General features: G+C 46.1%; 1 protein-coding gene and 2 pseudogenes across 1 annotated transcript; 2 read left to right on the forward strand and 1 right to left on the reverse strand.

Moving 5' to 3' along the window:
* Positions 1–51,274: 51,274 nt before the first annotated feature.
* LOC144111368 (uncharacterized) lies at positions 51,275–52,010 on the forward strand (annotated as a pseudogene).
* Positions 52,011–64,786: 12,776 nt separating this feature from the next.
* On the reverse strand, positions 64,787–199,901 carry LOC144111329 (GTP-binding protein Di-Ras2). Its single transcript, XM_077644594.1, has 4 exons — positions 199,196–199,901; positions 78,163–78,320; positions 75,790–75,969; positions 64,787–74,749 (listed from the first exon to the last, which is right to left on the reverse strand). Exons 2-4 carry the CDS (start codon positions 78,298–78,300, stop codon positions 74,465–74,467), a joined length of 603 nt encoding a protein of 200 aa, XP_077500720.1. The 5' UTR covers positions 78,301–78,320; positions 199,196–199,901; the 3' UTR covers positions 64,787–74,464.
* Positions 199,902–241,520: 41,619 nt separating this feature from the next.
* LOC144109811 (uncharacterized) lies at positions 241,521–247,498 on the forward strand (annotated as a pseudogene).
* Positions 247,499–283,509: the final 36,011 nt, after the last annotated feature.

The following is a 283,509-nucleotide window of genomic DNA, read 5'->3' on the forward strand; positions in this document are numbered from 1 at the left end:
TTCAGCCAGGTTTCAGTGAGGACCAGAATGTCTGCATCGCACGTGTCGATGATAGTACACAGATCATCACGCTTGTTAACAACACTACGAATATTAGAGAAAAAAACACATGTCATTTGGAAGCTCATGACCACGAGCAGGTAGCTACGCGGTAGAAAAATCGGCAGGCAAGGCACTACTATCAGGGCTGCGTGGGGATGCTTGGTTATTGATATGATATTCACAGATGCTATCTGATGCCGAAATGTAGATGTAACACTTATTCTTTATGAACAATTTGTTCTGACGAATAGCGTACTTCTCTCCACTTGCTTGTCCAAAGTCAAAAAGTTTTTTACGTGCGTTGCGAGTTGACAAGCAGAAATCCTTCCGTAACCTTTATTCCAGCATTTTTCATTTTGCTTCGGTCAGTAAACACGGCTTCTCGGATCTTAAAATTCGTAAACTTGACAATGACAGGACGGCATTTGTCATTCGAAAATTTACCCAGCCGATGCGCGCGTGCTATGACCTCGCTGGGTAGCTCAAGGTCCATTTCAGAAAGAAGCTTTTCACGCACGAGCTTTTCAGATTCATCCCATGTTTCGTTTTGCGTGTCAGGGAGGCCATGAAAAAGTAGATTATCGCGTCGTGACCTGTCTTCGAGGTCGTCGAGTTGTTTATGAAACGCCTCTGCTTCATTCTGTACAGCCTCAGACACTTCCTGGGTAATGTCAAAGGCGCTGGAGGCTTGCAAGGCAGCTACTTTTTCTTCGACGGCAACAAGCCTATCGTTCATACTGGCCATCTGACGCTCAAGCTTTGTTTGTGTTTGCCGAACTTCATTGAGCTGGGAGAGTATTTCGCTATGGCTCTTGTCAATTTTTTCGTTTAAAGATTTTAACAGAGTGACTACGTCATCATTGGACTGGCTAGAATCTTTTTTAGGTTCTGTTCAATGTCGCCACCTAAGAGCAATACTTTCAGCACATATACACATTCGCAGACAATGCACATGAATACGCTTGGGCATGACACAAGCAGCAGGTTGACATTACTTGTGCGTTTACAGTGCAAAGAAGGACATGAACTGACCTGCACCAAGAAACAGAAGAACATTGGTCGTTGCTGCATTGCTGCTGCTGTTCCATGCCCACTGAAGGCGCTCGGTGATTGCCAGTGCTTAAATGGGCGCGATACACTCGATGACTGACGATGGGGCTTGCGCGGCCAAAGGTGCAGACCACTTGAAGGCGATGGCTTCTTCCGGTGGCGTCGGGCAACATTCGCTCATTCGTAGCGAGTCGGGCTTGAACTGTACAGTTCCAATAATTCCAATAGTTCCAATAATTCCATGACAGTATCTTACAATTTTCCAATATTCAAAATTTTGCCCGAGAATATTGGACCTGCCTGAACTCCAACGCCTCATCGAGTACTTAGAAGTCAAGGCTTCTTCCCCCCAGCCTCTTCCAAGCGGCTATTGTCTTCGTTCTGCGTACGGAACGATGCCTTCATGAAGAAGAACCTCGCACCAAAGAAAAGCGTTTTCATCTTTGTTGTACCTGCATGTCTTACCTGCATACCTGCACACTACAAGCCGGCAGCTGGCCGTCTAGGGTTTTCTTGCACCCTCCGCAGCATTCAAGACAAGTATTACGCACCCCGACTCTATGTTGATGTCGCACATTCTGTGAAAACCTGCCAAGATTGTCAGCAACTGAAGGCCTCCCGACGAGCAGAATTTCTGAACCCTGTTTATCTCCTGTCCACCGAATTGGCATTGACCTGCTTGAACCTTAACGAATGGAACATAGGGAAACGAGTGGATCATTCTAGCGACAGACTTCCTGAGCCGCTACGCCGAGGCTAAGCCTTTTGGAACTGGACAGCAGAAGAAATTTTTCATATCATGCATTCTTATGTGACATGGTGCGCCGGAAGTACTTATAACGATCAAAGGAACTGCGTTCACGGCGGAGCTGACACAAGCCGTGCTGCAATGCACTCAAAGAAGCCACCGGAGGACAACTGCGTGCCATCTGCAGACCAATGATCTTCGGAGCGCTTGAACAAGACCACAGAAGACATGATTGCTATGTATGTCGACGCCGAACACATTTGGGACGTCATCCTGCCTTACGTTGTATTCGCCTACAACATCGCAATAAAAGGGACCACTCAGATGACACCTACTAGGCTCGTTCGTGGCAGGGAGGGAACCACCACGCTCGACGCCATGGTCACGAACGCTACCGTTAAAAACAACATCGACGTCGCCACCAACTTTCAGCGCGCAGAAGTCTGTTGATGCGCCCGATTGCGTACCAAAGGCCAGCAGAGGCATCGACGCCCGACTCTGCAACTTACGCCGACGTCCCGCAGAATACAAGCCGGTGACCGTTTATGAGTGTGGACGCCCATTGGCCGCCGCGGATTGAGTGAAAAGCTTCTGCGCCCATACTTCGGCCCTTACAAGGTCTTTGGTCGTCTTATAAAGCTTGACTGTATGAAGTGTTCCAGGACGGAGTGGCAGCTTTAGAGCGGCGCCACGCGCGCGCGCTATTAGCCTTATTCTTAGTTATTAGCCCTATTAGCCTTAAATGCGAGCTAAAGGACACTTTCTCATTGATTTTTTTTCGCGTTCTCAATGTTTATTTCTGTGCATACTTTACTTTTCATTGTAGAGCATTGGGGCTATGCTTCTTTAAGAGGGGAATAATGCCGCAAAGTTTTGTAATACTTATTTATTGATGCTCAGTGCCGCCGGCACGCGGCTTTATCCCTTTGTCTGCGACGCAAGATGCCACCAGATTTATATGGAATGATCGCAGTGAGGCAGACACGGTTCTATTTTCTTCGAGTCCATTGTGGTTCCCTAGCGCACCGTATCTGAAAAGTTAGTTGTGAGCATGACCGAGATCGGCGAGCATTCAGTTCGACGACCGCCAAGCACGCTTATTGCTATGGCCGCCGCCAGTTCATTCAGTTCTTTGTGGGCGGGATCAGCCCAACAAAGTATTTCTTTTGGAAGCCCTTTCAGTGTCTTCCTGACTGCCGCGCAGCCGTTGCCACTACGTTACCATATCTTAAGAACAGAAAAGTTTTCAAATTTTAAAAATATTTACTATATTTTAAAGGTCGCTAAGTTCTGCAATGGTGACGACACAGGCTGAAAGCGGATTGAAAATATGGGATTTTACTGAAGTCAGAAGAGCCAGCTATGGTTCTGATTCCACAGCCGTGAAATATGATTCAAAACCGGAAAGTGTCGGCATACTTCGGAAGTGAGGTAATATGCTCCAGGTTTGCCGTTTTGCAATGGCTACTGTGCTTTGCGCTATTTAAAAAGCAATTTATGTAATTTTTAGTTTTTCTTATAGACTGGATAAATTATAACATTCCCACCGGTAATGGCAACGCGCATAAGCTTTAGCTACCGCCAACGAATTCAGGGTGAACAAAAATGCATACAACAATGGCGCCACCTATGAGCACTGTGTAATTCGTGTTTATTTTCTCTTGCGCGTGCTTACAGCTATGCGACTACTGGCTCGTTACTGAGAGCGCAACGCACGGAATCGCCATCTACGATGTCGACTACGATGCCGAGTCCGCTGCTTGTCCAAAGTTCAACCTCACTGGTGGTGCCTTCAGCCGTGTTAAGCTCATCAAGAATATCAACGATTATCACCGACGCCTCGGGACGACCGCCGAAAAGAGTCATGATGACTGTTTGTCGTCAGCATATTAGGAAGTAGGCTGCAATGGTCGCAGGCGTAAATCTTATTTTATTTTTTATCTAATAAATACTGCCATTTCTCTTGGCAGGCAAAACAAGAGTGGGTGCATTGTTCTTGAAGCATTGCAGTGTTGCATTTAACAGCGGCAAAGAAGGAGAAAACGTGCGATTGACAGTCAGCAATGAGGGTATGAGGAGGGCATGACAGGCGCAATGTCCGAACCAATACACACTCCCTTTTTTTGGTTGACGAGAGGTACAAGGACACTAAATTCAAGAAGCCATCAACAGAAATACAAGCTTTATTTTGAAACTTTACGGCGCCAAATTTATGAATACAGTCTTCAATTCGTTATAAAAGCTGCTGATGAGGCAAAGAGTAAAAGGTTCTTTATATCTGTTCAAAGAAAGCCTACATCTGTACCATGAAGCCTTCTCAGGTGGTCAACAACTTGTTCTGAGCTTTTAATTACAAATGGACCCTGACCTTGACAAGATAACTGTTGTTATCTTCTAGAAATATATAAAGCGCTTGTGTTGTTTGGTGTTCCTTGTCCATTGTCCTGAGTGCGCATTATATATTTTAACAAGATGCAATACCAACTAGCTCAAATGTCGATTCTGCTTAACCGTTGTTAGTCGTCTATACTTGTACCATACGTGATCTTTATAAGGCTGTGAGCGCCAAACAAAGATCGTTTAGTGGAAGTTTAGCGCTCGTGTTGTGTCCCTTTAATATTGTGCGCTATGGATCCTCATCATTACAGAAGCCATCACCAACATTCCAAGAGGCGGAGAACATGTGATCATGGCACTGGACTGGAATTGAAGAGAGCCTTTGACAACGCGTCCCACGAAGCAATCCTCGAATATATATCCATCAACTGAGGCAGACACATTTCCAGTACAACACTAACTTCTTGTCCAATCGCGTGGCAACGTTGGAATAGGCAAAACGAGATCGGATAATCTATATAAGCCATGCAAAGGTACACCACAAGAATCGATACTCTCTCCGCTTCTTTTAAACATCGCCATGATACGAGTCGCTCGAGCACTACAGGAAATCCCGGACATCGTATTCACACTGAATGTGGACGATACCGCGATCTCGACAATCAAAGGTTCCCTGGAGGAGATCGAACATGAACTGCAAACGGCCGAAACCTGAGTCTAGGAGACAGCCAGGAGGTGCGGGCTCAAGTGCTTTCCGCAGAAATCGGACATCATCCGTATAAAGGGTTACAACTACAGGTCTACTGACCCCGTTAACATTATCCTTCAAGGAGAGCAAGTACAGGAAGTACCGCTCATCAGGATCCTTCTCGGGTTGCAAAGCGACAGGAAAGCCTCGCACGCAAACTACTAAACGCGTCGACCACTCAAGCCTCAAGAATGATACGTAGAATGGAACACGGAAAGGGCTGTGAGAGGAAGCCAGTATCAGAATTGTGCAAGCACTGGTCATCAGAAGAGCATCATGCAGCCTACTGTTCATCCCTCTCCTCGAGGAAGAACTAAACAAATTGAACGCAGTGATCACAACAGCATGCAAGAACGCCCTGGGCCTACCACCCTACGCCGCCAACGACAGCCTGCAAGCCCTAGGCATTCTCAACAAATTGAATGAATTACAGGAAGGCATCCTACTATCTCAGAGAGAGTGCCTTCTCAGAAGAGAAACAAACATGCACATGTTAACTAATGTAGGCGATCCTGCAGACCTGCAGCTTATCCAATCCGCAACGAATCTATCACCAGAATACAGGGTGCGGGCACACGTAGCCCCAATACTGAAGAAGCTGTCAGCCTACACAAGCGAAGGCAGAACGGCGACGGCGATCAGGAGCTGAAGCAGGAGTTTTACTTCAGCACGTTTCTTCTACCCTTTGCTCTTTCATTCATAGAAGTTTCCACACCGATTCTGGCCTTTTAAGTGTTAACCGGATCGCCTTCTCAACCTGCCAGTCTCTAATGACGCTGGTCCTGTCGTACGTGTTCTACTTTTGTTCACGTTCGCCGTGCCATTTTCATTACATCTTCAAGCATGAGCCAACCAGCCCAAGCAAGAGTTTTACTCAACGGGTAAGTTTTTCGCAGAGTGCAAGTCACCTGCTACACAAGTAAAGAAGCTGCCGGCGATGTCAATCAAATCGCGATAAGACAATAAAAATGGCTTTGGGGAACACGAAAACATGAGGCGGGCTCAACCGTTTCGCTTTTTAAACTTTAATCTTCTGGTGAATAGACGCGCACTTTGACACCTAAATGAAAAGCATTGCTTAAACGTGTATTAAAGTTTGCGTTACGTCTAAATTTTTAATCATCCAGTTTTTACGGCGTGCGATGTCGAAGTATAAAGCGTCTTCGAAGCCGTAGCAGTGACATTTCTTTTATTTTTTTCACGAGCACGATTTCGCAGGTTGAACCATGGCTGCACTGGCCGCATTTTTATGCAGACGAAAAGTAGTGAAAGCGCCTGTTTATTGCGTAGGATACCCGAAGTGCCCTAATAGCCTTCTCCAATAGCGTGCTTCGTAGCACAGACAAGCGTTTTCGGACGGCTAAGGCAGACACTCGAAGACCATCTTTGAACACGCGGCCCACCTTCCAGAAATCTCCAGCGGTTCTGACCAGACTTCCAATGTCCAATCGTTAGCGCCAACACAAAAAACGGGCAGATGCGGTGCGCCTTCTGGAAGATCCAACAGCGTGCTCTGCTGATAGCTGAAACAGCCGATTCAGCGGTGCCGTGTACTTTAGTAGCTTAACGCACTCGTGCAAATGAGCCATGAATGAGGTGAAGAGGCGTGCGCGTCCGAAATTACTTGTACACAGCACTATGAGTGATGCTGATTAATGCTCGTCTACAAATGAACCGTCTCTCATTCCGCATCAGCAAAAAAGTCATAGCAGTGGTTTATTAATTGGTAAGATTTTAGTTCCTGGATTTTCCAGACATTTTAGGCGACAGTCGGATGAAAAAAATAGCATTGCTTGCAATTGTTCTCGTGAGAGGAACATGCAATATAGCAGCTGCCAAAAATAAGTAAATAAGCGCTGAGTACTTTTTCTTAACAGACACCATGGCCCTATTTCATCCGTGTCGCTTCTAGAACACCCGAACTTCACCCAGCAGTAATGAATGAAAAGCCGTACGCAGGTTTCTGTATACGTGTCCGAGCCCGGCCCAGGCCTTGCGAAACAGTATAATTCCTGGCCGGCCCGCGGGACAGGCCGCGCCTGAGCTTTTGAGCTGGCCAGAGCCCATACAGTGCTCTAACCGAAAGGACCACGACGAGCTTGATGGCATAGCACCGCTAAAGCCTTAACTCCCCATCTTCGCCGCAACAACCCGTTCGATGTTTTCCGCGATGATGTCATGGAAACTGAGACGAATTATCGACCACGTGAAAGTAAGAGCCACAAGGCTCTTTAAAGCAGCTGCCACCGCCTTTTCGAACGGGAACAAATACTAGAGGACAAACGTGGTCGTCGGCACTACACATCCGCAGACACCGCTGTAGGCAGTGGCCGGGCAACCACTGCCGCGTTAATTATCAATTTTTCGCACATAAGATTGAATTTCGAAGAGAAAACTTCACTACGGGACCTCGTCCTCCGATCGCCATGTGTTTAGTTTTCACCTTCAGCTGAGTTAGAGATCAAACCATGAAAAGGAGAGAAAGAAATTGAATCAATATCCATGACCGGGAGTCGAGCCGGCGGCTGCGCGAACAGATCTCATTTCAGAGCCTCTCAGCGAGACCACTAGGCCGCAACCAACACGCCTGGTGTTAAACTGCACCACACTCTCGCACTGTGCATTGGAGAGCGTGGTCTTCATCCACTTCCATCAGTTCCGTCGCGCGGCACTGCCTGCTCAACGTCGCCTTCTGCGTAGCACAAATCCGTGCTTTCGCTGCGAATCGAATGCAGTAAACATTCTCTCTATTTTTTACTTCAGGCAACTCTGCGCAATCCGATGATCAGGCTAATGATTTTATTACTCCCACATCATGACGGAAGAAGCAGGACACCACGTACACTGCATGGGCCATGAATACCATTAGCCACGCCCGCGCCGACACACCCGTCTTTGTTGCCTCACAAGCCATGAGGTCAACAAAGCTGTCGCAAAAGAAAAAGCCATTATTCACAACTCTGGCTTTGAGGTTCGGACTACTGCGAGAGCGACATCACAGCGTGAGACTGATGAGTTCTTTCTTTATTATTAGTTAGGTACAGATAGGTGCACGCTTCGGAGCATAATTCACTATAGCCCAATGCGCACTGAACTTCTACTGGACGTGTGCAGGACGTCCCAAATGTCCACAGGACTTCCAAGGAAGTTTCAGTCCCCTCTTAGCTGTTGTTCTAGATGCCAGGCTATTAGAATCAGCAGCTAGGCCTTTCAGCTTGTTCATGAAGTCCCCTTATCACTGGACGACTGAAGTTTGCGACGCACTTAAAAGTGCCCAAGAACATTCAGGAACCATTTTAGCAGTCTGGGTAAAAGCTGTCGAAGCAGAAACTCATTCAAGAAGCTAAGGAAAACTGTTTTGAAGGAATCGAATACATCATTTCAGTTTCAGCTGAGTCAGGGCAGCTTAAGAGAAAGGAGTTTAGATTTAAACAATCTTAACTGAAAAAAGAAGGAAGCTAATTGCATAATTGCAAGCATAAAATAAATTCCAATCAAGCCACTGAATGAACATGGTCCAAGCAGCAAGGAAGCATCGATTAATGCTTTGGAAACAGTAAAATAAAATAAATGAATTCTAGACAGCTGGCGACCGAGGAAAATGGATTTGATCTCTAAAGGAAAAGGAGATAGTACCGACATGAAATTCTTCAGAACGATTGCGATAACTTGGGTTGCATAGAGGCTGACATTTCAGGCAGTGAAATCAAAATGCAGACGTTGATAGAAAGCAGTGAGATACTGGGAGAATTTCAGGAAGGATTCAGAAGCTGTAGGGGATTAGATGATTGTGTGACGCCATTGAAGAGGCGATGCCTATTCTATCTGATCGGCACCTTCCCAGGCAGCATAGCATTGGGCGAACACTGGGCAATCATTGGCAAAAACTGGCATGAACGGCGGTCCTACATTGGCATTTAGGCAAAGCGCTACCACTTTGACACATTAATTGGCCTCACTTTCAGGCCAGTTTTGGGCCAACGTTCGGCCGATCCAGGGGCCAACGCAGGCCTGGCGTTCGTTCCGCGACATGGGCTAGTAAAGGCCTCGGATTGGCTTTCCATCTTTCGAACACTGGCATCTAGCTATCGAAAATTGGTATCCAGCTTTCAAACATTAATAGCCAGCTTTCAAACACTGGTATCCTGCTTTCGAACATTGGCGCATGCAACACAACCCACTGCCCAATGACTGGAACGGTGGATGCACCATTCAACCTAGCAAATATTCATAAGTGAGGGTGCCTAAGAATTACGGGAAAAGACCAGTTTATTGCATCGAGTTACAAGGATAACGCTTCTGGCGCACTCAGGATGGCTTGCGCTGTTACCAGTCATCCTCGGAATTAAAAGAAAAGAGTACCCAAGAGCATGGTGGCAGAGGATGTTGGAAAATCAATTATTTTCAAGTTTGCTGGGTGCCGATGATTCAGGTTGGACAACACAGCTCGGCAAGCTGCTATAGCATGGCAAAGACATCCATAAGGTGCTTAACGGACCTGTCCTCCTGTGAACTGACCGGTCATATCTGAAGTAATCGTTGCACTCCTTTTGCAAGAGGACCCTTCCACTGCACTCGAATTCCTCGTCCAGCTCTTGCACGAAGACTTCACAATGCGTCGAGCCTGCAAAGAGTCATGATGTCATGATGAACCTAAATATGGACGTCACAGGACAAAAACGGAAGTGATGAAATAAGACTGAATTTTGTGAGCACTCCATCTTTTGCACAAAGTGAAATTTAATTTGCTTTGTACCAATTTGATTTTAGACTAATGCGCCGTTTCGGACCTCCAGTAAGATATTCAATGTGAAAAAAAAACATACAAAGTTATGCGATCTTGAAACGAAATTAATGCATTATTTTGTTTTAATATCATAACTACGTATTTCTAACTTGAGAGCGCAATTTATACTCGGGTAAAGATGCACAGGTTGTAGCATCTCCTCCATATAGAGTCGGAACAACAGTTTTGAACAAAGCTCGTTTTTTTGGATGGGGTTCAAAATAAATGCGCGGGATGGAAAAAACTCAAAACACCTTTGTTTTTTTAAATCCAGGAGTTTATCTTTATCGGTTTCAATGCATGTTATACGGATTCGAAACTGACTTGAAAAACACACAGAACACCCGTCTGACAGTCCAGAGTCATGCCTTCTTCCATTGAGAGATAACTTGGCAAAAGCTTTAACCAGAAATTGCGGATATTCTATTGCACCTGCAATGTGTTAGCCAAAGAGAAACAGCGCGGAAGTAGTACTCATATCCTTACCTACTGGTCTGTAGTGGAACACAAAACAGTTCCGATTCCTATCCTGCATAAGCTGTACGTGACACACGTATCCCTGAATGCATCGGATGTCAGGTCACATGAGTTCAAACCTGCTGTTCGACAAAGTAGTAAATGTTTGGTGAATTCATTGCACCAAAGACGAAAATAAAGTTCTTACCATTCGGGAGATCTGCACTGCGCACGACGTCGAGCCAGACTTTTGGCAATGGGAGTAGGTACATAGAAGTCGTTCTCGTGCTTTGTCTCGTTCTCTGTTCCTGCCGGAAAAAGTAAAGCCGCATGTAGCCAAAGCAACACTTACTCCCAAAATCACGTTCATTTCCAAACGTATCTCAAGGTAAAACATTTGCAGTACTTACAAATAAGATATTGCAGGCAACAGTACCGAACCGCGTCGGAGTTCTCATATAGTATCAGATGTGGGTTTTCGCTTGCGCAGACTACGAACGGAGCCAGCTCGAGTTTGCATGCTCTTTCGTCGCGCTGGTTGTGCGATTGGGCGCCGCTGTGCCAGACAAGGCAAGACTCGTCCAGTCAGGAATGTGTCGTGGTCATCCATAGCGCTGTGACGAATGACAGGGGAGACGACGGTGATGGGGGAAGCAGGGGGTGGTGGCTGGAAGGGGGAGAGCAATTTTTTTTACACAGCTTTTGTGATCACAAAAAAAGTTTCCCGCTGAAAGGTAGACGAAAGAAGATCTTGCGGGGAGGGAGGGGGGGGGGGGGACTAACGGCGCAGCGTGTAGCTGCGCACGGAAGAAAGTGAGTAAAAAAAAAAGCCCTTCGCGGAGTAGAGGTTAGCACGCTGCCTTGAAAAGGGCACGTCCGGGAGATGAACTGGGAGATACGAGACTTTAAAGAGAGGCTTGGAATTCTCGGATAATGAGCCATAAGCAGTTATCAAGGCAAAGGTGTGGAAAACGCGGAAGCGTCAAATTATTATTGCAAAGCCGCAGGAGAATCAGCATAAAACAATAAATAAGATATGCAAGCAAATTCGTATACGGGACATGTTGGGCAAAACAAGATAGGTTACCATGCATCGAACACCATTTGTCAGCAGATATATTCGCTGGTCGTCGAAGAGTCCTTAAAATTTTCGTTGGTGTGGAAATTTCACGCAAGAAGCTAAAACAAAGAAAACCGTGTTGAGATGGGGCTCGAAACTATTTCCGATGCTTTTCATCAATAAAGGCAATGTTCGAAAGCAAAAAAAAATATTTTTCGAGCAAATAAGTAAAGACGTCAGCAAGAGCAATAGCCCTAAATTCAAATTACGCCACCGAACAATAAAATGTGCAAAAAACAACTTTTTTAAACATTACGATCTGCAGCAAAAGAAGAAAAAAGCAAATCGAAACGCACAGCTAGGGCAAGGCGCGATCACAGGGAACTACGTACGAAAGCGTACCCAAGCAGCACAAGTAATTGGCCCAACATTGGAACTGTATAGGCAGAGTTGGCCCTACAAAGGGCTAGGATGAGACCATCCTGTTGCAATATTAGGCCGTTGGCCTGTGCTGCTTGGGTAGGAATATCTTACCGCGTGATCGTGCGCGTTTATGAAGCGGTGGCCTAGGATTTCGGGCGTGCGCAACTTGTAAATTACGAGGCCTCTGCTTCGTTTCGGGCCGTTACCATAATTGCGCACAAAGTCGTCTTAGGCAATGCACTTACACTAAATTATTACGTTTGATTTAGGATCTCCATTAAGCAGACACCCACTGCGCAGTGTGGCAGTGAATTCTCTACAGGGAAGCAAAAAAGCACTTTTTTAATTTAAAAAATTTATGAAATGAAAGTCGTTGAATTTTTTTAGAACGAAGCCCTATTTTGCTGGTTTTCAGATATTCGCACAAGCAGAGCGTGCAAAAACGGTTTGAAATACATAAATTCCACAATAAAAGGCTCGTTATTATGCCCAGAAACCGGACAAAGGCGACAGCGTGAGCTCTGTCTGTGTACTCATAAAAAGTTTATTTGTTTTTATTAGTGATTTGGCTAAGACATATATGTTTACACGAATCATTACAACTCGGGCATGCCAACGCGCATTCGTTAATTACTAAATTTACGAGACATTCTAAAAGGAATTTTAGTGGTAAGTTGCAGCGAACGGACAGAACACAAGTCGATGGCAGCAGCAGAATTGCTATACAGCGAGCAAATACGTTCGGAATGCTTCCGAATGCGTTTGTAAATAGTTGCGAAGCACCTTAGAACCCAATTTATCAGCGACGGATCCCGCGGCAAACGTCGCCGCGCCGCGCCTCGACGGCATCGACATATACTCGTTTAGTTTCTCCTGTACGAGAGCTCCATCTGGCAGGCGCGGTCTGCTGACAGCTTCGGTTACATTGAGTTTTTTTCATAACTATTCCCTATCTCCGACTGCACAGTCGGAACATATTCGTTGTTTATTCAACTTCACGCATATATTGCGAAGGTATTCGGTAAGAAAAAGATGACTAAACTTTAAATGTTTGAACTCGCACAAGCCCAGCCCAGGAGCTCAAACGAGTTTTAGCGCTTTCGAAAATTATAAACTACCGAGATGGTACTCAACAATAAAATCAATCTTCTACCCAGTATAATGGATGGTACAATGTTCACCAACATCTGCCATATGCTTTTAACACTGAATAAGGGGTGGCAAGCCAAGGCCAAAATAGCCAGGTTTAGGAAATGGCTTAGCCAATTCTGGCAATTACTGGGAGAACTCTGGCTAACATGGCCCATGATAGCCTGATTTTGAAAATGGCTTAGCCAATTCTGGAAAAGAGGGAGTATTCTGGCTAACATTGCCCATGATAACCATGATTTGAGGATGACACAGCCAATATCAGATGCTCATTGGCAACTCTGGGCGTACTTAGGGCCATGCTTTGCCAGTGGCTTTCTAATATTGGCCCGCTGTCATGTGCTACCTGAGTTTGTCCGCATCGCTGACAACGCGCAAGAGGAGTAGATGGAGATGGCTGCGTCTCGCGGGCGGCAAGGGTACTCAGCTGGTTGCAGTCACCCGTCGTGGTCTGAATAAACCCCTGGACGTAACATCTTGGTGCAGGTTCTGGGTATACAGGTTCCCCGAAGACTGATCTCCAGCTTCATCTTCGCTGGAGTCGTCGCATTGCTGGTCTACCGCCTTCTGTGCCCATGATGTCCCTGGACGGCGACGCTCCGAGGCATGTGCCCAGCAGTTCGTGGCAGCATTACCGGGAGGCACGGTCGTTCGCGGGCTCAAACAGCGACGCCGTCGATGAATGGCTCACCCACTACCAACGGGTGAGTCGCTACAATAAGTGGAGCTGCTCTGCCCGACTTGCAAACGTCGTGTATTCCCTAACTGACACGGCCCTAACGTGGTACGACAACCACGAGGATTCGTTCACGACATGGGACCGCTTTGTATAGGAGCTCAAGAAGTGCTTCAGTGACTCAGTCGCGAAGAAGAAGCGGGCTGAACAAGCGCTTTCGCAAAGGGCCCAGCTTCCCGGTAAGACATGTACGAAATACATTGAAGAAGTCGTCAAGTTATGCAAGGTCGTCTCTTCTGTCATGACAGAAGAGGACAAAGTTGGCCACCTTATTAAAGGATCCGCCGAAGATATTTACCATTTTTTTTTTCGGAACAGAAAGTCCCGAGTCTGTTTCTTACATCATCCAGCACTGCCGCACGTTTGAGACGTTGAAAATGCGTCGCATCATACCGAAATTCGAAGGCTTGGTCAATGTGACGACGGTGGCAGCTGTAAACACAGCATCGTCATGTGATCTCGCTTCTACAATCCGCCAGATCGTTCGCGAAGAGTTGACCAGGCCGCTGGAACTCACTCATAATTCCTCAGCTCTCCCTCCTGTGTATCCCACGCGCCCTACTCGGCCAGCCGCCGTTAACCGGGCGGACTTTGAGGAGAACCACGCACCCCGAGGGCTGCGGCCGAGCAACATACCGCATTCGCCCGCGGACCACCAGTCCCGCTTTTATCAGCCCATGCCGGCCACATAGGACGAGAGCTTTCGGCCCACTCCTTCGTTGATTACTACTTGCCGGCGCAGCCTGCTCCCGGTCTTCTCTTGTGTGTTACCGGTGCGGTCAACCCGGTCAGATCTCCCAATGTTGTCCCCGCCGACCACGATCCCGTTACGGTTCCTCTACCTACCGTCCGCGGCCGGATTACCAACCTGTTTCTTCTCGGTACCCATCCCACACGCCTTATTCCAGCAACCCATGGCCTGCAAAAATGCGGAATCGTTCACCGGCATCGCATAGAAGTACGACACCGCCTCCAGCTTTCCGCACTCGTCTATCTCCATCACCCCGACACCGCTCCTCCTCACTTCCAACCGAAAACTAGTTGGCGCGACAAATGGAGCTGAGGTGCTGCAAGTCTGCCGCCGGAAGAGATGCCCCTAACTGTAAAGACGTTGCGGAACAAAGTGAATGTGCTAGTGGATGGTGTAGCTGTGATGGCTTTCATGGATACCGGCGCTACTGTTCGAATTGTGAGTGCTGCGTTTAAGTGTCGCCTCGGACGTAAAGTTTTGTTACTATGGGACAAAAGTCTGCAGTTTAGTGGTGTGAGTGGCGAACCATTGCCTGTAGTTGAAATGTGTAGTGTTAAGGTTCAGTTGATTGGTCAAGTGTTCAGCACAGAAATGGCAGTGCTCGCCCGATCGATGCCTGACTTTATTCTTGGCCTCGACTTTTTGCAGAACTGTATTGCTAACATTGATTGTCACACCAGGGAGCTTCGCGTCGGCAAATGTTTCACCACAAGCCTTGTGGAAGGATCGTGCAGTGGAGAGAGTGTGTTCTGTGTAACGCGAGATACTGTCATGCCTCATTCCTCGGTTGTATGTGTACCGGTTTCCTGCACCGATACCACTCTTGACGAGTTTGATGCTACTGTGGAGCCGAATCATTTGCCCTGCATGAAGAATATCTTGGTTCCTCATGCCATGCTTTCCGTCACCAACGGACGCACTAGACTGTGGACAGTCAATTGTTCGACAGAATCTGCCGTTCTGTCTGAAGGCATGAAGCTTGCGTCATGCAGCCACGACTCGCCGGAATCCGATGCCATGGTTACCGACATCTTGGGCGCAGCAGCAACAGAGCTTTACGACGAGTCACAGTTTCTTTGCATGATCGACAACTCGCTTTCAACTCATGAGCGCCGAGCTCTGTTGGCCACCCTCCTAAAATTCTCCACTGTGTTTGACTTCTCACAGACTCGCAGCCTATCTTCCATCCCCTCGTCGCGGACCCTGCACAGGGCTGACACTGGCACCTCACATCCGATCCGGAAAAAACCCTACCGAGTGACACCGTCTGAACGCAAAGTTGTCAATAAACAAGTGCAAGAGATGTTAACCAAAAGGTGCAATAAAAGAGTCGTCGAATCCTTGGGCTGCTCGTGTAATTCTTGTTCGAAAGAAGGATAGATCATGGTGCTCCTGCGTAGATTGCCGTCGTCTAAATGCCGTCACAAGAAAAGACGTATACCCTTTCCCTCGAATCGACGATGCCATCGACTGCCTGTTCTCAGCCTCCTACTTCTCTTCTATTGACCTCCGGTCGTGGCATTAGCAAATCCTAATGCGTGCCGCGCAGAAAGCGAAAACAACGTTTATTATGCCTCATCGCCTATATGAATGTAATGTAAAGGAATTCGGCCTTTATAATGCGCCCACCACCTTCGAGAGATTTATGAACACTGTACTCCCTGGTTTGAAGGGGGGGAAATGCATGTGCTATGCAGATGGTGTTGTTATTTTCAGAAAGACGTTGAATGAGCAAAACGACCAAGTAGCTCTCGTCCGGGACTTTGTGAGCAAAGTTGGAGTTGTGCTTAATTCTAAAAAGTGACGCTTTGGTGCGCGTCAAGCGGTAGTGCTTGGACGCCTCGTTGACAAAGACGGCGTCAGACCTGATCCAGCCAAGAATGCAGCTCTCGAGTCGTTCAAGCCACCACGCTCTCCAAAGAGCTGCGAAGTTTCTTGGGCTTATGCTCATAGTTTTACCGCTTCATCCATCCCTTTGCGGACATCGCATACCCGCTGACAGGCCTGCTTAAGAAAGATGTGGCTTTCAAGTGGACCCCTGAGTACGACTCCGCCTTCCGCCAACTAACATTCCTTCCCACGTCCCACCCTGTTCTTCGCCGCTTCGATGCTTCCGCTCCCAAAGAGATGCATATCGACGCCAGCGGTGTTGGTGTCGGCGCTGTGCTCGTCCAGCGCTGCGACACCAGAGAGCACATTGTTGCGTATGCGAGTCGCTCGCTCAGTAAGCCGGAGCGCTATTATACGGTCACCGAGCAGGAATGCCTCGCCGTCGTGTTCGCCACGCAGCGTTTCCGTTCATATCTATACGGACGCCCGTTCCCTATCGTCACTGACAATTATGCCCTTTGCTGGCTCGTTAGCCTTTGTGACCCCTGTGGGCGCCTCGCACTGTGGGATCTCTGGCTACAAGGGCTTGACTACACAGTCGACTACAAGAGCGGTCGCCAGCACGCTCACGCGGACATAATTTCGCGGTTGCCCTTTCCTGAGCCGGAATCTAACAACGATAACTTCGACCTCTGCGCCGCATCAGTATCACCCTTTTTTTCCTGATTTCACCACATTCAAAGCGGAACTGCATAGAGATTCAACCCTGGGGGCTCTCCTTGCGGAGGCTGAAGACACTCCTTTACAAACCACTTCTGCGTGCGAGATGGTTTCCTATGGAAGGAAAATTATTCTTCTACAGGCCAGCGCTTCCTCCTGGTAGTTCCGAAGAGCCTATACACCTCTGTCTTGCAGGACATGCCCGGCGACCCTACATCTGGACACCTTAGGTCGGCACGAACGCTCCTTCGTACCTGGGCACGCTTCTATTTGCCGAAAATGCGGGCCACGACTGAGCGTTACGTCGCCAGCTGCACCTTACTCGGTATTGCGAAACGGCGGTCCTACCTTCGTATACGGCGTATCATGTGTCCTCTTTTATGCTGCGCTCCATAGTTCTTCGCCATGGACCTCCAAAAGTTATCAGTGACCGTGGTCGACAGTTCTCCGCTGACATCGTGCAGCAGCTTCTCCATTCTTGCGCATCGCATTTCCGCTATTCCTCGAATTTCCATCCCCAGACGAATGGTCTGAGCGCACGAGCAGAACAATCAGTAATATGCTGTCAATGTACAGGGGCAGTCAAAAGTAAATGAGAGGCGCGAGAGCATGACAAACCGTATCGCAGCGCTTTCTAATGCCGACTCTGGTAACTGATTAGCTCGGTCGCCAGCAAGCAGCGCGTTTTATGAACCGACCCTTATCTGGAGCGTACGGCCATGACTTTTGGCGGCTCGAACAGATGCTTGTTGCTTTTCAAATAAGACACCATATATTTCTTTGTCGCTACCTGCGATGTTTTGAAGAGCGATTTGCGCCCTTTGATAATACTCAGCAGCTGGCACGTGCGGCGTCGCACATACCTGGCAGCGAGCACTGTCACGACTGGTTAGTTATGTTTTTGCTGTGAGCAGCGAGTCGCGGGGCGTTTTTTCGTGTTCTTAGGTTTATATGGTATATCGTGGCTTCTCCAGTGTCCGCTCATGAGATGAGATCAAGCGATGAACAGCCCTCGCTTTTCTGCTGCCTTCATTTTATTTACTCTAAGTTTCGCATATACCCTCGCATATGTAAGAACGAATACACACAAAATAATCAAAAGGACACAATGCTGGTTTAGTCCGTGTGTTCTATGTAATAGTTGACGAGGTAAAATACGCGAAATGTACGCATTGCGAATGGCCAGATAGTACGCATGCTCAGTACGTCGAACGTAACAAGGGGATTCTTTATTTTTCTTTGTAGGAAGAATTTCATCGAGTTAGCTTCGAAACAACAAAAAATGCAAGGTACAAAAGTAAACGCCGTTCAGAAGCGTGTGAAACTGCCGTTAACGCAAATGGCTCCTCCCATGCGCCGGGGCAGAGAATCGTACAGAGACTGCAGAAACTCGCGGTCTTGCTTCATGCGGTCCCATTCAGCTGCAACAGCAAGTCACAATTCTGCTTTGCTTGTTGCACCCAAGTTCATGTGTGCCAAGTTGAATTTAGGAACTCCACACACATTTTCTATAATGTTGCAGTCCGCGCCCTTTGACACCCAATGCAGCTGTCGAACTCCTCGCTCTTCTAGTATATCTTGGACGACTTGAACTTTGTGGACGGGGCTGTGGTCCTGCTGAAGCCAGTAAAAGCCATCTTTAAAGGGCCCGTCCAGGGCGAACGGGACGAGGTAGCTAGATCCCACTAGACCGCCGCGTTAAACTTCGCTGGAAGCTGCACAAGTGGGTACAGTTGATCTCTGCAAACGGCTCCCCATACGTTCCCAGCCTTGCGACTACTGCTGAGCACATTGTGAAAGTACACGGGGTGATACCTACATGCAAAAAAACAACAACAAAAGGTTAACGTTAGACATGTAGGCAAGCGCCATTGTAAAACTCGTTTTGCTGACGTGCAGACGTGATCCCCTAGCTTCGAGACAAATGTAAAGGCCTCTGGAACAAATTCCAAAACGTCCACTCCAGCATTGCACACAAAAGTATTCACCTATGCTGAAAATATAGCACTGGCAATTGCAATGCGTGATATCATTAAGAGAATATAGTTAAATCTTACCTGCAGTTGCACGCGCGCCATACTCGGCGCTGCTGATCCCATCTTAAGTTGCAGTCTACTCATCAGTAAAGATGACCTCACCCCAATCGCCTATCGACCATTATTCATGGGCTCGCGCAAAGACCAGTCGAGCGCGCTTCTGCTGATCTGTTAAGTAGGGTTTCTGAGAGGCCACGCATATGCTCAGTCCTGCTTCATGCGAGCGTCAGCGTATTGTAGCATCACGTATCTTCAGAGATAGGGCCTCTTGAATTTCTTGCATACACTGAAATGGATCAGCCGCCACTGCTGCTACGATGAGTTCGTCGACTTCTGTCGATGCGGATCGTGGTCACCATGAAAGAGGGGCGTCTTCAATGCTGCCATCCTCATCTCCATATTCGTGGAAAGTCCTATTCACAGCGCCGATCGATTGTCCACTCGGCGACTTATAGTGTGCTGAGGAACACCTTCAATGTAGAGGCGAATTATGCTGCGCCGTTCATGTTCAGGTATTCTGGACGGAATCGCGCTTCGAAGAAATGGCGCAATCAATCCCTCTGACCTGAGCACAAGAAATAAAACGGATGGATGGATGGATGAATGGATGGACGGACGGACGGACGGACGGACGGACGGACGGACGGACGGATGGATGGGTGGGTGGGTGGGTGGGTGGATGGATGGGATGGATGGATGGATGGATGGATGGATGGATGGATGGATGGATGGATGGATGGATGGATGGATGGATGGATGGATGGATATGGATGGATGGATGGATGGATGGATGGATGGATGGATGGATGGATGGATGGATGGACGGACGGACGGACGGACGGACGGACGGACGGACGGACGGACGGACGGATTGATGGATGGATGGATGGATGGATGGATGGATGGATGGATGGATGGATGGATGGATGGACGGACGGACGGACGGACGGACGGACGGACGGACGGACGGACGGACGGACGGACGGACGGACGGACGGATGGATATCGCGCTTCGAAGAAATGGCGCAATCAACCCCTCTGACCTGAGCACAAGAAATAAAACGGATGGATGGATGGATGGATGGATGGATGGATGGATGGATGGATGGATGGATGGATGGATGGATGGATGGATGGATGGATGGATGGATGGATGGATGGATGGATGGATGGATGGATGGATGGATGAGTGGGTGGGTGGGTTGGTGGATGGATGGATGGATGGATGGATGGATGGATGGATGGATGGATGGATGGATGGATGGATGGATGGATGGATGGAGGGATGGATGGATGGATGGCTCGAACCACCTATCATGACATGAAATTTTACTCTTCTCTTGATTTTAGTCGCCAATCAGATAACCTTCGCTTGGTTACTTCTACCCGCTTAGAATCTACTTTCCCTTCACTATCCTAAAACCCCAATGCCTTGGATAAATCAGCCTCGCTGCTTTCCACTGTAGGGTGAAGCCCTTTACAGAAAAGTATCAAGTGTTCAGCCGTTTCCTTCTCCTCTCCGCACGCAACACACAACGTGTCCATCTCGTGGTACCTTACTCTATATGTCTTAGTCCGCAAAACTCCTGTCCCGGCCTTAAACAACAAAGAGCTTCCCCTCCAAATATCATAGATATTTTCTTTGGCAATTTCCTGCTTAAAAATCTTCTATGTTCCCAGTGCTGATTTCGTCAGCATTCCTGTTTTCCACAGAGCTCTCTCTTTTTCTTCAACCTTTTTCTTAAACGATAATTGCTGATTTGCACCCTACTGCTGTCCAGATATTTGCTTGTCAATTTTCAAGTTCGCTTTCTCCATTTCGTATCAACATTCCTTATTTACTGATATGTGAAAACTTTCCTAGCCCACTGCTTTTCCCCCATTTTTCTCAATCGCTCCTCAAATGCTATCTTACTGCAAGCTTCTCTGTTCTCGAACGACACCCATCCTATATCGCTCTGTACCTCCTGATTTGGTGTAATGCCATGTGCTCCCAAAGCTAGCCTCCCCACGCCACGTTTTTTTTTAATTTCTAGCCTTTCTTCAACATCTGGTTTCATGCACAGGATCGCATTACCGAAAGTCAGGCAAGAAACCATCACCCCCTTCCAGATCCCTCTTACCACTTCATACCTATTGTAATTCCGCAGTGCCCTAGTTTTCATGACAGCTGCATTCCTACTAGCTTTATCCACTACACAATTTTCATGCTCTGTCGGATACTCAGTACCGTTATTTATCCACACCCCAAGACACTTGTACTCATCCACTACTTCTAGCGTGAACGCATGTATTCTATGCTAGCCGACCTCATCATTTAATATCATGACTGCAGATTTTTCCTTACTAAACTTGAAACCTAATCTATCTCCCTCTGTACCACATATGACTATCAACGTCTGTAAATCTTGCTTGTTGTCAGCCATTAGCACTGTATCATCGGCATATATTAGTCCCGGTAATGACTGTTTAATCCATTCTCCTTGTTTGAAAAAGAAAGGTTGAAGCCTAGCCCGCTCCTCTCTAGTTTGGTCTCCAACCCTTGCAGGTACACCATGAAGAACAAAGGAGACAGAGGACATCCTTACCTAAGCCCCCGCTGTATCTCTACAGGCTCTGATACATTTTTCCCATTTTATAAGCGCTCTGGAACCTCTCTCTCTCTCTCTCTCTCTCTATATATATATATATATATATATATATATATATATCTTTTAAAAATTAATTACTCCCTCTTTCACATCCATCCAATGTGCCCAGTATGTCCCACAGATACTCTTGAATAACGTTGTCGTAGGCTCCCTTAATATCCAGAAATGCTAGCCATAGGGGCCTGTGTTCGTTTTCAGCAATCTCTATACACTGCGTCAATGAAAACAGATTGTCCTCCAACGTCCTTAGTTTCCGGAACCCATTTTGTAGCTCCCCTAGCGCCCCCTCATTCTCCGCCCAAGCCTGCAATCTGTCCTTTATAATCTGCATCACCCCCCTGTAAACCATAGATGTGACTGTTATGGGACGGTAGTTACGTCAGGTTTGTCCCCCTGTCCCTTACATATCATGTTCATTCTACTTAATCACCATTCATCGGGGGCTTTCCCATCCACTATCATTTTATTCACTATCTGTATTAATGTTTGCTTTTATTTTGGTCCTAGCTTCTTTATTAACATATTCGTAATACCATCTGGTCCTGTTGCTGCGCCACTAAGAACCTTCCTCTCTGCCCTTTCCAACTCTCTTTGCTCAGCGAAGCTATGGCAGTAACCGGTCTATCCTCCTTCGATAAATTATGTGCAACATTTCTTTTTTAAATTTTTCTTTCATCCTTGGTCCTATGTGTTTTATCGCTTCATCCCCTTTTAGTCGAACACCCTGATCTGTAACAATTAACCTTTGTTCTAGCCTAGTCTTATTACTCATTGCAATTAGATGCTTCCAGAATTTTTTAGCTGCTTTTTTATCCTTTTTATTTACTTTTGACATCCATTGTGCACCCTTTCTTCTAATTGTCTCATTAATCATATAGGATGCATCCCTTCTACACTTTATGAAGGTATGTCATTTTCTGTCTACTTCAACTTCTGGTTCCCCCTCTTCTTGAAATATCTGTGTTCCCTGGACGCTTCGTGACGTCTCTCTATCGCCCACTTGACCTCCTCATTCCACCAACTCTTGGGTTTGCGTCTTTTCTCTTTTAGCTTTACTCGCACCTTATCTAGCTCTAGCTCAAGTAGTCAAGTTAGTTTGTTATAAGTCCATTCTGTTTCACTATCCTCAAAAATTACTTTCTCAATTTGTTTGGCTGCTTCTTCCAATTGCTTTTCTGAGTAAAAATTCCCCTCTGATTGTTCATCTCGTTTCAGTTCTACATTCGTTTCTCTTCTGAAACTCAACTTGACACGCTTGAGGTCCCTACCTAGACTTCTGCAACCATGTTCATCTATATTCATTACCCTTAATCTATTATACATCCTCTGTGACATTAGTGCATATTCTATCGTCGAGTGCAGACTCTCTGCCTCCCATGTTATGAGCCCTTCACACTTCTCGGTACTGTTGCATAAAACGAAATCATGTCCTGCAGCATACTTCCGGTCGAATCTGTGTACCCATCTTGGTCTTCTATACGTGCGTTCATGTCGCCTAATATAATTATCTCGCCCTGTCCTCCTAGCTTATCAATGTCGCTTGCAATACATTCTAACATTTTCCTGTTTTCCTCTTTGTCATTTTCTCCGGTCTACCGGTATACAAAGTCAAGGAGTGTTTGCTCCCCTGCCACTTTTTCTTTTAGCCATAAATGTTCCTTTCATCCCAGTTTAACCATTTGAAAATTCTTACTTTTATGAATGACTGCCCCAATTCCACCCCCCTTTCTGCTTCCCTCTGTTCTATAGCACTATTCCCATGCGTAGTCTATGTTACTGGGTGATTGCTCCATGTCTCTAAGATGAGTTTCCACTCAACCATATACCATTAATTCCTCCTGCCTTAACTGTTCTTCTATTTCCTCCGATATCAGTCTATTCCTGCCACCTTGTATGTTACTGAAACATACATCTAAATTAACTTGGCCCTGGCGCTTGTGCCTATTTCTTCTCCTATGGTTCCATCGTCCCTTTGATCTTAATTCTTCCTTCTCTACACTGGTTCCCTCAGAGCTCTGGGTCCCCCCAAAAACGCCGTTGCCTGGCGACCTATCCTACTACCCACCCTCTTGCCAGTGGCACCACCGTAGTGAATGCCATCCTGTGCAGAAGGGTGGGGCCTGACCTCGTACACTTCCCTGTTAACTTCCATTACTCCGTATCTTAGTCGTCCACTCATTAACCTAATTACACGGTTAGCCTACGATCCCCCTTTCCGTTTCGCCAGCCTGCCTCTGGACCTCTGGAATTGTGCATATGGTCACATGCACACTCTCAGAGGCCTCTCTAAGCCTACGCACCCCCACTTCTAACTGCTTCTCGAGATTCTGGCTCCTCCCCTTCAGCACATCGTTGAGACCAGCATGGATAACGACAAGGAGTTCGGCATCCATGCTGCCCCCACCTCCTGGGCTTTGGCCATTGCATCTACTATGCACTTCTCTGACTGGACCTCCACCTGCACCCGCCTGTCTGCCTTCACTGCCATCAAAACGCCTCCCTCAACCTTCGCTACGTTCGAGCCCCCGACTACCAGAACCCTCCTCCGCTCTAACCCTTCGCTTCCTGACTGCGACTGTTGCCCTCCGGATCGCACTACCTGTCTCTCCCGCCGCCGTACGCTACTGTCGCGGCTTTTTACTTCTCTCTCTCTTCCCCACTCAAAGCCTGCTGCGCTACAGCACAGTAGGATCGACGAACCTCGTCGCCCACCTGACACTGCTCCGAACCGGGGTGCCCTGCCGGCCGCGGCCTGAGTGCTTCTACCTGCTCTTCTAGCTGGGCCCGCTTTTCCCGCTCCTTCTTCAGGTCGCCCACAACTCGCTCCAACAGGTCGGCATTAGCCTCCTCCCTCTTAAGCGACTCAGTGACCTGAGTTTCTACCTTAATTCGTTCCCCTCGTTCCACCTTCAGGTCCCCTTTGAGTTCCTTCATCCTAGCTGCCCATTCCCCTTTCAACGTCTGAACGGCTTCCTCAAAACGCTTACATATCTTTCACGCGAAGCTAGCCCCATCTGCCTCGGCTGAGCTCCTGAACTTGATCACGTCTAAATAGCACCAACGGTTGCACTCCTGGCACTGCACTATCTCCTCGTCCACTTTGACTTTCCTAGATTGCCGACCCATCGTCCGGCCGACTACGCAACGTAAAAGCCCGTCAAAATTCCTACACAAAAACAAGTTCTTCACAGCACGCCGCTCACGGCAAGAACATAACTCAACAGTCGTGGCAGTGCTCACTGCCAGGAATGCCTGAGGCCGCATGTGCCAGCTGCTGAGTATTATCAAACGCCGCGAATCGCCCATCAAACACATCGCAGGTAGCGGCAAAGAAATCCTTGGTGTTGCATTTGAAAAGCAACAAGCATCCGTTCGAGCCGCCAAAAGTGATGGCCAACGAACAGTTAAGGGCACTGACATCACACCCTACAGTATCCATTTTTTGCCCGCGGAGAATAACAGTGCAGTGCCATATGGTCTATTTATGTGGCTGGGACTATTTAGTCTCTGGAAGAGCCGCATAATAGACCGCCATGCCGAATCACCACGCTCGTCGAAATCTTTGTTTCGCGATCAATGCGCTTGGGTGCGGGGAGTATATGCTGCCCTGCAAGAGGCGCCTAGCTGGCTCCCCTATCTGGATGCATGTGTGTGCCTCCCAGACTTTTGATGTTTTAGAAGGTGGGGTTGCGCCGCTGGGGTATGGTGGCCTGGTGCTTTGTGGCGTAATCATGCTTCGTTTTTCTTTCGGCACTATTTCCATGTAATTAAGAAAAAAAATGCGGCGATAGCCTGGGGCTGTCGTGCAGTGGCCAGCGTAGCTGATCTGTTCGCGCCGCCGCGGGTTTGACACCCAGTCGCGGCAATGTTTCTTCTATTTCTGCGGGTATCTGAGAGGCTAAGACCAACAACGCCTTTTTCAGCACCGCTAGTGAACCTGACCATGCTTGATTGAGCCACAATGCAGTCGTCTCAAACAACGAAATATTATGAAGATCAGAAATGTTACACAAATTATCGGTAGTCTTTCGCGTGGGTTTCATAACAATTTCAGACAAGCCGAAAGAAAGACACGTGTTCAGGAAGTTACTAGATTCACTTCTTTTTGTAGATGCGGGCTGTATAATTCCAGTCCGTGCTCAAAAAGTTTAGATCTCCAAAGAGCAAGGGTATTGGCGTAAGCCGAGATTAGGGAATGGGGCGCCTGATAGGAAAGTGTTTTGAACAAATGGTCGATAGCAGGCACCGATCAGCCCATGAGGAAAGGACGCATGACAGCACACCTAATCATTTCTAGTCCGGTTGTAAGGTTCACAAGGAAGCAATTTGGGACATGCTTGGCAGCGATGCGCACACCACCGCCGCGGCTGCCATCTGACCTCTCTTTCAGGAATGTTTCGAAGTCAGATACGTCGGGCGGGATTCCGTAAAATTTAAGGCCAAGTCGGTCAAATCTTCACGCTCTTGAACACCAGTTGATCCTACATGGGTCCAACATTCGCGTTGCAAGGCCTATTTGAGTTGAGTTGAGGTGTCGAATGCTACAGGTGGGGTTAGCCTTGCTTTATCTGCCGGCAATTGCTCCGCCGTAGCGTCCCTTCTATATTAAATGTGTCCTAAAGCCTGTCGCATGTACCCCGCTAGGCGCACAATCTCTTATAATAGCACACATTCTCTCCCGCAGTCACCATCTATGCACACAATCAATCCAGTCCACATCACAGTCCACTCCAAAAGTCAGCATTTATGCACATATTCAGTCACAATAGAACATAGGCCATTGTAGTGCCACTATCACAGTATAACGTAGTCCACTCCGGAAGAGACCATCTACGCACACATTAAATCACAGTAGGCCATAGTCCGTTCCTGCTGTCACCAATTAGAAACAAGATCCGTGTCCTGCTGAAATATTAAAAGAAGGTGTGCAGCCTCCCTTCTGCATGTCTGGTTTCGACTCGGGTAGACAATGTCCTGGAGTGTACTGCAACGGGTTCCTGTCTTCTTGAAGGAAGCGAACATCACATACCTTTCCGCGTTGTACTCTGGGCAGTACATAATATAATGTTAGATATCCCCGCACACACCCCATAAGAACAGAGCGGAGACGATGCTATGCCCGTCTTATGCATCCAGGCAGGATTGCGCGCAGAGGCCGTGCGAATTCGATGTAGTAGGGTCGCCTGAAATCTTCTCAGTCCCTTGGTCACACATGGCTTGAGGGGCGCACTCCACAGGGTACTGAAGTGATCGAGCACCGTTTTCCTGTAGAGACTTTTTCCATCTTGAGGTACTTTTTTGATGGAATCCTTGAGAGAGCCTTATGGGCGAGATTGTCTGCCACCTCATTACCGTCGACTCCTACGTGAGAGGGCACCTATTGTAAATGTAGAGTAAAGCCTCTGCTGTGCAGATTCTGCACCAAGCGCAGAGAGCTTATAGACAAGGCGTCAGTAGGGAATCCGCGCTTTAACCGCTGAAGGCCAGATTTTGAATCAGTTAGGATGAACCAGGTCGAGCCGGACAAGACCCTAACTTCCGTAAAGCCGCCTCAATAGCAACACTTTCAACCGTTGTGGAGGATACGACCGCAGTAAAGCGTACGGACCACTTACAGTCCAAAGAAGGAATGTAAAAAGCCGCTGCGCTAGCCTGTTTGGCCTTGTCCAAAGAATCATCCGTGAAAATTGGAAGATGGCGGGCATACTCTGTTTCCAAGTGTTCAAATACAAGCGAACGCGTTGCTGCCAAAGGAGAGCTGCGCTTTGCGCTCACATGGGGAACTGTGACCATACAATCGAGAGTCGGAAACGATCAGGGGGGTTTCAACCGCTTCCTTTGCCTTCAGACATTAAGGCCTAATTGGTTTGATCATAGATCCGGACAGGCCGCCATTCGAATCTGAACCTGGCAACGTTTAAAGCTAGAACTTTAGCTAGTGAGGCTAGCCTAGCAGTGCTGTTTGAGGAACTAGCGAGAATTAAATGGGATGTGATAGGGCTTAGCGAAGTTAGGAGGACCGGTGAGGCGTATACAGTACTAAAGGACGGACACATACTGTGCTAACGCGGGTTAGAGAATAGACGAGAACTAGGTGTGGGATTCCTCATTAATAAGGGTATAGCTGGCAACGTAGAGGAGTTCTACAGTATTAACGAGAGGGTAGCAGCTATATTAATTAGGATGAATAGGAGGTACAAGCTGAAAGTGGTGCAGGCCTACGCACCCACATCCAGCCATGATGACCAGACCGTTGAAAGTTTCTATGAGGACGCAGAATCGGCAATGAATAAAGTAAAATCGCAGTACACTGTACTGATGGGCGACTTCAATGCGAAGGTGGGCAAGAAGCAGGCTGACGACCACGCGGTAGGTGACTATGGGATAGGCTCTAGAAATAGCATGGGAGAGTTATTAGTCGAATTCGCGGATAGAAATAATTTACGGATCATGAATACCTTCTTCCGCAAACGAGAAAACAGGAAGTGGACCTGGAAGAGACCCAATGGTGAGATTAAAAATGAAATCGACTTCATTCTATGCGCTAAACCTGGAATCATTCAGGATGTGGCCGTCCTCGGAAAGGTGCGTTGTAGCGACCACAGAATGGTAAGGTCTAGAGTTAGCTTAGACTTGAAGAGGGAACGGAAGAAGCTATTGAAGAAGAAGACCATTAACGAGTTAGCCGTAAGAGGGAAAGCACAGGTGTTTAGGATAGCGCTGCAAAACATATATTCGGCTTTAACTGAGGAAGATGATCTTGATGTTCATTCAATGCACGATAATCTGACATCAATAATTACGGAGTGCGCAGTAGAAGCAGGCGGTAGGACAGTTCGAAAAGATACCGGGAAGCTATCTCAGGTGACGAAAGATCTGATTAAGAAGCGCCAAAACATGAGGGCATCTAACCCTACCGATATAATAGAACTAACGGAGCTATCAAAGTTAATAAATAAGCGCAAGGTAGCCGACGTAAGGAAGTTTAATATGGACAGAATCGAGCATGCTATAAAGAACGGAGGCAGCCTAAAAACAGTGAAGAGGAAACTATGCATAGGTAAAAACCAGATGTATACATTAAGAGACAAGCAGGGCATTGTCATCAGCAATATGGATAAGATAGTTAACGTAGCCGAAGAGTTCTACACAGACCTGTACAGTAGCCAATGTAATCAGAGCGCTATTGAGAAAGACAGCAGGGCACAGCAATGCGACATCCCGCCAGTAACGAAAGATGAAGTAAAGAAAGCCTTAGAAGCAATGAAAAGGAGAGAAGCAGCTGGGGAGGATCAGGTAACAGCAGATCTGTTGAAGGATGGAGGGGACATCATGCTACCCTGTAAACGAAATGCCTTATGACCTCGACTGTACCAGAAGCTTGGAAGAATGCAAAAATTATCTTCATTCACAAGAAGGGAGACACCAAGGACTTGAGAAATTACAGGCCGATCAGCTTACTATCCGTTGCCTACAAAGTATTTACTAAGGTAATCGCTAAAAGAGTCAGGGCAACTTTAGACTTTAATCAACCAAATGACCAGGCAGGCTTTCGGAAAGGATATTCCACAATAGATCATATTCACACTATCAATCAGGTGATAGAGAAATGCGCGGAATATAACCAACCTCTATATATAGCTTTCATTGATTACGAGAAAGCATTCGACTCAGTGCAAACCTCAGCAGTCATACAGGCATTGCGTAATCAGGGGGTAGAAGAGCCTTATGTCAAAATACTGGAAGATATATATAGCAACTGCACAGCTACTATAGTCCTCCATAAAGTCAGCAATAAAATTCCAATAAGGAAGGGCGTCAGGCAAGGAGACACGATCTCACCAATGCTGTTTACCGCATGTTTACAGGAGGTATTTCGAGGCCTGAATTGGGAACAGTTGGGAATAAGAATAAATGGAGAATACCTAAATAATCTGCGATTTGCTGATGACATTGCATTGCTGAGTCACTCAGGAGGTGAACTGCAAATCATGATCAATGAGTTACACAGGCAGAGCAGATCGATGGGTCTAAAAATTAACATGCAGAAAACCAAGGTAATGTTCAACAGCCTAGCAAGGGAACAACAGTTGACAATTGGCAGCGAGAGCCTAGAAACTGTGACGGAATACGTCTACTTAGGGCAGGTAGTGACAGCTGATCCGGATCATGAGAGGGAGATAACTAGAAGGATAAGAATGGGGTGGAGCGCATATGGCAAATTCTCGCAGATCATTTCCCTCAAGAGGAAGGTGTACAACTGCATAATCTTACCGGTACTCACCTACGGGGCAGAAACGTGGAGGCTAACGAAAAGAGTTCAGCTTAAGTTTAGGACAACGCAGCGAGCCATGGAAAGAAAAATGATAGGTGTAACGTTAAGAGATCGGAAGCGGGCAGAGTGGGTGAGGGAACAAACACGGGTTAATGACATCCTAGTCGAAATCAAGAGAAAGAAATGGGCTTGGGCAGGGCATGTAATGCGAAGGCAAGATAACCGCTGGTCCTTAAGGGTAACGGAGTGGATTCCAAGAGAAAGTAAGCGTAGCAGGGGGCGGCAGAAGGTTAGGTGGGTGGATGAGATTAAGAAGTTAGCGGGAAAAGGGTGGATGCAGCTGGCAAAGGATAGGGTTAATTGGAGAGACATGGGAGAGGCCTTTGCCCTGCAATGGGTGTAGTAAGGCTGATGATGATGATGATTAAGGCCTAAAGCACTAAGAGTATTGAGTGTCAAGTAAGCCTTCGACTCATATCTCTTGCAGAGCCGCTGGAGAATGGATCGCGCAGCTACCGTCTCTCCTAGGCTGCCAAGATGCATTATTAGTCTCTGAGATGCGATAAGGCTAAGAGGTTTAGATAAAGACTCATGAAGTACTGCCTTATTCGCAGCCGCCTGAGGAACTCCAATGGCAGTTCTTAGGCCCTTTCTGTGGACAACTTTCAGACGTTGAAGTTCTGATGCCGAGGGGGAAATTAAAGGTAATTGATACATTATGCGACTGACCACCAGTGCTTCATGAAGTTTGACCATTGAAGAAGGGTGGTTTCCCCATTGCTCGCATGCAATTCTACGGATCACATTGAGACGCGAAGATATAGATGAAACAATCGGGTCTACAGCTTTTCGCCACTTTAGACGGGAGTCAATAATGACGCCCAGGAAACGCGTGTGCTTAAATTGACGGATGCAAGAGTGACCGAGGTCTATCTTCAACCACGCTTGATGTCTTCCTACACCTGGAAACAGAATAAAACCGGATTTTTCCACTCACAGAGACAATTTCACACATTGAAGGTAAGCTCGTGCCGAAAGTAGAGCCTGTCGAGCTATCAGGGCTAATCGCTTGCGTTGGCAGTAATCTAAATACATATGTCGTCAGCATATATTGACATACGCACTTGCCTGCAACTTTTTTTCAACGAATCGGGAAGGCCAGTCATTACGACGTTAAAGAGCGTGGGGAAAAGAACACTTCCTTGAGGCACACCTCGTGATGGAACCCTTTCGGTGCTTAACGTACTCCCTAACCGTACACGAACTGCGCGATCACTTATAAACTTATATATGTATCTTAACATATGGCCCTGTATGCCCATGCCTTAGAAACTGTTTAGAATTGAGCTCTGAAGCACGTTCTCGTAAGCTTTCGCAACGTCAAGAAAAATGGCTAAGGTGGAAAGGCCGAAAGCTCTCTGGTGTTCAGTGTGACTCACCAAGTTTAAGACGCTATCTTGGGCACTAAGACCTCGGCGGAATCCTGTCATATATGTTGGCAGTGCCTTGCTGTCCTCAAGCCACCACGATAAATGTTCATTTACCAGCTTCTCTATCAACTTAGCTACACCGGAGGTCAATGACACAGGTCGATACGAGGCAAGGCCTGTCGTGTCTTTTCCAGGCTTCAGCACTGGAACTACTTGTGCCACCTTCCATGACGAAGGAACATTGCCAGTCTCCCAAACTCGATTGATGAAGTTGAGGAGCTCCATCCTGAGTTGCAAGGGCAGATTATTCAGCATTCGATTGGTGATGCCGTCGGGACCTGGTGCACACCGGCGCCGTAGGCCACTGAGCGCAGTCTGAAGCTCACGAAGCGTTAATGGGGTCAATGATAGACCTGGAGAAAGCAGGTGGTGTACATATATATCTATCCCAGAATTAGCACGTACGAGTGCGTCTGCAAATTCATCTGCCAAAGGTTTTTCCTTGCGTATTGCAAGAGCTTCAAAAGGCTTAGAAGGGCGAGATTCTCGCCATAGTCTCGCCAACTCGAGACTCGCCATAGTGCTCGATAACTCGCCATAGTCTCGTCATCGGTGAGAACACAGTCAAACTAGCGCAGAATGAGGCCCATTGCAACCTGTACAGATTGTTCGTGTGCCGTCTAATGGCAGAATTCAGCCTATCGAGGGTCGTCTTCAGTTGCCTGCCGTCCTTTTTCAGCACGAGTTGGCGCTCCGCCCTTCTCGCTGCGCAAAGGTTCCTGAGTTTTAAATCCGCGGCCGGAAAATGACCAGGTAACTTGACCGCCGTAGTTGCTGCTAGCTTACTAGAAATCATTTTGTCAACAACATCACCAGAAACACGTTCTAGGTGCTCTCTGTACTTGTCCCAGTTGACCACATTGCTAATTTTAGGACCACGCATACGAAAGTCGGCAGCAAACACAAAAATCGGATAGTTATCACTTCCCATGCGGTCAGGCGCTGTTGACCACCCCACGCAGAGGTCAGGTGAATGCAGTGTCAGGTCTATAGCTGTCGCTGAGGCTGGAGGCCGGAAGAAAGTGGGGCTTCCGTCATTGGCAACACACAGGTCCAAACTGTCAATAACGTCTACGAGTTTGCGTCCACGGGAATCCGTGTTCCTGTAACCCCAGACGGCATGATGGGCGTAGAAATCACCGCAGATGATTCGAGGAGATGGGCAGCGGTCGCAGAGCTGCTGTAGAAACAAATGCAATGCTATCTTCTTCCGAGGGGACACGCACACGGATGCAATAGAAAGGGTTCGAGAGCCGAGTTGTATTCTCACAGCCGCTACCACAATGTCATCCGCGCAAAGATCGGTAACGCTTAGAGAAACATGTGGAATTTTTCTTCTTATGTAAAGCGCGGCACTTCCTACACGAAATGACTTTATGCTGCCGTTTTTATGGGCGACATATCCAGTCAAACATCTCCTGCTTGGCAGGCCAGCTTCTGACAGGGCCAATACTGGAACACAAGTCTCTTTCAAGAATAGTTTTAGTTCAGCTAACCGGCTTAAAATTCCAGCGCAGTTCCGCTGCAATATAAACGACACTTTTCCGTTCATATGAGATCCACGAAGTTTAACCCCATCCATATTAGATCGCAAGGAATTTCACTGCTAAGGTGTTAATTAAGGACTCAAAAGAAAGCACCAGCTGTAGGAAGTTCTTCAGGTTACCAGGCGCCATCGCTGGAGCATGTGAACGCAGGGCCCCAAAGAAATCATGAAGAAGGTCAGACATACTTTGATTTTTGAGCTCCATATTTTATGCAACGCACTCACTTACAACGTCGACAAAAGTTGCCGACGGGGACACACTCTTGGCCACAGTAGCTGGTTTTTTTATCACTTGTGCATATGAGAGTCCTCCTTGCCGTCGAGTCTGGCTGTGATCCAGTCGCTCAGGAACATTGCCACTTTTTGCTGGAGGTCGAACAAACAACTCGCGCGCACTGGACCTTGGCGTCTTGCTGGACTCAAGTCTCTTAGGGACATTGTTGAGTAACGCAACATCAGACTCCAACACTGGGAACTCGTATAAACCTGGGACAGGCGTCTCAGTCGGTTAGGTTTTGGGACCAGCAATAAAGGATATTCGACGGTGGAGAGCGCTCACACGGAAGGGGCAGCCTCCAAAACTCGCTGGATGATCACCATCGCAATTGGCGCAAGCAAAATCGGCCTTGCAGGTTTTAAAGTCGTGGTCGCCTCCGCACCGCTTACAGCGTCGATCCTTTGTGCAAACTTTGGCCACGTGCCCAAACCGTTGGCATCTAAAACACCGTGGAGGAGCTTCAGTGAAATCTGCAACTGCGTGTTTTGTGAATCCCAGATCAATTTTTGCGGGGCGCTCTGAGTTGGGAGCGAATGTCAACACGATAAATTTGGTAGGTTTCGCAGCCCATTCTTTTCCTGGAGACTCCACCCGACGCACAAGTCGTTTCACGTACAGTACACCTTGTGGTTCTGAATACCACTTTGGTACGCCCTTAATAACACAGGTGTTATTCATGTAGGAATGGGGCAACCGCACGTTAACTTTGATGCCAAAAATCGGAGAGCTGTGCAGGAGCTTGTGAACATGCTCTTCAGTCGAGGCGTCCAGCTGAAGAGCCCCCTGCATGGTGAACCGACAACGGATCGGAGCTGATCCCAGCAGTGATTGAATGGCCGCAAAAAGTAAGATGGGATTATTCACTCTTAAATCAACCCCTTTCTCTGTGGGCTCAACCACTACCGGGATCCCGACCGTTCGTTTCTTGCGATGACTAACCAACCTGAAGCCCTCGTTGTCCACGTCAGCCATATCGGCCACTGACTCGTCACCGTCCACGATCGTTGACTTATCCCCACTTTCTCGCTGGACGGGTGGTCGTCTCCATGTTCTGGTCGCTCCACAGCCTGGGAAGCCATGGCCGCCTCTTCCGAGCTTGCCTCCTTAGATCGGCGTGGTCCCTTTAGACATGCCGGCGCAGGAGCAGCCGTACTCTTCCCATAGGAACAGTACCGCCATGAAAGTGCAGCCGTCCTCGAATATTCCAATAAAACTAGGTAAATTATGCAAAATTAGATAATGAAACAGAGCTGAGGCGACAGTAGATCGAACAACGTCTTCGTATTCCTTAAGCTCAAATTCTACATCCAGCCTACATGGTCCCTCGGCATCTTCAGGTGGGGCAGTCTAAACAAGGATGCAGACTACAGGCTGGAAACACATGCGGCGAGCCCAAATGAAGCTGCGCACTCAAAACCGCTGTAGCTCCCTCAAAGGCTGTGGCCAGACCGGACAGCGGACGTGCCCGCATGCTGCCAGCATCGGTGCCTTGTAGGTTTCTTCAGAGCAGTTGCAACATAGATGCGGGCTCCATTCGGGAAAAAGCCTCGTGAAGGCAAGTTGGAACTTGTGATGTTCGGCTTATCACCGCCGTCGTAATGCGCAGGCGCGCAAAACGAACAAAAGGCGTGCGCCGCAAACATCGCGCGGGCTTATCTCGACCAGCCACGCACCGACGAACAGTGTGACTAGGAAGCCAGTTACACTACCCAGCGCCTCCGGAAGCCTTGCTGCTCGTGCCCCGGCGCCCGGCCTGCAGCCGCGGCTTCCAGGGCTTGGTGAAGATGGACCTTCCGCCGCCTGCGACGCGCCCCACAAAGGCGCAATGTTTCAACTTCAACTTTCCGGTACCCGTCCCGGCGGACGACCTGGTCGATGCCATCGAGAAGGTCGCCGGTGTCGGTGGGCTGCAGTATTTGCAGCACCTCGGCGGAACGAAGTTCCTAGCAGCTGTCAGTTCGATGGCGCAAGCCACGAAAATGTTGGCCGCGGGCTTTCTGCCCGTGGCCGGTCATCAAGTTCCGCCGGTTCAGCTCGCTGCGCCATTGGTGTTCGTAACGGTCCGGCGACTTCCACCATGCGTGAGTGACGACGCGTTCGCAGCCTTCCTGAGCCCCCTTGGCAAGGTCAGGACAGTCACGGAACCCGTTTCTAAGTCAAGGAGACATGTTCATAGCGGCGCTCGCCTGGTGAAGCTGGACATGCAGCGGGTGCCATCGAATTTTATTACCGTTGCGGGTCACCGCGCAATATTGGAATACCGTGGAATGAGGAAGGTGTGCGCCCGTTGCGGTGCGGAAGGTCACTTCGGTGCCACCTGCATCGCCACTCGCTGCGGCCGCTGTGCTGCGTACGGCCATGGGGCGGATTCGTGCCACGCGGCCTGCAAGCGGTGTGGCGGGAACCACGTCACCTCGGACTGCATCGCGCCGCGTTCCTACTCGGGCGCCCTGGCAGCTCCGGGGAATACGAGTCAAGCCCTGCTTGAGGCAACCCCGGCTCTACGCCGCGATGAAGTGGACGACTCCACCTCGACAACCACCCTCGTTGAGGGCTCGGTGGAGCCCGGGTCGCCCGAAACTCTAGAGACGGACGAGGCGTAACAACCCTTCGCCGAAGAGGTCTCAAAGGACTTTACGTCGCCAGACGCCCTATCTGACCTGGCAAACCTGGAAGCTGCCTTGTTTCACGCGCAGCCAAGGCTAGCTCAGGGACAGCAAAGCGGAACGGAGACGAAGTCGACGACTCCAGAGGTCGTCCCACAGGACCCTCGCCTGGTCAACCCTATCAGCCAGGTAGCGGACCTGCTGAGGGCAGCCAATGGGCCACAGGACGGACGCCAGCTTCGAAGCCCTAGCTCATGTGAACACTAGTGGCGCAAAGACACAACGCCCGGGCCACCGAGCGACCACCGTGTGCCTATCTCAGAAGGGGCAAGAGCCGGACGAACCGAAGCGTCAGCGCTCCTCGTCGGACAACGGGCCTCCGTCGAGAGTTACCGCTGCTCAAAAAAAAAGGCGAAAACAACGGAAGAGGATGGAGCCCCGATGGACTTCTCCGATTCCGGCGATTAGCAACTGTGGCTTTGCCGAAGAATCTCACCGGCCGCCTCACCCGCCCGACCCTTCTAGCAGGCGTCCTTATCGCGGTGGCCGCGTTAGAGCCGCCCACCCGGCTCGCGGCCTGTTCCCGTCGACACGAGCAGCAGTTCGACGCGCCTTCATCAACGATGGACGTGAGAAAGAGCCGGTGATGTGTGAATAGTGTTACGCTGCGCAGCATAGACGACTGTGTCGATGTGTCCCTGCAGCATGTGTTTTCGCCACAAGTTTCTTGGTTGGTGCAAGCGCAGTGGGTGGCGGCATGCGCAGACGTCAGTGGTATGTGTAGTGTGTTCACCATGAACCAGAGCGCTTTGCGCTCCACAGGAACCATGCGTGCCACAGACACTTTTTACGGCGGAGCCAAGGAAAGACACTTCCCGCACCACGTTGTCTGCGCCTTAGCGTCTACCGGGACTTACCTGCTGCGGCAGCGTCCTCCAGCCACCCGGTTCCATCGCCCGTTCTGCGACCACCGCCGCACCACACCACTTGTGAGTCGGTCAACGCTTCACTTTTGTTGTTTTTACCTCTCCCCGAGTATTAATGGTTTCGTTTCTTTGGCTGAAGATGGCTGAGATTCATTTCATTATCTTTAATGTTAGAGGTTTTCGAGCTGTAGCCAAGCAGCTAGAAGTTATGCACCTCGCTTGCTCAGTAGGTGCAGACTTACTTTTCTTGCAAGAATGCAATTTTCGTACCCCAGCAGAAGTTTCAGCATTCCGTAGGCGATTTCATGTCGACGCTTTTTTCTCGTTGACCACCTCTCGACCATGTGGTGTCGGTGTGGTTTTCATCACAAACACCCACAGGACGAGCGCACATTGCACTTTCGGTCTCGATGGTCGCGCCATAATTAGACAAATTCTTGGAAAAACGGAAAACTCGTTTTATGAATGTATACGGGCCTGCCAGACTCAGTAAGACGAATGTTTTTTTTAAAGCAATTGGTACCTATCTAGACCAGAATGTGCAGTGTGTGCTCATCGGCGACTTCAATTGCGTGCTAGATTCTTGGCGAGATGTACGCGGCCCAGGCCAAGGGGCATCCATTTACTTTGCCAGGGAACTCGGGTGTTTAGTGAGACGCTTCCAGCTCACGGATGCATGGGTTGCTCTTAATGAAGAAGACTTTGTGGCCACGTGGAAGCGAGGCCCATCCGCTTGCCGCCTTGGCAGAGTTTATCTCCCCCTGCCCTGGTACCACTTCTTCGCTCATGAGGGACTGTAAGCCTTCCGCCAGACGTCCAGGGCATCAGCGACCACGCACCCGTGTCAGTGCGTGTGACCGCGTCACCCGGAAGGTCGGCCGACCAGAGTAGGTGGACGATGGACTCCGCGCTCCTGCATTATTTAGTTAGTTTGGCCTCCATTCGCCAAGCACTAGCGGAGACCCTCCCAAAGGTTGAGGACCTGTCTCCGGACGGGTGGGACGACCTTAAAGCCTGTTGGCGCGAGATTCTAGTAAGGGAAGGCAAAGCCAGGTGCGTTAGAATAACTGCCGAACTTAACGACTTGATGCCGCGCACTCGCATCGTTGAGGCCGGAGGCATTCTGACGCCCTTCATGAGCGAGTACCTTTAATCGCAGCGCGTGCGATATTACAGGCTCCTAGCTCGGAGCTTGAGCAATTCGCCCGACCCAACAACGTCCCCCCGAGTAGCGGCAGAACTCCGTCGCACCCGAGAGGGCGAACACGAAAGCAAAGGACTGTCACGAATCGAAAGCATGGTCTTGCCTGACGGCCGGCACTCCAGTGCCCATTCAGATATCGCTCAAGTTTTCATGGCCTACTACGCCTCGTTGTTCTCCTCTGAACACGCCAGCAGAAATGCGAATTTGAGGAGTATGGTTCTAGAGCTGTGTGGGCGATACACGTCCCCGGAAATAAATGGGGCAGCGCTCTGCGGCTCGGCTAGTAAGGAAGAAGTGCGAGCGGCGCTAGCTTGTATGAAGGCGTCCGCAGCTCCCGGCCCAGACAGAATTCTTGCCGGGTTCTACTCGGCGTTCTTTGAGATTCTCGGCGTACACTTAACAGCCATAGTCAATTCAGTGCTTCTGCAGGGTGTAAAGCTGTCGTCCTTTTCAGTGGGGAACGTAATTCTCATCCCCAAGCCACATATGCCCCTCTCGGGCCCAAGTTCATAGAAACCAGTAACGTTGATCAAAACAGACTACAAAGTGGTCGCTACGGTTTTAACCGACCGTCTGAAGCCGTGCTTAGGCGACGTGGTCAGCCCGCTCCAGAGCTCGTCAGTCTTGGGTAGATCAATCTTCTCTTCACTGGCTCTCACACGCGACATTTTAGCGCACGCTCAGGCAAAGAAACTTAACGGTTGTTTCATCTCCCTCGATCAAAGCAAAGCCTTTGATAGAGTGGAGCATGACTACTTCTTGACAGACTTGTCGTGTCTGGGCCTTCCGGATTTGCTAACATAGTAGGTGCCCTATATTCGGGGCTGTCTAGTCAGCTTGTTTTGAATGGGGCGTTGAGCGGGACAATTTGCGCGACGCTAGGAGTTGGACAGGGTGGTCACCTCTCGCCCGCTCTCTTCGTGCTCTCACTAGACCCCCTGCTCCGTGCAATTGATGGTTTTCCCCTTCCGGGGCAGGGAAGAGTTCGTGTCTGCTTACGCGGACGACATCTCGCTGTTCTTGCGAGATGCGGACAGTTTTCTTGCCTTCTTGCAAGTTTTCAACGAGTATGCGGCCCTCTCAGGGGCTCAGTTGAACACCACGAAGAGCCAAGCCCTGAGCTTTGGCACGTTTCAGAAATCGTTGCCCGGGGGAGTCCGCTTCGTCGATAACGTGCGAGTGCTAAAAATCGTATTTAAGTCGGCAGGTGTCTCGCCGAGATCGTGGGTCGACGCCATCACTCGAGCACCTTGGTCCATAGACTCGATTGCACACCTCGAACTTTCTTTGAATGCCAAAGCACTGTTCTTTCGTACCTGCGCAGCTGCGTACGCTTGTTTCGTTGCGCGTGTTGCTCCGTTGGCGCGTCGCGCGGCAGGGAAGCTGAAGTCGATCGCAGGACAAGTCCTGTGGAACGGAAAGCCGGCCCCAGTATCCCGACTAGTTTTGCCCGCGGAACGTGACAGACGAGGTTTGAACCTACCCTCCTGGCAGGCAACAGCGCAAGATTTCGCCACCAAAGCGTTCTTGACCTGCTGGCGGCCCAGGCGTACAGGGGTCGATCACTAGTCCTGTATTGTTTGGGTACTGGGAGTCGGTTCTTCCTAACACAGCGTCACATGAGACCTCAGGCAGAGCAACCGATGCCCTTTTTCCGTTTCTGGCGCCGCCAGTTTCCGGACGCGGACATACTCGAAACACCAGTGGCACGTGTTAGTGCGCCGGTTGCTGTTTTAGAGCTTAGTGCTGACCAGGTAGAAAAAACATCTCCTAGGAAGTGCCCGTTGCCAAAAAAAGTACAAGACTTCGAATGGCGTCGCCGTTGGCAAGTACTGCCGACGAGGGAGCGTCTCGCAAGATGGGGCGTTGTACCAAATGCGCGCTGCACCAATTGCGGCGCTGTTGAGACACAGCGGCACACCCTGGAAGACTGCGTCGTAGCACCTACTTTGTGGCTCCTGATCTACAAGATGTTTAGGGTGCGCCAGCGCAACTCGCGAAGATGCTGAATCTTTGAGCGCCTCGTGATCACAGTAGTGATGTACTACGTGCTTTGGAAGCGACGTAACTAGGCCGAAGTGCGCGGAAGACGGCAACGCGCCATGTTTCCGCTTTTGAGGAGCATGCGCCTCATTTTGTGGGAATTCCTATAAGAGCTGACAGTAGGCTGCGAAGAGCTGTTCTTGCGGCGCTGGTCGACCCAGTTTATTTCCGTACATGGGAAGAGAGTATAGTGCTCCCACCCATGCAGTACAAGATAATATTCGTTGCGTAAGCCCTGAGTTAGTCGTGGTAACGCACACCATCCCCTTACCTATTTATGCCGGTATCTGGGAACAAGTGTAGTACGCAGATGGTAACTTACCCTCGCCCTTGCCCCTCACTCCACCCTTCTCCTTTGCCTAACCACTGCGTACTGAGATGTACGTTGGATTTGGAAAGAGTCTGTGCCATGGTGTTTACTGTACACAGATTTTTGGCCTGTTCGGTACCTGTTTATTTCTGTGCGAATTGGTGACTGCTTTGACCTTTTTTTTTGCTCCTGTGGTTTCGTGATTGCCTTATGTACTATTCGTGTCTAAATATTGTGTCGTGTAGTAATATATTCTCTTTGCATGTGGAAATAAACGCCGCTTCTCCCCTGGAAACTTGTCTGCTGCTTCGCATGAACCACGCAACACTACAACTGGCAACGTGGATGGAATTTGAAGACGTCGCTCTTCAGTTTGGAAGGCAAGTGTTTCCGAAATTCGCTCGGTGAAGAAAACTGTCTTTTTGCAATGTGTGCGGAGCCTGTGACTGCCGTCATGACGGGGGCCGAGGCAGCAGTTACGCACTTTGCTGGGCGACTGGGCCAGCTGGAACCCTTCGACGAGTCCGCCAGCGATTGGGCTTCGTACGAAGAGCGGCTTGCGTCGTTCCTGATTGTCAGCCGCGTACCCGACAGCGACAAGGTACACGCCTTTTTTATCATTATCGGTCCGAAGACGTATACGGGTTGTTGAAGTCATTAACTGCTCCAGAACTGCCTTCTACGAAGAGTTTGGAAGACCTCAAGAAAGTTTTGAGCGACAACCTGTCTCCGAAGCCGTCCGTCATTGGAGAACGGGTCAACCTTCGCCGGAGGTGTCAACGAGAAGGCGAGTCCTTATCTAGGTTACGTAGCCGAGCTTCGTAAACTGTCGCAAACGTGCGAGTTTGGAAGCGCCCTTGACGAGTCTCTTCGGGACCGCTTCGTGTGCGGCTTGCTACGAGGAGACATTCAACGAGTGCTTTTCACGGAAGATAGCAAGGTTACGTTCCAGAAAGCGGTGGAGCGGGCTCTGGCAATGGAAGCGGCCAAGAAGAGTGCTGCTGAGGCACGCGGCAGCGACGCCGCAGTCGGCGATGTGCACAAGGTGCAAGCTGAGGCGCAGAAAACATGCAAAATCTGTTTTCGCTGTGGTTCGCCAAAACACAGGAGTGAAGCAGGCCCTCACTTGGACGCAGCATGTTTCAGTTGCAACAAAAAAGGTCAGATCCAGAGAGCCTGCCGAAGCAGTGGCAAGACTTTCTAACAAGAACCATATGAAAAAGAATGTCAGGATGCTGACGGTGGTGTCGCGGAAAGCTTCGACCCTCAGTCTAAACGGCGTGTCGGCAGCTCAGAGCGACCCTGCCACCGTACAGATGACAATCGACGGCGCCCTGGTGAACACGGAGCTAGACCCGGGTGCGGCTGTTTCCGTCATGTCAAAGACGCAGTTCCGTCAGCTCTTTCCTTCTGCCGTACTGGAGCTTACTACAGTTAAACTTCGTACCTGCACAGCAGCACTGGTACGACCCCAGGGGGTCTCTTCGGTCAACGTGCAGCACGGCGACCATTCTGCAGTTCTCCCACTCTACGTCGTAGACCACAAGGGACCACCTCTACTGGGCCGGGAGTGGCTCCACGCCGTCCGGCTGGAGTGGGCGAAAATCCGGAACCTGAACAACATTACAAGGTCAGACACTCCTGCTCGTATGGGCGTAAAAAAGAGGCTTGACGCATTGCTGGCTTAGTACCAACCCCTTTTCAAAGACGAGCTAAGCACGGTAACGGAAGAACGCGCCGAACTTTATCTTAAACCTCATATGAAGCCGAGATTCCTAAAGGCCAGGAATGTTCCGTTCGCGTTGCAAAAAGCTTTCGACGCTGAATTGGCTAAAATGGAACTGGGAATAGTATCGCCGGTTACGACGTCAGAATACGCTACGCCTGCGGTACCCGTAATCAAGGAAGTTGGTGGCATACGGATTTGCGGCGACTACAAGATGACCGTTAACCCGTCCTTTGATGTCGACCGCTACCCATTACCAAAGGAAGACGACGTGCTCAAAGCCTTGTCGGGAGGTAAGCATTTCTCGAAGATTGATCTCAACTGCGCCTATCAGCAAGTGGTCATGTCTGAGTCGTCAAAACAATGCGTCAAGTTGAATACGCAGAAAGGATTGTTTGTTGTTAATCGAGTCACGTTTGGAATTTCGTCCGCACCTGGGATTTTTCAAAGAATAATTGATATCATGCTGAAGGGCTTACACGGGGTTTGCTGCTACCTATACGACATTCTGGTGACTGGTAAAAATGACGAAGAGCATTTCATCAAACTGGAAGCTGTGTTAAAACGACTTCTTCAAAGAGGCGTTCGGTTCAACAAAGAGAAGTGTTCGTTTTTCCAACAGGAGCTTCGCTACCTCGGACACAGAATCAGCGCACAGGGCATCTCGGCAACGAAGGAGAAGGTTGACGCACTGCTAAAGGCTCCAGCCCCTAAAGACAGGCAGCAGCTGCAGTCGTTCGTGGGAGTCGTCAATTTCTACGGCGTTTCTTCCTAACCTACCAACGGTGGCGCAACCATTTTTCAGGTTGCTACATAAAAACGAACCGCGGTGCTGGGATGAGCGTTGCCAGGCAGTGTTGACCAAGATAAAGAGCTTGCTAGCCTCTCCGCCGACTTCGCACTACGACCCGTGCAAACCTTTGCAGCTATCATGCGACGCATCGCACTATGGTTTATGCGCGGTTCTTTCTCATGTTTTATACGTTGGCAGCACAAAACCTATCGCTTTCGCATCGCATACCATAACCGATGCCGAAAAATAAATACAGCCAGCTTGGGAAAGAGGACCTTGCGATAATATTAGTTGTTACGAACTTTCATTTGTACGTTTACGGTCGTTCGTTCACCTTAGTCACCGACCATAAACCGTTTCAGACAATCTTGGTCCCAACAACTGGCATTTCGACCATCGCAGCAGCGCGTTTGCAGCGCTGGGTTGCCACATTGTGAGCTTACCGGTATTCGCTTATCTTCAGAAGATCAAGCGAGAATGCTGAAGCCGATTTCTGTTCGCGCCTGCCGCTATCAGTGGTCAAAGACGAAACCCAAGAAAGAGAGGAAACTTTTTATTCATCGCGGTTGCAATAAGTGCGTTTAAAGCCAGGACATTGCTCGAACAACAGCTCGGGACCCCTTGCTTTGTAAAGTGATAGATTTGATTAATGGGGGTGGCCGGCGTCTGTGACTGAAAAAGATTTGAAGCCTTTTTTTGACAGACGCAACGAGCTCACAGTTCACCAAGGTTGCATCATGTTCGGTGTGCGAGCGATCGTGGCGGCAAAGTTGCGCAACTTGCTGCTGGACGAACTCCACGAAGGGCACCGACGCATCGTGCGCAGCAAGCAACTGGCGCGCAGCTACGTGTGGTGGCCGTCCATCGAGGCGGACCTCGAGGCCTGCGCAAGTTGTCAAGAACGCTGCGAGCCGTGAAAAGCGCCCCTGCATCCTTGGCCTTTGCCGACAGCACCATGCATGGCAGCGCGTACATATAGATATCGCTGGCCCCTTTTTGCACGCAATGTTTCTTGTAGTCGTGGACGCGCACTCCAAGTGGCCGGAAGTGTTTCTTATGCGCTCGGCTACATCGGATGCTACCGTTCACAAACTGAGAGAGCTGTTTGCGCGATTTGGGTTCCTAGAAACCACTGTCACTGATAACGGCTCTATGGTGTTGCCGGCGTTGTGGAAAGATAAAACACAAATTTAAAAAGCTATTTCGCTACAGCCTTCTTTGCTAAACTCGTTGATATTTTAGGGTTTTCATGCTAGATGCTGAGAGGACAGAATACAGAGGGGTTGATAGGTGAGAGAAATACAAAATATTCTTTAAAACTTTGTTTCTTTAGGCGCCATATTTTAAGAAAATTAGGCACATATCTCAAGCACGTATGTTGATTGTGTTTATATATTTCTTGCTCCGCGAACGTGCAGAACCTGTCTTGTTTTCTGCGTCGTAATCGCAATTGCTTTTTCTTTTTTGCGATGCCTCGGTTAAATTTTTCCATTGCGCAGAGTCAGTCCATTCGTCTAGAATTGCTAAGCCGGCAACGACGCACGTGACACTCGATATTTTAATCGTACTTGCACTTGTTCTGAATGAGACTGTGTTTATACATTATTCTTTACGTAAAAAGAGGCAGACCTCTTCTGTGACTAACTTTTGCTTGGTACAGCCCTTTATCTGTCAAACAATCAGTATACAACACAAACTTTTCCGACTGGACAGTTTGTGAAATCGCTTGTGTTGAATATTAATCACCATTTGTTTAAAGTAACTTTTCTTATAACGGCCTTTTCCCAGAATAAAAGAAAAACATTAAAAAACTTTTTTTTGCAGCAGGTGAATATTTTTCCAGCGGAGATATGTTATGATCCGTTGATGCCGTTTTCCGACATATCGCCGACTCCATCCGCAGCCACAGTGCCCACGACCCTCAAGTCGTGATTCCGATGTTCCGAAACCGTTGTTTCTTCTCGTTAAAAATGAAAAACGGTTTTGAGGAAAGGAAATGGCGGACTAACTGTCTCGCATATCTCGGTGGACACCCCAACCTAGCCGTAAGCCAAGGGATAAAGGAGGGAGTGAAAGAAGAAAGGAAGAAAGAGGTGCCGTAGTGGAGGTCTCCGGAATAATTTCAACCACCTGGGGATCTTTGACGTGCACTGTCATCGCACAGCACACGGACGCCTTTTTGCGTTTCGCCTCCGCGGCCGCCGTGGTCGGGTTCGAACCTGGGTACTCCGGCTCAGTACACCTGCGCCATGTTGCGCTTTTCAAGAAGTTTCGGAATCCCACGCTGCGTTGTTATTCGTTCACATTTAGCGGGCACGTCGATCGCGCAGAGTGAAAATGTCGGCGGCGGCGGCGGCGCTCCGACGCCTCGGCGCACACCTCTACTCAGCGCACGCGAAAAAGTCTCACTTCAAGCGGCATAGTAGGCATCTGGCCCGTAAGCTAGAGACTGACTTTGAAGGATTGGAAGTGATGTCCAGTGCGATGCGAAGCACAACGAAAGAAACAAAGAACGCGGTGCATTTCAGCTGATAAAACTTGGAAATTTCATTGCTTCATCGTTTTAATTCACCACAGTGCTGAAGCCAGCCTTAATCAAGAGCTGGAATGACGACAAATGTAAAGGCCGCGATTATATTGCAGTTTTTAAATGCCTCACGTGGCCTATAACCACGCTGACATCACAGCCATCGTTCGGCTGTTGTAACCGAAACCAGAACTGCATGAAAGAAAATTCGATTATAAATTATTTAGCTTTCGTACACGAATACCACATCGTGATTTATGCATAGTAATGTCTTTCGCATCATTGTAGAGAAGAAAACATGCCACCAAAATTAGATTCCTGTTCCCCCTTAAACGATTTTGCTACATAGCAGAAGAATGGACAATTATATTAAATATTTTCATAATAGTGCCTTACAATTTTTCAATTTTGAAAATTTTTGTCTGAGAATATTGGACATGAGTTCGCTGTCGGCGGACGTCTGAAAGCGGATATCTGCCGGACATCCTTGGGTTCAGTAGCAGCAAACCTTGTTTATTGTTATGAAAAACATACGGCAGACGTCCCGGGAACATTCCGAGCAGCTCGAAAACGTTCGTATCTTAATAAAAAGCGCTGTATGCGGCGGATAATTGTGGTTCATTGGGTGCATGGTGTGGAAATCAATCTTTTGGGCTTTATATACAAAGATTTCTGTATGTAGGTGCCGGAAAAAAATTTCCCATGCGCGAACTACTCTCATATTGCAGCGAAAACATCGTTATTATGATGAACATTCTTTGAGAAGCAATTTTACACCGGAATTTACCTAAGTTTTCTGGAATCAATGAAAAACTGCTCTTGGCTCTAGAACGGTTCTCGCAGAGGTGAGCAGAGGAGCGATCAAGCAACCGACGTCCCTATTCTCGTCTGTTATATCACCGCTCTCACCAGACACAAGATTCGTGGTAGTCGGAACAAGTAAACATTACAGCCTTTCCGGCAGGGAGCGAACAGAGAGCTACCGAAGTTGTCGGAACAGACTAGAAAGGAAACGACACCGAAAACAAGGTTGACATAAAAGCGACGAGTGGTCGTTTATTAGTACGCGCAGCTGCGGTCTCAGTACTTGGTGTTTTTTAGTAAGAGAAGCGATGACAGTGTTTTTTTCATGAATGAATGAATGAATGAATGAATGAATGAATGAATGAATGAATGAATGAATGAATGAATGAACTTTATTCCCGTCATCATGGGGCCTCACAGTCGAGGCGCAGCAAATAGGAGGGGGTGCCTCCCAGCCGGCTCTCAGCACCGGAGACCGCGGAGACGTTCTTGTAGTAAGCTGCCTCCGCCTGACGGATGATGAGTCTTTGTTGATCCGGGTCGTCGCTCCGGATCAGCTCTTACCAGGTGGCAAGGTCTGGGATGCTTTGTGATTTAGCCCTAGGAGAATCCTGACACTCCCAAATTAAGTGATTTTGCGAAGTTATTCTGTGGCTGCTACTCTAGAGCTCAGTCTTCACCTTGTAGCATAGAGTACAGAAAGAGTCTGCTGACCTGAAGCCTCCTCCAGGCCCTGCACTCTTTTGGAGTGAGTGGCCTATCCGGAAGTGACAGTGTTCTCCTATCCAGTCTAGGTGTTTCGGTTACTTCTTTATACGCTATCAGAGGGTCTTTATTCCCACTCAGAGGCACTTCCAGAGCAGCTCGGATGTATAATTCTCGAGCGAGGCTGTGAGCAGCCTCATTCCCCGGAATGCCCTCATGAGCAGGAAGCCATATGAGGGAGACCTCTTTGCTTGAGGGGTATCTTCTTAGTAATTTGGTGACTTGACTGGAGACCACCCCCTTACAAAAGTTGTGAACAGCTGCCTTACTGTCAGACAAGATGATCTTGGCTTTGGTACTCACGCACGCTAGGGCAATAGCAGCCTCCTCTGCCACTGATGCATTCCTAGTATTAATCGATGCTACAGTCACTTTCTCCCCATTCCCATCAACGGCGGCAATGACGGAGGCGCCATCGGACCCACAGGCTACGTCGCAGAAGGCGATGTTACTACCCGGCGGGTCCCGGGCAAGATTGTTCATTATAGTTCGAGCTCTAAGTCTTCTCCTTTCTTTATCATGCTCCGGATGCATGTTCTTAGCAGAGATGGGCAAATGCCCTAATTTTTACTTTTCCTCCCTCACCCTCACGTTTGAATCCATAGCCCTCCCTCACCCCCGCCCTCATTTTGAAAAGTTATCCGGACCTCCCTCACCCTCACCCTAACTTCGAGAAATTTGCTGGCCCTCACTCGTCCTCGCATCGTCCGCCCTCCCCTACCCTCACCCTCACTAACAGTTGTTTTAAAACTCTAATTATACTTTGTAGTCGGCAACGTCTAGCGATATTACTCAGTAATAAACATATAAGACAAGCCCTCATGGTATTGTTGGACGAGAGGCTAGATGCTTAAATTTGTGTGTGTGCGTGCGTGCGTGCGTGCGTGTGTGTGTGTGTGTGTGTGCGTGTTAGTGCGTGCGTGTGCTTGCGTGTGCGTGTGCGTGCGTGTGCCAGCGGCGACCGAGAAGGTGTGCGGCTTCCCGCGTTTCGTGTTCGCCTCTTGTACCTCCAGCGTGCAGAAACTACGTCTTCCCCAGGGACCTTCACCCTGAAAACTGGCTCTCTAAAACAGGACTTCATAACAGGCAGCTCAGGAGTACAAATCGTGCAATCAACCTCGTCTTCAGACCGTGCATCTTGCCCTTCCCCGCCCTCCCCTCATCATGTGTTCCCTCCCTCGCACTCACCTCATCGTGTCTTTCCTCCCTCACCCTCGTCCTCACGAAATTTCATGCTCCCATCCTCCCTCACCTCATGAGGTGAGGGTGAAGATGCCTTTATGATTGCTCGCCCTCGTGAGGATGTCCATCTCTGGTTCTTAGGAATACTGGCAGTTTTGAGATGCTTCCGGATGTCTAAGGGGATTAGTTCTCTTAAGGAGATTATACAGTGTACGCGGGTTTCCTCTCGCTCTTTCCTAGATCAATGCATAAATGACCTAGGAGAGAGCGAGAGGAAGCCCTCTATTCTGTTTTGTCAGCAAGCATACTCAGCCGATTTTTGAAGTAACCGCGCTTAACGCTATCCGGGACGTCGGTTGCCTCGCCGTCCGACATATGGCGCCACGTGTCAGGTCTACTCAAGGAGGATATATAAAACTTGCTGGAGTGGAGAGGGCGCGCTCCGACCGAAGCCTTCGTCCGCCATCTTACCAGAGGCAGAAAGCGCGCTCGGCGCCAGCGGCACCGGCTCGCGCTGCCGTTTTCGTGAGTTGGTCTGCAGTGCAAGTTGATGTGAGGGGCATGTAAACTCCATCGATTTGATTATGGTTGCCTCTTGCGTTGCCTACGGATGTGCGAACAGGCTGAAGAAGGGTTGTGGCCTCACGTTTCACCTGTAAGTATACGACAACACGTTCATTGAGCCACTACGCTCGCGTTGCCGATGGATGTCAACTGATAAGTTGTGTTTGTGTGCAACGACTAATAGTCCTGGAATTGCCGACAGGTTTGCAAAAGATCTGGAGCTGCGGAGCCTGTGGGAGCGGGCTGTTCGCCGTGAAAGGTGGCATGCGAAAGATGGAGATCGCCTTTGCTGTGTGCATTTCGCGCCGCAGTGCTTCGACCGCACCGGACAGACAACGCGACCGCGTGCGGGTAGTGTTCCTTCTGTGTTCCCTGCGTTTCCGGAGCATCTACAGAAGCCCGTGAGTATGTTAGAACGTCGCGCGATGTATTTGTGGCGGTCTCGTTTTCGTTGAAAAGAAGTGGCCGTGATAAGCCGGATAAAAATCAACACTGTGTGCCCTGCCAGCTGCAAAAGCGAGAAATGCGACTGAGTTTCTCGAGCTCATTAGACCGCGGATGTCGTTTTCAACTAATGTCATTAAATTTACCATTGTCGCATCTAATGAAGGGCATTACCTTTGAATGACATTCTATGAAAATTACATCAAATTTTCCGTCTGGCAGGGTCGCCTCAGCTAGGCTGTAACCATGACATTGGATAGAGACCGCTATTGCGCCTAGAGTTTGCACAGCTTCAATTTTTTTTTTTCGTTTTCATAGGATAAAAAGTACGAAAACTGCTACTCATAACCGTAGGCTGCAGATGCGGCTTCAGTCTGCAAATCTGTTCAGTAAGCGCGCGTCGGTGGTGACGTGAAGAGATCTAATTAATATGCAAGCTCAGATACTAAACAAAATAAACAGGCTAATGATTTGAAAAGATGCTTAAGCGAAATTTGAAAATAACATACATCCACCTTTATGAAGCAGTAAGTTTTGGTAGCAAACGAGGCATAGCTTTACAACTGCTCTTATTTTTCTCTGACTTGAGACTCATGAGATGTACATATGGCGTCTATTTCAGGTGAAAAGGAAGCGTCCAGGCCCCAAGCATGAAGACACCCCAGCCAATAACTGCTCACCGCAGCATGAAAAGTCTGAAGCTGAAGAAGAGCCACCTGTGCCTTCACCCACCAAACAATGGTACAAAGAAAAAGAAAAAGTCAGTGCCTCTGAGGAAGAAATAACTCAGCTGAAAAAGAAAGTTAAAACTTTGCAGCAAACGAAGCGAAGACTCAAAAAGAGAAATGAGACAGCGCAAGAAATTATCAAGGAAATCAGAGATCAAAAACTCCTTTCAGAAGAAGGATCACAGGTGTTCACGTCTTCATTTTCAAGTGATATTCAGCAGCTTCTGAACAGAGCGGGCAACAAGCAAAAGGGTGTATACACACCCGAGCGCCGCGCGTTCGCGCTGACTTTGCATTTTTATTCCCCGGCCGCGTATGACTACGTCAGGTCCAAATTCAATGATGCCCTTCCTTCACAGCGGACACTTAGGCAATGGTATCGCTCAGTCCACGGAGCTCCTGGCTTTACAGATGAAGCATTTTGCTTCCTTCAAAAATTTACACAATCACGGAATGAGCCATTCTACTGCGCTCTGATCGTGGACGACATGGCCATAAGAAAACATGTAGAACTTGTTGGAAACAAAATAGTCGGGTATGTGGACTTTGGAACAGGGCTAGATGACGACAGTCTCCCTGAAGCGAGAAATGTGTGTGTGTACATGATTGTTGGTGTAAATGTCAGAATCAAGATGCCTGTCGCTTACTTTTTGATCGACACACTCACTGGTGCCGAGAGGGCGGAGCTGACTAAGCAGTGCATTGACAAGCTTGAGTCAGTGCATGCTAATGTCATCTCTCTTACATTTGATGGTGCCTCCTCTAACTTCACTATGGCGAAATGTTTAGGCGCTGAGCTTCTACCGTGTTCTCACCGGTTTTCTACAAGCTTTGTCAACCCTGCTGACTGCACCAAAAACATTCAGTTTATCTTAGATGCCTGTCACATGATTAAGCTTCTGCGGAACTCATTGGCAACTGTAAGCCACCTTATTGACATGGAAGGAAATCACGTGAAGTGGACTTATATACTGGCATTGGAGGCATTGCAACGTGGAGAAGGGTTGCGGCTTGGAAACAAGCTCACAAAGGTGCATGTCCAGTGGGAAAAGCAAAAAATGAAAGTACGATATGCAGTACAAGCGTTGAGTGCTTCAGTTGCTGACGCCTTGGACTTCTGCGAACAAGTGCTCAAGCTGCCACAGTTCAAGGGTGCCACTGCAACAGCTAAGTTCATTAGGCTCTTTGATCGCTTGTTCGACATCATGAACTCTCGAAACCCACTTGCAAGGTCCTATAAGGCACCTCTTCGCAAGCAGAATGAAGCCAACAGGAAGCTATTCTTTTCCGAGGCCCGTGCCTACATACAAGGGCTAAGAGACCCGGCAGGGCGTCCAGTAATAGAAGGGCTGAAGAAAACTGGGTTCATTGGATTTTTGGTGTGCATGACCAGCACAGAAAAATTGTTCGATGAGCTTGTTCGCAAGGATCAGCTGAAATACTTGCTGACGTACAAGCTTAGCCAAGATCACGCCGAAAACTTCTTCGGGTCCATACGTGCACGAGGGGGTCATAACAACAACCCAACCGCTGCGCAGTTCATGGCTGCATACAAGCGTCTGTTGGTTCAGACAGAAGTGACTTCATCAAACTCTGGAAACTGCTCCCAAGACATAGTCTCAATTCTAAATCCAACAACTACAGGAGCTTTGGTAGGTGAAAACAGCATGCTTACTGATATGCGCAGGTCATCAATCCTGCAGGCCGACGACCACGACTATACCCATCGCATTGACTGCCCAGAAAGCCTGTCAGCTTTTGTCGGTGCTGTTGTGCCGTACATTGCAGGTTTCGTCGTTCAGAAAGTTCGTTCAACGGTAACATGTGAACTGTGCATCGCAGCCCTGCACTCGGATGAACTGGCACCTTTAATTAGGCAAAAGAGCCGAGGTGGACGCATTTCGCCGTCACAAGACGTCGTTGGCCTGTGTGAAGCAGTTGAAAAGGGGCTGTGACGGCTACAGGCAGAATATGATACTATTAAAATGGTGACGGTAAGATCAAAACACCTCATTCTTGAAGTCCTGGGCACCTGCACAGAGAGAAACTGGTTCCAGAGACTGGAGGACCACATCCTTGATCTTGATCCACTTGATAACCATATTTATATTTTGTGCAAAAAAATCGCTGAAGAATATATAAAAGTGAGAATACACCACATGACGAAAGAACGAAACCGTGAACTCATCAAAAACAAAGTGAGACCACTTTTGTCGAGGGTGATTATTTTCAATCACCAGTAGGGTGTTTGTCATGGTGTTCTTGACTGTTTGTGAGATATTCTCCTTAATATCTGCTCATTTGAACCGCCTTCTGCATATCAGTTGGCTGCTGGTTGATGGTAAATAAACGACTACAACTAGAACCGCACATTCGCATTCCTTTCTAAATGGGAGCAGCTGCATCAGCAAAGCGAGAAAGCGCGAGCGCAGCTGCATTACGCTTTTCTCCTTAATATTTGTACAGTTACACTGCCTTTTACATGCCAGTTTTCTGCTAGCTGATGGAAAATAAATGCATATAACTAGAACCACTCGTTTTTGTTGCTCTGTAAATGCGAGCAACGTTATCCGCAGCGCGGAAAAGCACGAGCGCGGCAGTGCTAAGCTTTTCTGCTTAATATTTGAGCTGGAAAAATGCCTTGTACATGGCAGTTTCCCTCTGGTTGACGAAAAATAGACGTTTAATACTAGAACCGCTCGTTAGCGTTGCTTTGTAAACGCGAAAAAGCGCGGCTGCGCTATGCTTTTCTCCTTAATATTTCCACGTTAAATAGCCTTCATCACGCCAGTTGGCTGCTATAGTTAATGGGAGATTACCGTTTACAACCAGAAGCACTTGTTTTCATTGGTTTCTGAATGCAAGCGCCTTCATGAGCAGCGCGAAAAAGTAGAAGCGCGGACAGGCGCGGCTGCCTTTTGCCTCTGGTAAGATGGCCGCCGGCCGTTCGGCGCGGCTTCACCCTTGCCCATAGGCGCTTATAGGCGGCTTCCACTCCAGCAAGTTTTATATATCCTCCTTGGGTCTACTGTTGGGCTCGCCTCTGCGAAAACTAGTACCTGCAGAGACCCAGTGAACCGCAGGCGTCCGAAGAATGTACGGAGGACGTCCGCAACCGGATGTCCGCGGAACGACGAGTTAGATCTTGAATGTGGACTGCGGACACCGTCTGTGATGACCGGCGCGTGCAAACAAAAAGGCGGCCGAATGAACGTCACACGTTCGTACACGTTTCCGTCATTATGACGTCCTGTGGATGCGAAAGACGGATGAAAGTTTGCAAGAGACATCCACGGACGATTTAGATGTCACTTGACGCCCGACGGACATGGTCACCCCAGCTTGGATGTTCGGCCCGTTTTTTTTTTTTTCTGTCGCAGTTAGTTCCCGGATGCCCGTTTGGGTCATTCGATACAAGGCCACAGATCACGTGAAATTTATCCGTCAGGCGTCTGAAAGCGAAAATACGACTGTTTTTGTGGCTTTAATAATACTTTAAGCCTGGGCGGGCTCCTAAAGGTGGGGGAGAAAAATCAGAAAAGGGTACAGATGGTTAACAATACGTCTAACATAAAAAATTACCTGAAAATAAAAAAAAACTGCACAAGCAGGAAACGACAAACATTTGTTATAGCTAGTTAGTAAAAAGAAATGCGGGCGGCATACACATATGCGGCACACATCTCGTATGTCTTTTCTGAACATAAATTTCGTTTTTTATTTGCCTCAATACAGAAATAGAGATACGTACATGTTCCTAAACTTAAACAGCAGCAGACCTTGCGGCGTAGACGAATTAAAACCCGAACCTATCCAGAACCTCTTGCAGCTTCTTTTTACGTTAGTCAATCGCTGTCTCACATATCCCATTATTATCAGTTCTGGCACATTCCGTGAAAAACTAAAAATCCCGAAGGTATCTGCTATATTAAAGGTGGTAACCAGGGGACCTGAATAATTAAGGGGTAATTCCGGTTCTCCCAATAATTTCTTAAGTTTTCGAAGAAATTATGATGTACGTTTTTAAAACTTTTTTCTAAAAACAAGACGTTATAACAAAAGAACAGTACGCCTTTCGAAAGTAGAACTCCACGTAAGTGGCATTTCTGAACGTTAAAAACAAAATACTTGAGAACTTCGAACACAAACTAATATGGGTGACTTTATCAACTTCAAGAAAACCTTCAAAAGTCAGGCAAGGTTTATTAGTGCCAACATTCCAACAGTTCCAGCAGACGATGGTCCAATGGAAGACGTTACTGGGACCCCTGATAAATTATTGCAGCGAAGGAAATAACAGCGTAGTTAACGGATGGTTATAAAATGCGAAAAATAACATATCAGTACTTACAAAAACAAAGTAACATGAGAATAACACAGGTAACAAGCTTACAAAAAGAATAAAACATTACAATTCCAACAAAAATACCTCTTTAATATAACCTACAGGGCAGAAACGTGGTGGCTAATGAAAAGGGTTCAGCTTAAGCTAAGGACAACGCAGCGAGCCATGGAAAGAAAAATGATAGGTGTAACTTTAACGGACCGGAAGCGGGCAGAGTGGGTGAGGGAACGAACGCGGCTTAATGACATCCTAGTCTAACTCAAGTGGAAGAAATGGGTTTGAACAGGACACGTAATGCGAAGGCAAGATAACCGTTGGTCCTTTAATGTGGCGGAGTGGATTCAAATAGAAAGCAAGCGTAGCAGGGGGTGGCAGAAGGATAGGTGGGCGGATGAGATTAAGAAGTTTGCGGGTATACGGGTGGGCGCAGCTGGCAAAGGACAGAGTTAATTGCATAATCATGGGAGAGGCCTTTGCCCTGCAGTCTGCAGTGTAGTCAGGCTGACGATGATGATGAATACAAGCAAGGAGACTGCGGTTTTTATTGTGAATGGCAATGTGTTCCAAAATGAAATGGCTGCAAAAGACGATGTGATTTTCCTGTAATTTGTGTGAATCTTGGCGAGTATAAAATTGTTACTTTCCAGACAGGCACGCACGCTGGTGCGTGCCTGTCAGTATGAAGCGTCCACCTTCCAGCGCCCCGATCAGATCGCGGCGGATCGAGACAACCGGCAGACGTGAAATTAGAGAACCTACCAAATTCTACCTGCCTCAGTTGCACAAGGCCCAGGTTGGGCTCCTTATAGCGTTCACGCCGTAAAATGGGACGCTGGAAGCAAACCCCACCACGTGCCTTCCTATCTCAGCTGCGTAGCTCGCCTGTGGAATCGGAGTCATGAGGTGGGCATCACAGCGTAGTCCGACTACAAAACTAACTTCTCAGAAGTCATCGGTCGTCCGGCTGTCAGGACGGTCTGCGCCGAAGAACGCTTGCGTGTGTAGTCACACGTCAGTAAGAACTTTACAAGTTTTATCGAGAATTTCATCATCATCATCATCACCACCAGCCTGACTACGCCCGCTGTAGGACAAGAAGGCCTCTTCTATATCTCTTGAATTAACCCTGTCCTGTGTCAGCTGCGGCCACCTTATTGCCGCAATCTTGTTAATCTCATCCAGCCACCTAACTTTCTGCCGCCCCCTGCTACGCTTGCCTTCTCTTGGAGTCCACTCCGTTGCCCTTAAGAACCAGCGGTTATCTTGCCTTCGCATCACATGCCCTGCCCAAGCCCATTTCTTCTTCATTTCTAATAGGTTGTCATTAAGTTGCGTTTGTTCCCTGACTCATTCTGCCCTCTTCCTGTCTCTTAACGTCACACATATATCATTTTTCTTTCCATGGCTCGCTGCGTTGTTCTTAACCTAAGCTGAACCCTTTTCGTTAGCCTCCACGTTTCTGCCCCGTAGGTGAGTACAAGCAAGATATACAGCTGTTGTACACTTCCCGCTTGAGGGAAATTGGTAAACTGCCATTCATGACCTGAAAGAACCTACCAAATGCGCTCCACCCCATTCTTATTCTTCTAGTTATTTCCCTCTCGTGATTCAGATCTGCGGTCAGTATACCGGCCCTATGTGGACGTGTTCTCTTACCGCTTACAGCACGTCGCTGCTAAGTGTAAACTGCTGGTTCCTTCCGAGATTGTTGAACATTACTTCGCTTTTCGGCATATTAATTTTTAGACTTACAGTACTGCTCTGCTTGTTTAACTAATTGATAATGTTTTGCAATTCATCTCCTGAGTGACTTAGCAAGGCAACGTCATCAGCGAATCGCAGATTACTAAGGTGGGGCTTAAGTGTCCCCTCCAACTGAATAATGAAAGAGTGAACATCTGCTTTCACACGTCTACTCGGTTTAACTGCGTTAAATCCCTACCACTTTTTAAAAATATAACTGTTCTTCCATTGGGATACCGCCGTATACCTTAGGATACTGCACTTTTTAAACAGAAGGACAGTTTTTAAATCCCGTATCTTTGGTTAAAAATATTCAAAGCACAGCATAATATTTTTTCTAAGATAGTATAGTATAAGTGTGTTGCTTATAGTGCCCCCTCCCCCTAAACCATTAACCCATGGAAAAATTTGATTAAAAAAAGAAAAAAAATTCTTTTTATCCAGAGAGGTGTTTGTGGAAAATCTTGTACAGACATCCAAATGTGCGCCCTAACCAGTGAGCCACCGTGGCGGGCCCGCACATTTGGATTAAATTTTTTTTTAAATTTAATCCAAATGTGCGGGCAAGTTCCCCACTTGGGTTTTTTACGTGCGCACACCACCTCAGGTCTTCGTTAAACATACCCTAAAAAAAAAGTTTAAAGGAGTTCACTGCGGGGCTAGTTGGTTGTCAGACGTTATAAAAGAATTTTAGCTGCAATACTAGGCACAAGAAAGAAGGCGCCCGTGTTGTCTTCTTTCTAGTGTACAGAAATCGCTGAAATGTTTTTATAATTTTTAAAAAAGTTTTGCTTCTGAACCTGACATGTATGTGTCCTCGAGTTCACCCTCAGTATGCGGGGATTGGATGGCCGCAGCTGGCACAGGACAGGCTTAACTGGAGAGGTATGGGAGAGATCTTTGCACTGGAGTTGGTGTAGTCAGGCTGATGATGATGGTTAACCTAAAGCGCGGCAAACACGAACTTAAGAGCGCTTGTCCGTCGCCTTTCTTACGTCCCTGTGTTTGCCGCGCTTTACGTTTGCTATGGATTATCAAGTAGTCCGCAGCCGCACCTTTGATGATGATGCTATGTAAAGGTTTTCCGGCAGGACGAACTATGACATACATGGCTTTCGAGGCATTTAAATCTAATCAATTTCTGCTTAACCACTGTGAAAGGTGCGCAGTGTAGCTATTTATCGAAGATTCTAGTGTCAGTAACGTGTGTGAAGAGAAGCAGATAACAGTATCATCTGCATAATTATAACTTAGGCGAGCTAGCTACCCTGACACCGTCATTGAAATAAATAAGAAAGAAAAATGGGTTCAATATTGATCCTTGCGGTACTCCTTGCTTTATTGTCGCGCACACTGATAAAACATCAATATTTTAGCCATCTGAAATCGATAATTCACATAAATATTCAGAATGTCTTGTCCAATGCCTCGAACAGCGTATCTGGATAATTTGTTGAAAAATAAATCGAACTGTCTGGAATAAAATACCTTATTAATATGTAAAGACAAATCTAGAGTATGTTTTCTATCTTTCGTGCTTTCAGTTATTCCTGTTCAGTCTGCTGGTGCTTCCCAAAATCATACCAACATTCAGTTATTGCTCGATGGTTTTGAAAGAAAAACTAACCTGGGATTAGCAATGTTTCCAAATGCTTTAGATATTGCAGGAAGTACTGAAATAGGCCAGTAGTTAACGATTACATCTCCATCTTTGAATATTGCGGTCACTCCCTAATACGACAAGAAATTAAGTTAAATGGTTATTCTAAATTGCTGAAAAAATCGCTGATCAGTTTCCACTCTTGCAGCTCACTTAATTAATAATTGATTGCATTGCCTTTTAGGGTTTCATTAGACGTAGGCGGTTTATTTGTTGAGAGGACACATTGGTTGTGGTATCTGGCGTGCTCGCTTCAGTGGCTCTGAGGCACAAGGTAGGTTTATACGCGCTACAGGATGCCAGGCCATGGCGAACAGTCACGTATAATCCAGATTGACTTACCTGCGAGATGCAGCTGCCGGTGCTTGTTTGCTGTAAGAGCCACTTTAAAAGCGAATATATTGTACCGTATATATGCCCGTGTTAAGGAGCTCACTAGACACCTTTGTCATGCGATAGAACCGACGACAAGAGGCTCTTTCGCACGACAGAGTTGCGTCGAGCGACAGAAATACGACAGAAAACTGTCGTGTGTTTTGATCGGGACGGCCATTTTAAACCATGTTTGCGTGATCGCCATAGTCCTCCGGCTTGTAATTTACGTTTTATTGGTATGCGTTGTTAATAGCCGTGGCTGTTGGTACGAGTGGAGTGAGCAAAAAAAAAATAGGGCATAGAAAACCACATTTGTTCGACTCACCTGCTTGCAGGGTGCGTTTGGGCGAAAATACTACACCAAAATTAGGTCTGTTTCTGCAGCATTTTAATGAAATGTAATATTGGTACTTTCAGAGTGGTTTTTGAATGCAGTGAATATTTATTCAAATGCGGCGCTCTAAAAATAGACGAAAAATTACAAAATGACGCATATTTGACCCTCAGTAGCTTCCCGTCTAAGCGACAAAAAGCAAGCATATTGGAAACATTTGCGGGACGCATAATTTGTTAAGTGTGCAAATTTTTTATAGCTGCACCCAAGACTTCCTTAGTTATGTGGTTCAAAGTTAACCATCATCGTGAAAACTGGTCCATGGACGTCTGGTACTTAATGGCCAGTAGGTAAGGCCATCTAACATAGCGAGATGTCAATTTCGGAGATATCTCTCAGAGATCATATCACCCGTGTCCTGCAATGATAGGTGCCAATTTATCAGCGTAATTCGATCAACTTCGTTCTTTACGGGAAAGACTTCGAGGCACCGAGGAGCCTAAAGGCAGCGGCAATGCAAAATTCTGTGATGTCGGCGTGGTCAACTGAAATCAGTCGCGAAGGCGTGGCCCGAAGGCACACTTGAACGAACTGCCAGCTACATCAGCCTAAGGCGAATGGGGTGCATCAGGCACGACTACAAAAGAGAAAAATTGGCAGTGGGTTAACTTGGCTAACCCTGGAGTTCAGGGAAAAGCAAAGACGCCTGCTCAGCATCTGCGGCTAGTCCATGGCAGCTCCACTACACGCTCGCGACAGCCGTTCTATATTGTATACCCACACGACCACGTGGATATGACGTGGTATCACATGGTCTTACGACCCCCCCCCCCCATCGGATGTCGTCACGTGGCTCCTCATCACCCCAACGGATGTTCTTAAGGTCAAAGGTCCACCCGAAGGTCACCCAATGTCAAAGGTCAACTAAAGGTCATGGGTAAAGGTCAGGGGTTCGACACCATGACTGTGCCACATATGCTCACACACGGCTAAAGTGGTTGGGGTGAAGGTCGTTCAAGGTCATTCTCCGGCCTACGCGACGACTGCTTTACCCAGCGAAGTGAAGCTTTTCGCTTAAAAAATGTGACGTATAGGCACGAGTTTTAGTAAAACTGATCCCTCGATCTCCCCAGTACGGAAAGATTGCCGGGTGGGCCGCGGAGTCCTACCGAGGTGCTAGCCTGACGGTTCTTGATGTGTATATTCTGTTTTTACTAATTTTATACCAACATGACTTTCTGTCCTTTGACTTTTCCATCCCAATCCCGAAGGTCTTTGTAATACTACTCAATGTTTTCAGGCCTTGTTCTTGACTCGATTGCTGGTTTCAAAGCGTAGGAGCTTAAATAACACGCATAAATTCAATTCACTCGGGATAAAACTCGCCGGCTGCGCAAGGTCTGTCTTGCAGTCTAGTTACCCGCAAAAACAATTCAAAACCCATCCTAAAAATTTGTGTTCTAATGACGTCACTTTTTGCGCCACTTCGAAAAAATTAAGTCCCCACTCCTTCCAGTCAATTAAAAGGGCGCTGATTCGCCAAATATATCACCTTATTTTGTACAAATGGGCCTTTCCTGAAGTTACACTGCCAGGCCCGATAGAATATTTTAGGGGGGGTGGGAGGGGGGAGATTCAGTTAATACCATCATTGAACTACAAAGGTCCGCTCTGTAGTAAAATTTTCCCTTTGCAACCTCCTGAATGTCATCGGTATTCTGACAGGACAGAGGTCCAGTAACTCGGCCTATGGCGACAACGAGTGTAATGTGCCACTCAAGACCTGATCACCTACCGGAATCACATACGAGCACCATTATGAAAGAATGCCTTACCCTTAACCAAGACTGCCGGGGTTCTTTTGACACTGTGTTGAAACTTAACAGTAAACCTGGACGCTTTTAAAAAGGAAATTTAAGAAGGCTCGACGATCCACTTCAATTCTGCTTCAGTCTAATTCACTTAGTTTTTGTATTTTTCTCGAAAGCTCCTGTTATCTGTGATCATTATCTGCGCGGGTGGCGGAAATGAAATCGAATAGGTGTTGTATCGGCAAGGCCAGCTCTCTCCGTAACCTTTTTAGGCCTCATTAAATGAACACAGAAAGGATTTAAAAACCTGCGCACTGTTGAAACGTGTCGTACTTTTCCTCTGCGTTGAGAACAACTGCTTGTGTCTCTTACCCTACTCATCCGGTTTCGTTAATTATCGCTGCTCAAAGGACCACGAATATCCACCGGACATCCCGTTTAGATACGACCGTCCGCGGCTCAGCTTGGATGTAGACGAGACGTCCGCCGGATGTCTTTTCTAGGAAATAATCAAGTCATTCTTCGTGAACCAATGGATGTCCTTCGGATATCAGCTTCTGGACAGTGGATGTCCTGTGGACTCACTCTTTCTGGACTATGAATTTGTCCCGCATGGGCACGGTCATCCGCTGCAGTTTTTTCTCTGGAAATTTTCACGAGCACATGTGCAATGTTCACCCTCCTAAACGTAGGGGCAGGTTTTGTGTGGATAAATATTTGTTATCTCACTATAAACTCAAATTTTTGTGAACTGAAATGCTCCGCGTTGTTTCCGCCGCAGTATTTCGAATCGCACGGAACTTCCATTCCTGTCAAAGACACACGGCAGTGGCTGTGTCAGATGCCTACTCTGCCTCTTTTTGTTAGTGTGTGCTGAGGAATACCCTTTACTGCGAGGTTGCCAGTTTCACTCTGCTATTTTCTGCCAGAAAAGTGCTTTGCTCGTGTGAAGGCAGCAGACGTATACGAGTGTGTCCGGTCGCCGGTGCTTTTCACACAAAGTGCTTCTGGCTTCATCGAGAGCACACCAGAGGGACACGAAACAGTAATACGGCTGCTGAGTGCACACGAAAGAAAGGTCTCAATAAGAGGCGCACAGCACGAGTCTCCGACACACGAGCCGTACCCTACGAGAAACCAGTGTCCTTCACCAGTTTTGAAATAGAGGACAATAACTGCTGTTATGGCCATTGCCTGCGAAACTACGGCCCGTGATATCCGACGGACGGCCGACTAAGATCCGTACTTCTGTACCGAATCCACGGCAAGAACAAAATGCGTCCGGAAACGGATTATGGGGGTTTAACGTCCCAAAGCGACTAAGGCTATGAGGGACGCCGTAGTGAAGGGTTCCGGAAATTTAAACCACCTGGGGTTCTTTAACGTGCACTGACATCGCACAGTACACGGGCCTCTAGAAATTCGCCTCCATCTAAATTCAGCCGACACGGCCGGGATCGAACCCACGTCTTTCGTGTCAGCAGCCGAGCGCCATAACCACTGAGCCACCGCGGCGACGTCCGGAAACGGACAGGCGAATCGGGAAGCCTGCTGGAATCACAAGGAAAAAATCACTTTTTCTAGCAGCAGTGAGTCGGTAGTTACTACGCCATCGATGGGACGAAATGATAAGGATCAGATAGTGAGAGGGAGACTTCTGTTTCAAGCGTATGGTGACATAGCAACAGTAGAAGTATGTTTCTAGGGTTGTGTCCCAGATTTTTTGTCACTATTTAAACAGTAGCGGTGCTCTTCAAATTACAGAATTTTGCATTTTAACCCCTTAAATTGCGCGTGCCTCAGCTTATATACAGAACACTAGAATTTCATTACAACTGCACTTATTAACCTCCAACCACTAGCACATAATGGCACCCTTCAAACTAGGGCATAGGAGGATGTTCCCGTGACTTCAGTGGTTAGAATGGGTGCGCACTAGTGCTACGTTGTAGTGCTTGTCAACGTGAAATAAACTTTTTCTAACTACAGGGCTTGTCGCCCTCTTTGTGAATTGCAGAGTTCTTGTCAGATGAATTAAAGCTGCTAAAAATTAACGGTATCCTGCTGTCAAGATTTCCGGGACGGCTTGCCTGCAGGATTGCATCGCCATTTTTGAGAGAGTTGTATGCATGTTAATTGTTCCCCACTTTCAACCTTACTTTTTTCCGCAGCTGTCACAAAATGGTCCGCAATGTCTGTTTCCGGACGTCAGGGGTATGACGTTAAAAACTGGGTCCTTCGATGGATGTCTGAACACCCTAACTATTGTCATTAGCGGATGTCATACGCACGTCAAATGCGGTGTATGAGGTTTCGTAGACGTATTTGAGAAACTACATCCTAATTTTGGCATTTGAATGACATCAACATGTTTACCGTAGACTTACGTGGGACGTTCATTTGGCCGCATTTTTCACACGCGATTGTCCCAGGGATGTGCGCAGTTTCTATTCAGGATCAAAATCAACGTCCATCGGACATCCGGTAGCGGACGTCTTTCGTAGATTCTTCGGACACCGGTGGTCCACTGGGTGTTTTTCGTGAATACAGATGCATTCCTTGAACTCACGCTTAGACACTGTGGGGGAATAAAATATAAGAGCATGCCCTTTTAAATGGGGTAATGGTGGGTGCTACTAGGCTAAGTATCTTATAGCCACTTTTTTCAGCCTAAAAAAGCGTTACATTGAAATTTGCCCTATTCCAAATACAGATTAAAATGCCTTTTAAGCTACGCCAACTTCGAATCCCAAGTTATTTTTTAATAGCTACCTAGCGGTTGCAGTATCTATAACAATTCTCCGTTTTCAGTGTCTTTGCAAGGTGCACACCTACAAACAGTCTTCGCGCAAGTTTTTTTTTAGCAGATGTAACAAAATATTTGAGAAAAAAGCTGGAACTAAAATAATTGAAGGGTTGCACTATACACCTCACTCAAAAGTACAGTGCAGCACGAGCGAAAACCAATGCATGACTGTCTTCCCACAAGACCGGATACAATGTAAGCTTCGAGGTCGCAAACGAAAACAAACAGATTTGAAGACAGTTAGTTGATATCTAGAATTGATAGCTGTACTATGCGACAGCTTTTTTTCTTGCATTGAAAGAAAGGCTACCGGAGGGGAGCGCCCTTAACTGTTCCATTCCTGCAATAAGTTTGGCTATGTTTGGCCGCACGACAGTGTTGTCGTTGTCCTCAAAAGGATAATGGCGCATACCCGCTGCCCGCCGCGGTGCCTCAGTGGTTAAGGCGGTCGTCTACTAAGTCGGAGTACCCGGGTCCCGATCCGACCGCTGCGCCCGCGTTTCCATGGCGGCGAAGCGCAGAAGACGCCCGTGTGCTGTGCGATGTCGGAGCACGTTAAAGAACCCCAGGTGGTCGAAATTATTCCGGAGCCCTCCACTATGCACCTCTTCCTTTCTTCTTTCACTCGCTCCTTCATCCCTTCCCTTACGCCGCCGTTCAGGTGTCCGCCAATATGTGAGACAGACACTGCTTCATTTCCTTTCCCCAAGAACCAGTTTTATTATTTTTTCATACCCACTCAGGGGGATTGGCCAACACAGATGCGGCGACTGACAGGTGTTCAAAACGTGAAAAAAAAAATCACTAACGTTTTGAGCCCCTGTCAAGGCGCCTGGCGCGCTGCTTTCCCCATGATAACTTCATTCTTTCGTTGGAGCAGCTGGTGCCATCTTTTGAAGCTTCTTCTAACTGGACGTGTGTAGAAAATGTTTTCCTTGTCAAGAAAAACATTTTTTTCTCTACTTTGAACGTTGAAAGTCGGCAGTTGAATAAGAAATGTGCTCTAAATAACGCATATTGACAGTGTGCTCTGTATTAAGAGAAAACCAATAACTTAAAACGGGGACTATGTATTGTGCTCCGTGGGAATAGAGGGCTTGTTTCGGGGCTGCACAGCTTCCGCTCCACCGCTAGAAAAAGTTGTAGCGGAATATGCCGAATACCTAATTGACTGCTTGCATGATTAATGGGCCATTAATTCTTGGGCTAAACTTTTCAAAAACTGCTTGGTAGAGCAACTGTGGTTAAGGTAGGCTTATAACGCCTGAAACAGGTGTTAGAGTCTGCGTCTCCAATCACGTGAATCGGATGACCAAACGTTTCATCATCCGAAACTGTCATCTGCCTTGAATACGGTTTTGGTGTTGCGTTTTAGCTGACCATTTTTGAATCCGCTAGCATTGCTGGTCGCGGTGAGCAATTTCAGCACCTGTGTGTGGTCCTGCTGCGTCACACACACGGGAAAAAAATCCCCCCCCCCCCTCCAAAAAAAAAAGTTTTGACGGGTCGGTTTCGAACCCACGAATTTCTCGTGGGTAATGAGTATGGAGCCTTATTGTCACGACATAGAGGGTGAACATAATCTGTGCGGCAAGGCAGCAGCAGTGGCGACGGAACATTCGATGACTGTCATCCGTAACCCCAAGAAATAAAAATGAATATAAAGAAAAAGGAAGTTTAAAGGTGTTTATTTGAATCGCAGGCGTTAGTGGAAGAGCGTCACGACGGAGGACACACTCACAGGCGTCGCTCAGGATCCCAACAGCACTTCGTCTACCTCTTCGTTGCACTTCTTGAACTGCTTCAGGCCGGTCTCATTACAGAAGAAAGTGTTTGCAATGACCAACAAAAGGTGTTAGCAGTGCTTTAAAAAATATCGGGTTAGATCAGCTGCTTGCTAACGCATTCAAACCTTGCTCTTGCAGAGCATGGCCTGTCATTGTTCCAGGGACACAAGGCAACAGAACACCGACATTCGGTGTAACTGAAATTTCTTTTATTCAGATTTTTGTCCAGGAGCAACAACAACAACGAAAAAAGAATAGTTCACTATAGAAACGAAACGGCACCGCACTGTTCTTATGTACAGACAATAATTGTGCGATTGCTCGATACATCAGGCAAGAAATTGAGTGTGTTCACAGCACTGTACATGTTCAGGTGTTTCTGTAATACGGCATAAATACGCGCCGTTCGCGGGGCAATCTAAAACTTCGGCATGGTACGTGAGACGCCAGCGACATCCACAGCGGCCATGCTTTTCATGTGCTTTCCTCCTCTCTTTATTTACCTCTGGTTTCATCGCTGTCGACAAGAGCGCCACCTGAGGCCGTTTTACAAGTTGTCGGCTTATCGTAAAAGCACCAGTTTGCAGAAAACTTTGCTAAAACTTCGTGGCTTAATATCAAAGCACCAAAGATGATGGCTGATGTTCCTAGATGGAACGTTGACTTGTAGTCCTGCAAATATAGTGACTTGGCATAATTTGTACAAAAATTATCCCGAATCTTGTTTTTCTTCACTCAAAAGGATGTTTGTCATTTTCTGCTCATTAGGACCGGGAAAATTCGGTGCCTATGGTCAGTTCTCGGTTCAAACGGGGATTGGTTTACCAGTGTCGTAGACGAGCAGTTTTGCATTTTCAACCAGCTCCAATAAAGTAGCAGAGAATAAAATGCATGGGCGCAAAATGCGTTACGCAAACTCCTCTGGTTTCAAAGAAACGAAGCAACACTGATTAAACACAAGTACATTACGCAGCCCTGACGTATGCGTTGCAGCATCTGTCTCGTTCTTGAGCTTGTCATTGGCGACAGAAATACGTCACTGTGAAATCGTCTGCCTATTACAAAGGCTTGTCTACGCACTGGTCGAAAACAATAACTGCCATCTCCGTGCTCGTACTTTTATGTCATCTTCCGTAATAACATAAATAAAATAAACTTCTTTCTATGTAAAGAGGCTGTCATTGAAGAATGCAATATGTAATTCGCAGCGTTTGTGCGGGAAGCTTAAAAGAATGTGCAGGTGTGTTTTTGAGCTAACATCCTATTGGTTGTTTCAGTGTAGCGTGGCGCTCTGGCGCTAGCGATGTTAACAGAAGGCGATCTTAGGAGTGACTCGACCCATGTCCTCATCAAATCTTTATGTTGGCAGCACTGCTGCGATTGAAGTACTACCGTTATTTTTAGGCGACAAAAAAAGGAAAATCCTGCTCGGATGAAGGGAAAATTTCTCGGAACAGCGCAAACATGGTTCAAAGGCAGGCGAAGCCAGCGCAAGGAGTATTTTCGCTTTTTGCATGTCCCGCTCTCCCCGATATTGAACGAGAACAAGTTAGCGCGCATGATAATTTCTCTATTCACATCGCGAAACTGTACCAGCAGGAAAAACAGAGCAAGTGCAAATCCCAGAAGCGTAAAGCAAGTCATGCAGTACAACTGGAACGACCGAAAGTACACGAGAAAAGAAAGAAAAGTAAACCAGATGGATTCGGTCGCTTCAGCCATTTTTTGCGTAATGACACACATGACGTATTCAACATCTGCGTTCTTTTTATGTTCGAGCTTCTGGCCAGAGCATTAGAGTACATGCGCTTTGCGTGATATGTGTAGATGAGCAATGGTAAAGCTACGTTAAGCAATGATCAGAATAGCGACGTTTCTATCCGTGTTAAACGTGCGTGATTAATTAATTACTTATGCTGCATGAAGTTAGCTGCATGAATTCGAATGAGACAACCGCATTACTTCGCATGCCAGGTATTCGAGTCACACAAAGTGTAACTATGCCATTGCAGGAAACAGCAACTTTAGATCGATAACTTAATGCCTCAGGACGTCGCCTGCTGACACAACTAGTCACAAGCCTCAGCGATCCCATAAAGTGACATCCGTAAGAACCTGGCGTATCGTAACTGTATATACCCCTTATATTTAGGTCACACTGTCTTTCGATATACACTCGCGAGCAATAGGAGAGGGAACAATGTTTGAGCATAATTACGTGTGACAAGCGCAGTGTGAAATTTTTTAAAACTAGTTTTATCTTTGCGTTCTGGTCCCACCGGCGGTATGTTGTAGTTTTTCTTCTGCTTTCTAATCAATTATATTTAAGCAAAGAAAAATTATAGTATTAATCACTAATTGATTAACACCACAGAGAAAAGAAACGTTCCCTATGCTTCTTGATTTCGGTGATCGTTGGCTTCCTTCGTGCAAAATGTCCAACAGTCATTCTCAAATTGAGTGGAGAAATACCCGCAAAGTTCGCAATTTTCTGCAAAAAGGTTGTTCCGTCTCATAATTCTCACGACTGTACAAAAGCATAATCGAAAACTCCTTTTTCTTACCATAGGTGAAGGTAAATGAAGGAAGAAAGTTTTCCTTGCAGTCTGGAGGATTTTACCGTTTTTAAGGACGGCTATAGTAGCACTTTTGGCATGGCCCAGGTTTGTTTGAGTTTCGCTAGGTTAGACATGCGGCACCACATACTTTTTCCTGTGCTTCGTCCATTCTAGTGCCGCCTCGCATAAGGATTAGTGTTCGCTCCTCGCTTACTTACTAACACTTAATTAGGCGCTCGACAAACCCGTGAGATGGAAAGTTGCATCGGCGCAACTCGCGCGCATGCATATATTTGTATACATGCTGCATTTATATGCCATAAAAATACTGCTGAAAGATTGGTGGAACTCTTATATCGAATGGCTTTTATACACGGTGGAGACACAGTGCGCAGCTATAGCTAGTGAAGTATTGTGCTTAGAGAGAGAGAGAGACAGAGGAGGCCTTTAGAAAAATGCGACCGAAAGTCGGAGCGGCACTACTCGAGTCATCCTACCCGCGCGAATGAAGATAAAGAAAAAGGTGACATTAGAGGAGACTTCTGAACGAGGGATAGAAAGACTGCGCTTCGTATATTGTTGTGGTCATAGTACTGTTCAATTGTTTCCCGTTAGATTCGTGCGTGAACAGCCTTAGCTGCTTCTGGAAGCCGTTTTACGGCTACAAGTGGCCATATGCTTGCCACCGTCTCATTTACCTCCGTCGCGGCATGTTATTTCCGCACTATTGTTCCCAAAAATAATGTCACTGCCGCAGAGGTATTTAAGAGCGTTTCGTAGACTGCAGGGAGCTCGCACTAAATACTTAACAGTCGAGATAGTCCCTGTTCAAAGCCAGTGGCGAGACTAACGAAGGCCGACGTCATCTGCTACCCTTGCGCCTTGTCTGCGACGGTATTAAGCCACCCGATGTCGCTCCACAAATCGCGGCACCGCTCGAATAAAGCCCTTGATAGAACGCTGCGCTCAACCAAATCGAGGGCTCAAGGTACATTTGTGCCGTGCATGCTTTGAATCTCGTCTTTAATCACAAAACCATCCTTAGCTCTTCGCATCTGTCTTGAACGAAGTGATAAAGACATTTGCCGCTCGCGCGGCTCGCAGTATCAAGGTGTTCGCACAGGAAAAACTAGGTCGGACTCTTGCTAAAGTGTACATTTCCCCTCGTCACAGCAGCAGACGGTTCTTAAGTCTATTCTTCCTGGAGACGCGAACGGCATGAGATAAAAGATGCAATGAATGCGAAGCAGAAGTAGGCAAGACGCTTGCTCTCGCCAACAAAACAAAGAGCGCTGGTGGAGACGCATTTGCCGCAGCACGCTCATCAGAGTATCTGGGACGATGCCGATTAGGAAAGCAGTGGTAGGAATCATCACAAGTAACGACGCACAGAAGGCAAAGACGGAAAAAACATTGCGATACAGCCGCAGTCTCAAGGCCTCTGTTTTCTTTTTGTTTTCCTACATGCTCACGGAAAGAAGAAGAAAAAGAATGGTACACCAAGCACAATGACAGTAAACTCCAGTGATACAGCGGAGTTCGGTTCGTTTTGGGGACACACTTATTTGCGTTTCCTTCGCCTTATTTGAAAGGAAAGGACGCCATTGCGCAACGTCGGTTGTTCATTCAGCGTCGTTGCCGTCAGTGAATGTGTACCGTTCCTCAAAGATGGCGGCATATTCCGCCAAGCACCTGCTACAGGAACACTCTGACGCTCTCTGCGTGCAGCGCAGCTGTCTTGGTCCACTGAATTCAAGAAGGAAGCAGACGAGAACGTAAGGCTTTTAACGCCCGATTACTGCTTAGTTATGTAACTATAGAAAATGAGCTTATGAAGAGTGACGTCAGCAGGGTCTGTCTCCCTAGTCTGGCTTATTTTTTTTCTTCCGTGCTTCAGACTTGCAGTACTGACGCTTCTTGATCTTTATTTTCCTTTTTTCGATGTATCAAGCTTTTGCCATTTTGGGTGCTCTGTCGCTTCATCCTTCTGCTTCTTTTCCACCTGGTTTCTTATTCCACCCCATACCAATCAAAACGATCTTCGATTACTGACCCTCGTGCGAGTAACGTCCTCTGTCTCACTCTGAACCTTTCTTCTGCCCTTCTCTATTTTATCCCGTTAACAGAAGATTGAGCTGTCACGTGACACCTGCGTGCTGTCTTGGGGCCTCATACCCTCGTTGATGCACCCTAGCGGTGGTCGTCCACATCGCTGGATATTTTATACGTCGTCTGCTACGTTGTCGTTGGCGACTGGTTGAACTTGTCAGCTGACAGAAGAGCCTGCGGTATCTACCCGCACACCGCAGAACGCGATGAACGCTGTTTTTCTGGGGAACTCAGTACAGAGATCCTTTCCGGAAGGGACTGGGGGAGAGAACACGTCGAAGTGGTGCGTGCCTGTAGTCTCGAGTAAGAAGGTGATTTTCTTGCCAGAACTGTGGGACAGGTTTGAGCCACGCGGTTCACTTGGAAGAGTCTGATCTTTTCTTCTTGACTTACTATCACCGTAATCCTGAGAGAAAAATTGCAGGGCACGTGCCATCCAGAGTGAAGATCAGGCGACAAATTCATCATGCCGGGCTTTAGTTTGTGAAGAAAGCAGCTTTTTGTGAGTGCTTCATCCGTAATGATTACTGCGAGTGGCTGACCACCTGTAAAAGACTTGCGATCAATGGATGAAATCCTTAAACCTTTTGTTTTCTAATATACTCGACATCTTATTTACCGGGTTTGCCGATATTGTTGGGCTCCTGTTGTCTGGGTGCTACTAATGCAGTAACAGTTTTCTTAAGCCAGACGTGAATAAGAATGCTCAGGAGCCCTTAGCTGTTGTGGCAAATTTCGTGGCCACCTGCAAATGTCGTAGAGCTTATTCTTCTTCAGGCGTGACTTTTAAACACTGGCACATTCCGCTTCTTCAATACATCGCCGCAGACGACGCTTGTTACGATAAAGGCTTCAGACATGTAAGCAAGCGGTGAAGCACTTTGTCCTGATGTCTTCGTTGATTGGAAGATTTGGATTTCTCAAACGATGTTTTCGGAGTTAAGTACATAAGGACTCAATCAAGTTTTAACTATCACAACCTGCCCATGACGCATTGGCTCTTGGGCGTGGTCTCTCGTCAAGGAATGACTAGCCCACCAGTGCCGTCGCAGCCACAACCTAACCCACTCTTCTGGCGAATAGATGAGTGCGCTCGGAAGGTTCAAGCGGAGTCGCTCGTGCTGTGCGCTAAGTATGTACATACAGAGTCGGTAATAACGATTCCACGCATGCGCTTAGAAGGTGCTTTGTTGTATGTGTGCGTGTCTGTGTGTGTCTGTTTATACACATATATGATACATATATACGCCTGGCTCATCAAGAGAGAGAATGGATCACGTGAATACGGGTCCCTGCCTAGTTCGCCTCGACGATATGTGAGTACACATTAAATGTGTGTGGCCGTCTCGTCTGGCAACCAAGTCATGGCAAGAAAATAAAACTTTCAGGTGTTGGTTACACGCGCCGCCTAATCTCCTGTTTTTTTCTTCTCACTACGCTTCCACGGCCAAACAACAGCTGGAGTCAGCACCTATCGTAGGGCACCACAATAACAAAGTTGTAGTCGCTTCTCCTCATATAGCACGTGCTTCGCGAAGACGTGGTTCCTTTTTCCCCACGTAGAGTATCTTCAGCGCCCCCTGCCAGCGGCGCTTTGTTTTCGTCTGCTGACAGGAAGCGACGTCGCCATTTTTCGACGACTGCCAACGTCCAGTGCATGCAAACAGCTCACTGGTCCTTTCGTCTCCCTCCATTAGCAGCCACACCGAAGTGACAAAGGCATAGTCAATGCGCCGGAGCTTTGTCTGCTACTGTCGAAGCATGGCTGCTTCGCTGGCTGCGTGGACCTCAGTTGTGCTTTAAAAACAAAGAAGATAAAAACACATTCGGTCGGAACACCTCTTCAAACCCTCATAGATCTCCTTCGTCTGCTTCTGCCACCACCTTCTCTTCTTACTTCCGGTATGCGGTGCGCCGGAAGTGCGGTGGAACACTTCCGGCGTTGTCCGTCAACGCGAGAATGGAGAAAAACATATTGATGCTAGAATAGCCGTGCAGCCGTCTTGCCATTGTGAGACGCCTGTGCTGTCTTGCGGTCTCTTGCAAACAACTCTGCCGAGAGTGACGACGTTGGACAACCGCGAGTTTCTCGCGTTTGCATTCCGTACTTCTCACGTCACGGCATCAGGGACAACGGTCATGCAGCATCGTGGCCTCGAAACATACAGTTCATGTTAGCAAATATGCGTGAGCACTCAGTCTCTCGTGTAATGTTTTTTTTCTTTTCGGGGTTATTGTCTACCTTTATTTCTTTCTTATCGTCGCTCGTGTCGGTAGCTACCTACAACGCGTCCGGATCCGCCACGCTTGCTCAGTCTGCGAAGGAAAGACAGATAGAAGAGAAGAGAGAGAGAGAGAAACACAATAGTTTTTCAGGACACGCCGTACCTGTAGGGCACGAAAAAAACCAGCGACAAATATATCCAACATGTTAAAACTCTGACCCCCCCCCCCCCCCCCTCGGCCTCGCGAACACATGGGGAGAAGAAAAAATGGCGCAGTTGCCGATTTCATTTTATTGTCCAAACATGTCAAAGGGGGAGTAATACGCGCGCACGACCTACACTCGTAACGCTCCATTATAGTGTTTATAGTCATTGAAACGTAACAAAATGAGAAAATATGCTATATCTATAAACTCTTTCAGGTCAAGCAGTAAGAAAAGCACAGGAAGAAAATATACGAGCCATCTGCGAGCGAAATGCGTGCTGTATCACACCAGAGCCAAGGGTGAACGGGGAAACAGAAAACAAGTGTATACAATCGGCCTGACCTTGTTGTGCGCGAGGACTTACATTCGCCAGCAGACGGTGCGCTTGTAAATAAGTTATGAATACTTCTTTTTCTTGTTGTTTTCGTACCGTCTGGTAAACAGATGTGTTTGCTGGATATGATATTCTTCATAGACGCTTCGCACCGACGTCACACAAAATGCCACAAGGACTTTAACCACCGTTTTAACTTCAAAAACTGACGGCGATCACGCTGAAAAACCCTATGGCGGTTTAAGCTGAAGTCATAGACGCTCAGACGTCCATTACCGACGTCCTGTCTGCGACCACAGCCGTTTACGCAGTCTCGCTATAGACTCTCACATGAGGCTTATCCCGGATCTGTGTGATGTCATCACAAACTGGGCTTCAATATTTGGAACTCTCGACCATAAAGACGTTGCCGCTGTCTTCGAAACAGCTGCTGGACTGTTTCGCAAAAGGTCAGTTCTCAAGGGCAGTAAGGCGATAATTGAAAAAGCCTACGAAACGCTTCTTTCCTGCGGCCTTTGAAAATGGCTCCTGTGACGTCCCACGCGAAGCATCTAATCGCGTTTTCCCGCTCCCCCTTGGCTTTCTTTCCTGTATCACTTGTCCCTTGAGGCACCGCGTAACGATCGACCCTCTCATACTCGCGATAACTCACAATGAACAAACAATACTATCTCAACATTAACAATATGGTTTCAGTTTTTCGCGTCTTCAACAATGAAAGGGCGCTGGCAGTTCCGAACACAAACACGAAGCGTTTCGGATATGGTCTCTGCGTCGCAGGGGAGGCGAGCGCCACGTTTCATTTCTTCTAACACAGCGTTACTGTTTTGCTTTGCTGACAACGCGGTCGTGTCAACTCGAGTACAAAAAGGAGTGGAAAAAGATGTTGCTGCGCCTGGCTCGTGTCCATAATATCCGTGTGAATTTTGTCAGAGTACTTGGAACAACAATGGGGTCCGTCTCCTAAAGGGACTTTCTCCGAGCTAGGAGTGCAACTTTGAAAAAAGCGGAATACGCTACAACGGCAATCGACAGAGCAGAGCATGAGACGTGAGACGTTGCTGTGGCTCCGGAACATTGCGTTCAATGCTGTCAGCTTAAGCCTTGACTTATCCCTGCTTGATTAGTGTCTTGAAGATTCATTCTTCCAATGACAATGATTTCAGCACAGTAACTGCATTGTTTAACGCGATTCCGACCAACTTGAAAACAGTCAAATTAGAACGCAGGCTAAAACAGCCAACTGGGAAGTAAACACCGACAGAAGCTGCCGACACCCTTTAGCTGTGCACTAAAAGGAAAATTGTGTCCTTCAGTATGAAAGAAACAAGTGAAGGCTTGAATGAAACAAGCTGTTTCGAAAAAGCAAAACTTTCGGGAATATGAAGCCAGGCTTCTTTTTGAAAGCGCTGACATTTACGTGCTATTCGCTCTTTGAATTCCTTACACCAAAGAGATGTCATACAAACGTACCACATGACATGCTCCACTGCTGAACCTTCACAAAACTCGCACACTTTCCATAAGACGAGGAGCACCCTGTCACGTCACGGTTGCACAACATTCTAACTCGAAGAGAACGACAAAGATGTCGCCGCCAGAGCAACCTGGCCTTCGATTACGGTGAGCACTGGTGTAGATTCTTAAAGGAAAGGGGAATGTCTGGTACATGCCTGGCAACACGTCACCTTACCCGAAAGCACCGTTTCTTTCCGGTTGCTAAAAAAAGGCCATTTTTGCAGGTCCCGAATACTGTCAGTGTCTGTGTAAGTAGCAGCGGGGGCTCCAGCACCCGAGCTCTCCATTACTTCCCTCATGTCCTTAGCTGATTCTCCCTTGAGACTGCATTAAGACAAAGCGCATTTTGACGCAGTTTGCAATGTGGACCGATGACATGCTTAATCTGTATAATGTGACAGTGCTGCTGAATGCTGCTGGGCATCAACTTTTCGCCTGGACAGCGAACGGGTGCTTAGCAAGCTGAAGCTAAAGGAAAGCGCCGAAAGGTTTTCTTGGCGGGGAATTTTTCCTCGTGGTGCAGAGGACGAAGTTCCCAAACTATGTAATCGCCATTTTTCTCCACAACCAATCTTTTTACAAGTGCCAAGTTTGATGCCCGGAACAGGAAGCTCTGGCGAAGAAATCCGCAGAATGCCGCACAGAAAACCTTCTTTGACGCAGCCAAGCGCGTCCGCCCTCCATTCGCGTTCCAGCGCAGACACAGCCAGACAACGAGAAAGCACGGAGAGACGGGAACAAGTGGAAGTGAACGGCGCCATCGGAGAGGCGCCGTTCAGGCTCTGTGTCCGTGTATGTCTGCGTTCAAAGAAACGTATGCGTGTCCATCAGTGTGTGTGTCTGCGCGCCGCGTCACCGGCATTCAGCCGCTGCCGTCGTCTTCTGGAGCGGCTCCTTGCGGCGGTTTTCGTCGGGGGGCTTCACATGACGAGACACTTGCCCTTGAGTTTTTCCTTGCGAAGCTGCGACTTGGTCTTCTTGGCGTCCAGCTGGAGCGACACGGAGCGGCGCTTCTCCATGTTGAGGAGCTCCTGGAAGAGCTCGCGCACGTTGTGGTTGGTCTTGGCCGAGGTCTCGAGGAAGCCGCACGACCAGCGCTTGGCCTGCTCCTGGCCCGCGTCGGGCGACACCTCGCGGGACTCGGCCTCGTCGCACTTGTTGCCGACCAGCATCACTGGGATGCCCTCCGTGTCGCCGCCTTTGACCTGCGTGGTGCCAGACGACATTAGAATCCACACTATATCCACAGATTATCTGTAGACTAAGCTCTGTCTGTCTGTCTGTCTGTCTGTCTGTCTGTCTGTCTGTCTGTCTGTCTGTCTGTCTGTCTGTCTGTCTGTCTGTCTATCCGTCTGTCTGTCTGTCCATCTATCCGTCTGTCTGTTCTGCCCGTCTATCTGTCTGTCTGCCCGTCCGTATGTCTATTCTGTCCGTCTGTCTGACGGTGTGTCTGTCTGTCCGTATATCTGTCTGTCTGTCTGTCCGTCTGTATGTCTATTCTGTCCGTCCGTCTGCCTACCTGTCTCTGCCTGCCTGTCTGTCTGTCCGTCTGTCCATTTATCCGTCGGTCTGTTCTGTCTGTCCGTCTGTCCATTTATTCGTCGGTCTGTTCTGTCTGTCCGTCTGTCCATTTATCCGTCGGTCTCTTCTGTCTGTCCGTGTGTCTGTCTTTCTGTATATGTGTCTGTCTGTCAGTGAGGCTGTATGTTCGTCTGTTCTGTCTGTCTGTCTGTCTGTCTGTCTGTCTGTCTGTCTGTCTGTCTGTCTGTCTGTCTGTCTGTCTGTCTGTCTGTCTGTCTGTCTGTCTGTCTGTCTGTCTGTCTGTCTGTCTGTCTGTCTGTCTGTCTGTCTGTCTGTCTGTCTGTCTGTCTGTCTGTCTGTCTGTCTGTCTGTCTGTCTGTCTGTCTGTCTGTCTGTCTGTCTGTCTGTCTGTCTGTCTGTCTGTCTGTCTGTCTGTCTGTCTGTCTGTCTGTCTGTCTGTCTGTCTGTCTGTCTGTCTGTCTGTCTGTCTGTCTGTCTGTCTGTCTGTCTGTCTGTCTGTCTGTCTGTCTGTCTGTCTGTCTGTCTGTCTGTCTGTCTGTCTGTCTGTCTGTCTGTCTGTCTGTCTGTCTGTCTGTCTGTCTGTCTGTCTGTCTGTCTGTCTGTCTGTCTGTCTGTCTGTCTGTCTGTCTGTCTGTCTGTCTGTCTGTCTGTCTGTCTGTCTGTCTGTCTGTCTGTCTGTTATTCAACCTGATTTACTCTGTACCTCTCGTATGACGTCGAAGATGGGCCTGAGCTCCTCGAGGCTCTGTGCCGAGGTGACCGAGTAGACGAGGATGAACGCGTGCCCCTTGGAGATGTTGAGCCTCTGCATGGCGGGAAACTGGTGGCTGCCCGTGGTGTCCGTGATCTGGAGCGTGCAGATGTTCTTGTTGCAGCTGATCACCTGCGATGTTGCGGAAAGAAGACGCCCTCAGCGGATCAGTGTCTGCAAAGTTCAGGCTGTACTTAACGCCAGGGGCAACACAGCAAAAAAAGACTCAACGCTTTCCGCGAAACGAACTTCACCGAGTCCGTAGTCATGAAAGAGGGGTAAGCGGCTGAGGCTAAATTGGTTGCTTCGGTATAGAGCATATGGCTCGCCGAATATCGCCCACTGTTTCCTGATCACGTTGCTGAAAGAAGTGTTGTGCAGGATAAAAGTTCAAGATACAACTGCATGATTCAGAATTGGTTAAGTGTAGAAATCAATGAGATTTAAAATAAAAAGAAAATTTCAAGGTATGCCTTTCAAATGGGCAAGCTGGTTAAGGAAATACAAAAGGACAAGAATATAATGAATGGCGGCGACCACCACCAGCCTGTTTCGAAGGGTATGCTCCTCACTTCAACACCATTCACTGTGGCAGGCATATTCAGAACAGCTGAAGGTGGCTGTCTGCTTTAAAAGACATGTAAATTATACTCCAAGTCCGCAAAAACTTTAACACGGGACCCAGCAATGAACATCAAGCGATAGTGGTTATAATTTCCTGTTGCAACATTACCGGCAGCATCATGTGCATGCAATCTCCAGAAAATGATCGCTCTTTGCCGGACCACTAGTATAAAAATATCTTTATAATTTTCTCATGAATTCGTTTTTTTTTGCCGCTCACAACGGTGCTTGACAAGAATCGCTGATGGCCACAAGCACGCATGTCAGCAGCCCTGGCAGCTTGTTCGTGTGCTGCAAATTTTTCAGACAGCGTACAGCATTTTTTTTATTTTTGTGGTTTCATGGGACATCCTCTGTGTCTAAGTGAGGTGGCTTCATTCCTTCTCGTTATTTTATTTTGTCACCTTTTGTCCTGCGCCCTTTAAAAACCCCTGCCTGCTTTGTACCTACGGTCTCTATAAGCCATAGATGAAGCGCTTACGTACGGTGATCTACTGATGGCATCCCGCTGCGATGAGCTTAAAAGGCCTGCACTCATTTGCCACGGTGTCTATTAGGCCATTAAATGAAACGAAACTCAGCACCTAAGAAGCTTGATCGCTAACCTCTTGCGGCTGTTTCTTTGGCGCCCGAGTTTAACTCAAAATAAAAATAACAGAGAGCAGGAAAGAGAAGGCCAGAACTTTCAGAATCCATCGGCGAACAGATGGCGCCACAGCCAGCGCGTTAGGGAAGCGCAGCATGGGCCTTGGTGAGGGCAAGGTTGCTCAGAGAAGTGGAAAGGGGAGATGGGAGATCGAAAGAGAGCTGACGGAAAAGCTAAGCGCTCTCTCAAGCGTGGGAGCCTGAATTATCATTCGAAAAATTAAAAAAAAAGAGTGCTGCTCTCAGAGCTTAAAATTAGCCAATCAGGTCCCTTTCGACGCGAGAAACACGTGTACGGCATTCGAATTTTTTTCTTTCGATTATAGAGCACAATACGGAGGCAGCGCTGGTCGCGCGATGCCCCACCCGCCGCCGGACAATGAACTCCATGGCGGCCTCCTGACCGCAGGGTCTAGGTTGACGACCCTGGCTCGACTAGAGCAAGTTTGCGCGCTTGCTTGAATTGTCGGGTACCGCTGCTCACCAGCCTTAAGGGTCAGGCGGCACTTGGAGAGGGCTTGCTCTTATTATCCCATTACAGATTGCGCTTTCTTTTTTTCTTTTGTTGCTTAACGCTCAATTTCGCTCCCACCGATAGCGGAGTCGTTAAGCGGAATCTTTATTAAGATAATTGATTGCCCCTCTCTCTTTATCTCGTACCGCATGTGTTTCGAACTCGCAGTCTATAACTTTCTAAGTTATCTAATCAGTGCGACTTGCACTTCAAACCTCCATGTCAGTTAAGTTGGACTAATTTTCTTTTTACTGGTTGGGAAAAAAGGCAACTCGAAATAGTTACTATCAGTGCATTTATTTTCACAACCGTGTGAGTAATGACGCCCTGTCAAAAAAACTGAAAATGTGCACAGTGGTTGGTTGTGCCATGCAAGGATGTAGGGTAGTCTTTAAACGTCTTCTTTTTCTGGAGGCAAATACTCCATTTAGAATGCTTCAGGAGCGGTTTTACAACAGAAAGCGTGCAGTGCAGGTCCCATGCACAAGCAAGCCCCTATTTAGGAAAGGAGAGCCTTCGGGCGAAGTGCGAAAGTGACTCACCTGTCTGTAGGTGTCCTCTATGGTGGGGATATAGCTTTCCCGGAAAGTTCCTTTGACGAACCGCAACACCAGGGAGCTCTTTCCAACGCCACCGGCTCCAAACACGACCACCCTGTAGTCGTTGCTCTGTTCAGGCATGCTCGGTCTCCTATGGTGCTCTGGACGTTCCCGCAACGAGCAGCAGAAGAAAGGTAGTGGGAAAGAAGAAAAGTGGAGGCAGATGTAAAAAAATATCCGGCTTCCTAAAAAATCGCGCGCAATTAGACGGCGCAGCAGGAGGGTATACAAACAAGCGAGCGACTCCCACCGGTGCCTCGCGCCGCTTTCCCGCTCTTTTCGACTTCAAAGCTAGACGCCTTGCACGCGCCACCGGCTCGCCTCAGGGAACGCGGAAGTGTGAGCGCGCCAAGATGCTGCTCGCCTTTTGACAGGCGTCCCCGGCGCGCTCCCGCGCTTTTTTTTCCTCCAGCTACCCCCAGTGACCCCCTTTCCCGCGCGCGCGGTTTTCGTTCGCGGTCCGCTTTCCCGTGCCGCCAGTCTGAAGGAGGAGGCCGGGAAGGAGGGAGGAACACAGCATAGGATGCAGGGTACGGCAAGCGCACCGAGTTTCGACTCCACCGCGTCCGTCCTTCTTTCCCATTGGCCGAGCCCGGGCAGTGACGTAACCTCCGGGCGCCTATCACTCTCTACGTTTCGTTTTTGCCCGATCGTCTGCTTCAGCGGGCGGCCATGTTTCTGACGTGCTTTTTCGCGTGCTCCGTCAGTGGATGCTTTCGTTCACTGGCGCGGACGTTTAGGTATTTTAGCGGGCATCTTGATTTCCTAGATTTTTTTTTTATTCCGGAGCTGCGCGCTCTCTTTCTGGGCGCCACAGGAAAGGAGGAAGAGACGGGAAAGCGGAGCTTCGCTTCATTGTGGGTTGGACGCTGTCGTTGATGTTTTTGCGGGGACGGCAGAGACAGCGTGGCGCCGCTGGGAATCTAATTTGGCGTCGCACTCCGCTACACGCACTGCCCCGGCGATATCGTCAGACGATCGGTGCCCCAGGCCGATGCGCTAGCGTGAAAAAAATGAAACACGCGGCTTCTTTTTGACTCTGCGCCTGTAGCGTGTGCTTTTAGTGCCGACACATCCCTGACCAGCATCGCTAAACGCATGGTGGTGGTGGTAACCCATCGCAAACAGGAAACGGTCGCGTGGGGCCAGATGCAATTCCAGCAGCTTCCTTTTGTAGTTCAGCGCAGGAGGAGGACTTGGCAATCTGCTGGTTCGACTATCTAGTGAGTCTTCTTATGTAAGCTATGCCGCGGTAATTCCCGGCTTCTTCAAGTCGCTACTCACGATATTTTTCCTCAAGGCGATTCCTTCAATGTAGGCCTCTCGAACATTACCCAGAGAGTTATCGAAATACAAATTTTACCTTAACTGTCTAACTCTCCGACACAGCACAGCGCGTTGTGAAGAGAATGAGTTTTTTTTCCCTCGCGCTGTCCCAAATGCATATGAGAGTAACAGAGACCCTAAACTGAAGATGACTGGAAAAAACTCGGTCGCAGGGCTTGTATGAAATGTCGCATTTTAGAACAGCGCGTCGATTTATGCTGGCATGTTGCCACGTGCTCATAGGCTTGGCCCTTGTTATACGGCTGTTTCGTCGCGTCCGCGAGCAGAATGGTGCCGCCGGAATTGTTTCTTTTTTTTACGTGTATAAGTAGCCTGTCCTGCAGGAAAAAAAAACAGTTTCCAGACCTCTTTGTTGTACCGCGGACGTCTGCGACCATTTCTTATTTGTTCTGAGGGCGCATATATAAAAATCATTGCTTTCAGGGTGCAGCGTTCTCAATGGTTGAGTTTCAAAAGAGTTTTCTTATTTTTTTCGAGGCCGCGCTTGGTAGTACTAGCACGAATGCCCATACACAAAACAGTCTGGTGTTCTCGGGTTTGGAAATGATTTGCATGCAGAATGTCTCGCGTCCTCTCGTCACTGACCTAATACAGAGAAATCTTGAGCCGAGGCGTGTGCGACGACATGTAGGTCAGTTGGTTTACAGATTATGGTTACAAACAAAAAGACAACGTTTTTGTCTCGCGTGCTTTGTTATTGGAGATTTGCAAAGGGCTGTACATTTAGAGCTTTTTACAGTTGCATATGAAGCACACTAGCCACTATTTTAGGTGGGCTCTGCGCAGACCATTACACATCTGTAATTGTGTTCGTGTATCACAATTTCAAAGTCCCAATGCAAAAGCATTGGACAAAAAGAAGACTGTTGTACTCGACAACTGATTTAAACGAGAATTAGGCTTAGTTCAGAAGTATGCTGTCTTGGAGGAGGTAGTAGTAGTATGCTATAATTTTAGTATACTACAATCACAATATCTTCGTAGAGGTGCTTTGATGCTACCGGCAGTTTGCTGTTTTTAGCTGTTTGCTTTGTTGCAGAGGGAAACGCCCTCACATTTTTGGCAGCATGACAGACAGGATAAAATTATGTAATTTCATTGTGCTTCTCGCTTGCTTTCGTGAAGCTTCGTATCTAGTCGGAAGGTGTAGACGTAATAGCTTATTTTCCTATATTTTGATAAAATTGCGAAGTCTTCCTTCTTTGAACTCTACAAAATCTATTTTCTTGGTTTGTCCTGCGAACCGCTGTGGTGGCTGCGAAAAAGGGGCTTTGCAAGCTAATTGCCATGACGTCTTTTAAGCGGATTAATTCATATTCTGAATTAATCGATAAACAGGGAGTGATTCTGCAATTGGTGGCAAAGTAAACAATATTTAAGCATTGTTCTTCGTAAAATTTCACGTGTGCTTGCCTCTTCAAACTAAATGTGCACGACAAATAGCTTTTAGGCAAGCATTTACGCTTGCACTTTCTAAACAAACTAATGGCAGGCACTTTACGGCACCCGTAAGGGAACGTCACGCGAAATCAATATAAAGTTTGTGGGCAGGTGTTTAGTTTGTCACCGTAATTTTTGCTTCCTCCTCTGTTTACTAGGTGGTGAGTAATCAAGGTACGGAACTATCGAACTTGTAGGCCACACGAGGGGTATTGCCTTCCTAGTCAAGGACACATTCTTCGCCTTGATGAAAAATGTGCTTTTGCAAACACCAATTACATGCGGCCAACTGAACAAGTCGCCTTAACGTGGTTTGGGTAAGCCGATTTTGTCATTTGAGCTCCATTTAAAAGAAAAAACCGACGCCAAATCGGACAACACCCAGCAAGAAAGACTGGACAGGCGCAACTTGCAACTGTTTATTCACAGCGTGAGCGAGTGAATATATGAACGAACATCAACGCAGTAAGGGGAACCCACCCATACGCACAAGGGAATGCATTACTCTTGGGTTGGCATTCCCTTGTGCGCATGGGTGGGTTCCCCTTACTGCCTTGATGTTCGTTCTTATATTCACTCGCTCACGCTGTGAATAAACAGTTGCAAGTTGCGCCTGCCCAGTCTTTCTTGCTGGGTGTTGTCCGATTTGGCGTCGGTTTTTTCTGTTGATATCCACCAACTAGCCCCCCCCCCCCCCCCCCCCAACATGTTCTTCTCAATTACGAGCTCCATTTAAATTCCGCTGCCTGAAAAATGTGCCGAATCCCAAGTTCGAACTGGACAATTTAGTTCCGCAGACAGTGTATCATTCATTGGCTGCTAGATAGCTGGGAAGGCTATACTATATATTTGCAGTGCACAATTTCGAGGCCAGTTCTCAGTGTCCAGTGTTCACACTTCCGAGGCGTTAAGTTTGATGTATTAGCGCTTGGTTTGCATTTCATCTAGCGAATCTATACCAGCGTCTGAGGAAACAAAATATTTCCCAGGGACACCCAATTACCTTACGTGTTGGCGATGCAATAACGTTAGTAGCTGTCAATTCCGGTATGATAACGTCTCAACTCTCCAGCCAATATGAATTATTCGCTATAGTGACGTAACTTCCCCTCAGCCAATGGACGGATTTTAAGAGCAACGACACATTTTTTTCCCCCGATGAGGCTTTGAATGCTTCCGCATAAAAAACTCTCCTGTAAGCGCTGTCTTTTGTACACGCGGGAGAAGAGACAGGCTATGTGAATAAACAGCGTTATCGCTCTTGTTATTAGCGACTACGCTGTCGACGCCTCGCGTACACGGCACAGCGGCGAGGTGAATGCACGGGGCAGTCGGGAGAGAGCACGCCCTAGCTGGAGAGGGAAAGAAGGGAGGAGGGGTGCGGCTCGGGCAGGAGGTGACTGGGTCGTCTTTAAAACTGTCATGAAATCGCCGAGTTCACATTCGGCGAGCACGAGAGGCGAAGGCTGTGGCGGGCTGGGTGAGGGTTCGCGGTGTTTTGGGAAGGGGGGAGGTTTATTCCCGGGTGGAAAAAAAAAATGCTCTGGCAAGATTATGGGCCAGTCTGCTGCGGGATGCCGAAGGAAGCACGAGGAGCCCCGGACCCGGGAAACGGGGCATATAGGTACCGGCTGTGGGGAACAAAGCGCTGTGGAAAGGGGGTTTGGGGAGGAGCGTTGATGCGCAAGGAAGGGGGAACCTAAGGGAAAGAAGGTTCCACAAGGAGGGACTGGGGGAAGGAAAGGAAGCCTCGCTGTAAGCTGCCCGGGGGTGCGGCCGCTTTGGAGCGAGTCCGCCCTGGATTCCCGGGCCTGGGTCGTTGACCCAGGTCCCGAGTGCGGTGGCGTCCCGGGGCAGGTAACGGCATCGATTGGATTCGCGCGCCCTCCAGCTTCCCACTTTTCCCGCCAACCTTTCCTGTCTTTCTCACGCGCGCGCTAGTTCCAGCGCACTATTCCGCGTGCCTGTGTTTATGTGCATGTGCGCGAGCGGCCATGGGCGTGCCTATTTTCTTCCCCCTTCGCTTCTTCTTTCCGGCCTGCGCCACGTGAGGAAGAACTCTTCTGCTGTAGTTGTCTTCTCTTGTTCCCTTTCTCAATGCGCGCACATGCTCTCTCGCCTGTCATCTACTTCCTTGTTACCTGTCTCCGGACTTCCTCGCGAAACAAAGCGTCCCGGTGGCAGCAGTTATTTCTTTTCTTCTCAGGAATTTCTTGATCGTGTTTTTGTGGATGCTTCCAAAGCCCCTTTACCAACGCGCACACGCACACGCCGCACACGCGCACACGCCGCACACGCGCACACGCGCACACACGCACACACATGCGCACACGCACACGCGCACACGCGCACACGCGCACACATGCGCGCATGTGCACACGCGCACACGCACACACACGCACACGCACACACGCGCACACATGCACACACGCACACACACACACGTGCTTTTGAGAAGCTTGCAGGCAAAGCAACCTCTCCAGTGCACGTAACTCGTCGAAATTGACAACGCTCACTTTCAAAATTCAACCTCGCTTTCAAAATTCTTAAAAGATATGAATATTAATTACGGTGGGCTACACGCCTGTTACTAAGAGCCCGACGGTAATACTTAAAAAGTTGTCTATTCAATATTTTTTAACCAGCCTGCTTCTTAGCACGCCTTAGCTGTATTCTGCTGTGCTACACCTCTGACAATGCTATGCCAAATAAAGTGCTCTTCTAACTAAAATACCGGGAGTAGCATGCCGGGCAGACAACCAGGCAGACCACTCCTGTTCATTAAATCCACTAAGGTCTCTCCTTCTTGTCCTCCTACTCAAAAAATCTATTTTAAAAATTGTGTTAAGTTTTAGGTGCAATACCCTATATATGATTTCAAAAATTTACGTTCGCTCTGAACAAGAGATGATGAAACTTGATGCAAGTCTAGCGTCCTTTTTCAATGCGCCTTCGTTCGGTGGTGGGATGAATTTAGTGAGAGGATCTGCACTGCAGCATTTCCTGAAACGCACTCATCCCTTGCAAAAAATTTTAGGCAGTCTATAGACTGTCCATAAACTTCTGTCTATAAAGTCTATAGACTGTCTACAGACAAATTCGAGGGAACAGTCTGTAAGCAGTACAAATTCTATAGACAGTCTGTAGACACTATATAGACTTATGGCCATGGCCGTTAATTGACTTGTGTCTATAGACAGTTCATAGTCTATGAACAGACAAAAACACATATCGATAGGAAGGCAACAGAGTCTGTAAGAAGGCTATAGACGGTCTATAGGCCATTTTTATGCGGAAGGTTTCCCTAACTTCACTCCCTCGACGCTTTACTGCTAGCAGTTCATTCATACATTTTCGTTGCGCATGATAATCGCAGTGGCGGATTGACGACTTTGGCGTTCTGCTGCAGAACACAAGGTAACGGGTTCGATTCTCGTTCACGGCCGCCGCATTTTTATGGTGGAAAAACGCGGAAATGTTAGGGTACGGAGATTTGCGTGTACTCTGAAAACTACAGCGCTGCCTTAAATTGTACAGAACAGTGCACTACGGTGTCCTGCCTTCCCCGCGCACGGCTCTCTGACACCTAAAAAAGTAGTAACAATGAAACAAACTGCAGACATTACTTCTCCTCATTCTGCCCTCACCTTCCATCAGTCTGGACGCGGCACCAATTAGCACATCGGTGTATTATTTGCGCAGCTAATTCAAGTTTGTTTTGGGTTGGCACTTTGTTAAGCCTCGCACCTTCTCATATCAAGCTTTACCGACAGATGGCAACGATTTCTTGAAGGTCGTTGAAGCGAGCGTGCTCATTTCAGCAAATTGGAGCTATACAAACTGAAGCGCTTTTTTCACAAAAATGGCTCACTGCAGCATCCTTGCTTTGTGACCATGTGTGAGATCCCGTCCATGGAAGTCTCGCATCGCAGTAAATAATCATAGAGCCCAAAGTGTCTGGGGCTTTAACTACGACGTCATTTAATGCCTGCGATGCGTCATTAAAGTCCAATCGCACATTACCCTTTGTTTACCGGTGCCTTAGGCACGTTTTGAGAGTCGTATGTCGTAAGCTTAAAGCTGGTTTCCGATAACTGTCAGATCAATCAGGCATCAATAAAGGACACCTTTTGTCTAGCGCGCCTTGCTGGTTGAAAAGAATGTATCCTACAAATAACATGACCAATATTCAGTGTTCTTGCTGCCTCAGTTATTTTCCCAGCGCTGCAATCATTGTGGCCGTTCTAAATGGTCAGCCGTGTCACTAGCTCAAATCGACATCAACCGAAGTTCTTCTCATCTACCCGCAGGTGTGTCATGCCCACAAAATACAGGCTAGAGAAAGAAAGGCAGTTGAAATTCGAATGGAAAACGGCGAGGCAGAGCTCAAGTAAAAAAAGATAACAAATTTGAGGCCACAGTATGAATGAGGTGAAACCGCACCTGCCTAATTTCAGCTTTATTGGTGGGCTGAGGACAACTCCGCCTAATGCTTCTTCCTAGTCAAAGGAGATTCGGTCGACCTTGTCTGGCAGGAAAAGGCGCAATAAATGCTCAGAGCAAAAAGAAATTATAAGTTTCTCTTCCAAACGAACTAGTAATGTCACGACCGAAAAGGACTTCGTAGCCGCCGCGGTGGCTGAGTGGTTATGGCGCTCGGCTGCCGGCCCGAAAGATGCGAGTTCGCTCCCGGCCGCGGCAGTCGAATTTCGGTGGAGGCGAAGTTCTAGAGGCCCGTGTATTGTGCGATGTCAGTGAACGTTAAAGAACCCCAGGTGGTCGAAATTCCCGGAGCACTTCACTACGGCGTCTCTCATAGCCTGAGTAGCTTTGCGACGTTAAACCCCCATAAAACGTAAACAAAACAAAAGGACTTCGTGATCGCCGTTCGGAAGGGAATGGTGATGTAGCTGGTTTCGGAGATTCGCGCCCGCAAAAGTTTTCTTGGCGCATCGCAGTTTGCTTGAGGAAACGTCCGAAGGTAGCGCCTCATATATTTCGGTTTTTGACCTGTTTCGGTTATAAAAGCGGCGTCTTAAATGAAAGTAACGTCTTTGTCATTAGACCGCGCTAAACGTTCGGTGCGACCAATTTAAACTCTGTGTTCCCATTAGGACGGTAAAATTAGGAAATAGCATACGCAGCAATGAAGAATGCGCTGAAATTGTTTTTTTCGTCCAGCATTAGATATGCTACGCTAAGAAAAGTAACTAAGGAAAAAAGACAGAAAAAAAGTTGCCGCCACCGTCTGGAAGACGTTGAAATACAGAGCGTTGGCTGTTTGGCGTACTAGAATTTATATGAATGAGATTAAAGTGAGGTACACCAATGGAAATACGAATTTGACACCTGTGATTTATAAGTGACGTCTCCAATCAATACCCAGTTGGGTTGTTATTATACCGATTTACTATGGGGGCCGCCATCTTGAATTCCTCGGACAGAAAATTTCACGCCGAAAAGAGGTGGTAGCAGACCCCATGAAATCGAGAAACGTAATGAGTAAGGGCTAACGCTCTCAAAAAGCAAACAAATAGAGGGACAGCGGGTTATGTGACGATGATAATGGATGAAAATGAACAGGGCACACTCAAGAATTCAGTCCCTAGATTTGGTAACGATGTGCGGCAAAACGTAGCGCGAACCTTACCTGGGAATGCTAGAATTTTCTTGGATATGTGTTTTTTTGTTTCATAAACTTTTTTGTTTCATCCCGTTTCTCGATTTCTTGAGGGTCAGCTACCATCTCCCTTAAGCTTAAAATTTTCTAAGTTCGAGGAATTCAAGATGGCGGCCCCCATATTAAATCTATATATTAATATAGCAACCCAATTGGCAGTTGATTGGTGACGTCATTAGTATATATAATTGGTTATTGATTGGTGAAATCACTAATATATCCAATTGGTGATTGATTAGTGACGTCACTGATAAATCCAAGATGTCGGCCAATAATGGTAATTCATTGATGATGTCATTAATTAATCAAACATAGCGGCCGACTCAGGCCGCCACGTGACTGTGACGTAATAATCCAAGATGGCGGCCAAGTTCGGGTGGCAATGATGACGTCAAAAAACAGCCAACGCTCGTTACTTGCCGCCACGACATCTTTTTTAACTCCTTTGCAGCGGCACACTTAAGGCGAGCTTCGTTTTCTCTACTCGTGGCTGTAACGCGGCCTCACAGTTCACGACGGCCCACTTACCAGCCAAATGGATGTCACTAACTCATGATCAACGTGGTGACAGGCGGCATGGACAAGGCTAACTCAGGGAACCAGCACAGCGCGACGGTTCTGACTGTCCGCATTTCAGGTCAACTGTTAGCCGAACTGTTTGTAAACAAAGAGTTGTCCCGGGCAGGACATTCGATTTGGCACACGATGTCTCGCGAAAATTGCCAGACGATGGATGGGACGGACCGAACTGCGACACTCACTTCCCGCGTGTTTATCCAGAACGGTCGTCCTACGAACCCCTATGGCCATTTCGCCGACCGACCCTGTCTCGTTTTTTTCCGACCGTCGTATCATTGTCCGCAGCCATGAATCGATTACGAAGTAGCCCGAAGATTTGGTTTCGGCGATCTTCTCGTTGTTTTTCGCATTTTCGTCTTCTTCTGGTACTTTCTTTTTTTTTTGTCGCGTGTGCGCTTGCGCGTGTGAGTTGGACGATGGGGCTTCCTCTTTCTTCACCAGTCTTTCTTGTTACCTTTATTCAATCTTTCGTTCCAACGCGTCTCTTCTTGCATTTTAGGGCCTTCTTTGAGCTTGAATTCTTAATGCTGGCATTCATTTTCATAATTTTAGTTTTGACGCATTCCTGAAGCCCTCACGGAGTCGATTTTCCACGATGTGCAGCTTTTTTCCTTCTTGCAGTGCTTACTTTCTCGCATTTTCCCTTTTCCGTTTCTTTTAATACTCTTCCGACTGTCCGAATTTTTAGTTCTCGGTCTAGAAATTTCATTTTTTTTTTCTATTTATCCAGCGTTCTTACTTCTTGGATCTCTTTCTTGACGCAGTGAAATACACCTTCCATCATTTTTTTTCTATGTTTTTCCACTGTGCTATAACTGTTCTGACGCTTCTTAGCTTTCATCACGCGTTCTATGCACCCTTCAATTTTTACTTTGTCTTCCACATTCCTTTCTATATAACAATTCGTTTTGGTGGAAAGGAAATGGCGCAGTATTTGTCTCATATATCGTTGGACACATGAACCGCGCCGTTAGAGAAGGGATAAGGAAGGGAGTGAAAGAAGAAAGGGAGAAGGAGGTGCCGTAGTGGAGGGGCTCCGGAATAATTTCGACCACCTGGGGATCTTTAACGTGCACTGACATCGCACAGCACACGGGCGCCTTAGCGTTTTCCTCCATAAAAACGCAGCCGTCGCGGGCACATCCCTTTTCTACCGGTTTGCTTTTGCCGTTCTTTTAATTTGCATATCTCTGTCCTAACGTGATGAACTCACCCTCGCAAATACAATTCCCTTTTTTCTCCCGCTAGTTTCTTTTCTTGCTTTTGTGTTGCCAGGCTTCACGCTTCACACCCCTAGCAGCGCTTTCTTTCTTTTTCTGATTCCCCCTTTTATCCTCTCGCTTTACCTCCTGGCTTCCTACTTCCGCGTATTTTATAATATTCTCCGCGTTTTTTCTGGCTTTACAGCACCGCCTCGACCTCATCCCATTTCCGTTCTCACGTGTAGTTCCTAAACTTATCCCTTCTGACCTCTTTTTTTTCCTGAACTCTCCCGTCGCTTCCTTATTCCCTTCCTGCTTTCGTCCCGGGCTCTTATTCTTGGCCGCTTCGCTCTTTCCCGCGCTTTTCTTTTTCGCGCTGTTTTTTTTTTCCTTCGAGGCGCGCCGGGGCTTCGGCTGCCGCCGCCGCGCTGTCTGGTGCGCGTGCGCGATCGGGTCTAGCCGGCGCCGGCCGCGGTCGGGTTTCGCCGTCGGCGGCCTCAAGTTTGCTCCGCTGACCCGGTGGCTGCTGCGCGTCGCGTGCGCGCCCGCTGCCGGCTATGGACGTAAACAATAGCGCTGCTCCTCGAGGAAAAGGGGGAGCTGGGGCACCGGATTGGAGAGGGAGAGGAACACGTGCGCTGCGTTTGAACGCGGGGGGAATAGAACACGATCCGTCTCCGGTCCCTCTTTTCCTTGTTCTTTCCAACGTACAGAGATGAGGAAGCGGAACGTGATATGCATGGTGCTATGCACACGACACTAAGGTACAAGGAACGCGAACGTGTGGTTCAGCGCATTCTCTCTCCCAACCCCCTTCTCCTTGGTTTTTGAGGTTTCGCTTCACTTCTGAGAGTATTTTTAAACTATCGATAGAGAGCGTGGGAACTGGCTTGACCAGAACGGATGCCGCACGTGAATATCGTGTGTTGGGTTTCTGAGGGAACTGCCGGCGGCGCAAAACCAGCCGGAGGAATCGAACCTGGGTTTGAGAAAGCGGTGCTCAGGCGTCGAAAAACGTAGCGGGCTGGTATTTCGGGACGGGGAAAACTTAAAAGTGATTCGGTGCGTCTTGAGATGCACTTTGATCCACACTTGACGGAGAGGGGGCGGCGTTCTGTTAACTGTATACGAAATCTGATAAGGGACATGCAAATGTGCATGTTCTGTCCTGTTTTGCATGGTAAACAAATCACTACTGATGTGTTTCTTAGCGAAAATAATTTCTCGTCCTTCCTGAGACGCAATAAAGACGTGAGGAATAGAGCTCTGCCTTTTCGTCGAAGGCATCCTGCCCTGAACATGCGCATTCCCAACGACTACAATCCTTATCAAACATGGCACAGAAAACTTTTTCAGGAACTTCTCTGATTTGCCAAGGCACCACTGCGGCATTATCTTTTGTAAACAATAAATTAATTTTATTCGTGTCCGTAGTCCGAAGCCATTCAACGTAAATTTATTTCTTATCCCAAGCAGCGGTCGCACTTGGCAAAAAATGAAAGCAAGTAGTGACTCCTGGCTGCACGCACGCGTATGCCGTCCTCTAAGATTTAAGAGAACGGTTTTGCGCCGCGTTCTTCTTTGTCATGATGCACTATCGAAAACTGGCCTTACTTTAACGCACCGAAATGTGTGCACTCTAAGCAGTTAGGAGGCAAGTTTTTCTGCAGCGCAAGACGTACCAGTGTTCGACGATAGTTTATGAATGGCTTCCATGACACAGCTGCATCGCACGAAATCATCGCACGCACAGTCATGCTAAGTGCCCACTGCGAAGGTAATTGTGTGTCGATCCCAATTACAAGAGCGTACGTAACGGGTACACTAAGAACACTTGCCTAACCTCGTAAAATTCTGTACAGTTTTCGAGTCCACGTGTGGACTTCCTGCGCCCTGACCTGCAGCTCCGGCTTGCACCCTGAATACCAAGACCTGAAGCCGCTTTTCTGTGCCTGCTGTGCCTATAGGGAACCTGTGCTGCCAAGGTGGCACTGCAATTGTTCCATTCGGTGACTCAAAACTGTTTTTGTCAGCCGCTTGGGCCCCTGCAAACGCGAGAACACATTCTGCGCGATTGGATACCCGCGTTTGGCTGACAGCATTCATTGCCTAGCTTCTCTCGGCGTAGCCCAGATAGCTGACGCACGGCACGTGCGCCTTCGGCGGAGCGCGGAGGCTCACGCCAATAAGCGCCTGAAGGTGGCGCGGAAAAGTACAAAGAGTACTACCCAAAACTGCTTGCTCTTCTCGCTAGGCAGTGTGTTATGGCGCTGCAATCGGCACCGCAAACATCAGCGAAAGTTCCCCATAGGCTTCGCGTTCACTAACCAATAAATCCTTGCTATCGGTATGGTTGATAGCCCTGCATGCGTTAGCTGCAAGTGGGGCGTAACGATAGCGGGTTTTCCTTGAGTATGCCCTGCATACGGTGCCGGAAGGCAATGGCTATGCCTGTTAAAGACAACGCAACGAGCTATGAAAAGAAAAATGATAGGTGTAACGTTAAGAGACTGGAAGCGGGCAGATTGGGTGAGAGAACAAACGCGTGTTAATGACACCGTAGTCGAAATCAAGAGGAATAAATGGGTTAGGGCAGGGCATGTAATGCGAAGGCAAGATAACCGCTGGTCCTTAAGGGTAACGGAGTAGATTCCAAGAGAAGGCAAGAGTAGCAGGGAGCGGCAGAGGGTTACGTGGGTGGATGAAATTAAGAAGTTCGTGGAGATACGGTCGCCGAAGCTGGCAAAGAACATCGTTAATTGGAGAGACATGGGAGAGGACTTTGCCTCCCAAGGCAAGGTGTAGCCTTGAAGCTCAGTGTTCATTAATCCATCGGTCATGTCAAGTCGTACCTATGGATTAGCCATGTGAGGGACGTTTGTAAGGACGGGCACCGAGCCATAAATGAGATAGTCTGCCGTACTGTATTCATACAGTGCTAAAGCAGCGCACGACTCCCGCAACAGAAGCATTTGTTTTCTTTTGCCGTTTCACTGTGCCTTGAACACGATTACGAGGACTTCCGTCGTGCGTGTTGGCAAATCGAATCTTGCAAGTGGTAAAGTGTATTCCGGTACATCACCAAAATGCAGGGATAGCGGTTTTCCCTCGCTTCAAACACGTATTTCATTTGGCAAGTTCTCCCATGCGGTGTAGTGTACTTAGGAGCAACTTGCGAAGTTCATCGCGTGCTCTCCCCCCTCCCCTCTCATCGCTTGCTGTCTTGAGCGGCAGTGGCCGCTTACTGGAAGCTGCAGGTAGACACTCTTAATCCCTCATCCCGAAACGTGCAGTCTTGGTCAAAAATCTTTTGGCCAAATGATTTTCATTTGAGTAGCATTATGGAGCCGTGACTGCACCATTAAAGACCAGAAGGCCTTGAAATGCTAGGAGATGGTTTCTTCCCGCGGTAGGAAAGCTTGCTGCTTGACGTGTGCTTTGAATGGTCCGATACAGGAGTAATTAAATGGACATTTATTCCACTACAAATGAACGCTGTGGCCCAAGGACTTTTGACGGGGGGTGTACATACCAGCCACATCAGCGGCACGTGCCCGAACTGTGGCTCATTCCGGAACTAATAAAACTAATCGTTCAAAATTCACTCATTCTTATTGTTCTTGAATTAACTGTTGCATTCTTTGCGGCACGTCAACAAAAACAAAATACGGGAAGTCTTCTAAGAATGCGAAACACATTTTCCGAATTGCTGGCAACTTGTCATTGTCAGAGCCCACCAACCTAAAAAGTTCAAAATGTTTAACTACTCATATATCCTTAATTGCTCGCGGGTATGCCCGTAGAAGGCTGTCTCATTTAAACATGGGAAGGTGCTATTAATGAAACTTTGTGGGCTATCGGAGAATTTATTTCACACTACTCGGCGAACGACTGCAATGATTCCTTGGAGATACTGCCCGAAAAGAATTTATTACAAGCCCACAACCCAAGCAGCAATCAACTGATTGTGCTCCGAACGAGAAGAACTCTAGGGAGACCACGTTGCGGCATGAACTCAATGAAAGCCTTAGGCCCCGGAAGCGGGTTGTATACGGAGATACAGGGGCGGACCACTTTGTCGGCTTCAAGCGCGCTTTCATAACGTCACTAGTCACAGAAAAATAACACCCGAATAACAGGGAGGCACGATTTCCGGAGAAATCTTGGAGACTGATGTTAGCAGAAAAAAAAAAAGTTTCACCGGGTTTCATTCATTGTCGCAGTCCTGTTTGGTGGCTTCGGGCCACTGCATTCCTTCCGGCTTTTGGATGAAGCGCCCGAAGTGCGGTAGGTGAGTACTGAGGGAGAAAGTCCCTTGCTGCCATTTTTTTTTTGCAAATTTTTCAATTTTCCTTTTGTCGTTCTGGTGAAAACAGAAGCCCCACAAGTTGGTTCGCCTCATATGTCTGAGAATCCCGGTGCTGAAATCACATTTCACGGTCACGGACGCTCCTATCTCTTGGGTGGTGTTTTTCTCTACCAATGTTCCGCGGAATGCCGTCGAGAAATTAGATTCCATGTTGCAGCACACTACAGGGATGTTGTCCGCTCACAGGTTTATGTCCGTGAGTGTCATAGTTTTTTCGAGAGTGACGTAATTTGCATAAAGAGTGGACAGAGATATTTAGGAGCGTTCCTACTTTTTGAAAATCTGGGCTGGATCTTGATGCTCAGTCTATATACAGTAAATAGAGCAAATACGGGCTTGGAATAAAACCAGCGTCATCATCATCAGCCTGACTATACCCGCTGTAGATCCTTAAGGCTAACACAGTGGTTTCCAAGACAAGGCAAGCGTGAAATAAAAAAAATAAATAAAAATGAAGCACTGGCGATACATATTTACGGGTCGTTCTTATGATCTATGACGCAACAGCCCAATTTTTTTTTGTCTGCGTTGCCGTCGCTGTATAGCCACCCTCTTATGATATGCCCTCGGGTATGTCATAGAGAACATGGCAAGGACTAGAAAAGAAGCGGGAAACCCGGTAAGGAAAAGAAAGCAAAATGGGGTTATGGTTTATTCAGCGTGGTAGGAGAGACCAGCGGGAAGCTTTGAAATACAGACAACTCGAATCATATGTCCGGTCGATGAATATCTTAGCGCAATCGCCATGCTCAAGGAAATGGCTGTGAAAGCTGAAACCTTCCGAAGTGAAATTGATCGGTCCTTGATGTAACGCTTGTGACGTATACAAAGCTCGAATCTTATGTCCGGTCGACGAATATCTTAGCGCATTCGCCATGCTCGCGGAAATAGCTGTGAAAGCTGAAACCTTTCGAAGTGAAAGTGATCGGCCCTTGATGTAACGCTTGTGACGTAATCGGAATCCGGTTCGGGTGTCTCTGTAAGCTCCGGCTTTCTAAAAATGCATGAAGCCACCGAGGCACGCTCGTAAAGATTCACATCCGTAGAGGCTGTCCGCACGGTATTGGAGTAAGCCTTCGGAACACGCAAGGGAAGAACTCGTGCGAGCATTCCATGTCTATCCCTCGGCATAATCAAAGAGGCGGGAAGTTTGGACTAGACTAGAAGTATGTGGATCCTGATGCTAGGAGTCAATACTGATGCTGACGTCGCCTCACAGGTGTTCTAAGAGCGGAATATTTTAATGATACGCCCGAGGTATCCAGTTGATATTCACTGAAGGCGAGCATGAAACGGATACGTCGAAGACTTCTCGTACTGTACTGGAGTCCTCCCGCAGATCTAGGGACGTCCAACGCATACGCCCCGTGCTTACTGAGCTTTCTTTGTCACAAAGCAAAACGCTTACACGCATAATGTTTTTTTTTCTTAAAGAGTAGCTGGAAGCTATGGTACTGCAATACAGAGAAAAGAAGTTTGTCCACTGTATGTTCGCTGTCGCTAAATAAACATAACGAGGACAAAGGTTATCTCAAACTACTTTTGTCAGCCATTGCGCTGATAAGCCGCTGTCATGAGTGCAGAAGCCGCGATCATAATAGCGCTCGACTAATATTTCCAGGCGCAGTGAAACCGACACAAATACTGGCACTTTCGCATGTTGCAAAACTGGGCACCTGCCCACCTAGTCGAAGGTGCACAAAAGAAACAAAGCGCTCGGTTACGCTCTGTTCACATATGCCGTGCAACTTTCGGTTGCAATTTCATATCTAGACAAACTGTCTGAGAGAAAGACTGCATCCATGACTTTATGATGCAGTGCTCTGCAAGGCAAAGCGCCTCATTCTTCAGCCGAAGTAGGGGGTGTCATTTTGCAGCTCGCATTGCTGCCACTAAGAAACGTGTAGCTGGCGGCACAGTCTCAACACATGGTGATCGCCCAGCGCGTAGGAGAACACAGTTTACTGCTGGTGTCCTGTCTTGTGTAGCGGGAAAAAGTGCGTGATTAGATTGTAGCTACTGTCGTGGATGATAATCCACTGGAGCAAGAGGAGCGAACTTTAGAGTAGCGGGTTCGTCTCACCCTTGGGCAAAAAATTGTGAAAGCGAAATGCGAAATGCCTCACCGCGGTGGCTCAGTGGTTAGGGCGCTCGGCTAATGATCTAGAGTTCCCGGGTTCGAACTCGACCGCGGCGGCCGCGTTTCGATGGAGGCGGAACGCAAAGGCGCCAGTGTGCTGTGCGATGTCAGTGCACGTTAAAGATCCCCAGGTGGTCGAAATTATTCCGGAGCCCTCCACTACGGCGCCTCTTTCTCCGTTTATTCTTTCACTCCCTCCTTTATGCCTTCCCTTACGGTGCGGTTCAGGTGTCCAACGATATATGAGACAGATACTGGGCCATTTACTTTCACCAAAAACTAATTTCCAAATTTCAATTCAAATGCGAAAGCATTTACGTTTGAAAGCAGGAACTTCATTTTTTTTTTTGCAAGTCATCATTTTCATGTGAAACTTACCACTTGAACCTTGGATGACGTCGGCAACTTTTTTTTAAAAGTGATCGTTGTTTAATATCAGCACACGTCCCCAACACACTTTACCGTCGTACACACCACAACGCTTTCACTTCGTATCCCTCTAACAAGCTTGAAGCAACGACCGTTATTGATGTCTTTTCTTGCCGCCGTTCTAGTTCAGTTGTGTTAAGACGTGTTTTTTAGTTGTGTGGTGTTGTGTTCCCATTTAACTTGCTCGGCTACTGGCTAACTGCTTTGTAAATAATGTATATAGGTCTTTCCTGGATATAATCATGTGTAATAAATACTATGGTGAAATAAAGAAAACACGTTCATGGATTATTCGTTTCGTGCCCTCCTGGCACACAGGGTCCCTCGGTTCGAACCGCAAAGCCGGCACTATTCTTTTTTTCGAGTGGTCATTTTCGTGTGGACACGCTCTGCCGAGAGATTCTGTACACACCACTCATGAGACAAGAAATGCTTTAGCATTAAAAGCTTTAGAGCCAGAGTTTAGACATTTATTTCTGGGCCATAGTGCGTAACTCGCTATGCGTCGCCAGGGTGGAAGGTGACCCACCTTCCACTAGCTACTGACAGACGGCGGTCGTCATTTCCGCTTGCATCGATTAGTCTATAATTAACGTATTATTGATGGTAGCTCAAAAACTACTAATACATTTCAGCGAAATCGTAAAAGGATTTGATATAGCTCTAATTAGTGCATCGAAGAACGAGGAACGAGAAAAAAAAAGACCTTTTTAACAAAATCGAAAGGCTGGATTGGAAGAAAAGGAAACAGGAATGAGCGAAGAAGTAAAGAGCTTGCGTACGGTGTCAAAATACGGAAGTGCCAGAAAGTGAAAAGAAAAAGCATATTTTTGTACGCGAGGTGCACTACTCGTGGAACGGAAGGACAAAATAAAGGAAAGAAGCAAGTAATTTAAATAAAACGTGGCACACAACATGAGCTGGAAGAGGACACGTGCAGATGAAGTACGAAGCTTTCAGTATATCCCCGCTGCCACCCTGCCACTCTGGCTTCCTGCCCAAGCACCGCTACAATCTTCCTCTAATTGCATTTTGCGCGCGGTATTTTTCGGCGACCTTTTGTTTCTTCGATGCCCATTTTTATTAGGCGCTCCGGACAAAGACTGAGACCACGTGTGACAGGTCGTCGGGAACGGAAGGTATACGCTACAGTGCGTTAGCCGCTGAGGAAGGGAAGACTTCAGGCAGGCAGCGCCACTTGGGCCAATCTTGAAACACTGGGGGGAAACGTCGGATGGGTATTTCTTGGTTGCCCGGAGAAAAGCGGTTTTCCCTTGGGGAACAATGCAGCGGCTTGTCTCTCTTCATTAGGAAGCTTAAGCTTGACGCAAAGCTAGAACTCACAGCAGCCAGTTAAGGGCTCCCATGCAAATTCGCGGTCTTTGTTGTCTATTAGCGCGAGAGCACTACTACAGAATTTTGTCTTATGTTGTCTTGTGCTCTGGGAGTAACACAGGTAAGCTCGAGTAAACTCGGAGGAGCGTCGTGCCAGCTGTAGCCAATGAGAGGCAGTTGGAAGCTAAACTGGTGATTGGTCCCTAGAGGTTGCTCGGGAAAAGCAACTGAGTCGCGCAATCCCCACCGGCGGCTTTAATAGAAACAGCCACCTGCTAGTGCATTGGTGTATCGCTTAACCGCTGCGCCACTGCACTGCTGGTAGTAGTATGAAGACTCGCTGCGATCGATGGATGTTGAGTATAGCGAAGGACAAAATCTGCATATATGGCTATTAAACAACTAAAACTATCGTAACATTAATTTAAATTAAATTAATTAAATTAAGTCGGAGCTTAAGTGCCCCCTCCAACTGAAGAATGAAAACCTGCTTTCACACGTCTACTCGGTTTAACTACGTTAAACCAATACCAATTTTTTTTATACTGTATGATAATATTCGCCGAGGCTATGGACAACTCCATGCAATTATTATTCAAAGTAGATATTAATTTTTTGAATCTTTCTGGGTATGTTGGCGTTTGTGCGGCGCCAAAAATACATTTATCAGTGCGAAAATGAGATTCAAAAGTATTTGCTCCTTTCTTTTCAAACTCTTCACGATCTTGACGAAAAGGACTGGCCGACACAATTCTGAAGCGTACGGCGGTGTAGCGTTGTCTCTGAGATCCGCGTCTAAAGGAAATCGATGTCGACGTATGCATTTTATTTAAAAGAACTGATCGACAATGGCGGCGCCTTTGTTTCGTTTTATGGACTTTCCTAGCTTATAAAGCTATGCTTTTGGCAAGAGGGGTGCATTTGAAATTAGAACACTGCGCGTCATCAATACAGGCCAACATTAATATGGCCTCAGTGTCGTTTTGAGGCGCTTTTTGTGTACAAACGCGGCACGCAGCATTTTTCTGAAAGTGTGCTACACCCAGCATTGATTTCGTTGTTTCAGGAGAACGTAGTTTCCTTCATGACGCAAAAGAGGTAGTTTTTTTTTTATACCAACTAGCGAACGCAGTAAATAATGTTTGACAGAACAGTCAGAGATGGAAGACGGGATACAGCTCCAGGGTCTCGTCTTCCCTCGCTGTGTTTGTGAGGTTTGCGCTGTCTGGCCTCTTAATGAACAAGAATCTACCTCGAGATCTGTTATCCATGCTGCACCGCCCTCTGCCATTTTCGTATCGACCGGTTTTGACACCCGCGATAATAGTTTTATTTCTGTCGGTAGCGTCATGTCCATCATCGAACAAGAAATTTATTACACAGTCCCTATGGTGCTGGTATGACAAATCCTTAGATATACATATTAAAATTTTCAACCATCGTGACACATTGCATGAAACCTTGTAGTCGTAGGTAAGAAATAATTATTGGTCTTTTTCGAAAGAAAACTAAAGAACTGAACTTCGTGAGGTCTGGTATATAAAGTTTAGGCAGAAAAACATTTCTTTGGAACCAAAATAACGAACGCCGCCTAAAAAGGTTCATAGCGAAATGGTCACATGCTCTACTCGAGTAGGGTGAGGCTGATGATGTAAACACAGTCTATGGGCGATTACTCTACCCGGAAACACTCAAGTACTAGCTTACGGTACCGTAAAAAAAAGGGTTTTTTTGCATTCATGTCGTTGTGGAGAAATTCCCAGTGGTAATCCACAGAGAACTAGTTGCAGGGGGTGAGTGCCCAGGTAGAAAGGGCTCAAGAGAGCCGCCACCGCACGACGTGTTGGCAAGGGGGGGGGGGGAGGAGAGAAGAAAGGGGCGTGTAATTTGAATGGACAGGGAGCTTACCGTTGCTTGCTGTGATACTTATTTCCTTATCTATTAGTGAAAAAGAGCAATAAAGGAAAGAAGTTAGTAGTCACTGAAACGAAGGAGAGCGTAGGGAAATATAATCTTTGTTTTTAGGCCCACGCTTCTAAGAGCGCGAGATTGATTGCTTAATCGTTTAGTTAGAATATAATTTCATGTAAAACCGAAAAAAAAACAAACGACAACCACATGCCCCCGGTGGGATTCCAAACCACGCCCTTCGTATGTTGCGTTAAGTACTGTACCAGCTGAACCACAGCTTCATTTGCCCTTTCTTCTACTTTCGAGTATGTTTATGTTACCTGCAGCCTAAACTTGAGTGTTTCTGCCAGTGCCACTCCCGGCAAAAGAGGCTTGGAACGTGAGTGAACGGTGATGGGGGCAACTTTGCGAGAGCCCTCTCATATCTTAAGCTATATATGGCATCCAGACGGCCAGAACCATGGGCTGCGTTATTCTGCCGAGCACACAGCGGCAAGAAGATAGGGGAGATATTTAAGCTATACTAACAAAAGAAGCCAGAAGTTAAATAATCCTCAAACCAGGGAGAACGTAGGGTACTGTGATTTTTTTTCTTTTTAGAGTGGTGGAGTAACAATACAGCGTACAAAGAGCAAGAAGCCTACTAGATTGACGGTTCTTTCAAGTGCAAGTCGATTGCAAGCAGTCGTGTTTAAATTTTGCAGTTATTCCAACGCGATGCCGGGATGCCTAGTGCCATTGGCGACAACTTTTAAAACTGCGTTCAACAGATTATGACACCAGGGTGACTGCTATGCTTGAATGCGCTGTGCCTCTTTCCTCGGTATAAAAGCTACGCCGTTGACGTGATCGGAACCAGTAACATTTCTCCACTTTCCGGTACCGACGATTGCCCATTAAATTTCAATTATAAAGGTATAATCAACACCGCCGTCACCGCCGTCCAGGTGAGCCCGCTTCTAGGTAAAGGTCTCTCCTATTGCTCAGAAAATTACCCCTTCCTCGGCGTTAGGAAACATTAGAAAGAAAAAAACAATCGACTTGACTAATAAAGGGCTCAAAAAAATTATGTCCACAAGCTCACGAAAGGGGAAACTAAAAAGAGCAGAAAGAAAATTTTCCAAAAAGCAGTAGCTTTTGAGTGATTATTCGGCATTAATTAATAGGAGTGTTTGCATTGTCCAAGTTATATGTTCATTCTTGTCAGCATCCTGAATTCTGCCGATGTAGTTTTCCATCGCAGAAATCCGGAATGTTAGGAGCTTCTTTACAAGGTTCTGTACAAGGGCGCTGTATAGCCTTTACTATACGTTAAATGACACCTATACTAACGCACACAGCAAGATGTGAGCCGAATTATGCGCTTTACTTAAATGCTCCGGATTTCTTTCATAGATATTCACGTCTGAAGGCGATGATGCTATCACAGGGCGCCCGTTTGAGCCGCTGTCTTCCTTGCAGGTAAAATGATATATGGTCAGATGGTTTGGTAACGGTGCGGTATGGCACGGTATGGCATGGGTGGTTTACCGTCTCCAAGCGGCCCATGAGGTATGAGGGACACCGTGGTGGAGAGCTTCGTATTAAATGCGAACACCTAAGGTACTTCCCAATGGGCATTACAGCTCCCCTGGATGCCCTGCAGAGGTTTGAGACGTCCTCAGGACGTCCAAGGGAGTGTCAGTGAACACTGGATTAAACGTGCACGGATACCGCACAGCACACAGGTGTCTTCACCCCCACCGAAATGCTGTCGCCAAGGCCGAGATTTATTTTGGCGTCGTTTGGATCAACCAAAGCACATTTTGATTAGTGGACCATTCGATTGTCCCGGGTAAATGCACACTTGAAGCACACTTGAATGATAACTTAAAATGCGTTGAGGGAAGACTTAAATATATACGTGCCTTCAATGAATTGTTTATGAACGTTCTGCGTTTTGTTTTTATTTATGAGAGGGGAGATAGGAAGTTAGTGTTTGGTGTTCTTTGAAGCATGCTCCTTCACCGCAAATGAAATGGCGTAGTTGCAAAAACTAGCGCAGCGTTCACGCTACAACATTCCGAATTTTTAGAATCTCTTCCGAACATAGCCTGTTCTCGACACGAAATTGTCATTATAGGTTTTTTTCTTTTCGAGGGCTGCGCGTAACTTGCTTTGTTATTAATTTTCAGCTTGACAGCTAACCCGTACTGAAAGACATGGGTAAGACTGCATTTCCAGGCCTACTAATTATTTTTTTCAAGACTTTCTAAAAGCAGAAGAAAAGCAAAATGAAACAGTGAAACTCTGTGCGGCCCTTCGTATGGGCTCCTGAAATGACAGCTGCCGCGGGGATAATTTTAGCGACGCATGTGTTGACGCAGAACTGTACCGTTTCCAAAGTAAGAGATGTAAATGAAGAAAGAAAAACTGGCGATGCGTACCGGGGATGTGAATACAACAATTCAAAAAAGAAACGCAGTCTTCTACTTGAACGTTTTCAGCCCGGGGTCGTTTTCAGTTTCATTTGAAGGACAATGTCAGTAAAACTTGCACGCGTTACTCTATGAAGACTTGAGTGAGTTCATTTTACTTCTCGTGCTGTATAGCTGCTGCTGCTGTCGTCTTCGTATGAATATTACAGAAAAAAAAGATTGAGCTTTGTCGTTTGTGGAATGAGCACGCTATGCACGACCGTATACTTAAGGGCAACGAAATGAGAAATCTGTCGAAGCGTGGTCTACGAGATTAAAAAGGAGCGCTAGAGAACGCTCAGAGCGAAATTCAGAGTATTCATATACTAACTAACATGGCAGCAAAAACTACTAACGTATTCAGTGGGGCAGCCTGTTCAGTACACTGTAAACACAAATGCGCCTATACGGGAATAGAAAAGGAGTAAACTGTCCTCTAGGGCACTCCCCTTTTTAAAAATACAGTGCACTCTAGGACATCTTACTCAATTTTTACTCCATTTTTGTTTCGAGTGCAGGATTTTTCGCGTTGACACTAGAGTCGAAAAACATTCCAACGTTTTTTGAACGCCTTTCTGTCCTTATGTCTCTCTCTCTCTCTATGTTAATGTTCACAACTCATTGCAGATAAGCTGTATTAATGAAAAAAACTATGGAAACCTTCAGCTTTGATAGCGCATGAACATTCAAGCTTGAGCGCAATGTTTCAGGACACACAGGGCAAACATAAGCCCCACTTCTAACACTGCCCAAGAAGACGCTCAAGTGATTGCAGTAGAGTCAGAATTTTGGGCTCAGCAACTGTCATCATCACGTTTGCTTTTGAATTATTTTTATACTTACACAATAGCAAATGCAGCCAGTAAGACGAAATGCAATCTCCTTTATATCTTCGTCCTCTCAATGAGCTTTGCGCACACTTACGTCAACTCCTTCTTTATGGCGATCAAGAAAATCGTGTGGATCTCGACATGACAATGCTTTAAAACATCCTTTTTCTTCTATATTTGATGACTGTATGCTTAATTTCTTGAATAACTATGCTTACCCCTCCTAAAAGGGATTGTGCTAAACCCTCCACTAAATATAAATAGCCACGTCCGTGGATATACAGCCATACATTTTGAAACCAATGCTTAGCCTACTGTGCTACAAAATGAAGAAGGCAAGAAGCAATCATAGGGCATAAAATTGCAAGGCGAGATCTGTGTTAGAGGATAAAAACAGTGCTGCTGACAAAGAGGGTCCAATAAATTAGCGCAGTTGTGCGCGCTTACTCAATCTGTGAATGAAGCAATCCTTTCATCAAGCCATGTGTAGGCTCATTTAGCAATGCAGACAAAAATTGTTTTCTTTCCTGCAAATTTTGTACTTACCACAGGGCGTGAATATTGAAAGAAAAAAGGAATGGAATACAAAAGAGAAATAAAAGAGCTAGTGAATATTTCTTACAAAGTATTTCGAGATTTTAGAGTATTAAAACCTGCAGACGTGTAAAGACGTACTTAGCTTCCACCAGAATGTACAACATATAGCTTTGCATGCTGGTTGCTCTGTTTATTCCAGATATGTGTGGCATGAACCACGTTAATAGAAGTTTTAGGGTGGAGGAAGAGTCGCTATTTTGATTGGACACCACTAATTTGCATGTATTGCTAAATGTCCCTTCGCATTAAAAGCCCACGGCCAAATTTCTTGGCCTAGATTCAACAAATAAAGAAAATATGATTTTTTATGCGTCCAAATCAACTCTGTTGAATATAAGGATTCCGTAGCGGAGGACTCCGAATTGATCTTGAGCCCCAGAGTCTCTTAAGTTTTAACCCGCTACAAAATCTCTCGGATAACAGCGCCCTTTCAATTCACCCTCCATTGAAATGCGAAAGCAGCGGCGGGCTCTGAATCACGATCGTGCACCAGTTGAACACCATAGGCGTTTTTTTTTTTTTGGCACGCAGATATTGTCGGCTACTTTCTAACCAATTATTTTGCTGTCCTAATAAATGTTAACTTTTCAGAGTAGTATCGTGAGTACAAATAAATCGCCCGACCCTCATAAAATTGGTCTATCGACTTCTTATAGACCTATTACCTTTATGTACAGTATTGTGCGTTTTTATCGCTGACACTTTCAAAAATTTCCCTGCCTCAACCGCTGGCTCGTTTGCGGTGAAACTGCACACAGACAGAGCTTGCGTATTATGGTAACTTTTGTATCGTAGCAAGTTTGGCAATGGTACTTACTTAGTTCAGGCGCACATGATGCGAAAACGTAAGCGTCTACGAGAGATCGGCGAGCAGACGACGGTTTTTCGCTGAGAAGCGGCAGTGGCGCCATCTGTTTTCGGCAGCGGAGAGCGTCACGACTAGGCCGCCGAGGCGAGCATTGCACGGAGCGCGGGCCCTTTGAATATGCCGTTCGGCATTTGCTTCATCTTAAGTATTTTCAAATTATAGCACTGCAAAACAAACCAATTCCAGGCGTATCTCATCATTTGCCCGCGCCCCTTGCAACGCTCGCCTCGGCGGCCTAGTCGTTACGCTTTCCGCTGCTGAAAACAGATGGCGCCACTGCCGGTTCTCAGCGAAAAAGCGTCGTCAGCGGGTTTTGGCCCGCCGATCTCTCGTAGACGCTTACGTTTTCGCATCATGTGCGCCTGAACTAAGTAAGTACCATTGTCAAACTTGCTGCGATACAAAAGTTACCATAATACGCAAGCTCTGTGTGCAGTTTCACCGCAAACGAGCCAGCGGTTGAGACGGGGAAATTTTTGAAAGTGTCAGCGATAAAAACGCACAATACTGGAGATATTTCCTTTTGTCTATTCACAGTCTACTAGAAGTGCATGGCCATAAATCTATAGATTGTCTGTTGACTGTTCATAGAATTTGCATTGCCTATACACTACTATCTATGTTTTGCCTATAGACAGTCTGTAGACTAGAAAAAACAGTCTGTGGACAGTCTATAGAGTGTCTAAGGAAAATTTTAAAAGGGAGCGAGCATCCGCCTCCATAATACAGAGCCGCACATTTTAAACATATTTTGCAGGCTTAGTATTTCTATCACACGAGGCAAAACTATAAGGCTGTTTAAATTTAAATCACAGTGCAAATGCTTGGGTGCTTCGTGATTCATACCGAAATATTTCTGAAACCCATTTGGTCAACGATGACCAACAACAGACTGCTATTGCACGCGGTCTGCTCGGCCAACGTCGTGGCAGCCGCCGCTGCAGCGTCGCCATCTATTGAGGCCCATTCCAACCGCAGGGAGAAGAACGATATCTGTTTGCTGCTTGCGCCGAAGCCAGGTACGCGTTGCGCCTTTGCGATTTACGCTCTTGCGTTTTTTTTTTTATCCTCCCGCCACGCGCCTCCTCTGACCCCGCTGCCGGCGCTGCTTGATGCGCTCGGTGAGAGATGGCGCCACCATCCCGTTACCACAAACAACTTCCGTTCATCGACAGGCACCTGACTTTTTATTTCTCTTATTGCTTTCAGAATTTTATTTACATGAGCCGTTTTCGTTCGCGACTAAAATTTTTTTCGAGATGTAGGACGCTAGGCGCTTTGTAGTCTTCAAAGAAGATAATAATGAAAAAAAGTAGTATTGTACAGTTCATTCCAGTTCGGCACCTTCAATGATTAAGTTGCGCTTAACTTTTCTCTACATTACGCTGTTTCTGTGGAGTGCGTTCATATCGTAAAATCTTGAACGGTGCTGCGTTCCGCCTTTTACTGTGCTGAACATACCTGTAAGATGCTTTCACCTCGCATTTTGTGTTAGCGAAGCAGAGCTAGATTTACAGGAGACACGTATCATGCTCTCAAAATTGACTAGCAGTTTGTTGAGGTATCTCTGAAGAGATTGTTACTAAAATTGTTTCCTCCTCAACTTGGGTGTAAATGGTGTGAGGTACCCTATTCTCAAGACTGCACACATTTCTGTTCACACTGGGAAAGTTGCAGAACTATGTTGCAAAGTCATAGTGAATTTTACCCTCTCCACTTTCTCGGTTCTTAAGAGGACCCTGCTCCCTGCAGATAGAAGCAAACGCCATATTAAACACCTTTAGCGTACCGTGTTCCACGTTACCGTCACCGTTACCGTTACCGGACTACCGGGAGCCCGCCTACCACCAGTAAGCGCGCGCTGAATGGTGCCGATGCGGCAGGCGTACGTGCACCTGCCGCCCACCTTGAGCCATCTAGCGCCCATAAGGTGATCTACGCATGCGCAGTGAAGGCGTGCGAGCTCTCGGTACTTCGGTAACGGTAGCGGTAACACGATACACGGTATGCTGAAGGTATGTATATAGGTACAATGAAGCTAATAAATACGCAGTAGAAAAGCAGTTTTGGGCACCACACCAACGCAGACACAACCGCAGCTTCAAGGTCTATCACCCTTCGGAATTAGAAGGCTGACCTTCGCGATTCCTCCTGCAAATAACACCTGATCGTCGATCTTCGTAAAGGTGGTCCTCGTCTTCTCTAGCTGCGTGGGCCCATTTTCTTCTGCCGAAAAAAATCGCAGTGACGTGCGGCGAAATTTCGCTCAAAGCCAGTTTTGTAAAAGTTATAAATATACAACTAATTGGGGTTGATATCCCCTCTAGTCGACCAGATAGGAAGAGGAACAAAGCATGAAGATATGAGAAAAAAAGTTCTTTTTCTTCGGTTAGAACACCGAGGAAAGAACACAATAGATCTTTGATGCTGACGTGGCATATCCGCTTTCTGTCCACGCCCCTTTCAGGATTACAAAACCGTTCACTTCAAATCTTGGCGTCCATTAAAGTTTTCTAATGATGCGACGACCGGGAATAAACAGGCAATAGAAAAAGAATGTTTCGCGGAAATTTCTGCGGAAACGCTAGCATTGTTTTTCATATAGGGTTGCATTACACCTACACATAAAAAACGTTGAGTGTAACTTAGAAAGGGACAAGGAAAATGTGTTTTTGTATCCTCTGGTAATCTGACGATCTCATCTTGTGCATGAAAACGTATTGTGCTGATGTAAGGCGTCAAGATATCATAAAGTTGCGCAGAAATAATCCACTGCTTATTTTTGTGGCACGAAAGCCTACAAACCCAAACATTACCGTGTTCTTTCTCGAAATCCTAAACTTATCATTTCAGTAAAGAAATAGGTCAGCTATGCATGATAATTTTCCTGCCTAGACCGCGCGCCCACACATTTCATGTTCTTGCTCTACACCGACACCGGATTATATGAATATGAGGCGATGAACGGCAATGCTGATGCTTTCAGACCGGGTGCAGTATAAAGAGTGGTACAAACTAAAACTAGGATATAATTGACAAAATGAAAATTACTTCGGGTAGTAAAGCGTAGGCGTAATTGAAGGGGACCAATAGAACTGCAATGGAGCAGGTGACGCAGCGTTTGCATAAGGGGGTGGGGGGTGGGGTGAAATAAGTCATTGTCATTTCAATGAACCTAAGCCACCCTTAAAAACGGGTCTATAGACATCTTATAGACTCCATTGCCCTCCAATAGATATTCCTCTTTGAGTATTCATAGTCCATAGAGATTCTATAGAGAAAAGCCTACTAAAAGTGCATGACCTTAAATCTATAGATTGTCTATAGGCTGGCTATAGGATTTGTATTACCAATAGACTGTTCTCTAGGGTTTGTCTATAGGGGGTCAGTAGACTTTATAGTCAGAAGTCTATAGACAGTTTACAGACTGTCTAAAAATATTTTTCAATGGCAGTACAAGATTACTTTTTGAACCAATTTTTTTTTCGTAATGTTCTAAAATCACTGTCGTTTTCAAAAACTCCCAAGACAAGCTGATGCAACCTAATGCCAAGGGCGATGTTAGAGACATCTATTATTCGTGGAGAGCCCAAATTGATAACTCACTTAGGCGACTTTTCCGCTGACGACAGGAGTTGAATATTAAATTATTCGGCGCCTCTCGCCCTTCATAATACGGTTTTAAGCATTCAGCTATTTTCTGTTACCGTTTCCAGCGTTCCGAGCAGTGAACAAAAAAAAATGCCGACGTTGGCACATTGAATTTCCCCGCTAAAGGAACTCACCGCTGCGAAATTGAAATTTTTTTTCTCTGCAGGCGGCATAAATAGAGGGAGAAAAACAAAACTTGGATAATGTAAAAAAAACACGTTTCGCTAGTTTATAATTTAAGGCGCGGTCCCACCTAATCTTCGCCCACAGATTAAAAACCACTGCGGCATTGCGAAAGGGAAAAGACAACATGACGAGGTGATGTCAAAGACCTCATTGAATTGTCGTTATTGCTTTGTTCTTCTCTCAGTCTGCACACTGGCAATTACAGTTGATGTGTGGTATGATAAGACTAACGGTAACTTTTTTCTATTCTCTGCTCTTCCTATTAAGCGGTTGTTCGCTTTGTCGGAGAGACCGCGTGATTTCCTAATCACCCGCAACTGAAACGCGAAGCTCGTATTCTATACCTGCTGTTACACGTAGTGCAAGATTAAAAGAGGCAAAAAAATGCAATAAAATTGGCCGGAGGTATTTTACCCATTATGAGTACACATAGTTTTTATTCCTGGCGGGCCTCTGTGGAGTTATCTTTAGTACTGGGCTGATAAATATCCCGCGGTTCTTTCATCACGTCGATTGCGAAACTTGGTCACAAGAGAAAGGAACACTTAGATTTTGTTTTGAGTAGCTCGCAGACAAAAGTGCCTGCAGCGGTCAATAAACGTAGCTCTCTTTTTGCCTGCCTCCAGCGTTTAGAAACTTATTAGCTTGTGTCAGAGAACACAGGTGACACAACCATTCGTGAACGTCCGAAGCTTGCCTCAAAGTACGATGGCTTTAAATCGTCACATACCCAACATTTCTGAACATAAACATTTTTGAGCGGGAAATCGTTATGAACGCAATTGTTTCATATAATGTAAGATTTCACTATAACAATCAATATATCCGCTGATCACCCGACGGCAGTCTTGCCATTTGTTTCTATTAACGCTTTTGCTACCGCCAAAAGCGTTCCGCATTCGTTTTCTAAAGCAGTCTTAACTATTTGATGCGTTGTATGGAAACCATCAAAAAGAAATATTTTGCTACATAACAGAATAACGAACTGCTGCCTTTATTTGTTCCGTAACAGTATCTTAAAATTTTTCAATTTTCAAAATTTTTGTTCGAGATTGTTGTACATGAGCCTTTTGGGATTCGGCTATAAGTGTAGTGAAGCCGTGCAAAAATGTAGAGGTTGTGTGCCATGCACCTGTGTTTAATTAGATTCGGTAGGCTATTAGATTTCATGGCTGGAATATTCATTTTCTTCTGACCACGCCAGGCGCAAACTTTGCCCTTCTGCACACAAGGCGGCGTTGTCTGCCCTGTTTTTAAGCGTACATCACGGTTCCTGAATGATGGCGGCCTCTGCGCAAACATGCGCGAAAACATCACTCGCTGCGAACCCGGACGAGGCCATGGACCCTCCGTTTTTTTCCCTATTGTTCCCTGTCAGCGTCCCTTTCACAGAAAAGCTTCGGGGAAGATTCCTTTTTTTTTCTGTCATCCCTAGCGCGCACCCATACGCTGACAACTTTCTCCCCTGATAAGGTGTTCGCGTTCCAGCGTTGGGTATCACCATCATCTCTGCTTTTGGCGCGAGAGGAGGGGTAGGGGAAGGGAAAAGGATTCCTACTCCGTGTTTTGCTGGCTGTTCTTTGGCCCCTCTCGAACAGCGCCTTCTTTCAGAACCCCAGCGCGCACGCGCGCATGCGTGCTTTTGGCACGTGTGTAATGCATACAGGAGTGTTTACGGAGCAACGGCCTTGTCCGGCGAACGTCCCTCGCACGCCGGACTCGCCTTATTAATTTGAGAGCACGACGAGCGCGAGAAAGCGCCGAGATTGCGAGAGGGGAGTCGAGGAGCTGCGAGTGCGTTCCCGAGTTTTTCCCTTTTTTGCGCGGCCCGGAAAGAGGGAGAGGAGAATTGTCGCGGGAAGGTTTTGATGGAACCTGATTTTTCTCCTTGTTCCCGCGGGCAAAAGTCATTCGAGAAGGTGCACCTGAAAGCGCAGGCCTCGTTTTTTTTTACCTTTCTTATTGTTATTACGGATGCGGGAGGCGTTGCAGCTTTCGCGAGGCGCGGTTGTGGTGTCTAATGGTTTGAGTTGCGCCAGACCACAAGGTCGGTCGTATGTAACTTCCGAAACTGCTCCCTTTTAGTGCTCTGCACCCCCCCCCCCCCCCCCCCTGTCCCCATATGCGGTCCTTTCTTTTTTCCCGGCTTGTTTCTCGGGCTTAGATGTGTTCGGATAAGAAGCTGCTTCCAGTCAGACGAGCGTGAGTTCACTACTCCGGCTGTCGTTACAAACATGTACAGAAAAAAGCATGGGAGGAAAAAAAGGGGGAGGTCGTTGATTCCAATCCTTTACGAGGCTGCAATCGTCGAAATGCAACGCACATTCCTGGCGGCGAGATCGTGACTTTTTTGTTTGACTGCCGTGCGAGCAGAATAAAAACCTGGGCCAGCCAGCGAGTCATCCAACCCCTGCTATCTTCTTTTCGTCTGTTATGCGTCGTCTGCAACGGAAGTATCGCCTCCGGGTGCCATCTTTGTTTGTTTTTGCGCAATCATCCGGAGTAGCCACGTGTTTCGGATAGGTTCTTTTCTCATCTTATCATGGTACTAAATCGGCCAGCGCAGCGCCTGGATGCGGCAAGTGAACCTGAAACGCAGTCGGCATCGCGAAGGTTCGTGCTTCTTGTGCAGTTTAGTTTTGCTTCAAAGCCGGGAGAGTTCTGCGATTTCTCGAACCACTTCTGAGACACGAGGAGTGTGCCCTCTAGTGTCTACTCTCGGAAGGACGGAGGCCACTTGAAATTCTCCGGCCCGTTTTCCTCCCTGTCTTCTTTTTTTCGTGGTTTGATGTCTGGTTTTAAGTGCGACTGGTATTGTGCATTTAAGGAAAAGAAAACGAGGTGAAAGAAATGAAATTTATTTGGCTTTTTCTTTTTCCATCACACATGATTGGAAAACAACAACAAAAAGGATGTTACTACTAGGAAAATCTCTTTGAAGGGTCCGTACCGAATATGGCCATCGAATGTCCCGCTATAATGCTGCACTGTTGCTTCATACGTTCACTCCGTCGTGGTTCAGGGTAAGTCACGTCATTGCTTTCATGCTGTGCGGCCAGGAATATTGGTTTACGTGATGAAGCTGCAGGACAGATTTTTTTCTGAGGTCTAAGAAGGTGGATTTAACAATACAATCTGTCGCATCGTGTGATCTAGTATATTTAGCCGCGCCGCACGAATAAGTTACATGAACCACTCGTCACACAGAGCTCTGTGAACGTGTTAATAGCGCCAAGTCAGTGATTACCAGTACCGGCAAGTGCAGCTTAGGTGACATTTTTTCAGGTTGTAACCTTATTTAGTAGTGTTACTCGTCGCTTGAATAACTGACGCGCTCATCTGTGTGCTGTTCACTCAGTCAGTAGTCATGCAGAACTCTGTGTATCTTAAAGCAACGTTGAATAATACGGGTGGCTCTTTCTATAGCGAATATTAGCTTCAGCCGCTGAACTCTGAGCGACATATGCTCCGTATTTTCTAATTACCAAGACAAGTCATGCAATGCATTTTTATTATTATTTAATGAAACTGAGTTATATGCGCTGCAATTTTGGTACAGAGGAGGCTAAGACTGCTGGAAGTGTCGTCAGATTCCAGTTTGCCTGTGTCTATACTGACCTGTTATAATAAAATGAAATACCAAAACGGAGTGATTTACTGAGAAATGGCGTTACTCAAAGAGCCAGTAGCCAACACACACACGCAAGCCACTATTTAAACGTGTGCAGTAAATATTTCGGTAGTTCAGTCTATTTCGTGGCACTTTCGTTCAGGAGACTGTAAGGCACAGGCGCACATTTCTTGCATTTTTTAATATAAAAAGTCCGCAGCAAACGCTCAAGTACGTCAGTTGTAGCTAGCTTGTCTTGTTTTACTCGTTATCTAATACTTTTCGAGCTAAAAAAAATATTTAAATTTTTTCTTCGCGCAAGTTTTCAAGAAGCCCAGCCAAGAATTAAATCTAGGAAGCTTAAGCTGTGCAGTTTGACAGTGCCAGTGCCTATTCATTTGCAAAGTAATAAAAATCGCACTTCAAAGTGAAAGGCATTTAGAAAGGCAGGAGATTCTTTCTATGATAAACAAAATTCCCAATTTTCGCCTGAAAATGTTAATCGGTGCTTTATCGGACTGATTAGATTCACCTACTGTTTGAATAAGCTTTCCGTTTTTCCTTTTCATTGAACCCACTTCGGAGAAAAATTTCTTTTTAAATCTTTTTTTGCAAAATATTCATTGTCAGACAGCCGTCTTTCAGCCGGTCACCGTCAGTCGCACCGACGTCGTCTAATTTTTTTTTTTTGTCGCAATTTCAACGCTCTGCTGACAACGTTTCGCACTCCTGCGTCCTTCCACCGCTCTGCCCAAATCTAATATAACGGCGTTCGTGGGCCCTTAGAGTGTCCCTGAGGACGGTCGAGCTTTTCGTTTTTTTTATTGTTGTCCAGTCCAAAAAATTGTTCGCAACGTCGTTCGTACACACATGCTGGTACCTAGTCGTCGGCTCGGCAAATTCCCGTTGACCAGCCACCGGCGCAGATTTGTCGGTCCGCTTCAATCGCCTTAAAAGCGACGACGGAGAGACTGCAGCCGAGTTATATTGGTTCAACAAACCGCACAGGCTGCTTTCCTCTTGCCTTTTGGTCTCTCTCTTTCCCTTTTCTCTTAAATTAGATTCAAGTCCATGACGGTTCTTTTTTTGCTGTTGTTCAATCGAATGGTGGCTTGGCGGTGTCGTCTGCTAGAATCGTTCTTTTTTCTATTTGAACTAACGTCAGATTGACAGCGTCGTCTGCAAGAGCAGTCCTTTTTTTATTTTAGCCGAGCCATCACGTCTCGTTCTTTTGTTCGAGTTTGAAAACTAAATATGGTCTGTAGACATTCTATAAGTTTCTTAAAACTCTAGTGCCTTCCTAGACATTTTGTTTTCTCTATTCAAAGTATATAAACTGTCTCTAGACAAAAATTTACTAAAAGTGTATATCCATAAATCTATAAATTGTCTATAAGATATGCCTATAGGAAAGTCTGTGGACTGTCTATAGTCTGCCTAAAGAAATTTTCTGATGAATGGTCTCTTCTGCGAGAGAAACATCCGTGGTAGAAAAAAATATGCGGCAGTAGTTCTCGTGTTTCAGCCGCAAGTGGCTGCATCTTCAAATTTCCCCTCGTCGGTTCTCATTGGTTTTGTAATTTTTACTTCCTCAGCATGGCTACACACTGGCTGAGGAAGAAAAAAATGCCTCCATGGGAATAAAGAAAACCCAAACGATGGTTTATGGGGGTTTAACGTCCTAAAGCGACTCAGGCTATGAGGGACGCCGTAGTAGAGGGTTCCAGAAATTTCGACCACCTGGGGTTCTTTAACGTGCACTGACATCGCACAGCACACGGGCCTCTAGAATTTCGCCTCTATCGAAATTCGATTACCGCGGCCGGGATCGAACCCGCGTCTTTCGAGCCAGTGGCCGAGCGCCATAACCACTCAGCCACCGCGGCGGCAAAACCCAAATGAGTATTATATATATATATATATATATATATATATATATATATATATATATATATATATATATATATATATATATATATATATATATATATATATATATATATATATATATATATATCTTGCAAGCGTGCTGCAAAATGTGCTTATTGCTATTTCGACACTGAAAATATCCAGGATGAATGCTGTGGTTACTTTTAGTGATAGACGCATTGCCCAAACAGACATTTTCATGTCATTGGGTGTTTCGCCGAGATTAGGTGATACAAGCTGCAATGGCTGTTTGAGGCCGGCCGCCAATGACCTCATTGTATAAAGGCGTACACAGCTCATCACAAAAGAGGCCCTGAAAGTAAGGCAGCAAATAAATGAAAGAAGGAACTATTGTGGGGATGACTGCCTGGAGGATGGCTATTGAACTCATATGTAAACGGCCATTTGGTAATTAGCTGTTTTTTTACACTTAAAGCCATTATCTCAGGACCTACATTTTTAAACATTTCACCCTTTTTTCCTGAAGAACCGCAAGCACTATAAACATTATTTTTGTCCCGTACGTAACAAAGGCAAAGGAAAGTCTACTGAACCAGAATTATAAAAAAACCAATTCAGAGATTTTTGTTTCAGAGGATGTTCAATGTCCATTTCTGCATGCTTAAAAATTGGTAGGGTACAGTGAAAACACTAACCAAAAATATCAAACTGGTATTAAACAATTATTCTGGGTCACTAAAAGAACATAAAAAGCTGATTGCATTTATATCAGTGAGACTGCTCTAATCCTAGCAGATCCTGATAAAAGGGGTCTCGAACATCATCTAAAACATAAAAAACAAATCTGGACAAGAACTTTCTTGAACGGAAACCAGTTTATCAACCCCCTTCTTTCATATATTGCAAGATTTTGTTAGTATAACAATCAATATAGGTCTCTCGTCTGGAGGCTTGAAATTTTTTACTATTAGCACTTTTGCTATCGTCAGAATTGTTCCCCATTGGTTTTCTATGGCAGTCTTAACTGCTCGATGCTAACGATGGAAACACTGTAAAAGGAAGGTTTTGCTACATATCGGAAGAATGAACCATTACCTTCAAAATTTCTATACCAGTACCGTACAGTTTCGCAATATTCAAATTTTGTCCAATAATGTTGGGCATGATGAAAGGTACAGGACCAACCCTGTCCCCTTAAGGAAGCTAGATTTGCTGCTGAGTTTGTGTAAAACGGATAGCTGCCGCCTCATCTTGAATTTCCTTTGGTGCCCTGAACTTTAATCGTAGTTGTTAAAACGCTCAAGGTTAGGATGAAAAAAAGTAATATTTCGATTTCTGTGCCAGTAGAGGCTTTCTTACTTTTTTTTTCTTCAGAAGGAGAGAAGACTGTGGCTGTACAGCACGGAGCCGTGACGCTGTCCTTCAAAACTCACTAGGTGCCTTGAAAAGAATTCACAGTTTTGTACATCAGCATGCTTAGCAAGGCCCTTTTATTAAGCTGAGTATGAAACTCTTCACATAGTAACAACTTTTTATGTAAACCTAGCGTCTCATCTCAGCCAATAACAAGCGATCTCTTGAAACATCAGAGGGCAGTTTGACTTTCTATCTGAAGATTTTATGGCTGTTTCACCGTATTAGTTGCGGTATTCATAACAATAGCGGATTCTTCAACGATCGCTTGTTTCAACCGTGATTTTGTACTAATGCTGCATGCACGTTATATCTAAAACGAGATCTATCGGCAGGCGACGCTCGATTGAGAGGGCTGGGCGGAGCAGAAAAGCCCATGTCCGAGCTCCAAAACTTTTGTGCAGTCGTCTGGCGCTGCGTGTCGGTGTTGCGGTTGTAACTGTTGATCATCGCCCTCTTTACAGTCGGCCCTTGGGGAAAAAAAGAGAGCCATCTTGGCGATATAAGAGGACAACAAGACGCATAGGTCTTCAGCGAGTCGCATGCATTGGAGATTTGGCCCACGTCATTGGAGATTTGGCCAGGGCGCTACTGTCTAATTGATGCAGATAAATAGATAAGTGCGCACCAGGACGCGCTAGGGTCCGTGGTTATTCAGAAGCAACTTGGTAGAGAGAGAGACCTGGTGAAGCAGAAGGCACATCCTACTGAAACGTTCTGTATGAGCCGCTCGTATGGAATTATAGGAATATGGAGTCCATAGCATACGAAAATCTATATCTTATATGTACGGAGTCTATAAGCGCTTCATATAATTTCTAATCGATTTCAATACAATGCGCAAGACTTCATATGCAGTTCCCAAGATACCATACGTGCTTCATTATAGTTCATATCGGCACCATGTGCTCTATATTGACTCCATAAAATTTCTTATGGAAACGTATGGAATTATGGAACCCGTCGTATGAAAACTTTGAGTAGGTGTCAACCAAACGACGCATTAAGGAAGAAAACTGCCATTGCTGTGCGAGTCTTGAAGTGGTATTTCTGGCGCCCATGAACGTCAGGCATTAACGACCGGATGAGCTGCCGCCATTGTGTCTGGAGACAATTCGTAAACGGTGGTGGGCTCCGTTGAACCGGACTGGTAAGGAAGAATGGTGTCAAGTGGTGAGGATGGTTCGCACCCGTGCAGGAGGAATAATGGCGACAAGCGAGCTGTGCTCTGCGTTGGGATGTTGTAGGTGTACTTGACGAAGGGAAGCGTGACGTCCGAGTTGGGGTGGTCCTCATCCACATGCACACGTCTGGACTGGAACAGTCTGGGCTCTCACCTCGCCCTGTGAGTTTGTACTACGGCTGCTGCTGGTGATCATATTCCTCTTAACATAGCATTTAATTTTACGTATTCCCGAATTGAAAGATCACAACATTGTGATCATTCCTGCTCACTACTCCAAAGAAAGGTCAAGAATACGGTAAAAACAAGTAAACATGCTGATCACTATTTGTGGTTTAAACATGCTCTACGAAAATACTGCCGTCGCGATAACATTATTAACTGATTCATTGCATTGTCGAAATGCATAATAAAAACTCTTCGCACATCAGTAGTCGAAAAAATGCTAGCAAAACTAAATTTCATAAAACGAAAGAAAGCAAAATGGGTTATTAAAAGGAAGAAGATGAATAAATCCAACTAACAGGCCCATTTCAAACGCTGTTTTTTTAAAGACGTCCCTAGTTTTGCATTTAATAGGCCTTGTGGCATTAATGAAGGTTTTGTTCTTGAACTTTAGAAAAATTGAGCACATAGAAAGGAGGTAGGACCGCCTTGAGGACGGCTGGATTTGTAAATCTTGATACTTATTGCAGACTTTTGCCCAAGGTGCAAGCTTGATCAAGATCTCAGAAAAGTGCTTGTTCCCTCTGGCCACTGCAGACCTCATCTGCGGCGACTGATTGCCATCATTTGTATGTCGATATCAGTCCGACTTTTCTAAAAGTAGCTCTGATGCAGGCGCATTCAATATCAGTCATATAATACGTACGACAGCTGGTCTTGCAAAACAGGCAAATAACTTTTTGAATAGTATCATTCTTGATTCTTCTTGAATCTCTCGAACTTTTCTTGCATGGTTTTCAGTTTCTGGTAAATAGAATCGTTAGTGATGGTGGCCGCAGCTTTTTCATTCACCATTTTATAAACAACCGAGACTAAATATCGAAAGCCTAAGGTCTTAGTACGCAGGCTTTTTTGCGCGTCGCCTTAAAATAAAACGCGAAATTGCCTATTCAGGGAAAGCATACTTCGCATGAAAGACGACCTAGGATCAAGTGAGACCACTTCAATGCTTGCCTAACGAGCACCGACTTGTCAGTGCACGAATATTTCCTTTACTTTCTATTCTTTTTGCGCCCAAAAAGAGTGTCTAAATTCAGTAGCTCGGTGATGAAAGCCAGGCTGGCGACCTCGCAAACATAAAGTTTTTAGTCAAGGCATGAGCAGGGAAGGAGGGCAAATCCACGTTCTTTTATTCATGCCACGATTCCGAAAAAAATAATGTTCGAGTGAAAGTAGCGATGAAGAGTACGGATTCAATCAATGAATAGCGGCACGCTTGTCGTGGCGAAAGAGGCCGTCGAGACGTCACCTACTCTTCCCGCTGCTTGTCTGTCTCTCTATCGTCTCCGCCCGTCGCTGTCTCTTGAGAAAGAAACACGGCGTAAAGAAGGAACGGAAAGCCAAACGTGGCAGCGTACTTGTCCACTCCGATCGCGCTACTGATTTTGCTCTTCCCGGTGTTTCCCTGTGTGTGGCCCCCGCGTATTGCGCCAGTGCTTTTCTCTGGACGGTCATGTCGGTATTCACCCCAGCAACGTCATTCAATACACTGGGAGTGGCACAATCACTCCTACGACAGGACGTCGAAATAGCGCAGCGTACGGGAACCACGGTCGTCGTTTGCTCGTATAACATCCTCCACTCCTTGTACACGCTGTGGTCGAGTCTCTGAGTGACGGAGTTTTCTGATGGCGTCACTTACGAAATTCCAGTTCCAAGTGCGGCCACGCCCTGTAGTCTATACACGGGAGCTGTCAGATTAATTGATTATTGCGAGCTATCTTTAAGAAAGGGAAACCCATTGAGCGCATGAGGCGAGAAAAGGACGTGCACAATGTGATCTCGGGTATGTTCCATCGGTGCTGCCTTGTGAGTCCTAAACAGTTCATGGGACTGCCACTGGCACTGCGGCAGTCTGTACGTCCGAGATTTATTCACTAGAGTGCAGAAAAGCGTGATTCAGCTACTTGCTTCTTTGGTCAGCTGCTATACATAGCGCTTCAATCATGTTGGGACACTGGTAATCAATTCCACGCTCAAAACAAACAAGCAGAAAAAAACGTCTGCTTTGGTAATAACGTGAGGCGGTACGTCGGTTTTGCTACATCATCGGGCGGACAGATGAAATGTTCGACCGCCAGTTCAGCACCGCAGTTCTCTCTGTAAAGTGATACATGTAATTGACAGCGGCGTATTCGTTTGCGAGCTCTTTAAAAATGGTCGGGCGGATTTTGATGGCAAATTTTGCGAATGAAGGAAATAAAAAATTAATTGACGGTTTCCTACGTTGCATGCGCAGCACTAAATATTCCGACTTAATATTCTTGCTTTTCTTTCCCCCACCGTCTGTATCTCGGTCCGGTATCGATAGTCCCCCATTCTGCATGCATCTTCTCGTACGTCTGTATTTAGCCGCCCTGTTTAGGTTGACGTTCACAAAGCTTACCGCGATTGAAAAACGCAAATTTGACCCTTGCGCGCTATGACTACAAAGCTTTGTTTCTGTGAGTAGAAATAGAGCACGATGCTGGAGGTACGGCGTCGTGTGCATTAGCTGGTACAAAAACAACGGTACAGATTTAGTGCTCGAAAGGGCAGAGTACAGGTTACTGGTTTGTCCATACTGGCGACAAAATCTTCTGCCCCGTTGATTATGCGCATATTTATGTACGTTCTGTGGATCGATGTACAAGTACTGTCGTTGGTGTGCTTCGACGTTCTTGTTATTTTATCATCTTAAGAATAAACAAGGATGCAAATGATCATCGTGAATATTTATTTAAAAGTATTTTCTTCTGTCAGTATGAAACCAATACGGAATCGTGGGCTGGTGTATTTTTTTCTTGAATGGGTTCGTTGTTAGCCTGTCGTATAACAATGCAGGAAGCATTTTCTGTATTGTATAAACATTAAAAAATATCAATTTTATTACTAGATGGAAGTAACTTCAAGGGAGCCAGACAAATTTGTTTCGACTATAGGCTTTAATCACAAAAATGCGCAGGATAAGGAATAAACTCCAAACGGAATGAATCCTGAAAATTAATTTCAATTTAAATGGAGGCTGCGTTTTTATGGAGGCAAAACGCTAAGGCTCTCGTGTGCCTTTCGATGTCAGTGCGCGTTAGAGATCCCCAGGTGGTCGAAATTAACCCGAAGCCCTCAAATACGGCACCTCTTTCTCCCTTTCTTCTTTCACTCCCTCGTTTATTCCTTCCCTTACGGTGCCGTTCAGGTGTCCGCCGATATATGAGACAGATACTGTGCCATTTCCTTTCCCTTCCCCCCCCCCCCCAAAAAAAAACAATTATAATTTAAATGAGAATTCCATGCCGTTACGAAATCGCTCAGTGAAACAAAGGATTCCTGCCGTTTGTTAGCATTGATAGCGACTGCGTGAACTGCTGTAGTTAATATCTCTTGCAGAGGCCACTTGTAGCAGTTAATTATAGCGGTTACTTGTAGCTGTTGCCTGCCGCAGTTGCCTGCCGAAGGTGCCCGCCGTAGCTGTCCGCCGTAGCTGTCCGCCGTAGCTGTCCGCCGTAGTCGCCCGCCTACCGCAGTACCTTGTACTACCTTCTAGCGCCATGCAGTAGTCGTACCATGCAGTACCTTGTAGCAGTCGCAATTGTTACTCGGATTGTGGCTGCGAAACCAATCACCCAGAAGACAGCACTGCCGTGTGCGGAATTTTTAGGTTTCTCTTTCTTTGCGCACAAAACAAATAAAAACTTGCAGTGAAGCTACCGAAGCTAAAATCATGCATTTTTTGGTTTCCCTTGGTGCTGGGATGTTTTCTAAATGCAGGTCAGGACACAGTTTGGGAATATCAGGTAGATAAATTGTGTTTAAATGGGAGTGAGTGTTTCAGAATATTGCACAGTCATTTAAATAATGGAGATGAAGCGAACTCGTCTTGTTTTATTGGTCGTGTCTAGCTTTTTTAGCGGAGTTGTTGAGGCTGAACCTAGGTTGTTGGAAATGGTGGTGGTGCGAGAGTTGCGCTTTTAAGCAATGTGTGATTACTGCGGCCGGGAGCCATTATAGACTTTTAGGCCACCTGTTTTGACTTTCGCTCCGCTCGAAAACTCCAGCTGAGCGTTGTCAGCGGAGGTTTGCGGGAGGAAAAGAGTTTTAGCGCTGCGTCTCCTTCGCCCGCCGGAATGCGGGGAGTGCTTTGCTTCCCCACATAATTGTGAGAACTGTAGTTAAAAATGTAATGAACATGTTTGCTTCTAACTGCTTAATATACGTAACACTTTTAGTCAGCAGAATAATGTCTGACAGTGGCGGTGTTTTGAACCCAAAAATGAGGACGTCGTGTTAGAAAAAAAAAGTTTTCCACCGCGACAGCGAATTCAAGCCGTCGCCCAAAGCAAGTTGTTTGCTGTTGCGTGTCAGCATAGACTGTAGTTTGAGTGCGTAAGACTATCGCTCGTGACTGACGGTGGCAGGTTACCTCCGCCACTGCCCATTTCTAAGTGAGCACGATGCTTAAAAGACCTCTGGCAAACCGCAGCGGTGGCCCAGTGGTCTGAGCATCTGCCTCGCATGCCGGAGATGCGGGTTTCGATCCCCAGCGGTGATTCAACGGGTACAAGCATTCCTCTTGTCTGGTTCTGGGCTTATTTAGGGTGAAATACTTGAATATTGGATGTCTGACCACACCTTAAGTAGAAAAAAAAAACCTTGTGCCATGGCGCTCTTTGGCCACAGATGCCCTTGAGCCATAAAAATCCATCATCATCATAATCATAATCATCATCATTCTCGTGAGGCGCGGTTAATGCGGCGTGATCTATTTTACCTGCGTAGATGCTATGAACGGCGGCGAGTTCAAGACGTAGTTTCGGTTTGCAAATGAAGACGTACTCAGGCTACAGAAGGCTCTGCTCACACCTGAGACAGTGATAGAGGTTTTCATGAGCGCTAAAGCACCTGCGTGGCTTTTTAGCCTGCAGGCGTGGTTGCGTCACGTCCGCACATGATAATGCCTACACGCCGACGCTTGCGCTGCAGGCCGCCTTGTCAGGCAGTAACTCCGCTAAGCTAAAGGCCTCTATCTACTTCGTGTAGCCAACATGGAGAGAAGGGCCCAGGGAATCGGGAATAAACTTCATTAGCGTTACTGCGGTGAGCTGCAGTAAGTGTTTTGTAACTCTCCACCGTCCTCATCTTCCACCCTTGTAAACAAACATGATTTGCGACAGAATGTTGAGGAGTTGTTCTTCTAGTTTTCTGTTGGGAGAGAGCCATTTCTTCCATGCAATGTAACGGAAGCATTGTGGTAAAAGAGACAGAGTTCCCTAGATTCAGTTTCGCACACCACCGCTGAGTGTGCTTGTTAGGCGGGTATTGTTCACAGGGGGGACGTCGGCGAGTTCCAGGTTGACCTAGTACTATTCTCGGTGTAGCTCATTGTCATGGGGAAATTGGTTTCGGTTCTCGTGGCGATAATCGCATCTCTTCGCGAGACTGATTAAGGCCCATAGAAAATTTCCGAAAACAGGATTCTTGAATGCTTGATTTGGGCTCTTAAACAAAATCGTTCTCGTGTTATGTTCAATCCGCATAACGTGTTAATTGGCTACACGCGTTATGCGATAAACAGATGCGTCCGTGGCGACAAACACGAGGAGAGATAGGTGTGATATGTGTCACGTGAAGAAGAAAACAGAGTTTCTGGAAGTGTGGGTACAAGTAAAGTATCCGCCTCTTGTCGTACTTGTCGTAGATGAGAAAGCTCGTTGGGAAAGTAGCGCGAATGTATAATTTCGACATAAATACACAGAAGTGATATAAACGACCAATGATAGAATTTAGTAGGGAAACGAGGGGCTCGTTGTGATATACATGTGAAGGGAGCCAGTAGTCAGCGAAAATAAGGAAAGCATTGGGAAGTTTTTCTATTCTTGTTGTTTTTTTAAACTTGGGGTGCTGATCTACCGAAAATAAAAGTGTAATTACATCGTGGCTTAAAGGTAATTCCTAAGAAAGTAGAAGAAAAAACCAACCACATGTCGCTGGGGACGTGGGGCGGCATGTGGTTGTTTTTTTCTTCAGTTTTCTACTGCGTCATATTTGAGCCATAAAATTATTGCACTATTAATTTACCATTAATTAACACCAGAAATAAAAATAAAGGACCCGATATCTACGCTTTTCTTGGCTTCGATGACTGTTGGCTTCTTAATAGTAGCGAACTTCACGGGAGTAAAGCGGTTCCTCTATTATGCTAGATTACGCATATAAAAAATTAAGTTGTTTACTCCGATTATACCATAGCACAAAGAAGTTGCGTACATGCTCTGTCCAGCATGACACGGTACATCGGCATAGATATTTTTTTTTTTCAAGGCCATCCGGTTTCGGTCGGCTCCGAAGACTCGCGTTCATCATGCCAGGCCACTTTTAGTACCCATTCTAGTTCAAGGAACGCGTTGTTGGCGTGTCAGAAGCGCCCGTAAACGTTGTTTACCGTCCTCGAACGGGTCGCCTTTGAGACGAGGGCCACGACGTACATGCGGGAAATTTTCGACGTGCAAATAGATCGATCTGACCTGTGAGTTGGAAATCGTGTCTTATGATCTTCCACGGGTGCTGTGCAAGAAACGCGGCGCTGTAGGAGAGCATAAAAGGAGAAAATTTACTCTGCAGCTTGCTAGACTACTTCTCAGTGTAATATCGCCCAGGGGGCGGGGGGCGGGGGGGGGGGGGATGGATGCGCCCGCGGAGCGTAAAGCTTGAGAAAGGCAACCCGTGCACAGAATACGTAGCGTGCGTAGGTTAGCCAGCTTCAGACTCAGAGGAGAAAAAATGGGATAAAGTTTCTTTTATTTATAATTTAGTTTACAAATAATGCAAGCCAAATTTGGTCCAAACAACAGGGGAATGTACGGGAAAAGAATTGTACGGAAAAACGGACATATGAACTACATGCAAAAAATAATACCAAACAAATAATACGTCTAAAAAGAGCCTCGAGAGCAGGAGGGGCTTCAGCAATTAGCCAGCAACATTTACGTACTCAGAGATTTGGCCAAGGCGAAATTATTAAATGCAAGCAAAATTATTTGTTCTCAAGCAAATCCGAGCCAAGTAACGTACGTGTCTGTGCGTGGCTTTTTGACTTAAGACTGCTTTACGCAACCTTTCAGGTGAAGCATAATATTTTCTGAAAGTGGTGTATAAGAAAAGCGAGCCCGCTGAATTTTATTCGTGATTCTAGATATTCAATATTATGTTGATATGTCAGTAATTATGACGCATCTTCTCTTTTATATGAATCAGATTTTCACCTACGGCCTTTCTTTGCATTTCCGGCGTGAAAATCAGTTAAATTCGTCACGCTGTCTTTGCTTTCCTTGAAAAATATGCGAATTATTCTGCGACACACATCAGTCGTAAAGATTGCTTCGCCTCAGAGAGCGCAGCCTAAGGAGAAACAAGCTTTAGGTGCGGGTGATATGGCTTTACTTTTTTTTAGTTAAAAAAAAAAGCCCAGCTCCCCGGAAAGAAAAGAAGGTTGGTGACCGCAAATGGTAGCTGGTTAAAACAGAATAAATTTCTCAACTTGCAGGGCCAGTGCGAAGCCGAAAAGGCACGACGCCGCTCAGCCCTGTGTTTGTTGCCTGTACACGTATTACAATCAAGTTGAAGCTGGACACACTATCGACAGCCTTTTTTCGAACGGCGCGAGAGTGAAGACGTTGTTGATTAGAAATTATTACTGCCAATTACTAGAGCTCTCTTTCAGTCAACCTTGTCCTTCATAAGCGCACTTGTATTGACTTATTAGCAGTTGTTTTTGCCTCTTACCAACTGCTGACTTGTAAGGGTGGTGAGGCCCGTCAAGCGGTATATAATTCACTCCTTTTTTCTCACCATCCGCAGTTTGCATTTACAAACTGAAATAAAGATTGATTGATTGATTGACGGATTGATTGATGGATTGATGGATTGATTGATTGATTGATGGATTGATTGATTGATTGATTGATGGATTGATTGAAGGATTGATTGATTGATTGATTGATTGATTGATTGATCGATTGATTGGTTGATTGATTGATTGATTGATTGATTGAAATGCACGACACTCCTGATGCGCGATAGGCACACAGGTGTCCTCGGAGGCTGTAGTTAGGCAGCTGCAGTTTCTTTCATTCCTTCGATTAAATAGCAACTGTTTTGGTTACAAAAGCTGGACAGCATACAGTTCACTTCAGTGGCTTCCTAATGAAAATATTCATTTTGCGTTTTACTGCATTACGTTTACTTCTCATTACTCCTTACTGTCTTCCGTTTGAGTGTGCGGTCAACGTCGATGAATATGTGAATATCTTCACGCGACCAGTCACAAAAACTATTACGCTGATGTATCGAATATTGGAATAAATGCGATTAGTTCGCTTTTTGTAGTTGAGCGCTGATTGTTCATAGCGTGCAATTCAACCTTGTCTGAAAGGACTACAAAAGTTATGCCGATAAGTATGGCCTCAAAATAAAAGAATACTGCCGTATTGTTTTTAGTTGTCGAAAAGGAAAAAGCGTGTACTCGTGGTAGACAGAGCTGCGTCGAGTGAAAAGGGTGTGACATAAGTTTCTGAAAGCACATTCGCCGAGAAAACAGTTTCTCGCGTATGAAAGGCATCTTCCCCAAAACGCACTAAGAATTCCTATGGTTCATGGAAGGAAAAAGTACATGCATTTTCTTAAGTAGGAGCCCAGTAATTTGCACTTTCTTCAAAAAATTGTTTCTGCTGATAGCCGTATTATGAAAGGAGGTTTGAAATGTGTGCAGGACTATGAAAATACGACGACCACTCGCCGGAGGCAAAGAAAAACTGGACACTCCAGTACAAACAAATAGCTTGAAAGAAACGTCGAAAAAAATTTTAAAAATCGACATAGACACTTATTACTGCTTACGTGTGACAATGCGAAAGCGTTACTGTTCCTGGGTGCAGTGACACCCACCTACATACACACACACGAACTTATGACACCACCCAGAACGTTATACGACGAACTACTGCGCCACAATTTTTTCTACAAAATTTTTTTGAGGAAAGTAAGTATCGCAGTAACTGTGCCACACCTCCGAGATCACCTCAACCGTTCCTTAAGGAAAGAGGTAAATAGTGTGGGAAGGCATAAAATTGAACGTGCATATTTCGTCGGTTCGAATCCTTGTCGCAAGCTAGTCTCCAACTTCACTATCACATGAAAGCTATATGAAGCGAGAAATAGTATGGCACCACCCGGAACGCAGTACGACAAACGGTTGTGCCATAGTTTTGGTACGGTTTTTGTCGAAAAACTGGTGCCACATTGAGGTCGGCCAGTGGGGAGTATATATAGACGAACTTAATGTATATGACTGTGTGACGTGGCGATGCTAGGGCTGCTGTCTGCGTCATACGGCCGCTTGATGACTTTACCCTATTCTTCTTTCCATTGCTGGGATTTTCTGTACCATCTGCGAGTGCACACACAAACACACACACACGCCGCCGGCGTTCCTCGTGATTGAACTAGTAATGCATTGGGGGTATAAAAAAAACTCATCTGTGAGCTTGGTCCGGAACAACAGGACCTGTCCGTTCCACAAACATCTCTTTTGAACGAAGGCGCAGCGTCAAGCGGTGAATATCGATCTCTCCGCCAAAAGAGCGTCGCAGTGGTGAGAGCGTCAGCCCACGAATGCAGACCGCCCGCAGGAAGAATGCGTTCGATGGCGCCACCAGAGCAGCCCAAACAGAAAAGCCACATCTACGAGCAGAATGGTTGGTCTCTCTCTCTCTCTATCAAAGGCCTTGGGAAGCCACGTAGGGATATTGGAGAGATGCTGCATTTACGCGCGTAAGACTCGGCAAAAGTTACACACGGGACCAATTTTTCGTGCCCCCCTTTTTAAGTCAGTTTGGTGTCGCACGAACAGATACCACGATCACCGTCATCGCCAGATGAATTAATTCATTTCAAAAAAATGGTCTGCCCTTTGATCACCAATTAACCCTGTCCTGCACCCACCGCGGCTGTCTAATCGAAGGAAAATTCATTTTCTACAGCTTGCTCACGCCCACTCTCTTCTTTTGGCATCAACTGAGCCGGAAATAAGGACATCTGCGTGCATATAGGTCGACGTGCCATCTGACTGCAGAAATTTACCGGGTGTTTTAGAAAACAATTTCAAAAATTTTCCATAATCAACTTTTTAACTAGTACAGCTAGGCGCCTAGTTACAATTAGATATTTGTAGCGGGTCGTTAGTTATAGCCATATCAATTTTTATAATTTCGAAAATGCAACTACCCTCGCCATTGTGGCTCGACAAAAGTTGCCTGTGTCATGCGAAAATACTTACGCTTTCGAAAGCGTGCAGGCAAAGCAGCCCCTCTAGTGCACGTAAATAGACAGAAAAGCCAATTTTTTTGAGGCACAGAACCGAGAAAAATCGCGTTTTCAAAAATCTAAGAACTTATATGGCTATCATTAACGAGCGGCTACAAATCCCTATTTTCAACTAGGCGCTTAGCTCTACCAGTTAAAAAGTTGATTATTAAAAATTAGTTAACCAGCTCACTACTTAAGATGATTCACCGTTTTCTTGTTGTTGTCCGCCAACACTTCTAATAAAAAGCCGCGAAAGCCAAAATTTTAGCCCAAAAAGCGTATTTTCGAAAATTTCTGAAAGTGTTCGCTGAAACATCCGGTGTATGAATACGTTTAAAGACAGGAAGCAGACAAAAGAATAATCTATTGGGGTCGTGGATAACACATTAGATTGTGCTGTATTGAGTCGGTAAACGCATTAAAGAAAAATGTGGTTAAAGATGGGTATGTTCGCCGTGTTATGAGTCGATTCGTGTATTTCTCGAGCCTCGGCCCCACAAGCTGAATGCAAAAGAAAAAAGAGAGACCCTGTATCTTAAGGGGAGGGGGGGGGGGGGGGGGGGGAGGCAGATACGGCCCACTTGCTCGCCTATTTCCGAGCGCGCATCGTCTTCGCTTCCGGCGGACGACTGAACCGAATTTCGGGGTGCGCGTCCACTCGCTCGAACCTTGGCCCCGTTCGGCCGGACCAAATGATGTCTCCGTCGACTAGCGCCAAGGACGACGCGACGCGAGCTTCACGGCTGTGGCAATGTAGGCCAATCACTGGGATAACACACTTCCGAGAGCGGGGCCGGAAGGCTGGAGTTTGCGCAGGCCGCTGTTGTTTTCGCGATATCCATCTTTTTTATTTGTGTATTTCTATATCATGCGTGTAGACCATTGGGGAATGGAACAATGGTATGGAGCAATACGTAACAACAGTAGCACTGCGGAACAATATGTAGCAATGTGGAGCCGCGTTTACCAGTACGTTGCTAAGCGGAATAGTGTGAGCAATATGGAGCAGTCTGTATCAATAAGCCGCATTATGTAGGCTAACAATAAGTAGCGATACGGGGAAATATGGAGCAAAGTGTGACAATGTACGGAGTAATATGTAGCGAAGTTTAGTGTAGCAAGAATTAGCGATATGTAGTAACACAAAAAGACTTGCGTGGCTCCTCGAAATACCACACTGCAAAAAAAAAAAAAAAGAAACGGTGATACTACGGCTCGCTTCTTGCAAAAATTTATTTAGACTGTCTATAGACTGTCTATAGACTTCTGTCTATAAAGTTTGTATATTTTCTATACAGACAAATCTTAGAGAATAGTCTATAGGCAATAAAAAATTGATAGCCAGTCTATAGGCAATCTATAGATTTATGGCCATACACTTTCAGAAGACTTTTGTTTTTAGGCAGTCTATAGACTATAAATAGACAAAAAGAAATGCATGTACCAAGACAGTCTAAAATAAATCTATAGATCATTTTCATAAGAGATTCACTGTGCGAAAACAGATTGTCACTAATGTTCGGTCAGATGCTGACTTTATCGACAGTTACTAGCCGCAGTGGAGACTGCAGCAATTGTTCTACTTGGGCGGCATGAATATAAAGTGTGTGTCAAAAGTGGCCACGCGTGCGGTGTACGTTATGCGCAGCATAGCGTGTGCGCTAATGAAGACACATTGCCATGTTGTTTTCGAGGAGCGCAGTGGTGCGTACCTACACTGGGAGATTGGTCACGACTCGGGAGCCGTATGGAGGATAATCAGCGAGACACCATTTTTTAAAAGAAGAATAAACGGCTGAGCAAAGCTACGTTAGCCTATTAAAACATTAGGGGGGGCTGAACTTAGTACAAATTGAAAAGATAAAATCGCATGCTATAACATGGCAACAGATATGGAAATTTTGTACGGCGGTAGAAGGAGGCTTGCGGCTGCACCTGAGCACCTCATGTGGCTAGCAAGGCAGGGCTGCTCAAACCGAGGCTAGGCTGACGCAGTACCCTTACAAAACCCTTCTACTGAAAGAGGAGACGTGGAGAAAAAAATATTTAAAGTAGGCTTTTTTAAAATAATAAAATATTTATTTACGTCATATATCACACAGGCAAGAAGCACACTACACTTGGACTCAATAAACAGTGGCTGCCCTTTGAGTCCGGGAGCAAGATATAATTAAAATTCGTTCTTTAAAAATAGAAGATGCGGTAAAAATATTTCATAGGACAACGACCACAAATCGTTGTGCAGTATGAGAACAGGAAATAAATTTTACCACAGATATATGAATTTGTACTTCATATACAATTTTTCAGATAAGAATATAGAAACCAAGCAAGATCACCTTAGTTTAGTTTTAGTAAATATGATTTTAACTATCGGTGAAATTATGTTCTCTTTATTTCAGTTGGTATTTTTTTCGATAGCTTGACTCCAATTATTTTGAGCAGTGTTTTTACATGCACACAATAAACAGTGGGAAAGTTGAATTTTCCAGCGGAAACACTTCGGTTTGAACGCGAGGAGGACAGATATATTCACGGATGGAAATGATTACTACGTTCTACAACATTGTTTACATAGAAAGCTGTTTTAAGTTCACGCAGACGACCTAAAGACAGTGTTTCTAGTTGGCTGATCAGTGGACCGTTATGCGTTTAGTTTAGTTTAGTTTATGGGGGTTTAACGTCCCAAAGCGACTCAGGCTGTGAGAGATGCCGTAGTGAAGGGCTCCGGAAATTTCGACCACCTGGGGTTCTTTAACGTTCACTGACATCGCACAGTGCATGGGCCTCTGGAATTTTGCCTCCATCGAAATTCGACCGCCGCGGCCGGGGTCGAACCCGCGTCTTTCGGGCCAGCAGCCGAGCGCCATAACCACTCAGCCACCGCGGTGGCTGGACCGTTAGGTGTATGCGGTCTCCAGCAGGTTATTGTTCTCAACGCCCGCTTTTGTATGCGCCGAATCTGATCAAAATTCAATGCAAGATGATGAATGACTGTTAAAATAAAACAAAATTGTTCTTAGCTCATCTGAATTAAATTGTTCACGCGCCTGAAAAAAACAAATTATCACGCAGATGCCAGTTTGGCACATAGCGCATCAATATTAGCTTGCCAGTGGAAGAGTCCAATGCTACTCCAAGATAATTAAAAGAATCTGTCTTGTGAAGTAAGCAGTCTTTCGTAACTGTATTTTTAGGATTAGAATAAACGATTTTGTTTCGCCAATTATATATTGTGCATTAAATTCTACTGGTATGTCTGGATCGTTTAGTGCTTCAGAAATCTTCAGCTCGAAATTATTTTTCTCTTTATCTCTTTCCATTTCATTCCATTCCTCTGCCTTCACTATATTAGCAGTGTCTTGATCTTACGACCATATGTTGACTGAGATAATACCTTTAGCATGTAATTTGCATAAAAAGAAAATTAGAGAACGCCTAACATTTAACCATGGGGAACTCCAGTAGGCACGGGTTGCAGAGAAGTGAAGTCATTAGGGATGACCACTTGCAGGTGATCATTGTAGCAGCTGGCGAAAACGTCAAAGGTGTGGGCGCGGAAACTATAGAATTGTAATTTTTGAAGACGACGTTCGGGATCGATAGTTTTGAATGCTTTTTTTTTTTCAAGTGAAGAAAGACCGGCCACAAGCCCGTGCTTATTCAGTGCAGAGTTGATAATCTGCGTAAAAAGGACGGCAGATAAGAACGAATAAATGGACCGGAACCTATGCTGCTCTGGGCAAAGGATTCTAACTTATTACGGAACTGACAAACACGAATAGATATAGTTAAAAAATATTGTATACTGCACTCAGGACAGAAGTCGCTCGGTAGCTGAACGGATCTCAACCGTTAGCGTATTTAATTACTGAAATAACTCAGCTTCAGCGATGACGAATATGCCGGGCATTGCAAGGCGTGGTTGAACAGATAAGATAAGACTGAGAGTGTCAATATTGTTCTTGGTTAGTCGCTTTGTGAACTGACATATATTAGAAACAAGCGGTGAAATGTGCAGCTCGACTTCATACATCGCGAACGTGCTGAAGACGCAGCTTCGTAAATTAAACTTTGTAGTGGCCTTCTGAAAGGATTTAGGCAGAGATGAAGGCCTTTGATAGTGAAATCAGTGTTAAGTGTTACTATAAGGCGTTTGTAATGTTTTTCTGTGAAAATGTACTAATTACGACCAGTGCTCATTTTTCGCTTCAAAATATTCAAAATTTTCCTAGTGATCTCTGCTTCCTGCCAGAAAAACCTGCTAACAGAGCTTTCTTTCTTGTTCTCAGTACAAAGAGACTTGTTGTGTTGTATTGTGTTACAGGCCTTAGGCCTGTAACACAGGCCGCAGTACGTGCTAAGTAAATAAATAAAAAATTTTAACCCTGTCGAGGTAATAATTTTTCCTTTGTGATTGCGCCATTTCTGGTACCAGTTTTCACTTTGTCTTCACATGTCGGGAATATGGTCGTTCATTTTTGTAAAAATTCGCTTTTTGTGCTCTGCCAAGTGAGCTAACAGGCACAGCTAGCATATGGCAGGGTGAGAGCGAATGGATCAATAACTTGAACTGGGAACAGTGTTTGCTCAGTTGGTAGAGAAACTGCACTGGTGAAGTGGTGGTCTCGAGTTCGAACCCTTGACTGGGACAAAACCGGTCAGCTCACTTCCTAGCGCGACTGCTCCGGTGAATTGGTGGTCCCAGGTTCGAAGCACCGACCAGGTCGAGTATTTCTTTAGCTTCGAAGTTTCTCAGAACGCTGTATTCTTTCGTAGCCGTATGGCTGCGCTTGGGTGGATGCCAGCCAGTAATTATTTCCTTATTAGAAATCTTCTCCACCTTGGGAGATTCCCCTACATTTGACTAATATAGTTAATTCTGTTGTTCACATCGACTACTTTTTCTTCATCAACTTTAACTTATTTACGTCCTCACCCTCTTCCGATCAAAAAAAAAAAGAAAACTCTCCTGGTTACAAACACAACGCGCTCCCACCAACGTTTTCTTAGCACTAGAAAAAACCGCGTCACCTAATAGACTGCTTACTCATCCGACTTGGCCCCTTCGTCGGCGCCAGGCATTCAGTTTTAATTACAAATAGCCCTCGAGGGATGTCAGCATGTTTCAAAATATCTCCATCGTCTCACTCTATGCCAGGCCCCTAGAGCACATACACCCCTTTGTTGCTCCGCCGACGCCACCTTGCGGCGACCTTGCAACTTACGCAATAACCACGCTCTTGTGCGGTGACGTCACCCTCTTCATAGGCTCTGCCGCGAGACAACTACTGCCGTCTCCGTCTGGTCCCCCAGAAACTCGTTATGCGTGTCGGCTCTCAAAGGAGCGTTACATTTCAACACAAAGCTCTGTGCAGCTTTGCTGACTCTAGTCGATGCGACGACCACCACAGACTACAACGCATTCAAGGGAGCTCTACTCGCTTCATACTTTCAGACTCAATCCTTTACCACACTTTCATACTCGAGCAACTGTCTGCAGACTGTGCAATGCCCAATGTTATTTCACGCTAGGGAAAACAGACCAATGAGCCACTGGGCCCCTTGCCGAAGACCTGATCTTAGGCTTCTATTTAGGATCGCAAGAGATGTGTGGGTGCGGGCAAATTAAGCTCCTTATATCTTCCTGTCAACGGCTTGTGCAAGGCTTGCTGTCTCGCAACACCTACTGACCGGCTTTTGCGTTGCGCGATTGTATACCATTTTGTTTCAGTCGCATTTATGTTTTTGTTTCCGTACAACGCGCCCGCTTACTGAATACCCTGTCCAGGACCCAAACCACCAGCGCACAATCGCCGTCTGCTACACTGCACTGTGCTACAGCGGTTGCCGGATTACTGTGGCCTTGCAGGGAATGAACGAACAGACGGCGCGTCGGCAGCGGCCAACGGTAGTTCATCCGAGGTGATCCCCATTTATTAATGCATTTCTCGTCTCATAATTGGCGTGTACAGGACCTGCCAGCAGAGCGTGTCCGCATGAAAATTACCATTCCAAAAACGGCATTCGCTAGCATTGCGACTCGAACCCATTCTGGCATTGCAGCCCTCTAGTGCCAGGCGGGCACGCAACGCATGCGCCGTATGTAGCGCCGTTGGTTCAAGAGTGTTAGAGGGGAACGAAGTGAACTCGTTGTCTTTTGTAGGACGGTGAAGTGTGTTGGGGATGAGTACTGGTGTTAGACAACGATGACTTGCAAAAAAATGTTGCTGACGTCTTCTAAGGGCCACGTGGTAAGTGTCAGGGGACAACAATGACTGGCAAAAAAAGTTGCCAACGTAATCCAATGGTCACGTGATAAGTTCCGCGTGACAACGATGACTTGCAAAAAAGTTGCTGACGTTCAAATGCAATGCTTTTGCATTTCTCCATTGCAGCAGAGTGCCTTGGTCTAAAATTGTTTTCCATTGGTGTGATGGAGCGAGCTTGCCGTTAGGACGGAAGCACCACCTGTGATGCGACCCTGACCGCCAGTACAGTTTGTTTCGACGAATCAGCACCACCTGTGGTTTGTTGGCTGTGCACAACGAAAAATGATCGCTCACGGCTTTGTCAGCATCAAGCGGCCATAGCCATGACTACATAAGCGTATGTTTCGACGAGATAACTTCTTGTCTTGCTCGGACCAAGACCAACCATTTTGAGGAAACATTAGCACTATGCCCCCCCCCCCCCCCCCCCCCCATTTAACTCCTTGTTAAACTGGCGGTGTCAATAATTCTGATCTTCCCCGCCCTTTCTTTACTTCCCTTGCTTAAAGGGCAACTGAAGAGTTTTTAGAACTCGATATGTTTAAACGAGCCGAATGTGTGAAACCTGCAGCGAAAGCATTAGAAATCTTTTTAGGCTATCATTTGAAATGGAGACGTAATCGCGCGTTGGCTTTCAGGCTTATTTGCAGTGCACAGGAACAGGCAGGGGCTGCAATGATGACGTCATGTAACGGCGCTAAGTTTTCGGTGAAGAAGCGGTTGTTTCAAGGAACCAACCGAATGCCGTCGAAGGTGAAACTCACGAAGAATCGTTTGGCGGCATCGGAAAACACACGGCACCATGCAGTCGAAGGCAGCAGACATCTGAAATTTTGGCAGTAATGACTTCATCACGACTTTTCCCAGACTCCTTTAACGCATTTAGGAGAAGTCTTAACATCTTCGGGGCTTTAATCTGTGATTACGCCACCATTTCAATGCTAGCGCAAAACTACTTTGCATGATTCAACTCAAGCTTGACAGATTCAACCTTTTGAATAACCCCGAATTCTTAAAACCATTTCAGCTTCCCCTTAAGCATGCCCTATTCGTGCACCGTAACTGATAAGCACGGCGCTGCGAAATAGAGATGAGTGCAAGTTAGCAACGCATTCATGAGTTTATCGTGGACACTTGAGCATGACATGTCCGTGGCTGCCTTAAGAGGCATTGCACACTTGAGAGCAATGCAGCTTCGCTCCGCGTACGAGATGGACTAAAACTGCGAGCTCGTTGCTCGATTTATGGCGTGTGGGCCAATGGCCCCTGTCTTAAAGATATCTCCTAGGGCAATCCGGGTCTTACGGTTTCTGCGGTTTCGTCTCAGACTCCCTCGGGCGCAAGTAATTGAAAAGCGCTAGCGACGCCGTACACGCAGTGCAAGAACGCAATGCGCTGCAGACAACCCCCCCTTCCTCCCGCTCCCCCCTCCACCCGCACTCCTCCGCTTCTGAATGCCTCCTTTCTTGTGTGTGTGTGTTTTTTTTTAAGTTTTAATAACGCATGGATGCAGAGAAATGGCCCTCTTTCGAGTACGCGTTTCGCCCGATAGATGGCGCAACCAATCTGCCTCGGTGATATTTATACACGCTAGCGGCGCATCCAGCAGGCGGAGCAGAACGGCTGGCGCGTCCTGTAAAAGTGTGGTTCGGGAATGTGCGGCGTGCTCCAAAAACTCCGCTCACTCACATTCCTTCAACTCGGAGTCGCCAGACGCCATTACTTAGTGGCGGCGGGGAAGGCTGTATGTCAGGGACAGGAATATGGCGCCCCCCTCGCGCGCTTTCCTTGCGACCGTTATTTACGCGATAATATCTTAGCAGCCTCGAACGCTGGCTTTGCAGTGCAGATGCCTGTTGTACGGCCGGCCTGAAAGCTTTGTCCGACATGCCGTGCAGCTCCTGGACAAAGGCTAATTGCGAAACGCACATTCCGAGCGCCTGGCGGCGGTTAGGGCGCTCGACGCTAGGCGATATATTGTTGAGCACCATGGTGTGAACGGCCGTTAAGAGACTGCTGTACTTAAGTGGCTGTAATGAAAAAGAAAACTGAAATAAATTTGGATACTCTAAAACCAACAAAGCTGTATCTCGAGTCAACCAGATTTATTTCGTAAATCCTGGATTTTTTTTCGGCGTGCACCTAAGTAAACGGGTGCTTTTTTACGTGGTGGGGTAGATTTTATGGCGCATTAGTGGATAATGCTGTCATGTGCTAAAGAAGGATTTGAAAATGGCTGTTCTTTGCGCTGAACCAACTAGAAGTCTGGAAAGTTACCACTTTCTTAAAGCAATTCCTTTATATGTAGGAATACATTTAACGACTACATTTTCACATGTATCGTCCAAAAAATTTGGACCATCTGTCAGTCCCTCCGCATGCCCAGAAAAATACAGCGAATAAAACAACACGCGGGGAGGTTTCAGCCGGTTTCGATCCCAGGCTTTATAGGTGCGAACTGGCGCCTCTATTCATTGGACTATCTCCATTTTTGTTTATTACATGAAAACTCAAAAATGACTCTGCTATTATTGCAAGTCTAGTCGTAATGTTTCGAAATCGATAAGATTTTGAAAAATCGGGACAAAAAAAAATGCTCACTCAGAATAAAAAACCCACTTTTCAGCGTGTTTTCCGCATTCGAACGCATATTCAAAAACTTTAATCTCAAACCTACAGGTGTACCTCGCATAGCGGTCCATAATGGCGTGCAGAGAAAGCGCAACTGCAGTTTTTTCACGCAAGCAGGTTTATTCAGCGTGATTCCCAGCTGCACTCTATAGACACTCTCAACGAAAAAAAAAAAAAACCCCGCCAAAATGGGAGTAAATGGCTTGTCCTCTAGCGCACGCCCAAAAGGGGGTTTTATGTACTCCATATGAATGAAGAATTTTATTTACTCCGTTTACAGGAGCCATATTTAGGAGCACAAGGGGTAAAAATTTTTCTACCCACAGAAATGGAGCGCAACAATGGCGTCGTGTTTATTCATCCTCATTCAGGCTCCTTCTTACAGCAGTGCCAGCTGCGGGGTCCCCCGCTGGGTGTGTCACCACATCTGTGGAGAGAGCGTGTCTCATGAACTGTCGATCATCCAGTAAGAGTGTAGTTACGATTTGTAATGAGTAATAATGATTGAATGCAAAGTTTTAAGTACCGAATCGTCAAAATGAAATTATTAATTAAATATTAAGGCTATGAATTTCGCTAATTATTCCGAGTAATTGACGAAATTGGATAATTACTAGTGATTTCCCGCAACTGAACACACAGCAAAAATAATAGAGTTAATTGATCAACATCCAACGAACTAATTGATTAGTGCCATCAATTAACTGATTAAAGATTGAAATATGTAATAATGTTCAGTAATGTGTAATTAATTGTATATTTTACAAGTGAGTAATTACATAACTGAATAAATAATTACCACCAATGATCAATTACATTATTAAGTAACTGAAGAGGCAACGGAACTCAAAATGGTTCCGCATTTCCGCACTTATGGATACTTAAGTGCGGCTTTAATTCTCCAGTTCATTACGCGGAGGGGGGGGGGGGGGGGGGAGAATCGCATTTTTAACAGCCAAAGTGCGGGGTGCTTTAATTATGCGAGTGCGTTCATTATGGTGTCCTCGGAGCGGCTGCTTAGTCGCTTCAGCTTCCATATCGCCCACCTGACGTCTCTTCTGCCTGCTGCAGTAATTTATCTGGATGCTTAAGGCGCTCTTCAATAGTGTTTCTCGGTCAGTTTCTGGATTTGTCCAAATCTCTGGCCATCCTTCGTGACGCACGAAGGAACTGGGATGTCTCATGCTGGTGCACTCATGGCACGACCCGCTGGCGTTCACACTTGTCATGGGGATGTGTATGCTTACTTCTTAGGGACAGGACCAAGTGCCTCCTCATTGGTTCCCGGTGAAGCCGGAGTAATCAACGTTAGGATCGACGTGGTTCCACACCTGTGATGGAAGTATGCGAGGATACCCCATGCGGTTCCCCGCCTCGTATGCGGGCGGTGCGGGGTTTGATCCCCAGTGCCGCCGGGCACCCACCGGTGATACAATGGGTACAAGCTTTTCCCTGGTCTGGTGCTCGGCTTCTTTAGGGTGAAATGCTTGGTAAAAATGGGTGTTTGACTCCACCTTGAGAAAAAGAAAATTCCTTGTGCCATGGCGCTCTTTGGCCATAGATGCCCTTGCACCATAAAAATCCATCATATTTATCCAAAGCACAGTACGACAGGCTGCGGGTTAAACACGCGGGATATTTTTTGGTTTATGGGGTTTCAACGTCTCAAAGCTACCAAGAGTGTGAGGGACATCGTAGTGGAGGGCTCCGGATAATTTCGATCACCTGGGGTTTTTTAACGTGCGGAATCTGTTGTTTCTTCAAAAGACCGCTTCGGTAAAGTGACTGTTAATATAATTGCAATCTATTTGCAGACCGACTTCAAACCAGTGTGTGGCCCTCACTCTCAGTGCTATGCTCCTAATTGCCTTTTTTTCCAGTGCTAGGCTGCTTAAATATGTCGTGTTATACATGCCGTTGATTCACCATTGTTTTCCTCATTGTTTGCACATCGTTCATGTACACACAATATTGCACCACTGTAATAAATACGATGTTGAGCAAAAAAAGCGGAGATAGAATAGTGGTCTAACGCAGTAGCCACCGAAGCTAATCTGTTCGTCACGCCGCATGCTCGTAACGTGTTTGCGGCCATGGAGTTTTTATTTATTTATTTGTTTGTTTACTACTTCCACAATAGCGTCATCATATCTGAAAAAAAAAAGGCGCGAAATAGTAACGAATCTGCTCCTCTCTGGGTGTACTGGCTTCTGTTCCTCTCGATAAACGCCTGTCCAAGATGAAAAAGCGCAAGGGCAGCTTCCTAATTTTCTGCGCTCCTGCGATATATATATATATATACATATATATATATATATATATATATATATATATATATATATATATATATATATATATATATATATATATATATATATATATATATATATATATATATATATATATCGTAGTTGTTTTCTCTGAGTACTGTTTCACTTTGGAAAGAATTTCCGAACGCCTCGACGCTCTTCAGAGTCCGCCATTTACGCTTTCGTTGCACCTGCTCCATACGTTGGAAAGAGCGAAATTAAAATGCTCCTTGAAAAAAAAAAAGAAGAAAAAAGTCGAAGGGCTAGAAAGAGAAAATTGCCCCCTGAAAAATAACGATTATGGCCCAGCACCGCTGACCCACTCTCCACTCAAACCGAGTGATGTGGCGCCCCGTGGCGGCGGCTATCTCAACCAAGTGGCGCTCCTCGCGGGACTTGTTTTCAGCAGCACATTTTGCTGTTCTGCTGTTTCCTTCTTGGTTTCACCAATAAGAGAAGTTTTGCGCAGTTTTTTTTTTCCAGCTCATTTTTAAAATGCGTCGTGAATATACGCGGAATCAGGAGCCGTCCTTCATTTTCTTTTTTCTTTTGTTCCTCTTCTTTTCACTCTCTCCGCTTTTCTCGTTGCGCTCTAGATCTCAACCTCCCCTTCTCCGACTCACTTTTCTCTCATGCATTGGGTGCCCTACTTTGGGGCGTTGATGACGCATATGGAGGAGACAAGATAACGCTCACTCTCATTCACTCCGTGGGGATTTTTTTTTTTTATTTTCTCGCCCTAGCTCCATTTTTCAGGAAGTTTGGCGCGGCCTGCGATAGCGGGTTTTGTCCTTTGAACACCATTTAAGGTCGACAGCGTTTGGACCGAAACTAGGCTAGCAAAACGCTACAATCACTGACGATGTACAGCTTGCGATTAGTACCAGAAATGACAGGGAGGAACTTATTGCAGCGTTAGATTCTTCACTGGTTGCTTTGCGCACATCTGCAAACCGGCGGGGAATAATCGCAGTCTCGTTGGTTTGCTTTTATTGAAGCTTCGTACCATGGCAGTGTTGTCAGCTTGTCGAGTCCTCAATTTCCCCAGTCTGCTTGCACTTGATTCCGAAGACAAACAGAAGGAAGAAAATATCTGGATATTTAAAGCATCCAGCGTGGTTTTATAAATTGCTGATTTACAAATGCTGGTAAAGATGCGTGTATTTGTATATACTAAGCGTAACCTGCGCATTTTTAAAGCGCAAGCCGCGACATTATTGATACTTCTGCATCATTGTAGCAGATTTCCTTTGGCATGTGTTACAATGTTATACGTTTTCTAGAATGTGTCGGACGCTGATCATGTGCTGACTGCGTGATTGCTTTAATATGTGGGCGCAAGGCTTCAAAAAATTTAATGAACGAGGGATGCATTGCCCCATCGGTCCTTTATGTCTGCCTTTGTGGGCGGTGTCATACATTCATAATGTACAGTACTCACGGATTGAAATAGGACATTCGGAGCGCGTGGCCGTCGCTTCATGGAGCGCCGCCCGTAGACGCTCATGGAACCAATGTGGTGCATTGTGGTATGGCGCGAGAGGGAGAACATCTACAAAGCAGAATTGTTCCTTCCAGTAGCCAATGAGCCGGCCTGTGGTTTACCACATGCCTGCGTGGCACTGCAAGGCTAGCGCTCCGAATGTCCTATTTCAATCCGTGAGTACTGTACATCACCTCCAAAAGTTTACGGAACGTGGTTTCCCAGAAAAAAAATTATTTCTATGCGTTCAAGCAAAGGAGGTCAACAGTAAGCATTGCAGTGCAAGTGGGCAAGCGTGCTCTATCTTATGACTGTACAACAGCACATCTATAATTGCCGTGAAGCACTAAACAACGAACGGCAGCAGACCGGATATCATATTACTTTATCCATCGCCGTTATCATTTTGATTGCCTATTTGAGGTAACTTTAGTGGTGTATCTCAATCAATCAATCAATCAATCAATCAATCGATCGATCGATCAATCAATCGATCGATCGATCGATCGATCGATGAATCCTCAAAGGAGCAGGAAGAAGTTTGCTGTAAGCAGAGTCTAGCGTGGACATCAGCTTCGGCCAGTCACTCTGCCTCAGTTCAACTTGCAATATATAAAGCGCGTCGGCTTGCACCTGCACAAAAGCTGCATCGCGCCGACCGACTCATATCCTTTCACTACCAGGGGCAAATCTCCTATTGTGCGGGGGCTTCGTAGCTGCAGCGTACCTGATATCGCATCGAGCGTGCTATCGATTGCCAGTGAGTAATTCCTGAATAGTCTTATATTGCCTCCCAGAGCACGTAGTATTTGGGGACGTCAGCATGCTCTTTCTTGGCTCAAGCTTGTGGCGCCAATACAGCTTAACCGTCGCAATCGCGGCATTTCCAATTTTAGCGAGCGAAAGGAGCTTAGAGAACGACTACAACTCTCCACTTCCTAATAAGAAGGCAGAAAATAGAATAACAATGTCTTAGCATTCAATGTAATTTTCTTATCGGCAACGAATTAAGCCAAGTTCACCCAAAGTATTGTTTCTAGTATGTCTGTGCTGTTTTTCTAGTAGTATTTCCGCAAGACGGCTTTCGTGTCACCTAAAACATGCGCGTTTAAGTGCGCGCCGAAAGCGTTGCCCAGCCTGTACGCCTTCCAGGCTGCGTTTTTGCGCGAGCCGTCATTTATTTCTCTTTATTTTTGTTCTACTCCTGGTACAATAGTGGCATACGAGCGAAGGTAAACGCTTCTGTGTGAGGGATGCTTTGAAGTTTTATTTATTATAACGTGTTTCTGATCGTTCTTCCTTTTTGCCTGACTTCGAACGCATCAATTTCTCTTTTTATTTGTTTCGCGTAGCGGAATAACGCTAGCCTCGAACCCTCTAACCCGGCTCGGAACAAAACCACTCGAGCCTCTTTTTTTTTTTCATGGGTGTGCTTTTTCTCTCGTACACAATTCGCGAAGGATTTTCCCGGGTGGTTATAGATGAAAGTGTTTGGGCGAAAGAGATACTCTGGTCGCGGAGAGTGCATTCTGACTGGAGAAATTTATCTTGCACGTTGGTCGACAGGAAACGACTTACCAAGTACCGCCACCGAATGATTGATTCACTATTGCCGTCTTCCACAGTGAACATCTTTTACGTTGCTTTTCTTGTTGTTGTTAAAAGAAAGAACAAATGCTACATCTATTTCTTAACTTATTTGTATTGATACGGTGGCGAACGTAATACCTTTATCGAAACCGGGCTTGAGTGCTCAATTTTTGGGAGCTTTCCTGCGGTTCTCCCACACGAGCAGCCATACAGTTCAGAAGGCCCAAAAGCTCTTGTGACGATCTCGTTCCTAAGTCAATGGCAAGCCTTACGATTCTTGGACGATTCCCAAGTGTCTGGCATTGGACTTCTAAATAACGACAACAACAACAATGACAACCACCACAGCCGCAATACAACAACGACGACGGCAGCAACGAGGATAACAACTTTAATGCCATGTCATTCAAGCGCAAAATGGCTTAGAGATGACCTTGTTTTGTTGGCCCAGATGTTTGCACAAAAACGAGGTCACGATGCACATTTGGAGATAGCACAACAGAGCAGCAAACCCCAACTTCGTTGGTTAAGTTGAGTGCTGGGTGTATTTTAATGCTAACGCATCACAGTGGCAAGAAGCAGTGCTATGCTATCATTAGGCGAGCGGTAAAGGCGGTAGTCTGCGTATACGGTGGTCGCGAAAGCATGCAAACTAAGAAATCCTAAGGCACCCCGATCACTGTCATATTTTTGAGTGGTCTCGCGGGGTTCATCGGTGTGAGCTCGTTCTCACTCATTGGGCGCGGCACCCCGAAGTTTGTTCTGAAGGTTCTCAGCGCGTGATTGTACATTGCTGAGCAGGGAGGAAGAATTATAGCGAACATCCATTGTGGTGCGAAGTGGTGCGAATGGTAACATTTCGAGTTAATACTGCTCTCACTGGATGTCGCCTCGGAGAATTTTGGTTTACTCACTAGTTATAGATTTCAACGGAGTGTTATAAAATATAGATGAAACACAGACATGGTCACATATGAATGCAGCAAAACACACATTAAATTACTACAGCTTGAACATTTCAATAAGGTATGAATAAGGCAAAACGTAGACTATGAGAGTAATAGCTTCGAACAAGGAAATCAATAAGAGGCAGTCTTAAGGCTGTAAAAATAGGCAAAAAAAAATTAAAACTTGGTTGCCAATTTTTAGGAAGCGTTCTTTTAAGAGCCTGTACCACAGTGATATGGCGCGATACATCAGGGCTAGACTATGGCGCTCAAGCAGTGATCACAAGTTCGCTGGTGCGATTTCATCTGAGGCAGAAGGCGAAGGTGAAGGCGCTTAAATACTGAGAGTTTGACATACGCCGAAGAACCTCAAAGCGGTTAAAAATAACCCCCCGATCAAGCATTACGACACGCTTCCAGACTGCTTCGTTGAACCTGGCCCGCAAAAAGCCATTAATCGGCCAATCACAAATTGTTCCGACATGAAAAGAGTGCTATGAATTTGGAAACTGATTAAGTTGCCCGCAAAATTTGAGGCAACTTCAACAAAATTCCATCTTGTTGATAGCTTTCAGAGGTTTCTGCTTTTTGGAACCTGCAGCCTCCAAAAAATTTGCGGCAGCATTAGCAAGGCAGGATGAAGAGAACAGTAGAAAGAACAAAAAACTCACAGGGCACTTAATTGCATTATTTGTTGGCATTGCGATTGCGTTAGAACCTGTTATGGCTTTCAGCGAAAGTGATGTCACTTCCGGTCTGGTGACGTTACTTCCCTCCAGCTAATGAGGATGCTCCGGTCTGGTGACGTGTTTCTCTCGAGCCAATCAGAATTATTTTTTCCAGTGACGTCACTTTCGTCCACCTAACGAGGATTAGCTGTTCTGGTGGCGCCACTTCCTTCCAGGCAGTCGGAATTATCAGCTTTAGTGACGTCACTTCCTTCCAGCTAATGAGAATTACCTGTTCTGGTGAGGTCACTTTTTTTAGCCAATCTTGATTATCTGCTCTAGTGACGTCACTTCCCTCCAGCTAAAGAGAATATTTGTTCCGGTGACGTCACTTCTCTCGAGCCAAATGGAATTATCTGTTCTCGTGAGGTCACTTCTCTCCAGCCACTGAACGAATTTTATGACCGAACACAGTTTTTTACCCATGAGGCATATAATGCGATCGCATTAAAAAAAAACGTTATCTGTTTTGCTTACTTTTTGCAAGATGCAGAGGCAGGTGTGCTTCAGGTAGAGCAGGCACTTATCGAGCAGCCTTACTTCCGTACTTTCGTCTTTCCTGTCTTTTTTGTTGAGGATGTTCTTATGAACGTGCTTCCTCACACTTTCATGCATGTTAGCTTGTCAATGAGGGCACTCAAATGGCGCAAAAGAAGCAGTCCTTAGGCAAACAAATCCGCGGAGGATGTCAATTCCGAAACTGCAAGGAACGCGGACATAGTTGTGAATGCGTGCTTGTAGCACTTTCCAGAAGCATGACCCGGCCACTTTATTGAATTCACAGCATAAAGGTCGAAGTATGGTGCAGCAAAGTCTCAGTGTGAAGTCGCAGTCAAATGGAAAAAATGAGCAACATGTAGACTTGCACTCACAGAAAAGAGGACGCTTAGAATAAATAAAAAAGAACAAAAACTTATGTCGGGCAAGACGTGAGTTAAGAAGACAAAATGAAACTGAAATGTTCTGCCTGCGAGCTGTTGACAGCGTCTAGCCTCTCTCTCTCTCTCGCATAAAATATAGATACACAAAAAAGAAAGGAAAACTTTTGAAATAAAAATCGGAGGGCTGAAAATCAACAACAATGATGGCCGAGACAGCGGACGCTGTTGGGGGCTTTCATTTCTGGTTTGTTGATGCCAACAAACTTTCCTTCCTGACCGGATGTTCACGCTGCTTGATAAGAGTGTCAACAGGTCTCAAGGAACTGCTTTATTTTTCGTGAGGTGTTAGACAACACAAGCTGTTTTGCGCGGTCTGAATTTTCTCTTTCGCCTGAGCTCAAATGGAAGCGTATCATAGAAGACTGACAAGCGCTGATCAAATGCGACGTATGCTGTGTATAACAATTTTTCTTGACTCATACCTGGCGTTTCTTTATTTTTATTTTGTTTTCCTCGCTTTTTTTCTTCTTTATTTTCTTTGATATTTGTCGCTTCTTCCGATTCGTCTCTTACTGCAGTAATTTCTTTTTTCACTATTCTCTTTAGCCCGTTATTTTGTACCCCTTTCAGGTTCTTCGCTCTTCTTTTCTTTTAAGGGAGCGCAAATCCCCAATCGTTTCCCTAACTTTCGGAAAAACTTCAATTTCCCCCGTTCTTTCACGCTTCGCTTCTCCGTTGTACGTTCTTGCCTTGCTGTGCAGCCACCTCGCGGTCTTCGCTATCGGCGTCGCCAAACGACGGTGTTTGGCTTTTCCAAGCGTTGTTGTGGCGACGAAGGCTGCTCCCGCAACTCCCCACGCCACCTTGTTTTCTTCACGCATGTTTGGCTTTCTCTACGTTATTCTGCGCTGTTTACGTCCCTCTTATCCATCTCTCATTTGCGGTATATTGCGTATTTCTTTCTGTTTATCCCTCTCGTACCTCGCAATTTTCCGCTCTTTCGAAGTTGGCACATCCGCCTCTAGTGGCGCTGTAAGCGCCAGCGGCAGAAATCGATGGCGGCGCGTTGGGCGGGAAGGATGTTGTGGAGCACGCGTCCGGGAGCTGGTAGGGAGAGTAAGGAATAAGGAGGAGAACACAGGAAAGAAGGGAGAGGGAGTGTGGTTGGCTACGCTCAGTGCAAGGGAAAGAGAGTAGACGGCGAAGCGCAGCAGTCCGTGCTAAGGATTCTCTTTCACTCCCGCTTCCCGGCGGCCACCACGACTATACGACTTCTCCCGGTCTCTCTCGCAGCCATCGCTCTTTCTTTTTTTTTTCTTTTGCTTTCCAGAACTCCTCTTTTTCTTCCCTTTTTGCACGAACCCGTTCTCCGCCCACACGCGTTGGCATTGATGGCGGTGGTAGCGGGACGAACAGAGGCACGACTTTTGCAGAACAAATTTCCTCTGCTCTGCATTCTCCCCACGCTTCCTTTCTTTCCCCATTTTGCTGCAGACTTTGGTGTTGAAGATGCTTCCCTGGTGAGCGCGAGGGTCTCTTTTATCCTCCTCCCATCCCTGTCTTGTTATCAGTACTTGTTCATTTTTTTCCTGACTTCAGAGGGAGCTTTGTTGTCCCACGCGTTGACATTTATACTCGTTTTTTTTTTCCTTTTTTTCTCAACCATCCATCTGGCCTTCAAGGTCACAAATGCTTTGAGGGGAATCCAAATCAAGGTCAGGGAGGCATTTGACGAGGAACGAATTGGGTGGTTTTGCCTGCGGCTCCTCAGGTTTTGCTGTTATCTACCGCAGCGGTCTTCCTTTTTTACGCGATCAGGGAAGCCTAAGAGCTTTCAACGAATACGGACCGCATCACACAGAGCCTGTTCAACTGTTTGGCTCCAAAAGAGAAAAAGACTGCAGGCTCTCACATTCTTCGGCGCTTTAGTTTCTTGGTTTCATGTCTGCGGATCTGTACAGGGCTTTCTGTGTCTAGACGTTGCCGCCATTTTGTCGAAGTACGCCGTGCTCAAAAACTGCCGCATTCAGCTGCTATTCGTGCAAGCCTTGGACCTAGAGGTCAGGAAAAGGCTGGGAGGTATGGTAAAGCGCTTATTCTTGGCAGCGCCATCGTGGTACTTTCAAGAGTGCGTCCACTAAGATACACGAAATCGACCTTTCACGGCCTGACAAAACGCTGAAATTTGCTTAAAATTGAGTTTTCTAATACCGAGCGACATGATTTTATAAACGCTGCAGAAAGCTTGTCTATAGCGGCCATCATAGTGCAGATTATAACCACGAGAACTGAAAATATCTTTGCTACCAAAACAATAAACGCTGCTTTTAGCCCTTTTATTATACGGCAAGCTGTCAAGAGGCGTAACCATAATTGGCTGGCAACCAAAGTTGGCGAGAATGTGGAGAGGATGTGCATGGTGATGGCCTACGGTTCTCTGTTCATCTACGGTAAGTATATCACCGTTATGATTACAGCCATACATGTGAGAGATAGGGCTCTGTTCAGAAAGTATTTTCGGGCGTGTCATCTAGAGATTGAAGGGCCTGGAAAGAAAAGCGAAGATTTTGGAGGAAAAAACGTTTTTTTTTGTTGTTTATTTCTTAAGGGTGGAAAACTGCAAAAAAAAAAGGACAAGTTTCTGAATGCGCGTAATTAAGGTACTCAGCAGATATTCCAGTGGGCAATAAAAATTTGATAGATGGTCGCGTTAACAAAATTTAAAAGAGGAAAAGGTGTGCGTGCTTTATTTATTGATATATTTCACTTTTAAAGAAATTCGGAGTTGAGCTATCTATTAATTTATGCTTAAAGTAATAGCTCAGCTCCGAATTATCTTTAAAAGTGAAATATATTAATAAATAAAGCACGCACACCGTTTCCTCTTTTAAATTCTGTTAACGCGACCATCTATGAAATTTTATGAGAATGGGGCTACATGCGGTGAAAATTTTAAATCTTAATCTGCGTTTTTATGGAGGAAAAACGCTAAGGCGCCCGTGTGCTGTGCGATGTCAGTTCACGTTAAAGATCCCCAGGTGGTAGAAATTATTCCGGAGCCCTCCACTGCGGCACCTATTCCTATCTTCTTTCACTCCCTCCTTTATTCCTTCCCTTACGGCACGGTTCAGGTGTCCAACGATATATGAGACAGATACTGCGCCACTTCCTTTCCCCTAAAAAAACAATTATTATTATTATTATTATTAATTTTCGATCCGCTGGAATTTGCTCGTTCCACGTTTCTGTGCCTGAACAGTTTACTTTTTCAAGAACGAAAACAGCTTGCAGGCCTTTCCGGCTTCAGCAACGTTGCGGCACTTATTTCTCATTCACAAAAAAAAAAAAAATAATTCATAGCCTCTAAGTGCCAAGGTTAGTGATACAAGGAAAACAAAGTACGATTGCATCAGAAGTATAAGGATAACAACAACAACAACTCTTCTGCATTGCAACGAGTGTGGAGACGACGCGATAGTCCTTTTTTCTTTACGATATATTCTACAGTTTGCCTCATCACTTTGTTGTTCGAGAGTCGTCCGCCTAGCGAATGCAACTGACGGTTGCTCGAATGCGAGCCTTCCAAGCTTAAGGGGTTCAAGACAGTATCGGGTCTTATATCAACAAAACTTCATCACAGGTGTGTATAGTCTCTGCCAGCGCCTCATCGAGAATATTCTTGTAGTTTGTCGCAGTTTATTCTAGAAGTGTTTCTAAAACTTGCTCTGATCGCCTTGTTCGCCAGCTTCCTTCTTTTCTTTGGTGCAGTCTGCTTACGACAGCATACTCCCGGATCTGGCAGCTTTACTAGAGGGCCTTATGGGGTGGTTGCAACCAGACTAGATGTTTGCAATACCGTTGTGTAGGCGGAAAAGCTGATCCGTCCGGCAATCACTTCACATTTCACTGTTCCTCACATTTCACTGTTTTTCTACATGTCAAATCCCTAAGCATTAGTGCGTATAGTATGTGAACGGCGATGCATGAACAAGTCCTTTCGGTGTCTAACTTCAGGCGGCGATAGGTGGCGGTTAAACTAATGATTGGCCGCTCGGGAAGAGCAAGCTGGGTCGCACAAGGCCCACCGCTGGGAGCACCTGCCATCACAGGTGCGCATCGCTTAACCACTGCTGCACTGCACCAGGAGGGATATGAGGACTCCCAGGAGTCTAGAATGTAAAGTAGAGAACGACTTTCTGCATATACGAAATGAACCCATTAGGTTATCGCGCCCCACCCTCACGGTGGAGATTAAATATCTGCTCCATTTTTTCTCACGGGCTTTTTCTAGCATAAAAAATTTTCAGAAAATTTTTCATCTCTAAAATCATCGAGGAGAGCTCGGGAAAAGGAAGTGCCTTGGCTGTCGCAGTGCAACTGTCGATATTCGGGTGCTTTGATGTTGACATTCTCTGGTTAGGGTGACGGCAACCACGTCATTTCCTTTCGCAGACTCCACTTGGCGGCGGCGCAAGGTTATTTCGAACGGCGGCATTTTGGGCTGTCTGGGCCTCGAGTCCATTCAGTATAGCTACCAGGCATAGAATCTTCATTCTGGATAGAAATTTATAGGCTTGAGGTTCACACCGGAGGTATACTAAATACTCGAGAAAGAATAGAATCGTGCCACCAACTGAGCAGAGGTTGCCATTACTCTAGACAAATACATTGGTAGGCAGGCACCCCAACCACACCCTTCTTTCTTCGCTGTGGGCAACAATGATATTTCTGGAAATTCTTTCCTGTGCCTTAGGGGGCACATAATGAGGAAAAGCTTGAAATTAGGAGAATAAGGTTTCCTATAAAGTGGCGGGATTGGTGGTAGAGATTTTCTTTCGCGCTAAGAAAACAGGAAATGTTTGCTCGATTTAGTAGCGGTAAAGGTCAAAATCAAAAGAATGACAGTCCGCCAACTTTCTCTGCAGTAAATTAGTCCTCTTAGGCAGGTTGAAATATCTGTCATTTGGGGGCTCTCGCACAGCACCGATGTCGCCTGAGTAATTGTTCACAACATACTGCAGTAGTTCAGATTAGGCTTAAGAAAATTTTGAAATGCATAATGACATGGCGCAGTTAAACCCTCCGGACTGCTCCCTTTTCCTGATTCTCTAAGCAGCGCTCGTAAGTAGCGTGCGGCAGACGGAAGACCGCTGTCGAACACGACTGCCGATTCCCGGTTAAGTCCCACTAACAAGCGAGCTCTAATCCGAACTTTGCGGCAGCGACTTCATTAAGGGCCGATCGGAACTCGGTTACGGAGTCTCAGTGTACAGTCTCTACGGAAGGCCCGGTCAAAATTCGAGCCGGCTGTGGTTTGGTTTAGGACAGGAAGTGCAGCGCTTCATACAACGTCATGGCTGTACTAAGTGCTACAGTGTACTGCTATAATACTACTAACCTTTTGGAGTGAATGTGAAGCGATTTCGTGAAGCTTAAAAACAGCGAGGTAAGCTCGCTGGAAGCACTTCACAGTTGGTGGATGGCGAATTTTACGTTAAGCGACTTCGTGGACGCGATGGCTGCGTTGCTACAAAACGTAACGCACCCAGATTACATCGGACATCATACAACTACTCAGGTTGGCCATACAAATGCTCGACATTAAGAAATGATCGCTTAGAATACGAATACGGTTTATTTTCATGTTTGCACAAAACATGAGGAGATGGAAGATAAAGCTGCTGAACAGCAACTTAACAGGCTCCCACCCCCCTTGTTTACATAGGCAATAGCAGCTCATACAATATACAGATACAGATCAGCATACACACTCACAAAAAAACACGTTTTGATGGATATTTTATACATAACTAAAATTGGTGAAAGACAATTTCCGTGAAATGTATAGGTACGAAACGCAGTGTAAGTATGCATGATTGAAAATACTTCAAAGATTTGAAAGAACAGCAGTTATAAAACCAAACAGAAGAATTAAGAGGTACACAGAGCATAGAAATAAACCCGAGAAAAACAAATTCCATAAAAGGTAGTGCATATGTAGTGCAATTGTATCATTTGAGGAAGAAAAAAAAAGTAATTCCCCTTTTCTCAACCATATTTCTAAACAACTAAAGGAATAAATCTCAGAATTTTGTTTTCTAAATGCTCATCACATCAATTTCTTTGCGAAAAAAGTAATTTAATACACTTGGTACAGTGTGTCGTAACATTTGTCCACCATAATTAGTGCGGTTACGATGAACTTCCCAGTGCTCAGGGTGTATAGTTGTATAATAATGGGTATTCATTTGCAAGTTTGCCAGATTAGTTATGAGATTAATGCCTTGTTTCTTTTCATCCCTTAACTTTTTACAAAGAGGATAGTTATACCAGTTCTCTATGCTAATTAGTCTAAACTTTCTAAGCAAGCTGTCTACTGAGTAGTCTTGTGAAGAATCTGCAATAATCCGGATTACTTTATTTTGCATTACCATCAATTTCCTGATATTAGTTGAGGTTGTCTTGCCCCACACTGAAAAGCAGTAATTTATGCGCGATAAAAACAATGAATGATAAATTAGCAGTCTTGTGCTTACAGGAAATAGGTCTCGATGCCTGTAGATTAATCCTATAGTACAAGCTAGGGTCGTGATAACATGATTAGTGTGCGAGTCCCACAGCATGTGCTCAGAAAAAATTACGCCTAGAGTTTTAAATTCTGTCACAATTTCTATCGGCTGACACTGTATTTGAAGAATATTAAAAGGTCGATTCCTCGACGCACAGCAAGATCACTGTTTCTGGGGGTTTGCCTAGAACAGCGCCACTGCACTATAACTTTGCTATAACGAGCAAGAGCGTTATTGCACATGTGCCTTCACCTACTAGCCGCACTTGTTACTGTACTGAGTGGCTTTTTTTCCTGTTCATTGCACGTACTACCAGTGAAAAACGGCGACACTCGTGCATATCATGAAAGTGGAGGGGACACTTAAACTTCGCCTTAAGGGTACAACGCAATAGCGTAATGGATTAATTCTTTTATGTGCAGAATTGGTCATTCTCTACTTTATATTCTTATATGCCTTTGAGTCCTAATACCCTCTCTTGCTTAGTGGTGCAGCGGTAAGCGATGCGCCACTGCCCTGCGATGGCAGGAGCTGCCAGCGGTGGAGCTTGTACGGCCCAGGGTGCTCTTCCCGAGAAGCGACCGATCATTAATTTAACTGCCACCTGCCATGGTGGACAGTTTGCTCACTATACGATGGACAGGTTGTGGCCACAAGGTCACGTGGCCTTGGTGGCCCGCCTGGCTGCTAGGCTGCTCTCTGGAGAACAACCGCAAGAGCCATTCCCGTGATTTTCGCTCACAACGCCCACGCCAACGCCGGATTTTCAGCGTAGGGGGGCCTTTAACTCTAACGCGTTAATATCTATCTCACCTGTATTTTCCACGTGTTCACTCCATTTGAAAACTCCTATTGAAGCGAAAAATTTAGAGCACCTTTATATGCATCGGTGTGTTACTTTAAATGTTTCACACAAATGGGTCTCATTTATTGATGCACGTTCCTTGGTCGTTTAGTGTTTTCCTAAGTCGTTTTATTCTGAAAGCGGAGCGTTCTTTGTGCTCTATATCAACGGAAGAGTTCATGTTGTACACTCATATCTTCTTAACTTTGTTTCCGTCACTGTACGGCACATTAAGGGCTGCAGGCGTAGTAAGCCGTTCATCGGGCTCCTTTCAGAGCTCCGACCATCACTCACATGTAGAGATATGCAGTCGTTAATTTAGTACACTTAAATGCGATGAACCATGAAAACAGGCGATAAAAATGTTTCGTTTCCGCATATTGTCGATGCGCTATGCAAATGTCATTTCAGGCTGGCACGCTACCTGGGTTCTTAATTTTTCCAATACAAACTGTTTGGTTCCACATGCTTCACTCACCACAGAGCACAAAAACATTTAACACGGACGGATGGAAAGAAACCCCGAAGAATTGACTTTAACTAGTATATTGGCGCGCGCTGTGCCTACATCTATACAAATCAGCGCGCAAACGCACGCTGAAAAAAAGAAGAAAAAATGCAAACATTGAGTAGCGGCTTGCAGCGTACGCAGATAAGGTGGTCTATTAAATTCTCTTGCCTTGCGGCGAGCTTAAACAAACAAAACTGGCAGACGTTTGAAACGAGAGACTCAGGAAACACAACAATGTCACTCGGCTTGTCTTTGGCATGTTCAACATTTTTGAAAAATTGCAAGGTGCTGTTAGGTATTTATTGAAGGTAATAACCCATGCTTCTAATGTGTAGCAAAATCTTTTTTTTTGCACTTTTTCCATCGCTTGCATCGAACAGTAAAGACTCGCATAGCAAACCAATGGGAAACACTTTTGACAATAGCTTAGACTTTAAAAAGATAAAAATGAAAGCCCGCCGACGGGAGATCTGCGGGTATATTGATTGTTATAGTGAAATATTACATTATATAAAGAAATTGCGTTCATGAACTTTCTTGCGTACAAAATGTTTTCGTCCAGAATTGTTGTGTATGACTTGATGTTCATTGCCGACACAACAAGCAGCGTGTTAACACGGCCCTTTCTTTGAGTATCACAATTCTGCGCAGGTCTGCTCAGAATGCCAAGTGAGGACAATGACGTCATAACGCCATCAGTGTTGTTAATCGATAATGGCCACCTTTTCTTAGGCATAGCGATCCATTAACGGCTCTTTGATGGCTGCCGCTTCACGTGTTGAAACAGTCTGCTGCGTACCTTCAGCGTGTAGTTGTTGTTTTGATTGTGGCGTCGTTTTCTTTCATGTGTGCTTCATCGTCGCTATCGAGGAGAAACGCGACATATTACTTTGACGTTTCTATTAATTTATTTTTGTTTCATAGACGAACAGCGTGTCAACATAATTGTATTCGGCTATTTGCGGTGCCTGTCTATCTGTCCGTGTTCATTATTTGTGCGCTGTGGTGAAGTGAAGTCGTAATTTTGCGCCAGGTTATTTATGAATGGTGCACCATGCTCTGGAGTAGAAACAAGGGTATGAGAGACATTAGTTTAAATTTCTAGCAAATAGCTATACAATTTAAGACTATGATAATATACTGACTGACCAGAAGTTTCGGTATTCTTATAATTTATTAGAATACTACGCCACAAAGCATAGCGAGCCGCATAAGGCGAGCACGCTGATATTGAAGTCGTAAGATTCGTACGGTCAGCCCACGCTTCTCCTGCTTTGGCATTACAACGAACAAAACCGCTCCGCCATTCGAAGACTGCAGGTCCTCGTAACACAGATTTAATGTACAAGCTATTGGCCGGAAGCAGTAAATAAAAAAATGAGAAAGCAAAAAATGCACGCACTCTCTTCCTTCTTGGTAATCGTGATGCTAGACATAATGGCAAAGTCTCCTGGTGGCCTCCAAGCCTTTAAGAGGATCCAAACGAGTGCCACACTTATCTGGCAAAATAATACTTCCAGATCACATGATTCCAACCAGTGCTATCATAGAGGAAGGAAATAACTCAGGAGAGGCGGTAATGTCACATTTTATGAAGCCACACGCGAAGGCTCACCCACTGCTCCTTTCCCTACTTGGACGCCGTCTGAGCACGCTTGCGCATGCGCAGGAGGCATTGCAGCAGACGCCGCTGCTCCCAGCGTTACTATTGGCTGTGCCGTCGGCAAAAGATTCCCAGCAGTTCTTGCGAGAGCGAGTGACTTCCGGCACACTCTTTGGCATGCAGCTCGGATGGCGAAGGCCTCTCCTGAGTTCTCCATCCTCCATGGGGGCTATAATGGCTCTCACAAGGAGGATATTTCTGATGTTTTCAAATTCAAGGTGCTTTTAACTACGAAAATATGCTGTTTAAACCGATTTAAACGGTGGTTAGTGGAGTGATTTCTTGGTTTTGTGTCTCTTTTTGTACAAGTGTCTTGCAGTACCATGATGAAGCTTCCCCTGTCTGCCTCTCGAGAATAAAATCACTGCAAAAACAAGATTGTGGTCAACATCAACGCGAATTCCGGTTTAGTCGTCACAGCCAGGCCAACCTCACTGGAGTGCCTGCCTCCCTTTCTGTCTAGAACTTCTGACGCGACATTGCAGAGCACTACATTCAGGATTGGTACGATGTAAAGATTATCCATTCTCTTTTTGATTCTATTTCTGTGTTTGTAGCCGTCCGCGCCGAATTCCAGACACCAGCGATGTCAGGTGTGCGGTGTCGTTTCAGTTAGGGTGCAAAACGAAATTTTCGGTAGAGAATGAAAATAGAATGAAAAAATGTCGAAGGATGTGCCGAGATGTCTGCAAACCAAGACAGACGGGCACGCAACATGTCACCATGAGCTGGCCTGGTTGCGTGTTTGCAAACCATAACACTCTCAGCGAGGAGACACAGCAGCGCCACAAGCAGCAGGCGGCCGGTACTCGTACTTGCAACCCTGGCCAGTGCTGTGGCATGTTGCAAGTTGCGCGTCCGCGCCATAAGTGTCGCCACGGTCGGAACGATTGCAGCGATCCTGGTATCTGGCAGCAAACGCGGCTGGAGTCAATGACACAACGCGTCTGCGCCGCCAGTGCCGCCGCGGGCAACGCTGCAGCGCAGTGGCAGCAGACGACAGCGACCGGCGCAAGCATAGCGAGCAAAGTTTTGAGCAATTTATGTTTTTACCGCCAACTCCCAGGCACCGCCACCGTCGCATTTCAAAATCGTCCCCATTGGCTCTACGGGAATGTCACACCCTTGCCCTGGCTCCGACCGGAAGGGGAAATGCGCCTGAGGGGAAACCACCTCTGGATGTCACGCCTACAGACTCGCTCGCCCAACTTGTCACCTTAGTACGCTTAGAGACACGCTCGAGGCTATAGCTTTCTGGCTCCGTTGACTGATGAGCCTGAGATCTTTACGAAACAGGAAGGCGTGGTAAGGAAATGATTCTCTCTTCCTGGAAGTGAGACCAAACACAGGATGGGGCCAAGAGCGCACTGGCAGTCGTTATTCAGCGACACTCTCTTGTTTGTTTGCCGTCCTCTCGTGGCTCTGTTACTCGCTGCGATGCTTGCATGCAGTTTTCTCGCGTCATTCGTCGCACGTCGCGTGCATTCTCCAGCAGCGCTACTCCCTTCAGCGTGAGCCCTGCAGCTGACGAGAGCTCGCATTTTTTATGTGGGTTTAACGTCCCAAAGCGACCAAGGCTATAGGGACGCCGTAGTGAAGGTCTCTGGAAATGTCGACCACCTGAGGTTCTTTACTGTGCACTAATAACGCACAGTACACGGGCCTCTAGCATTTCGCCTCCATCGAAATTCGACCGCCACGGCCGAGATTGAGCCCGCGTCTTTCGGTTCGGCAGCCGAGTGCCGTAACCGCTGAGCCACCGCGGCGGCACAGCCTAAGATAGTGATTTCGGTAATTACAATATTAACAAAAAAAGGAGTCGATGGGTCGAGCAGCGGTTCATGGGTTCGTTTGCTTTGTTCCCTGGTGGTAGCTGTTCCAAGCCTGACTCTTCTCTTCGGCGCTTCTTCATCTGTGTTTCTCAAGACCAACAACAGCCACAAGAATAACACCGATTATAGAATAACACTGAGTGCCGATAGGTAATTTTATTTTATGTTGGGATGTATATGCTGCGGTGTTATTTTGAACACGGTATAAGATCTGATTGACGTGTTCTTTGCTCAAGGGGCCTGTAGTAATATCGGTCCGTCGGTCGGTCAGTCGGTCTCCATTTAACGTGCACAAGAACGATCCTGTATTCTTGGTACTGCAGCACATAAAAGATAATATATTTGCTGTGGAAACAAATTTTCGCTACATAACGCAAAATGCATGCGCTTTCGAGAAGCTTGCAAGCAAAGCACTCTCTCCAGTGCACGCAACTCTTCGAAATAGACAAATTTTTTCGGACACAGCGCCGAGGGTAACCGCGCTGTCGAAATTGTAAAAAAAAAAACAGCTATGGATATTACTGACGGAGGGCTTCACGACTCTCAGTAATTAAAGAGCCTAACAACAATACGTAAAAAGTTAACTTTTCATTTTTAGTTAACCAGCCTACTAGTTAGCAAGTCTTAGCTGTATTCTTACATACTACTCTGCGAATAATGCTAGGCCGAAAAAAGCGCTTTACTAAATCAAAAAGCATAGTTTTAAAATTTGTGTAAAATCTTAGGTAAAATACCCTGTATATTCCCGATAGGTTATTACACCTAGGATGTCCTGCATAATCGGGCGAAGATTTCGATGTTAAAATTGCGAACACAAAGTGCCTGTGTGACGATATATTACCTTCTTATCATAATGTTATCAACTTAAAGATACGTACTTGAAGACGTCCGTCACTGTTTTAAAAGAAACTACTATGACGTGCGCATAAGGGTGTTCTCAGTGAGGCTTGCCATGTTCAATATTTGCTTTTTTCGCCTTGCCGTGGAACTGTGCCTCACAGTTTATGATTGATGCGTCACTTGATGCTTTTGTTACCTACGCTGAAATTTTCTTTCAACCAAATCTTATTTTGTGAAATAGTTGTTAGAAGCTTGTTCATTTCTTTTAACTTGTCAAGTGTCACATTTTGCGTTCTAATTTCGCAAACGTGCACCCACCTGACGCAATTCTTTTCATGTGCTGGGTGTTAGTTCATGTTTCTGAACACCATTACTTTTTACATGTATGCACAGGACGCGCCAAATGTTTCCAGGTCCGAAGATTTGCTTTTCCGCAGGATATTTCGGCACTTAAGGTGCCTATGAGGCTACCAATGTGCTCAGCGGTAAGTGTTATCCTACTCCTATCCCCTACCGAGATTTTGAGGTTGAGGGCTGTCGTAAGTGCGTCTCTACACGGCTGAAAAGCATACTCTGGTGCCTGGATAATTTTGACGGACCCTGTTCCTCAACCCACTCCTGCAAGAGCCGGAGAAAGCCTCATAGTATTGTGAAATGAATCAATAAATAAGTATTGTTTCATATTCGGTGCTCCCTTCGTTTTGAATCACGGGATCTCCTAGAATAATAGCTTCCTGAGGTAGACGATACTACTTGCATAGTGGGGGATATTCTAACTTCCCCACTGCCCTAAGACCTGAACATTGCCCAGTGTGCAATGCTGCTGCGGGTTTGGAAACGAGATTAGAATAGAAAGCACAAACTCGGCAAGACAAGGCAAACATCCAGAGGAAAAAAAAGTGCAGAAATAAATACAGGGTGTGGTGATGGCGTTTCAGGGCCCTTTGATCAGTACCAGACTAAACTGTCTTTGCGTGTTAGGTAAACGCGACCATTTCAACATAGCGACCGCTGATTCTGGACACGCGGCTAAGGCAGTGCAGTAGTGAAACCGAGAAAACTGTGGTGACTCGGGTGCTGAAAGCACAATGCGGAAATCTTTAGCGAATCCCTCCGGGTGCCGTCTTTATCAGTAGTAACCGAGCAGCATGGTTTCTTTCTGACTCGTGTAGTCAAGCCCTTACCGCTTTTCTAAAGATCGAAAGGTAATGAAAGGTAAGGACAAGGGTTCTTTTTACCTAACCTAAAATAGATTCAGACCTTCGGGAATGGCATAAGTGCTAAATAAACTATTCTGCCTGGTTACCTTTGGAAAAGACAGCAGTCGGCTGACATAAAAAAAAAATAGCGTCGTTGTGCAGCTACCAGCTCGACCGATCGTGTTTGTTTATTTAATTTATTTCTTTAAAATGAAATACTTGTTGCGTTTGTTTAAACGCCCTTTGTCATTTTCCCTGTGTGTTTGAATGTGTGCGAAGCTTATGCTATGTCATGGTTTGGTGGTTGATCAAAGCCGAGAACACCAATTCAAAAAGTGAGAATTTGTAACGGGTTGCAGGCTTTCACATTTCATACAGGTAATTAATGAGTTTGCCATCAAAACGCGCAGCATCTTTCTGTACTGAGGGCCTATCATCACGCGTTTAAGCGATCACACTTTAGCTGTGAACATGCTAGGACTTTTCTGCAGTTGGGTGGGCATTAGGATAGCGATCTTCAAAACATCGCTAACTCAGCAGAGTTACGTGTGTTCAGCTCTTGTCTGCGCAGTAAAATATAGCAAAAAAATTACAGCCACATCTTTTGTTGTTTCGACTCTAGTGGGCGAAACTATACGCCCAGTGCGCATGGGGGTAGTTTCTGCGTTTTGGCAACAGATCTTGTGCCTGCTTTGTGATGTGTTTAATTATGGGGCTAAAACGCCTCGCATGAGCAATGCTCAAGCATAGCGGTAATAGCGCTTTTCAGAAAAGGTGCCTACATCAAATGCTTGTTGCTGTCGCAAGAAAAAAACACACTTAAATATATAAACAACTACATTGATCAGATTATATGGCTTGAATGAGGCCACGTTGCTGTTAAAGCGCTGACGTCATTGAACTTTCCGCCACGAAAGGCAGACTGCGGCGCTACCACTGCGAGTACTTCTTCGGTGAACTCGGCAACTGCGCGGTGTACTCTGAAAAATCTGCCTAACAGTTTTGTGTGTTACGTTTCATCCTAATGCGACAAATTAAAAAAAGATCATGCATGTCGTTGGCATGCATATAACTTTGTGTCTTGTACCGACAACGACTTTTATTTGCTTATTAACGCGATAGCATTAGGGAACCCGTGTCGCATAAGATGCGCCGTCGGCGTCGTTGACCGTGAGCAAACAATGTCAAAAAAATCCGCAGAGAAGCAACCGAGAATGTAGGTGGGCCAGGCAGGTCACGTGACCTTGTGGCTTCATGACAACCTGCCATCCGGATTGTGAGCAAAGTGCTCATCGTGGCAGTTAAATAGATGATTGGCTCCGAGAGGTTGCTAGGAACAGCAACCTGCATCGCGCAATGTCCCACAGGTGGCAGCACCTGCCATCGCAGGGAAGTGGCGCATCGCTTAACCGCTGCACCACTGCGCCAGGAGGGTATGAGGGCTCCCAGAGATCTATGAATACAGAGGATGAACTTCTGCATATATTGGCATTGACCCATTCCTCGCTCCGGAATAATTTAGAATAGCTGGTGATCTTTAACGTGCACTGATATTGCACAGCACACGGGCGCCTTTTGCGTTTCGCCTCCATCGAAACGCGGCCGCCGTGGTCGGGTTCGAGCCTGGGTATTCCGGCTCAGTAGACGAGCGTCCTAACCACTGAGCCACCGCAGCGGGTATAATTCAGCGGCCTCAAGTTCTTATTTTAATTATTAGAGGGCACTATAAAACCGACCTTTCTGAAATAATCCCTTTGTCAGCCGGATATGAACTTGGCAATGACATTATTTAACAATAACTACTTTTAAGCCGCACAATAACTGTTATAAGTATTCTTTTTTATCCAAGAACAGCAACTGACTGGAATAACCTTAGTGAAGTTCTGCAGCCATCACTGACATCATTTCCTTCCCTCCTTCGGTAATGTTCTTTGATACTGGTGTTTTCTTTTGTTGCTCAATTCGCTTCAACCTGCCACTGTTTATTTGTGTTTTGCCATTGTATTGTGTTATGGTTCGTTCTTCTCCCACCCTGCTGAAATCCCCAAATGTGGGGTTGCAGTACACATAAATAAAATAAATAAAACTCTCCGTCAGAGATGGCGCTCTTTCCCAGCAAGCTGCCCGCGAGCCATTCAAATAAAATCATCGCCATCAGAACTCAATATGCACTTCCGTTAAACCACCATGGCTCGCGAGGAGAGCAGATGAAACAGAAATCTACTGCCCTTTCAGACGAGGCGGTGCCGAGGGAAAAGCAAAACGACGTACGCAAGGTCGATCGGCGAGCTTTGATCGGCCTCATCTCGACTGAGTCGGCATCGTCGCCCTGCTAGAATATTTATGCTGCCATGCAGCCTCACGGAGTGCGCGGAATACGTGCATCGCCTCCCTCTCCCACCTCACTCAGAAACACCTGCCTCGCGTTGAATGGCCGCGATCGCTTTACGCGCAGATGTGTGCGCCGATGGAACTCGGAGCCGCAGCTGGCATGAGCGCCAAGGCAGCCAGGTTGGCGGTAACTTACCCAGCTATTTTGAACAAAGCCATTGCTGAAATGGAAACCGTTTATGTACGCAGTTTTTTTTTCCTATAACTTAAAATTTCACTATAAAAATCAACGTATCTCCTGATAATCCGATGGCAGTCTTGAATTTAATTTCTATTAACGTTTTTTCTATCATTAAAAACGTTCCTCATTGGTTTTCTGTGGCAGTCTTCACGGTTCGATGTGATCGATGGAAACACTTTAGAAGAAATATTTTGCCACATACCACAATAATGGACCATTACCTTCAATATTACCGCAAAAGTATCTTACAATTTTCCAATTTTCGAAATTTTTGTCCCGAAATTGCTGTACATGTTGCCCTCAGTTCGTTCTACAAGCAGGCAGAGAGGTACGCATATCAATAGAAATATTTTTTATTGATACGTTTTGCCTTAAGCAATTGAGACACACTTTATTCTGTAAACGACTACTTTCGAAGCTAAAGCTTTCGCTAGTCATGAAAGAATTATGGCTCCAACCACTCTCAGTGCTTGTCGCAAGTCCTTCAAGCGTGCAATAATTTTTTTGCGATGTTTAAAAAATTACAAGCTGCTTAAGTTTGTCCTTAGGAATTCAAATTAGTAATTTCGTTTGGACACTTTTGCTTCATAGTTTGAAAAGTGCGTTCTTTGCTCAGTAAGACAAAGTATGAAACACGTACGACATGTACCGTGCGCAACTCCCAACGGTGTATTTTCTTGAAAAACTGCTACGTTTACACTATCCAGATCGATAACAGAAGGTCAGGAAACAATCGCAGGCGCGCATAGAAACAGCAATCATCCTCAGAGCGGAACCGCGGCCTGGTATCAGCAATGTACATCTGATATCCCCCCGAAGCAAATTTGAAACATGTTTGTAAGAAGATCAATGGAAATAGGAGAATGCTGTCTTGCAATCAACTCCTCATGACAAAAGTGGGTTCAAGATTTACCCAAAACAAAAGGAAGAAACTGACAACACTAAATTGGCTGCCAAAGGTGGCAAAGAAACATGATAAAAGTAATCGTAGCAAAATCTACGAGGAATAGAATGCGGTACCATTAGAGATAGTTCTCGCATATACTTCGCATGCATCGTATATACTTCTGTTAGGCTTAGTTCTGCCTAGGCGTCCTTATATGCGCAGTTGCTCATTCACAATTTTTATATTTCACTTTGGTTACTTTGTACTGTAATTATCGACGACCCTAATTCGCGCCAGTATTTGTGACCCTGGCGCTCATTAGCTAATTGTTCCTGCAATGTAATTCCTTTAGCGCGTGGTGTGATGTGCTCGTACAAGGACTTCATTTATGCCACCGAACGGATGTTACTCATACTCCATTTCAAACATCATGTGCAACGCTGGAAAAGCTAGCGCTCTTCTTTGCGCTGTCTGCATCCGCGACACAAAATAGTGCGTTGCTTGTGGTGAGCGTAACATGGTAAATGCTTTACGTGTGGGCTTACCACATGACACATTTGTCATGATCTTGATTAAAGGCACTGTTATTGATGAGAACACGCTGTCGCTTACTCGTGCCATATACCACTCGGGTACAGAACAAGCGCGGAGTAACACGCCTTACTTTATTTTCCCGTCCGAACTACTTCCGTACCTTCCACAGCGTTGAACCTGACGTATGAAACGGAGTATATTCGTGTGGAGGTAGCCTCACTACCTCTGCACCACTACCCTCTCAATCAATCAGGATTTTCCAGTCACGTCGACACCGGATTTACCGCATAACAGGACCTATATATCTTTGTGTTAATACTTACAAAGTGGTGTATGCATACACCTATTACAACGTTGGTGCATGCCTATCATGTTGCTTTAGCATATTTGCGGCAAGAGGTGTAACAGTTTAGTCAAAGAGCCAAATATGGTGAGTACAACGGCGGAGTCGATCTCAAATGAATAATTAGTTATCAGTAAATGAAAGGCGCGGCAACTGCCGCAATTCTCGGCGGACACCTCAACCGCACCATGAGAGAAGGGAGGAAGGTCGGAGTAAAAGAGGAAAGAAAGAGAGGTGCCGTATTGGATCGAAGTATATTTTATGAAAATGACGGGAAGACGGAAGGGAGGGTGCACATAGGATATGTCTTATGGCCCAAAAGGGTTCAGTTTCGAAGAACTACGCAAAAGAATTTGTTTTAACATTCTCGAATCAATTAGTTATCATGTTACAACTCGAGCTTCATACAGACTAGGCGTACTCCAATGTAATGGATATAATAAAGTTAGATATACATATTTGACCGGGCTTAGGCGAATTCCAAATGGTGATCCAGTTTGACCGACGTTCAGCGTATGATTCCAAAGAAAGAATGAAAAACATACATTTGGTATTCCTACTCCTTTTAGCTAAACGTGCCGTGGTGGCTCACTGGCTTTGGCGTTTGGCTGCTGATGCCTAGGATGCAAGTTGGAATACTATCTGTGCTGCCGTGTACGCAATAGCGTACACGCTTAAGTCAGCACGGGTCAGTGACAGAGCACTACGCACCAGATGTGCCGTCGTAACAAATTGCTTACGCACGGCGTTCTGAAATACGACGCCAGACTGCTCAAACGACCACACCCGCGGGCTCAACTCAGTCGTGGTAGGTCGGCAGGTGTTTTTAGAAGTCCTGCTCATCTATTTTCCTCAGAACAGTGGGAAAAGCACCGGCTGTACTCGTTTCAGTTTTAACTTCGTCTTCTGTCGGTTCCTTCTTTGACGGGCAATAATTTAATTCGTAAACGCGGAAAATAATCGCCGCCCAGCGCTAATAGCCCTGCAAACGCCGGAGTTCTTTCCGTTTAAGGGAAATAATTTCAGTGTTCTTTGCTATTTGCGCTGCAAACAGAGAAGTGGAGTTTTTTAGCGACAAGTCGTCGAAGTCTATTTTCCCGCGGAACAAAATTGAACTTAAATACTCCAAGGATAAAACAGACACGTGATTGGCATTTATCATCTACTCTCCCACTGTCTAAATGACCGAAAATGTACAATTAGAGCAATCCTTAAGAATCCACATAAAGCGAACAAACACAGCAAGAAAGTAAGCGGAAAAGTGACAACTCCGATGTCTTACACACGCTTAGGGATATTTCTGCATTTGTCATGGAATAGGACCGTCGCAAATGGCGATCATACGCGTACACATACTATAAGCAACCAGTCTTTCACCGCTTCGACACGATTAGTGTGTCCTACACTTTTTTGTGTTCACAATTTCTTAAGAGGCTAAAAAAATTGTAAGCGACTGCGCCTTCGCTGTTTTTCCCTAGCACTATGCGTGCCTGGTACCCACGCTGGCGAACGAGTACGATAAAAAAATGTTTTCGCAACCATATATCACATGTATACTTCGTCACTTCCATGCAGGCACAGAAAACTGCGCCTTCCCCTCTATTTGCCTGCTAAATTATGTAGCGTCACTGCTGGTAAAGCCCCTGTACCTTTAAAAACATTTCTTTAGAGAGTTTATAGACTGTCTATATATTTTGCACATAGAGTCTATAGAAGTTTTATAGACAAACCCTATAGAGTTACTTGTCTTTAGGCAGTAAAAATCTTATAGACTGTCTATGAACAATCTATAGATTTACGGCCATACACTTTCAGTAGACTTTTTCCTATAGATAATCTATAGACAATTAATAGCTCAAAAGAAATATCTGTACGAAGGTAATAGAATCTATAAGAAGTCTATACACAGCCTACAAACCATTTTTACAAGAGTAAACCCTGAGTTTCGGAAAGTGGCCCTTGGACTGCGTATGAAGAAAAGGTCTAGAGCCTTCCGCGGCACCTCCAGGAAGACTGATGAAGTTGCTCAGGAGTTGCCGGACACCGCCTAGGGCTTGCGCTGCAGCCGCATGGGCGCTCGGTCGTTTCTCGCTAGGTGGAGCCGCGCACGTCTGCTAGCCCCCTCAAAAAGAAAAAAGGCGGCCACAATTGATGGCGGGATTTCCGGGCGAGTTTCGTAATCTGTGTGGCGGAAGAGCGAGAATTACGCAGTGTGGGGACTGGCGACGGTCATTCGCTCGTGCGCGGCGATGGCGGCACACAAGACGTAACGGCTCGCCTGGCTGGGACGGCGAATGTCGGACAATGCTGGCGTATCGCTGGCGGAGGATTAGCCGCGGCGGCCAGCCGCACGACGACGACATCGCGCGTTGTCTGCGCGGCGATGCAGACGACGTTTTATGACGTCGTCTGAATGCGAGGCGACGGTCTTCGCAGACGGCGCTTGGCGCCAGAGCACTATTGCTTTAGCACCTTTTTTTTAAAGCAAAAACCTTCATTACGCTAGGTAGAGCTGTCTTCGGGTTTGCAGCACAACGACCTTGAACGACCTTCAGCCCGACCAAGGATAGCCGTGTATGACCATATGTGGCACCGCTATGGTGTCGAACCCTTGACCCATGACCTTTGGTTGATTTTCGACATTAAGTGACCTTCGGGTTAACGTTAAGAACATCCGAAGGGGTGATGTGAAGCCACTTGATGACATTGGATGGGGGTGTCGTAAGACTATGTGGTACCACGTCATAGCCACGTGGTACTGTGGGTATATATAAAACGGCTGTCGCGAGCGTGTAGCGGAGCTGCCATGGACGAGCCTCAGACGCTTGGCAAGCGTGCTTGCTTTTCGCTGAATTCCAGGGTTAGCCAAGTTAAGCCACGGCCAATTTTTTTTTTTTTACAACAGAAGAATGTCCCCGGCGTCTTGCTTTCTGCTCTTCCACTCTCTATTTTTTTTTCGTGCATACCCGGCCGTTCTAGTGCAACCGTCCAGGATGCACTGGTGTAACCTGGTGTAACACAGAGTGTCCATTGCCTGGTGCAACTGACACCTAGCTGCTCCGAAACTTGAAGTAATTAGAAGGTAGCTAGAACTGCGTAGATAGTTTGTATTATGTTTAATTATTCTGGAAGGCTGTTTTGTTGTGGAAGTTTGTACATGCTATTGTAGCACGCGGAAAATGCAAACCATTCCAATGACGTCGCAGGATATCCTTCAACAGAGATAAGCATTCAAAGAAAACTCTTCAATCAGAACAGACAACAAAAATTACGGAGGACACTTATGACTCGCTACGTGCTTTGAACGCGAAAGCATTGTTTCATCGTGAGCTCTGTTGCGAGGTTCACTAAAGACTTTTTCCTTTGTAATGATGCACCAACTAATTAGCTCACAGTCATAAGGAAACGCATACACTAGATTCACCTTAATTCGCCTAGACGTAACGCGGTCTTGTGGACCAAGGATTGCGTGCTCGGCTGGCAATCTGAAGTTCCTGGGTTCAATTCCAAGCACCGTCGGAAGAGATTTTATTCTTTTCTTTTTTGCTGTAGATATCACTATCTTATTGTCTACTGCTGACGTCACGTAAGCATGGTGACGTCACTTAGTAATTTCATGCCAAGGACGTACGCCGGCTTTTCTGCTCGAAGTCGGTTGCTGTGAAATGCTTTGAATGTTTGTTTTAATTTCGTTGTTTTGTTTTTGTATAGGCGGGCAGGCCTTAGTCAGGTGTTGTATGACGCCTTTTGCCTGCTCGTCCTTGGTTTACATATGCGTTGTAAACCAAAAATAAACGAATAAAAAAAATATAGCACACAATGCTTTTCGCATTAAAACATTGCATACCACGTTTTCATAGTCAAAATATTTCTTATTGTTTTCTTGAATGCCAATGGCTTCTGATCGCGTAAGTTTGGACGTCGACTGCTTGGTGTACATTTATTAACGCACCCTGGCCTTCCATGTTCGGATCTGCCATTACGGAGCACATAGGCATAATGTTGCGCGGACGCAAAGCTTGTGCTTTTATTTTAAATAATTATTAATTTACAACACCTGCAGCGCCCCAAGGCATTATTATTCCGTGACGATGGCACTTTCCTTGCGCGTGAGGTGTATGTACGCGGGAGGAGATATTCTCCAGAAAGGGGGTTCAGTAATTTGCAAAATGGCATGTCCATCCGTCTCTACTCCCCCAGAAATATATAAATAAGAAGAAAGAGAAAATGAAACTTTATTTTCTAGCCTGCTTTTCATCGGATTAGACACCTTACCTTCAACAAAATAAACAGCTCATGCTACCATATCAAGCTTCACGTGTGAGTACGCACAAGCACAGAGCAAATTTTAAGGCGAGAGCCTTTAATGGCACATGCTCCCGGTCGAGATCCTGTCCGTCCATTACATCGCCAACCGGAAGTCACAACAATGGAAGTGACGTCATATCGTCCGTCTGTCCGTTACGCTCTTCAACTCGATAAGAAAAAATCTTTATGCGCGATTGGATTCTAACCACCATCATTTGGTTCCTCAGCCGAGCGTGCAAACGACTACGCTGCTTCCTGCCAACGCATATGCAGTACTTCTTGTCTAGGACGCTGGAGTGTGTTTGCGGAAAGAATGCCTCCCAAACACCCTCCAGTGTCTCCAGCATTTAAGATTCACAAATAATAGTGTACTTAATCAACATCTTAACCACACATGAGTGACGCAAGCAGCAACACAACGCTAAATTCTTTCGCCTCAACGAACTTTTGGTCAACAAAGTGCCCCCTGAATTTTGGTAGTGGTCGGCGAAAAAGTAGGTGCTTTCTATCCCGCTGGTAACAGCTGACAAAACAAAATGAAGATTTCGTGGGGATTTTCCGAAGTGCAGTGAACTGAAATCAAGTGAGATCTCTCCCGTAAGATCGAAGCTACCCTTCAGATAAATAACTTCTTCTATTCAAATAATAATGAAAAAATCTCAGACCACCTTCACAGATGCTCCCACGTTTCAGCTTTTATCGCCGGTTAGAGCCGCCATATTATCTGGCCCATTAAGATGCAACTGTAGGTTTGTTTACATGTATTCGACAGTAGCAGGTTGAGTCAGGCGTCGAGCTCAGTAAGGGCGCAATTGCTAGACGACGGCATGCTTACATAAACTTGCTCGGCTCAATCCAGTCGCGGTGCTCCTTCAGAGGCGCGAGTAGTAAACCGGCTCCCTGCTATACTGCGCTGGCGTAAAATGGATTAAGTGGCATTTTGAGAGGGCGCCTGGTAGGACAACCCACCCACTGCCGACTTGACCCTATGTTGTCGTGTTGATGTAAACGCCCAGTGTTTGATGGCATGCTCACGGGCCGCTTGTGTGGTGGACTGACAAGGCAAAAATCCATCATCAGTATCATCATAATTAAACTAACTACGTCCACTATATCCTGTGTCAGCTTTGGTCACCGTATCCCCGCAAAGTTCATAATCTCCTCCGCCCACCTAACTTTCTGCCGCCCCGTGCTACGCTTGCCTTCTCTTAGAATCCACTCCGTTACCCTTAAGGACCAGCGGTTATCTTGCCTTCGCATTACATGCCCTGCCCAAGCCTATTTCTTTCTCTTGATTTCGACTAGGATGTCATTAACCCGTGTTTGTTCCCTCACCCACTCTGCCCGCTTCCGATCTCTTAACGTTACACCTATCATTTTTCTTTCTCCGGCTCAGTGCGTGGTCCTCAATTTAAGTTGAACCCTTTTCGTCAGCTTCCACGTTTCTGCCCCGTAGGTGAGTACCGGTAATATGCAGATGTTGTACACTTTCCTCTAGCCAAGATGTGATGCTAGACAAAGTGATTGTGAGAGCTCGAGGGGAGGGCTCCTAAGTCAAGATTGGTTGTTGTTGGTTTTTTATTCCCGAATGATCACACACATACATTCATGAGGCGCATAAGTAAGTGGATACTTGTATGCAAATAAGGTACCTCTGTTTTTCGCCTGTGCAGACTGCGATCATTGCGAAACGGGACCGCGAGCCTCATTCGTCTGGAGCTTTAAATCGGCAAAAAGATATTGGCCTAAATATTCAATGGCTTTTAACGAATGTCTCTAAATCGGAAGTAATTAATCACAGTTTAAACGTCCTCCATCTCATGATAGCGCTTAATTTCGACACCATCGAGAAACGCGAGAAGCTGACCGAAATGTAAAACCTCGAGCCCAGAAAATTCGGATAAACCGTATTAGTTTGAGCCAAGAAAGTCGGGTTGTTGTATTCCCCGTACAAAGCAATAACCAATTACGTCCAGTAATAAGCGAAAATTTGTAAAGCTACACGCGCCAGTTCATAGCACTTTCGCCTGCACAGGCGCTCAGAAAAAGACAACATGATTATAAAAACACTGTCGCGAACCAGTGCACCACGGAGTGCTTTCACGCAAGCCAGCGACGACCAGAGCGCACGCTAACCGCGTAAACGCGGTGCGGAAGCTTCTGCGCGAATTAACCAGCGGCTAGCGACGCACGCAGCCGCCTAATCTCCGCCCACCCTCCCTCTTCTCTAGCCAAGCTCTTCTATTCACCATCAACGTCAGCGCTCCACCACTCTCTTCAGTCCCCCGATGCAACAATGTACTCTCCCTGGAGAAAACACGGCGCCCTTTCCGCATCACCCCCCCCCCCCCCCCCCCCCCCACCCCTCGCAGCCCAGATCTCGCTCGTGCGTGCTTCGTTGTTCAGCTTCGGCGTCATGAGGCAAAGCCGCTCCCCGGGCTCCTGCTTTACGACGGGCTGCGTTGCCCGAGCGGCCTTATTTTACGATCGCCGCCAGCACCGCCTTCTCCGCCCGGTGTTGCTGACCAGCGCGTGACGTCTTTTGCTCGAGTGAGCAGACGCTCAGAGGAGTGGGCTTACCCCGTATGTAAGTGGCTATGCGAAGTAGACTGTGGAGGGGTGGTGTCGTGTGTTGCGATAGGCTGGGGATGTGTCGTGATGTGTGTGCTGCGGCGTGGTATGGCGTATTTTCAGTTGCGGTGTGTATTGGTACGTCCAGACATTGTTTGGCTTAGTGTGCTGTGTTTTTATTTATTTTTATTTACTTTTATTTATCACACACTGCGGACCAAATACGGTCCAAGCAGGAGAGGCACAGTACAAAACAATAGAGTACAATACTTCGACCTTGAAAGAAGAAAAGAAACATGACGACGAAACAACTAAAAATGACGACCAAAACTTATACAGTTCTAAATAGGCACAGGATGAAAGAAACAATACGCTGTGTAAACAACATGTTATGTTGCACATGTTGTTATGTGTACGACGCTAGTTGGCATGTAGTCTCGCTATGTTACATCGTATGATGTGTTTTGTGGTGTGGTATGGTATTTGTGATGTGTTGCAATGAATTGTGACTGGTTGTGTTGCTTTGTAGCGTGATGCGTTCTGTTGTGGTGTGGTGTGATGTAGTGTAGTGTAATTTCGTTAGGTGTGACATAATATAGTCCAATGCATTGATGCGCTGTGTGCAGTAATATACTGCTGAACGCAGTAGAGTGCAGTGCAACATAAATATACATTGTGTATTTTGCAAGCAGAACATTAATTTTATTTTGTGGCCCGTCAGGCATTCCACATTTCGTTGAGGTCATTTTGTGTCGATGTATTTCACCCTTTTGTAAACCTACCCGAAATCTACGCAAATAAAAGCGAAGTAGCTAAACGGAATAACAATTCTTCTCTGCCATGGCATGTATTTCTGTGCGGCAGTCTGTAATCTCGTGAAGTGGCGATCGCTTGTGCTCTGTTGTCACTGACTGCCAACGACTTAATGTTCATAAACTGAGCTCGACAGTGTGCCTTCTGATCACTATGATGAGTTTGATTGGGGCAAGGGCAGCTTTAATCAAAGAACGCCATAACAAAAAGTATTTTCCGCTGTGGGAGGGGAAGGGGTGCAGAGTAGAGGGGAGAAAAACTAGGTGAGTGTCTACCCCCGTACTGTACAAAAAAAAAAAAAATATGGGGACACTTAACACACCCTAAGAGTAGAATGCGATAGCTTCAGATTTCGAACTTGTCGCAGCTTCTGTTGCGACTACTGTGTGTGTGTTTGTATCAATTGTCTTTCGAATTGTAGGTACATAAACCGCCTTATTCTGGCTGCTAGCAGCACTAGCATGCATCTCCTATGCTGCGACGGTGCCGACATTTCACTAGATCACATTTTTTCCCGATTTTTTTATTTCAATTCTCTATTTAGGGTACTGTCTAGAAACCTGGTTGCTAATAACCCGGTGGAAAGGTTGGGATGACGTCACAACGCCACATGACCTTTTTCGACCAATCATTAATTAAACTGCCACCTGCCATGGTGGGCAGGTTGTGATGACGTCGCAAGGTCAGTGACTTTTCTCGACCAATCAGTGAGACACAGGACATGGGCGGGGTTTCGGTGTGACTATCTACTGATACCGTATTAAAAAAAAATATGGAGCCGAAGGCAAAAAGGCATTGATAGGCCAGGTCAGCTTATTACTGAGTGAATCATAGGTTATGCTGTTATTAGCTGTTAAGCTCCCTCTGTGCATAAGCGCTCATCTAGTTGCACCTAAACTTTCACTCGAACCACTGTGCATTGCTAACTCATGGTAAGTGCGTTCATGGATCGAGATGAACACTACGCCGCATGGGTTCTTGTTCTTGTGTCTGTTAAACTCAGCGCTCTCCACAATCAATCAAGGCTACCAACTGGAGGATTTTGTTATATCCTGCGAATTTCGCACTGATTTGGACAACACAAAGCAAGCCAGCCATTACTTAACGTCTTTATTAAGTACAGGCTGCGCCTTGCTTAGCTTACATCTAATAAATCTTCACCTGTAATTCAAGTAAACTTTACAAACAGTTAAATAATCTTGAATGTAAGCTACTAGCTTAAAATACTGCCGCAGTATGTTGATGGGGCGATTATTTAAGCCCTTTTGTAATGTTCATGGGTCCAAAGTAGAAATTGTATTGCTTTTAGACATTTTCCTTGTGCATTTTTACTGCAGGCCGGTGTATTTTTCAATAGAGCGCATTATCACCAGGTTCCGTAGGCTGGTGAAATTACGACAATGCGAATCTCTGAAAGATTCTACTGTAACCCACTGGCAGCGCAGCCGTCCCAAATCAGTTTGAACCAACCACACGGAGGTGTGAAATTAAGGGTACTTCCCCTCCGGGAAGCGATAGCGAGTCAGCTCTCGCGGAAGCACGCGCGAGAGTCGTCTGCTTCTCTTCAGGCTGCGATTGGGCCGCGCCGTCTCTCTCCGCGACGACTGTAGCACGTTCACGAGCCGCCGCTAGGTGGCCATGCTCTCCTAAGTGAATGTAACGCGGCCCTGCGTGGGCCAGGATACATCATGATAAGTGGTTGCAATGGCGGCAATTATCGCCCTCGCCGCGGTTTCTGCGGGCTTTGTCTAGGAAAAACGTGCGCGACTCGGAAGGCTTTGCTTTCTGACGCTGAGCAGTCGTGTTCCAGGTTTGTTTTTAGCAGCAGTTTTTACGCAATGCACGCAAAAGGTTATTAGACAAATTGCGCTCGAGCTTTTTCATGAAAACAGAGGAAAAAGTTGGGCAAGAAAGCTGCAGCTTCAAGTGAGACAATAGTGAGATATTATCATCCGCTCCTTCAAGCATCATTCAGGGTAGTGTAATACGGGGCCCCAGACCGAGCTGGACAGCGCTAATTGTTAAGGAAGTGGTCACACGATCCTGTAGTGGTGACGTCACTAAGCTTGGTGACATGGTCGACGTGTGTTTTCACGGCTATTACTGACACTAACTGCTATTTCTACTTCTAGGAATACTAATGCTATTACACTGACGCCACTGCTGCGACTACCAGTCGTACTAACGCTTCTAAACTGAACAGTTAATGATGCAAAGCCTACCTTCTGCAGCTATTCCTAAAAGTTAAGATTTTGAGTTTACAAAACGAACGAGTCTTTTTAACTTGACAGTTTGTATGCCGAGCTACTCACACACATCTGTACTCGCTTTAAAATGACAGTAATTTTTGAAATACAAGAGTGCACCCTCAAATTTTTTTTTAATAACAACACGTGTTTCATCGCTAAATGCAAGGTGTAAAATGTTTCTTTCGGCTACGCAGCTTGCTTGTTCTAATTAAACGACCATTCTAAAGTGGAATTGGCGGGGTAAAGGCGGCGGAAGAATAATTGCAGTATATGCTGCTTGTTTGGGTTTTTGCCTCAGCAGACGATGCGGATTTTCAATTCTTTCTGACAGAATCAGTCAAGTAACATGGTATCAGAGACAAGGGGTCATTAAATGCCACGTCATGCGTTAAATTACAGCGCGAACAAGCAAGCGGTGTAGCTGAGAGAATCACTATACCCGTTGCATTTAGCAAAACACGTGTTATTATTAAAAATTTGACAAGGTGTACATCGGAGGCTTTCTTTAACTTAAAGTTTGAGCTGATGGGCGACTTTGTTTTGCGTCATAGTTACGACCAGAAATTTCAGGCCAGAGAAGATAGTCAAAGGCTGAAAAGAAATGGAGATTTCCTTCCTTCCCGCAAACCTGGTGGCAAACTTCTGAACTAGTAGAAACTTATTCCTGGGCAGAAGTCGAGATCTCAAATGCGTTTCTTTCAATCCGTGGAGCGGGTTACGTTTCAAAAAAGGACTGCGCGCTGAGTTTTTTCTTTCACAGTGAATATTGCTCCCTTGAGAGAGCCAGAAAGTATTTCCAAACCGTAAGAAAGCTTGCTTTTTCTTCACTAAAAAACGCCGAAGAAAATAACTATAACTTGTGAAAAAAAATTTCACATTAAATGCGCTTTACTTTACAAGCAAACCTCAACCTATAGAAAAAATTGCTTTGTAAAATAGCCCTAAACTTCTTACCGGATTCCACTTCGTTTATGCGTTTTTTCTTCCAACAGCACGGGTCATTAATCGGGATGAATGTTTTTCCTCCCATAAAGTATTGTAGTGGGTGCTAGGCCTATTCATACATAGAAAAGAAGGATGACTAGGAAGGAACAAGAAGTGTGTAGAACTAAGAAAAAGAAAAGTGATCCCGGGTGCAACAATAGAATGGCTGTGCAAATTGCAAGAGCTTTCGGGTGGCTTTAGAAGGAAAATGGCGCTAGACGCCAATAGTCATTATGGCTGCAAAAAAGAGGAACTTTCCTGTTTTTTTTTTTTTCTCACAGATCAGGAAAGGAAATATTACGGTTGAGAGAATGCGCTTGAAAATCTGAACAATGATGAGGGAAGAACACAAAAACGAAAATCTTTATCGCCCCTAATTCCCGACCAATTCTTTTATGGCCTATCTTAACGAGCCACTTTCCTGTCTGAAGTGTTCAAAAAATCGTACCGCGCCGAAATAGTAATGAGAGCTAGGGGACTTGACGAACTTGTTTGACTCTAGAAAAAAATTACACTAGTTAAAAAGTTGTTGCGGCTACTGTGCTCCTCTTTTTGAGGGCTGCTTGTATGACCAGTTGGAGGCCTCGCTCTAGCGCATATATGAATTTATTAGTGACGTAACATGGTCTAATAATTATTCCAGTTAAAAACTATTGAATATAACAAAACAGATCGTATGCCTTCATACATGCAACACATGCCCAATAATTCTGGACAAAAGCGTTTTTGAGCGGGAAACCGTTTATGACAGCAAATGCTTTAATATAATGCAATATTTGAGAATCAAAATAACTGCAGATCACACGGCGGCAGTCTTTATTTCTTTTGCTCTGTTAACGTCCTTGCTATAGTTAAAAGCGTTCCTCATCGGTTTTCGGTGGCAGACTGAACTGTTCGATGCGATCGGTGCAAACACTTCAAAAGAAAGATTTCGCTACATATCAGAAGAACGGACCATTACCCTCAATATTTCAATACAAATGTCTTATAATTTTGCAATCATGAAAAGTTTTGTCCGAGAATGTTGGACATGACTGGCGAACACGAAACAAATTAAACTATGCACAAATCGCACTTTGTGTGTCGTGTAATTTGATTGGCGTTTGATAGCAAATGTTATAGCACGTTGTATACATGATGTACGACCAACTAAGCCCATTTCTCGCACATTTAGCATATACTTAAGTTACGAGGTACTGACGATGTCTACAAGTACTGTTATGAATTTATTGAAATTAGGAAGGGTTGTGAATAGGGACAATTCCAAGTGTAAATATTATGAATTTTGGACAGTGGTATTCACAGCTTACAAAGCACAGAAACACAAGATTAAAAAAAGCAATCACTACAGTTAACTTTTCGTTTAGACGAATTTTTCTGCGCTGTTAACCTATGAACCATTACCAACTTGCCATAATCGGATGCTTAAGTAATTGATAATAGAGAACGGCATGGAGCGAGAGAAAAATATATACGAATAAAATGCTAAAGTAAAGAATGAACCAATAAATGAAAAGTAAACTCCATGAATAGATTATATGTTCGCCTCCATTGTCAATGGAACTCATGCACATCCATACATGCCAGCGTTAGAGAAAGCCTCAAGTAAAACATAAGAATGTCATTACAACTCATTGTTACAGAGGGTGGCAGTCGACATTGACGTCATTACGTCACGAGTGGCGCGGGCGCGAGAATTGATCACTCGCCGTGAGAAGTGACGATGGTGTTGAATAACTTATTCCGTAGAGCGTGAGATAAAAAAAATAGCAGTACGTTGATGGCCGTGTCCCAGTGCCTCCTGTTGCCACTCGTCTTTCTCTGCGTGTGTTTACGCTCTTCGGTGTGTTCCGAGCAGCAACGGCCGACCCCCTGGTGGTAGCCATCAATTCCTAACGCAGGCTTCCAGGGAGATTGGTATTGAACGGCGAGCGGACGCCATTACGCCTTCGCCCCCGCAGACCTTTGTCAAGGCCGAGAGGCAGAAGTTGCTTGTCTCTGAGAGCAGACGACGGAGAAAAAAAGAAGAGCAGGAAGCAGACGATGCACGGGCATCGCAAGCAGGCGAGAAAAAAAAAAAGAGCGCAGTGCGATCTCAACGAAAACCCGAAACGGCGAGTCGCGGACTGAAAAAAAGAAAAAGGCGGTAGACAACAGCGTGGAGGCGATAATTAGCTAACGAGTGCGAGCTTCCTAATTAGCTTTTTATTGGATAATTAATCGCATCCTCTCCTGCACGCCCCAGGGGCGAGAATCGGAAATGGCCAAGTTCTCTGAAAGATCGCGCTGTCGTACACGACGAATGTGCACCCGACTGTGTCGATTTATTTTTTGTCGTCTGCTCTAAATTAACCGTCTGCGTCGACCGGCTCGTGGGTTTTGTACGTTCTCCGTAGCTACTTTTTCAACTCGCTTATTCGCGACGTAGAACGTGAATACTACTACGTAGTTCTGACTTCTGTGTTCATGCGCCGCTCCCGCGTTGATAATGTTCCGTCCGATCCCCGCAAGGGATGTCGCCGCAGCCAGGAACATAAGCATGAGGTGACCCAATCTAACTGCCGCTCGCTTTAGCCTTGGCTTCAACTTTTTCTTCTCCCCTATGAGCATTTTTCGCTTCCATTGACGCGTTCGACCGGTTCGACCTCACTGAGTTACTCTGGCACCTAGTCTTGTTGCACCCAGTTTGCTTCTTTTGACCTTAGAAGAATTTCTTATCCACTTTATTATTAGGCTTGATTGTGTCTTTCCAGTCATATCTTGAAGCTCCATTTGCCTTCCAGTCATATTGGCCGCGTCGGAAATGGAGACAGCTCACTGACATTTTCTACCTAGAGGTGAATAGAGCTCGCCTTCTTTTCCGCGACGAAATTAAAGGCTGTCGCCTGCGCCAAAGATACGCGCTCTTGCACCCTGCGGTTGTCGGTCACAGCTGTCGCACCTGCCTGCCCCTTTGCTTATATTGAAAAGAAACAAGTTACCGAACAAAGTATTTTGACGTCTTTTTAATGCCTCCTGCCGCCTTTATTAAGGATGGTGTGTTATATTAAAGCTGCAAATTAACGCCGCCTTTGAAATGTTTTGCCGCTATCTACAGCACAACTGGCATGAACTAAATGGACCAGTGTACACTAGACGGCTCAATATTCATTTTAAAGAGATTAAAGCAAAAACTGTGCGTCCATGGTGTCATCACACAGCCATCTAAAGGCTGCCCAAATTAATTTTAATAAGAATTCCTCGCCTAATAATAAGGGAGAAAAAGGTGCCGTAGTGGAGGGCTCCGGAATAATTTCGACCACCTGGGTGTCTTTAACGTGCACTGACATCGCACAGCGCACGGCCGCTTTAGCGTTCTGCCTCCATAAAAACGCAGCGGCCGCGGTCGGGTTCGAACCCGGGAACTCCGGATCAGTAGCCGAGCGCCCTAACCACTCAGCCACCGCGGCGGGTTCCTTCTTCACATGTTCATATAATGCAGTTAACTTTGCACAAAGTGTATGAATACAAATATCTCGGTCTTCTTCTAACACACGATAAGTCGGATTCAAAACACACTGACGTCATCTGCAATGAGGCCCTCTAAAGACTAGGATACTTGCATGGCACCTTGCGCGCTGCCCCTCAAGAAACCATGCTTTTCACACATAAAACAGTCATTCGCCCCATGCTCGAAGATGCTTGTGTCGTTTGGAATCCGTATAAGCAGTGTGAGATCAAACCATTTCAATCTGTGCAAAATAAGGCCGTGCGCTTTGTTTGCAGGATATTTCACATGCATTTTTTGTGTCTACTTTTCTGCCCCAACTAGGCCTCTCTACTCTTGCAGCACGTCGTCGTCATGAATGCCTCTAATTCATGCACACTTTATTCGATTCACCTCGCTTTTTTTCGCTACATGACAGGTAGCCCTGCTAAATTAAAAAGAATGTATATAACTTCTCTTGTGGCAACCGCTTGCGTTATGAAGATTGATTTTATTATAAATATGAGCATTTTATTTCTTATTTACTGTTTTTTTTTTATTTTTCATGTGCAGTGTGCACTGCTGCATCAGTGCTCACTGAATGCCTGTAATGCGTTATAGTTCTTACGAAGTTTGTCTGCGCACATGATTTTTGTCAAGTGTGTATATGTGTAGCATTGCTTGTTTTCTGTTCCTGGTATATTCGAAGTTATCTTTGTAGGATGTCGAATGGAAACCCGAAATTTCTATGTCAAGTGCACCTTTTTGCTACGCCGTACGAACAAAACGGTGACAGAGACCTCTTCAGGCTGTATTAGGCTCTAGTCTTTGTCTCCGCAGGAAATGCCCTGAAATAAAATGTTTCGGCTGATTTGATGGAAAATTTTCTGACATTTTCCAATCTTTAATCTACACGGAACCTACACGTCCTAAACATTTCGCTGCTTTATGCCCGCACTACGTTCTTTAAGTACAGCTTTTTCCCTCATACCATTGAAGTTCGGAATTTCTTAGCATGCAACATCCGTGTATTATCATTAGAAGAATTTTTACACGCCTGTTCCTAATGTTGCATGATTCCTTTATTTATTTATTCGTATTGTTCTTTGCATTGCTGTTTCTTTTTATTTTACCCCACTCCTGAAATAGCTTCGCCGAAGCTGCAGTGTAATTAAATAAATAAATAAATAAATAAATAAATAAATAAATAAATAAATAAAATTCTGGTAGTCACATCAAGACATGCGTGCGTAGAAAAGCGCCACACCATCGCGCCATCGTCACACCACCATCATCACCAGTCTGACTACGCCCACTGCAGGACAAATTGCTTGTCCCGTGTGTCTCTAATTAACATTGTCCTGCGCTGGCTGTGGCCAACATCTTAATCATCATCCTGACTACGCCCACTTGCAGGGAAAAGGCCTCTCCCATGTCTTTCTAATTAGCGCTCTCGTCTGCCAGCTGCATCCACCCTTTGCCTACAAAACTTCTTAATCTCATCCGCCCACCCAACTTTCTGCTGCTACGCTTACTTTCTCTTGGAATCCACTCCGTTATTTTTAAGAACGAGCGGTTATCCTGCCTTCGCATCACATGCCCGGCCCAAACCCATTTCTTCCTCTTGATTTAAACTGGGTTGTCATCAACACGCGTTTGTTCCCTCACCCATTTTGACCTCTTACTGTTTTTTAACGTACACCTGTCATTTTCCTTCCCATAGCTTGCTGCGTTGTATTTACGGGCACCAAATACGGACACAGAACTTTCAATTGTGCCTTTTTTTTTATTCTGAAAGAGGCCTCCAGGCCAAGTAGTCATAAAAACGGGCTCGAAACAGCAGTGCTTCAGTGTTAATAATTAATGAAAAGGATTTTGTCCCGGCAGTTGAAAAGTCTCGGTCGGCGCCAACGCTGAATTGCACCTTGACGTCGCATTCTGCCGACCAACATGGACTACCGCATTCCTAATGACGTCAACGTTACCGGCAGGCACTGTTTGATCCTGTAAGCAACCACCTGATCCAGTGACGTCACAATAATGGTTACAAGTGCACCTTGACCTCACTCGGTGATGGTGGAAATGCCGGGCAGTTCTTCGGAGAGCATTCCAAATCATATTAAACAATGTTCTACTCAAGGCCTGCGACAGCAAATTGCTAGAAACAATCTTTTTACGCTCTTGAAACAAAGAATATCGTTTGTTTTCTTTCAAAATGTTGTGCCTGTGCCCCTTAATGACTTAAATTTTCGGCTTAAGTATATAGAAAGATGCGGCTAGAAAATATTTCTTCGCAGCTACGATTAGTTTGATTCTTTGCATAAATATGGTGTGTAGAAAATATTTACTGTGTGTATAAGTATTTAGTTTTTTAGTTAACGCAAGAGAAGTGAAAGCAAAATTTTTGTATGTCTTCGGGGCTATGAACAACCTACCCATTTCTAACAGAGGAATTAAAAGTAATTAACAGAGGCTGTAACAAATTCAGCTCTCTTAGTTTTGTTTTTATCGCTTATACGTCACGCAACGCCCTGTATTCCCATACTGGGTCGGTCAAAAGTTTGCAGGCCGCAGGGTCTGCTTTTAAGCAGTTAAGTGGGGAAGTTACACCTCCGAAACTCAAAATATCTGTAGAAGGCAGAACCGTAGAAGTATCGTTCTAACTTTTGAGGTCCTTGATAGCACTGTCGGCCTCTTAAGTGCTGGCATATACAGATGAAAAGCAGACCCTGTGGCCTAGGAACTTTTGACAAAGATTGTACATGTTGTCTGTTCGGGCTTTTCAAGTTTTGAGCACTTTATCGTTTCTTTTTCTAGCATGACACCATAGCCAACAACGGAACGGGTATATTTTGTCGGCTGACTTTCCATTAGAGAGGAAAAAACAACTGTGCAAGCTGAACTGGCTGTCAGGATCATTTAACGCGGCCGAGAATCAATCGGGAACTCGTTTGAACACGTGCCGTCCATTTCGTGGCCATTAGGTGAGAGATTAACACGGCCGAGTCTGCAGGGATACTATTAGAGGATCGGCATTAACATGTATAACACAGTATATTACCCGACGTAAATGAGAGACTTTATTTATACACATTAAAGCACCTAACGAAGCATAGGAAGAAATAGTCCTCTCCACTAGCCTCTCAGAAGGCTTGTGTAAAGTGAAATGGCGACATATTCATTACCGAAAGCACTGAGCTGTTCTGTCTGGCCATTTGCTCCTTTTCTAACTGATTCACCGCTGCGTTTTATTAGTAATGCTTCATCGTCTATTTTATCGCGCTGGTTGAAAATATGTCCTTTCGAAAATTCTGTTATCGTTGGAAACAATGATCTCTTCTCATCTTGCGTAGAATTTTTTCAAGGCAGGCTGCTGCGGGCGTCGTGGAAAATCTTTTCCCGTGTTTTCGATTGAGATTTTTCTAGCCCTGAAATATCAGACAAGCTTGTTACTTCGCTTAATATAATAATACCATCAGGAAAAAGTTAGGCATTCTGTGTCACTGCTGAATTTTAAATTTACTTCGGAATTTAGTATCCAAATACGTTTAATCAAGCCTTTGTGTTCCTTTTTTTCATACTGGTAAACTGTTTATTGTAACTGTACCTACCGATCTTTGCGACATATGGCAGCTTATGGTTTAGGCGTGCCCACATCTGAATATCTTCGTATCAAACTTAAGCAAAATTGTTATTATTTTTACCACATTGATAATTTGCATCATATTAGATATTACGTCTGTTGTACGAAGAACAAAAAATCCTTTATGCAGTATGTCATGACGATGTGAGGACGAAACTCATTTGTCTACTTGGCTATCATATTTATGGGTTTGGCTGCATTTCTCGTCAAATAAAACGCTGAGTGTACTTTATAGGAGATGAAGCATTGCCTAGTTAGTTGCTTATTCGGCGAAAAAAAAAACGCACGTTGAACTATATACAAGAGCTAAGGTGTATGGAAAATAATACAGGGAGAAGACAGGCAAGATTGTGAGTGGGGTATCAAGTATTGACTGACAGCAGGGTTTTTTGTATAATACAAAGGAGCCATTTGCCCTAGCTTAATCTAGCACTCTCGATATGCAGCAGAGCTGAGAAAATGGAAGCTGGATATGAAATAAAGAAGATAATAAAGGGATCACTCTACCAAGCAAGTTTAAAAGCAGTTCGTAGGTATCCCGGTAATTTCATTCTTTTCAGCAGGATTCTGTCGAGAAGGCAATACGGCTAGTTGAAAAAAAGAGTATTGAACGTTGCATTGAATTGTGAAAAATAGAAAGAGCATTAAAAGCGCCAGAGGTAAATGTCTGCGATTTGTGTCACGTGGCTTGCGTTACTTAAGCGGCTTTAATAAAGGAAAAATGTTCATCCGTTCCGCACCTTATGCTAAGGACGGAGAGAAATATTTTGGACAATTTTTTTTTGAACTCTTGCAAACAGCAAAATAATGAAAGGCTGGCCTCACTTAGCCACTAAACAAAACAGTTCAGCCTGTTTTCCCAAAGCTAGGGGTCACGCTAACTTTGGGAAGCGTATTTAACGCGACTCAGCATATCGGTTAAGAGCTGTTTGTTATGCGATGTGATAATCCGCCACATATTAATCGCTTTTTTTTTCTTCACCGCGACAAAAGCTGCAATACGGCAAACGCGCTTACGTAACGTAAAGGACGTTCAGTTCCAATAAATACAGACACAGAAACCTGGCGTACGTTAGCGGATACGTTTGCATTAGAAACACGCTCCGCAGGCTGGGACAGATACTTGGCTGCACTGAAACCGCGACTCGCACAAAGCGGTCTCACGTGCGAGCTAGGCGTTGAAATTAATCGCCCGAGTATTTATCCCGCTTAGGGTCCTTTTGTCCGTGTTCGCCGGGGGGGGGGGGGGGGGGGGGGGGGAGATCGTCGAAGCTATGGTCGCCGGCACATTTGCAGTCCGACACGCACGAACTGGCGCTCTTTATCGAGCTGACCGTTTCCGCGTATTATTAGCGCGGAATAATTTATGAGGGGTCGCTTTCCGAGAGAGGGCGCTCGCTTCTGAATCGCCCGCGCGCGGACCACGATATAAATGCACACACGCGCACTCCAAACCTCGCCCGAGCGCCGCTTGTACTACACCACAGACGCTGCTTATGTATACTTCGAAAGCTTAGCGGTTGCTTCGTTCGGACGCCTCCCTTGCTTCTTCCTAGAGATTGTGCAAGCTCGGAACGAACGATCGCAAAGAAAACCTCGAATGCCACTTTGCGTGATTTCTTGCAATCGAGGAGCGCTCGTGCGGTATCTTCCACTCGCCCCGTTTTGTTCCTCTCTGCGTAGCGTTCGTTTTTCTTCAAACCTTCTTGATGCTCTTCTTATTAACTTTGCATCACGCACGTTCGCATGTTTCGCTTCGTGCAGGTACTCCCGTGTAAACACCCGGATGCAAATCGGAGGCGCGCTGCTGTCGTCTGCGTTTTCTCGATTCTCGTGTTTTCTCGTTCCGACGAGAGCGTCGTCTGCTGTACGGAACGTTTGTTTTATCCGTCTGGAGCGCTGCGAAACTGCCTTCCAATTTTCCTGATTGCGCGCTGTGCGTGGAATCTCGTCTCGCAGAAAGAATGTCGTGCACGCAGATTGGAGGAGGCCCGTGCTCGGTTGTTCTTTGTTAGGTTTTTTTAAAGTTGTTCACAATCGAGGCTTTTCTTGGCTACGCTGCGGCGAGCTGTTGCGGACGAATGCTGCACATGGTAGAATCGGTTGCGGTGGCACGCATAGGAGATTGGAATTATAAATCCCATTTTATGGAGAAGACCAGCGTTTTTCGGAATCTAGAGGTTCTAGAGCGTTCTGCGATAGCTACAAAAAAGTAAAAGACATCGATGTAATTTTATGATGCTGATAGGAGACTTGCAGATGCCATTTCAAGCAGACGTATATTATAAACATTGGTGCTTAGATGAAGACTAAGGTCACCTGCACCCCATTTTGTTTGCAGTAAACGTCGATCGTTTCGCTGTTTGTGGCTGCGCTGATGTTTGTTGATCACCTTTTGGAATTGAAAGTAGTGTTGCCTAGGCTCAGAAATGAGTAGCTGTAAGAAAGAACTGATGTCATCGCATTTTTGACGTGAGTTCTGACCTACGATAACGTCACCGCATGCTTATATTTTACTTTAAGTGCGTGAGCTCTTATCACGTTTCTCGAATTCTTGGGGTCTGCTACCAGCTCCCTTCCGCGTGAAATTTTCTAAGTCCGAGGAATTTAGGATGACGGCCCCCATAGTAAAACGATATCGCAACCCAATTGGCGATTGATTGGTGACGTCATTAGTATATAGAATTGGTGATTGAGTGATGTGACGTCACTGATTTTATGATGTCATAAACAACCAGTCACGTGACTATCTTTGATCGTTATAACTAAATAATCAATGACGTCATCATAAAACTAATTAGATTTTTGGAATCCTCTAGTTGAGTAGAACATGTTAGTCACTAATGTTAACTAATGAAGTTACTATTTAGCTATTGTTAGGCTTAAATTTATTTGCCTATAAGTAATTAACCGATTACGTCATGGTCTAAATAATGGCATATTCGTAACGGGCTCGATGATTAGAACACATCAGACACCAATATCGCCCATTAGATTCATATTTAGTTAAGGTTAGGCTTAGCGGGGTGGCCGTGACGTCAGCACTCGGCAGCTCACAATTTCCTACCTCATGGCAACCGCGCACCTACCGGCTTGAGGTAAGGAAATATGGCCCTCCAAAGAGACCAAAAACTTTTTGGGCCCAAATTGGCCAAAAATATCCGACCTCAAGGCGGTAGGCGCCCGCTCGCCGTGAGGTATGGAAAAGTAGCCTAGTCACGTGGTAACGCATCGCATGGAAGATAGAGTGCGCTACCAAACAGCTAACGCTCCTCACTTCAACATTTCACAGACGGTGGCAGCATATATTTTTCAAGTTTTCTACCCCATAAAAGCTGATTTTTCCAGCTTTTCTGCCATTCAAACGCTGTAATAAATCGATTCAGGCCAAATTCAATTGGTCCTCAGTTTCTACTGAAATCGCGAGGAAATATTGTGCTAAAATTTATGAGAACTACGGTGAAACTAAGAGCACGACTTCACGGGCTACTGAGTGTCTAGAGCCTTAACTTCCGGAACAGTGTCACTGAAGTATGCGCTGAAAAAAAAAAAAGTTGTAGCAGGACGGTTACGAGTGCGCAACGTGAATGTTTGAGTGTTATACCCCTGTCACACGGGCACTTGTAAGGCCTTATGAATTAAGGTCCTTTGCCCCAAAGGCGCGTGAGGCGCATCTACACGGCAAAGCGTCGAGACCTTTGCGAAAAAGGTCCGTAACCACAAAGGCGGCCGTCAGCGGCCTTAAAGTTGCTTAAAGGAGCAACCCAGACGGCAGCGCCAGCTAGCGAGCTCAAAGAATAAAAAATTGACGCAAATTTTAGTTTTCAAAACGTAAAAAATTAATAATTTATGTTTTTTAATGCTTAATTTTGCGTTACAATGCACTTAACCGTAGAGGAGGTTATGACTTAAGACATCTTCACAGCTAAAAAAGGAATTGAACGCTTTTCAGCAGCCGCATCGACACACACGTGCTTGCGCTTCACGCTTTGCTGTTTTTTCTTCGCTTGCTCTTCATGGCAATTACACACTTCGTTCTAACGTCTTGCGTTTCATCGCTCATGATTACGGCAGCACGCTAACCAGGCACAACCTAACTTCTTTGAAATACGCACAAGGACATAAGCAACAAAACACGCTTCTCGCACACACGAGGAGCCGAACGGAAAAGTGCGCCTACCGTGGTCGGAGCAAGAACGATGAAAAAAAAAAAAGAAACTTTTGTTACAAAATATCCGTTTCTCACCGTCAGAACGCTCATTTATTATCGTGATAGCTACTTTTTCAAGCATACACGAAAGCACTCTTAGCTTAAGTGCTACCGTCTGCTTTAATTTCATAATGTTACTAGCGCCGCTTCACACACAGCGGTGACTTTTGGCATTCACGGAGGCCGCGTTCTACCTCCTTTGGATTTGCCGTGTAGCAGCGCCGCTGCTCCTTTTCGGATTTCCTCCTTTAGTGCAATAAGACAACTTTACTGCAAAGGCCGTGATGAAGTCCCGTGTGACAGGGGTATTAGTTGTGGTGTGAGAGCGTAGAAAAAAGCCGGGCCGAGGGGCGCTTGTACCCATCCTCAATTGTCCGGCGCTGGGGTTCGAACCAAGCACCTCCCGCAGCCGATGCGGACACCCATACCCTCTTCCTCCTCTTCTTTAAAGTGGGGAGGGGGATTACTGTCTCTGCACTTTGCCATCCTCTCTCTATTTCCCCCTCTCTCTGTTTCTCCTCTTTGCCGCCTGCGAACCGAAGAATGTAGCAGGTGGCGCTGCGGACGCCGGCGCCGATGATGGCGCGGAATGAACCAGCCAATAAGAGCTAAGGCTCTAAAACACACCGTAAACTGAGTGTGGTCAGTTTGTGTAGTTTAGCAGGTTGCAGCCAAGTCTTTATTTTCTTTTTTACCACACCCACGCCCGGAACAACTGTGGCCAGTTCATCTGCCCAATGTAGCTAAGGGCGTGACAGTAGCCTACCCTGCGAAATTTGGCCCAGTCAAAATGATGAATTTTCGGCACCGTCGAATGAGCAGCTTGGGAACCGATGCACTCAACGAGCTGTGCTGGCAGTGACATTTAGCACTAAAATGGTGGCCCTTATACACTAAGTAATCGTTCATTTATAGTAGCCACGTCTGCAGCATCTTTCTTCGCTTTGATGCGAATCGTATGTATAGTATGACTTTCACACTACTCTGTATAAATTTACACCCTGTTTACAAACATACAGTGTGCTCGTGGACGTCGGAGTCGGGCGGTGGTATCGTCGGGGCTGTTGTCTGCTGGCTCGCTTATCAGGGCGTTTGAGAACCGCCTTCCGTGCGAAGCTGTACACCCTGGCTGGTTTTAACTATTTTATTTGCGAGAAGATGTAGCAAACGCGGCAGCATGTCCGACCACACGAGAAGCCTGCCCTGTTCGCAGAAACGTTCATCTAACTGCGCGCCACGAAGTTGTGGACGGTGTGCTCGTCATCACGACACTCATTTATTGCAACGTTTTAGAAATATTTCGAAATGGCTGTGCGTAGATAGTCATGCTCTACTTAAAAGTACTTACGAGCTACTAATGAACAGCCACCTTCATAGGTGCAGGGTGAAAAGTAACAATTTTTAAAAGATTTGCACGCCTATATTTCTATAAAAGAGTTTTAGCCCCATCGTAAGGTATGCGCGGCAACTACAGCAACCACTACCGTGCAGCAAATGCGGCTAGGCAAGCCTGGCAACGCCAGCAACGGTAACGCGTTGCCGTGTTTACCGAACGGCTGTCTGGCCGAGCTAAAACTGTCTATAGGCCGCGCTCTCACCCGGTAACCCCATCCGGGGGTATCTCCGCCACGCACATATTCCGATATTTCAAAAATACATCAGCCTTGAATTGACTCTCCATACTTGAGCATTCTGTTCTAGAATATACTCGAGTTTGAATAACAAAGGCATGACCTCAAAGATATACTGCTTAATAAGAAAACTATTCTTATGGCCCTTACCACCCAGTTGTTACCTCCACCTGCATGATGACAGCGACGCCAACGCATCTCGCTAACGTCAGAGATCAACTTTTTATTTATTTTTATTTATTAACATGCCTTTATGGATCACAGGCAGTTATAGAGGGGGTATGTGCGAAAAATATATACGCACTAGAAAAGTAGGCACACGAAGCGAAATCATGATGCATTGATTAATATACGCAAGGTAGAGCGCACAAGTCAGTCTTTTTTTTTTCCTGCAACCTTGGCCTGTTTAAGACCTGTTTAAGACACGTCTCACAAGTTTTGGCGCTCCTGTTGTCGCGCAGTCACAACCGCAGCAATGTGCCGTCCGTAGGCTCGCAGACATTGGACGCATTAAAAAAATGTACAGAGTGTATGAGAACCTTCTGAAGTTACAAATTTCTATCATAAAATTCTCTATGCAGAGTAGCAGCAAAGGTTTTCCCGGGAATAAATTTGTTGCAGTCTGTCTTGGGAGGGCCCGTTCGTCTGGTAGTGGTAAACCAGCAAAAGGAGTTTGTTTGCACGTTGACTTACGCTTTCAAGCATTTCAGGGGATTGGCCTCTGTGAGTTCGTCAAAGTAAATTTTTTCCCCGCATCGAATTCCGTAAAGGTTTTACGTCGACCTACACGTGCCCATGATGTTTTATGTTAAAGTACTACGAGTTGGCCACGAAACGCATTGTCAACGCGCCATTTCAGGGCCCAAGAGAAAATAGGGAACTGTGTTGCGTTGCGGCCGCGGAACACTCCGTGGCCTCTCAACTACTACTTCCATCGCGTCGGCCATTAGTACTCTTTTTTTTAGCCCAAGATTCTTCGAAACCACCCTCAAAATAGGGGCCACTGTCCTACCTTTAACGATACAGGACGAAGACATTACAATGTGTGTGTGCTTATATGACCAAGGAGCCGAGTTGCCTAGCGCGGCTATCTGGGGTTCTTTCATCGAGGCCCATGGTGAGGTGGCTTTTTCCTGAAGCGGGAAGATATCTGACTACTAAAGGAAAAGCATAAATGAAAGGCGCTTCTTCTTTCTGTACTTTCTTTTTGGCTCGTTTCCCAGAGCACGCCGAACCTACAGGGCTCCGCAGTGCGGTGGTGAGCAGGCCGCTTCATTAAGAGCTTCCTTTCGGCTCGCGTACTTAGGCAGCCCTCTTTCCTCAATTCTTCCTTCGCCTCGGCTTTTTTTTTTTTTTTGCTTTGCTCTCCTCGCTCGACTCGACGCCTGCTGTCCGCCTCGTATCCACGAAGCCTGTCCATGCTTGTCGCCGTCGTCGTTTTCTTGCTTAATTCGTCGCCAGGGCACGCGGGGGCGCCTCTATATAGCCGTCGTTGCCAACGGCTCTCTCTCCCGTTGTTTTATTTACTTTCCTTTTTTGCGGCGCTTTACTATGCTGTCGGATGAGAAGGACGCCATTTATTTAGACGCAGGCCCGCGCGCGCTCTTCAAGGACGGCCATCAGCCGAGCGGGACGAGACGAGGGTTGAGTAGGGAGTATGGTGGCGCCCTCTCTGATGCGTGGCCGTTTTTCATTTCTTCGCGCGGCTTCGTCTGCTGATTACATATTTTCTTCTTCTCCGATAGATAATCTCGCTGGCGCGCCACATTTCCCGCCGTCTCCTTTCCCTGCTTCCCTCGCGCGTCGTCGGCTTGGCAGCCGCAGACGACTATATTCACTGCAGGCCGTTCGAATCATTCGTCTAGTGATCTCGGATACAAGAGACGTACAACTAGAGGGAAAGCTGGCGGCGCTACACTTCATCGACTATGTAGAGGAAGGCGGAGGAATGCCGCGAAGATGAGCTTTCTTACTTGACTTGGCCACTGTTGGGCACACAACTTTGATTCAACCGTAAATATAGGCTCTTATCGAGCCAAACCCCGCAGAAATGCTGTGAAAGTTTCAATGCCAGCCTAACACTGAATTTTCACTTGAGTTATATCTAGCGCAGAAGTGAAAAACGCAGCATCGAAATAACTTAATCTGTGCACAGAGAAGAGCGTCGAGGCGCAACTACCAATTTCGAGCTACAATCCACGCTTTGGGCCTCACATTAGCGAAGCAGAACAGGAAACCTAGTCTTCCCGGCATACCCGCGGTGCATGAAGCGCTCTTTAAGAAACTCGCATAAACGGTGGCACCAGCTTTCCTTCTAGGTAATATTTAGAAACTCTATGGTGGCGAAAACAAACGAGTGAAAAAAAAAACAGTTCGCGTCGTTTCTACCGCAATCTAGACGTGAGGAAGGGGGCGTGTCGAAATACGCGAGTTCATAGGGATGCAAGCCTGAGCCGTACAGCTGTGCCGTACGTGCACCGGTTATCGCACCGGCTGAGAAAAGTTGGAAAGTAGTGCGATGTGGACGTGATGTTCCAGCCCCCGAAAAGCTGGTGCGCATGTGCAAAGCCGTCAATGAAAAAAAAAAAAAACAGGTCTGCCCCATAAAGCACTAATGCAAGTTTGTACCTTGCACTGCTGGCGTCGTATACCGTATACACCTCTCCTGCGGTAGACGATACGTGGGGCAGCCTGGACGCTGCCTAAACGAACGGCTACAAGAGCACCGCACGCTGGTAGATTCACTGGCGGGGGGCGGCCATTTGGCCAAGCATTGTAAGCGGTACGATACGGGTGTGCTTGGTAGGCGAGGCACAAGGTTAGGTCGTGAGATTTGGGAGGCCTATCACATTAACAGGGAAGGTGAGAACTGTGTTATCACAGAAAACAAGAAATGTACCTCAGGAACAGTTTGCCACTTTCTGATTAGATTGTGCATATATTGTTAGAACCCAGTGTGCGCATGCACTACCGAAGAACATTTATGTACTTTTTGTCGCAGGAAAACCTCAGTTGATGTTTAGCGCTCGTCCTATCTTCTACGTCTGTGTCCTAGTTGCATGCGCTAGTCTTTTAATTAATGCTCATAGACGGACGCGTGCATACCGTAACGGTGCTTGTGCAGTTGCTAAGCAGGGCTAAACGACTTCTAACGCTCTATGAGCTGGGAAGCCAGCTTTCGACGGTGCTCTGGAACTGTTTCTCTGCTATTTCCGAGTTTCAGGCAGGGTAGAGCAGTTAATATGATCGCCGCATGATGGCGGGACAGTCTTCCAAACTGAGCATGGTGGCAACTGCCTTCACCCTGTTTCAAAGGGGACGCTCCTTCCTTCCTTCCTTCCTTCCTTCCTTCCTTCCTTCCTTCCTTCCTTCCTTCCTTCCTTCCTTCCTTCCTTCCTTCCTTCCTTCCTTCCTTCCTTCCTTCCTTCCTTCCTTCCTTCCTTCCTTCCTTCCTTCCTTCCTTCCTTCCTTCCATCCATCCATCCATCCATCCATCCATCCATCCATCCATCCATCCATCCATCCATCCATCCATCCATCCATCCATGCATCCATGCGTCCATGCATACATCCATCCATGCATCCATGCGTCGATCCATCCATCCATCCATCCATCCATCCATCCATCCATCCATCCATCCATCCATCCATCCATCCATCCATCCATCCATCCATCCATCCATCTATCAATCGATGCATCCATGCGTCCATGCATACATCCATGCATCCATCCATCCATCCATCCATCCATCCATCCATTTATCCATCCATCCATCCATCCATCCATCCATCCATCCATCCATCCATCCATCCATCCATCCATCCATCCATCCATGCATCCATGCATCCATCCATCCATCCATCCATCCATCCATCCATCCATCCATCCATCCATCCATCCATCCATCCATCCATCCATCCATCCATCCATGCATCCATGCATCCATCCATCCATCCATCCATCCATCCATCCATCCATCCATCCATCCATCCATCCATCCATCCATCCATCCATCCATCCATCCATCCATCCATGCATCCATCCATCCATCCATCCATCCATCCATCCATCCATCCATCCATGCATCCATGCGTCCGTCCGTCCGTCCGTCCGTCCGTCCGTCAGTCAGTCAGTCAGTCAGTCAGTCAGTCAGTCAGTCAGTCAGTCAGTCAGTCAGTCAGTCAGTCAGTCAGTCAGTCAGTCAGTCCGTCCATCCATCCATCCATCCATCCATCCATCCATCCATCCATCCATCCATCCATCCATCCATCCATCCATCCATCCATCCATCCACCCGTCCATCCATCCATCCATCCATCCATCCATCCATCCATCCATCCATCCATCCATCCATCCATCCATCCATCCATCCATCCATCCATCCATCCATCCTCCGAATTCTGGTTCACTCGGAATGCCATATTTTGGTACATTAGATGGGTAGGGAGTTTTGAACGGATATTGCCAAAGGCGGCCTGATATGTTATGAGCTGAACTTACAACCGATGATCATAATAACGTTAGAATGAATAACCGACAAAGAAAAAACATAGTAGAGGTGGGCGAGAGTGAGATGAAGTGTAGATTTGAAAGATCTTGTTGGAATAGCGCGACTGCGGCTGGCGCAAAACACTCATAATGGTACGACAATAAGATGGCACATAGCTTGCCATATGTTTATATACCTATACCTCCCAGAGAAGACGTACCACATTGCCCGGTGAGTCGTTCCAGGCGGAGGCTGCCGGGAGTCTAACCGTCAACCAACACATGCGTGGGCGTCAATGGGAACCGGCAGGCCTTGAGAGTCAGTGCCCCTTTCGCGGGCATCGTACAAAGAGGTTCTGTGCTGTCGCTGTGGTACATGTAATTAATGATAGAATTTTCCTTAATATTTTTTTCCCTGCGTCCTACATTCCAGTTGGTATGGCTTGCTCAGCACTGCAAATCTATATTAGAGAGGGGCACGTTTTCGTCCCTCTCTTCCTCATTTTCAGTCGGCTGTGAAGAACCAGGATTACGATCAGACTTGAAAGAACTTAGCCAAATGACAGAGGTCTCTGTTTGAGAGTTTTCAGATAGAAAGGTGCGTTTAGCGACTTCAGCCGTACCGAAAAACTGATGGCCACAGCTTCGTAAAGCAGCAAGCTGACTCTATGAACATTGTAGTCTAGAAGCTTGTTACTTCCCTTCCCCGCGAACGTTACTGTTAAAACAAAAGCAATGAACTGCTGGAAACTCATGATGATAAAGATAGCACGAAAAGTGCATTTACATTACCACCGAAGGCATGGACGCTTGCTAGTGGCAAAAATTTACCCCATGCCGTAGCCAATTTTTCACGCGAAGGTCAGCGTTTCGTGCGAGTAGTAAATGCGGTTATCCGAAGGGCGCTTTAACTTTCAGGTGCGTCATAAAGTGACTGATGTAAAAATGAATGCGAACATCTAAATAAAAAAATTCAGCGGTAGATTAATCTGATCCTAACAGCTGCAGTGCGCTCGTTTCATCTGCAACCGCTGTTGGTTCAGTGAAATGTTTCGTCGTCTGTTACCAACACCCACATAGCAGACGACGTGCAATGTCACCGACCGGCGTCTGCTGTCGACGAGTCGTGTCTCGGCACCGAGATTAAATTTTCTTGCTCAATCCAAGCCAATCCGCTGGGGAGCCTGGCGCAGTCGGAGCACTCCGTGGGATCCGTGGTGAAGGTCGCCCTGACAAGCTTATTAAGGAACGAGATAGCTTAATACGGCGTGGCTTGCTGCTAAATCTTCGCCTCTGAATTGTAGCTTTTGCTTACGAGCTCACTTTAAGTTCATCATCTAAATAACCTTGCGCAGATCTGGTCCGACTGCAGCGGTTAGCTTAGAAAAGCCCGCGTCGTCAGGGACGAAAGAACTTGGGAAACCAATTCGGAGTTCACACACTTGAAGCTGTTTTTCCAGACTGTCAGAATCCCGTCGTCGATGGAAGGGACGCCAAGGTCTACGAAACACAAATAAAAACAAAAGCACATGAACGGCAGAAAAGGTGGCCATCGCTTGACGCTAGGCTTTTAGAAGAGCAAAAGTATAGTGGTGCTGAGACTGAGATATCTCGATACTTTTCGCAACTCTCCGACTGATATCTCTGACAGCATTATTAATAAAGCATCTTTGTCGAGAGCGACAGCAGCGATAAACAATAAAAAATACAAAGCGAAGGCAAATATGAAGAAACAGGCATAAATTTCCCGGCTCTCTACTCGTCGCGCAATGTCGTATTATTTTTTCACGAGCTCCCAGCCGGTACACTGATCCTGTTTAATGTCTTCGCATTTATCTATTTTCTTTTGAATCTCCTCCAATCTCATTCAGTGTATACGCCCATCGTTCGTTCTTGTTTTTTCGGTGGGCTCAACGCGAAAGAGGCGCTTTGTTTATTTACAGCCGGCGAAAGATCCCATTCGGGAGGCTCGCTTCAGCCCGCAATCTTATGGCCCTCATCACTGGCTTCTTTTCATCTCTCTATTACATAGGATATAGTCTTAGTATATGGTAGGGTGGGGCCTTCAAGCCACCCCTACGTGCTTTCAACACCAAGCGGCGATGCCGTCTCAAGACAAACAATTCTATTGACAGACGCCGGGATTGCAATTGGCTCGCTTTATACAGAGCCGCTGAGGAGTGCCGAAAAGCTTAGTCCTGGCGCGAGCATTTTATCGCGATTGCCAAAGGGCCCGCACTCACACCTCGATGGCTTAAATTTTATTTTTCTCTCTTTTTTTTAATTCAACTCTGCCCGCTCTCTGATTTCTCAGTAAAACTGTTTTCCCGGAGAACACTGTTTACTGCAGTAGGGTAAAGACAACCTTGCGCTAGGTCGCTCTATAGCTTAATGTTGTTCGCTTTAAACGTGACGAAGCCAGTGCCTCAACGCCGGTGAACTTACGAAACAACGACGCGTTCACCACACTTGAGTGACGTCTGTTTCAAAAAAAAAAAAAAGATCACGACACAAAATCTCAGGAGTGAAGTCTATTATTTTCTGATTTGGTCCAATTTCTTCAGCTTGAAAAAGCACCAGACGGCGCTTCAGTTCAGTTGACTTCTTTCGTTTTATTTTGTTTTTGACGCTACAATTTTTAAGACGTGAAAAAAAATTTTTCGGTACTTGTCATCGAAAGTTTCGCGACATTGCTAGCATTTTTTCCTTTATTTAATGTGCACCCAATCCCTAAACAGTTTGAGCCACGTTTTCAAAGGCACAACTGCGTTCACAACAACGCGAAAATTTTTAGTGAATCGGCTTACACTGCCCGCATTAAAAGCAACATACTCGAAGCGCTCTAGTTTTTCTTTTTTTCGGCTTTCAACACTTTAAAAACTGCCATTGCTTTTGATAGAGCACGCCTGCAGAAAAGTTAATCGCCCGCGAAAATATCCTGTCTGGTGCTGCAAAGAGCTTTCTGCCGCCTCAGTGTCGAAACCTAACGCGACGTAGATGAAGAGAAAAATGCTAACAGAGCAAAAGAAACTCCAGTCGTGCGTGCCTACGCTACGCCGTGTTATTTTGCGGTTTATAACACTGCTGGTGTGTGTGGTGGAGACGCGTTTTCTTGTTTTTTTTTCAGAAAACGAAAATATTTCAAAAATAGGGACCAACGTTTATGAGCGCTTAAAGCGAGACAAAAATAATACTATAGGGGCACTACTCTGCCCATGCCGTGAATGGAGCAAACTTTACTCTTTTTGGTTGATTCATTAAAGCATGTATTCTGCTTCTTTATTCATTCATAAAATTTATGGGACTTATTTAGTGTGAACGAATGGTGCCAGTGTGGTCTGTGCTGCAACGTCTTTGCGCGGCGGCTCCTTTATTCATTCCACCTCGCTGCACACTCATTTGCATTGAACAGTTCGCATTTCACCAGAAAAGTCATATGAACGTTATATGATGCCTTGTAAGAATTTGAGGAAGAGGAGAGATGAAAACAGCACTGAAGAGCAACATCACGAGCCAGCGTAATTGTTAATTCGAGAGCATTATGTGTCCCATTAGCACAAAAGCCTCCGTCCGCCCTCTGTCGCCGCCCACCGCACGAAATTAGGATGATTTCAGAACGCCGGTGCATGATCACGTGGAAGTGAACATGTATAGTCATGAATGATCGACCGTAACATGGCCTAAAAATGTCATGACCGTAGGCAGTCATAACTCGTGACTCATAGTTGTTCTGCGACGTATCATGACTCAGCACTTTACAAGAATGTCAGCTGCACAGAGTTTGTACAAAGTTTGCGTAGTCATGGAGCCTAGTCTTGATCATGACTTATAGACATTCTGAAACGTAGCATTACGCAGAACTTTGATACTTTCGTATTCTCACCCGTAAGCAGTCTTAGAGTGTCTGCAGAAATTTTATAAAACGGCATACTATAGTGCCTCAAGCTTCGGTAATTTATGATAAATGCGCAACTGAAAAAAGAAGCCGAAAGTTCAAGGCAGGGCCCTTATCGTATATAGTGCGTGGTGAGAAAAGCGGAATGTACTTTGATCAAATGATGTTTTTTCGTTGCTGTATTACATTTTATTTTCCTTTTTTTGCTGCATTATGACTACATTTTTTATTATTCTCTTTTCTGTAACGCCCCTGCGGCATGGAAGGTATTTCAATTAGCAAATAAAGAATTAAATAAGTTAATAAACCGAATATACTATCTAACATATCATGTTGTCAGGCATCGTCTCCGAAACGCACGGCTGCAAATTTTTTTCGAAAATACGCGTTTACAGGGCGGTTATATCGGTCCCAATGAAGTTATTTCGTGACTGTTTTCTCTACTGCGCTCCCTCTAAATATGTTTTTCCCACCTTCCCCGTGAGCAAGAGTGGTCTACCATAAAACGCCCGCAGCGCCACCTGAGAGAAGCCGCGGGTACCAACTTAGCGGATGAGGACATTGTAAGTGTCGAAATAGGGCGCGCAAACGGGCTATGACTTCAGAATTCACTTCATTTCAGGGCACACCTAGCTTTAATACTGTTTAGAGATGTTAATGACGGCTGTTTATACTTGCTAGGCTGGTTTGGTTTAAGTATCGTGGAGACTGGCCTGGGGCCTTTTAAAGGCTGAGGCTGGGACCTACGCTCCGCATCTATTTCTTAGGCAAATTTAAGACTTGTTTTCTCTGAAATTAAAGCACATAGCTTTGTTCTGTATTATTTTTGTTGTTTGTATTTTTTTATTTTAGGAAACTATAGGTTTTTTCCTGGTTTTAGTGAAATAAAACTTTTGTCGAAAAAAACATGAACTGATTGGATATGTACTGTTATAGTAAACAGCTTCGTATCTACGTAGACAAAGCTATAAAAAGCTGCGTTTGATGGTTTCTTGTTTTGGTAATAATAGGTTTAATGTAAGAAGAAGCGACATGTTGGGATATTTAAGTTTAAAAACAAAATACATATTTACTCAATTTCAACGTTCTGACGAAAACAACATGAATCGGAACATCTGTTTAGTAACCAGTAGCCGTTTAAGCAGTAGCTATGTGATTTTTATCTTTCTGTGGTGAGGCTGCTTGTATGGCCTTTTTTTCTGATATGTTCTTTCCGTATTGATCTATGATATTTGTGGACAAACGTCAATTAGAAGTGGGGGCAGAAAGGCCACTTATGGGTTATTACAAAAAATAAAAATCAGAAAATATGTCTCTGTGCACTATCTTAATATGCCACAAGCTTATACTCTCCATCTTAATATCAAAATAAACCAGTGATCATAAGTGTTTAACTACGCATTATCTCTTCAGTTTGGAGCTCTTGAGAATAATATAGACAAAACTAAACAAAAACGTAAAATCTAAATATGTCAGAAACGCCAATTTTTGTATGTTTTGCTGTATTAGCTCACCAACATTGATATTTCACCTCTGACACTGTACGACCTGCTATCTCGCCCAACGCTGAACTCCCCGTTGATTTGCTAAAGAAGAAACTGCCTTTTTTCACGTAACATTAACCCCAGGCTGCGTTTTCGGGGAAATAACTTGTTGAAAACAATGTCGTTTTTCTATGTATAGGCTTTTCAGAACACACGTGGGATGAAACACATCAGTAAACTGGCAATCCTGCCAACACAAGCAGGGTTTCTTGAATAGGCAAAGTTTCAAACGTTAGAAAGCACAATACGCTCGTAACAACGAGTTCATAATCCCCCTTTATTTAGGTTCACATCCTCTTTCTTGTTCCTCTGTACAAAAAGCGCCTGCTAGGAAGCACCCCTTCTATATATTGCAAAACCTCCTCAAAAAGTCATTTATTTCATTTTAATTTCGAGTAGCTGACAAGGAAATGGTTTCTCCACAGTGCAGCACAAGATTTTTTTTCCTTTCTCAATTGAATATGTTGAGTAGTTTTCTAGTAGGCAGTGAGGTCATTTAAAAAAAAAAAAGCCTCCAGTCGCTGTCTAAGTCAATTCTATTTGGAGGTCGTGGGTTCGGATCCCACTAGTGGCGTGTGGCTTTTTTCTCTTCTGCTTTGAAATTATTTTCCTTTAGGGCATAAAATAGTTCCAGCACTAATTTCCTATTGATAAACGCCACAAATAAAAAGAAACAGAAAAAAGTCCCTGCACTTTTCTCAGTTTCACTAACTTTTGCCTTTCTTCTTACCCTATACCCACGGCACCACGGACACCACTTCACTTGAAAGAGATATGCGCTGTAGCCAATAGCACAGCAAATGAACAGCGAATGACTGCGTGAATTCTCATCACCGAGGCACAAGTATGTAGAGCTAATTTTTATTAATTCGATTGCAGCAATTCCTAATCATACTTTGCTGCACATCTTTGGTGATGATTCTATTTACCTGTCTCTAATGGTCCCTGCGTTCAGTTGGAAAAAGAATACGTAGAATAAGCAGAAAGTGAGAAGAAAATATTTGCCTTTTCTCTATGGTCGTCATCGTGAGCCTGGCCTCAGCGCAGTCATCATCATAAAGTAACCGTACCAAAACGCCTCACTGATTCATTTTCAGGGTCGTTTCTCTGTGACACTTCTCTGTGTTGACGGGAGGAGCCGTTAACATCATAGTAATTACTGTTTTGTTGCATCTATTTAAACTGAGCTCGCTAGAAATGTAGAAATGTTCTACTCATCACCAGTTGTGCCTGGTAGCCTGCTGTTGTAACCGACCCTTCTATAAAAAGTTTCAGCTTTTTCACTAGATGTAAATCAGTTATTAAAATAATGCACGTAGTTACCAACACAAGGTGGCTTGGAAAATAAATAGCGTGGTAGCTCTCTTACTCTGTCTGGGCACTTTAATCATTACAGAGTGTCTGAAGGCACCTGCGATGTCTTCGCTTTCTGACACCTTGTTATCAGTCACGAGATTTGAACATTCGCATGCATGTTGGCAGAAAATTAGTGCTTGGCGCCCGATAAATATAGCTTGAAGGCATGAGGAAACGCCCCACATCGAGCGAAACACATTATGACTGTAGGGTAACACTGCACCTCAATCGTTCGAGTTGAATCTCTCAGTGCCGGAGTTCCACAGTCGACAACTTTCTTTGTGCAGCTACTGTTTTTCATGACATTAGTTGACACTGACCACAGAGTGTCATTCAGCCGAGGGCTGTACTCTCACTGGGGCTAAAAAAGAAAAGAAACCCCCGCCGTGTATTGAATTGTATTGCAATGTGTAAAAGAAAAGGACTGAAGCTAGATCGCAATCAAATAAAGCAAAAACTCCAGTCACACCACAGAATTGACATCACTGTCGAAATTTCTCCGCACCAAACCCAATTTGTAACATATTTTCGTTTTTATATGTCGCGTCGAATGAGTCTAAGACACACTCTAAATACGAATACGCTAAATGGGAGTAAAAAAAGGACAACTTAGGACAACTAGAGGACAACTAGAGGACAACTTACTCCCTTTTTTACTCCTTTATTTTAAAGTGCAACGTTATCGGTCGTTTAACTGTTCCGAAGTAGATTGACAGGTTCGACAGTTTCTTGGCTGTTAAAAAATTGTGTGGTTCGCTATATCCATTAGCGGACAAATTCGACTTCGTTAGAGTGAAATATCAATTCCAAGCACCTCGTGAAGGCTTCAAGAGTATGCTGGGCCTCTACTGTGCAGAAGCGTATGCTGAACAAAGCGTTCCGAAAAAGGTGTTTTGGGTCCACCATACATTACTCTGGCCAAAGGCCGTGTACAGCATTTTAAGTCACGGATTTCTCTCTCCTTTCGCCTCTTGCCTGATGACACCATTCAGATCTTCATTGAATGCGAGGCAGTTACCACATCCCACATCCTTTAGGTGAATCCGCGTTTCTTTCATGACATCGATAATATCGCCACAACAAACAGTTACAGCAAAGAAACAAGTACAACAACTTGCTCATCTGTACGGCGCATCAGAGAAACCTGACTGCTCCCTTCACAGCCATCTCCACATCGACGTCTTGAAGTGGTCGGGAAGAGTCTGACACGGTGCTCGCCGCTACGAGAAGTGGCGCTGACAGGTGTCGATATCAATGCGCCGTGGCAAGCCTGGCCTGCATGTGCTTTCCGACAGCTCTTGACGTGGTATTCTGTGATAAAACTTCGTGCGCTCGCAGTAACTTCACCACAAGCTGCTGAACTGAGGTGTGTCACCTGTCGAATACGATTGCGCTCAGGGGAGACATGACGAGCCGATTGGATTAGTTTCGTGCTAGATTTGTACTGGCAGTCGCGTCTTGGAATGCTGGTGATCGTTGAGAGGGAGTCTCGTGAGCAGACATAGCAGTCCGTTTCCCAGACCTATTTCTTATCATTACGAAACATCAGCGCAATGGACTTGAAACATATATCGACACATGAGCTCCGGGCTAACAAATGGCAGTTTGTAGGAGAAAACATAAATATATACGGGCAGCCAAGATGCTAAAACATAAAAAAAAATCGTGTAACCGTGATCGGAAAGGCAGCTTATAACTCCCTTGCAAAATCCCGCCTCTCTCTGCTGCAATGCCTGCGAAGCTTGGCAGAAGCATTCGCTTCGCCGCTTTAAAATATGAAAAGCGTCTGTTCTGTCTCAGTCTATTCGTTTCTTATGCGTGAATGACACATGTGCCATTCAGGTACGGCTTGTTCCGAGTTTTTAATTAAGAAATTGACCATTCTGGCGTCGTGTTTCAAGCGTGAAATGGTTGATCCAGGGGAACGTCAAGGGGACATCGCTTTAATTGAGACCGGCTTTGTACGCACCGTTGATCAACGTACAGTCGCGGGCAGAAAATACAAACCACGCTTCAGCGGTCAAAATCTACGTGTTACCTAGCGGAAATTGATTGATGTTTGATGCATACGTAAGTACAATATACTCCTAGCACGTATAAGCAGGAAACATTTATGTTTCCGTTACGTAGTGTTACAGCAAAGATTTAACGAGGAGGCGTGGTCCAATTATTCTGTCCGCGACTGTACCTTATTTATTTCTGACTTTGAAAAACATGCGGTTGACCAGAAAATATCGGGTACAGATACAATGGTTGCTGTTCCACTTCAAAAGAAAAAATACACTAAATACGTGCAGTATAAGTGTACAAATCTTTGTTTGAAAACGAGGGCGCTCGCTTATCGCTTTCTCTGCACGATTATTGACGGTGATAGCTTCAAGCTGATAGAGGCGGAAACCTCTAGATTCATCGACAAGTATGCGAGTCTATCTCGTGGCGAAAGCTTTCTTGGGTAGGCGTTGCTTCATTGCGTAGATTCGTCGCGTCAACTGACGCCCAGTGGCTGAGGAAAGCCACGAATAGTTTTGACCACGTAACGCTGAGGGTTAAAAGCACTTATCAACTAAGGATGCATGTTAGCTTTCAAAAAATGGTAACTGCTACTGGGCAATTTACACCAAGATTTACTGGGATATTTACACCAAGAGAGGTATTTTAACCTACCGCGAAGGAATTATTCGGGGCTGTCATGAAAAAATATTATCGCCTTGCCTTTGGGCGCGCGAGAAAGTCTACTTGAGAGGCCATGGGAACCGAAAGGCAGTTTCACTTCGACAGATAACTTTGAGTTCAATCCAAACAACTAAACCGCAATACTCAAATACATTTTGCAAAACCGCCCTTGTTTCTAATTGGTTTAGTTTATGGGGTTTAACGTCCCAAAGCGACTCAGGCTGTGAGGGACACCATATTGAAGGGCTCCGGATAATTTTGACAACCAGGGGTTCCGTTACGTGCACTGACATCGCACAGACCACGGGCATCTAGAAATTCGCTTGCATCGAAGTGTGATCGCCACGGCCGGGATCGAACCCGCATCTTTTGGGTCAGCAGCCGAGCACCATAACCACTGAGCCACCGCGGCGGCTCTGTTTTGTACATCCTTCCCTAATTTCAGAATGAAAAACATTCGTACTTTCCCGCTTATCTTGGCGAATTGGACGCAACGTTTTGTCTCGTCACCCGCGCTAAGAGTCTCCCTAAATCCCGAAATCGCGTCTCCCCTGCCTCCCCATACCGCGTCTGACGGATCGTCGTGCCCTTGAACTTGAAACCGCGTATCATTCATCGCTAAGGAGCGCGCTCGATACACTGCTTCTCGAGCAGAAAACACTGGAGAAGGTGCGGGGGAAAAACTGACCAGTTGCCTTGTTTTTTTCGCTTCAGTACGAACTTGGAATCGCTCGCAGCGCCTCCCTCCTGCGTCGCTCTAGCGCACGCAAACAATGCAGGGAATAGAAGGTAGAGAGAGAGAGGGGGATGGGAAATCCCGAATGTACTCACAGGAGGCGTTTGCTCAGGCGGCTTTGCGGTGACAACCCCGGTCGCCAAGGTCTGCCTGAGTTGTGGGGGTGCGCGTGCTACTGTTTCCCGTCCTCGTCTTTGTCAAGGCGGTTGCACCTGTCCGCCGTGGTGATGGTGGACCATGGTCTCGGCTTCGTAAGGCGACAGACAAACAGAAAAGGGCTAAGGTCGTTTCTTCGTGATTCCCGACGTCCCGTCCGCCGTGCCTTCTTCTGTCCCTTTCTTTCCCCCTCAACCGGTGTCCAGCGGTTGCAGACTCCGGTTAGCGTCGACGGCAGCGCAGGTGGTGCCGCGTCCCTACAGCTGTTAGGGCGACGTTACCGACGTCTTTCTGGATGCTCGTGGCGGTGATGTCGTCGTTGTTGAAGTCGTCGTCGTCAGCGTCGTCGGAGTAGGCATCCGTTTGTTGTTTACTGTTCCGCCGACAGCCGACGTCGACCCGCTGTTCGGAGTGAGCTGGCAAGCTCTGCGTGCCGCCCGAGCCGCGGTGCAGAAAGAGTGGGGGAAGAAAAAAATACGGGAGTCCGTCCTCCCTTCGGCACCACTGCTCGCTGGCTGGCTGCCTGCCTAGCCACCAGAACGACTTGGGCCAGCTCGGTGCGGGCAGGCGGGTTTTCTGCGGTTTCTCCGAACGCCTCACAGATGGCGCAGCGCCTCGTCCCCCTGGCGTCGTCGCGCGAAGTCTAGCTAAGCGTGCGGCAACGCAGAGACGAGCCAACCTCGTTCGTGAATGAAAGGCGAGGAGGAGGTATGTCTTTCCTCCTCACGTCGGAGGCAGAGAGAAAGAGTGAGAGTCTCCCTCTATTCCAAGAGGCTCCGTATTTTCTCTCCTCCACATCTTCCCCGTTCCCCTGATTTTACGGCACGGGAGGCAGGAAAGGGAGAGGCCGAGTGCGAAGTGCGTTGTGACGTCAGGGGCTGCCGTTGCCGGGGCAACCGAGTTGTGCGCACCAACGTTGTGGCGCCGCGGGAACGGCGCCGAGGGGGCTCGGCAGCAGGAAGAAACTCATCGTTATGTAGCAGCAGAGGGTTGGCGCGCGAGCGCGGCCCAGCGAGCTCGCTCTGTATCGACCCGCCGGCCGCGAAGTCCAGGGAAGAAACAAGAAAACGGGAATGGAAGCAAAAACGAAAGCCGAAAGCCAGGCAACGCATACAGTCCGGGAAAACGCGCGCGCTCTTTCCCCTTCTCCCTATTTGCAGCGAGGGGTAGGGAAGGAACGAGCTAACGCAAAGGGCTCCTTCGCCTGGTCCCCGGCTTCTCGGCGCCGGGAACTACGGGGCCCGCGGGCTCTCTCTGCTTTTCCCTAGCTCGCTTCATCTCCCTACTTTCGCACTTGCTCCTTTCCTTTCCCCATTAGAGAGCCCGCATTCCGCGACGCCAGTTCCTTTCTTTTCTCTCCTATCTTTCCCTGCCGGTGCACCAACCCTCTCCTCGGAACGGGGCGTCGTAAGAGCCAGCAGGGACACACTTTGCTACCCCTTTCCGCCCGACTCCATTTCCTTCCCCACTGGCACTACTCCTCTGCCTCCCTTCGGTCCGTGGATTCCTCGCTCCCCAATCACTCGCTTCGCGCTCAGCGAAGGGCGCCATTGACGTGAGCTGGGGAAGCGAGCGCCACGTTGTCTACCCGCCCCCAGCCCGCGTCCCTCCCTTCTTCTGTTTTCCTTCCCTTTTCTTCTCTTCCACAGCCTTTCCTGAAGACGTGCCCGGTGGCTCTTCGGTTCCTACCACTTCTTTTCCCTATTCCTCTTTTTTGCTCACCAGCTGCCTCAAGGGCAGCCCCGCCTTCCCCCTTTGCTTTCCCGGCTGCAGCTATTTTCTGCTCTCTCGAGCCGCGCGCGCTGATGTAGGCCTAAACCCTTTCTTCTATTCTTATCGACACTCGAGCCTCTGCTCCCCTTTTGCGTGCTGCCTCAGCCTTGACTGCTGAACGCTCCATTTCTCCCTCCACCTGTGCGTTGCGGTCTGATCCTGTTTTGTCTATCTCTTATTCTCCACTTAGGTCTTTTTATTTGTTCTCCGCCCGCAAAGAGTGAATGGTCCTGTTTTCACTTCGCCGTTTTCACTGCGGCAGCCTATCTTTGAAAGCTTCCTTTTTTGTTGCATTTATTTATTCCACTCATTCACAAAACTTGGCGTATGTTTTTCTCTGAGATTCCTGCTGCATGTTTGGCTCTTTTTCCCCCCATCAGATTTCCATGCGCTGCGGAAGTTCGAGCTATTCTCAAAAAATGTCATGCTTTCGCTCCGCCCACTCAGAACTGTGACTCGGCGCTTTCACTCGATGCGCCTCTTTGCTCCTGTGCGCGCAGATATTGGGAAGGCTTCGGATGAATGCGAATCCACTCTCTGAGACAGTGCCCCAATTTCTTTCTCAGTTCATTCCCCATTAGGGAAGAATTCACTGGCGTGGTTCCTTTTGAGTTCGAGTGCCCAAGTAACGGTCATCATTCTGAAAGCATTGGAGTTCGTTATTGAGATCCAAGCCTATACAACAGCGCGAAGCCAAAACAATAGGTTTGGAACGCAGTTGGTTGTGCAAGGCTCACTCGCAGTGCTTACCCGGGCGATCGTTGGGTAGGGATAAAGAGAAGAAAGGAAAGGGCTCAGAAGAATGCCGGTGCTTACGCAATACGAAATGACGCTCACTGCTGAGGTCAAGCAAACTTCAGGAGCTGTACCGTGCCTTATTTGTTCTACAGCTCCAAGGACAAACGTCAATGTAACGAGCAGTGCTCTCCCACACACACAAAAAAATGATTTATATATGAGTTGAAAAACACTGTTTTGTCCGCCCTCAGCACGCAGTTGCTAATGAATCCAAGGTCGATAAAGCATGTCATAAAAAGCGAGAGGAAAATAACAATCTGCCCATAAGGATAGAAGGATTCCTGCAGATATTTATTGAAGTAGCTGGTGATGTAAGCGATGTGTTTCCAGTGGTATGTATCGTGATGTGCATGAGTATGTTTTTCTTACGTGAGCGAATTGTTTAGGGGACGTTTCATCTGCGCATACAACTGCTCAGATAAAACAGTAATTAGTGGGATACATATGTATATACTTACTGACGTCGTTGCGAAAAGTAATCAAGGTCGCGCGATTTGATACTGAGTTGTATAGTGGAGCACTTATGCTACCTCTCAAGCTCTGAATTTCTGTAAAGCAAGGACTACCCTTGACCTAACTTTTGAATTTTTTTCTTTACTTTTAGAGAAGCCGTATCAGGGCTCCACTAAACAAGTGAGAAGCAACTTATGCTGCTTGGTTACTTTTAACCAAGACGTTACGTATGTGATATGTGTATAGAAAATAACCCTGGTGAGAAGCAAAACCTTCATTTGCATGGCTACGTTCACAAACGCCATACACAGGCTGCCGAACGGGTTGTCTCTAAAGCCTCGATGAAATGCACGTGTAGCCGAGTCAGGCTCACTGAGTCTGATCTCAAACTCAGTCTTCCGGTGCTCCGTCTCACTTGAAGCCATCTCCGCGTCCAGTGCCGAAGTTGAAGAAACGTCCGACTCTGCGTCGCTGGTTAGACGGGACGCTTCGACATCACATGGCTGAATCAGCAGATAAAGTGAAAAGGTCACGTGGCCTCTCAGCCAATCATCAATTTAATCTCCATCTGCCACGGTAGGGAGGTTGCTCACATTCCGATGGGGCAGTTTCCACCTGTCATGGTGGGCACATTGTGATGACGTCAGTTGGTCACATGACCTCTCTGAACCAATCAGGGCAGTTCAAGGATAAACTGCAGTGGCACTGTCCTCTTGAAAACCTAACGTAGTGAAGCTTTCGCTTCAAAAAATATTTTGTCTACGAGTACTTCTAGCAGTTATAAAATGGCGAAGGAGCGATGTGCAGTCGTCCACAAACCTGTCTGTAGCGTGAAACGGCGCGCTCTGTTGTGCATTCACAACACTTTCTGCTGTCTGGCGGGTCCGATATAGCTTTTGAAGACGTAGGCAGGTAAACACGATCAATGGCAATGTCCACGCGCGATGACGTTTTATTCGGAGCTATATATAGGTCACTCTTAAATGACGCTAGCGTGCTCCCCGGTAGCCGTTCGAGCGTTCTATACAGGTCAGCGGACGACTGTACAACGGGAAATTAATGTTTGACATTGCGTGACGAGGGATTTTGTAAGGCGGTTGATGCTTTTTTTTCTTCGCCAAAACTTATAAAGTTCAAAGAAAAATCATAAAATAAGAGAAGTGTTCAAGTCAAGCACTGTTGTAAGTTTAGGCATTGCATGGCGCCGCCTAAGTTTTATAAATGCCTCTTTTTCGCCCGTACTATGAGCGTTACGCAACTATTATGCGAAAGCGCGAGCAGGTTAACGCTCGCAAAGGACAGTATTTTGACTGAAAAAAAAAAAAAACTTGTCTTGCAAGTTGCAGACGCAGCAACTCGGGTTGAGGAGAACCTGTACAGAAACGAGCTCCAGCTTTTCATCATCAAGTGAAACAAAGAAAATATTTTTGGGACCCCAGCTGGGCGCCCTTGCAATTAATCATGCCCCTTCCATGCAGGACCTTTGCTTTATCATGTGCGTTTAAAAAAATTTCTCAGAGAGACTGCGTGCTACAAAACGTTCACAATTTGTTTTGATTTGTCACATTTATGGAAAGCAAGTTTTTCAATGCTGCTTAAATTTACAGCGACGCTCGAATATCGCATTTTACCGACTGCAATGTGCCCCTGACTTAAATAGGAACACAGTGCGTGCGATCAACGAGATGAAAAGTAATACGAAGGCGGAAGAGAAGAAATACCTGAGCACAGGGTTTCTTAATATCTTTCACTCAACAATCGTAGACATCCTAATAAACGATGCCATCTGTCCGATATTTAACGCCACATTTGTTACGTAAGCGCATAGATACGACGTATACGTAAATGGCAACAAAACTGACGGAAACGAAATGTGCAGGTTTAACACTCCTACCTGTGCCTACACTCTTCTCTGAAGTCAATCATGATGATGCTGATGATCACTGATTTTAATACCGCGAGTGCAAATCTGGTCAAACAGTGCCACATCACAAGGTGTTTTTCTACACTCAATATGGGGTCTAATACGCATTATCTAATCATTTCACACCAAAGAAGCCGAGCACAACGCCAGGGGAGAGCTTTTGCCTATCAGTAACCGGTTTGTACCCGGTAGCACTGGGAATCTAACCCCGCACCATGTGCATATGATTCTGTCAGTGATTAAGGTAGATTAATGGAACTAATAATGCGCATCCAGCTTTTTATGCTAGTTCGTGTATGTGCACGGTGTTGTATTGATTAGACTTCAGCTGCTGATAGAGAGTGCGGCTTCCTTTTGCTGCTAATTTGGTTTATGGTTTATGAGGGTTTAGCGTCCCAAAACGACTCCGGCTCTGACGGGCGCCGTAGTGAAGGGCTCCGGAAATTTTGACCACCTGAGGTCCTTTATCGTGCGCTGACATCGCACAATTAATGGGGCTCCAGCATTTCGCTTCCATCGAAATGCGGCCACCGCAGCCGGAATCAAACCCGTGTCTTTCGGATCAGCAGCCGAGCGCCATAACCACTGAACCACCATGGCTGGCAAAGCGTTTCAGAGACATGTACTGATGCATACGTGAGTTATTAGTATAAAAGTTAGGAGTTAGGTAATTCAGTAGGCGATGCGAACGCGATCCGATGACGCTGTCGCGTTCTGCTCCTAAAGGCGATGCTTCAAAAAGCGTACTGGCGCTAAGAGATTGAGGCAACATACACGAGACCGGACCAGGTCGTGCTACAACCATCTAGCTCGAATCAAAATCTTGCCAGTTTTTCATTTCCGCCTTTCCTTCGTTATCGCCCTGAAATGATTCTTCGTCGCGCCCATCGTGCGGGTTACTCCGCCTGCGAGTACGCGCCAACCAGGAACGGGCACCTAAGATATTCGCTACAAAATGAAGAAACTTCCTGTTGTTGGTGCCCATCGGGATTGGGCCAAATCTAGTTTCAGCAATAATAGGTGTGACGTGCTGTCTAACCGGGCCAGTGTTTCATTATTGTCAATAACCGCTATATACACGCAAACATGCACAACATTTCCTACTGTGCCCAGACTTCTTGAACGGGCCTCAAGTTTTCTAAATTCATCTGCTAAAGGAAATGTTTAGTGAATAAATGCCGGTAATGCCGTTACTCAAAGTCGTCAATTGTCAATTGCCCGTGCATCTTACATTGCGCCAGGGACATTGAGGGGAGAAAAAAACCATAGCAAGAAAATGACAGATGATTTAAAGAGGTTAGGCAAAGTGGAATTGGGGTGCGCTAGTACTTCGGTTTTCACTTCGCTTTCGGGTCAATGGTCAGTTTTCAAGGTCAAGCAGGCGCCGATTAAAAGTCGTCGAACTTTCGTGCCAGAGCACCAGAACTGGAGGGGGGCCTTAAGCTTCACCTTAAGGGTATGACGCGATGACGTGAAAGGGTCAATTCCCGTATATGCAGAATATGTCATTCTTTTTTAACATTCATGGATCGTTGGCAGTCATGGTTCCCCTACCTAGCGTAGTTGTGAAGCGTTTACGCGATGCACCACTGCTCTGCGATGACAGGTGCTGCCATTGGTGGGGCTTCTGAGACACAGGTTGCCCTTTTCGAGCAATCTCTCACGACTAATAAAAAATTGCGACTCTTTGGCAACTAAAGTGTTGAGAGGCGAAAGCCGACCATTCTGTGACAATTTTCTCTATGCCGTGACGACTTCCGATGGATGTGAAATCACACCGTTCCCGTGGCTATATCGATACCCAAGTTATACATCTCTCGGGGATCTTAAGTATTATATACGCTTAAATACTCATTTTCCATCTAATTTGACACAAATTTGCCGTCACACCATTACCGTGGTTATATCGACATCCGCGCTATTTCGGCGCAATTTCGACATTTTGCCTATAATTAATTAACTAATTAAATACTCTAGTCATTAAGCTTGGCTTCTAGGTTCATTTTTCTCTCCTCTATATGAGGCAACGGTTCTTCTTCTGCTCTTTTTTTAGTTCCCGAGTTAAACATGCGACACCCTCTGCGAACGTACGAAAATATGAGCCATTCAAGGCTATCGCCTTAATTGAACTGCCAGCTGCTAAGGTGGGCGGTTTGCTCACAATCTGGTGGGCAGGTTCTGATGGCGTCAGGTCATGTGACCTAGGTGGCCCATCTGCCATCCCGCTCTTCAAGGTCACAGAGCGGTGGCGCAGATAATGGCTAAGCAGTTGTGTGGGATATCTAGGGCTAGCGCACTAAAACGAACGAAAGTGCGGATTTGGTTAGGAACCCTTTGAGGAAGGGCCGTTGTCAAACATCTGCTTCTAATTCGTGCGAAACCGCAAGCTGGTTTCACTTCAAAAGGTGTTATTATGCGAAAAAGCCAACTTTACAAAACTGACGCGTACGAGCGCGCGTATTACGTCTTGCGCAGTTGCACGGGAATAGAACCTACTGTGGAATCCAAAAATTAGGAGCAGAATTCCAGAGTCTGTTGACGCGTTAGGCGGATTGAGCGCTACTCTTGCTACGGTATTGAATCGATGTTCTTTTGTTAGCGACCCCCGGGGGCGGAAAGCTAGCAGCCATCGCTTCCACCCGTGCGATATTGGCAGACGTTATCACAGCCAGCGGACGTCCAGGTCTGGTTTCCTGCGCTGCTGACACGTGGCCTGCTTTGCAGTCTTCCACCAAGTAGAAGACGGTTTTTCGAGATCGTGCCTGCTCGCCACAAACTGCCACAAGCTGCTGGTGAATCTCTAGAGAGCTCGCATTCTCCTTCCACAGGAACCATGTCGTGTAAAGCTCTCCTTGCTGGTCACTGTTCACGCTACCTGCTGGGCTGTTGACGTGCACAGGAAGAAAGCGCACTGCCAACCAAACAAAAGGTCGCCACAGTCTGGAAGACGTTGAAGTAACGAGCGATAGCTGTTTGCCTTACTAGACAAAGAAAGCGAAGAAGAACGCGCCGCTCGTTTCGAGAAACAGAATGCAATACACTTTGAAACGGGGTGGGTTGCCACCGTGCTCGGCTACGCGTGTATGCACGCCACCTTGCATAGCGATCGACGCCTAGCGCTAGCTATCAGAGAAATTATGCTGCACGTCTACCCGTTGTCGAGTTACACCCCCTCAAGATACGTCCCAAACGGGATTGCTTCGTTTGGGGGTAAAGTTGGGCCTAGAATTCGGCTTGCGGTGCGATATGGTAACGCATCAATTAGGAATTGCATGTATAAAATGTTTACCTGTTATTTATTTGTGGTTATAGCTCTATAACACAACCCATATTGTTTTATTTGCCTACCAAATTCGGTACACAACTGTCTCCGAATTGGTGCCCCTTATTGTCGGAGTATATATATAGCGGAACGAATGTATACACGTATAGCGGTCCCGTAAAGAGACAGTTTTCCTACCCGTAGTAAGATGTTTTGGTGAAAGGGGTGGGAGGGTACAACCAATTTTAATGGGCGCCATCTTAGATTCCATAAACCGAAACTACGCTGTCATTTTGTCCCCTGACGTCATATTTACATAGTTGCGCCTCTGTCCACCATATATGACCGTGACGTCATCAGTGGCACGCGGCAGGTGGTTGTTTCTACAAGGCTGTTGTAGATAGCGCTACAAGAATCAACGCAAGATGTGCTGTTTCCTAATTGCTGCCACAGATGGCGCAGTGATCTCAGGATGGTTAGAGTGCCTCGATGCCCGCGCCTCCGCTCAAGGCACGGTGTAAGAGCATCGTGGCTCAGGGTGAGGACAACTGCGTCAACTGCTACGGCAGCCGCCATTCTCGCGCCCTCGGCATGCCGGTTTCGTTTCCGTGGGGGAGGGCTTGCCGCGAGCGCTTAAAGTAACAAAACTAAGGAGTCTAGCGGTGCGTTTTTGTTTTGCATTAGTATGGAATACTAAGTTTTGTTGGATAGCGTTCTGCTTTTAAAAACGGGACCAGCAGCCAACATCAAGGCGACGACGGCAACAAGGAAAGCGGCTATGCAAGATATGCGCCAATTATACCAGCGAAGCTTCTCTAGAATCTATCGTTATAGTTCAAAACCCATCTCTAATGCACTGAGCCCGTTGGTGCGTCGGAACAGCGCTCCACCCCAAGATAAATTTACGTCGTTAGCTAGCTTACTCGCGTCAAGCGACCATCCTCCTAGAGAAGCAGAGGAAAAACAGTTCCTGAAAACGTTTATTTACCGAGGTTTGCGATACGTTACGATGAAGGGAACAGCTACTAAGCAGAGGAGCATGCAATAAAAAGTTTTGAGCCGCATTTAAGAAGAGTTAAAAATCGATGACGGTTATGTCAAGCCATATTCTGCTTACCACCGCTAATATTAGCAGATCCGTTGTGTTTTATTTCCTACGCATTTTTAATCTCCGGGCGAACAAAACGCTTGAAAAATGCACAATCCACTGCCTGGGGGGGGGGGGGGGGGGTAAATTTTGTTTTAGACCACACCTTTTTCAATTGAAAGCACTTAATTCTGTTCACTTCTTTTGTAGTTAATTTCAAACTATCAAGTCGAAACGCATTGTGTAATTTCTGTCCAAGCTTGTTTGGCGTTTGTTTTTAATTTTTTAGGTATCAATGTCCGAATACAAATGAGTGTAATTGATGGGTAAGAAAACTGCCCAGACGCGGTTAATGAAACAGCGTCTTGGTTTCACACGTTTTGAAGAAACAAAGATTATCAGCAACGGTAATAAATATAAGCACTCGCCTGTTCGTCGGGGTATACCTAGATGAACATATAAACTCCATTGGCCTTGAGCTTCTTCCAGCAGTCCATGCGGTTTTGTTCGAAGCTCTTGTCTTCGAAATGAGCCTGCAGATAAATTTGTTATTGAATTTAGCCCCATATTTTCTGCTCGAGAATAAAAACAATGACCACAGCACGCAAGAAAACAAAGTAATCCAAATATAACAGTCGAATTACTTGAATGAGGGCCTGAATCTGCACATAACATATTCTTCTAACCTCATTTAGTTACCGAATGCAGCGTCGTTGGACGAAGCATCAGGCTAACAGGCAGCGCAAGCTACCCAACTCATAATACGTGTCAAAAACTCAAAAAATCGTAAGTAAATTAATTCGTATTGGTTCCTAGGCGACCCAGATGCACAGTGATTGCTACAGCATATGTGCCCTCGCTTGTTCTCATGCTCCGTTCATTGCTTCGTGCCGGCCGTGGCTCGCTGACAAGCGCCTCTTAAAGGCAATTATTTTCTAATCAACAGAAGAGGCGAAAGCACGTTTGATACGCATTCACGAGCGAAAACATTGTCATGCAATTCGGATTCAAAAAGACAAGCGGCAGGCCATGGCCGGTTCGGCGCTGAAGGGCGCCTTTGTTTTTTACGCCGAGCAAGACGAATAGTGCGGAAATGACGTCTGACCAATACAAATGCTGTGCTACACATAGCTGGCTAAACACTAAAGCGGCAAATCGCAACAAAAATAGCACTGAACAAACATGTGGCACGTACTACACTAGAGACACATGAGGAGTTCGTCGGTTGTCACTTGTCACGCTTGATCCGAACCAGCCACAGAAGCTTCCTTTTCGGGTCTCTTGGAGAACGGAACATCCTCCAACCATTTCTCGCATGGTTGGAGCACTGAGGAACACAACATCCAGGCACTGCACGGCGATGAAAGTCGCGCGAACGCATGCACGCAGCAGTGACGCCCGCCCGACAGCAGAGCGGCGAGGTCGGCGCGGGAAACACAATGGTGGAGGGTGCGGGCGAAAACAGGTTTAGGCGGCGTCCAGTGGTTCAAAGGGTGACTTCACCCTAAGCGAGGGCGCGCGCATCGAGGCACCGTAAGGATGGTAGCAGACCCCACGAAGTCTCGAAACGTGATCAGGAAGAGCTAACGCTCTTAAAAATGAATGCCTCTGACTCGCATTGCTGTCTGAGGGTTGAAAACAGCCTCGACTACTAACGTAAGGTTCAACGAACGATGCTGCGGACCATGTGGTGTGTGAGATACAAAAGTGGAAATGTATATAGTACGTCCATTGCATTTATTCATTATTATTAAACTTTTATTTACATAGAAGATGTGGTCTTGAGTGGTATGACAACAGGCAGGTACGCTGTGCCTGACAAAGAAGCGCTTACACCCGCGCATTGCTCAGGGATGGCACGTCAAGGAGTCAACAGTAATACAGGCATATATTAGCGTTGGCAGAGAAAAAAGAAAGAAAAATAATGTAGCCCAGCCCGAGTAATACTACACACGACATGACCACAAACGAAAGAGACCTGCACTATTCAAGTAGGAAAGAAAGCACACTATTTTCAATAGACTGCACGAACTGCGCGGGTTACAAACGCACTGGAGAAAAACAATGAAACCTAAATACACGTGTCACTACCCACATTCGAACGCATTAAAATATAATAATAAAAAAGTAATCAAAATCACGAAGGCAACATGAGAGGAAGCAAAATGTCTTGAGAGCAGCAGAATACAAAACTTGTCTGCTGGATTAAATCAGCAGCAATAAAAAAATTAACACTGATGAGGCAACCTTTATGAATGCTATGTGAAATCATCTAGGAGCAGAGGACGATAAATGTTCTTTTATAGCGTTCTTGAAATAATGTTTAGAACTAGAGCGCCAAATTGACTCCAGAATACACGAATTTTATACAGATGTTTCGATATCGCTTATGATAACTTTTGTTGCGTTCCGTCATTTTTTTTTCACACGTGGTTTCTCACATAAACCACGTCTAAGACGTGCGGAATACTAATATCTAACTAAGTAGAACTCAAAAAACTCACTGGGATCAGGCATCATTTCATTAAAAAAATAGCTACTCAGCTCAAGATGCAAAAATTGGACAATCGTTAGCAATTTAGTTAAAAAACACACTTGTATTGCGTTAAGTTTGATTGTATTGAAGATTGTTCAATTGAGTGTACTGACTGTTTTTGCAAAACGATTGTCCTTTCTAAATTTGTCTTGGTTGTAGAACTCCAGATGAACCAAAAGTACTACTGATGCGACTGAATTAATCTAAAGTGCCACTGACGCGTCATCCACGTAGGAACAAGGTATCTTATCTTATACGAAAATGGGCGCTGATCTGCAGATCCCTGCATTAACGTTATTAGTTTGCGTAGTATGACTGAATTTTTTTGAAGCACTTTCATGAGCGGAAACATACTCAGTATAGCAATGATAAAGTTATGGCGCATGTTAACATCGTCAGGCTTATTTCTTGGCCTAAATAATACCTACTTTTGTTTTCGGCACATTTAAATGTTATTGATTCGAATCAAAATCAATGCCGATTTATCCCATGCTTGCCAAGTACTGGTTGTGTAGTACCCGTGTACATATCATCATCATCCTCACCCTGACTGGATCCACTGCAGGGCAAAGGCCTCTCCCATATCTTTCCAATCAACCCTGTCCTGTGCCAGCTGCGCCAACCGTATGCCCGCCAACTTAACTTCCATCTTTCCTACAATATTTTCTAAACACACCTGCAGCTTTGTATCTCGGGAGACTGACTGCTTGGCTTTTGCTCTAAAACAACGTCTCCCTATAACCAGGAAGTGAAATATATGTTCGAGAGAATCTAATTCCACTTTATTTTCGCATCGTTTGATTCTTGGGCTTTTAATGTTTGCATGAAAGCTTGAGATTTCTTCATTTCAGCAGATAAAAATAACAAGATTAGTTGTCGTGCCACAATGTGCTGAACAGCCCTGCCATCAGGAAGAAAGGAAAATAAAATGAAGATAAAGGTTCTTACATAAACAACCAGTTCAAGGAATCTTACTACGATCTTCCTAGCTTGCGATACGGTTCGACCGATCGCCAGAACTATTTTGCATAAACAACTTTTCGTTACTGAACTAACCCTGAATGAAAATTCTCTACATGACATTTCGAATGAATCATGCAAGGTAGCTTCTTGTGCGCGTCCAATTTATCAAGGAAATGAACCTCAGATCTGGCAGAATTCAGATGCTGTTTCTCTGGCATCCACCGGTCTCAATTATTGCGAGACGAAAAGTGATTGAGCACAGCTGATGTTTTACCTTGCTTAGAAGGCAGCCTATGTGGGCCTTCTGTATTTAGTAACGAAACCTTAGCACATTTTAACTGAGCGATACTTCGTTAAACTTGTGAAAAAGATCTTCATCTTCATTCTTGGTTGGTTTATTGGGTTTAGCGTCCCAAAGCGACCCAGGCTATGAGGGACGCCGTAGTGACGGGCTCTTGAGATTTCGACCACCTGGGGTGCTTTAACGTGCACTGACATCGCACAGTACACGGGCCTCCAAAATTTCGCCTCCATCGAAATTCGACCACCGCGGCCGTGATCGAACGCGCGTCTTTCGGGTCAGCAGCCGAGCGTCATGACCACTGAGCCACCGCGGCGGCTTCATCTTCATTCTGAGGCAATACATGTATTTCAAGGTTTTGTCTTTTGTTGTACTGTCCGAGGCTACCTACCATAGCTTCTCAATTTCCTCATTGGCACTGTCCGCTTCATCATTATCGACCTTCTATTTTGAATGCCGCTGTATCGGCTCGCTGCTGCTTAATTTCCATTATAACCTGATCATATTGATGTGACAGGTGTCGAACAGACTGTTTCGTCTTGCCCACCGTTTCCTTCATCATATATAAAAAAATCTAACTTCCGCTTTTTCTGGTATCCCGGTTGACGGTTTATGGTTTGCAGGGGTTTAACGTCCCAAAGCGACCCAGGCTATGAGGAACGCCGTAGCGAAGGGCTCCGAAAATTGCGATCACCTGGGGTGCTTTGATGTGCACTGACATCGCACAGTACACGGGCTTCTAGAATTTAGCCTCCATCGAAATTCGACCGCCGCGGCCGTGATCGAACCCGCGTATTTCGGGTCAGCAGCCAAGCCCCATAAGCACTCAGCCAGCGCGGCGGCTGTATTTCTAGCACCCCTGCAAGTTTATCGTTGGTTTCACATAGCCCACTTTTAAACTTGTGTTCTGGGTCCTTATTTAGATACAGAGGATATGGGTGATACGTCTATAGGTTTATTACTCTGTTATTTTTTCATGTGTTTATGTAATTTTGCTATGTATGACACTTTTTCTTTCGATATCGCTCTATTTTGTTAGTGAGTATCCAATCTTTTTTTTTGGTGGGGGGGGGGGGGGGGGGACGTACACAATACTTTACGGGCCTGCAAGGTTTTTCAAATAGATAAATATGAGAAAACCTTCAGTTCCTTTAACTGAATACGCGGCACGCGTGTGGCGTTTCCGATTCTTTTTTACCGTGTCATCTTAAGCTTAAAGGCTGAATTAGTACAAATAAGCAGGAAGCGCACTTAAGCTCTGCCTTAAGGGTATGACGCGAGAGCGCGAATGCTTCCCTTCAGCAGCATTGTGTCCTTTTTGTGCATCGCTTCGCAGACACGGACACTGTCAGACAGGACACAAAAGGCCTACCTTCAACCAAGTGGAACGAAAGCACCTCGGTGATTCCGTGCGATCTGTTAACGCTCATTTGACTTTAACCTGTGGAAGAGTCGAGAGATGGATCGACAAGCAGAACCACCTCGTTCATCTAAGTCTCTGTTCAGTGAACAGTGCGCCTTGGTGCGGGGCATTATGCTGCGCAGGACCAGCCGCCTGAATGGTTGCCGGTTCTTGACGCATGTGTATGCCTCCCGCTATTTTGATGTGCTGGTGGAGTGCAGTGTACGAAAGCATGAGAATGTGTGTTTGCATCGGGCAATAGTACGAGTGTAAACCATTTGGTACTTTAGCGGGTTTGACTTCCATACAATAGAGGAAAAAAAAGAACACAACTGCCTCGGGGAGTACGGGTAACGTGTCTTACTTGGGATTTGAGGAGCATGGACTCAATTCCCATCCCACCCAATTTTCTTTTCAGTTTCAGTAGGTTACTTCATATTCCTTCTCGTCACAATGACACTTCAGTCATGTTGGGACACAACGTGTGTGATTTTTTATTTAAATTTACCGCTCCGCGTGTGACGTCACTTCATATTCGACCGATCCGCATTTTCTCTCATGCTGTCGGGGCCGCGGAGTTCTTCGCGGAACAAGAGCTAACGATGTTGCGGTAGTAATTGCCCTCGCATCATGTCATAAGCGTTCCTTTTTCAGGAAGCGACTAATGGTGAATTCCAATCGCAGGCCCGGAGCGGTCTGCACGCTCTGTGACAGAGCGCCCGAATCCGGCGCGGAGCGCGCGACCTGAAATTGCGATTGGAGTACACTTGCACTGGCCAGAGCATGCAGGCCAGAGCATGTAGGGCGCCGCTATTGCCGCTGCATAAGAACGTCACGCAAACTTCCGGTCGGATCCGCAGATTTCGGCGGAGCAGTCCCGACTGCTCCACGGAGCAATCTCGGTTCGGCAACCGCTCTCTGTCTACGATTGGAAGACGCGATCCGTGGCTCAGATCTGCGTTTGGAATACAGTTGCTCCGAAAAGAGCAGGAAACGTTGCTCCCGAAGTGCTCCAACTCTGCGATTGGAAGTCAGCATAATACAGATCAGAACCAGAAAGCAAAAACGCGAATGTGTTTCAACAAGAAAAGTGGTAAGAGAGATGCGGCAGCAGCAAGCAGGTAGGACTCTTCGAGGAGACGCGGTTTGAACGACGCCGCCAATGGGACGAAATTTACTCAAATGAAATCCTCAGACACCTGTAGCCGTGATAAATGTAACTATAATTAGCTCCGGCGATCTATCCAAAGGTATTGCCTGCAGTGAAGGCGGCGTCGTACTGGCAAAGGCAGGCTAGAAAATGGAGGACAGTTCCTGAGTACGGCAGCAGAAAAGAAAATAAAGCGACTATCACTAGAATGGGCGTTCCTGCTTGGAAAACAAGGAACGAACGGTGCTCGGGATGCGGAAGGCGAACAAAAATATAAACAAATGAGAAGTTCTCTGAAAAGCGTTGGGCGGATAATTCGAGAAATAGCAAATCTGCATTATCACATCTCCAAGATTCTCCGGCCCCTCCCAGGAGACCTAATAAGATTCGAGGGAGACTTCATTTCGAGCTAATATGTGTGCGCGTTCTCCTTGCTTGGATCCTTTCGAGTCATCCAATTTATTGCTTAGCAGCGCAGGTTGCATTTAGGCGTGGTGTATCTCTCTGCAGAAGACAACGGGAGAAGAAACAAGAGAGAAAAAAATGCAGACTTGAAATAATAGAAAATAAGGAAAAAATTTTCAGGGCTGTAACATTGTTAGATGGCAGCCGTCCACGATCGCAAACAGGGAACAAATTTGTTTTTCTTAGTTGAACAAAGCACGTGACGGATTAGGAGTGGCGAGCTTTATAAAAAGGTGCATTAGGTTTCTGTTCTTCGCTTTTTTTTTCAGGTTATGTTAAATTTAGTGGGCGAAAGAGTAAGCGCCGGTATTTTTGCCTGTGGTCTTCTCTTCCGCCGTGGGGCTGTTTTTTTATTATTCTCAAATGCCAATAGAAAAAGAGAAAAGTACAAGCCCAAACAAGGAACTAAGGTTACGGAAGACAGCGTGTTATGGTTCCAACTTTCGGCTGTGCTAAGATTTCCATCTGAGCCCAGTCTGCACTCTTAGGCTGTACGTGGCGCACTGTAACCGCGTCGCATGCACCTCCTCCTTGGCAGATTTGCTTGGTTTAATCTTGTCGACAAAAACTACCTTTGCAATGCTAGATCCTTCGCAGGAACTCTAAGTTGCCACTGGAATTTGTATTCTTTCTGTTTAAGTAAAAAAACACTTAAACGTCATTTACGAAGCATCCAATAGCTTTTTTTTCCTATAGGACATTTTTGAGCGGACTTCATCCCCTGCGCTCGAAACATAATAAGACTATTACGATTACTGACTTATAACGTCTCCTTAAGTTCGGCGATTTATTAAAACTAAGGTGGCTGTGGTATATGAAGGACAGCGTTTGAGGGCCGGCTTAATTTTAACCTCCTGATGTTCTTAACATGCGCTGACACGGGAGTTTTTGTCAAGTGGCCTTTATCAAAATGCTGATAGTCCGGTTTGATTTCGTTTTGTTGCTACGGTAGTAGGTTCTTTCCTGCCTTTATTATTTCAACAAAACTAGTTGTCGTCTCTGAACCAAACAACGATACAGAATTATTCACTGGACTGCTCATGCATGCTCATGCATGCAACATGCACTATATTTAATCATATCGTTTTTAAGAAGATTCCATGGCAGATGATTTTAATAATCGTGTCTTTGTTACCTAAAGAAAGGCACAAAAGTTTCTCAATCTTCTGGCCTAGCAGTGAAACCCAGTGGTTCCATGCCCATTGTCTAGTCCTGCCCATCGCCGCAAGGATCGGTGGCAACATAGTGAGGCGGCATCAAGGCAGCAGTTAGCATTGAAATTCAAAGCGCATTTGAAGAAGTAGCGCAGACTGCGGGACCACTTTCTGGAAAATATTTATGAAGGCAACCTGTGCCTTGTGTTCTTATTTATTTGCCGGTCAAATCTAGACTGGAATTATGGGGCACGGCGCTGTAGAAGAGAATTTTATTAATGCTGGCGCCCCAGCTTTGGTTAACGTGTCCGCCATTGTAATGATATAGAATAAAAGGATTACTTATTCTTAGTCACTGATGCAATGTTAGACAGCGGGCCCGTTTAAGCGCTAGCAATAGTGTGCGAGCGAGGGCAGACGAAAAAGCAAATGAAACATCTAATTAAAGCAAAATATGAACAAAAATTTTGGAAACTACACCGTTAATTTAAGTTCACATAACGTCTGTTCGTAAAAGAAACCGATGTACTATCAACAAGAAAGGAAACGCGACAAGACAGTTTAACCATGGACAGCAAAATGCGTAGCTCTGAGCCAGGGGAAGCTCAACACCAGCTTAGGTTATTTTAACTTAGAAGTGTTATTCAACCTCACTTGTGTTTCCACTCCAAGGAGCTAATATGTTGGTATTCTTGTGTCGCCACCTCAATTCGTTTGCAGCAATCTTGGACAATTTTTTTTATATATTGGAAAATTATAAGGTAATATTATGGATATATTCAAGTTAATGGTCCATTCTTCCTACTCCTGGGAAAATCTTCCTTCTAAATTTTTTCCACCGCTCGCATTTAGCAGTTATGACTGTCATATAAAAGCAATGAAGAACGTTTTTGACGACAGCAAAACGTTAATAACAAGAAAATTGAAACCTGCTGATTGGAGCACTGCGATTATATAGATTGTTATAGTGAAATCTTGCAATTTATAAAAAACAGTGATCATAAACTCTTTCTTGTTAAAAAATGATTTTGTCCAGAATTGCTGGAAATGTTCTTGCTCACGCTTTATTCGTTGCTGATAGTACACGTCTTGGCTTCACACAGAACTAACACTTAAACATTAACGAGCATACGACATTTGGGCAACCAGCACAAATTTAACATAATATGAATACTAAGCTTTGGAGTGATAATCTGACAAAACAGAAAAAAAAAAACAAGTCATACACAGCGTACATAACGCAACCCTGTACATGGAATAAAATTTTCTGATACTTTTGTTCTTGCCTACGTAGCGATCAGCGTAACGCGGCAGAAAAATACGCTAATTTAAAATTGAAATTACTTAATTTCAACATCGCCAAGCACCCTAGACCGTATTCTCGGTTGCCATACCCGCCATAGCAATTTATTCTACGTGGGCGGCGTATCTATGCAAAGAATTGAAAGCCAGAAGCTTTCATCTGGAAGTTTCGAAATTCGACTCGTAATGACTTTCCCCTCTCTCTCCGAGTAGGAAACGCGACGACAAACTGTTTCTTTCTGTTTTGATTGTGAAACCGTACCTCCACGTGTTCCTCAATGGGGGGCTTTTGAATGCATGACGAAAGCTGCCAGCAGCACATGGAGATAAAGGATTACGAAAATATATTAGTGCTGAAATAGCAACCTAGCTGGAGTTTAGATTCTCGTATTTTACGCGAGCCGATTCGGCGCGGCGCGCTAAGCGCTCACGTAGCGTGTAGCTCGCTGCGTTAATCATGATGTTGTGGTAACTTCCAGAGCCCAGACTGCCTCGTCGGTTCGCGGATTATGTTTCGTACCTGTGGGCGCTCTTTGACGTTCCGGGCTTTCCGGTGCGTGGGCGTGGATAGAGCTTTTGACCGTAACTGAAAGGCACGTGTGTTAATAGTGCTTCGTACTTCTCTCTTTGTGTGTGGCGAGCTTTTTTTAGTGTAGTTAAAATGGTAACGCTCATTGTTTGTATATTAGTTAATCCTTCTATATCCGTCGAAAGCCTGCTTTTGGATAGCTAATTCTGAGTTGCCTTCGTCATTCCCCGTACTGGTTAGTTGATGCTGCAAGTCTGTTCATGGCATGTTTTGACAGTTTGCTTTGGGCGGACGTTGTCGAGAAGCGCTGAAGAAAGTGCAGCAACATTTAGCGACGCTAATTAAGGTTCGATTGCGCTTTTTGTTAGATGACGAAAATGAGACAATGTTTTAGCGAAGCTATCATTTATTAGCCTTTAATGAGGCGTGCTATGGCAGCTATGTCGCAGTGGCAAAGTAGGGACGAGGAACAGAAACTGAGTTCGGTAAATAAACTGCAACAGATTTTTTTCAACAGACCATGAGTTTAAGGCAAGGACTCGCTCAGTGGTAACTGATAACGAAGCGAAAAAATTGACAGGACGGTAACCACCGTGAGATTCAGTGACAGATATGTTAATGTATTTGTACTTTACGATATGTTTGGGTAGAGAATATGAAAGCGACCGCATATCTGTATAGTTAGCTGCACCAGCGGCGCATCGGAAATCCCTGACCGTAGAGCCCTCGGGTTGTGAGTCAGACACGCTTCACCACGCGGACACGTTCGTACGGCTTGGTTAAAGCCGGGCTTATATATACGTATGTCGTGTTGTCTTTCACATAATGATTGTGACTGTGAAAGAGAAAACAGTGTCCGTGTCTGTGTGCGCAAGAGGAAGTGCTGTCGCGTCATGCAATTAAAGGAGAAGTTTAAAGGGGCTCGGAAAGGGGCTCTCAGTAATGTTGCGATATGCATAGGGCGTTAAAGTAGGCCGCTTCACAGATACCCTCCAGCAAGAATTTTTTAATGGGTTTTGTGGAACCTGAGTTTTCTAGAGTTAAAATTTGAATTTCCGCGTTTTCGCACATTTCCCTCTCCTCTCGTCACTTTTGCACTCTGAAATGTCGGCGCTCCCCCGCCGGCCCCCGCCCCCACTGGGCCCCTCCGCATGTTGCCGACGCGCGCAGGAGTTCCCAGAGGGTGCAGCTTCCGGCCGTAGCCATGGTAGCTGCGTGATACCAGAAAGAGTTGGCGGGTTGAACCATTGATTGCCCCCCACCTGCCGACGTCACGAGCTCTGCATGACGCGTTGCCCGCGAATTCGGGCGAAAGCCCGCCACCGCTGGTCGCCCCGAGGCATAGACGCGCGTATAAAACTACTCCGCAACAGCGACAGTTAGTGAATAAGGATACCTTGACACGCTTTCGGTCTAGACTTGAGCAAATAGACTGGAGTCCAGTTTATGAGGTTACAGATCCTGACAAAGCATATGATATATTTATAAGCATCATAAAACCGGTATATATTGAATGCTTCGCATATCGAAGCACCAGAAAACCACAGAGTGCTCGTAAGCCATGGATAAACAAAGAATGCTTAAAGATGATAAAACACAAAAACTACCTTTATAATTGTTTCATTAAGAATAGAAGCACTGATGACTTTCTTATATTTAAGGCGTACAGAAACAAGGTGACATCATTTCTGCGTCAGGCAAAGAAAGAGTACTTCCATAATCTATTCAACAAGGATGTTCTGAAGCGAAGTGATAAGGTATGGAAACAACTTAATACCATTATTAACCCATCCAAGAGCATTAATGAACTGGAAGTCATGATAGATGATGAGACGTTATCAGGAAAAAAGCTGGCTGATTCTTTTAACGATTTCTTTGTGTCTGTTGCGCATACTATTGATGACCCTACCTGCATGAGATATCTTGGTCAATCAAACTCGTTTACCGCTTTCCTGGCTCCAACAGACCAAAACGAGATTATGCGATGCTTTAATAGCCTAAAAAATAGCAAGTCGAAGGACGTGGATGGGTTCCAGATCCTACCGTTCAAACATGCAATTGATGTCCTTTGTCCTATCTTAGACCATGTCTTTAACTGCTGTTTCGCCCAGGGCACCTTTCCTAGTAGGATGCAAACTGCAAGGGTCATCGTAATCCATAAAGGAGGGGATACTAACAATTTATCCAATTACCGTCCGATATCTATACTCCCGTTATTTTCCAAATGTTTAGAAAAGCTGTTACATAGCAGGATTCTAGGTTTTTGCGAAAAGCATAAGTTGATCACACCCAGTCAGCATGGATTTAGGAAATTACACTCCACTGAGACCGCTCTTCTTACACAGAAGGAGCTGATTTTAGAATCTTTCGAACACAAAGAACTAACACTAGGCATTTTTATAGATTTTTCTAAGGCGTTCGATCGCGTTAATCACGAAACCTTATTACTAAAACTAGACAGATATGGCTTCCGAGGTTGTTTTTATAGTATCATTAAATCATATTTAGAGGCCCGTTTTCAGCAGGTTGTGATTGATAACACACTATCTGACCCCAAGCATATTGCTGCCGGCGTACCCGAGGGTAGCATACTCGGACCGCTACTTTTTAATCTCTACATTAATGATATTGTAAACATTGACCCTAACACAACTTTTGTTATCTACGCTGATGACACCAGCCTATTTTTCAGGGCACCATGTGTATCGAGTCTGGAAGTAAATGCTACGAGGTGCCTACGTTCGCTACACCACTGGTCCCTTTCCAATTCGCTGAATATCAATATAAGCAAAACAAAAGCTGTGCTTTTTAGACCCCGTAATAAGTCTGTTTCTGAGTTAACGTTATCGATCGGTTCATCAAAAATACACGTCTCCTCTTCCGTTAAAAGCCTTGGTGTCACATTCCACGAGAACTTATCTTGGGATGTTCATGTTGATAATACAGTTGCCAAAATTTCAAGAGTAGTAGGTATCCTGTCCAAGTTTCGGTACTACTTTCCACAATGCATAAAAAAACTTTTGTACGACTCTTTGTTCACCAGTGTTATAACTTATTGTTTCTTAGTCTGGGGTACAACCACTGTCTCCAATATTACAAAACTCCATGCACTACAGAAAAAAGCAGTTCGTGCAATTAACAACATCCCAAATGATGTACACACCAAACCTGTCTTTGAGGCATTACACATTGTACCTATTGTGCAATTGTACTCTGTCATGCTCCGCAAAAAGTACACATCAAATATTAATCAAGGAACTGCATTTCTCGCTGATTTGTCTCGACTAACATGCAGAGAACGCCCCTACAATACGCGCATCGGAGACAACTGGTATTTACCGCGAACGCGAACTAACTACGGCAGACAAATGCTGTCCTATAATATCCCGTTCATTTTAAACAATTTGTGAAAAACTGTAATTAGTGAAGAGTAACAGCATATAGTTTCTTTCTTTAGTGTACTAACTCAGCCTGCTTTTATGCCTTCCCTCTTTACGTGATATGTTTGATGGTTATGTGTTTTTTGATGCCCTGAACGTGTTTTATTTTCGATGCAATGTGCTTTTGTTTTAAATATGTCACAGGCATAACATATAATGTACCGTTGTGTGATTGTGGGTTTTTGTGCACAATGTAGTTGCTGTAGGGGGCGGGGACCTCTGTCAAGCCTCTATAGGCTTTTTGTCCCCGCTCCCCACATCCTTGATGTGAAATAAACCTGATTGATTGATTGATATTTTAAAAAAAATCTATTGTAAATGATCCGCTCGCTTTTGAGGTCTTGTACGCGGCATGAACGCTCGGTGGCCTATTCTCTACATAACTGCGACCTAAAATGACCTTCTCAGGGACCTTTTAGGTGCCACTCAATTTTTCCAGTGATGTCTGTGACGTCATCGTTGCTCTCCACCCCCCTCCCCGAAGCATCATTTCTGGCCACGCAGCCGAGTTCCGGTTGTGGTTTGTTGCCCTATTTGTGTTAAAACTATTTTACTCACTATTTGAATAAAATTATATTGTGACGCAGGGACGGAGTTCTAAGAAAAAAATTACGATTATAAGCTCAATATATATAAAACCAGGCAGAGTGTGCCTTGGAGAGATTTAAAAGAGTCAAAGCCAAGAGACCGCCTATGCGACACCATGCAGAGGAGAGCTGCGGATTAGTTTAGGCCAGTTGGGTTCACTAGTGTGGGCTACGAGCCTAGTTGAGCTAGCGCTTTTTTTTGTTTGCATTTCGTGTTCATAGAAATGGCACCGCCACTCTCAGTATCGAACCCATGAACTGATGTCCATTTGCTGGGCGCTGTAACCTCTCTGCCACCGCTGCGCGTAGCATCGAAGCTCTGGTTCGCTCCTGGCTACTAGCTTCCTGTAGTAGGTTGCTAACGACAAAATAATTGTGCCGCTGCTTTCTTGTGTTGCGTGTTTTTTTGCACCATTAATTTGCGCCCTGCTTCACCTTCATTCTAATTATTATGTCGTTTAGAATCTCGCTCTGAGTGGTCGATCGATTGAGCCTCGCCCTTGCACGTGCTTTCCAATCATTCAGAGCAGCTCATTTTGTCGGGAAACTATACCATTCTAGCGGAGGCCTTGAGCATTGTGCTTGAAACTTCTGCAGTTTTTCTTTTGTAGACATCTTTGTCCTGGAGTGGACGTAGTTAGTCTGATGATAATGGTGATCATGATAATGAATCTTGAAAGTCCCCAAGCACACAGGCCCGCATACCCATGGTGCGGAATGGCAGCCACACTGTATGACACCGCGAGGGGCTGCCGACACAACCTGGCAATCCTACTAGTACACAGTGCCACGCAGGAGCAGTGGAAGGCAGCGCTGTCCAGCTGAGAACCCGGAGATCAGCTTTCTAGCGACACCACCAATAAAGACTCTCAAGGCCGTCAAAAAGCAAACAATAAAAGTTTCGTCTCGGTCTCTTGTAGCTGTAGACACAGAGGGCGCACGAAATCAAACCAAAAGGAGTCCTAAGAAATCAAGTACACGAGCATATTGGAAGATATTTTGACCCATAGCCATGTGCCTAGTAGATGGTTTAAAACAATAATTACACCAAGAATGTGTTGTCTGAAAGCCCTTTTATAGCAAAATACATTGGAAAATGAACCCAGCAGAGTTTAACGCTAGAGCCTTGAGAACAACGCGGCGATCTATGAAAAGAAAAATGATGAATGTAAAGGAGGGGATTCCAAGAGAAGGCAAGTGTAGCAGGGGGCGGCGGAAGGTTAGGAGGGTGGATAAGATTAAGAAGTTTGCGGGGATACAGTGGCCACAGCTAGCAAAGGACAGTGTTAATTGGAGAGACATGGGAGAGGCCTCGGCTCTGCAGTGGGCGCAGTCAGGCTGATGATGATGATGATGAGGATATTTTGAAAGGTCAACTGTCACATGAGTAGAATAAATAACAATTAAAGGGATCTATTTATGAAGATAAGAGTGAAAGTTAAAAAAAAGTAAGAACAAAGCTGCAGCAAAATTAATGTGAAGGGTGCTTCTTTATTGTTAATAAGGAACAGCTTGAGAGAAAGCTTGAATTTATCTGCGAATTTTACGCTGATATCCCAGGTATTCCAAGTTGATTTCCGCACGAAAACAGTAAAGTACAGCTTTCTATCCCCAAACGTACCGAGAAATTATTGAGTTTCATAGATTCAGTCGCCAGATACTTGCTTCTCCCTACAAAGCCCTGACTAGAACAGACGCCACAATTTGGAGAAACTTGAAGGCGAGGAAGTTCCCCAGCCTCGCGCGAGACGCAAAAATCTGGCCAGACAAACACCCTGCAGAGGAGTACCAGGCCTCTTGAGTGACATCTACTCTCCTCCGCATGGTCTTGGACTGTCCAGCGCAAGTCGAACTCTATGACAACAGAGAAATTAGCTACGAGCTGTGAGAGACGAAGTTGGCTCAGTAAGAACGAGAGTCAAAGCGTCAGATCATTCACCAAGCCTGGCAAGCGGCCTTCGTCAAAGGGATCCCGGACCTGGCAAGACCGCCTGAGCAACACTGTAAGATCAATAAAGTTTATTACTACTACTGTTACGAACCTAGTTTACATTTAATGGGAATAACGCGCTACACAATGGAAAAAAAACGACAACTGAAACTACAGATATAGGACAAGTGCGCAGTGGTCGTTTTTCCTTGTGTAGCGCATTATTCCTATGAAAAGTATAACCAACTAGCCCATATAGCTGCCTTGCCAGATTACATGTCCAACATTTTCGAAAAAAAATTTTTCGAATCTTTAAAAAATGTAAGATACTGTTATGAAAATGTTAAAGGTAATGGTCCGTTCTTCTGATTTGTAACTGAACCTTTCTTTTAAAGAGTTCTCATACATCGAATCACGCAGTTAAAACTGCCGTAGAAACCAATGGGCAACGCTTTTGACGATATGAACCACGCTAATAGGAACAAAAAAACAAAAAGTTCAAGACTGCCTTAGCGTGGTCGGCGGATATACTGATTGTTAATTGAAATATTACAATACATGAAAAAAATTGCGGTCATAAACTCTTCCCTGCTCGAAAACGCTTTTGTCCAGAATTGTGTATGCACTTGAACAAGGTGACAGATAACAATTTTCGTAATGCCTATATCATGATATGGATTGTTATAGCAAGGAAATAAAGTGGCATCGAGTAGCTGGTACTAAAAACACCCCTTATCAAACCCGTTCACGAAAATTTTGGTGTAGGCTAGTCGGTTATTCATTTTGAAACATTATGCAGCGCGGAAAACGATGACAACAAAGAAACATAGAGACGACAGGAAAAGCGCTAACCATTGACTTCAGTAAAGATTGAGTTGCAAGGTGAACTCCTCGCAACTTGGGCCTGTCGCATTATTAAAAGGTACCACTTCTCAAGCTTCACCATTGGTTCTGACGGTCATGTAGAGGAGTGTACACGGCACTGAGTAGAAGAGACCTTTGACATCGTTGGCGAAGGCTGAGGCTGCCGACTTAAATGTAGCAATCTTTTGTATACCTTTAGCTGAACTGTTCACCACAAAAAGGTCACCGCTTGGCAGGGCCGACCATGCAGAGGAACCAAACAGAGCGCGAGCAATAAGCGAAGTACACTGCGTACTACCCACAGGAAGGAGGAAGCAATTTAGGTGATTGTCAAGCATGTCAGGGAAGGCTGCAGCTCACTGCCAGTTCTTTGCCGCAGTTGTCACGGCTGTTTTGAAAGGACAATTTGAAAGAGAGATCGTGGAGGTGGTTGCCATCTTACTTTCGCAACCAGATGAGTGCGGTAGCTCTTATTCAGTTTCCAACGTCCAAAAAGAATTGGGTTTCCGTGTCACTTTACCTTTTGGTTGCTTTCCTTTCCTTTTCATGTGAATTTTGTGTCTTTTATGCTAAGGTTTTTAATGTCATCGCTTCCACGTGCGGTTGTAATAAATAATAATTGGTTATGGGGGAAAGGAAATGGCGCAGTATCTGTCTCATATATCGTTGGACACCTGAACCGCGCCATAAGGGAAGGGATATAGGAGGGAGTGAAAGCAGAAAGGAAGGAAGAGGTGCCGTAGTGGGGGGCTCCGGAATAATTTCGACCACCTGGGGATCTTTAACGTGCACTGACATCGTACAGCACACGGGCGCCTTAGCGTTTTTCCTCCATAAAAACGCAGCCGCCGCGGTCGGGTACCACCACCACGTGCGGTTGTCGTCTTTAAATTTTCGTAACTTTCCTGTTAATCTTTTCATGTTCAACTCGTGTCATTTGTGTTAAGCCCTTTTATTTCGTCACTTTCACGTGCGGTTTCTGTCTTTTAAGGTTCGCTGAAGTTTTTATTTTGTTTTGTTTTGGTGCCCTCATCTCATATTACTTACTATTTGTTGTAGGGTCACACCAGCGATCATCTAAAAAAGCCACGATTTTAAAAAAAAACTTTCAGTTTCAAGTGCCACCCTGTATTTTCGCCTGCCTCCGCCGTGTGTCTAAAGTTGTTTTTAGTCGTTGTGCACCACCAACTGGACTGCAACTTTTCTCGCCTAAGCAAGCTCAAGTCGCCGCAGGCAGGAGTAAATTCGACGTAGACATCGCGCACATCATCATCCACTGGCGTCTTAGTAGCAATCGAGGGGGAAAAAACGAGATCAAGGATTCAGGCACGCGAACTGGTGATTTTTTCCCACAACCAGCCGCCAAACGATGCGCATGCGCAATGGCAGGTTTCGTACATTTCGAACTTGGTCAGGTACATTTCAGACACGCTTCGTGATCTTATTCCGATTTCGTAGTGCTTCCGAGAAACCTTTAAGCGACTGATGTTGGTAACTGACGTCACCTACAGTACAAAGGCGTCTCCCTTTGATTTCAATATCCCAGTCCTGAGCCAGTCGTACTCAACCTCTCCGAGCAAATTTCCTAATCTCATATGCTCAGGTTACGCTCTCTTATCCCCTGCTCCCATTGTTCAGTTTATTTCCTGTTTTCATGAAGCCATCGGTTATCTGAAACATTACTGTGACAGGCGGTAGCCAATACTAGACACCACGGTTGCTAACTTGTGTTCCGAGGGGCCGCCACGGTGGTCCAGTGGTTATGGAGCTCGGCTTCTGACCCGAAAGACGCAGGTTCGACCCCGACTATGGCAGTCGCATTTCGGTGGAGGCGAAATGTCAGAGGCCTGTGTGCTCTGCGATGTCAGTGCACGCTAAAAACCCCTAGGTGGTCGAAATTATCCGGAGTCCGCCATTTTCGCGTCCCTCACATCCAGCCTGAGCCGCCTTGGGATGCTAAACCTCTATAAACCATAAACTACAAACCTTATGTTCCGAGGGAGGAGTGGACTTTTCTCTTCTCGTAGCCATGCTTTATAGCGTTGTTGAAACTGGGATGTATTGCAATCGCTAATCATTAAGGTTGTTTGCCGGGAACCGCAGTAACAGAGATATAGACACATATATTACGAGGACTACTTTTGCCGTTAATTCCTTTGCTTTCCTTTCAATACATAGGTCTGCCTTCGATGCAGAGATGCAAACTGGTATGTATTGCATTTGCTAATCATTAAGGTTGTTTGTCGAGAACCGCAGTAGCCCAGATATAGACGCGTATATTACGAGGACTACTCTTGCCGTTAATTCCTTAACTTTCCTTTCAATACTTAGCTCTGCCTTCTCTCTTAGCTCTACCCAGCTCTGCCTGGCGACTTGCATTCTTTTTTTGCTGCGAGTTAAGACGTCACATGTCGCAACTGTTGTCAACGGAACAGGAGTGATATGATGAATCGAGGAAAGGATTCTAACAAAATACGAGCTCTGGTTTCTATGCCATGTGCGCTTGTCTCTTTTTCTTTACTTGAACCACTGATTATTTAAAGTGGCAGTACGATTCAAACACATTACCAGTGGCACACGATCTGGTTTCAACTTCATGGACACTCGGCTTTAGTCTTTCTTTAAACCAGCGGACATCTACGACGGCCCCGGAATGTGAACCTGCTACCTTTCGCATACGGCTTGAATCCTATTCCAAGGACATCCTGCTGTGCTCTTTAATCCTTCTACCAGTATATATTTAGATCGTAGGCCGGATGCAAATCCAGCACCTCCTGCACGCTAAGCACAATTCTGCTTCTGTCTAAGGTTATCCTTTTCTACCGAACACTGCACACAATACCACACACTACTATACAGAACCCTGTATACAACAAGACGATGTGTTGTGCGATGTCAGTGCTTGTTAAAGAACCTCAGGTGGTCGAAATTTCTGGAGGCCTTCACTATGGCGTCCCTCATAGCTTGAGTCGCTTTGGGACGTTAAGCCTCCATAAACCACGAACCCTAAACCACAACAAGACGACGATGGTGATGATGATGACGATGATGATGGCCTCAGGCTTAACGGCACATACCCACGGCGGGGATTGGCCAGGGTGGATTGCGGATACAAACGCACGCATGGACAACCAGATGATGTCCGTCTTCGGAACGCCATCAGGGCCATCTGCGTATGATGGCATGCCATCATATCCTACCAGCAGTTCCTGCTATGCGGCGAGCAGTGCAAACAAATTAAATGAGAAACAAATAGCCATTTTAATTCGAACGTTTACAAAATTACACATAAAGGACGAGTAAGCAACTAACCATAACTTTCCTCTCTCGGGTGCCCCCATGCTTTCCTCGATCGAGTCGGATGGGAACAGAGCATCTCGCAAGCCCACAACGCAAAAACGTGTCGCGCACAAGGTTCAGTGCCCTGCGGCCGATGTTCGTCACGCTATTAGGCAAGACGGAGGATCGCTTAAGCAAATATTTTCGCAGCCACGACGAGCCGGCGACGGTCGAGCTCGTACCCGTGCTCCGACTTAGGGGAGTCAATTTGTTCGTTTCAAATCTTTAGCAGCCTGGACGGCGCCCGCGGGGATTAACTCGTCGTCTCACGCTCGGCTTTTTCTCAGCGAGACGAGTGCAATTCTGCCGTTGTACCCGGCCGTGTAATCCGGCTCAAATCCTGCCTGCTGCACTGCGCCGATGCATCGATTGCGAAAAACAAAAAGGATCGGCGGACTTACGAAAAACAATTCGCTTTATTGACACGAGCCCGGCGATGGTAGCAGATCGGCTGTAATTGGGTTACGGGAAATTGAACTGGCGGTGGCTGGTGCATTCGCAGTAAGAAATTGGATTTCCTTTGTTATTTGTTGGACATTATTGTAATTGAGCTGGAGTTTTCCGCTGGCTTATTTGCGAAGTGCGATTTTTCGCGCTGCGGCTACTCTTGTTACCCAAAAACATTCACTCGGTTATTTCTTTATTTTCTGCTCGTCTATAACAATGTTCACTAGCTTACGTCTTTGCCCTTAATTATTGTCATTTCATTATTCTTTCAGTGTTGGAGCTATTGACGGATAAAATGATCTGACTGCAATATAGAAGAGTGCGGTGACGGGCTAGTTGGCACGACATTATAAGAAAAATAAATAACTAACTTCCTCTCCCCGTTTTCCGTGCGTTGCTTCTTTTTTGTCCCGTCCTTTTTTTTTGCGCAGTTACTTAATGATCTGACTGCACCCAGTCAAGATTCATCGCTTGCCACTGGAAGTATTGTGGCAATTCAGATTTCTTTTCTTTCACCAGGTCAGATTCTCTGTTTTCTGTTTGAGTCAGTAATAAGAATAAAGCATGGTTCCACCCTAAATTTTCAGAAAATAAACCAAATGTGCACTCAATTCATATGCAGTTATATTCTTCCCGAAGGCGCAATGGCTATTAGCTAAGCGTGTTTTCGTTTAGTTTTCGCGGCTTTACACTGTGTAACGATTTCCTACAAAAAGATAAAAACGTTCAAGCGCAAACGCACGACAGCGGATCATAATGCCTAAGCGTTCCTCGGGGGACCAAAATCCAATTTCAATTGGTTCGGAATTCAAAAGCGGCACACACTGGCCTAAAAGAGCCATTCATTATTGACCTATTTAAACAAATTCTTCGATCGTAGAGGACAATCAGTGGTCCTCAATTCAAGATTCATACGTAACGTCCTAACTCACGTTTTGGGGCAGCTGGTACAAGGTGCATTGTTAAGTGAAGTAACTCATCATAATCATCATCAACAGCCTTAATACTCCCACTGCAGGGCAAAGGCCTCCCCCATGTCTCTCCAATTAACCCTGTCCTTTGCAAGCTACGGCCACCTTATGACCGCAAACTTCTTAATCTTATCCGCCCGCCCAACTTGCTGCCGCCCCCCGCTACGCTTGCCTTCTCTTGGAATCCACTCCGTTACCCTCAAAGACCAGCGGTTATATTGCCTTCGCATTACATGTTCTGCCAAAGCTCAACTCTTCCTCTCGATTCCGGCTAAAATTTCATTAACCTGCGTTTGTTTCCTCACCCACTCCGTCCACTTCCGGTCTCTTGACATTACGCCTATCATTTTCCTTTCCATGGCTCGCTGTGTTGTCCTTAACTTAAGCTGAACATTTTTCGTCAGCCTCCACGTTTCTGCCCCGTAGGTGAGCACTTGTAAGGTACAGCTATTGTAGACTTTTCTCTTGAGGGATATTGTTAACCCGCTATTCATTATATGTGAGAACATATCAATATACGCTCCACCCCATTCTTATCTTTCTAGTTATTTCCCTCTCATGATCGGGATCAGCGGCCACTACCTGCCCTAAGCAGACGTGTTCGTTTACCACTTCAAGCCTTTAGTTGCCAATTGTGAACTGCTGTTCCCTTGCTAGACTGCTGAACATTACTTCGGTTTTCTGCACGTTAAATTTTAGACCCACTGTTCTGCTCTGCTTCTCTAACTCATTGATCATGCTTTGCAGTTCATCTCCTGAGTGAAGTCCTGTAAACAGGCGGTGTTTACTGGAGGATTAGTAGATGTGACGATCTCTTTATCCTTGTAGCGCAGTGTTAGGCTGCTGGGATGTAGTTCACGTGAACGCATCTCTTTATGAACTGAGGAATTGGAATTTTGTAACCGTATGCCTGCAAACTTCTTAATCTCCTCCGCGAGCCTAACCTTCTGCCGCCCGCTGCTACCAACACCAGATAACTTTACAAGCGTCCCAAGCGAGAATCTGCGGATATATTGATCGTTATTGTGCATTGTTATATGATATGCGCAAAATTGCTTTCATAATTAACTTTAAATTGAAAAAAGCTTGTCCAGAATATCTGGGTATCCGATATAATACATCTGCAATTTAAATTTTTTCTTCCACTTGCAAATAGAACAGAGCCTAAGCTTTGTACTGGCCTGGGCAGTTTTTTTTTTTTTCGAAACAAGCAGAAAAACTTTTGAAAACTGACATTTTCAGAACACGGTTATATTAAAATTGGTTTTTTGGGAATAGAAATGGTGAGACAGATACTGCGCCATTTCTATTTCCCAAAAACCAATTATATATAACCGTGTTCTGAAAATGTTCTGAACCGTGTTCTGAATTGTCGTTTGGAGCCACCATACTTGGGTACAGCCACAAGTCTGTTTTTACCGCCGTCCAAAAATTTTTCATGGAATCCAATCGGCTACCTTGATAATTATTTTTTAATTTGATTTTTGTTCTTACAATTATCATTATCATTTAACCACTCGGCTATAAACATCACTCTCGATCTCCTGCGTGCGTTATGCATTTCCCGTTTCATTTCGCTGTTCCTTTCTGTTTACTTCTTGCTTCCTCAGCATTCATTTTATTTTCGTACAGGAAATATTTATCTGAAAAAAATCTCTCTGCCCCCCAATTCTTGGCCAATCCCCCTGTGTGGGCATGTGCAATTGTATGATGCAGCAAGCAAGCAAGCAAGCATGCGCGTAAGAAATCACCGTTTCGCAGAATCAAAAGTTGATGGAAGAAAGTCAACCGTTACCTGTGTCGCCTTCCACTCATTTATAGACGTAACCGCTTTCTCGTTCTTCTAGTTCCCATTTCCGTTTTATTGCCTCGAGACACCTCCCTGTCTCAATTCATACCTTTGTGATTCGTATGCTTTGACAAGCTTTAGTCTCTGCGCCCGCACAATTTACAGCAGCGTAAGAACTTCACCGGAGTTGGAGAACGTTCAGGTGCCCACACGTGGAGTTTCGAGACGTCTGAAGCCATGAGTATGTACGTACATACAAAAGGCTATGCGAAATTCCCCCGCCGCGCTACCGGTCACAAATGAGAAAACGCCCACGCAGGTAGAGGGAGATAGATAGATAGAGAGAGAGACTGAAAGAAAGAAGAAAGGAATCTGAATGAGAGCCAGGAAAAAAAGTTTCTTGTTGCGCACCCTTCCTGGCTTTTCTTCTTTTTTCTTTGTTGCTCGCGTTGGCAACACTCCCTCGCTGACGGCATCATAGCTTACGGAGCTGCTCTTATTACGCAATCCCGGCGTAAGCCAGAGCACAAAGAATACGCACATACAAATGGAAACGAAGATGCGAGCGACGCACGCAAACGCGCAGACAGATGGAATCGCGTGTACTCCATAAAACTGTGCAGCCTTGTAGAGGCTACGCAGGCTCGTCGTCCACCAATCAGGCGTCGATTTAAGGTAACGTCGGATCACGATTGGCGGATTCTTGGAGCCACGTGTGTTCAGGTCGATAACTAAACCACCCAGCCATCCGTTCTAGCAGACACCTATGAGAATCATAGCTTTGGGGACTGAACCAGTAAAGGAGCCAGCATATCCGTACCTTTCAAATGACTGCACGTTTCTTTCGATGTAGGGCAGCACAGACGGCCGAGGCGAACTAAAAAGAGGAAATGGTTCCGTCGTAACAATCCTTTTTTTTTTCTTTTATGCTCGCTATATACTCCCACATCGACGGTGGCTCCCTCTCGACCCCATCTCCTTTTATGTGCGGCGGGCTTATTAGATGGTATCCGGTTCACCTCGCCGTTCAGCAGTCGACGGAGTAGGGAAGAGACGACAAACAAAAATAAAAACAAGTAGAGATTGCAAGAACTAAATAATAAGCAATAGGAGACGACGGCGGGAAGCGGCCATGAAGAAGGTCAGGGTCGAGGGAATCACATTTTCCCGCTTTTCCCTCTCTCGTCGTCTTTGCCGTCGTCGGCACAGCTGTAAGACAGAGAAAGTAGATATTTCTGGCAATGTTGGGTCACTTCATGAAATGAAAAGGAGGCGTCGGGAACCATAGACGAGGTCCTGCAAGCCCCCTCCCCCCCCCCCCCTTTCCTTTCTGCTTTTCTCTATCTGTGCATAAGTAAGAGGGGCCAGGGCTCGAGACCTCTCCCACACGTGACATTGTTCTCTGTCGCCAGTCCTATCGTAAGCGTACCGTAGCAACGCAGGAGTTGGTTTCCGTAATAGGCAACTTTTCGCGCTTCTCGCGTTGCTCAGGCATACAACTTCCTCTGTTTTGTTTTTCTGGCGTTTACCCCCCTCCCTCCTAAGCAGTGACAAGAGAGGAAGTGACGCTATTGAGCAGATGACGAAATCGACCTTCGTTTATGCCGAAATGCATGATGTCGCAATAAAGAAAAGTAATCCAATTCGCATGGTTGAAAGCTTGTTGTCTTTTAGGGCATATTATTTTGAGAAAGCTACTCTGGCTACTCAGCTAATTAGCATCAAATTCCTTGCGCGTTCAAGAGCTATAGGCGTACAAAGCGATGCACTCAGAAGTTTGGCGGACCCCTGAACCACGCCGTAAGGGAAGGTATAAAGGAAGGAGTGAACGAAGAAGGGAAGAAAGAGGTGCCGTAGTGGAGGCCTCCCGAATAATTTCCACCACGTGGGGATCTTTAACACTTTAGCACTGACATCGCACAGCACACGGGCGTTTTAGTGTTGTGCCTCCATAAAAACGACACTTCGGAAGATGAGAGAGCGCGTAATAAAATATTCTGTACTCGTAAAGCGCATTTGAAAAGGGCAGCTTATAATGGCCATTTCCAGTTCAGATCTCTGACAGCCGAGTAAGACGAGTATTAGGCTTGAATTGAATTTGAACCTGCTATAAGCTGAGCGTTTTGAAACGCTTGATTTCTAAAGCTGATGCACGAAACGTTGTCAGTGTCGAGTAGCGTGAAGTCGAGCCCGTTTAAATGCCCAGCGCCAAGATTAGGTTGTGAGGCAGAATGGATGCCAAATAAAAAAAAACATCGGAGGGGGCACTTAAGCACCGCCTTAAGGATATGGCGCGATATAGCGTTAACGAGTTAATGCCCGCACATGGGGAGTTTGTCATTCTCAACTTTACATTCATAGGCCCCGTGAGAATCCTCACATCAATCCTTCCCTGAGATGGCAGGCGCTGCCACCGGTAACGCGGCTAGTGCGACCCAAGTTGCTCTTGCCGAGCAACCTCTTGCGAAGAATCACTAATTTAACAGCCACCTGCCTGGGTGGTCAGTTTACTCACTTTTCGGTGGGCAGGTTGCGATGACACCACAAGGTCACGTGACTTTTTTGGCCCACCTTGGTTGCTTCTCCGACGGGTGGACACCTGGGCCTCTCTATGCCACGCTATTTTTCGCTCACAACGGCGACGCCGGATTTTCCGGGTAACTGGTCTTTTAACGCTATCGCGTAAAAATGGTAGATATTGTAGCGAGAGCTACACTGGGCTACCAGTCGAGCATTTCGCGGTACATGGAAGACTCCAGGTGTGCGCATGCGCCGTTACCATAGCAACCGAAGAGGAGCAGCAGGTGCGGCCGCGTTGACTGCCGCGCGCCCGCTCCACCATTGAAGCAGCGCGCTTCGTAGCTGCCTCGCCGCACGCCGCTCTACCACCCGCGTCGCATTCGCGGCATTGCGTATAAAAGACGGAGATGTTATTGGCTGCTGAATCACAACGTTTCACATGCACGCAGAGAAGGAGAGTCCAGCTGCTGCTAAACGGCGGTATAGACTTGAGAAGATTAACTCTTCCTATCCTGAGGTTGTCGCCTGGCAGTAGGCTACGCAACAAAGAATGAGCGCAAGAAGGCGAGGAGAGCAGCGGAGACGCCCGAACAGAGAGAGGGACGGCTTGCCAAACGGAGACGCCAGACTGCCGAGCGTAATAGACGGCGCATAGCCGCCGAGATGGAGCCCAATGTGTCTCATTGCTAAACATACAGCGACCACAACAAGCTCAGCCAGGGAAACGTGCCTCTCGCTACATATATTCTGGCATAGCTGAGCTAAGCCACTGCTATTTTTTTTTTAGACGCATGCGTAAGGTCAAGTGTGGGCCTTCGATATTTGACGCATTTTATGATTTTCCGAATAGTTATGAGCGCACTCATCTACTTGACCCGTAGGTGGGAGCACTATATGGGTTGCTGAATGGTTAGAAGATATAACATAAGCCCCTAAAGGAGTATACAGGACAACGTTACTTTTTTTCACAAACACCTTTTCCGGCACCCCGCTTGCATTCTCTCTTAAAGCTCTTTAAAATCATTATTAATTTAAAATCATTTACCTTCAGTGTGGCAAGAAAAATGTACTACTAGCAACCCTAGTGATGTGGCTGCAGGCAACCACTTGCTGCCTAAAGTTGCCCCGCATTCACCGATATCTAGTCTCATAGCTTACCCTTTTAGTCCAAGGGACATTGATTAATCAATTCTAGTATTAAATGTTCATATACAATCGGCGCAACACAAAGTAAGCAATTGTAGAATATAGCGCATGCTTAAGGGCAGCTGTTATAGAAGGAGACGGCATTTCGTAGCGAACTGCGAGGCTGAAACATCGGTATTGTTTCACCCCCGGCCATGAGTGCAATGCTGGTGACGAATAAATGTTCGGTGAAAGACACGGCGCTGCAGAACCATTATAGAAGTTGTCGCGACGAAGAGGAAGGTGCAAATATTTGCTTGGTTCATTTGAAAACAAGAACCAACTTCTGGGATGTGCCACTTTGTTTTAGAGTAAAGCATCCGTTGTTATCACTGATGAGGCGAGGTAACATTAATGAAGTCACAGACGGATATTCCATGCAATGGACAACTTTGGTGTCACTTGTAGAAAGCGTCACTGAGCGTCCGTGCCATGTGCAAACAGTCACGGAGAAAAAATAACGCTGCCCCAGATTGCATTCACCTCGGAGAGGTTGGTTTATGGGATTTAAAGTCCCAAAGCGACTCAGGCTATGTAGGACGCCGTAGTGGAGGTCTCCGCAATAATTTCGAGCACTTAGGGGTCTTTAACGTGCACAGACATCGCACAGTGCACGGGCCTCTAGCATTTCGCCTCCATCAAAATTCGACAGCCGCCGCCGGGATCGAACCCGCGTTTTTCTGGGCAGCAGCCGAGCGCCATAACCGCTGAGCCCCCACGGCGGCTCATTCACCTCATGAAAAGAGAGTTTGGCAAAATCACTTCACTCGATCAACACGCACAGCCTCAGTAACTCTGCTTCAACGCTTAAAACACAAATCCATTTGGAAACCATTTCCTTTAGTACGATTCAAGGCCTTCTGAAATAGTTTCGTACAGGTATGCATGACAGATAAAAAAATGCTCGAAAAAATGACAAAATAAGGGCTCAATCATCGACATACACAAGCGCTTTCTAAAACCCGATAGATTAGCGAACAGTAAACAAAAACATACGCACATATACAGAAAACGGAAATAGTATTTCTTTGATGGGCGCCATCCGCCCTTAACAACTATTTCTCGCAATATATCTCGCCCACTTGCTTTCAAGAGCCTTTTTTCTTTTTTTAGCAAGCTGATCGTAGGTGGAACCAGGTCACCGGCGTGTATCCAACCACTTCAAGCTGGTCGCTCTCGAGTCACCTAATCACTAAAAAAGTAAAAAAAATTAAAATCATATGTCGGACACACGCCGCTTTTCTTTGCACTCGTTTCCTCCTCGTCGACTTTTCTCGAGTGCCTCAATCAAAGCTGTTTTCCTGGAGCGTCTTGAAAGAGCGCAGAGCAGAGTGTGTACGCCTTGATTTCCACGAGCGCCGTGTTTTTTCGGCGTTTTCAGCCCCTCCTTCACAAGGGCCCTTGTCCCAGTTGATAAGCGTAAGCGCTCTCTTGAAGCCGAAGGGCGAATCAATTCGCTCCGTCGTACGCCGGGAGCTGTTTTCTGAGCCGTCGCCCTCAATACACGCTTCCTCGAGCACTAACACGATGAAGAACGCACGTGTGCCCACCAGGCCGTTGGCCGAGGAACGGATCTGTTATTTTATAGCAAGCCCTCTTTGGGAAGCCGGTTTTACTAAGAACGAAGAATCGACTTTGTCGCAAGGTCTAGAGTGAGTGGCGCGCCTCCAAAACATTATTGGCGCTAGCGGTTTCCGGAGTTCCCGGATTCGAACCCGACCACGGCGGCTCCGTTTTTATGGAGGAAAAACGATAAGGCGCCTGTGTGCTGTGCGATGTCAGTGCACGTTAAAGATCCCGAGGTGGTCGAAATTATTCCGGAGCCCTCCACTACGGCACCTTTACCCCTTCCTTTACGGCGCGGTTCAGGTGTCCAACGATACGTGAGGAAGATACTGCGCCATCTCCTTTCCCCAAAACCAAGTATTATTTATTATTACTAGCGGTAAGGTCCATATTGCGGGAATGGCGAAGGGGTTGGCCTGAGGGCAAACAGTTGTAGCTTGTTACGCTAATATTCAACGTGTGTATTGACGAAAGGAAGAAGGGAAGGAGGTTGCGAAGGAAGAGAAGGCTTTCAATAGACACCTTTAGCATACTGTGTGCCATGTTAGCGTTATCGTTACCGCAGAACCGGGAGCCCGCGCGCCATCAGTGCGCATGCGCAATTCGCCTTAAGGGCGCCAGATGGCGCCATGTACCCGGCAGCTGCCTGAAAAATATGGTGGTGGTGGTTGTTGTTACTATGAAGAGGAGGGGGGGGATACTGGTCCCGACGTATGTTGGCCCTTTGGGCATCACTCTTGGGGCCAGGGAAGGGGGTGGGGAGGGGATGTAGGGGGGGGGGGGGAATATGGCACTGTGGAATTACAATAGGTATGAAGTGGTAAGAGGGATCTGGAAAGGGGTGATGGTTCCTAGTCTGACTTTCGACAATGCGGTCCTGTGAAGGAGACCAGATGTTAAGAGGGGTATACAACACGGCCCTTCCTAAAAACACCTCGACAGAGCGTCTGACCGCACTAGGGATCTTCAACACCTTTGCGGAACTAACAGAAGCCATCCGTGCATCTCAAACACTAAGACTTCAGACCACCCAAGCTGGACGAGCTATCCTACACCGAGCAGGCACAGTTGCGAACATCCGCGCTCAATCCTCGCTAGAAAAACAGCACGGGAAATACATCAGTGTGGCCCCGATACCGAAACATTTGCTTAAAGACGTTCACACATGCAGACGACGAGCGCGAGTATCCTACTGACGAGTATCCTAGCCAATTCTCCGAACGTGGTTTATGTTGACGCTGCAGCATACCCGGACCATGACAGGTACGCAGTAGCGGCAGTGTACCACCGCTTGTCCACTCTAGTCACTGCTTCTGTAAGGGCCGAAACATCAGTTGCCGCGGAGGCCACCGCCGCGGCCATTGCCATTAGGCATTACTAGTCCCAAGGCCAAAGCGCTCATGTGATCACAGACTCGCAACACGCGTGTCAAAACTTCCTGAGAGGCCGAGTTCCCAAGCATGTCATTCGGCTCATGGGCACTACACCCCTCACCAAGCAGCTCCAAACCACCTGAACCCCAGGCCACGAGGGACTGGAGGGAAATGAGAGGGCACATGCTCTAGCTTGAGGTATCATCAACCGAGCGGGGCCACAAATCGTGCCCACTTCCACCCCTCTACATTCTAGGTATAACGAACGCCTCGAGCTTCAGCGTCTTCAAATGAGACGCTTCCCTCCACCTCATAGGAAATTAGACACCCCAGATGCCGTCTCTTGGCGGCAGATACAGACGAACACATTTTCAAACCGCCATAGACTACATCTCATACCCCCAACATTATACTCCGACACCTGTCCCTGATGCCAGGCACCCCCTACACTCTTCCACATTTCCCCTGGATGTGGGGCCAAACCAAACACTCTACAGACGGAAAACACGTCTTATGAGCGATGGGAGGCGCTGCTGACCAGCGATAACCTGGAGGACCAACGGGCCGTGATACAACAGGTCCGCAGCCAGCTTAAGCCAGTGGAGCCCTGGAATGAGGGTCTCACCCATAAGCTCGCCCACCTCCGCTTCACTTTAATAAATTTTCCTCCTCCTCCTCCTCCTTAAGCAAGGTCAGAAATCAAACAACGCGGCTTGGGGAGGCTAGCTTTGGGAGCACCTGGCAATACACCAAATCAGGGGATACGGGGTGATGTGGGATGGGCGTCATTCGAGAGCAGAGAAGCTAGCAGTAAGATAGCATTTGTGAATGATTGAGAAAAACGGGGAAAAAGCTGCGGTCTAGGAATAATTGGTTTTTTGGGGAAAGGAAATGGCGCAGTTTCTGTCTCATATTCTTTGGACACCTGAACCGCGCCGTAAGGGAAGGGATAAAGGAGGGAGTGAAAGAAGAAAGGAAGAATAGGTGCCGTAGTGGAGGGCTCCGGAATAATTTCGACCACCTGGGGATCTTTAACGTGCACTGACATCGCACAGCACACGGGCGCCTTAGCGTTTTTCCTCCATAAAAACGCAGCCGCCGCGGTCGGGTTCGAGCCTGGGAACTCCGGATCAGTAGTCGAGCGCCCTAACCACTGAGCCACCGCGGCGGGGTGCGGTCTAGGAAAGTTTTCAGGTTCCTTCACATGAGGAATGTAGACACGAAATGGAGAAAACGAACTAGAAAATTGACAAGCAAATATCTGGACAGCAGTAAAGGGGCAAATCATCAACTATCGGTTAAGAAAAAGGTTAAAGAAAAAGACAGAGCTCTGTGTAAAACAGGGATGCTGACGAAACCGGCGCTGGGAACATACAGGATGTTTAAGCAGGCAATTGCCAAAGAAAATATCTATGATAATTGTAGGGGAAGCTCTCTGTTTGATTCCAGGACGAGAGTTTTGCGGACTAAGACATATGGAGTCAGCTACCACGAGATAGACACGGTATGCGTTGCGTGCGGAGAGGAGGAGAAAACGGCTGAACACTTGATAGTTTTCTATAAATTCTTCAACCTGCAGTGTAAAGATGCAGGGCTGATTTATTCAAGGCATTGGGGTTTAAGGACAGGGAAGGCAAAGTAGATGTTAAGCGGGTAGAAGCGAAGGTTATCTGACAGGCGGCTAAAATCAAGACAGGAGTAAAATTTCACAAGTCATGACTAGGTGGCTTGAACCACCACCCGATTTAAAGGGTTCAGCCTTATTCATTCATCCATCCATCCGTCCATCCGCCCTGCGCGGGGCCGGCTCCCTCAGGACCAATCGGCGTGTGTGGACTGGCGGTGGGTGGACACCTGTACTTCGGTTACGATGACCTTAAGACGGTATATGGTATTGCTAAAGGTGTCTCATATAGAGATTTAGCATATCTGAGCCGTATTTGCCTAGACGTATACCGGTTTACCGGACGGCGGTATACGTCTACGCTAATACGTCCCCGGTATGCTAAATCTTTCTGATATCGCATTCAGGGTGTACACGTCAACCAGGCTTGGAGATAGTGTGCTACGGCGGGAGAGCTGGAGAGAAAATTTAGAGCGCTTACAGCCCCCCAGAAAAAAGTGACAGGCAATCAATGCGTTTTTGACGGAGCGGGCAGCGTTAGCACCGCGCCTCCGATTGCGCAACAGATTTGTGTTGAAGTAGTGAATTCACTCAAGGCGGATGTCTCATAGCCATCCATCCATAAGTGGGCACGGGAGAGCAGCTACCATGCGGTTGCTGCTAAGAACTCCTTTCTGCTTTCTTGTGCAGTTTGCTGTTCTCGGCTCATGGCTTTCACCGTCTGACACGTATGTCACGTCTACATCGGCATCGTATTTCCTGCTGCATCTACCGCCCCCAACAGCCAGCAACAGCCTTCGTTATCTCATCACCGAAGACGCCATCTTCACGCCCTTGTCTAGTGGGACTTCGACACTGCCGCCAGCGGCAGCACTGCAGCGGCCAGATTTAAGCAACTGGTCCCTCCAAGGCGCTTCCAGTGGGCACGGGAGAGCAGCTGCCATGCGGTTGCTGCTAAGAACTCCTTTCTGCTTTCTTGTGCAGTTTGCTGTTCTCGGCTCATGACTTTCACCGTCTGACACGTATGTCACGTCTACATCGGCATCGTATTTCCTGCTGCATCTACCGCCCCCAACAGCCAGCAACAGCCTTCGTTATCTCATCACCGAAGACGCCATCTTCACGCCCTTGTCTAGTGGGACATCGACACTGCCGCCAGCGGCAGCACTGCAGCGGCCAGATTTAAGCAACTGGTTCCTCCAAGGCGCTTCCAGTGGGCACGGGAGAGCAGCTACCATGCGGTTGCTGCTAAGAACTCTTTTCTGCTTTCTTGTGCAGTTTGCTGTTCTCGGCTCATGACTTTCACCGTCTGACACGTATGTCACGTCTACATCGGCATCGTATTTCCTGCTGCATCTACCGCCCCCAACAGCCAACAACAGCCTTCGTTATCTCATCACCGAAGACGCCATCTTCACGCCCTTGTCTAGTGGGACATCGACACTGCCGCCAGCGGCAGCACTGCAGCGGCCAGATTTAAGGAACTGGTTCCTCCAAGGCGCTTCCAGTGGGCACGGGAGAGCAGCTACCATGCGGTTGCTGCTAAGAACTCCTTTCTGCTTTCTTGTGCAGTTTGCTGTTCTCGGCTCATGGCTTTCACCGTCTGACACGTGTGTCACGTCTACATCGGCATCGTATTTCCTGCTGCATCTACCGCCCCCAACAGCCAACAGCAGCCTTCGTTATCTCATCACCGAAGACGTCATCTTCACGCCCTTGTCTAGTGGGACTTCGACACTGCCGCCAGCGGCAGCACTGCAGCGGCCAGATTTAAGCAACTGGTCCCTCCAAGGCGCTTCCAGTGGGCACGGGAGAGCAGCTGCCATGCGGTTGCTGCTAAGAACTCCTTTCTGCTTTCTTGTGCAGTTTGCTGTTCTCGGCTCATGACTTTCACCGTCTGACACGTATGTCACGTCTACATCGGCATCGTATTTCCTGCTGCATCTACCGCCCCCAACAGCCAGCAACAGCCTTCGTTATCTCATCACCGAAGACGCCATCTTCACGCCCTTGTCTAGTGGGACATCGACACTGCCGCCAGCGGCAGCACTGCAGCGGCCAGATTTAAGCAACTGGTTCCTCCAAGGCGCTTCCAGTGGGCACGGGAGAGCAGCTACCATGCGGTTGCTGCTAAGAACTCTTTTCTGCTTTCTTGTGCAGTTTGCTGTTCTCGGCTCATGACTTTCACCGTCTGACACGTATGTCACGTCTACATCGGCATCGTATTTCCTGCTGCATCTACCGCCCCCAACAGCCAACAACAGCCTTCGTTATCTCATCACCGAAGACGCCATCTTCACGCCCTTGTCTAGTGGGACATCGACACTGCCGCCAGCGGCAGCACTGCAGCGGCCAGATTTAAGCAACTGGTTCCTCCAAGGCGCTTCCAGTGGGCACGGGAGAGCAGCTACCATGCGGTTGCTGCTAAGAACTCTTTTCTGCTTTCTTGTGCAGTTTGCTGTTCTCGGCTCATGGCTTTCACCGTCTGACACGTATGTCACGTCTACATCGGCATCGTATTTCCTGCTGCATCTACCGCCCCCAACAGCCAACAACAGCCTTCGTTATCTCATCACCGAAGACGTCATCTTCATGCCCTTGTCTAGTGGGACATCGACACTGCCGCCAGCGGCAGCACTGCAGCGGCCAGATTTAAGCAACAGGTCCCTCCAAGGCGCTTCCAGTGGGCACGGGAGAGCAGCTACCATGCGGTTGCTGCTAAGAACTCTTTTCTGCTTTCTTGTGCAGTTTGCTGTTCTCGGCTCATGGCTTTCACCGTCTGACACGTATGTCACGTCTACATCGGCATCGTATTTCCTGCTGCATCTACCGCCCCCAACAGCCAACAACAGCCTTCGTTATCTCATCACCGAAGACGTCATCTTCACGCCCCTGTCTAGTGGGACATCGACACTGCCGCCAGCGGCAGCACTGCAGCGGCCAGATTTAAGCAACTGGTCCCTCCAAGGCGCTTCCAGTGGGCACGAGAGAGCAGCTACCATGCGGTTGCTGTTAAGCATTCCTTTCTGCTTTCTTGAGCAGGTTAGTCAATCTGAATCGCTACTTTGCAAACGTACAAACAATGTCTGTATGCTGCTCTTCCCTTGCCCACTAGTGCTGGTTGCCACTATGAACGATTGTGTATCTGTTGCTATGTCGCTATTACTTTCCGGGGACGTGGAGTTAAATCCAGGTCCTGGAAACGCTGATAATCAGCACAGTGAAGTTATGGCCGCTATAGCTGCTTTGTCGTCCAAGTTTGACGCGCGTCATAATAAAATGATGAATGCCATAGCGGAACTTAAGGTCAACCATGAAACCCTTACTGAAACTGTTTCCGACCTATCCAATAGAGTGGCTGCCGTGGAAGCCGCGGTCGAGTCCCTTGAAAATACGCCTTCAGGAACAGATATTACTAGCGCAGTCCAAGAAGCAATTTCAAATGAAAACGCTGTGCTCGCGTCAAGGCTAGACGTTCTGGAAGACCAATCAAGACGCGATAAACTTAATTTTTTATGGAATCTCAGACAACTTATCATAGACGTGGGTACAATCAGAAGCCCAGATACATCATTTTCTTTACAAGTGTCTCAACATGAATTCCTCGGAAGTCTCAATTCATAGAGCTCATAGATTAGGAACATTTAATGCCGGCAAGACACGGCCTGTTATTGCCAAGTTTGCCTCTTCTAAAATGAGAGATTACATACTTTCCCAAAAAGCAAAGTTTAAAGGGGAGGGTATTTCAATCGGCGAAGATTTTTGCAAAGCTACCCGTCGATCGAGGAAAGCACTAACTCACTTTGGAAAGGCTAGCGGTCAGTCCTATTCTTTGCGACATAACAAACAGATCATAGGTAATAAATGCTACGTGTATAGCACAACCACAGACGAAGTATGCGAGATCGGACCAGCTAGGAGCTCGATTGAACCCAAAACAGTCAACGCATCACCGGTTTCACCCTGTCCACATTCAGGTTCAGCATAACTATCTCATGCTCGAAGACAAACAAACTGCATATCGCTTCTTTTCACGAATGTTCGAAGTATCGCCAACAAACGCACATCACTGTCATCCCATATCGACGCATGCTCAGCTGATATAGTTTTCCTTACTGAAACGTGGCTCTCAGCAAAAATAAAAAATAGTGAAATATCAGACTGTGAAAAAACTTAACTTTTACAGATTCGATCGCGATTTCCGTGCTGGCGGAGGTGTACTCATTGCCGTGAACTCTCTTATCAATTCCTTCGCAATCCCCATTGATTCACCGCTAGAAATAGTTTGCACTCATGTAGCTTTTCCAACAGGCGACCTTATCTTTTGTGCTTGTTATAGGTCCCCATCCTCACCAGCTACTTTTTGCACTGATCTTCATGATGTTCTTAACAAATTAATTGTCCGATACCCAAAATCACATTTATTCTTTCTAGGTGATTTCAATTTTTCAAATATAGTGTGGAAATCCGGTGTTCCCTCTCTTAAGCAGCCATCCTCCGAATGCATCCATTTTTTTAGACATCTGCGCCGACTTCAATCTAACACAGCTGATTCATGAACCTGCACGCACTACGAGTAGCTCCTCAAATACTTTAGACCTTTTTTTTACCAGAGCCCCTGATTTGGTCTCTACTCCGACGTACATGAAAGGAATCAGTGACCTCTCTCTTCTCCACTTGACAATTAATAAGAAGGTTCGTTCTACGGAAGTCGTTAAAACTATATGTGACTACAATGCCGCCGATACCACATCCATCAAAGCTGAACTGGAATCATTCCTTACTTAGTACACACTAAACTTTTCCAAACGTACCGTCGAAGAGAACTGGCTTTTGTGCAAGCACAAACTGCTTGCACTAATATATCGCCATGTGCCTAAAAGAAAGATCGTTTTTAACTCTGCTTCACCGTGGTTTACTGGAACCCTGCGCCGCCTACGCAACAAAAAGAAACGTATTTTTCGTCGTGCCAAAGCAACTAACCTTCCTGAACGCTGGGCTGCAGATCATCACATTCACGCAGAATACGCTATCGCGGTCAAAAATGCAAAAAAAAATTCGATAACACCCTTCCATCACTTCTACAATCTAATCCACGCAAATTCTGGAATATTGTTGGTGGAAAAGAAAGCAAAGTAATCAAACTAGCCCATTCTGACAATGTCCCCATTCCTACGAACCAGTGCTGCTCCGTTTTAAATGATGTATTTTGTTCTGTTTTCCCCAAAAGTGCTCCCACTGCTCTTCCCTCTGTACCTAATTACTCTTACTTGCCAATGAATTCTATTTCTATAGATTGGGCCGGCATTGCAAAGGTGATTGAAAGCGTGAAAATATCTTCTTCATCGGGTGAAGATTCAATCATTTGTAAAATGGTCAAAATTACTCAACCGTATTCTGCAATTATGATTTCGATGCTTTTTTCACAGTCTCTAGGTTCCTCAGTACTCACAAGCGATTGGAGGATTGGCAAGGTTGTTCCGGTCCCTAAATCAGGTAACACTCATTCCCCCGAAAACTGTCGCCCTATATCACCCAAAAGTATTCTATGTAAACTTTTGGAGCATGTTATATATTCTCATCTCGTCAATTTCCTTGGGTCTAATTCCTTCTTTGCGGCTGAACAACATGGTTTTAGAAAGACGTTCTCATGCGAAACACAACTTATATGTTTTACTAATGACCTGTTTACCTATGCTGACATGAGCTTCGATGAAGATTGCGTGTTTTTGGACTTTGCGAAAGCTTTCGATACTGTTTCACATGATCTCCTAATTCTTAAACTCAGCATGCTTAACATTGATCCAAATGTTCTAAACTGGATTTAAAGCTTTTTGTCAAATCGAACTCAGTACGTTTCTGCTAACGACTGTTCGTCTTCTCACATTTCCGTAACATCGGGCGTACCCAAGGGATCGGTACAGGGACATCTTCTGTTCCTTATCTACATTAACGACCTTCCTAAATGCATTTCCCATTCATCTATCAGGCTTTTCGCCGATGACTGCGTCGTTTATCGCAAAATAACTGGTCACACAGATTCTATTAAGCTTCAAGAAGATCTTAACAGCATATCTAACTGGTGCGATAAATGGTTCATGCGACTAAATGCTAACAAATGTAAAACAATGCATGTATCGCGTCGCACCAACATCCCTGACAACACGCGCACTTACTTTCTTCGCGACACTTCGCTTAAATCCGTCAACTCATACAGATACCTAGGTGTTCATATTTCACGTAACCTATCATGGCATATGCACGTCGAACACGTCACTAATAACGCTAAGCGGGTTCTTGGGTACCTACGTCGAAATTTCTTTGCTGCGCCTCTGCCGATAAAACTAACATTGTACAAAACATTAGTGCAGCCAAAACTAGAATATGCATGCGCAGTGTGGGGTCCCATTCAGATCACACTAATACACTTGAATCCATTCAAAATCAAGCAGCACCTTTTTATCTTATCTAACTATTCCCGTCGCGCCTGCATTACTTCCATGAAAAGCACCCTTGCCCTGCCGGACCTTTCTTCACGCCGTAAATGCTTTCGACTTGGTCTTTTTCATAGAATGTACCATCATAACCCTGTGTTAAAGGATCATCTTTTTGCTCGCCCATCATACATATCCTTCCGTTCTGACCACATGTTTAAAGTTGCTGTCCCATTTTTCAGAACAAAAACGTGTCAAAACTCATTTATTTCCAAAACCAGCGCAAACTGGAACGACCTTCCTCCCTCCATCGCTGCCATTTCTGACATTAACAACTTCAAGACCACTGTGTTTTCTGTCACTTTGTAAAATAATATTGTATAATATGCACTGTTTTTGTTAAGTACCAATACCACTCCTTTCTGTAATGCCTTCGGGCCTGGAAAGTATTCGAAATAAATAAATAAATTTGTTCTCTTCTGTTGTGGTTCTGAGCATTCCGCTCTCTTACACTGAGTCTTCAAATCGTCAAAAATTGTATAATTGGTTTTTGGGGAAAGGAAATGGCGCAGTATCAGTCTCATATATAGTTGGACATCTGAACCGCACCGTAAGGGAAGGGATAAAGGAGGGAGTGAAAGAAGAAAGAAAGAAGTAGGTGCCGTAGTGGAGGGCTCCGGAATAATTTCGGCCACCTTGAGATCTTTAACGTGCACTGACATCGCACAGCACACGAGCGCCTTGGCGTTTTTCCTCCATAAAAACGCACTCGCCGCGGTCCTGTTACAACCCGGGAACTCCGGTTCAGTAGTCGAGCGCCCTAAACACTGAGCCACCGCGGCTGGAACAAAACAGATAGAGGCGAAACGTGATGCAATGGGCACAAGCTTGCCTTGGCTTGACGTTCGGCTTAATCAGGGTGAAAAGCTTTAGCACTGGGTCTTTGACCACAACTTGAGCAAACAAAAATACTTTGTGCCATGGCGCTCTTTGGCCGCAGATGCCCTTGAGCCAAAGAAGTCACCGCCACCACCATCGATCGAGGCGAAATGCATAAGCGCTCTTAAGTACTGAAGTTCTAGGGCATGTGTGAAAACCGCAGGAGGTCAATTCCACCGCGAAGCCTTCAACCACTAAGGTCTTACTCGTACCCCCCCCCCCCCCCCCATAGTTAGTTTTGTAAACAAAAGAGAAATATAAAAGTAGGAAGGAAATGTCTAGCAACAAATGGCCTCGCTGATGTACCGTATAGCGAAACAACACAAGCGCATTCGTGCATATATTTGTCCGTTTCCCTTTCTTTTTTGTTCTCAGTAGAGCTAGAACTGAACGTTGTATTTTTTCGAGCAAGTTCGAAACACCAGCCCCCTTCTCTCGAGTGGAAAGCCGATTTGACATTCTGGTGACAGTAAACAGCCCGTTCATTTTTTACGAAGGAACCGGCTCAAGTGAATGTCGGTACACTTTACTGCACAAAACTGTAGCTCGCCTCGTGAAAGAAAAAGGACAGAGGTAAATAACAACATAAATTAGGGTGAAGTGGAATGCAGGCGGCCAGGGTGTTTTCAAAAGTTCCTCGAGTCTGCGAAGGGGCTCGCTGACCTTTTCCTACCGGCTGCGAAGCAATGCTAGACCGTCGCGTCGCACTCCCGTTCCAGCGGTAGGAACGCAGACTACGTCGAGGGCGACTGAGTGCCGGGGGGCAAGTAAATAGTAGATGAGTAAAGCGGCGGAAGGAACGGTCGCTACAGATCCGAGTAAGAAGCCTACTCGGCGATCTCCATCTAGCAGCCTCCCCTCCACTAAAGTAAGCTCGCTCGTGGCGTCCCTGATGATGCCTCAGTGAAGACGACGAGGAGAAACTTGACCTTTGACCTTTGCTCTGCTGGGCGGCTGACGGTTGGCCTGCCTGCGCCCAGACGCGTTGTGGTGATGAGCAGACGGCGGTGTGCGCTCGAGTGTAAAACGCGTGCGTCAGCGAATGAGTGGGGGAGGGGGGTGGGGGGCTCAGAGCATGTTCGTGCGTTTGCAAAACAAAGACTGAGGCCGGGTTGTAGAAATTGAAAAACCCGGTTCTCTAGAAAAGGAGGTGGGACCGCGCGTTCGTCGGTGCTGGTGAATGGAACGGTTTTTGCAACGGCAGTCGGTGATCGTTAGCGTTCGACGGAAATTGGAAATGTGACGGAAACGAGGGATGCGTTCGGGAAGGAATCAAAATGGGCAAAAGATGGGAACGCATTAAAGCGATAGGTAAAGGAGCATGTAGGAATGATTAGTTTAGCGTTGTTGCGGGAAGAAGTATCCTAGTGAAGGCAGCGTACGCGTTTCTTTGCAGCAGTTCGATGTAACTGTGAGTGAGTGAGTGAGTGAGTGAGTGAGTGAGTGAGTGAGTGAGTGAGTGAGTGAGTGAGTGAGTGAGTGAGTGAGTGAGTGAGTGAGTGAGTGAGTGAGTGAGTGAGTGAGTGAGTGAGTGAGTGAGTGAGTGAGTGAGTGAGTGAGTGAGTGAGTGAGTGACCGGCCGGCCGGCCGGCCGAACGACCGACTTGGAGCCTGAGTGAGTGAGGTATGTTGCTGACAAAGGGGGTGGGCATTTATCATTCTGAGAAAGGCAGCGCTGGCGGATAACGGAGCGCAGTTGTGCCGACCCCTTGTCCTTGTCTCTCGTCCGCCAGCACTGCCTTTCTAAGGGTGAATGAATGAGGGGAAGTTATCTGTTCCTTAGCTTTAGAGACCTCATTTCAGAAGAAAAGTGTTTCGGCGGCGTTCTCTAAAGCCTATAGCTTCCACCTGCCACCCTTTGGCAGGTGACAAAGTGGAGAGTTCGTCTCATTCGTTCAGTGATTATTAACAAAATGGGAGGTAGGCGAAATTTCGGGTGGATGCGCAGCGCTGTAAATTACTCCTCCAAAGGGACAGCCTCAACATCACTACGCGGAGGGACGGAGAGGCCGGATGCTGCCACGAGAACGCAGAGGGTGGTCACGTGGTCGAAGGAGGTTCCGACGGAGGCATGCGCAACCTGAGGATGGTGGCCACGGAACTTTATTGATTGATTGATTGATCGATCGATTGATTGATTGATTGATTGATTGATTGATTGATTGATTGATTGATTGATTGATTGATTGATTGATTGATTGATTGATTGATTGATTGATTGAACAACGTTTATCTCAGTCAGAAAATACGTTGCTCCCTGCCCACGGCACGCAGGCCTGGGAGACGGGGAGTTGCGCGTCCGCGGTTAGAGGCTGGCTGGCAGTCCCTGACTCGTAGCGGCGGACAACCGTGTGGGTGGCTACCGTGGAAGGGTGAGGAGGAAAGGAAGCTGAGAAGAGGAGCGTGAAATAGGAGCGGCGCGTGCGCGCCGGATGCCACTCTTCCGCTTAAGTGGTCGTGTGCGAGATCCTCTTGGCGGCTTAACGGCGCCGTGCGGTGCTTTTGAGTGAGTCTCACGGAAACGAGGCCTTCAACGAGCGGCGTCTAAAGTGCCGAAGATGTGTGGCGAGCCGAATAGAGACGCCCCCAGAAAGTGCGTCAGCGACAGATGGGATATCCTGCTACCGAGGGGAAAACATATAGAACCATGAAAGTGTAAAGAAGTACTAAGAAGAATGTGTATGCCGTAAAGGTGGACGTAAAAAAAATGTTTGGTGCGTCGTGTCAATCAAAGGGGCGACGCATTTGCGTCAGATCTTTCATCGATCACCTGTAATATTTTTTTTTTGGCCAAGACATTCTTTGTCTATAGAAGCACACGGTGGCAAGCCTATTAACGAGCTCCTCTAACCGACTAGGCATCTTAATATCTCAGAGACAGATCAAAAGTAATTTAAAATCTTTCCTAAACTCGTAGAACCACCCAGACTGTCGTCGGTATAGGTGATGCCTTTTGGAAGTGTTTACACTCAAAGTTTTGAAATTAAAGCTTACAGACTGCGCATGCAACTCCCGCAACCTTTAGTGCACCCAGAAGTAGTCCCGTTTTGCTGCCGTTCAGAATTAACACCATGCCGCCAACTCGTGTCATCTGATTTCATTCTTTGACAATTTCGGGCATTCTCAAGTAAGATGCTTTCACTTTTTGGTAATACATGTTTTGTCTGCTTACTCCTTTGTCTTGAGTTTGTTTTTCATAACGCTTTTGAAATATGCTTTCTTTTCGCGTGCTGCATTAGTAAACGACGGGTGAAGAAAATTGGGCGACTTGGTATAAATTCATGATCTACAACAGCGCAGCAAGCAGGGATAAAAAGGGAGACAAGAAAAGCGCGAACTTCAACTGAAATTTATTACAGGAGGGGAAGAACATATAAATCAGAAATCTTACAAAAAACGAACAAAAACGAAGACGGCATACAAGGCGCGAACTATCTCCGCACGTGTCCAACAACAAAAACACTCTGACCAGAGGAAGATAAGAGGAAGATAATAAAAGGGTTATCTTTCTCTTGCCAGTTTGTTGTTGTACACTTGGGCAGATAGTTTGGACCTTGTATGCCGGTTTCGTTTTTGTTCGTTTTTCGGTAAGATTCGTGACTTATGTATCCTTCCCTTCCCGTAATAAATTTGAGTTGAAGTCGGTACTTTTCTTGTCTAGTCTCCCTTTTGTCTGTGTTTGCTGCGCTGTTGTAAAGTTGTTGGAAGTTAAGCGCCATCCCTGTCGCCTCGTCTCTGTCCGTGTGTTGCCTCCGCTGCCTTTTGCAATGATAATGATGCTCGCGCCTATCACATATAATGCATTAGTGTTTTATCCTTCAAACGCTCGCTCCTTTTTGTGTTTGCTCTTGAGAAAGGAAACAATAGCGCCTACAAAGACGAACACAGCGGAAGTACCAGGCAGGAGAAGCGCTAGCACACCATTTATCCCAAAGTGAAGTTCTACTAAATGTGTCTACCCGCTACTTTCGTATTCCTTTGCTGTCAAGTTGCAATAAAACTTCATATATATTACGTTACGACAGTAAACTATCCAGAAAACGCGTCGTTCTCTTTTCCATGCCTCCTAGTTCGGCCTCTGTGCCGCAACGTTGACAGTGAAACGACGGTTCCTTAACCCGTGTAGTTCGCCCCACCGTCAGCACGTGGCGAGACGGAGTTTAGACCGATTCTGATTGGACAGGGATTGATGAATCCCCCTCGTGTGACGTCAGTAATAACGCCACTGATGACAAACCGTGAGAGCGATTTTACTGCCGCCGTTTTCTCATTGTTTTGTCTGTTTCACTAGCGGCGTATACACGTGCAGACGACTCTGTAGATACTTCTGTGATGCAAGCGCTCGTGCACACGACGCCTATCTCCAGCTCAGCAGTTTTTTTCTTTTGCTTTTGTTGTTTCTGTCTTCGCACGCCCTGCGTCACCCGAGCGACTGACGTCGACGCCGGCCCGAGCGAGGTATTGTGAAAGCTGATAAAACGCCCAGCCCGGACACGAGGCGCCGACGACGGAATGTCATAAATAACCCAGCAACAACCGCCTTCGCTGACAGGATGCAGCAAACGCCGCTCGAGGGAAAAAAAATGTAACTGTATAAGGAGGGGCAGGGTTTGTGAAAGAAGGGTTACGATGCATAGCCTTCTCACTTTAAGCAGTAGCACTATCGGAGTGTGCGTCTATTGGGCACTATGCGACAGCTCAGACCATAGGCAGAGTGCGTTTAAGACCCTCAAAGGGTATTTTTGGAAGCATCGCGGTGCGATACGGATGTGCTAAGAATGGATAAGGCCCCATAGACTTATAGACCTGCAGGGGAGTTGTAGATAAGGATGCAGGCTGGAATGGAGGTCTTGCAGAGCCTCACTAGACTGGCAGTGTGCTGAACATTGTGAACTTGCGCGAGTAATATTTGTAGACAAGTCGAAGAGCAGTCCTTTGAGCCGCACATGTTCCCCTGTTTCAAATTTAGACGCACAGAGGTCCGGAAACCGCTCGTTCTTCTTGCATTGAAGACTCTCAGAAAGGACGAAACAGATTGTCCATGCATGCAAGCGTGTGTTAGGCACACACCCCTTAATGCGCATTATAAAATGCCCTCGGCAGTTTTATTACCATGAATTTGTGATCACGGCGGCATCAACAGGAGCTGAAATTTTAGGTCCGGTGTGATAGGAAAGCCTCGGGCAATTATTTTTAGCAATCCCTGACACCACCACTCGCTTCATCCCCCAAAATGTTCTTAAACCGAGGTGGTTTTCGGGAAAGTTCAAAGTGCTATAACCTGAATAATTTGAGAAAGTACCTCGCATGCGCGAGGTTCGGGGTTCGATCCCGCGCGGCCCGAGGTGCCTACCGGTTTTCTAATGGGCAGAAGTTTTCCTCTGGCCTGGTACTCGGCTTCCCTTGGTGAGGATAAAAAGCGACGCCAATAGGTAAACCTCAACACTTCGCAAACACATTTTTTTTTCCTGACAAGTTCACCTGCTACCAGGCCCAGTCGGGCTGTGTGGTCAAGGCCTACCTACAAACCATTAGCTGCGATGAGCAGATGACCGCAAGAGTTCTTCATCAAGTCGTACTACGAAACTCTGTCACAAAGCCGTCGCTGTAAAACACGATCACAACGCTGGTTACGAGGTTTTCACGTGAAGCATGACATCGTGAGGTTTCTCCCTCCTTTGCTTGATTCGACTGAAACGTAGATATCTGTCCCGGAAATCACTTTTTTTATTGCATAAGCCGGGGAGTATATCGTTTGAAAGGTAAGATATTCAATATATTGTTTGCCATTTTGGACAAAAAAGACAATGCTACACGGGCAGTAATGTTAGCGAGTTGAAGCATTATATTGTTTTGGACTTTTAGATTCTGATAAAACAAAGGCCGGGTCGATCGAATTCTTCTGATGGGACGTCATAGTGACACTCGGCAACGTTCACTGCCCTCTGCTCGTTAACGGAGCATGTAGCCTTACTCTTGGCATGTTGAGCAGGAGAACTAAGCTCTCTTCAGCGATAATTGAAGATGTTAGCCTGATGCACGGAGCAAGACTATGTAGGAGGTGAAACTCCCGTCAGCGCGAGCGAGCGCACGCGACCAGATTAAGTCAATTGTATGCGCCGAAGGGGCCGCATGCAGCGGCGGCGCCTTGCGGCGCGTCGTAGAAGCCGCAGCGAAAAAAAAATGCAGCGCCCGGGCAGGTCATAGAGTTTCTTACTATTAACCATGGAATTTCTTACTATTAACTAGAAGGAAAGCTGGCGCCCCGCCTATTGGAGTTTGCATGGAGCTTCCTCGGGACCGCCTGTACCACCATGGGCGTTCTAAGCATCGTGGGGCGGAGAGCTACTGACTGCAGAACTACAACTTTCGGCCAAAAAATATTGAATAAGCAAACGTTGTTTGATTATAAATAATGCCCTAGCTCTTAATATCCTTTCCATAAATCGCAAAAAACGAGCAGAAAAGCATGTAAATCTAAAGTTTGCCCAAAATAAGCGACGGCTTGCTATCCTATTGGCCAAGCATTGCAGACCACAAAAGCCAATATTCTGTGCTTAACAGCAGGAGCATTTTTAAAAAAGAAATATGTTTTTGAAAAATAATTTTGTCGCTTCAACAATTTAAAAGGTTTTTCATCAGCATTTCGGAGAACAAAAATAATTTATTGGCGTCGTGTGCTGTTGCGTTTTCGCTACTATGGCTTTTGCGCACTACTTTTACGCCGAAGCCGTCTGCGCGCGAAGTGCGCCGTGTATATGGAATGGGGCGCCTTAGTAATGCCACTCTGTGTTCCTGAAAAAAAACCTACTGTCTCGCACCAAGTAGCTCACCGCCCCATGATGCTTTGCGCGCTCATGGAGGTCCAGGTGGTGCGCCGCCAGCTTTCCCTCTAGTTAATAGTAAGAAATTCTATGCTATTAACTAGAGGGAAAGCTGGCGCCCCGCCTATGAGAGTCTGCATAGTGCTTCCTCGAGACCACCTGTACCACCATGGGCGCTCTAAGCATCATGGGGCGGAGAGCTACCGACTGCAGAACTACAACTTTTGGCCAAAAAATAATGAAAAAAACAAACGTTGTTCGATAATCAAGAATGTCCTATCATTCAATATCCTGTCCATAAATTCTAACAAGCAAGCATAGAAGCATGTGAATGCAAAGTTTGCTCAAAATAAGCGTTGGCTTGCTCTTCTATTGGCCAAGCATTGCAGACCGCAAAAGCCAATATTTCATGCTTAACAAGCACACTTTTAAAAAGAAATAAGTTTTTTTTAATGTTGCCGCCTCAACATTTTAAACGTTTTTTTCCACAGCATTTCGGAAAACAAAAACCTTTTATTGGCGTCGTGTGCTGTTGCGTTTTCGGTACTATGGCTTTTGAACACTACTTTTACGCCGAAGCAGCCGAAGTCGTGTGCGCGCGGAGCGCCGCGTGGATAGGGAATGGGAAATCTTATTAACGCCACTCTGTGTTCCTGAAAAAAACCTACTGTCCCGCACCAAGTAGCTCATTTCCCCGTGATGATTTGCGCCCATGGAGGGTCAAGTGGAGTGCCGCCAGCTTTCCCTCTAGTTAATAGTAAGAAACTCTATGGGGCAGGCGGCTCCGGTGCGCTCTCCGGCGGCGCGCGCTCAAAGCAGACGACAAGCAGGCGAGACGGGTGTTTGCTTCAGCGGGCTCGCCGTGACGTTGTATTTCTGCGCCCACCAGGGTTCACCAGTAACAGTTCTTGTCCGTGCTTGTTCGAGGGCCGTAATACTAACAGCGCTGCTACGCGCAGTGCGGTCTCCTTCGGAATTTGCTAGACTAAGATGGGACGCAGGTCCGAAATTGCAAAAGCGGTTACAAGTGCAGCAGAGAGAAGGTGAGCAAGGTGAGAAGTTATAGCCGCTTTTTGCCTTCTCGGCTGACGTGTAGTCATAAACGCAGCGCCGTACGACGCCCGCGTTCTCCTCCGGCAGATAAAACTTAGCGTGGTCACATATTCGACGAACGTGAAGGCATGTTTGCCTTTGACGAATGCCAGCAGCGCTTATACCCATCCAATTAAAGTCATCGCTCGGGCGTCAAACAATAGCCCTGCGTACAACCAGAAGCCACAGATCATCTTATAGCGGTCACGGAAAAGAACGCGTTTTGTTTTTTACTGTGCTCGAATGGTTGAAGCGTAGCACCAGTTGCTCTTCGGGCTACCAGCGGTAAAGAAGCGCGCGAGAGTGCTCTTAATAGAAGTCTGGCGCGCGTGGCCGAATGGGAGCAACACGCTCGACCGATTGATTGCCTTGGCAACCGAAATGGCGGTAATTTCTTTCCAGGCCGCCAGGCGCCGCCAGCATCATAGTGGCTCCGCGGGCTTGTGACCTTTTCTGGTCGCCGCAGACAGCGGAGTTTCCACTCCTAAATAGTCTTCCTCCGTGGCCTGATGAAGCACATGCAAGCATACTCTGGATGAGGGTGATCAGGCTGCAGTGACACGCACGCGCACGAAAGTCACGTGCAGACACAAAGGAACACACAAGAATGAACTGAGTTGAACAGGGGCACGGCGTTGACATCTGGAACGGTCATTCCTGGAAGAAGTCGTTGTGGCTCACCAGCTGCGTCCTTTTGACATGGTGCTTTCTTTTTCATGATTTTCTTAGTGCAGGCAATGTGGAATTAGAACCGTGCCCTACATCGCATAAGCCTCTTCTTGCTTGTACTGTGCAGCTAAGAAAACGCGGTGAACGGTCTGTAAGGCACAGTTATTAGTGAATTAGCAAAAATTTTTATTTGTACTGAATACAGTGGCTTGTTTATTTAAACCATTATACTCTGACAATGCATGTACTGGGGCCCAGAAAAGTTTTAGGAACATGAAAATTACAAGGAAATCACGAACTGATGGATGTGCTCCGCACTTTTCTTCACGACCTGAAATATGCACTTCTGAAAGCCCAGTTGTGCCTCTACGTTGAAAGGAAATTGAGCTTTTTCGTGATGTCGCCGTTCCGAAAACTTTTGTGGGCACCTGTAGCATTTGTTGATAGATATTATTTTAAATACTGTGAATATATTGTAGTATATGATATTACGCCATGTGCTTTTTCTGGAGGCGATTATTAATCTTCCTATGTTCGTATTCTGTTGTTTGAACTATCTTTTTGCAGACGTCTTTTTTTGTGTGTGACGTGTCTAAAATCATCGTATTGTAACCCAATCCTGCCACAGCCTCGAAACATGTTAGCAGCATGTTCCAAATAAATAAACAAAAGATTACCTGAATCTAAAAAGCACTCTAGTCTTTACTGTGTACATTTTTCAAATTATAATTATTAAATAATAAAATCTAGATGGACTACTTTGCATGTGTGCGCAAAAATTCTTCTGTACTTTTCTGGAAAAAGAACAGCCAAAATAATTCAACAGGAGTTGATTTTTTTATGCAGGATGTCGTTTCAATAATGTGTTCGCCGTACGCCATCTAGGTGAAAGCATTTTTAACTGCCTAGTGAATAGGAGAAACGCTAAGTTCGAAAAAGAACTGAAAGCTTCAAGAGGTAGTGATTTCACATCAGAAATCTCATCTGAAAAAAAAACGCTAAAATTCGCTCTCCGAACCCTAAAAAATCTTACATGGTGATATTTCGGCTCGCGCATTTTTTACTGTGTTATCCGCAGCACGCTCACGTTCACTACAAATGGCAAAAAACGGCGCTTTCAATGACGCATTCACTTCTCGCTTAGTTTCAGGGAAACGCCGTAGGCGCGCTTTGAAAATTGCGCTCGCAATTTCAACTGAGTTGAATTACTGGATGGGCGCTCTGCTCACCTCGAATTTCTTGTTTTTTCTCAACAGGTCTAAATTAAATTTTGCAGATTTGTCCATGAGTTGTTCAGGAAGCCACTGCAACAATAATTTCGAAAGACACTTCCTTGTTAAAAATCGAATTCCACCTCACATTACTGCTTCAGCAGTTCCTTGTTTTAGTGAACTGACCCAAAGGTGCAGAAGAAAAGTTTGGTGTTAATCCGAAAGCATTATAGATCTAATGAGCACAAAATCCGGCGACCTTTACCGTCCATGGCAGAAAATATTTCAGGGACATTACCATGCTCTCACGTGACGTTAGCAGGTAGCGACGTCGACAGTAAAGAAGAAAAAATAAAAATTTCTCCGTGAGGTGCGGAGGATCAAACCGAGATCCTTCCCAATGCGATGCTAGCACGCAACCCATGAGCCACAGAACATTTTCTTTAAACATGCCATTTGTTAGTGTGCAGCAATGTTTTGTGTATTAGCCGCCGCGGTGGCTGAGTGGTTACGGCGCTCGGCTGCCGGCCCGAAAGACGCGGGTTCTATCCCGGCCGCGGCGGTCGAATTTCGATGGAGGCGAAATTCTAAACGCCCGTGTACTGTGCGATGTCAGTGCACGTTAAAGAACCCCAGGTGGTCGAAATTTCCGGAACCCTTCACTACGGCGTCTCTCATAACCTGAGTCGCTTTGGAACGTTAAACCCCCATAATCCAAACCAATGTTTTGTGTACATAAACTGTGCACACACCATGAAGAATGACAATGCATAATAGTACACACCTAAACAACCACGCACAAGGCAAGGTGCAGCACAGGGCACATCACGATTACATCACAATACGACAACAAAGCTAAGCCACTATACCGCTTTAGTTCTTGGCGAATACAGGTGAACCTAGTGGACGCGTTTACCTACGACTGCATGTTAATAAGTAGGTGTATCATCAGAAAGAACACAATCTTTAATGAATCTCGCAACAGAGCGCACGGTTAGACAATTGCTTTCGCATTCAGATCACTTAAGCAGTCTCAAGTGGCCTCCGTAATTTCTTTTTAATGCAAAGACACTGTGGGGCTATCCTGTGATAGCCCCGTAGAGGCTGCAGTATGTATGTATGTATGTATGTATGTATGTATGTATGTATGTATGTATGTATGTATGTATGTATGTATGTATGTATGTATGTATGTATGTATGTATGTATGTATGTATGTATGTATGTATGTATGTATGCATGCATGCATGCATGTATGTATGTATGTATGTATGTATGTATGTATGTATGTATGTATGTATGTATGTATGTATAAATAAATAAATAAATACGGCAGTTACAGGCCTTCGCAGTACGCATCTGTGGCAAATGCTTTGCCGAAACAAATCCACCATGGTCTTAAATCCGCGCCTTTCTTTTCGTCAATCCGTGCTCCAAACTATACGAGCACATTGATGTATCATCGAGCTAACCGGAGCGACGATAAGTCTGTACACGCAATTTTCATGGTTTCGTTATCAAATGACGTCACCAGCGCGCCTCTGCGTCACTGGGAGCAGGCCACACTATATCAAACTAGCCGGTCGTTAACCGGCCGGCGTAGTATCAAAGGAGCGCCCAATCCGGTGGCGCCGCTGCCCTTGACGTCACGACACTCCTCGGCGTTGGCAGTGAATGGACGGCCGCGCCCTTCGCGAGCCGGCAGTTCGGGGCTATATATACGAGGTGTAGCCCCGCCGGCCGCTATTTTTCGCGCGCCATTAGCGAGATCGGGAGCGCGGTAGAAGGGCTCAACTCGGAGCGGTAACCGGTCGCATTAAAGATGCACAAGCAGACAGGAGGGATGAAAAAAAGAACGTTAACTCCTTTCCTGGTGGCGTATCTACAAGTCGGGGTCAGTACAGCGTGCGGCTGCTTACTCACCGCATGGGGCATATTAGAGCTCACCTAGAGTACAAGACAAACGCTAAAGAAAAAAATGGTTTGGTTTATGGGGGTTTAACGTCCCAAAGTGACCCGGGCTATGAGATACGCCGTAGTGGATGGCTCCGGATATTTAGACCCCCAGGGGATCTTTAACGTGCACTGACATCGCACAGTACACGGGCCTCTAGAATTTCGCCTCCATCGAAATTGAAAATTGGGTTTTGGGGAAAGGAAATCACACAGTATCAGTCTCACATATCGGCGGACACGTGAACCGTGCCGTAATAGAAGGGATAAAGGACGGAGTGAAAGAAGAAAGAAAGAGGCGCCGTAGTGGAGGGCTCCGGAATAATTTCGACCACCTGGTGATCTTTAACGTGCACTGACAAATCACAGCACACGGGCGCCTTTTGCGTATAGCCTCCATCGAAACGTGGCAGCCGCGGTTGGGTTCGAACCCGGGTACTGCGGATCTGTAGCCGACCGCCCTAACCACTGAGCCACCGTGGTGGGTAACGCTAAAGCGCAGTCGAGTAATTTTCGGGCAGTAAATTAAAAGTAATCTTGGAGTTAAATTCTCCCCCGCGGAGTTGGTGTTCTGCAAAACGCAAGTTTTGCCCCCGCCGCGGTGGCTCAGTGGTTAGTGCGCTCGACTACTGATCCGGAGTTCCCGGGTTCGAACCCGACCGCGGCGGCTGCGTTTTATGGAGGAAAAACGCTAAGGCGCCCGTGTGCTGTGCGATGTCAGTGCACGTTAAAGATCCCCAGGTGGTCGAAAATTATTCCGGAGCCCTCCACTACGGCACCTCTCTCTTCCTTTCTTCTTTCACTCCCTCCTTTAACCTCCCCTTCCGGCGCGGTTCAGGTGTCCAACGATATAAGAGACAGATACTGCGCCATTTCCTTTCCCCCCAAAACCAATTATTATTATTAAAACGCAAGTCGTTCAGACGAGCTGCCAGGGTTAGTTCGTTAAAGTAACGGCAGCACAATTTTCGGCTTAAAAATTCCACATACGATTGAACTTGTAGGTAGCGGTCGCGGCTAACTATAGACCCATTTCTTTCAATCATTATGCGTGTTCAAACTGCATTCACTTTCTGAAAAATCTGCATTCGAGAATTTTGGAATGCAATTTCGTCTAGATAGGCTCGTCAGAGTCAACTGATTAGGATTAGATATCTAAAATTGGACCCTTTAGACAATGATGAGATCGAAATTTACGGAGATAACAATTACGACTGCTTATCGGCATTTCTTCGATTTATGCTTCACTAAGGACGTATAGCTGAAATTAAATTAGAATAAATTGTTTTTGTCATTACTTCAATAACAAGTTTAAAACGAGCGTTTAAAAGGTTAAGAAAAATTGAACACGACACTTAAGATCCGCCTTAAGGATATAACGCGATAGTTGATGAGTTAATGTCCAGATATGCGGAATTGGTCATTCTCAGTTTTACTTTCATAGGTCCCTGGGAGTCCTCAAATACCACTCCTTGCCCAATGGTGCAGCGGTTAAGGGATGCACTACTGCCTTGCGACGGCAGGTGCTGCCACCGGTGGGTCTTGTGTGACCAAAGTTGCCCTTCCCGGGCAACCTTCCGCGACCAACCATTCATTTAACTGTCACTTGCCAGTATGGTCAGTTTTCTCTCAATCCGGTGGGCAGATTGCGATGACCCCACAAAGTCACGTGACCTAGACTGCTCATCTAGGTTGCTTCTCCTTGGGTGCCTGCCTGGGCCTCCCTACGCCACCCTATTTATCGCTTGCAACACCGACAGCGCCGACGCCGGATTTTCTGCGTAAGTGGCTTTTAACGCTATCGCGTTAAACAAGGCTGAACAGGCAGCACTTTGAATGCTATCAAGTCTGCCGCCTCTCCGCAGCACTAATGTTTTCAGACACGTTTCATATGCCGCCTTGCTGCTAGTTGTGCCACTGAAGTGGCGTGCTCTATCCGACACGTTAAGCAAATAGGCTTCCCTTGCCGAATAGCTTCCGAAGTCAGCCGCGTAGTAACATCTCCCCCTCGCTCAATGGAGCACGTATGTAGGTACGTGTTGCCAAACTCAGGAGCGGCACGCTATGGGCGTGGGGTGAGCCCAATTCCGAAACGCCATCGTCGATTCGATCTCGGGCTAATAGATTATTCAGTGAAAGAACCGAGATAAAAAGAAAAGGATGGACTTCGTCTATGAAGATAAGCATCGTCTGCCGCACGCAACGACTCGTCTGCTTTCCGGTGAATGAAGCCACCTGCTGCCAAATTTTTTGTCCAGCTCACATGGTTGTTGAGCGGGAGGCTAATCTGTGCAGCCAAGTTCGCTAATCGTTTAGGCAACTACTAACAGATTACGCGAGTAGATAAGTCAAACAGACAGGAAGATACAAGTAGCCGGCTCGGGGATTATGCTGTCTTCTGCGTAGTAAGCCATTTCGTTGCCGGTGAATGGAGCTACATCTGCTAAATTTAGGGCACCTCCAGGGGAGCACCTTAAAGGACCGATAAGTATACGAGCCGAAGACTTCGTGGTATTTCGCCACGAGCAGAGTTAGATTATGCAAGAACGAGCAGCTTCGAGTTCGAGACTGGTGTATATTTCCTAAGTGCGCCTTATGCCTTCGATGGGCGTCTTTTCGTAGAGGCGGGAGATTTTGCCGGATTGCTTCGTACTGCTGTAACAAAAGCGTGGTATTTGAAAACGACATTTTTTTTAGTGTTTGAAATGGGTGGAAAAATTGAGCTCTGAACCAGAGAAAACGCTGAGCGAAAAACAAGTATTCCGCTAAAAAAGTTAGTTTCTTTCTCTTCTTGGCATACTCGCAAAATATGAATTCTTCGCGTTTAAATGGGAACTGGAGTGACAGGATTACGTGTGATATAGCTGTACCATGTGCATATTCCGCCGGCTACTATAATACTCTATTTAATCTCTAAAAATGCAACGTTCAAGACTGCGATCGGAACATAAGGGCGTCAAGTTCAGTAATTATAAATTCGCACATAATGTCCTGTTATAACTCCTAAAATCATGAAAACTATTATTATTATTATTCCGGAATACTGCCATTCCTTTTTTGCGATATTTACAAGAGCGTACAAGAACATATGGTGTACAAATACAGTTTGGCTGACTGAAGTTTGACGCGTAGCAACACGATTATACACAGGAAACTCCCGTGGCATAAACAAAGAAGAAATCAAGTCATAAAGCAAGAATTACACTTGCCTATATCATGAATGCATTGGAAGAAAGCACAGCAGTTAAAAAGAAAAAAAAATTAAATTCATGCTGAAGTAAATAAGAACAGAGCTCTCAGTTACTTTGATAAATTTCTCCACGGTAGTCTGAACTGCAATTGATGGGCGCAACTAGTTATAATCTCGGACTTCTTGTGAAAAAAAGGAATATCAGGAGGTAGTATTGGGACCAACAAAAAATTCAAGAGTGAATGCATGCTTGCGTCGAGTAGCTCTTGAATGGCTAATATGAACAACGTCTGTAGAGGGCTTGATTAATGAGTTATAAAGTGATAAACACAAAAATTTGAGACGGTGTAATTTAGCACGACTGGACAGCGTGTGAAGGCCTGCTGAATGCATAAGTTTTCTGGGTGAATGTGCACGACGATAGGAGGAAGATACAGTGCACGGCTTTCATTTGTATCATTTAGAGTGTTCTAACGTTATCTTTGGTGGAAGGTAACAAAGGCTATGTTCGCATATTTCAAAACTGGTCGTATAAGCGTGACATAAGCTGGAAGTTTCGTATCACTTGTAAAATATCGCAGGGCCCATTCAAGAAAGAACAACTTGGTCATTCCTTTGCCGGTGATTCTTTGGACATGCGCAGTCCAATTTAAGTCAGGGGTGATCACAACACCCAAGTACCGCTCTTCAGTCTAACCTTAAATATTCGCATAATCTAATCTAGAAGCTTTTCTTACAATCGACATAGAAACAGTTTTATCTAAATTAATTGTCTTATGCTATTTTATGCAACACTCTGCGATTTTTCCGAATGCATTGTTTAGATTTACCTGGTCATCAGCGTCATTTACTTCTTGGTATAGCACACAATCGTCAGCGAATAGCAGTATTTTGACTTCAGTTCCACATGGTATGTCGTTTATAAAGAGTAGGAGCGGCAGCAGAGCTAAAACTGTACCTGGAGGGACTTCTCAAAGAACAGGAACTGATTCACAGGCATGGTGATCATACAACACAAATTGATAGCGATCACACAGAAAATTATATGTCCACCGTACCAGTGGTCCATCGCCAATAATATATATGAAATTAAAGCGGAGTTTCACATGAGACACGCGGTGAAAGGCCTTAGATAGATCTCAGAAAATGGCATCAAGGTGGGAGTGTATATTGAGACATTGAGTAAAATCATGAATTTATACTCGTTGTGTAGTCGTCGACAAGCCACTACGAAACCCGTGTTGGTTTCTGGGGAGTGTGCTATTGGCTTCAACAAAATTTCTCACAAATTTAAAATAGTATGCTCCAGTAATTTGCTACATGTACACGTGAGTGGTATTGGCCGATAATTTACGGCAGATTAAATATTGCCCGACTTACGCACTGGAATAACTTTTGCGAATTTCCACTCAGCAGGAAGACGACACTCGTCGATTGATTTTTGATATATTAGGCACAGGTGTTTACTGATAATATCGACACACCGTTTAAAAAATCGCTTGGGAATTCAATCTGGTCTGTTAGATTCCTTGCCATTAATGTTTACCAACATCGTAAGCACTTCCGCTTCAGATATTGCTGGAGAATCTCTCAGTCGGTTTTTATATGCACTTGCTGTGGTGATGTTAGTAGAGCCATTGTCACGTGCAAACACTAAGTGTCTGTTAAAGGTGTCTGCATCTATTGCTTTGGTGTATTTGATCTTGCGCTGCAGAGCGTTGTGAACTTATATATCTCCACAACTTTTGAGGTGAGGTTTTAATGAACCCACTCAGCGTGGTACCATAGTGGTGTCGTTCAGCAACTCTTATTTTACTTTTAATGGCCGGGTTGGGTTCTCCAGACGAGATTGGTAGACCGGAATTGAGAGTGTCTTCTTCGATTTTCTTAGTCGTTTGATTTTACATTTTATGTGAATGGCATCGCGAGTAATGTACGGATTCTTCTCCTTAGTGTGTTTTGTTACCATAGGGATATAGTTATCAATGTCCGACATGAGCCTCAAACTTTCCCATATCTGATCAATGGTTGATGATTCATCACTGCACATTCCAAAGAAGCTGGGGTTTTCATGAACAAAGATATGTCATAATGCCTGCATCATTTGATTTCCCATATGCTAGTGTCTGTGTTTTGTCACATTTTATTTTTAAAGGAGCAGTGAAATGCAGTGTGCACAGCACAAGTTTGTAGTGCCAAAATCCTTCCAGTATTTCAATATCTGCGGGGGTGAAGAAAAATGGCAGCTAACAAAAACCAGATCGAGTATCGAGCTGGAGGGACCTTGAACGTGAGTGGGTGTGCCTACGAGCTTATTGAGATTAAATGTGAATATAATATCTGACAGAGCGTTAGTATAAAGAGTTCTCAGGATTTGGGAGTTCCAGTCTAGCTTCGGAAACTTAGCCGCCGGCCAAAATAGTTTTCTCATTTGATATGTGCCTCTGCATGTAATCTAGCAAGGAATCCGGCTTCTCTTAATTAGCGTTTGGGGGCCTATAGAAAGTACCTACGTGAACAATGCATCCATTTATGTTTATTTTACACCAAATGCTCACGACGTGCGGCACATCAGGCAAAACCGTGAGATATACCAAACTTCAAGAGAATAGCGACACCATCGCCTCTCGATCTTTGCGCAGAATTACGTATCCTGGCGGGGCAACTTCATTATCTGATATGTCTGGATGAAGACACGATTCAGAAATAGTGACCACATCTGGAATTAATGCAAGCAAAAAATCTTCCTGGCATTGCACTTTATTCAGAAAACATTGTGCGTTTAACTTCAAAACAGTTATTTTTGATGTGATCGCGTGACTGCGTTTTGGACTGGATTGCTGGTCGTTTTTTTTGTTGTTTTATTTCAACTATGTCACTGCGCTCTCGGTCCCACTCAAAAAGGTGGCCAGCTAAGCAAACTTTTCTTAAGATTAGTTTTTCTTTCCGGTCTCGATCTTCTTTAGTACTATTCCATAGTTTTTTTTTTTTTCTGATGTCTCGAACATCACCAGAGAAATGTTCTATTGAGAACCGAGAATTTTTTTAGTTTTTTGCACGTTTTAAGAATGTTCGTTTTATCCCTGTAATCATGCAGCTTAAAAATGACTAGTCTTGCATAAGTCTAGTTTCAATCTACGAATTCCATGAATTCTTTCTAACCGTCCAATGTGAACTTCAAAAATGCCTTTTCAGGATTCCGTTTACAACTGCGTCATGAAGCGTTTCAGAGGACTCTTCTAGAGGTTCACTCACTCCGGAAGCAATCTGGTTAAACCGACGACTCCTACTTTAGAGGCCGTCAACCTTCGTGGCCATGACTTCTACGTACTGCTCGAGTTTTTTTTGTTGTTGTTGTTGTATTAACGAGATTTATTGCCTCAGGGCATCAGTGGGCGGAGGTGTGATGAAGGATGCAGTAATGATTAAAGGAATCCAGGAAAAAAGGGGGCCATCTTCTTCACACATTCCGATGCTTGTTTTTCAAGCACGCCAATTTTATCAAGCATTTTTGTCTTGGCTGTGGCTAGAGTTCCGTCCAGACGGAACTACAATTTGCGCTAGAGTTCCGTATAGACAGAAGCTAACCTAACCCAACCCAAACCAACCCAACCTAACCTAGCCCAACCTAACCTGACGTAACCCAACACAAACAAGAACTCCAATTTGCGCTAGAACTCCGTCCAGACGAAACTCCAATTTGCGCTAGAGTTCCGTCCAGGCGGAGCCTAACCTAACCCAACCCAACCTAACCTAACCCATTCCAAACCAACCTAACCTAACCCAATCCAACCTAACCTAACGTAACCCAACCGAATCTTACCTTACCTAAATTAACCTTACCTAAGCTAACCCAACATAACATAACCACCACCACCACTGGACGGAACTGCAGCAGCAGCAAATGTTCCGTCTGGACGGAACGCTGGGCACTCCGTTTTGTCTATCGAGTCAGTTTTTGGTTGGTTACTGTTTTGCCGTTTTTCCTTTCTTGTATGTCGGCTGCAGTTGCTTTCAGTTGGGCTTCAAACTAAAGGTCTGGACCCGGGTTTGACTCAGTGTTTCCACCAAGAAGCAGTAAAAATCACGAGTTGGCAAGCATATCAATAACTGGCCGAGGGCATGACAGCACAAGTAGGCAGACAGCTACGAAAACACTTTTCATATCGTCTGCTCACCTCGTAGAGGAACCGAAACGGATCTTGTGAGCATCATATCCTGGAGTGCTGCCGCGGCCCACTGCCGAGAATTAATAAAGAAACAGTCGTTGATACTGGTCGCCACCGTTGACGATGAGTTTCGCCGATCCAACGAAGAAAGAGTGTCACCGCTGGGAACACTGTCCCGGTGCTAGAAAACAGGTGTCGGATGAACCGGCTTCGTCACCCAGTTGCCGTTGCAGGCCGGGCGAAGTGTCACCGGCGCAACACACGTCGCAGCCGATCTCGCTGTCAGCAAAAATCCAGCAGAAACCGGGACGAGTAACGGAAACTCACTTGTGACCGTCATATCCTGGCGTAGCTGCCACGCCCATTCGCTCTTATCTTGCTCTCTGAGTGCGCAGTGAGAGAGCAGAATAACGCTGTACACACACTGCTGTTCAGAAGTAGCAAAACGCTAAAGAAACGCTAGCGTAAGGCTTAAGGAACGGTAGCACGAAGAAAGCAATGTTGCGGATTCATTGAAAGAAAAAGCTTTTTTTATTTTGCTGCCTTAATGGTTGTAAACGCAATTTTGAAGCGCAAAGCTTCACTGCGCCGGCTTTTCGAGCCGTCAGCAGGGCCGCAAGTTTGACCTTGATTGTAGCTAGAGGTCAAACAAGCAAGAGGTCAACGCAAGCCGGTTGGTAGGTGTATGTAAGTGGTTTCCTTGGCCTACCTCAGATATCTTATTTTTTAACCATTGGCTAAAGTTAGTCTGAACACTCTGTATACTGTATTGTATGAGCGCCTTTAACATCGTTTCAAAGAAAGCAAGATGTTTAGCAAATAAAAAAATGCCTACCACTGTGTGCGGGCCAATAGAGCTATCTATGAAAACCGCCATTCGCTCGACCACAAACGCCGTCAGAGAGATGGAGTTTTCGCTTTCGACCAGGGCTAACCAGAGCTGAACTGCCAGCAATTTTTGGCACTGTGAAAATATGCCAACGCTGTTCTTGGCCTGTCTCGCTGGCATGGGCTTGCCAGCATAAGCGTCTGGTGTAACGGAAGTGTCGTCATAGAAGGTGCATTTAGTCGTTGCAAATATTTGCCTAGCTTGTACTTCGCGACAAGACCGGCCATCTCATTCTTCGGCGGCGCTGTAACCTTAGAAACTTTGTGTTGCGGCTCAAAATACAACAATAAACCGTTCTATAAAGCAAACAGATATTGATATAATTACCGTAAATCAATGTAGACGTAAGCGACTGCATGCGTGGCATTTCTTCTACTTGCGTATACAAGAGAAGGGAAAAGAGGTGCTCATTATCGCATGCATGACGGAAGCCAACAGCCACTGAAACCAAAGGGGATGTCTCTCTCTGTATTTAATTCGAAGTTTTCCATAATGGGAAAATAATAAAAGGATAAGAAAAAACAACCACATGCGCCGGTGTGATCCGAACCCACGACCTCCTAATTTCGTGTCCGGTGCTCTACGAACTCAGCTACGGCGGCGGCTGCCCAAACTTCTGCCTTAGGGGGTATTTATGTGTAGTGTAAGCGAACCTTGAGGGTGTTAACCAGCGCCACCCTCGTCCATAGCGGTGGACGTAGTACTTCCTTTATTACCGCGCGTGCCACGCAGGAACGTGGTCGAACGGTCAGGGCAGCAGGTGTGCAAGAACCCTCATAAGTTATGCTACCTATGGCATCACGGCTGTCAGGTTCGAGGCCCTCGTTAAATTATTAAGCGTGCAAGTGAGGGAAAAACAGGTGCTCTTTATGGCCTGCATGAGAGAAGCCAACAGCCACCGAAACCATTCAGTATAGATTTAACAGACCAGACGCCGCGGTGGCTGTGTGGTTATGGCGCTCGGCTGCTGGCCCGAAAGACGCGGGCTCGATTCCGGCCGCGGCGGTCGAATTTCGATGGAGGCGAAATTCTTGAGGCCCGTGTACTGTGCTATGTCAGTGCACGTTAAAGAACCCCATTTGGTCAAAATTTCCGGAGCCCTTCACTACGGCGTCTCTCATAGCCTGAGTCGCTTTGGGATGTTAACCCCCATAAACCAAACCAAACCAAACCAGATTTAACAGACCATTGTTACCGAATAAGCAATCCACGCTGATGATGGGTTCGTATGGTGCTAACGCAGGAATGTTTACGGCGCTGTGAAAGCAGCACCTCAGTTACACACTAGTACGTGCAATCGTTTAGCGCAGCACACTCAACATACACGCGTGGTCTGTTTCGTAAGACTGATCAGATTATGTCATTCAATGAAAATGAAAGCGCTCGTTTCTGCGCACTTGTAAAAACTGCTTGGAAATAAGTCCAATGAAAAGCGGTAGTAGCCGGTAGCCCGTGGGGATGATATAACCGTATGAGTTAAAAAACAACAACAAACTTAGTCTTGAAATATCTGTATTAAGCAGCGTGCATAGGTGCCTATATCAACGCGATAACCTGCCTCGCCAACCAGAATGCTTAAAACGTGGCAACCTCAAGCCTGATCGCATGAGCACGTGTTAAACACCGGCGTCGCCCTGTCGGAATGGACACTCTACTATACATATGCCCCCTTCCCCCTTCCCCCCAGCACCCAAAAGTTATTCGCCAACGTAGCACGAACTGCTGCTTCAGAGCCATGCGCACACATGTACCTCACTGTGATGACACCACAATCATAAGAGAGACGCGAGGCCCAAGGCACGGTAAAACATCAGAGCAAAGCATCCTTAGGCTCCGGCCGCTGCACCAGAAAACGCAAAACGCTAAACATGGCAGCTTCCGGCAAAGAGCAGACCGACTGCTTCTCCATTTTTAGAGCACAAGCTCTACTCTTTGCACTATAACTCCCAAGGTCAAGTTTGGTGCGCATTTGACCGTGAGCCGACGGAGCGGAGGCGTGGCAAGTGACGTCATACCACGTGAGTGGCTGTGGAGAGGCGCCGCAGCTGCGCTCGCTCGGAGCCTCGACGGTCGCTTGGAGCCTTGCCGCTGCTGTACCACGTGACTAGCGGGGGGGGGGGGGGGGGGGGGGATGGCAGCTGCTTCGCTGGCGCTCGGCCGCTCAGTCTCGCCATCAGTGAGATGCGTGCCAGATTGACTCCAGCGCCAAACCATGCGTAACCATGCTTAGCAGAGCTCTCGCATCACTACGCTTAACAGGCGCTATTGTTCTCTGCTACGCGCTGCATGCTGGAAACAGAGCTTGGTCGTGTCGGACACAGGTGGCCTTGCTGGAGAAAAAAAAATATATTTTTTTTTCGTGGCGATGGGGTCCCTGAGGAGCGTCAGAAGCTAGTGGCTTGGGAAAAAAGCTTTAACCCTCAATATTTTTCATGGCGGTGTTGTCGCCTAGCAGTTTATGAGTTACTATAAACGGAGCGCCTCATTGTGATTTACATATTCTCGAAAAATGACTTTCTGTTTGAGTTACAAATAACGTCTTTCGAAATAGCTTACAAATCGTCAGTATTCAGGTGTTTTAACTTTATACCGACCAAGAGCAATAAAAACTTCAAAACAGCTCTCGTTGTAACGCCCATTTTAGAGCCCAATGCTGCTTGTAATTTCTATAGAGGTAACTTTACATGCTACCACGATGAAAGCGTACAGCGGCTTTCGTGTCATTGAAGTTTTTTCTATCATCTATGAGCACGGCATTCTTTTTTAATGCAGCAGCATTAGAGATCACGCCAGCAGCAGAATCTGCCCTCCAATGCCTCTAAATTTGCTGATTGATCGACAGACGTCACGTGACCTAGTCATGCTGTCGCAGTCTGTCTTGGTGGGCGACCCTTACTGGTGGATATAGTTAACGCGACCTTGTGGTGTCATCACATTCTGCCCACCGTGGCTAGTGGAAGTCGATGGTGAGTCGCTACGCAACGCTGAACGGCTTTTTAAAACTTGGCAGGCTCCGAAGCAGGCGGACAACATCTTCGTTGTCCGGTGGTTCATTGACACGCACTCACCACCCCAAGGATTTGGAAATATGTGCGGTGCATGCGGTATCCGGCTCACCTTAGTTTAGAATGTAACATATTGTTATCTTCGACATCGTGAAGGGCTTGCACCGTCATCGACGCCACGTGATGCTGGCTGCCTGTGCTTAAAGCCTGTGTCTACCAAGTTTCATCGCTGTCTGCATCGAGTCGATGCGCAGTGCTGAACGGCTCTCTTTAACTCGGCAGGTGAGTGTTTATGACCACCACGTCGTATCAATAATCCACTTTGGCCGCTGACTGCCCCGGGATGCGTAATACTTGTTTGCTCAGAACTGCTGCCCCAAGGTGTAAAACTTTTAACGTGTTCAGACTGCAATGAATATTTTCATGTTGGGAAGAACTGCTGGACTGTTGATGTTGCAACTTACGATATCTGTTGCGAAACATGAAAATGGATTTGTAATTCATGTATAGCTGACTCGGTAAACCAACCCGTAACTCTCCCTGTATCGGCTGATAGCTCTTTTGCGCAACAATTCTCTGGTACTAGCAAAATATTGGACACACTGACAGGAACTGTTGGAGCTTTAATGGCTAAAGTAAAAGAGATGCTTACATTCACAATAACGGAGAAGCGTGACCAGTCAGTTCAGCTCCTTTCTGACAAATATGACAGTGTATATATGCTGCTGTGCCCTCCAATCAGGAAGAGCTTAAGACACTGACTGCAGCGTGGGGTAGCTGTCTCCCTCTCACCACAGTCGGTTGCTCCAAAATCACTTGTTTGGTTTGGTTTATGGGGGTTTAACATACCAAAGCGACTCAGGCTATGAGAGACGCCGTAGTGAAGTTCTCCGGAAATTTCGACCACCTGGGGTTCTTTAACGTGCACTGACATCGCACAGTACACGGGCCTCTAGAATTTCGCCTCCATCGAAATTCGACCACCGCGGCCGGGATCGAGCCCGTGTCTTTCGGGCCAGCAGCCGAGCACCTTAACCACTCAGCCACCGCGGTGGCTCAAAAATCACTTGTAGAGCAGCTTAGTGCTGACTTAAATGCTATGGATCATTTTAATTTGAAGGCGCCAAAACTTACACACCTTTAAATTACAATGATCGATTAACAACTGGCCCAACAAGAATTTCTCTTACGCTATTGAGCTGTACAGCCGGAAATGCAATTTTGAAATCCCCGGAAATCCTTTAATGTCTGATAAAAACGATGTCATTTTCGCAAGAGTTGTCTGTCAAATTAGAGCTCTCAGATTTCCATGCTATTGAAATTGCTGCTGCTCACCGCTTGCTAGCCAAGCCTAACACTATTCCGCCGATCATGGTGCGCTTGACTAGCCTCGCATCAAAACCGATGTGGATTGGAGCTAGAAAGGGGCTTGGGGTTTTGGCCCAGGATAGCACTTCCGTGGAGATTGTTTTTCAGTGACAGTCTGACCCATGCAAATGGCGAACTGTTCTACCTTGCCCGGGTGAAGGGAAAGCAGCATGGTTTCAAATACGTTTGGACCCTAGATGTAAAGATTTTTGGTGAAAATCACGGGGCGCTTCCGTCATTCGAGTGGAAAGACTGGAAGATCTTGGAGACATTGTGTAGTCATGGATGTTCCAGCTCCGTCGATTTGTACCGACTTTTCACAAGTTTATAGTCTTTTCGCTGCCAGATCTGGCTGCGAAAAGAACAGAAAGCACCGTTTCGAAGCGGTGCTTTCTGGATTTTACACGTCAATATTCGCAGCATTCGTAAACATTTGGTCCACTTTTGTTCATTAACACTACCTTTGCACTCATCTTTCGGCGCCTTGCTACTCGCAGAAATTAATACCACTTCAGATCGTCTCCTGTGCTCAGCAAGGCAGAGCTTGTTCGTGTAAGTCTTTCTTCTCGCGTCCCGTTCTTGTTGCGTTGCGAGCAAAATGATGTCTCCTGCGCTATTATATGCCCGATATCCAGATATTTGCATACACACGCACAACAGGCAAATGAAGGGGTGTGGCTATATCTTTAAACGATGTCTGGTCAGCACAGGATGTAAATCTTGAGTTCTGTCACTCTGAGGTGGTTGCCTTGCGCCCACCAGAATCAAACTTTTCTTTGATATTTTTGGCGATCTATCATCCTCCGTGTAGCAAAGGGCGGCTCTTTCTTTAAGAAAGACCCGGTATCAATATCAACATTGGTACTCACCGCACCACGGCACGTTTAACATGGGAATATCTAGATGTGCTATTGAAATGGGATATTGAGGATACTACTCATAAAGAATGCGTGAAGAGGTCTTGTCAGAGTGTACAGTGGCCTCGTTCATTGATAACATCAATGTTCGTGCTCACAGTATTGCAACGCGTTGTGTGGCGAAAACTTGTTGATGACTACTTCATCTGCTGCGACTTCACGCAGCCGTCTAGTCCGTTATCTACTTTGATGGTTAGTTGATTTTATAGCGTTTAACGTCCCAAAGTAACTCAGGCTATGAGGGACGCCGTAGTGAAAGGCTGCAGAAATTTCGACCACCTGGGGTTCTTTAACGTGCACTGACGTCGCACAGTACACGGGCCTCTAGAATTTCGCCTCCATTGAAATTCGACTGCCGCGGTCATCTACTTTCCATTACAAAAAGTAAGTTCTGTCACAGACCTTAAAAAAACTGGATCAATTATTAGCGCAGTTCGGCTGTCAGAATTTAGTAAAAACTGTATCTCCAGGTGAGATGTATGAGCAATTTCGTTAATGTGTTCAGCGAATGTAAGCAGGCCGCCTTGCGGACTTTTCAAATTAAGCAGCGGAATGTGGACCGCTGATGAATGTCAGAGAAAATGCTGGCAGCAATTAAAGAAAAAGAATTACTCTGGACACAAGTAAGGCGTGCGCCTTCTTGCGACGAGTTGCGACACAAGTTTAAGGTATGCAGAAAACAAGAGTTAATGCATTTATTAGGCTAGCCAAGCGGATACACTTTCGAAAAAAAAGTTTTTCATGTACGTTATGAAACCAGGCGAACCTGGAGGCTGGTCAATGACGTACGAGAGCACTGCCACAAGCAAGGTCCGATCTATTCTGAGACATTTTTCAAACGATAGTGAGGTCGTTACGCAAGAGTTTAACCGCTATTTTTCTCGTGTTGTCGGCGTATCTGCACCGCACCCGAACACGTTCCTTACAGCTTTCTTTGGCTGACTCAGCATACGTGCCATTTATTACAGAACATGGCTTTCAATCTCTGGTTGCCAGCCTCAAGCCAATTAAATTTCCTGGAATTGATGGAATCATAGTTGCTGAGTTATGCCGAAATTTTTATGTCCTTAAATGCGTGTTACTGATGCTTCTCAATTATATAATCGCTACTGCCGAAATGCCTGTTTTAATGAAAACCACCATTATTATTTGGTGTTTTTTAAAAGCGGGGTACGTAATATGACAGAAAATTACAGACCGATTTCAATTTGGACAGTGGTATCAAAAATACTCGAAAAACATGTACTTCTGAATATGCAGGCTTTTTGGATAAGCATGATGTCATTTCTGCTGCGCAATAGGGTTTCGTGCAGGGCCGAGGCATCCAGGTTATTCTTGAAGATTTCGCTGATACTATAAACTCTGCTTTTGAATCGAAGCAGGTTGCATGTGCGCCATTTCTTGATATTAGGAAAGCGTTTGACAGTGTTTGCCACGGCCTACTTTTAACTAAACGTCATATGTTAGGATTTTGAGGCTTTTGTTTGCTATTACTAATTTCTCACAGCACCGGCGGCAGCTGGTCTCAGTCACCAATTTTCGCAGCAATTTTACTAATAATAATGCTGGTGTTCCTCAAGGCTCTGTTCTTTGCCCTTTGCTATTTAATATCTTTGTTAATGATTTAGTTAACTCCGTAAACGATCGTTTATTTCAAAATGCCGACAGTACAGTTATCAGTTCCTGTGCGAAGCACTTTCCTGCTGCCCTAAATTATCTACAAATTACTCCATTAAAAGCTACGGACTGGTTTGCACATAATCTTATCAACATAAAAGTATCCAAAACCCAGCTGAAATGTTTCTGTAAGCATTTAAAAAAACTGACTCTTGACCGTTCTATACTTTTGCATACATCTGACTTTGCCCCCTGCTTTTGGGAACCACTATGCCTCCCGAGTAAAATACCTTGGTTTGCTGTTTGATGGTGACTTATCTTGGAATCCTTACCTTAATCATGCATGTCTGACAGAAATTGCGTGCTGTTTCCTTCATGCTGTTCAATATTATATACTACATTCCAATTTCTGTTAGAAAAACAATCATACAAGCCCTGGGTTAGAGCGTTCCAAGATACAGTATAACAGTTTACGGGCACTGTTCACTCCGGTGACAAAAAGGACTTAACTCCATCTTGCGCTCATTCTTAAGAAAACAGTGCTTATGGTTTACAACTTTCAAAGGAATGTGGTCATTTTTGTTTTCTAAGGCTTCCAGTGCGTTAACTATCTCCCATCTGCAACAGTTGGGCGAAAATAATTTTGATCAAATGTGTATAAATTCTAGTATATTCCGAGTAGATGCCTCTGGCCCAAAGATGATATATTGTTCCGTGCTGTGCTACTCGTTACGGTAGAACTAATGTTTTCTAGGTGCCATCGTAATCAAATACGTTGCTGTCAAGTGCACCCTGTCCAGATACAAATTATAAACTAAAGAAACTATTACGTTCATCGTTTTTCACTGTAGATTTCAATTGTGTTAGAGATTTCTGCTATGCAACAATTTCTGGCCTCTCTTGTCTCATTTGTTCTTTCATCGTCACTTTTTCCTATGTTTTTGCTCCCTGTAAGTGCTGACATACTGTTAGTGTTCATGTGTTTGGGTGCATCCGGCTCTTTTTCTAATTTCCTGTCGACGCTGGCGAGTTAAATTTGGGCCTTTCTGACCTACTTTATGTTTGCTCTTGTCATTTACTTATTTATCCTTTTTTCATTTATATAAGGCGCTGCCCGCGACTTTTCGATGTCTGCCACGCGCTACCGTACAAGCCCAATGAGGCTTAGGCAGGCCTGAACTTGTGAACTGTTTTTTCTTAATGTAAAATAAACTGAAACTAGTCGAAAGAGGTCACTTACTTCGCCGTAGCTTACCTACACTCCTGAACTCTTTCCAAAGCCTGGGCATACATACTCTGAGGTTAACACCCACACAATTAAAATCATTTCTACACTCCAATTTCTAAGTTTTCTTTGTAAAGCAAGGCTGTTCTTTGCTTTCACTCATTGAATGAACGTGAGAGCGTTAAGGAGCTCGTGTCGCAGAAAGGCTGGTGCCGTCGGCGGCATTGGCCGTTAGGAAAAAAAATGGCGCATCTCGGTGGACACCAGAACCGCGCCGTAAGGGAAGAGATTTTCCTTCCCTTACGACGCGGTACAGGTGTCCAGCGTGAATTGTGAGACAGGCGTCATTTCCTTTCCTTAAAACCAATTTTCATTTCGTTTTCCTTCCCTTATGGCCCGGTTCGGGTGTCCACCGAGATATGTGAGACAGGCGTCCTTTCCTTAAATTGTTCAACGAGCCACGCATCGCGCCGAACGGGCGATGGCGTTTCGTGCACACCTTGGCAACGCTGGAATACGCTGTCGCGTCTCACTCTCAAAGACGGAGCTTAAGAGTCCTCCAAAATTTTAATTGCACTGTTGTGTGGGCTTGTGTTTCGGGAAGTTTTCGTGTGAAAACTACTACTCATAAACTTATATTTTCGATGGAAACTAGGAAGACTAACTATTGTGCATTTCCTTCACTCAAGTGCGCGTATCATGTGAAAAGTTGTCCAACAAAAAAATATTACGAAGGGCACTTTTTATTTTTTCTCAAATGTTACCGTTACGCAGGAGGCTTTTGCAGGAAAGGGAATAAAAAACGTACATACTGGTTACAAAGGAGGATATGATATAACAAAAATAACTGACAATCGTAAAAAAATTACCAGTAATAAAAAGCAAACAAGTCGAAATTGCTGCATTCTGTTCCCATATATGTTCGACAAGCCGCTTGAAAAGGCATCTAAAGATGTGCGAGTGACATCATTCTGCAGCAGGTTCCAATCTAGAATTTTTTGTGGAGAGAAGGAAAATTTTAGCCTGTCACGATCAAATCTGTATTCGTGCAACTGCTTACCATGTTTTGTTCTTGAATTCGTAGCGTTCGTAAAGGTTACGCATTTAAGTTTATCAGTAGAACACGTTCTGGGGCAAGTTGGTGCATAGCTTGATTAGATGAAGCGCTCAAAAGACAGCACACAAAGAATAACACGAGACAGAAGCGCCTGCCTCGTGTTATTCTTTGTCTGTGTGCTGTCTTTTGTGCGCTTTATCTACTTATGTTTATCAACCCTGAATGCATCGTTACACAGACGAAAAAGAAACTTAAGGCACAGGAAGCTGGCACGATTTTGAATGGTTGAAAGACTGGCTTTGCGAAAATTTTATGTAGGGAAATCGCAACTAAGGTATCTGTACAACAATAACTGATGAGCACGTTGGTCTGACATGATTTCCAGTGAAACAGCGCAACGGCACAAGGCCAGAGGACAAGAAAGGACGATACACAGCGCTGACTAACAACAGAATGTTTTATTCAGTGAGCCATGCTTATAAAGGCGCTAGGAACACTGAAAAAACAGAAAAACAGACAAAAAAACACACACAGAACCGTGACAGATATTCCTCCAACCAGGCACGTATATGATAACACAAGGCTAACACGTGTGCAAATATTCATGTTCTTTCTGCAAGATAGCGACAGAAGGGGTGCTTACGCACCTCTGACCCATCTTCAAGATCTCAGACGCTTCGATAAGTTCTCTAGTCAGCTGATCTTTGTGTCTATCAACAATTCTGCTTTTGTCATACAGAGGCTGGCAGGAACAATCACGACAGTGAACACCAATGTGGCGGGCAGCGTTTTTGACATCATTTTTGTGCTCCCTCAGCCTATCGTTCAAACAACGACCAGTTTGTCCAACATATGCACCACCACAACTCAAAGGGATCGAATAAACCAGATTCTCTGCGCACTTCACAAATTTTACCTCATGCTTTTTTGTGCAGATGGGTTCACCTTCATTTGACTTTTTGGGGCCATTTACACGCGCGCACAGACTTCTCAATTTCACAGGAGCTGAAAAGACAACATCTACTCCGGCTCTCTTACCAATTCTTTTCAAATTATGCGATACAACATGAATGTAGGGTATCACAGACACATTTTTTCTACTAGTACTATGGTCGACAGCGGCAGAAAGTTTTAACTTTTTCAGCATCCCCTCCGCTACAGCTGCTAAGACGTTGAGGGGGTATCCTGCAGTAACGAGCCTCTGAACCTGATAATAAAAACTTTTGGCAGTCCTGTGGGTGCAAGATTTTTTCATGGCGTTACTGAAGCAAGACGCTGTTTTTTCAGTGTTCCTAGCGCCTTTATAAGCATGGCTCACTGAATAAAACATTCTGTTGTTAGTCAGCGCTGTGTATCGTCCTTTCTTGTCCTCTGGCCTTGTGCCGTTGCGCTGTTTCACTGGAAATTAAGGTATCTGTTGTAAATGAATCTTATCGCTTTTCGCTGAAGCTTTCAAGTTGAGCAATACTGTATTTAGCCGAGAAACCAACAAGTGATGCTCTATTCAAACACAGAGCGAACGAGTGTGACGTAAGCTAATAGCATGGGGATAGGTGAAGCAGATTTCAGGGAACGTTTAATAGAAAAAATATGCCGAGAGTGCTTTTGATGTTACATAGCAAAGCTGTCCGTTTTATTTTAGGTCTGATGACATTAATACCCTAGTGTTTGTGCTTATCAACTTTTTTTCAGCGTCGGATATTCAACTCCGCAGGTGTAAATTCGAGCGCTTTTCTTTCTAGCACACTATCATACAGGCGGTCTAATCTGGCTTCAGCTTCATTTTCAAGTCCTGCCACCATTTGGAAACTTGCGTAAGTTGCTATGAATTAATTGGTGTTCATCGCACATATGACATCCTTGTAATTAACGCAGTCTCTGCTAACATATGGCCAGTGCATTTGGCGTTATCTACAATATCATTTATGTATGTAAAAAAGGAATAGGAGCTAACAGTGTGCCTTGCGGCACCACCAGTTACCATCATCATCAGCCTCACTGCGCCCTCTGCAGGGCGAAGGCCTCTCCCATATCTCTTTAATTAACCCTGTCTGCTGCCAGCTGCCCCCACCGTATGCCCGCGAACTTCTTAATCTCATCCGCCCGCCTAAATTTCTGCCGTCCCCTGCTACGCTTGCCTTCTCTTGCAATCCACTACGTTACCCTTAAGGACCAGCGGTTATCTTGCCTTCGCATTACATGCCCTGCCCAAGCCCATTTCTTCCTCGTGATTTCGACTCGGATGTCATTAACCCGCGTTTGTTCCCTCACACACTCTGCCCGCTTCCGGTCTCTTAACGTTACACCTATCATTTTCACTTTACGTAGCTCGATACGCCGTCCTTAAGTTGAACCCTTTTCGTTAGCCTCCAGGCTCCGGCCCCATATGTGAGCACCGGTAAGATACAGCAGTTGTATACGTTTCTGTTCTGTTTTCTGGGATATTAGTAAGCTGCCATTAATGACCTGAGAAAACCTGCCATATGCGCTCCACGCCATACTTATTCTTCTATAGATATTTCTCTCTCATGATCCTATTCAGCGGTCACTACCTGTCCGAAGTTGACGTATTCTCTTACCACTTCCAGCACCTCGCTAGTAATTGTGAACTGCTATTCCCTTGCTAGCCTGTTAAACACTACTTTGGTTTTCTGCATGTTAATTTTTATACCTACCGTTCTGCTCTGCCTGTTTCTCATTAATCATGTTTTGCAGTTCATATCCTGAGTGACTGACTCATCAAGGCAATGTCATCAGCGAATCGCAGGTTGTTTACGTATTCTCTATCAACTCTTATATCTAACTGTTCCCAATTCAGGCCCCGGAATACCGCTTGTAAGCAGGCGATGAATAGCATTGGCGAGATCGCGTCTCCTTGCCTGCCGTCCTTCAATATTGGAATTTTATTGCTGACTTTATGGAGGACTATGGTAGCTGTGCAGTTGCTACATACATCTTGCAGTATTTTTGCATAAGGACCTTCTACTGCCTGATTCCGCAATGCATGTATGACTGCTGAGGTTTCCACTGAGTCAAATGCTTTCTCGTAATCAATGAAAGCTATATATAGAGGTTGGTTATATTCTGCGCGTTTCTCTACTCCCTGATTGATAGTGTGAACATGATCAATTCTGGAATATCCTTTAAGAAAGCCTGCGTGATCATTTGCTTGATTAAAGTCTAAGGTTGCCCTGACTCTATTAGCGATTATTTTAGTAAATACCTTGTAGGCAACGGACAGTAAGCTGATCAGCCTGCAATTTTTCAATTCCTTGGCGTCTCCCTTCTATGAATAAAGATGTTTTGCATTCTTCCAAGCTTCTGGTACGGTCGAGCTAGGTCATGAGGCATTGCGTATACAGGGTGCTAGTTTTTCTAGCACAATCTCCCCTCCCTCCTTCAACAGATCTGCTGTTATCTGATCCTCACCAGCTGCTTTTCCCCTTTTCATTGCTTCTAAGGCTTTCTTTACTTTCTCTTTCGTTCCTGGCAGGACGACGCAATGCTGTGCGCTACTGTCTCTCTCATTAACGTCCTGATTACATGTGCTACTGTGCAGATTTGTGTAGAACTCTCCGGCTACATTAACTATCTTATCCATATTGCTAATGACATTGCCCTCCTTGTCTCCTAACGCATACATCTGGTTTTTACCTATGCCTAGGTTCCCCTTCGCCGCTTTTAGGCTACCTCCGTTGTTTAGAGCATGCTCGATTCTCTCTGTATTAAACTTTCTTATCCGACTACCCATGCGCTTATTTATTAATTTCAATAGCACTGCTAGTTCTATCTTGTCTCTAGGGCACTCCTAATTACACAACTACTCATTAGCATTGAGTCGTGAGGTAACGCATTCACTAGATTCACTTATGTTCAACGAAAACAACGGTGTTTGAGGACTGTGGGTTGCGTGCTCGCATCGGAATCTGGTAGTCCTGCCTTCAATTCCCTGCACCTTTTGAAGACTTGGTTTTTTTGGTACCACGGTGACGCCATCTGAGACGTTTGGGACCACTGCTGTTTCTAACATTGTCGTCATCGCCGCAGAGACGGTGCCTGCATTGCTCCTGTGCTGTGGCTTGTAAAGTGGGTCGAATCTCACGCTGCTGCCGTGAAGCTTTTTCCCTCTGCCTCTTCCATAAATTGTACGGCAATAAACAATTGAACTGAACTGAAAACACCTTTTGACCTCACCGCAGGTTCCAACGTGTTACATGCATATGTCGGTAACGTCACAGCCCAGCGGATACCTGCTACTGCAGAGATCAGTGCGAATGGGTAGGTTGAAAGACCGACAATTGCAAAGAAACTGACGCAAACACATAGAATTTGCAACGAAAGCGCCGACAAATGCTGAATCTGTTACTATTGTGTTCCACTCTTAAGTTTACTCAAGCGCCCCAATGTTGTTTGCTAACGAATAAGTAACAAAATATCTCGCAAGACACAATTGCTTGTTAAAGCGATGGAAAGTTATGGTTTATAAAGAGTGTTAATTTCATTCTTTTGGGCGCGTTCGACTTCAGCGTGACGGCAGCTATTTCAGGCAGACCTTCCAGAAATCATCGCGTTGTTGTCGCTTTACTGAGAGCATGTTACCTCACAGTTCTATGCATGTTATGGGCATCAACATTAAAAAAAAAGGAAATTCATATCATAAATTAAAAATTTTACCATTAAAGACGCACTAAATGGGCTTTGGAAAATCAATAACGTCACCACATCGGCATCAACCGATCAACTACAGTGATTATTGAAGTCATCAATCGAAGATTACGGTAATACTTTAGTACGAATAAAAGACCACTGTTGTGGTCCGCAGCCCGACAATGGGAATGCGTGATCTAAGGCCTGCGATCAAGGAAGGCTGCAGACGTAATGGTGTGTGGTCTTCTGGTCTGTATTATTGTTGTTGTTGAATATGTTTATTGACCAAATTGAGTATGAACCTCGTGGTTCGACTTCTTATTTAAGGATTCCATTGGTCGCAGCTGATACAGCGGCCGAGCCATTTCTGGCCCGCAGGGCTTGCGTTGAGCAGGCCGGCCTCCCTCCGGTTAGGGGTTGGGGATGGGATGGGAGATATGGCCTTGTTTCTTGGCGAGCCCATAGCATAAGATAGAGATCCGTAATGTCTTTATTGTGCCGGCTCTGACATGGAAATCTCTGTAGACAGTCAATTGTTGCCTTCCGTGGCGATGACCATAGTGATGGTGGTGATAGCGATTATGTGGCTGGGCCCTTTGTGTTCACTGCTTACGGATTATGTAGAGACACATCGCCCGCGAACTGGCCTATCAGCTAGAAGCAGGAGGGCGTGCCAAGGATTCCCACAAGGATACGCTCACAAACTGCCAGGAAAAAACACAAGTCTACCGAATGGCCCGCCACGCATACCCGACGGAACTCGAGACGCTGTCCAAGGTCCAGGACCATGCCAGACGTCGTCTGTTGACCAGCACATTCCCTCACCCTGCTCTGTACTCCCACACCCCGACCCAACATCACCGCTACCCCGGCCGCTACACCAATGCATGTAAGGTTTGCAACGAACCCACAAGCCTAAACTACAATATGTGGGCACACCAACAAGTATCATCCCCACGCAGTAATATCCATGCCATGGAGCATCGGAAGACACTAATGCGCCACCGATCAAGTGGCGGCAGTAGCCTGGGCCGCTGAGGTTGCCGGGGATCAAGGGCTCTCGGCCGTCTGATTCACCATCCACCCCAAGAAACCTACTCCTCCTCCCCATCCCCCTTTGAGGAGGCTGAGCGGCAGGAGCGATGGAAGGCAGCTCTGAGCAGCTCACGGCCTGAATACCGACTCCGGATCGTGAGCTGGGCTATGGGGGTCGCCGAATCACGAGGACTTTCTGCCACCTAGACCAGCCTGATGGCCCACCGTCTTCCTCTACCCCTGACCCCTATCCGATTCTCATTTAATCCAGTTCTTGGAGTCAGTAAAGTTGGTTTTTCTCCTCCCTACTTTAATTGTAATTATCTTCATCATCATCACCAGCCTGACTGCGCCCACTGCAGGGCGAAGGCCTCTCCCATGTCTCTCCAATTAACCCTGTCCTTTGCCAGCTGCGGCAAACTTCTTAATCTCATCCACACACCTAACTTTCTGCCGCCCCCCGCTGCGCTTGCCTTCTCTTGGAATCCACTCCGTTATTCTTAAGGACCAGCGCTTATCTTGCCTTCGCATTACAAGCCCTGCCCAAGCCCATTTCTTTCTCTTGGTTTCGACTAGGATGTCATTTACCCGCGTTTGTTCCCTCACCCACTCTGCCCGCTTCCGGTCTCTTAACGTTGCACCTATCATGTTTCTTTCCATGGCTCGCTGCGTTGTCTTTAACTTGAGCTGAACCCTTTTCGTTAGCCTCCACGTTTCTGCCCCTTAGGTGAGTACCGGTAAGACTGCTAGGCTAGCCTCACTATATAAGGCTCTAGCGTTAAACGTTGCCACCTTCAGAATCCAATGGCTGCCTGTCCGGCGGCGCTCCCGCATAGCGGAAGGCGAAACACCGCGGCTCCTCGCGCGTCTCATAACGCTCTCGAATGCTCAGCAGTGCAGCCGCAGCTGTCAAAGTTCCTTCGTTGCCGGGGTTCTCTTCTCCGACAAAATCAATGTGGCCGCTGTCTCCTTGCCTTGGCACGCAACAGTTGTGTACCCCAGCCAGGAGAAGAAAAAAAACGGTAAGAAATACTATTAGCGTCAGGCATGCTACATGGAGTCGCTTGCCAAACCCTTTCTGCGTTCTCTCCGTCGTTACACCTTCCACTAAAGTCTGCTTCCTCTGTCCAACTACGAACTAAGGACACGGAACAAGGAAAAAATCTGTACTTGGACGCGCAGGCGGGCAACGTGAACGTGCAAACAAAGTCTGGCCCTAGGCACGCTATGTCATGCTTCTTAAGACTCCAGATTTTGACAGATCATTGCCAACGACCC

The sequence above is a fragment of the Amblyomma americanum genome, chromosome 11 (genome assembly GCF_052857255.1).
Source record: "Amblyomma americanum isolate KBUSLIRL-KWMA chromosome 11, ASM5285725v1, whole genome shotgun sequence".
NCBI lineage: Eukaryota > Metazoa > Arthropoda > Arachnida > Ixodida > Ixodidae > Amblyomma > Amblyomma americanum.

Excerpts from the sequence above, each read along its gene's own strand:
- LOC144111329 (XM_077644594.1), bottom strand. The coding sequence starts at position 78,300 with ATGCCTGAACAGAGCAACGACTACAGGGTGGTCGTGTTTGGAGCCGGT. Across the intron at positions 75,970-78,162 it reads TAGAGGACACCTACAGACAG|GTGATCAGCTGCAACAAGAA; the intron begins GTGAGTCACTTT and ends GCAACATCGCAG. Across the intron at positions 74,750-75,789 it reads TCTTCGACGTCATACGAGAG|GTCAAAGGCGGCGACACGGA; the intron begins GTACAGAGTAAA and ends GGCACCACGCAG.